At 31.2% G+C, this 288358-nt stretch overlaps 24 protein-coding genes, 2 long non-coding RNA genes and 6 pseudogenes across 27 annotated transcripts; 9 read left to right on the top strand and 23 right to left on the bottom strand.

Annotated features, from left to right (window-relative positions):
* Positions 1 to 18885: 18885 nt before the first annotated feature.
* Positions 18886 to 20014, bottom strand: LOC149062970 (uncharacterized; annotated as a pseudogene).
* Positions 20015 to 22068: 2054 nt separating this feature from the next.
* Positions 22069 to 23589, bottom strand: LOC149062969 (uncharacterized). Its single transcript, XM_089215467.1, has one exon. It carries the CDS (start codon positions 23587 to 23589, stop codon positions 22069 to 22071), a length of 1521 nt encoding a protein of 506 aa, XP_089071593.1.
* A 46-nt stretch (positions 23590 to 23635) lies between these two features.
* Positions 23636 to 27226, bottom strand: LOC149062968 (uncharacterized). Its single transcript, XM_089215465.1, has one exon. The coding sequence runs from the start codon at positions 27224 to 27226 to the stop codon at positions 23636 to 23638; it is 3591 nt and encodes a 1196-aa protein (XP_089071591.1).
* Positions 27227 to 37721: 10495 nt separating this feature from the next.
* LOC149062967 (uncharacterized) lies at positions 37722 to 38447 on the top strand. The gene is made up of 2 exons (XM_089215464.1): positions 37722 to 37766; positions 37818 to 38447. Exons 1-2 carry the CDS (start codon positions 37722 to 37724, stop codon positions 38445 to 38447), a joined length of 675 nt encoding a protein of 224 aa, XP_089071590.1.
* A 6332-nt stretch (positions 38448 to 44779) lies between these two features.
* LOC149062966 (uncharacterized) lies at positions 44780 to 45100 on the top strand. The gene is made up of 2 exons (XR_016189335.1): positions 44780 to 44847; positions 44957 to 45100. It is a non-coding gene; the product is annotated as an uncharacterized LOC149062966 (long non-coding RNA).
* Positions 45101 to 46608: 1508 nt separating this feature from the next.
* On the bottom strand, positions 46609 to 52619 carry LOC149062964 (uncharacterized; annotated as a pseudogene).
* Positions 49181 to 52292, bottom strand: LOC149062965 (uncharacterized). The gene is made up of 2 exons (XM_089222298.1): positions 52279 to 52292; positions 49181 to 51287 (listed from the first exon to the last, which is right to left on the bottom strand). Exons 1-2 carry the CDS (start codon positions 52290 to 52292, stop codon positions 49181 to 49183), a joined length of 2121 nt encoding a protein of 706 aa, XP_089078424.1.
* A 2845-nt stretch (positions 52620 to 55464) lies between the features above and the next one.
* Positions 55465 to 55958, top strand: LOC149062963 (uncharacterized). Its single transcript, XM_089215463.1, has 2 exons — positions 55465 to 55715; positions 55779 to 55958. The coding sequence occupies exons 1-2, from the start codon at positions 55512 to 55514 to the stop codon at positions 55956 to 55958; spliced, it is 384 nt and encodes a 127-aa protein (XP_089071589.1). The 5' UTR covers positions 55465 to 55511.
* Positions 55959 to 56255: 297 nt separating this feature from the next.
* LOC149062962 (uncharacterized) lies at positions 56256 to 56727 on the top strand (annotated as a pseudogene).
* A 2753-nt stretch (positions 56728 to 59480) lies between these two features.
* LOC149062961 (uncharacterized) lies at positions 59481 to 60897 on the bottom strand. The gene is made up of 2 exons (XM_089215462.1): positions 60729 to 60897; positions 59481 to 60382 (listed from the first exon to the last, which is right to left on the bottom strand). The coding sequence occupies exons 1-2, from the start codon at positions 60895 to 60897 to the stop codon at positions 59481 to 59483; spliced, it is 1071 nt and encodes a 356-aa protein (XP_089071588.1).
* A 1548-nt stretch (positions 60898 to 62445) lies between these two features.
* Positions 62446 to 66545, top strand: LOC149062960 (uncharacterized). Its single transcript, XM_089228843.1, has 4 exons — positions 62446 to 62626; positions 62692 to 62838; positions 62945 to 62972; positions 66493 to 66545. The coding sequence occupies exons 1-4, from the start codon at positions 62468 to 62470 to the stop codon at positions 66543 to 66545; spliced, it is 387 nt and encodes a 128-aa protein (XP_089084969.1). The 5' UTR covers positions 62446 to 62467.
* An 18899-nt stretch (positions 66546 to 85444) lies between these two features.
* Positions 85445 to 87860, top strand: LOC149062959 (uncharacterized). The gene is made up of 2 exons (XM_089217702.1): positions 85445 to 85861; positions 85990 to 87860. Exons 1-2 carry the CDS (start codon positions 85558 to 85560, stop codon positions 87564 to 87566), a joined length of 1881 nt encoding a protein of 626 aa, XP_089073828.1. The 5' UTR covers positions 85445 to 85557; the 3' UTR covers positions 87567 to 87860.
* A 3097-nt stretch (positions 87861 to 90957) lies between these two features.
* On the top strand, positions 90958 to 98337 carry LOC149062958 (uncharacterized; annotated as a pseudogene).
* A 2010-nt stretch (positions 98338 to 100347) lies between these two features.
* Positions 100348 to 103585, bottom strand: LOC107171101 (E3 SUMO-protein ligase KIAA1586-like; annotated as a pseudogene).
* Positions 103586 to 104381: 796 nt separating this feature from the next.
* LOC149062957 (uncharacterized) lies at positions 104382 to 106195 on the top strand. The gene is made up of 7 exons (XM_089215955.1): positions 104382 to 104806; positions 104891 to 105052; positions 105127 to 105198; positions 105285 to 105326; positions 105380 to 105451; positions 105532 to 105606; positions 105693 to 106195. Exons 1-7 carry the CDS (start codon positions 104742 to 104744, stop codon positions 105979 to 105981), a joined length of 777 nt encoding a protein of 258 aa, XP_089072081.1. The 5' UTR covers positions 104382 to 104741; the 3' UTR covers positions 105982 to 106195.
* A 114-nt stretch (positions 106196 to 106309) lies between these two features.
* On the bottom strand, positions 106310 to 108923 carry LOC149062956 (uncharacterized). The gene is made up of 3 exons (XR_016189899.1): positions 108811 to 108923; positions 108532 to 108668; positions 106310 to 106578 (listed from the first exon to the last, which is right to left on the bottom strand). It is a non-coding gene; the product is annotated as an uncharacterized LOC149062956 (long non-coding RNA).
* A 1140-nt stretch (positions 108924 to 110063) lies between these two features.
* On the bottom strand, positions 110064 to 113507 carry LOC149062955 (E3 SUMO-protein ligase ZBED1-like; annotated as a pseudogene).
* Positions 113508 to 125624: 12117 nt separating this feature from the next.
* On the bottom strand, positions 125625 to 130015 carry LOC149062954 (uncharacterized). The gene is made up of 4 exons (XM_089215460.1): positions 129766 to 130015; positions 127979 to 129152; positions 125776 to 126494; positions 125625 to 125713 (listed from the first exon to the last, which is right to left on the bottom strand). Exons 1-4 carry the CDS (start codon positions 130013 to 130015, stop codon positions 125625 to 125627), a joined length of 2232 nt encoding a protein of 743 aa, XP_089071586.1.
* A 1029-nt stretch (positions 130016 to 131044) lies between these two features.
* On the bottom strand, positions 131045 to 133982 carry LOC149062953 (uncharacterized). The gene is made up of 4 exons (XM_089215459.1): positions 133868 to 133982; positions 133636 to 133804; positions 131742 to 132032; positions 131045 to 131662 (listed from the first exon to the last, which is right to left on the bottom strand). Exons 1-4 carry the CDS (start codon positions 133927 to 133929, stop codon positions 131045 to 131047), a joined length of 1140 nt encoding a protein of 379 aa, XP_089071585.1. The 5' UTR covers positions 133930 to 133982.
* Positions 133983 to 141648: 7666 nt separating this feature from the next.
* On the bottom strand, positions 141649 to 142700 carry LOC149062952 (ATP-dependent DNA helicase PIF1-like). The gene has a single exon (XM_089215458.1). It carries the CDS (start codon positions 142678 to 142680, stop codon positions 141649 to 141651), a length of 1032 nt encoding a protein of 343 aa, XP_089071584.1. The 5' UTR covers positions 142681 to 142700.
* A 32-nt stretch (positions 142701 to 142732) lies between these two features.
* LOC149062951 (uncharacterized) lies at positions 142733 to 145073 on the bottom strand. The gene is made up of 3 exons (XM_089215457.1): positions 145069 to 145073; positions 142779 to 143863; positions 142733 to 142737 (listed from the first exon to the last, which is right to left on the bottom strand). Exons 1-3 carry the CDS (start codon positions 145071 to 145073, stop codon positions 142733 to 142735), a joined length of 1095 nt encoding a protein of 364 aa, XP_089071583.1.
* A 270-nt stretch (positions 145074 to 145343) lies between these two features.
* On the bottom strand, positions 145344 to 145697 carry LOC149062950 (uncharacterized). The gene has a single exon (XM_089217128.1). It carries the CDS (start codon positions 145695 to 145697, stop codon positions 145344 to 145346), a length of 354 nt encoding a protein of 117 aa, XP_089073254.1.
* Positions 145698 to 145953: 256 nt separating this feature from the next.
* On the bottom strand, positions 145954 to 151978 carry LOC149062949 (uncharacterized). Its single transcript, XM_089215456.1, has 8 exons — positions 151851 to 151978; positions 151243 to 151321; positions 151011 to 151179; positions 149111 to 149401; positions 148418 to 149031; positions 147137 to 147390; positions 146064 to 146521; positions 145954 to 146010 (listed from the first exon to the last, which is right to left on the bottom strand). Exons 2-8 carry the CDS (start codon positions 151302 to 151304, stop codon positions 145954 to 145956), a joined length of 1905 nt encoding a protein of 634 aa, XP_089071582.1. The 5' UTR covers positions 151305 to 151321; positions 151851 to 151978.
* An 8794-nt stretch (positions 151979 to 160772) lies between these two features.
* Positions 160773 to 161824, bottom strand: LOC149062948 (ATP-dependent DNA helicase PIF1-like). Its single transcript, XM_089215455.1, has one exon. It carries the CDS (start codon positions 161802 to 161804, stop codon positions 160773 to 160775), a length of 1032 nt encoding a protein of 343 aa, XP_089071581.1. The 5' UTR covers positions 161805 to 161824.
* A 32-nt stretch (positions 161825 to 161856) lies between these two features.
* On the bottom strand, positions 161857 to 164199 carry LOC149062947 (uncharacterized). The gene is made up of 3 exons (XM_089215454.1): positions 164195 to 164199; positions 161903 to 162987; positions 161857 to 161861 (listed from the first exon to the last, which is right to left on the bottom strand). The coding sequence occupies exons 1-3, from the start codon at positions 164197 to 164199 to the stop codon at positions 161857 to 161859; spliced, it is 1095 nt and encodes a 364-aa protein (XP_089071580.1).
* A 270-nt stretch (positions 164200 to 164469) lies between these two features.
* Positions 164470 to 164823, bottom strand: LOC149062946 (uncharacterized). Its single transcript, XM_089217127.1, has one exon. The coding sequence runs from the start codon at positions 164821 to 164823 to the stop codon at positions 164470 to 164472; it is 354 nt and encodes a 117-aa protein (XP_089073253.1).
* Positions 164824 to 165079: 256 nt separating this feature from the next.
* Positions 165080 to 171000, bottom strand: LOC149062945 (uncharacterized). Its single transcript, XM_089215453.1, has 8 exons — positions 170873 to 171000; positions 170265 to 170343; positions 170033 to 170201; positions 168133 to 168423; positions 167440 to 168053; positions 166259 to 166512; positions 165190 to 165647; positions 165080 to 165136 (listed from the first exon to the last, which is right to left on the bottom strand). Exons 2-8 carry the CDS (start codon positions 170324 to 170326, stop codon positions 165080 to 165082), a joined length of 1905 nt encoding a protein of 634 aa, XP_089071579.1. The 5' UTR covers positions 170327 to 170343; positions 170873 to 171000.
* Positions 171001 to 177193: 6193 nt separating this feature from the next.
* LOC149062944 (uncharacterized) lies at positions 177194 to 179044 on the bottom strand. Its single transcript, XM_089215452.1, has 3 exons — positions 177905 to 179044; positions 177598 to 177835; positions 177194 to 177369 (listed from the first exon to the last, which is right to left on the bottom strand). Exons 1-3 carry the CDS (start codon positions 179042 to 179044, stop codon positions 177194 to 177196), a joined length of 1554 nt encoding a protein of 517 aa, XP_089071578.1.
* A 14776-nt stretch (positions 179045 to 193820) lies between these two features.
* Positions 193821 to 242852, bottom strand: LOC107166313 (long-chain fatty acid transport protein 4-like). Its single transcript, XM_015514913.2, has 12 exons — positions 242587 to 242852; positions 217029 to 217480; positions 208527 to 208680; positions 206063 to 206300; positions 200917 to 201142; positions 199630 to 199831; positions 197021 to 197213; positions 196121 to 196264; positions 195138 to 195342; positions 194869 to 194959; positions 194646 to 194799; positions 193821 to 194574 (listed from the first exon to the last, which is right to left on the bottom strand). Exons 1-12 carry the CDS (start codon positions 242602 to 242604, stop codon positions 194420 to 194422), a joined length of 2232 nt encoding a protein of 743 aa, XP_015370399.1. The 5' UTR covers positions 242605 to 242852; the 3' UTR covers positions 193821 to 194419.
* A 2102-nt stretch (positions 242853 to 244954) lies between these two features.
* On the bottom strand, positions 244955 to 245739 carry LOC149062943 (uncharacterized; the record flags this gene model as incomplete). Its single annotated transcript, XM_089217741.1, has 1 exon — positions 244955 to 245739. A coding segment is annotated over exon 1 (426 nt), but the record flags the coding sequence as incomplete, so codon positions are not given.
* A 24235-nt stretch (positions 245740 to 269974) lies between these two features.
* LOC107166306 (uncharacterized) lies at positions 269975 to 272527 on the top strand. The gene is made up of 2 exons (XM_015514903.2): positions 269975 to 270118; positions 270584 to 272527. Exons 1-2 carry the CDS (start codon positions 270062 to 270064, stop codon positions 271604 to 271606), a joined length of 1080 nt encoding a protein of 359 aa, XP_015370389.2. The 5' UTR covers positions 269975 to 270061; the 3' UTR covers positions 271607 to 272527.
* A 1757-nt stretch (positions 272528 to 274284) lies between these two features.
* On the bottom strand, positions 274285 to 277355 carry LOC107166305 (uncharacterized). 2 transcript variants are annotated; one of them, XM_015514902.2, is made up of 3 exons: positions 277274 to 277355; positions 276950 to 277202; positions 274285 to 276853 (listed from the first exon to the last, which is right to left on the bottom strand). In XM_015514902.2, exons 1-3 carry the CDS (start codon positions 277322 to 277324, stop codon positions 275616 to 275618), a joined length of 1542 nt encoding a protein of 513 aa, XP_015370388.2. In that variant the 5' UTR covers positions 277325 to 277355; the 3' UTR covers positions 274285 to 275615. The 2 variants fall into 2 exon arrangements, with proteins under 2 accessions (XP_015370388.2, XP_015370386.2); XM_015514900.2 differs by having other exon boundaries at positions 274285 to 277202.
* Positions 277356 to 288358: the final 11003 nt, after the last annotated feature.

Raw genomic sequence — 288358 nt, 5'->3', positions numbered from 1 at the left:
GTTGTAGCCACGGTTTGTCCAAGTATCTCTCTCCTGCGGGACAGAACGACGAATAATTAAAAATTAAAAAATTTTAAATCTAACAAACTCACTTCTCCAAATACTCAATGTAAGGGTCGATGCAGCAACTTAGTAGATCCGACCAGTGGACCGGGGGCGTGTTACGGTCTCGGAGCCACACGGAGACGTAATACAGGACCCGTGACACGTTGCCAAGTAATTTTTTACTGCGGTAGAGTCTTTCTGGTGGCTCAGCTGAAGATTTTGTGCGTGCAATTTGAGCAGTGGGTGCTCCATCGGCAACTGCTCTTGAAGCCCTTCTTCGATCATATTCTTGCACAACTGTTTCATGGATCTGCAAACAAACGGAGTTTTCGAACAAACTATCGAATGACTGTCGTACACGCTGGTAGATGATACTGACGGAGAATACCCATTGTCCGCCTCCGGGACAGGCAGACGGGGTTGGAATATCAGACTGCTGGTCAAATTCTATTGTCCTGATGCCGTCGGGTCTTACCATATCACGCTGTTCGCGTTCAACTATTAAGTCGGTCTTTAAGTACATTAAAAATGGATTATCGAGTTTGGGGGCCTCCGGTAAGTCCCTGCTCTCGGCCATAAACCTTCATTCGGCCCATTAGGCACAGTCTAGAATTTTAAAACGGTGTTTTAATAATTTTCCATGTATGGAGCGTTTATGAGACGTATTATGACTTACCATTTTTTTGAATGACGAGGCCAAAGATTCTGATAATAAATCAATTGAGCCTTCAGAACCCAAATGTTCTTCAAGCGCTGCCAGATTTCCCGGCAGGTCCAGCTCTACCTGATCCATCACTGATTTTACATCGACGTACTGCGGCAGAGTGTTCGCCTTCAAGGTTTTACGATCGAACAGCTCTTGTGGTTGTTTTTTGAGTTTGTTCTTATAAACCAAATTAAGTTTGTTCTTTAGAACTTTATTTTGATTCAATTGAATATGAAATGCAAAATGAAATAGAAAAATCAATATTAAATAATAAAATATTTGTTAAGTTTTGTAAATATGAATACTATATTACTAATAATAAAAATATTAAAATCATGAAATATAATCTAAATGCAATTCCTATTAAAGGAAATATTATAATTGTCGATCATTGACACAATATTTCTTGGAAATGGAAAGCCTTATGCTTTTAAAATACTAGAATCACCAACTTGGCTCGAAATTTGTAAGATAGCTAATGATTTAATAATTACAACAGGTACTTTTTTATTCAAATATCTTCATGATATTTGTGTTTTTCAAGATTTAGGAAATATTAAAATTTGTTGTCTTGGCATTGGAGGTACAGATTCCAATCACAAATTGCTTAGAATATAACTTAATAATCGTCATTTTTTTAATAGAAATATTTCTATTTAAAATATCTTAATATATTATATTTAAATAAATTTTTTATAATTGTCAATAAATTCTAAACATAAATATCCACATACAGGAGGATCATTATAGTTTTGAAACTTGTCATTGTTATACCACAGATTATCATCACCTAAATAATTTAAAATTTCAGGAGGAGGAGTACTCGAAAATGAATCAAAATATATTTTATTATTTTTTATTTTTTTCAATGCAACCCAATGAGAACCATTTTGAGTAGAATTATTTAAATTAAATATCCCACATTCATTTAACCAAGGTTTTTCAGGTAATTCATTTATCTTGAAACAACCTCTAATTTTTTTTATATTATTTCCCAATTTTATTATATCAAAATTACTTAACGGTTCGATATTTATGTTTTTTATTTTACTCCAAAAAGTTGTATAACGACCTGGATAATTTTTAATGTTTTTTCTAAATGTTGATATATCGAAATTAATCATTTTTTCGATTTTTTTTTTTATTTGTCTTCAATCCAGAACCTTTATTTTTTCCATTTCTTTATTGTGTCGAATTATTTCCTCTTCTACTTTTTTCTTATGTTTACTATCTTTATAAATATCGTACAATGCAATTAAAGCTGGAGTAGCTACTGCTGCAGCTTCTAGAAAAGGTAAAATTAATGGTAAAAATCCACCTTTAATTTGCTTCGGTGTAATCTCCAACCTTACTCCAGAATTTTTTCTATGCATTTTTTAATTTTTTAATTTATCTATTTGATTTTGATCTAAATAATATTTATTTTCTCATTTATATATTTTATCACTAGCAATATGAATTGTTGCATTAGAGTTTTTTTTATGAGCTTCAGCCAACTTTTTTTATGGTTTTCAGTTAATTTAAAATGCATTTTATAATACGAAATATTTATTTAAAAAATATTAAATTTTATTCAAATATTAAATTCATTCTAAATATCTTTTTGTTTTCATTACATTTGCAGTTGTCAAAGCAGCAATTTTTTCATTCAATGAACTATCAGAAGCATAAAATCTTTCCATTGCTTTTTGTTGTAAATTTTTATCAGCGATATGTCTTGTTTTAGTATCTGTATGATCTTTATAAAAATAATCATGTTCTCTTGCATATTCGTCTAACTTGTTAATCGAGGGAATATTTTCATCTAAATTTGTAAATGATCCTAGATAATTATATCAAGGCCAATGTATCGGAGGTAATTTTGAACAATTTAAAAAAATCATTAAAAAACCCTAAACCTTTTATAATATCCTTTGGTAAATGTGAAATATACGACATTAAGTATTCTACACCTTTAACGGGAATATCAATTATCTTTTCTATTTTTTTAATACAAAAATTAAGAATTTCAAGTTTTTCATCATGATAAGTGTTTTTTCCCGATCTTTCTGCAGATGATATAACATGTAGTCTGTCAATTAATTGTTTAATATTATATTCTAACTTATTTGTTGTTTCTTATGGTAAATTTAACAAAGATTGTAGTAAATATTCAACACCTTTTTTGGGAGTATCAATCAGTGTTTCCATGTTTCGTTTAAACAAATGAACAATACCAAGTTTTTCATTATGAAAACCATAATTTCCCGCTATTTCTTCAGCTAATATAAAATATAGTCTGTCAATTATTTTTATTATATTATCGATATAAATAAATTCAATAGGATTATTTTTATATTTTATTAAACCTTCTCCTTTGGGTAAACTTTGTGATTCTTTCAGTGTTGGTGATTTATCTTTTTTTGATGTTTTTGGTTTATTTTCTTTAGTTTTTGTTGTTGTTGTTAGTTTAATTTTTTCCCAAATAGGTTTAATCATTTCATTATATTTAGCACTTACACTTGATTTAGGTTTTCCTGTGTTAATATCATTATTTTGATATATTGAATCTGTTTCAATTAATATTTTTTCATAGTTTTCAAAATCTTCTTTTGTATAATATTCTGGTTTTGTAACATCTGTATGAGTTAATAATCTCCACATACCTGGGGTTAGTATATGTTTTTTTCCATTTAAAATTATATCATCAAAATCAAATATTATAGGGTATTTTGCGATCATGAATTCATCAGTTTTACTACTATGATATATTCCAAATGGATTAATACCTCTAGCTTCATTTGGTAAATATTTTTGCGCATTTTCACCTAATATTATTATATTTTTAGGCATAGGAGATTCATTTGTTGTTATTCGTGGAGAACTTTTAGGCGTTTTCATAATATCTTGATCTTCTGTTAGTCGTAATAATTCTGGATTACGAGGTTTATAAGGAGTTGTATAAGTAGGTTTATAAGGAGTAGGTATTATCATTTTTTGAATATCATTATCAGTTTTAATAGCAACCTCTTTAACATCATTAACAGATGATTCAACATTTGATAAGGCTTTTAATATTGGTTCATAATGTTTTACTTTTTCTTCTGATGTATATTTATCGTTTAAAACTGTTTTTCTATAGTTATTTTGTAAATTTTTTTTAAGATTAATTATTTTATGTACCTCTGCTTGTTGTTTTTTATTTATTTTTTTTATCTTAATTTCATCTTCATCTTCATCTTTTTCTATAACATTTAACTTTTTTTCAGAATGTTCTAATTCTGATTTTTTAAATCTATTTTCTAAATTTTGTTTAACACGAATTAATTGCTTTATTTTTTCTGTTTTGTTTTCTAAATGGGTTTCTTTCTTAAAAATGTTTTGTGTTTCTGATAGTTCTGTTGGTGGTTCTGCAAATACAACTTTTTTAATTTTTTTTTTTTATAATATCATTTAAATGCTTTCTTGATTGATTAACATTCATTTATTATATAAAAAAATATTAATTTTTCAAGTTTATAGTAGAAACGATTATTGATTAGATCGATTGTTATAAAACCATATTTATTTTTCCAACAAGTTGCACATAAAGATTTAAAATCATTAAAAGAAATAGTATTACTTAAAAAATCCGGTACTGGTCTTCCTTCTGGTATTCCCCCGCCACTCAAGTTTAGTTGACGCCCGCCACTAATGTATAATATACTGATATACTGCAGAGTGCAGATTAAAAAGGTACGAAATCATATACGTTAGGTATTTGTGTGAAATTCTCTAATTATATATTTTAAAAATTATATTTGGTAAAATCCGTGTGATAAAATGAATTATATAAGATAGGTATAACAGCGGGTGCCGTATATAATATTATGAAGTACCTACCTCAGTTATTCAGTTGTTGTCATCTGAACAAAAAGAAAATGAATTTCCGACAAATTTATAGTGACGTGCATGATGTTTCATCGGCAATAATTTTTTTGCAAAACCAAAATATTATCCATAAGACTAGGACTTGTGACAGTGGACACGAAATGGTTTTGGATACACAAAGGGGTCGGTGGCGATGTCATTTAAGATCATGTCTAGCATAAAAAGGTCTCAAGACCAATAATTGGATACAAAGTGCCAAGGTAAAGTTACCAACTATTGTTCACTTCATTTATGGTTGGGCTCATGAACAGACATCAGTGGACTTTTGCAAACGTGAATTTGGAATGAGCAAATCTACTGTAGTAGATTGGAATAATTTTATGAGGGAAGTTTGTGTATGGAAAATTTATCAAGGTGATTCCAAAATAGGAGGTGTTGGTTGTATTGTCGAGATCGACGAAAGTTTATTTGTTAGACGCAAAAATAATGCTGGTCGAATACTGCCACAGCAATGGGTATTTGGTGGCATATGTCGTGAGACCAATGAGTGTTTCGTCGCATGTGTACCCGATCGGTCGGAAAATACATTATTGCCAATAATTTGCGAACGTATACGAGTTGGATCGACCATTATATCTGATTCCTGTCGAGCCTATAATAATATACAACAAACCGGCCATTATACACATTCAACAGTAAACCACAAATATAATTTTGTGGATCCTATAAGTGGAGCTCATACACAGAATGTTGAGAGGATGTGGGGAAGTGCTAAATGGGGCAACAAGAAACGTAGAGGGACTAAGAGAAACTTCCTAGATTCTTATTTGTCAGAATTTATGTGGCGGAGTAAATTAAACGGTCGGGATCCATTTAAAGAAATATGGAAGGATATAGCAGAATTTTGGCCACCTGCATAATTTTTATTATTATTTTTATATTTTTATTTTGATCGCTTGAATTGTTATGTTTATGTATAATCATAAATGTATAATTTTTGTCATAATTTTTTTATAATCATAAATGTATAATTTTTAATAAATGTATAATATATTATTAATCGTACATTTTTATATAAATTATTAGCTATCGAAAATACAAAATGTAAGTGGTGGGCGTCAACTAAACTTGAGTGGCGGGGGAATTGCCTTCCTGGCGGGGGTCAACTAGACCAGTACCAAAAATCCTCCCAAATTTTTTTCTATAGTTATTTTGTAAATTTTTTTTAAGATTAATTATTTTTTGGATTTCTTTTAGTGTACCTATATTCAACGTGCCCCTATTCAAGGGACGCGTTAGTATTGTCACCTTCATCTTCATCTTTTTTTATAAAATTTAACTTTTTTTCGGATTGTTCTAAATCTGATTTTTTAAAAGTTTTTTGTAAATTTTGTCTAAGATGAATAATATGTTTGATTTTTTCTGTTTCGTTTGCTATGTTATTTCCTACCTTGGAATTGTTTTGGTCTTCAAATGTTATTTTTTTTTTAATTTTTTTTTTAAATTAATTTTGAATTTGTTTGATATCCATTTATTGGAAAATAATTTTCATCGTTCATCAATACTAAAAATATCATTACCTTTATTGTCATAGATAAAATTTTTTATTATGTCTATTGTTATGAAACCATATGTTTTTATTTTTTTTTTTTTATCATATGTTTTACAATAAGTTCTAAAAATGTCTTTAAATTTGTCTAATGGTATAATTTTGATAATAAAATCGGACCATATTTTTTCAATATAATAATTTGACTGATTAAAAACAATTATAACAGTTAAAAAAATTACTTATTGTTTTTATATCTACTGAAGTATAACTTTGTGTTAAATAAATAACAATAATATTCTTTGATCTCGATCTTATAAAATATTACATTATCAACTTTTGATCTTCTAAAAGAAAACCATGAATAACCACTACACTATTAGGTTCACAATCATCAACAGATATTATATCACCATCAGAAAAATTAATGTTTATAGAAGATATTCCATCAAATATTTTTTTTAATTTTTTATAAACTGGCTGATCAATATTTTTTGTAAAAATATATAGATTTTTATATGGAATCCAATAACTTATAATCATATTATACAACAAAGTTGTTTTACCACAGCCAGATGCTGGACCAACCAGATGGAAAAATTATTATTGATGAATTTCCAATTTTAGAATTCAATCCTATGTATAAAGTTTTATTGTTAAATGATTTAAAAACAATTTCTCAAGAAAAAAAATATATTTTTAATTTTAAATCATGGCAATGTATTGAAGAAAGAAATATATCAGGAAAACCCATAAAACTCGATTTAACAACTCAATATCGAAGTCTTAATAGTCCTTTGTTTGCGGGTGTGGTATTTCAAACAAACAAGTTAAATACTCAAGAACATGATCCTTGTGAATTTGATCATTGTAATGTGAAAAATTTTAGGTTTGAAATAAATGGAAGACGTTATCCTGAAGAAACTCAAGATCTAGATTTTAAGAATGAAAAATATTGTGAGGCTTATGATAGTTTGATGGATTATAAAAAAACTTTACATAAAACTCATCAAGAACTTCCTTTGATGTATAATGATCCAAACGATTTTAAAACATTTAGAACAATATATCTTGTAAACATGACTAGACAACCAACAAATATTTCTGCAGCTAAACAAAATATTATTTTACATGTGGATTTCAATGAAGATTTACCTTAAAGTACAATTTTCTATGTATTTTTCGTTAGAAATGATGAATTTTTATTTGATATTGAAAAAGGAACAATTGAAGAATCTTTTACTGATTAAATTAGATAATAGATTTACACTTCTTTTAAGAGAATTATGTTCATGTCTTTCTGACAACAATAATAGTACTCCACCTCTTTCTGGAATAAATTTTTGTGTTTTCAATAGAAATATTTCTATTGAAAAATAATTTTAATATTTATTTTGTTTTTCTTCAATTAGATCAAGATAAACAATAAAATCATCACCAAAATTAACAATATCACCATTTTGATCAAGAATATATATATTTATCTTTTGAATTGTTCTTACATTTACTTGTCTGTACATTATTGGATTACATCTTATAAAAAGATTATTTGAATCATAATAAAAAACAAACAAAAGTTCCTCTTCGATAACTTTTTCATCAATAGATGAAACAGACTTTTCAATTATGTTGCAATGTACTTCTAATAATTGTTTATTTATATTATTATCTAATTTTTCAGAATCTCCTACATGTTTATATAAAAAATTATTATCAATCCCTAAACTTAATTTTAAATATTCGTCTATCAAACAAGTATCTTTTGAAGTTAATTTAATAAAATTATTATCATTTAGTAATTTGATATTTGAAGGTAATAAACTATTCAATTGATCAATTGAATAGTTACCTTCAATTTCAGTTTTATATATTTTATCAGATTTTTTTGCTTGGCTAAATATAACACCGTTTATATTTTTTTTAAAACATTGTGTATAAAAAATTGGTTTGTTTGATTCTGTTATTTTATATTCAATATCAGGACCTAGTTTCCATGAATCAGGCCATACCCTATTTATAGGGATTAAATATCCCATATAATCAAAACCTAAACAATTTGATAAATATTCATCAAAACTTAGACCGATTGAGGCTGTAATATTTCAAAAATCATCAATTAATTCAAGACTTATTTTAGGAAAATCATAACAATTCATTAAATTTTCAATTTCAATCTTCGGTATTTCACCATTTCTACCTAATCTAATTGTACATTCTTGATCTATATTTATATATTTTTCTTCAGAAGTAGGACAATACATTAAAGTATTACCAACTAATGAAAAATCAAATTCTGTATTTTCAAATCCTAAATTTTTTTTAAATTTTTCATCTAATTTATAATAACAAGGAGATTCAATTTGAATTTTTTTATTATTATAAGATAAGAATACCGGTTCAATTAATTTATTTAAATATGAAATGCTATATATACCTTTTTTATATATATATTTCTCTATGTTCAATTTCTATTTTACAATCTGATTCAATATTAATCAAATTTAAACTTTTTAAATACATTGATTCGAGACCTATTTTAAATTTATTATTATCATTGAATTCTGGCTGTGGTAAATGAATATAACCATTTTTTTTTACTTTTATAAATACCATTTATAAAAGTTTATATATTTTTTTTTCTAATTTATTCAAAATCAATAAAATGCATTGATTTTCCTTTGTTTAATTTTGTCATTCCTTTATAAATAAGATTAAATTTTGTTTTCGAATTTTTATATAACGATATATTTTCATCTATCATTTCATCATTATCTAAATATCTATTTGGTAAAAATACTCTAATTTTATTATCTAATACAACAGTTATTGTTTTACCATGCTCTGTATCAAAATATTCGAAAAAAGTCACCTCATATTTTTTTCACGTACGTGTCCCCAGCCCCCCCACATCGGATATTTCAAATTTTTTTTTGGCAAAAAATTAGCATGTAATTAGCATGTATTTGCATGCTAACTTTTGTAATTTGCACGCGCTTTAATTAGGCATGGGATCAAAAAATAGGTGGGGGGCTGTAGACACGTGTCTCCGACCCCCCCACCCATCAAAATCACTTATTTTCAAATTTTTTTCTAGGCCAATATTTAGCATGTAATTAGCATGTATTTTCACGCTTGGTCCCGAAACTCTACCGTCATTCGTTGTTTTGCAAAATCCGTTTTTCTAATTTGCACGTGTCCCCAGCCCCCCCACAACTCGAAATACTAGGAATTACAAAAGTGCTTGCACGTATATTTGGATGACTATGATATCATATTCCTAAAGTGGAATACTAATTCTTTTGTAAATTATTATATTTACATAATATGTTTAAATGTATTTTTGTTTGATAATATTTATAAATTATCACTTTTATATTTTTTGCATTTTTACGACTTACGATCTACATTGTACATATTCTAGCGTTATCGGTTTTATTGTGATCACATTTAATATACTTATATTTAGTATACTATAGTTTCAATGAAACTAACAATAGTTACTAACCTTTCAATGAAAACAAATATATATATATATATATATGTATATATATATGTATATATATATTTAATGCTAGCGGTTTTGTAAATCTATTTTTAGGTTGGTATATTTTAATTGTATCTATAAATATTTGTTATTTATGTAAAATCTTAAACTGAGTATCTGATTAACTGATAATATTGTCATTTGGTCACTGATGTGCAAGCTCTCAGCAAGCCCATCGACGGTTATTTATTTCACTTATCGTAATTATTTAAATTGTTTTTTACACGCGTTTTAAAATGGCCGGACGAAAGTGTGCATGTCCACCGGCTACTGTCATTGATGCAGTTATTTTGTTTAAGGATAGAGTAATTACTACTTCTGATAATGGCCTAAAACGTAAGTATAATTTTATAATAAAGTTGAATATCACCACTTTGTTTAGCAAAAAAGCCTGAAAATATTTTTATTATTTATGATGAATATTTAAAATAAATTACGAAATAAATTACTTAATGATAGTAGTTATAACTTATAACACCACCGTTTTGTACCAGATGATAATGGTTCTGAATGCCACTAAGAGTACCTATTTCAAATATTTCAATCTTACTTTTTTTCTTAATATATAAAAGGTATCATCCTTTGGCGATTTTTAAATAGCGAGTGGCTAGTAAAGTTAGTTATGCCGTGATGACCGCCAAATGAGTGCTCGGTGAAGCTGTTCTCAAATGTGACTATTGTGAGATTGTGGCGATTGTGCAAATGTGTGTGTCGTCATTACCTTGCCTGAGTAATTTTGTAAATGTATAAAGTATATGTCAATAAACGATTTAAGTGAAACAGATTAGGCATTATTTATTTTTATTATTATTAGACATTTGTATTGATTGTATTTAATAATTATTTTCATTTAATCTTACCAGATTTTAGAACATATTAATTTCACCAAAAAAAGCTTTGTTAATTGAGGGGTGGGGGAAAAATTCACATTAGCCATTTCATCAAAAATAACTACTACCTATACAATTTGTAATGTCAAACAATATTAATAAAAATAATGTAACTATATTTAAATTTAATAAAAATAAATTATGACTTATAACAAAGAATAAAAATATACAATTAACAAACAAAAAGTTATTTAGATTATTAATAAAATTAATAAATTACTAAAAGTAATTTTACAAATTGTGTATATTAATAATTAATAAGACTATAATAATTAATATTTAAATAACATTAATTCATTAAAATGATTAATATCGCTGACTTTTTTTATTAGATTTATAGTTTGGGGAACAGAAGTTTTTTTTTATTCTAATAAGTTTTAGATTCTGATCAGAGCGATTTATTTTATAATGATGTGTGTGTGTGTGTGTGTGTGTGTGTTTTTTTTTTTGTCTGTTGCCACTTCTTAGAGCAGTATAAATGCTTCGATTTTCTTCAAAATTACTAATACACCTAACCTATTTACTTGGAACCTAAATTTTCAATCCTTAGCTATAAAATTTGAACATTTTATAAATTTCTAACTACAAAATATTTTTAAATTTTAAATTTGATACATTTTTTAAAATGTGAACTTTAAATGCTCATAAAACAAAATTGTGCATATGTATTTTCAATATTTATCAATTTCTATAGTAACAATATATTAGGAGCCTTGGATTAAATTTTCACGGTTTTTACCCAACAAACAAAATTTTATTGATTAATTTATTTTATTAATTATAGAAAAAAAAAATCAAAAAATTGAAATTTTTATTGATATTTTTTTTTTTTTTTTGATAAAAGTCGACAAACGTATGATAAATCTTGAATTACATTTTAAAATCTTAGATTTAAATAGAAAAATTTTGATGATTTTCTAACTCAAAATAATTTACAAATTTTGGTCATTTTTACGTATTTTGTCAAAATTTAAACTTTAAATGCTTAGAAAAAAAAAAACTGTAACTACGGATTTTTAATGTTCTTCATCTGCCTTTGAAACAATATATTAGCCATTAGGAGCCTTCTATTAAATTTTCAAGAATTTATACAAATCGATATCCGAGAAAATAGCTGAATTGCTAAATATTGGCGTATAAGCGATTATGCAGTTCCAGTTATTTCGAATTGTGGGGGGGCTGGGGACACGTGCAAATTAGAAAAACGGATTTTGCAAAACAACGAATGACGGTAGAGTTTCGGGACCAAGCGTGCAAATACATGCTAATTACATGCTAAATATTGGCGTATAAACGATTATGCAGTTCCAGTTATTTCGAGTTGTGGGGGGGCTGGGGACACGTGCAAATTAGAAAAACGGATTTTGCGAACCAACGAATGACGGTAGAGTTTCGGGACCAAGCGTGCAAATACATGCTAATTACATGCTAAATATTGGCCTAGAAAAAAATTTGAAAATAAGTGATTTTGATGGGTGGGGGGGTCGGAGACACGTGTCTACAGCCCCCCCACCTATTTTTTGATCCCACGCCTAATTAAAGCGCGTGCAAATTACAAAAGTTAGCATGCAAATACATGCTAATTACATGCTAATTTTTTGCCAAAAAAAAATTTGAAATATCCGATGTGGGGGGGCTGGGGACACGTACGTATTTTTTTCCTTGTACTAATTTATCTAATTTTACAAAATCATATTGAGTGTTGCCGCATTTATTTAAAGATGCTTTAAAATTTTCCATTTCTATTATTTATTATAATAAAAAATAAAAATGTTTAAACATCGAAACATTAAAACATACATTTAAGCATAACAACATAACTACGTAAATCAATTAATTATGTTCACGTCGACGTTTAGTGTTTTTACGTTGTCGTTGTTGATTTTCACGTTCACGTTCACATTCACGTTGTTCTATTATCTTTTTTGTCACATAGCGGAAATAAAGCATATTCTTAAGTTTCTTGATTTCTTGTTCATATTCTTCACACTGTTTTTTACATAGTTCGATTTGAGATAATACCAGGTTAAATACATTATATTCATTATAATCACTATTACTATCACTATCACTATCATATTTACCATTTTCAGGTAGACATTGTTGATTTTCATGTTTACATTCGATGATCAAATTAGTAGAACTATCACTATAACTTTTAACTTTTTCATTTCCCATTCCTATTATTTATTATAATAAAAATAAAAATTTTTAAACATCGAAACGTTAAAATATATATTAAAGCATAACAACATAACTACGTTGAATAATTACGTATAACTGTATAAGTATAAGCTGAATAATTACGTATAATAATAATAATAATATATAATATATCAACGTTTGTGTATTGTATAATATTATTATTTTATAGGTAAGTGTATTGTCTTAGCTGTATATTATAAAATCTATGCTATAGAGCAATTCAAGTATGCAATTGTGTACCATTTATTTAAGGAACACTTATAACTTATAAGTTATAGTGCCATAATTTGTCAACATAATAAAACTTTTCAAGATTTATCTCACCATTATTAAAATACCTATAAGTATTCTAAAAGAATACCATTTGTTAATTTGTATTATTTAAAATAAAAATTAAACTTTCAAATAAAACTTGTTTGAAAAAAAAAATGATATTTTTAATTCCTTTTTATTATGTATAGGTTCTGTTAAAGTTATATATTTTATATTATTTGCCTTTAAAATCGGGCAGTTATTGAATTTTCCATAGAAACTTTAAATAGATACTTGGATAAACCAAGAAATAATATGGTATAAAATTAATACACATTTTTTTTTTTATATATAAAAGCTTATTATACTCGTGAATACGAGATCTAGAAAAGACTTGAATTGTCGCGAGCGAAGCGATTGTCATTTTGAGTGATAGAATCTGATATGTTTTGAATCTAATAAATACACAATATTGTCATTGTCAAAAATTTTTGCGCGTATACTCCTCCAGTTTTTTTGCCAAAACACCACTGGATTTTTGTAAACTATCTGCTAGTAATAAATATTAAAATAGTAACACACTTCATTATTCAATAATAATTGTTTTTTATTTTTGCAAGCAAAAGAACATAGTTATAAAAATATTAAATTGTAATCATAATTTCTTAGAAAAATAAATGTCATGAAACGTTTGACAACGTATCATCATATCCATATTTAGTCTTTCTCCATTACAGACTTCCATTTTTCTAACATAATCAATATATTTATTACCATATTTATTAAATATTTCTCTTTTCTCTTCTTTTAAAGTAAACAATTTATCTCTTAATTGATTTATTTCAAATTCATTTGATGATGAACTTATTTTTATTAAATAAATGCTATGTTTTATTTCTTTAGTTTTTTTATTAATTTCTTTTGTTTCTAATATTTTTATTATCTTCAATATTTCTTAATTTTAATGATTCCATGGTTTGTAAATTATATCGATATTTATTCATAAGTTCATATTTTGTTTTTTTAAATCCATAGTCTGTTATTTTATTTCAAAATACATTAATACTAATACACAGCATGTTTAATCATATCATAGAAACATAGACGGAAAAAATCTAATAATCAAACATGTTAACCAACTGTATTGTATATAATTTAATTTTCATCTGAATTAAATTAACTTTATAAAAAATAATCATGAAGTTTAAAATATAGGTACACATATCATATATTTCTTATAAGTGTGTATTTGCTGTATACTAAATTTATTTTTTCTCCTGACTAATGTTTAATGAATACATACAATATAATATAGATAGGTAGAAAAAATGTTTTATTTGAACGATTATTAAACTTATTTTTATTAAATAAATGTTAAGTTTTATTTCTTTAATTTTTTTTATTAATTTCTTTTGTTTCTAATATACTATTTTTATTATTTCCAATATTTTCAATATTTTCTAATTTTAATGATTCCATGTTTTGTAATTATATTGATATTTATTCATAAGTTCATCTTTGTTTTTTTGAATCCATTGACTGTAATATTATTTCAAAATACATTAATACTAATACACAGTATGTTAAATCATATCATAGAAACATAGACAGAAAAAATCTAATAATCAAATATGTTAACCAACTGTATTGTATATAATTTAATTTTTATCTGAATTAAATAAACTTTATAAAAAAATAATCATGAGTTTAAAATATAGGTACACATATCATATATTACTTACAACTGTGTATTTGTGTTGTACACTAAATTTATTTTTTCTCCTGTCTAAGGTTAAATGAATACATACAATTTTATATAGATAGACGGAGAAGTCTAATTTACTGACCCAGATTTTACTGACCGGAATAAAATATACTGACCCGGGCTCCTAGATCCCCGACCGGGCTGAAATTTGCAGGGGACATACTTAGGTACGTAAACAATGATGTAGGTTCCGCGGTTCCGTCTATGTTTTTTCCATATTTAACATCGTCCAATCGTACACTTGAAAAAACTGCAATTAACTGCTGATTAATTTATAATCTAATGTACCTAATTAGTTTAATTTTTGATCTTGCTAATTTTGAATCTTGTCACTTCTAGGATAATTACATTAAAAAAAATAATATATGGTACATGAGTAAATACTAAATAGATTAACTATGTACAACTTTTACCGGTAAAAATATTTTAAATGAACACATTTATTTTGAATACAATAAGTAAAAACAGTAATAAATTGTATTTACAAAAATGAATGGAACAGTCATAAGTTGAATGGATACTTAGTTGATAAATTATCATAAAACACTTATCATATTATACAATATTAGACATTAATTTTTAATCAAAAATCAGTAAAGAATTATAATAAGTAATTATAAATTTATAATGTTAAAAAAAATGCATTTAAAATAAATAAAATACCTGAAAATCAGCCACCCTACTGAAGAATTATAATAAGAAATTATAAATTTATAATGTTAAAAAAATGCATTTAAAATAATTAAAATATCTGAAAATCAGCCACCCTGCTGCTGTTTTCTATTTTTAATACAGTTGTATAATACAATTTTCCAAACTAAAATATATATCTTTTTTAGTTTCTGATTGAATATTAAACATTTTAAATATAATATTTATAGTAATAATTTGGTGAATAATGTAAGATAAAGATAAAATTAACGATATTAACAAACAAATTTTAGGTTGGTCTTAACGCTCTTAACCTATATTATTAAGTTTAGTTTTTACATATATCACAAACATAAACTTCCGGTAAATATTTCTTTTCGGTGTTAATATATGTTAAATGATACCAGTGTTGTCCAACTCCACAATAGACCCAGTCAACATGACTATACGACTTAGAGTTATTCAGCGGATCCTTGCAATTATTCTCCAAGGAACTTATTACACTGTCCCAATAGTCGAATGCAATATTCATTAAATAGTCTAGAGCATTGGCCGCATATGGAGTACCTCTGATGATTTCAACGTCTGAATATAATTTACATTTAAATCTAAACGATAATTCTTGAACTTATGTTTATCATAATCAAATGTCTTTGGCCCTAAAGTTCCAACGTTATTATTAATGTATTCTAATTTTTTTTTTTTTGATAATTTTTCGATACGTCAGTAAGTTTTCACGTTCGACAAAATGACATGCATCTATGCTGCTTTTAATGATTGCTTCTCCGAACATACGAGTACATGCAAATGCACCACAATCGTATCCATTGTACTGTTGAGGAACATTTGGTATATAAACTTTATACTGGTCAATGGAAAATGATCGGTTGTGAAATTCTTCATACATTTTTAAGTAGTTAAGAGCCAGACTGATATCTTGTTTCTTAAGAGGGTGCCACACCCGCATGTGTTGTCTCCGTCATACAAGTGCGTAGCATAGCAAATTTTACGCTCAGCAGATCACGTTTATCTCCGTTAATTTAAAATTTAGAGTGAATTGACCTATTATAAAAATTAAAGGCAAGATTATTACCGAGGGCATCTCATAGGCTTTTTATTATATTTTAATTTTAAACCGAGTTATGAGTATTTTTAGATACAAAAATAATTTTAAATTTTAAAATACTCATTATTCGCTTTAAAATTAAAATATAATAAAAAGCCTATGAGATGCCCTCGGTAATAATCTTGCCTTTAATTTTTATAATAGGTCAATTCACTCTAAATTTTTAATTGAAGAAGATAAACGAGATTTGCTGAGCGTAAAATTTGCTATGCTACGCACTTGTACGACGAAGAAAACACATGCGGGTATGGCGTCATCTTAACACTACTATGGAAACTATCCAAATACTACAAAGTCTTAGATTTTGTTAAGATCACTATCAAAATATTATGTTCGTTTCTAGTTAAAGGCATAAGCACGATATCGTACCCTGGTATTTGGTAACTCAGAAATTCTTCCAAACCTACCTGCATTATCGTTTTGTTCATATGAATATTTTGAGTTTCTAAATAGTTGCTCATGTACAAATCTTCACATAAAAAAAATCACAGACCTATCTACTTCTATAGAAAGTATTGTGAGGAAAACACATATTGTTTGTCCATAAATATAAAGTTCACTGATGTTCGATACGGTTGAAATTCTTTTATCTAAGGCAAACAAATGAGTTTGACAAATTCTTCGACCGAAAATGTAATATTCTTGGTATGATTCTCCAAACTCTAATTATTGGTTGCTATTTTTTTTAAAACCTATGTGCTGTTCAAAACTTACCTGATTTTTTATACTATTGGCCCTTAATTTAGTAACAGGTGTTGAGAAATGTTTCGGTGGCGTTATGGTTGTTTCTTCGTTAACGCGGTTGTCGTTGTTTTCTTCAAATAACACCAATCTTTTTTTTACGACTTTATTACCTTTAACAGCAGTAGGAACTAATATACAATCATTTTTAGCGTTGCTGTTTAGTGAAACATTAAAAAGCTCTGAGTCGTCGGATGCTTCAACTATCGTTACATTTTTTGGTACGTTCTTTATACCTGAACGAACGCCACGACTTTTTCTTAACAATGTCTGCAATTTTACTTGATCCTGTTTTATGTTAATGAAATTACATGATATCTTAACAGCTTCGATATGGTGACACTTTTTTCTTAATTTACATGTACAACTGTCCGGGTTGCGTATTTTGCAAATGTGGGTACACTCAGAACCGCTCTTCTATGATTGGTTCATTTGAATTTCGCGCTTTTTTTTATCACTTTATAATATCACATCATATCATATTGTCAATTTTATAATAGCATTTAGCATACATATCATATTAAAATAATATATTATATTATATTTTTTAAATCACCTATTGAATAGGTACCTATTATAAACAGACTAAAATCTTGTAAATTAAATAATTTTTATTAATATTTCTATATTTCTATTTTATTTAACACACTAACTAACCTACCGCAATTCTGAAGAACAAAATATTATAATTTGCAATCACACTTGGACTTAAACAAAATAATATTTTATACTCTTAAAAAATAAAGTATAGGTAATCTTACCTACTGACTTTAACAATTTCTTAATTTATGACAATAATATTAATGTTTGATAGTTTTCATTATTTTATAAGAAAAGATAGCTTATTCTATAGTTTTCTTATAAAATAATCAAAACTGTCAAACATTAATATTATTATCATACATTAAGAAATTGTTAAAAATCAGTAGGTATGGTAATAATATTAAACCTAATGTGAAAAAAACAATAATACTGAATAATTTTTTTTTTTATTGGTATTTTGTTACATTTACTCCTGCATAAATTATTATTTGGATGTATTTTTTAAATCTCTATTAAAATACTAGGTACAAGGATTTAAATTATGAATTTTATATATAATCTTAATCAAAATGACAATTTAATAATAAATAGTGAATGTAGGTACTTATGATGGAAGTACCTTCATAACACTTCTTTAATAAATTATGAATTTTTAAACATAAAATATGAAAACTTTTCAATAGATACTGAAAGCTTAAGAACATTTACAATTTATTTTAAAAATAATAACTATAAATAATAATAAATTAAAAATAACTATAAAATAAATAAATAATAATGTTTTAATTTATTATAAATTAAATTATATTTCACCATACTATTTTCATTATATTATTATTTTTAAATTATATTCTAAATCTGAACAAAGTTAGCTGGTAATGTTGTAAATATTAATTATGATTAAAAATTTATTGTTTAAAGAGAGCAAATATTGTAAATATCAAGAATTCTTCAACTATATATCTGAAAAATAGTATACCAGAAAAAAATAGTGCATTATTTAATAATTTATTGTTTTACTAGTGAGATTTGGCATTATTTATATTCAAATTTAAACATTGTGTTAAATTATGAAGACGCTTCGGCTGTTTGATTTTTTTTTGGTATTTGTATGTCTACCAGCTGCGGAATAATTTTCTGTAGGAGGTCTTCCTGCATTCATTCGATGTGCACCCTTGTAGTTTCCACATCTCCTAGCCACTGAAGTAGGTTGAACACGAATACGTCTTCCCTGCTTAGAACTAAAGTAATAAATAAAAAAACAATTAAAGCAGCATAATACAATTGTATGTTTGTTAACATATTTATTATATACCTAGTACTACTAATTATTAAACATTTACCTAGAAGCACTTTTAATAACAAAATCAACAGCTTGAGTTGGAGTAACTTTACTTTGTATATTTTTTGTTAAAATTGTTAAATATTTGATTGATGCTTCTGAAACATCTTTTTGTAAAACAAGTCCAAGATTATTTATAGCGTTTGAAAATTCTGTCCACTTTTTTGAAAATTTTTCTGTTAATACCTAACTGCTGCCTTGGTACATCGTTAAATGAAGTATCGAATGAGTTTGGTTGGTCTTTTGATGAACTACAGTTATTTTCATTATTTTATGACACATCTGTTTTAGTTTGTTTAACTAAAATATTTTTCTCCATCACAGATGTTTGAGGAGATGATAGTTCATTAACATCCTGCAATTATGAAGTTTGCATCATAATTATTCTAAATATTGTATTGAGAACATTTTGTTTTATAGTATACATTACTTCAAAAAATGGTTTCGGTGGACACTCATTACCAAGAGCAAGCAAAGCTAGATTATAGCGATCATTACAATTAACTACTGGACAATTTGGAAATCCTTTTGAGTTTGGAAAATGTTTTTTCAGAAAACCTAACCTTTGACATTCGGGTAAGCTGCATTTCGAAATGGCTTTTTGATCTTCTGTTATAAGCAAAATCTAATAAGCAGTTGATAAAATATTTATCCCAAATTATAGCAATAAATTCAATAAGTGCAACTATGTTATAAGCTTTTGTGCGTTCCAAAATTATTTCTTTTAAAATGCGAATAGATGCCTCAGAATAATTGTTTGTTTGATGATTTCGTGTTATAAGACGATTACTAATTCTATAAAGCATTGACCACTGATTGCTTCTTTTCAAATTGTCATGCAAACGATCTTTAAATTTTTGATTATTTTCTAATTGATTTACTTTATTTATAGAATCTTGAAATTCTTCATCAGTTTTAGAATACACAACCTAAAAAATACAATAGGTACCTAGTAGTTATTTTTATAATAAGTTCAGCATAAGTCATTTAGAGTATTATAGATACCTGTTTGAAAAGCTTCATCAAATGTTGCCTTTGTGTAGGTAATACATTACTTCCAGTTGACATTAGCCATCTCCATTCTGCTTGCATGAAATGAAATAGACAAAGCAATTGAGTTGTTGAGGGCCAAACTTCTTTAATGGCATTTTTTTCGGCAACAGAATCATCAGTCATAATTATCTTCGGGTACTAAACCCAAATTAAAATAACAAAGGTTTTTACTTTAGAAAATATAATTAATGTTACTGCTTTCAAAACTTAAAAATAATCAAAAGCAGATTGGTTTGTATTACTATTAAGTCTTGATACTTTTTTAAGACAAAATATTTAATATCCATAAATCAAATTTTATTTCTACTTCTTAAAATAGAAGTGTTTAGTCAAGAAGCTCCTACGAATTTAGTGGTCGGCTTCATTGACTACATCAACGAAAGTCAACAGTTTAAAGGAATACCAGGACCAGTGTGATATTAGGATTTTCAGACTAAGACCCCATCAACTATACTCTGAGATATATAACGTGCACGTATGGCAAGGCACATACAATAATTTATTGATGAAATATACAAGAAATAATAATAATATAATCATTCGCTAGTGACTCGGTACCGGCGCCTCAGTACCAATCAATAGGAATACAAGGTATAAGTAATAACATAAAATAATCAATAAGTAAATAATAAATAGTACTATCAACACATATGATAGTAATAATAGGTAATCATAATAATAATCAACACCGGATTATGATAAAGAATAATACAACACAAGATATTATGACAATAATTACGCGCGTCTCCTGCGACCGTTGGTGATCACTTGGTGGTTGCCAACTCTGAATTGATAACAGGTACGGCGACACTATGACCACTGACGATTGAGTCCACACGTAGCACTCATCATTGGGTGCGGCGGCTAAGATGAGTAGATGACGTATATCAGAGACTACCGGTGTGGGTTCGGTTTAATCATAACCGAACGCACGCGTATTACCGGCGATTCACAGCTGCTTGCCAAACAGCGACCGTATAACAATATCACCACAGGTCGCACGAACAACACGTGAATATAATCTATGTCGGACGACCGGGCACCGTATCAAAGACACTAATACGATTAACGGAGCGGCGAAACACAGCCTATGGAGGTTACGGCAACGGATATTTATAATGCGATTATTACGGCGCTGATATGGCGGCACGCGTCGCGTGAACGGCAAATCAAGTCGCGATCACAGAAGCACAGGCAACGCTTAACCGCAAGCCGGCCAGCGCAACGACAGAACGACGGACCGTACGTTGACAAAGGTCGTTGGGTAACTAACTAGGTCAACGTTTCACAGAGTCTACGGCGGACGTGCGTTTTCACTTATCGGTGACAGCATGCTAGACGGGCGGGGAAACGGCACGACCGGTTCACAGACGCATCGGCCATACATCGACTGAGGCGCTCGAACATCCTCCCCCAATGAAAAGCCCTGATTTTCATGAGACGTGGCAGGCGCTGGAGCATTGAAGATTGAGAACGAGCAACGGTCGCGGAGCCTGACATTGGTACGAAAAAAAATAATAAGATAATAGTACAATAGCTCAAAATCTTGAGATTATAAATACAAGTGATGACATCATAAATAACACATGAGTAATAACATAAATAAAATTCAAAGTTTAACAATTAACCTGGTTTGCCAGGGTGTGCCCCGAGTATAATTGATGTGGTCAACCTGACAATCCAGAATGGTTGGTGAGCAGCAGGCAGACACTAAGGAATAGAATAACTCAATTACCCCGACACAGCAAGCACAAATAAATAACATGGGACACGAAATTACTCAAATTCAAAAAAAAAAAAAAGGCAACTACTCTGTGGGCAGCAGCACCAATTTTACAACTGGCCTGGTAAGCTCACCCTGGGCCGTCAACACTCTAGCTACACGCACAACGCCATCAGCTCCAGGCATGACACTCAAGACCCGACCTAGACGCCAAGCTGTAGGAGGGCTCTGGTTGTCTTTAATCACGACCATGTCTCCGTCTTTGACGTTAGGAACATTGTTTGTCCATTTTGTTCGTGTCTGTAATGAGCACAGGTATTCACTGGACCATCGACGCCAAAACGACTGGTGAAACTGATGAAGTAACTTCCAACGGTTGACAATTTTCCGGCTGTCCTCGGGTATATGATGTTCAGGAACAGCGAGCAGAGGTTGTCCAATTAAAAAGTGTCCCGGAGACAAGTAGCCGAGATCAAGAGGCGACGATGACATCGGAGTGAGTGGCCGCGAGTTTAAGATCGCTTCGATGCGGCATAGAATGGTAGACAGTTCCTCGAGTGACGGAGTATGACTACCCATGACACGGGTTAACAAAGTCTTGAACGAGCGTACGGCAGCTTCCCACAATCCACCGAAGTGCGGAGCACTTGGTGGGTTGAAAATCCACGTACACGCAGAGTGGGAAGACAGTCTGTGATGATTTTCAGGATTGTTCACTAATTGACGCAATTGTTTTGACGCTCCAACAAAATTGGTCCCGCAGTCTGAAAATATTTCGTGAGGAAGACCACGTCGCGCAACGAAACGATCGAATGCGGCCAAGAACGCATCAGTAGTCAAGTCCAATACTATTTCTAAATGCACCGCCTTCACGGCCATGCATACGAATACAGCGACATACACTTTATATTGTCTTGCCTTCCGCAAGCGGCATTCGCGCATTGGCAAGGGACCAGCGTAATCAATCCCAACACGGGAGAACGGTCGGCAAGCTTGAACACGTACCGCGGGCAAATCAGCCATGAGGGGAGTTTGAGTTTGAGCAATTGCTCTGACACATATGGTACATGAGCCAATGACTTTCCTGATCACGCACCGCACAGACGCAATCCAAAATTGACGAGCGATTAAAGCTGTTATAACTCTAGGTCCCGAATGGCACGTCACAAGGTGCCAATGCCGGACAATAAGTAACGAAAGATAAGATGTCTTCGACAGTAATATTGGCTGCCTTTGAGCTTCTGTTAAATCAGCATGTGCCAAACGACCACCGACACGAATCAAACCACATGGATCAATGAATGGGCGGAGCACTGCAAATGTTCGAGGTGGCGCTTGATCATGCTGCACATTGTGTAGCAATTTCCCCAGTGTCTGTAATTGAGACGCTTTGACAAGAACTGTTAGGGAATCAGTCAATTCCGATTGACATAGAAAGGCATTGGAGTACGTCTTACCTTGACATAATCCGATAAAACGACGCATCCATGTGACGACTCTGAGCATGTTGGTGTATGAAGAAAAACGTGAGAACCATTCGCCCTCGGTGTCGAGTTGCACAGCTAAGGAAACGCCTTTTGTTTCAGGCAGTTCTTCTAAGGACATTATACAAGGTGAAAGGTCCCAGGTATCTTCAGAATGACGTAAAAATTTAGGCCCATACCAAATACAGGGGGAACTGCATAAGGGCTGAGGGCTGCATTCCGCGCGAAGCACAGTCAGCCGGGTTATCGTCAGTTCGTACATATCCCCATTTACACGATGGTAACAATTGATGCACCTGGTGCACTCGATTAGAGACAAATATTTTGAACAAGGAGTGTGGATTGATCAACCAAGACAAAACTATTTGTGAGTCAGACCAGGCAAAAACATTAGTGATAACGAGTTGAAGTTCAAGTGTCGCTTTGACGCGACCCATCCATCGTGCCAATAGAACAGAAGCAGACAATTCAAGTCGAGGTACAGTGATCTTCTTCATGGGCGCCATTTTTGTCTTGGACCCTAGAAGGGAAATGGAGACCGATCCATCTGGCTGAATCAAACGAAGATAGACGATTGCTGCGTAGCCTTGCTCTGAAGCATCACAAAAGCCGCAGAGCTGGACATGGGAACCATTTTTTGTAGCCAGAAAACGCGGAATCTTGACTTTAGTCAATGTATGGAGATCTTGGACAAAGATTTTCCAATCCTCAGTCAAGTCGGACGGAAGTGGCGCATCCCAACCTAAACCTGCCTTCCAGATTTTCTGCAATATATGCTTGGCATAGAAGATTACTGGAGCAATAAGGCCAATTGGATCAAAGATTCTGGCAATGGTTGACAGAACGGCGCGTTTGGTCATGACATCACACGAAGAAGAGACTTCAAAGCCAAAAGTGTCTTCGGATGAGTCCCAATTTAAACCGAGAACCTTGACCACTCCTGCCTCAGGGTCGTCGAACTGTAAAATTCCTTGGACACGATCATCTTGTGGAATAGTAGCTAGAATCTGAGGATCATTACTAGACCATTTTTTCAGCTCAAAACCAGCGGTACTCAGAACAGATTTCAAGTCAGATTTCAATGTCAACAGTTGGCTTGTGCTGTCGGCGCCAACACAAATATCGTCAACGTAAGTTTGGTGAGTTAATGCCTGTTTGACACCAGGAAACTCTGCACAACCATTGTCGGCAAGGTCCTTCAGAACTCGCAACGCTAGGTAAGGAGCACAGTTCACTCCGTAAGTAACCGTGTTCAGTTGGTACTCCTTAAGTTCATCCAACGGTGACACACGCCATAAGATGTGTTGGTATTTCCGATATTGTGGAAGTACCAGTATTTGTCGATACATTTTACACACGTCTGCTGTGAAGGTGAATTGATGTATACGAAATCGGAGCATGATATCAACAATATCCTGCTGAAGCTTTGGACCAGTAAAAAGACACTGATTCAAGGAACGGTTGGATGAAGTAGTGGCCGAAGCATCAAATACCACTCGAATTTTACTGGTTGCAACATCACCTTTAAAGACAGGATGGTGAGGTATGAAGTAGTCACCAGGACTGGAAGCGATAGACATATGCCCTAGTGATTCATAATCACTCATAAAAGCTGAGTATGCCTGATTCAAAGCTGGATTAGCTTGAAGTTTCCGCTCTAGGTTTTGGAATCGACGCAAAGCCATTTGTCGAGATCCAAAAAAACGTTCTTCCTTGCCGGATTCCATGAAGGGCAACGGAACCACGAATCGACCGTTATCATCACGCACACGTTCGGTCAAGTAGATGGTTTCACACTTGCCTTCCTCAGTGAATGTAACTGGAGCAGAGTCAGGTTCTTCAACACGCCAGAAGCGTTCGACCAGATTCTCAAGTGATACCGTGAGTGACACAACATTTGAGCAGACTCGATCGGGCTCTTGTTCAGGGACAGGGCCGATTAGAATCCACCCGAATAAAGATCCGAATGCAGTGGGTAATGAATTGTCTATGACAACACGTTTTCCGTCTAATATCTGGGCAAACACATCGGCTCCCAACAACAAGTCAACAGGTGCCGGAAGATCAAAACTAGGATCAGCTAGAGCCAAATGCGAAAAATGAAGTTTGCACTGCTTGGGCAGATGACGAGATGGCATGTTAGTAGTTATCGTGGGCAGGACCCAAGCTGTCACCTGGATTTTCGTATTCTCATCATACCGCGGTGCGATGGTACAATGGACCACACCATTCAACTTGGGAACTTGAACACCAGAAAGACCCGTTAAAGGCACTGTCCATTTGGAACGTTTTAAACCCAGGCGATCCGCACACGCCAAGGTCATGACACTGACCTGTGATGCCGAATCGATCAATGCACGGACTGGTTGGGCGCGACCACAGTAATCACGAACATGTATGAGGGCGGTCCCGAGTAAAACAGTTGGCCGATCCAGTGACCCAACGTGGACGGCTGGAGGATCAGTGGAAGATGATGGCTTTCGGGAAGCTTCAAAATCGCGATAGAGTAAAACATGATGACGACCATTACATTTGGGACATGTCTTCGCTAAACAGCGAGTCGACCAATGAGTAGAATTCAAACATCGGAAACAAATTTTACGGTCCTTCGCCGCTTGATATCTATCATCCATAGACATGTCAGAAAAGGTTACACACTTAACTGTAGAATGTTCGCCAGAGCAAAAAAGACATTTGGAAATAGATGCGACCGGGGCGTGTGAAGACAACAAGGCAACTTTAGACCTTTTATTGTCAAGTCGATGAATTGGTTTGGTCCTATCCTGAGGTTGGTTGTAACTGCGCGCGTTACTCGATTGTGTGACAGTTTCTAAGACTGCAACACGTGACTTGACGTAGGTGACCAAGTCCGAAACTAGTGGGAATTCACATGAATTAGCAGCCTCAAAACCTTTACGCGTTGACAACGATAGGCCACGAACAGACAAGGCGAATAGGATGAACTCCCCCAAGTCAGGAATATTCAACGATTTTAACATGGCAACTTGATCGGAAAACAGGATCAGAAATTGCTTCAGTCCATCCAATGATTCTTGAGACTGAGACTGGACTGAAATAAGTTTGTCCACAATAAGTGACGCTAATTGTCTAGGTTTATCATACCGTTCAAATAATGTGGACCAAGCTAGGTTATAAGTATTCTCCGTAACCGCAATATTTTTAATAGTATAAAGAGCATCGCCCTTAAGACAACCAAGGAGATAATAAAACCGATCAATATTTGGCAGGTTAGGAATGTGACCCACCCTTGCAAGAAACCTGTCGCGGAAAACAGGCCATTCGATCAAATCACCACTGAAAGAGGGTAATGGTATTTCTGGTAGACGGGATACTGAGGTGCTGCCAGGCACATGATGTATGGACCCATTGGCACTACCGTCCAATGACACAGTTTCATTTTTAGGTGTGTGTTGTTCAACTACAGTTACAACACTAATGTACAGAGAACGAATCTCGGTCTCTAAATGTGTAGAGAACTCAGATGTAAGATCCAAATCCAATAATGCATCCAAAACAGCTTGATTATGTGACATAAAAGAAGTCCATAATGAATCCAGATCACCAGCAGCAATTAAAAAATTAGGTAACAGCTCTAAATTATCATTGACACGAGCCGCTGTCGTAGCTAATGCTTTAATTCGGTTAATAGTACCTTCACGGTTAAGCACTGAAATAGTCTTAGCCCTAACTGCTAGTCTTTGCTCACGAGCAGCCTTTTCTTCGCTTGTCTCTACCATATTAATTCAATATATATATAAATTAAAAAATATTTAAATATAAAACTCACTTTACTATAATAATGTAACACCAATAAGCAATAAGGTGTTATATAATGTGCATAAACAATAGTACCTATACACAATAAATGTGTGAGCTGAGAAAGGAAGCAATCCCAATTGGTGCGTACTACAACACAGAATAATTACCCAGAAGAACGCGTAACTAACAACCCAAAATCACAAACATGTACTCACACTAATCAAGTAACCAAATTTATTCACTGGTGTCAATCGCTGATGTGACTATACTATTAATTAAACCACGCTCTGCTACCAATGTTTAGTCAAGAAGCTCCTACGAATTTAGTGGTCGGCTTCATTGACTACATCAACGAAAGTCAACAGTTTAAAGGAATACCAGGACCAGTGTGATATTAGGATTTTCAGACTAAGACCCCATCAACTATACTCTGAGATATATAACGTGCACGTATGGCAAGGCACATACAATAATTTATTGATGAAATATACAAGAAATAATAATAATATAATCATTCGCTAGTGACTCGGTACCGGCGCCTCAGTACCAATCAATAGGAATACAAGGTATAAGTAATAACATAAAATAATCAATAAGTAAATAATAAATAGTACTATCAACACATATGATAGTAATAATAGGTAATCATAATAATAATCAACACCGGATTATGATAAAGAATAATACAACACAAGATATTATGACAATAATTACGCGCGTCTCCTGCGACCGTTGGTGATCACTTGGTGGTTGCCAACTCTGAATTGATAACAGGTACGGCGACACTATGACCACTGACGATTGAGTCCACACGTAGCACTCATCATTGGGTGCGGCGGCTAAGATGAGTAGATGACGTATATCAGAGACTACCGGTGTGGGTTCGGTTTAATCATAACCGAACGCACGCGTATTACCGGCGATTCACAGCTGCTTGCCAAACAGCGACCGTATAACAATATCACCACAGGTCGCACGAACAACACGTGAATATAATCTATGTCGGACGACCGGGCACCGTATCAAAGACACTAATACGATTAACGGAGCGGCGAAACACAGCCTATGGAGGTTACGGCAACGGATATTTATAATGCGATTATTACGGCGCTGATATGGCGGCACGCGTCGCGTGAACGGCAAATCAAGTCGCGATCACAGAAGCACAGGCAACGCTTAACCGCAAGCCGGCCAGCGCAACGACAGAACGACGGACCGTACGTTGACAAAGGTCGTTGGGTAACTAACTAGGTCAACGTTTCACAGAGTCTACGGCGGACGTGCGTTTTCACTTATCGGTGACAGCATGCTAGACGGGCGGGGAAACGGCACGACCGGTTCACAGACGCATCGGCCATACATCGACTGAGGCGCTCGAACAAGAAGACATTTAAAAATGATATGTTTCCTTTAAATTCAACTTTTAAATAATAAAAACAATATATATCATTATAATTTGAAAAGTATAAACTATCAAGCTTAATAAGGAAATATGGAAATATTTTTATTGTAGGTATGAAATTAAAAAAATATTAATTATTTAAGATTAAAGTTTGTAACACAAATATAGTCTACTAATATATTACTACTGATGTTTAAGTATATATTATTTTATATAATTGTTTAAACAGTTGTGTGAAATATTTTTTTTTTTTTTTGAAGCATCTAATAAAGAATCTTATATTTAATAATTATTTGGTATTGGTCATAAATTAAATGTAATTGAATCTTATACATTTCTTTGTATTAAAATAAATTGCTGTTAGTATAACTATACAAATTAAAAAAGTATATAAAAAAAGCTAATTAAAAATAATAATAAAATAATGTTTATAATTAGTTAATAATTATTAGAATTAATTTCAAAATATCAGTCCATTGTTTATTTTTATCATTACCTCTAATCCTCCAAAGCAATTGGGAAAATGCTCATTAAGCATTTTAAATCCTTTTTCATATGCTAAACTTGTTTGTTGCATGTGCACCAAAATACCAATTGGTACAGCACCACCTTTAGTTGCAGTTAAAATTACAGTAACTGAGGCCATTGAAACATCACAGCTTGAGCTTGAATCAAGAAAAATTATTTCAGAGCTACTCTGTAATTTTTGGGCTCTTTGGTTTAAAGATGTAACAATTAGAACTACCCAAGGACTGTCTTTATTTATTTTAACAATTACACCTGCAAATACAATTTAAAATTTGATATCTATATATATAAATTCTATGGTATTACTAATACCATAGAAATAAGGTGAAATTTAAATATTATATATATATATATATATATACACAAAATAAAAACCTTGTTTAAGATATTCTGGGATTTTTTCTTCCAGTCTATCAAAGGGATCTTTTACAGTACCATAATTTTCTGTTAAATATTTATACCACAGCCTATACACTGTCCAAGGTCTGGGATTTAGTGCACCATTTGCTAATTTAACAATGTGATTTGGTAGTGTTTGAAGTCTTGATATTTTTTGTTTTATTGCTTGACAAGGGGATAGTCCATCAGCAAAGTACTGCCAAAAAATACCTTTCACTTCTGGGTCTATAAATAAGCGTTTTAATGCATCGGCACTAACACAGTTATGCTTATGAAAAGGATTTATTTTGATGATAGCATTAAGTGGGGGGTCTCTTTTTAAATACTCATCATTTTTTTTTTGAACCCTTAGTAACCATCTTTATTAAAATATCAATAAATCCTTCACAGTTTTGATTTTTTTTGCTGTTTGTGCTTTTTCTGTGTGAACTATAACTGCATAGCCATTTTTTGTGCATTATAAACCTTAAACAGAATAAATAATAAATAATTTAAAATGTATCTAAGTTACTATACAATAAGTATTAAGTATGAGTATAACTTATAATTTATAAGTAATATATAAATATTTTAAATTTATGTTAATCAAAAATAAAAATAAATTAATTTAATATTAATGCAGGTTTAGGTACTTTAATCATTGTAATACCTAATATTTGTATAAATTCTTTTATGTACAATGTTATATAAGAAAACTATAGTACCTAAACTACCTATGTTTTTTGAGAGTTTAAATTATTATTTTGTCTAAGTCCAAGTGTGATTGAAAATTTTCAAATTATTATTTGTGCTTGTTAATTAGGTAGTTACTAGTTGTGTGTAATATAAAAAAGAAATTTAAAATTCATAAACCACAAGATTTTAGTTTGTTTACAATAGCATGCTTTAAACTTTAAATAGGTACTTATCAATTAATTAACAAAAATATACTGACCGACAATTATTCCCTTTATTGATCTTATTACCAACAATCCAGTTGCTGTCGTCAAACTTTCCAAATTGATTAATAAATTGTTGAGCATCATCTTTACTGTCCATAGTAGTTCGAAGTGTCAATACATCTTTTGTTGATTGAATTAAAATCAACTCACAATTTAAGTCTTCGAAGTACTTAATTAATGATTTAACAAAAACCTCCTAATTAATAATTTATAAAAATATTACTAATGCAACATAATTAATACAAATAGTCTGTAGCCAATATAAATAAAAAATAAATATATGCTTACCATACTAATTAATAGGTATCACAAATTTCAGTATTTCACTTTGTACATAATGTATGAAAAATATATGTAAATATACTGACTTGATATACAATATAAATATATAATGCAATTGCTATTATTTGCATAAATACTTTAATGTAATTAATAATTATGATAAATTATAAATAGACAATACAAAAAATGACAATATGATATGATGTGATATTGTAAAGTGATAAAAAAAAGCGCGAAATTCAAATGAACCAATCATAGAAGAGCGGTTCTGAGTGTACCCACATTTGCAAAATACGCGTCCGGGTTCATCTTTACGGCATACTTATCGTTACCAACCAGAAACATACCATCTTGTGGCAAATGCTTAACTTTGTTTTCCAAAATTAGCATTTTAGCCAAAGAAAATACACTGGACAGTGGACACCTTTTCTTTATCTTCTTCAGGATTTATATAGTTATCCTTGTTTTTAAAGCAGTATGGGATATTTTTCAAATCTATCACTGAATCAGGATACACCATATCTTCAGGCTTCATGAAAAAATTCTTCACATATTTACTTTTCAACTGGTATTCACCTAATTTGCACATACCTCGACAAATTTCTCTTTCGTAATGTAAGCTCAAATGATATATGGAGACTGTGCACATTTGTGCTTGAACTTCAGATTGGAATAGTCGTTTCAGAACCGCATTAAAACTCTCGGAAGGATTATGTGTTGTGTTAACCCAGTTCTTTCTTCGTAAATATTTATTGAAGGATCATTAAGAATCCACTTGGCGCTAGTTAAAATGTCATAAAATAAATTTTTTTGAAAATAATCTTTGAATTGTTGACTCCACATTAATGACAATTTGTTATACTTCTTATGGAATTCGACTTCTGTGTCACTATCTAATAAATCCCACACATTATTTTTGTACACCATTACATTACCGATATCGGAATTTTTTTTAGTTTTTAACCAGTACTCGACATCGCGTATTATGTGGTTCCAACAGAAAAATAACTTGCTCTCTAGTAATAGCGTTTTAACTGCTTTAGTTATTGCTGCCTCCCTATCAGTTACTATTTTCATGTCAAAAATTTCATTTTTTAAGTGCGACTTACACGTTTCAAAAAACAGTTTATGCACGGCATAAGTCTTTTTGTGGTGCATGAGGTAAGCTAACGGAATAGTATGACCATTTTCAAAAATTGGGTGCTGGAAGACTAATATTGACAAATAGAAATCTCCAATATTAAAAGTTGTATCATAGTGAAGGACAACCTCTGGAAGATTACAAATATTCAAAAATAACGTCATCATATTTAACGTAAACAAAACAACAGCAAAGTTTGGTATGACCTGCATTAGGTGAACAAAATTTGGTACCTCTTCATTCAGCAAATATAAACCGTAAATGTCATCATTTGATAGGAGACTTTTTTGCCTTTAACGAGCTATGGTATTAGCGACTTGTTTATAATTTTTAGGTGCCATCATCGGTTGTAGGATTGGTTGCTCGTCTGCTGCACTAGCTAAATATTTTCGGTAAGCTTCCTTAGGTCGTATGTTTAACTGTTCTTTTTGAGCAGATAATTGTGACTTAGCGGTTGTGCAGAAAGGAATGACGTTTTCTGGATTAGTTATTTTACGGTTCCCGTGGGGCATGTCTTCAACGCCTTCTAATGAACCCAAATAATGGATTAAAACAATAGTCGGATTTTCATCACGTTAGCCGTTTTTAAGAAGAGTATATGCTCGTTTGACGAATTTTAATCCAACCACATACGATTTAAAATATATAGCTTTGATGATTGGATCTGTTTTGGGCAAGAGCTTGTCACCATAATTATCCCATCTATATCTATCAGCCCTCCAATCTTCCTTACTAACAGCATTTTTGTAAATATAAATTTCTGATGGTTTCGCCAAAATTGGTGGTCTGGTGCAAACTTGAAATTCATCAATATCCGATTTAAGCAATTCTAAATATTGAGTTACGCTTAATGCTGTTGCAGAAGTCATGAACACAGGCATGTTAGAACGACTCATGTTTAAACTTAAATTAAAAACATAAAATAGATTCACATTTTTAGTCAGTGAACAAAAACAAATTACAATGGTTTTATTTATTTTGAAAAAACACTGAATTTTAAATTTTAAGCGGATTGATTTTACAATTACATTTTTTAATTAATTGTATGTATAAAAGAGGACAATACCGGTTTAAACGGGACGTATGATTACCCTCCCTATCCTAGCTATCCTAATTCCTAGACCCTAGTAAAATGTTTGACATTGAAGCGTTGATCATTGAAGTTTCCTACGAGGAAAGCATATGGAGTATAGGTAAGTTTCATATTATTTTAAATGCATAGTTTATTTATAAATTTACTATTATATTTACGATATACCATAAAGTAGAATAAAATATAAATGAATCAAAGGGCGAATGTAAGTCCCTACACGTGACCTAGTAGGTAAACAAGATACATATGTTAGTTCCTACACGATAGAATAAGGTAAGTCTAATAAGGTAAGTCCCTACACTAAGTACGTATATTATAAGTTATCAATCTAATATCAGTTACCTATATCATATTATAATACTGTCATACATTTTAACCCTTTATTCTATATAATATATAATTCTTTATAATATTTAATAATTTATAATACTTATATTTTTTTTTTACAATTATGAATTATTATTATATTAACATTATTATTTTTAAAATTATTAAATTAAATTAGATAGATAGCTTATAAATTATATATTATATAGAATAAAGGGTTAAAATGTATAACAGTATTTTATAGATTATATTGATAATTTATAATATTCGTAGTGTAGGAGCTTACATGTGTACGTTTTTTTACCGTGTAGGAACTTACACATGTACCAGTCTTCCGTCGTGTAGGAACTAACATAAACATAGGTACCTTTTTTTTGTGCAGGAACTTACATATCACACATTATGGAGGAATTAACGTATTTAATTCTCTACCTGTTACTCCGTGTAGGAACTTATGATTCCCCGAATCAAAGACTACATGACGTATAACTTTACCATTAAAATATATTCTAAATTGTTGTATCTAATGTATCTATATAATAAATATTTAGACATTTTAAATTCAAATAAATTGTACAAATATAAAGTAAACAAATATTTTTTGATTTCTGAAATTACAAGTGAGGTGGTGTTTTAATCTCCTCACCTCCAAAACCGCCACTTATTTTAATGCAAAATGTTTATAGTATTAATATTCATTTATTAATTTATTTCTAAGAATAGATCACCAAAATGATGTTACGTTGCTTACGACATGATTACCTAATATACTGATATAATCAATATTTTTACAAGAACTATAGAAAAATTTAAAATTTGTGGTTTTACAGGAACATACTATTATTAAGAACAAATTACCTAAATTTCAAAAATATAATTCAGAAAAAGTCATTTATATAGGGTAAAGACCGGTACGCCTGTAATATACTAATATAATAAAAGTAATAAAACTATTGCAATTTGTCATTATAATTTATAAAATATATATTTTATAAATATATTATAATATATTATAACATTATTATAATATAATGTTAAATGAAATTAGATTGGGCTTACCTATATAAAGTTAAGATTATAAGAGTACCGAACAACGCCTTCCTTCAAGTTGTCAATGATAAATAAAAATTAACTGATGTTTTATTATAATAAACTATATCTCACAGTCCACGGAGTACCAAGACGAAAATAGTTTATTTATAAACATAACTAATATAATATAACAACATATTATCGAATATGCTAACGTACAAACCCACAAGACTGTCACCTGCCTGTCAGACTGCATCGGCGCATCACTGGATATTGTGATAATTCTAATTATATCAATAAATTAATACGAGTACGAATTACAGATTATAAAGTAAAAAAAATATGATATTTTATGTTTTATACATTTTAAATACAACAAACATTTTTATAATATAAAAATTTTAATTGACATAATAATTTAAAGTACACACTTTATTCAGACTTAAGGCCGATAACCTAACCTAACCTAACCTTAAAAGCAGTTGGCATGGTTAAAATTATTTTATTTCCGTAACTATTTCTGTATGATCGGAGACAGACTTTTAACATGATATTTTTAATTGTTATTGATAATCAAACACCGAAACATCCAACCGACCGGCGACCGCGAACACCGCACGCTCGGTCCCGATTTTAGAGTTATAATTACTTATTATAATTCTTTACTGATTTTTGATTAAAAATGAATGTCTAATATTGTATGATATGATAATTTATCAACTAAGTATCCATTCAACTTATGACTCTTCCTGGGGCGATGTAAATTGCAGCCCGGGCATATTTTGCACATATCTAAATTGCGGCCTGGCTATATTTTATATATACGTAAATTGCGGCCTGGGTATAATTTTTATTACCTACCCAAATATTTTTTATCAATAATATTAAAATCAGTATTTTCCTTCTCATTTTTCAGAGTTTAGGGCTGCCAATATAATAGTATCAATATTGGTATGATTAAGAATATTGGTTTTGCTGTTTTTTTTTTTTGTTTTTAATTAAAAAATTATATTATTAGCAATTAGTAATAATGTGTCAGTAAAAATGTGTTATTAAATAAGGTATTCGATCAAATGCACACTGACTGCTAGTAATATATTATATTAGTGAACATATTATTATTATCTAAATCGATCATTCAAAGATTATTACTTATCTTTAAATTGTACATCGGAAATCGGAATATCCCAGGACGCAAATTACGTAGTATATAACTATGGCCTTTTTTGGGGGACGCAATTTGCCGACTCCGCTGTTCCTTTCATTTTTGTAAATACAATTTATTACTGTTTTTACCTATTGTATTCAAAATAAATGTGTTCAATTAAAATATTTTTACCGGTAAAAGTTATACATAGTTAATCTATTTAGTTAGGTGTTGTGTTATGGCTTACGCGAATATCGCGTGGGTCAGGGTAGCCCTGAGAAGGGCTGTTTTTGCCGAGTATGCCAGGAGGTCTACATGGGACGTCTGGCAGTCGGTTTTGTGTTGTTTGGTTTCGTGGCATGTTAAGCTAAATTCAATCTCAAAGATCAGAAAGCACCTTAGGAATACCACTACTTACAGGGAGGACCACGAGAAGGTACAGCACACCCCCCATCATAATCATGGACGATTTCAAGGTCAGCATAATAGACAAAGATTTTCAAGTGAAGGAATTAACATTACCGGGATCAGCACAAGGAGGATCAGCAGAATATCCATCCTCATGGTTTAGGGATAACAACTCGACAAAACCGCAAGGTCAGCAAGGAGGATTCGTATTTTCCGTATATGAGGGAATTAGGATTGTCAAAAAGATCACCATACTCCTCAACAGAGAATGTGCATTTACATAACTGGGTATCCATCTTCTGTGCTTTACTTGGGAATGAAAGGTCATTCAACGCTCGCGTAGTGTCGGAAAACGGACTAATGATATCGCTTAACTTAGCGATATTTGCTGCTTATGCATTCAGGACTATCTCTTCCCCGACTATTGTATTCGGAAACCAGAGTGATGCAGAGGAGGAGCGGATGCTGAAGGAAATGGAGATAGAAGGAGACAATGAAAAAGTAGTGTTTGATCCCTCATCTCCCATGGGAGTGTTTAAACATATGTCTGATAATTCCAACTCAATACCTGCTGATGTGAAACAGGTATTCGTAGCACTACTAGCGAAGATGGGAACACCTAGAGATAAGACGATAGGAATGTTCTTAAAAAAGAATTTAAACTAATAAACATACAACAGACTCAAAATAACTAAGTAACCACAATTTATGAAAAAAAAAAAAACTGTGAATTTTCATACAGATAGATTCTTTTCTGATCATTAGGCGACATATCTAGCTTTAGAGTGAATAAAGGATCCTCGTCTAAAGGTCGTCCAAAGCCGAACAAAAAACGGATCTTAGTACCTACCCAGACATTTTCCCCATCCCCGTCATCATCCTCATTTAATTCAGCAGATCGACCACCTGTTGGACTAGATAATTTGACTCCCGAGGCCACTTTCAGGCAAGAATATCCTGAGGATGTGGTGGGTACAGTTTCAGCCCTGACAGATGCAATAGGTAACCATGAGGAAGCTATAGGTGTTTATCCTGAGATAATACTACCTGCTATAGATATCCCCGTAAACACAGTTACTGTGTCCTCTTACAAGGCAACGGAGGTGTCAGTTGCTCACAGCACCGAGCAGAAAAGGGAAATAGAAGAGCCAGTGACACCCACCAAAGAAGTGTATACAGACACATTTGAATTGGAATTAAAGATTCTGCTCAAGATATATAAGACATGGAAGATCGTTAAGGGGACAAGTAAGGAATATGTTCTTAGACGGTCACCAGATATCTCAAGTGAAGAAATGACGGACAACAGCTCTAGCGAGAGTGAATATCTTGATCAAGAAACAAGTTCTGAGGAGGACACTGGTGTGGATGAGATGTTACTGTCTTTCAAAAATTTCAAGGGTTAACTGACCTCATACAATATCCTGGAGTATTTAACATACTCAGAGATAAGTGGTCTAGATGAGGCAGAGTTAAGGAGAGTTTTCAGATCCAAACTGAGGGAAGTGAAGGGCAATATCTGGGTTAAAAAAAAAAAAAAAATCTATTTAGTATTTACTCATGTACCATATATTATTTTTTATAATGTAATTATCCTAGAAGTGACAAGATTCAAAATTAGCAAGATCAAAAATTAAACTAATTAGGTACATTAGATTATAAATTAATCAGCAGTTAATTGCAGTTTTTTCAAGTGTACGATTGGACGATGTTAAATATGGAAAAAACATAGACGGAACCGCGGAACCTACATCATTGTTTACGTACCTAAGTATGTCCCCTGCAAATTTCAGCCCGGTCGGGGATCTAGGAGCCCGGGTCAGTATATTTTATTCCGGTCAGTAAAATTAACTAAAGTTATTGTTCCAGAATGAAGGCACCCGGAACCTAGTCTCCTCACGGTTCCCCTGTAAGTGGCATTTTAACCCGCCCGCAGCACCACACTTTGGTGGTTTGTGGGAAGCCGCCATCAAAAGTGTGAAATTCCACCTTAAACGGGTAATTGGTACACAGTTGCTAACTTATGAAGAGTTCCAGACCTTAACTACACGGATTGAGGGAGTCTTAAATTCTCGACCTCTAACACTCGCATCAACGGATCCACACGATCTTGAAGCGCTAACACCAGGACATTTTATAATTGGCCAGCCAATTCTCAGCATTCCAGAGGTGGACATCACTGCTACACCGATCAACCGTTTGACGAGGTGGCAACTGATCAAACAGTTGCATCAATCTTTTTGGAAAAGATGGACACGCGAATACCTCACCACGTTACAAGGCCGTCAAAAGTGGTCGAAACCAGACACAAACTTGAATATAGGAGATATGGTTCTTGTTGATGCTCCTGCTCTTCAACCCTCCGACTGGCGTATGGGTCGAGTTACAATGGTCCATCCGGGACAGGACGAGATAGTACGAGTCGTTACCGTGCGCACCCAGGATGGATTCCTCAAACGCCCAGTGGTAAAACTAGTCCGGCTTCCCGTCTCATCTTAAGTCCAAACATACTCATGAAACGCAAACCTTTTCCTTTTCACTTTTCCTTCTTTTTTCTTCACGATTTGTTATTTTTAAATTTGTTGTCATCTAGGTTATTTTTTTTGTTGTTTGTTTAATTTGATCACCAGGACGAGACGAAGCTTCTAGCCATCTACTTTCCTTTTGGAAGACGTTGCTGGGTCTTCCAACTGGGGGAGAAATGTTGGGTACGGTAATATCAGCGCTTGACGAGTGTCGCGGTGAACTTGTGATCCCGCCCCGCGATGTTTATGTCAACGAACCGGTCGCGCTTACGTTGTTTCACCCGTTGATCATTACCAACTTATCAATTTTGTATAAGGGCTTTAGCAGATCGAAATTCAGATTCAAGCAAGAGGCTATTTATGTTAAAATGTTGATAGTGTTTAAGAAAAGTTTTTAAATAAGAACAATTATGATTAAAGTAATTAGGACTAGAGGAAAGAAAAATGGAGCAAGTTAAAACAATAGCATTATTACAGTCACTGAAGCGTTGACTCAACTCATTTACAAATCTAAAACAAAAAATAGTGCAAACATATCACAAACTGCCATGCATTACTGTGCAATTTTAGTTTAAAAGCTACATATTTAACATAGGTTACTTTAGTTAACTTAGAAATAATATAAACTAATCAGCAGGGTTTATCACTTAAAGCAGTTAAAATTATAAAAATGTATATACTTTTGAATGTGTAAAAATTGAATACTTAATAAATGATAATGCTCTATAAAGTACAAATTACCTGTCAATTGCAGTATAAAACAAATATTTTGGATTGTTTGATTGCAAATTATCATCAGTACCAATGTACCGTTTAGAACTATGTCCCATAGTTGATTGCACAAAAAAATCGTTAAGATTTTTGTTCAAAGTCAGTGGTCTTCTACCATTTTCAACAGCTATTCCATTTTTCACAGCAATTAATTTTGCTGAGTCATTGATATTTGCCCAAAAAGTATCATTGCGCATTTGTTCAATAGACTCTTTTGTACTATTTATTAAATCCACTGCCACGGATTGTATCACATTGGAATTTTGTAGTCCTAGTGAGGCACAATGAACTGTTTGTAAAAGAGCTTCCATGGAGAGTGAGGATAATATGAAGGGTAAAGTAGACATTTCATTTGAAATGCCAATAGCTCTTGCAGTTTGATCACCTTCATTACTAAGAACTGAAAGAACTTCTAATAATTCAGAAAAACGCATATTAATTTTTTTAATTGATGTGTACCAATATGCCCATCTTGTTTCTATCAATCTTTCTAAATGGATGACATCAAGATTTTTATCTTTTTGAGCCTTAACAAAAAGCTCATACCTTATCTGGCTGTTTTTGATTTTTTGTTAAAATAAAACATTAAATTATTTTTTCTTTTTTCCATCCTTAAGGCTTAAATTTATATATTTATTAGTTTTAATATTAAAAATATAACGTGTTAAACACTCTTAAGTCTTTACTCATTAGGTAATTACACTTCGTAATTTAAATTTTAAACTTTATAGTGTGATAATAAACAATGAAAAGTAAAACTGATTAGATAGATAATAGTATCACAGAACAGATGATAATATGTATAATCATAGATAATATAGGTATATAATGAGTATAATAGAGTAATAGGACGTACATTAATACTCATTGAAAATAGAATTATAATTCATAATATAATATAAAGAATAAATTTATTTGAAAAATTTATTTCTAGCGGGCTTGCGCCGCTGCCGGCCTATATCCGGACTAAAAGCGGCTCGCTAATTGTAAGGGGGGGGGGCAAATGCCCACCCTGCCCCCCCCCACAAATGACGCCACTGATTATATAGTATATTTGTATATAAAAAGCTATTCACTCATATCTGTAAAAGTTTAAGCGAAATATACATCATATTAATTAAATTTATATAAATTTAATTAAATACCAAGCAGAAATATTGAATGGGTAATAAATTTATATTACGAAGGTTAACACATGATGGTATACTTATATTTTATCATTTTATTACTTATTAGTTGTCTTTATTATAGGCTTCACCAATAACATGTCACAACAATTATTTATTAAATTCCGCATTTTATATGTGTTGTGACTTGTTATAATGCCGGTAATAAATTATTGTTGAACCAAATTCGGACTAGCCGATTATAATTGCATTTATTTAATAATGGAAAAACGTTCACGACAACATTCGACATCCACTTCAGTGAACCCATTTAAACGATAATCTGTATAACCTATATTTGAAAATATTATTAATACAATTTATAATGATAAACGTGTAGGTAGATATTATATAGCCCATATAATGACTATTAAAGTTATTTTTCATATTATTTTCGTCTACAGGAAATTCATATTAAAATAGTAAATCATAAAATATACTAAAAACCTCATTAATAATTTGCATTTTTCTTTGCACTAAAATTAACTTAATTTAGATAATTTTAAATAAAATTAACTTAAAGTTAATCGTTAATCTTAAAAAAAAGTAACTTATTAAGTTAAAAGTTAATTTGTAAAAAAAGTAACGAGTTAATTAACTTAATTAAAATTAACTTAACGTTTTAACTTAATTTTAACTTTTAACTCGTTAATGCCCAGCCTTGCTAAATAGTTATAAATAGCTCGCGATTAACATATTGTTCTATGTAATTACATGCAAATGCAATACCTAAAAAAATATAATATTAAAATATAAAATTATTTTTACAAATAATAAAAGGTTCCAAATTTTAGCTCCAACCAAATAGTTCCAGATAAATATAATTTGGAAAAAAAATTTTCTTAAGTCCCGACAAAATTTAAAACATTATATAGCCCTCCAAAATAGTATCTTATCACTTATCATATCAGTTAAATTTGTAAACAGTCACCTCTTAGATAACGATTGGCGGCCATTTTGTTGGAGACATTATTTTATACGTATGTACTATAGAAGTCGGCTATCTAGTATTTTTATATATCTGTGGTCCGTGATGTGAACTGATCTGTTATCTTATAAATATGATGTTAGCATGTTATCATATAAACATAGATAATATTATCATGAAAAACAATTTTATTAAAATGAATAATATGATGATGTGTTTAAATTATTGTTATTGATAATTCTGTTTCTAGTTTTAAAAAAAAATAGGAGTAAAGATTAAAAGTTTTAATAAAATAAAAAAAAATAGGTACTTACATAGTTAGTATTGAAGTATTCTTTTTTAAGTCTGACTGATGGTTGTTTTCTGGTTCTGGCTGCTATTCACTGTTGTTGAAGATGTTTTTCGTTTTTTATGGTCGGCAACTGTTTTGCTGGAGAGTTGAGGATGGTGCTGTTCTGATAGCTTCTTGGTCTGTTTGAACGATTCATGGACAGATCCCCGTAATACATTTCCCCGTTACCGTTTCCCCGTCCAATATTTCCCCGTCCAGCGATTTTCCCCGTTGGGCATTTCTCCGTCAAAAGAAGGATATATATAAAATATAACAAATAAAGATAGTATAAATGTTTATATAGCTTATATTGCACCTTGTACGGACAAATTAACTTAGATATATATTTATTCTTATAGGTTTTATCAAATATAAATTACCTATAAAGATATTGGCACGTTATCGATGTACGATATCAATCGAAAAGATATTAAACGGATCCGGTATGCATTAGTAAAACTAACAAATTGAAATAGTTTAACAGTGTCTCGATAACTGTCGCGTCGTTATATTATTTTCGTTATACGCCGTCACATTCGTAATACGTACATTAGATTTTTTCAGTAAACCTATTTTTTTTTTTATTATTTTAAAATGACTTACGTAAAAAGTACCAAAGGAAAAAATTTATTAGTACATTCGGAATATATTTTTGAAAAGGACTATACGAAAAATGAAAAAACATATTGGAAATGCATCAAATATAATATGTACAAGTGTCGTGGACGGGCACATACAGTAAATGATGAAGTTATTCTGCATAAAAACACTCACAACCACACACCCAACATAACAGAAATTAGTACTAAAACTATTATTAACGAGTTGAAAAAGACAGCATCCAGTCAAGTAACTTCAACTCCTCATCAAATTGTTACTAATACTATTTCTACTATATCATCTCAAGCAATTTCTGGCGCTTTACCTTCAGTAGCCACAATGAAGAAAACGGTCCAAGGACTAAGGCGTTGTAGAAATGCACCTCCCGTAAATCCGTCAACGTTATCAGAAATAACTATTATTGACCCGTATACATTCACATTAAACAATAAACCCTTCCTCCTCTATGATAGTGGTTCTGATGATATCAATCGAATATTATTGTTTTTAACTGAAGAAAATTTAAAAATATTATCTGACCAGTGTCATTGGTTTATTGATAGTACATTTAAGTCATCCCCACAACTCTTTACTCAGCTTCTTACAATCCATTCAATAAAATACGACACAGTATTACCGTTAGTGTTTGCACTTGTGCCAAATAAAACACGTGATAGTTATACTAAGATAATAAAAGAACTTCTAAATTTGGAAAAAAATTTACGGCCAGCAAGTGTTATGGTTGATTTTGAACAAGCGCTTTTAGGTGCAATTACAGACGTTTTCGAGGACACCCGAATAAGAGGCTGCTTTTTTCATTTTGGGCAATGTATATGGAGAAAAATACAGTGTATCCCTGAAATACGAGAAAAATATATTTCAAATGCTGACTTTGCCTTAAATGTAAAACAGCTAATGGCTTTAGCATTTGTACCGATACCTGACGTCGAAAAAAAATTTGACGAATTAATGTCCCAAAGTTTTTTTGTAGAAAATGAAGAACTATTGTTTCCATTGACAGACTACTTTGAAGATACATGGATCGGCAGACCAAATAGACGTAGAACTCGACGCCCACCTACATTTAGTTTAGCACTGTGGAATCAATACGACGCAACACTTGCAGATTTGCCAAAAACAAACAACTCCGTCGAAGGTTGGCACAGAGCATTTTCGTCATTGTTAGGTGCATCTCATCCAACAATATGGCGATTGATAGACACAATAAAAAAAGAACAAGGGTCAACGGAAGCAAAAATCATTCAATTAATAGCAGGGCAAGAACAGGTAGCTAAAAAGAAAAAATATACGAAGACAACTACACGGATTAAAAAAATTGTAAATTCTTACCATGAACGTAATATCAATGAATATTTAATTGGCATTGCTCATAATTTACAAATATAATATTTAACAACATTTTACAAATTATTTTATGTGCCTGTAATAACGTATACCAGTAGCATTAATTTGTATTATTATAATTATTGCTCAAAATTTACAAATAAGGTATTAATTTTTATTATTATTATTATACAATATTTTACAAATTATTTTATGTGCCTGTTATAACGTATACCAGTAGCATTAATTTCAAATTTGTATTATTATAATTATTGCTCAAAATTTACAAATAAGGTATTAATTTTTATTATTATTATTATACAATATTTTACAAATTACGGGGACGGGAAAATGTCTTACGGGGAAGTGTTTACGGGGAAATGTTCGACGGTGAAATGGTGACGGGGAAGTGACCCGTTACCGTTTGAACTGTTGAGCTGCTGGTGAACTGATGATTTTAAGTTTAAAAATTTGGTGTTTTATACTAGAGTTTAACCCTCTCTTTCAACGTTGATATTAGGTATCTATCATAATCCTGAGGCGATTGTACATTATATTACTTAATACCAGTTTATAAAAATGCCATTCTCTTTTGTCCATGTAAGAACATGTTTGTAGTCTTTTCATGTAAATTCTTATTACATTATTATATGAGAAGTCTATTTGAATATATACATTCTAATTTATTTTAGATTGTGTTTGATATTTTAAACCAGTTCATAGGTATAATCATTTTTTTTTTTTTTGGAAAAGTCATTACTTTCAGGTCATTGGTATTAACTATTAACGTTGTTATATCTGGAATCCGGTTCATACTAATTTATTTTTGATTCTAATAATATTAATACTAATTTATATTATATTATATATATATATTATACTATTATTGCTGATATTACATATTTGTTGAAAAGTCTTTTGAGGTCATTAACGTTGTTATATAAAATCTGATTTTCAAGGCGGGTGATTATTTTAGATCCTGTTTCTTTAATAATTCATATAATGCTACTTGTGTTCATGTAAAAAACAAGTTTGTAGAAAGGTTTTTCAAGTCATTGCTATTAACATTTGCATATAAAATTATTGTGGTAGTGGCTAATATCTGTGTATAAAAAGCCAGTGTAAAACCATTAACGTTCATCAGTCTTCAAGATTTCAATTCAGTCCTCAACACAGTTTTCAACACAGCTCAAAAATGTCTTATAGAACATCAATTATTTCTTCAGAATCAGAGGTAAGTAAAGTTTTTTTTAAAAACCAAAAAACAAATTGGAGGTTAGTCGTAACTCAACGATATGGTTATAATTATTAAGAAACATACATATAAAAATTATGTTCCATAGAATGAACATTTCAGTGAATCCGTTGACTCTAAAGTTAAACCGTTAGCATCAACATCTAAAACAAAAACCAGTTTAAAACGTGGTGTTGAGAAGACGAATGAAAAAAAATCTACAAATAAGAAGCAGATGAAAATGGTTAGTTAAATTATTTTTTATTATAAATAAAATATACGAGTATATATATATATCCCTAACAACACCAAGACCCTCCTAGGAAGGTCATAGGACGGTCTATCAGGAATCATTGGACTTATACAGGAACTTCCTTTTTTGGTCCTAGACCATCCATGAGGGTTCCAAGGCAGTCTATTGACTTCCTGATGTCCGAGTTGAGACCATCTATAGGTACTACCCAATACCTTCCCAATAAAGGGTAATTTGGAAACATTAATTTGCTACCCATTTCAGTCATAAATGAAGCCAAATTGAGTCTAAAATGACATATATTTAGTTCCTAAATAATTCCCAAAACAGTCTGAAATAGTCTCTCAAAATATTATTATGGTGCCTATTTAGGTCGACACACTTCCTAAATGAGTCTTAAATTATATGCATTTATATTATAGACCATAAATGCTTCCTAAAAGCATCTGAAATAATGGCTGTATTTGGCAATATTAAAATGCCCCTTCATTGCCAAACCTCCTAGGATGACCAAAGATCAGGAATCCTAGGACTTGTATAAGAACTTTCTTTTTTGAGAGTTCCAGGGTTCCACAATTGTTGCATTATATTTTAATGATGCCTATTTAGGTCGACATGCTTCTCAATTGAGTCATATGGTATATATTTTTAATATTTTAAATAAATAATTTAGAATAGATAATTAATTAATACTATTTAATAGTATTGTACAAACAAATTCTATAGAAAAGACAAGAGAATAATTTTTATTATATCAATCAATTAATTGTTTGAATACTATCAACTTTAAATACCTACATAACAAAATAACTTATTATTTAATGAAACATATTAATATGATTGCTTATATATATATGAAAACTATTGAATATAAAAATGAAAATATCAAAGTTTTTATTTTTTTTTTAAATAATAATACATTTGTGATGGTTAAATAAGAGCCAATATTTGATATTTAAATATTAATTACATTTATAAATAATAATATAATCATAATAATACATTTAAAATACAAATATAAAAAAAGTAATTAATAATTCTGTATTGAATACATTTATGACTGTTAAATAATAGCCAATATAATATGATATTTAAATATAACAATATTTAAATATAAATTACATTATTGTAAATAATAATATCGTAATAATACATTTAAAATACAAATATAAAAAAAGTAACTAATAATAATTCTGTATTGAATACATTTATGACTGTTAAATAATAGCCAATATATGATATTTAAATATAAATTACATTATTATAAATAATAATATCGTAATAATACATTTAAAATACAAATATAAAAAAAGTAACTAATAATAATTCTGTATTGAATACATTTATGACTGTTAAATAATAGCCAATATATGATATTTAAATATAACAATATTTAAATATAAATTACATTATTATAAAATATAATAATATCGTAATAATACATTTATAATACAAATATAAAAAAAGTAACTAACTGTGTATTGAATACATTAGTAATGGGTAGAAGATTAAGGATCAGAAATTTCTTTGATGTGCCTTTCATAACGCTCTTTGGCATGTTTGAGCCAACCTGTTACAGCTTTATTTATAGATGTTACACTTGCTCCTTTGACATTTTTTAAAATAACTCCTTAAATAGAAAAAAGGAAACATTTTTTGTAAACAATTTACACATTAAGAACAAAATCATTAACAACTCACCAGAAATAATTTTAAATAACAATGTAGTTTTAAGAGGTTCTTTATCTTTTTTATTTAATGCACCTCGGCCAGTCAAAGACATTTTGCATCCTAAATGATTTGTAAAAAGTACATCCATAATAGACTTTGTAACTAACGATATACTTGGACCATGAAATTGTCTAAGCTTTTTAACCTGTAAATAAAATTCCTCATACAAATAATTAAATTTAGAATTAAAAAATAAAGTTATAAAATATTTACCAATTTTCTAAAAAACAAATAAATCTTAAGATTCATATTAACTTCATTAAATCTATCCAAGCTATCAAGTGGAAATCCTTCTAAAATAACATCATCATCACACATGCTTTCATCATTAGGCTTAAGTTGTTTGAATATGTCATCTAACATTTGTTGTTGTCTTGCCTGATTTAATATAACTTTGTTCAGTTTTACGTTTAGTTCGATTAGTGTAGATATTGTAAAATCTGAATTTTTTTTATTTTCTGTACCTAAAATTTATACAATTTTTCATTATAACCAAATATTAATAACAAGGACAATAATTTTAATCACATTGCATTGAAGTGAACTCTAATTGTTCTGCAATAAATCACAATGACCTGCGACAACCATGGTCGCCAAAATCACGTAAAAGTATGTTATAGTATTGTCAATAAGGGAAAAAATTATTTATGTTCGTATTGAAAACATAGTTCTACTATCGGTAATAAGTACACAATACAAAATATGATGATATTGAAAATAACTAATTCATTGTGTTAAGTGCACAAATTGTTCATACTGTATAGATGATCAAATGTGTACAGGTATTATACATCCCATTTATGTCACACGGCTATTTTAAATTTCTTGAATTTAAACTACTAGAGTATTTTTTTTTTAATCAGGTTTTTTCAGATCATATTAATTAGTATATCTAAAATAGTAAACTTTAAATAATTATTTATTGTGATAAAAAAATTATTGTTGTACTTATGTCATTATTACTTCCTAATCAAGTGTAATTACTTACTCTTTTTTGGTGTTGTAATTGGCGAATGTATAAAAAGTTCTCTTACAACTTTAGAGTTCAATTTTGATTTAGGAGTTGAGTTTGAAAGAGGTTTAACTTTAGATGATGGTGATATGAATAATGGAGGACTGATCATGTTCATTTCTTCTGTAATAAAAAAGATATGCATTCAAATAGTTATTAGAATGTATAAATCAATCAGTATTTGTCATACCCAATGGTCCTTGAGAAGACTGATAACCAGCATCTAAAAGTTAAAAATAAATAATCAAAAAATAGTTTAATACAAGTTTTTAATAATAATCATACTTTGAGGACTTTCATTTTGTAATAATCTCATTTGACGATGAGCGTTGCATAACTTTAATGGTGAAAGTTCTCTATTTGATTGTACTACAATATTAAATAGAATATGAAAAACATTTAATGGTATTTAATTATCATTATTATATTATTAATATTTTTAAATCAAATAAAACATGTAACATTACCTTTTATAACTGGGTTTGAGGGTTCATTATACTTCAAGTCTTCTAAGACATTGTTATCAATATAAATTGAATTTTCAGAAGGCATTTTACAAGGTCATTGATGACCTAAACATAATTTAATTTAATATACACTAAATAAATAGCATTATCTTAAGATAAATAATGTTTGAACATCTTACCAGATAGATTGAAAGAATGCTTTGGTAGAGGAGGAATGGATGAAGTAATTTTTTTTGGTAACCGTTTGTTTTTATTAGTTATTTTATGCTTTATATTTTTTGCAGCTAATAATCTTCTTTTGCGTTTAGAAATCACTTCATCCCTATCGGAATTAATATCTTCAGTTTCAGAAAGAGTAAGGGCAATTCTCAACTTCTGTTTTCCTCTTATAAAGTCATCTTAAGCAACAATTTATTGTAGTAACAATTTTTTTTATGATAATGGTTAAAAATTTTAAGTTAAGAAATTATTACCTGATGATGCCCAGATTTTTTTTAATTCAAAAGTTTCCCAAGAAGAATGTGGTTTTTCTGTATTTAACACCAATTTGTCAAACTGTTTATTATTAATTTTTGTCATATCCGGGAAATAAGCTATAGACTTATCTACTGAGATCCAATTTCGTGGGATAAGTTGTAAACCATCATGAAATTCAACAACTGCATAATTTCTATGACACATAACATATTTCATAATTAAAAATACTGGACATAATATTATATTACTATTATATTTTAAGTTTTTCAATTGTTTACTAAATTTGTATAAATAAGGTATATGTACAAAGTATATTAATTATAGGTAGGTAGCTAATAGTAGTTTAATTTTAAGTTTAATTTATTAATTTATTTTATTTTTATTCAAAGCCAATCATTGAATTTGAGGTTTCTCTTGTTGATCAATGTGCAACAATGGAAATACAGCAAACTTTGTAGAACAATTAGAAATTGGAAATATAAAATATTTTAAATTTATTTTATTAACTGGCCAAAAACTTCTTTTCGACAATTTGTCTATATCAACTTGATAAATACCTAAATATACTGACGGACAGGGTGAAGAATACAGTGGTGCTTTTTCTAAGAACTCTTTACCAATAATTATTTGACAACTATGTTCATCATTATAACAAATATTTTCAATCAAAATAATTTTTCCTTTAATTCCACAACAATTGTTACCTTTACTATTAATTTGAAATTTCATGCCACTAAGTGTCATAGTAGTAAATTGTGAAATGCATCCTTTTATAATTGGTCCATTGGTATGAATATTTTTTAAAATTATACCTTCTTCATTACAATACTTGTTCTGTGAATTATTATCAGAATTTTCTATCTCATGAATTCTACGTGCTATCTGTTGTAATGGCTTGTCATCCTTTCTTATTAAATCTTTGAATTTTTGCATGAAATTTTCAAAACGAAATGAGCTAAACATATCTAGTGGGCCAAAATGTTTAACATCGTCTACAATATGAAGAAGTCCATGTACATTATGAGAGATATGGTGCTCACCATATAATAATTTAAATGTAGTTACATAATGTTGCAATAATTTTTCGGCATAATTTAAATAAGAATTTTTAAAACAAAACTGTTTTGAAATCAATATTGTTATGCTACAATGAAGGGTAAGAAAATGCTCATAAACCTTGCTTGACAGTGTTGATTTAAGTACAACTGGACCATGATATAACAACAATTGTCTAAATTCTGTCCCTTTCCACTGACGGTAATGTATTAAACCTCTTGGTTTTCTCTGAAATTCAAATGGAGTATAAGGCCTAATTTGTTTTTCTAAGATATCTGAAATAACTTTTATTTTTCGAAATTGAAGACGAACTTTTAAGCTATCACAACACCATAAGTGAATGAGTTTTTTTACATTTCCTAAACATATTAAATGTAAATAGTCTAAGGGCACATTAGTGACAAGGCCAAGTTTAGGTATAACTTCTAGTGCACTGCTTGTTCCTAAATGATAATTATCATCAGTTTTCAAGACAAATTCATTGTCAGTGCGTTTTTTACCAGACTTGTCAGAAAAACAAATTCGTTTTTCAATATATTTACCTTCATCCCAGCATTTAGTGCAACTAGAATAACCAGTATGCCCTTTCACATTTAGAATAAATGATTTTGCTGGTGCGTCTGCACATATGACTTTAATAAAACATTGATAAATTATATTATTCATCTCTAAACCACTGTTCACCAGTTCCTTAGCTTCATCAACAAAATATTCTAAAAATTCATTGGACTTTTCAGGTTTTTTAGAGTAGCTGTGGTAAATACCAATAATAAATACTTCATTAAAACCTATAACTGAACCTAAGATAGGCCAAAGTTGACTCACTGAAGATTTACTAATCGGGAGACCATCAACACCAATCATAAGTTCAATTTTATTGCTTTGAATTTGTCCTTTTTTATTTAAAAAATTAGTTAATCCCTTTTTCAATCCATAATGCCAATATTGACCAAAGTTGATATTCCTAAGTTCAGTACCTCTAGGAATATTTAATAAAGTTCTAGGGTCTGAAGGTAAATCTGAATGACAAGGGTGTGCTTTTAAGATACTCAATAAACCTTTTAACGATGTATGACTAATGTGTTCATTAACTGCCCAAGACGCTATTTGTTGTTTAAAAGACAGTTGATCTAGAACATCACTTGAAGAAGATTTTGATGATAATATTTGTATTTTATTCAAGTTTAAGTTAAAATTGTCAACAGGAATAATGTTATTCAGAATACTGGGGCCTGAACTATTACAATTAAAATTATTTGAATTACTAGCACTTATAAGGGCATCATCAGTAGTTTTAATAAGATCATTTTGATTTGAGCTATTGAAAGTTTTCAAAGTATGAGTAGAAGAGAATTGTTTATTATTGATTTGCTTAGCTACTTGATTTTTAATTCTACGTCGTAATTGTCTAGCCGATATTTGGTTCTCAGGACGAATAAAAGGCCTAAAAAAATGTAATTAAATAAAATAACTTTTAAGGGGGGACATTAAAACACCACAAACAAAACTAAATAAGTTAAGTGATATTTTAAAAATTAAGTATTACCTATATAAATGAAAGGAGTTAAAAAAACAATTTTTTTTTTTTACAAAATTATAAATATTATAGGTAAGTATTAGGTTATAGGATTGTGATAGTGAATTGTGTATAAAAATGTACCTATAAAATCAGGATTTATCTTTTTAAGTTTTACAATATTAAAAACTCAATACTATGAATTACTAATATTTTTTGTAATTTTAAATGTTTTAAATGTTGCAAGACCTACATTGGCTGTATTAATTTGTTAATACTATAAGTAGATACCCAACTATTACATTATTATTATAGGTTTATATCAAATAATATATTTATAGAGTGGATGATAAGTTGTTTTCAATATGTATAGATTTAGGTATACAAGCAGTTATGCTTAACAAAATTAAAGCTGATGTTAGATAGAAGGTACTATGTGAATACAATAAGTCTAGGATATTAGATACTAGAAAACCTCGGCATTTTTTTTTTTAAATTTTAAAGTCATTTAATTTATCAGTTATTATTAGAAGAATAATGTGATACATTTAAAAATATAAATAGTTAGTTAAACAAGTATAAACACATTTTACTTGATATAAGTTCATTGGTTAAAAATATTTAAAAATTTGGCTAACCTAAATATAAGCATATAAAATTAATAAATTATGAATTCAAACAAGTAATATACTTTGTACTAGAAATAACAAAATAAATACTATTTTTAACTATATAAACATGAAAAAATAAAATAAAAATATTCTAAATTAATCCATAAGCAGCTTAAATGGATAGAAATTGATTTTATTTAATCCACAAATACCAATCTAAACTTTTATAAATTATAAGTACCTATATTGTATTACAGATATGAACATAATTAAATTAAACAGTGTCTAAAATTAAGGAAAAATTGTACTTAGTACTGTACATTGTACATGGGTACTCGAATTTAGCAAAGTTCACCGATTCGTATAACTATAGGTACTTAAGTTAAAATAATTTAGTTCGTCAAACTTAAGTGGCGTACACTTGTTACGTAACATGGATTATTTAAATTTTTTAACTTAATATACAAAAACTGAATCTAGGTTAACCTATAGTTAATAATTATAATTATATGTTAACTATACCATGGTTAATTCAATGTACCTATTTAATTAATAAATAATAATAAAGGTTTAGAAATACATACTTGATATCGGCAGTTTCAATTCCAACAATATCGTCATTGGAGTCAGAACTGTCTGAGGTAGACATGATCGATTCAACTGCGTCGTAAATTAATTAATTAATTAATTTTTCAAATACGACGTTTAAACTTTAAACTTTATACGTAAAAAATAAAAATCACACACTGAAGTCTGACACACGAAAACGTCGAAAACGCAAGGCTAATGGTGACATAAATCCGCACTTCGCAAACGCAAACGAATAAAATAAACGATCAAAAGAACAGGCGGACAACCTAACCAAACTAGTAACCACCTTTTAGTAATAAATAATATTATATTATGTAATATTATGTCCTTATCTGCTGCAGTACCACAGACGACGGACTAGAGAGTTTGAGACATAGAGGCTAGAATCGACTTGAAGCGATAGCCAAATGCCCAAATCACCGCTCAAGGTTTTGAGTAGGCTTGTGCAGGGGAAAATCAGCAAACTCCCCGTCACCCGCCCGCCTGTTTATTGCCAGTTCATTCTATTTTGGTCTGTGGCAACGGACTAATCGAAAAATATACCATTGTGGCATTGTATAATACGTCAATACATATTATCATTGATTATAATTATAAATACTAGTATTTATAACTAATGATTATAATATTACGACCACGGACTAAGATATAGGATATCTAAGTCCTTGATTACGACAAAGGCAAACATTATCGTCTAAACAACGTCTACCATGATGTAGAATGTAGAGTGTAGACTGTAGAGTAGATAGTAATTCTCTACATCATGACGTCTACTATAATTTATAATTTATACACGATTGTGATAAGTGATTGTGATAACTATAGTCTATAATACAAATATTGTAAGTAATATAATACAAGATACAAGTATACAACTTTCAAACAACTACGATCGTTGATAAAAATGAGTAACAGTATGTATGCTGTATGCACCATATGGCATATGCAGAGAACTATATAATAGTATAACTATATAATTTAGATTTTCTTATAATATTGTAGTTCCTTTGTTAATTTCTATATTACACACTACGTCATAATATTACTATTAAAAAACACTGGCCCAGGTAAATACTACGCCGTATACCGGTTAATAAAATAAAATAATATTTTTAAATATATTGATAAAAACAAAATTGAACAGTGATAATGAAGTCTTATTGATAGGAATAACGAATAACCACTGTTACCGCAATGGTGTATGCGGTATAAATTATCGAATTCGATAAATGATAAAAGTATATCGCAACACGTTCGAGAATCATTAATTTTATCGAATGTGACAAACATATATCGCATAATTCAAGAATCGGCCCCCTGTACAGTTATCTATGCCAAAACAGAAATACAATGAGTCTATTTATATTGTTTAATACTATAATATAGGTATAAGTAAAATAATTTTGGTACTATTAAAAATTTACGTTATCTATCTACGTCAATAGACTAACATATTATAATATATTGATTGTTACAGCTAAGGTAACATAGTTAAATTATGAAGATGTTTTTAAACATTTAAACTAAAGTTTGTTCGATAATAATAACAACACATCGTTTATGGAATATGCTCATTACTATTATATGGATAATTACTGCTGTGCACATTGTGCGTTCTCTTTTTGTAATGTAAAATATTAAAAATATTAAATTACTTTTTACGCATTGAATTCTTTTTTAAATACTTATATTTTGAATGTATTCGAATGGCATTTTAAATAATTAATATAACTATTGAATACTTTTTTTCATGCATATTAGAAGTTGTTAGTAAATTAGGTATACTATATTTCATAAAAATATTTTTGTTGTTAATTTCTCTTTATCTCTCATAACAGTCACAACTAATAGGTATATATATAGATGGTGATGGTCTGAAGTTGAATTATGCAATCTTTTTACATCAATGTTGTCTCATGGACTTCTATAACTGCTATTATAATAGTCCATTATTTCTTTATACTCAAACAGGTAACTCCCGGGAACTAAATAATTAGTGCCCACAAAGTGGTGCCTGTTTAGACTCAAACAGGTAACTCCCGAGTACTAGGTAACTAGTGCCCCCTAACTACTACCTTACGAGACTCAATTAGGTAATTCCTGGGAATCATCTTTTTAGTACCCAATCATATCAACCAAAATAGGAAGTTCCGGGAAGGTCTTATTGTTTCCTGGTAGGAAGGTCTAAATAGGAACCAATCAGGAACCTAGTACGAACATCCTGGGACGGTCGGTGCTGTTAGGTATACAGGGTGTCCCACGGAGTTCTGACAAATGAAATAACTTTTATTCTAATCAATATTTTTTAATTTTTTTTTTTTTTGTATAATTAATAGACGCTTGCTCTACACATATAATATAAAAAATTTAGTTTTTATTTATTTATGTAGAAAATGAAAAATTTAAATTTTGTTTTAAATTTTTTGGAACAAATTCAAAATAACCAATTTATAAACATATTGAAAAAAATAGATTTAACATTTTCAGTATATAATTTGAGTAGTCCGTTTGCGACTTATTAACATTTAAATATTCGTTAGATTGACTGCTACCGGGCAATTTACCAAACGCAACAGACAACTACAGTTATAACCAGAAGTCAAATGAACCCGAGATAACGAACTATAATAGTATTATAGTATCATTATATCCATAGACCACGAATATCCGTATAGATAATCGTGCCCACGGCCTTAGAATAGTAGGTCTGGCGACTAGTGAACTTATAATGTGCCTTTAGTGTCCAGGACCCCGTCATGTGGCGCGCTCTATTTGTGAAACTTGGTAGTTGATATCTACGCCCACGGCCTTAGACCACTGCAGTAGTGCAGTACTGCAGTCCATAGATTAAAGAATAGTGCAGTCTGCAATACACGACCTACACGACCTTCATGATTATTTTTTTAACTAGTTTAACTAGTGATCTTATAAGTTGTAACTGGTTGTAACAATGCCAAAACGATGTTCATTTTGCAATTGTTCTACTTTGAATGTACCTATATTTCGTGTCACTAAAAAGCGCATTGAAAGTTGGTCATCAAAAACAAACAAAAATGTATTTATTGGTGATAGAGTATGTCAATCCCATTTTCCCCAAGCAGATTTAAAAACTCATGTTATAAGTAACTTACAAAACAGCAGTTCTAGTTCTAGAGTAAGTACTTATGACAATGATTAAGAAAAATCATGTAATAAATAAAGATATTTCTTCTTGTAGACAATTTTAAAGGAAGGAGCTACTCCTCTACTAGTCCAGAGCCCTACTAGTCTCGATGATAGTGTTGATGAAATTATGGCCTTGCCTCTTATACAAAATTCACCTAATTATCTGGAATTAAAATCTAATAATAGTTCTGAACTGGTAAATATCAATAAAACTGTGGTTAAAATATTCTAAATACACATAAGGATACTATTTAAAAATAGTATTTAATTTGTATAAGTATATTAAATTACTATTTAAGAAAGTATATTAGAAAAAAACTAATTTAATTCCTATTTGATTATACTATTAAGTATTAAGTATTAAGTAGGTACATAAATACTAATATACAGCTATAATCAGAAATACTAGAAATTATAGAAAAACAGTGTTGTAAAATAATAATAAATACATTATTTAACATAAAAATCAATTAAAATTGTCTATACAATTTTATTTTTGATTGCTTTATTTAGTATTTATTATTACAACATTTCTGACATCGTTGAACACGATTATTCAATTGCACCTATTGTTGACTGTTTAAAGTATTATGTGGCAGGCTACTTAAGTCATCAAATAACTAAAAGATCAAGTTGCATACAATGTAAATCAGCATTTACTGTGATATCGAATTTTAAACCAGAAGCTGATCTTACAAATATTAAAAGCAGAGGATGGTTAAAACACCCAAACCCATATTTGTACAGCTTAATAAGTGCTATTGAAGATGAATTCATGAAACATGTAAATAGTAATACAGTTGTTGATGATATTATTGATGGTTTGATTACTCAGTATGGTTCTTTCACTTTTCCATGTACTGAACATAAAGATTATGTAATATCGTTTACAATAAAATATTATATAAATATGCGTTTAAGACAGTATACAAGGCAATCCAATCAAGAAAAAGTAAAGGAAAATTCTAAAAAAAAAATTATCCAAATTTTGTACCTCTTAGAACTTTTAAACTATAATAATAAATTAAAATATGCTATGTTTCCACATCATAGTTTTTTTTTATGAATTACAAACTTTGACAAGTAGAGCGCGCCACCTGGCCGGGTCCCGGACATTAACGGCACATTTATTATTGTGTTAAATGAGGTGAGTTGCATGGGGCTGGGGCTGATCGTGCCATAACATATTATTATAATAGGAATGATAGCCGTTTTACATTGCCGCCAACATATGTGCGATAAAACCTCTTATTACTCTTTGACACGGTCTTAGAAGATATCTTCTAAGACCGTGCTCTTTGATAAAACCGCAGATTTATATGGATCCAGCGACACGGTAGTGTCGCGAGCTAAGTAAAAAAAAAAGGAAGGCGAAGCACTCGACCGTGTATATATACAGAAACCTAAACATTCCCATTTAATACGTGTTAATATTTTGGTATTCTTTATTAAAGGCTGTAGGTCTAATAAATGAACCAAATAGTTAGAATGAGATATCAATCGATCGAGAAAATCATAGGCTACGTGCTTTTATAATTTTAAATAGAATCGGTTGAATAGTATTTTAGTTATGATCAAAAAACTGTGGATATTTAAGTGATCATTTTATATTACTTTCGCCGCCGGCTGCCGTATTAAACGCGTCATGTTGACGGGACGAGTGAGAGGATTCTTGCGACGGCGGCGTGTGTCTCCCACTACTATTGCTTCCCCCCACCGCTAGACACATACAACATACTAACACGCGAACATGGTCCACAATCGCTTATCAGTTATCGGTATCGGTGCATTCTGTTTTCGTAATTTGAAATTTCGTTCTTTCGTCTCGCGTCTTGCGTACGAGCTTGTTGTCGGCGTTATTGTCTCGTGTCCATAATATTATTATTCAATGCACGTGGTATCACCAAACCTAACCGTATCGACTATCTATCATTTTCCATTGAGCATTTTATTGTTAAATAATATATAGTCGTTATAATAATAATTATTATTATAACAGTCTTTATTATAATTTATAATACTTTATTGTGACTGTCTTCATATTTGTGTCGAATTGTGTCTACATTAAAAATGGTAACTTAACTCCAAAAGGCGCGAGATATGAGGAAAAAAAATATCAGGAGTCTACTCAATCTAAAATCGTAGTTGAAAGTTATAATAGTACTACTATTAAACAGTGCAGTATTAACACGGTACATGAAGTACCACTAAAAAGAAAGAATCCAAAATCCAAACAGTTATTTCCATTTTATTAAATATTGAAAAATGTGCCAATAGATCAATTGGTAAATTAAAAATGCCTCTGGTTCAAGGTAGGTGTGCAGATAGAGTATTAAAATGGGTGCTGAAGTATAGGAAACAAAATGTACTTTTGTACAGAACGATATGTTTAAACATCTTAAAAAAATTATAAATAAGACATTACATCATAATAATGGAAAAAAAAATAAAAAATATCTTGACCCTAATAAAAACTAATGATATCTCAACAAAAACACTACGTCAACTCCGTGTAAAAAAACGCTAAGTAAAAAAAAAAAAATATATAAATGCAATAAAATGTGTGATATAAGGTGGAATCTAAGTAAATAGTTTAATGAATAAAATGTATGTATAAATAATTAATTCAAATTTAATAAAAATTGGTTATTTATATTAATTTATAATATGAATTATTTTAACTCAAATTGATCCAATTTTGGTTTACTTGGCCGGAAGATTCAGTCTAAAAAATGTATAGCCAAGTACTAATAGTTTATGTAATAAATAATGAAAGCACCATTACAATAAATAAATTGTTTCCGGCTAAGTACACCAAAATTGGATCAATTTGAGTTAAAATAATTCATATTATAAATTAATATAAATAACCAATTTTTATTAAATTTGAATTAATTATTTATACATACATTTTATTCATTAAACTATTTACTTAGATTCCACCTTATATCACACATTTTATTGCATTTATATATTTTTTTTTTTTTACTTAGCGTTTTTTTACACGGAGTTGACGTAGTGTTTTTGTTGAGATCTAATAAGACATATTATTGTTTTACATAGTATCTCACTTCATTCCTGGTCTAAGACCAATGTTCGCCTTTAAATATACTATGAGCTCTTCTTATTATTATTATCTCTGTTATCGTTAAATTTATTTATTAGCTTATTGTAAATCTATCTACTCTAGTACTCGTTACTTTGCTAATTTAATGTTTATTTAGTTTTATTTTATGTTTATTTAATTTTGCTTTTCACCAATAAACCTACGCCATATGCAAGAAAAAAAAATACATAATATTATTGTTCTGTGATAATACCAATATGTCTATTGTCTATGATTATACCTATTCTGTGGTAGTCACGATGTAGAGAAGATATCTTCTCTACATCGTGGTGGTAGTCTAAAGGTTTATAGATAAACCTTGCTATTATCTAAGGTGATAGTACTGATACTACTATCCTAAATTGTGATTTCGTCAAAATTATCATTATTTACAGTGATAATGATTATGTTATTTGGTGATAGTGGATAGTGGATAATGAATATTATTATCTTTTATTCTGTGGTATTATCAATAATAATCAAAATTATTAAGTTTAATCAATAATATTACATATTTTTGTGTTGAATTAAGTTTAATAATTAATATTTAATACATATTAAATTCTTAAATTGTAATTAGTATCAATTTATTTTATTGTAAAACATTAATGTAACTGATTATTTATTTTGAAGAACATACTTAAACTACTATAATTTATTTTCAAAATGACCTCCATGATTTGATACACATTTTTCGTATCGTTGTAATATTGACGCAGTTACTGAATTCAACATTTCCAGGGTTATGGACCTGCATGCTACTATGATGCGCTCTTTCAAATTAACTAATGAAGTGGATTGTTCAGTATACACACGATCTTTTAAATATCCCCATAAAAAAAAATCCAATGGAGTAAGATCTGGAGAACGTGGTGGCCATTTAACAGGACCGTTTGTTCCAATCCATCGCAACGGAAAACTATGGTTCAAATAATTTTTAACCACATTACCATTATGTGGGGAAGCACCATCTTGTTGTAACCACATACAGTCTCGAATATCAAGAGGGACATTTTCCAGCAATGTTGGCAAAATGTTTTCCAGAAAATCCAAATAACGCTCACCAGTTAAAGTTCCTTCATAAAAGTATGGACCAATTAATGTATTATTTAATATACCACACCATACATTTGTGGACCATCGAACCTGGGACTTTGTTTCTCTTGTCCAAAATGGATTCGAATCATTCCAATAATGTGTGTTATGGCGATTTACCATGCCGTTATTGGTGAAACAGCTTTCATCAGTCCACAATATTTTGTTCAAAATATTACTATCCTGATCATATAAACTAACTATTAATGATATGAATTGGAGTCTTCTTTCTGGATCTGACGGTTTCAACCCTTGAACGCAATGCAATTTAAACGGGTGAAATAAATTGTTTTTTAATATGCGATGTACAGTTGATTTACTGATATCTGTTTGCCGAGCTATGGATCTTATTGATGCTTGTGGTGTGGTACTAAATGCAGCTAGAACATCAACATTTTGAGCATCATCTATAGCAGTGTAATTTTTTTTTAACCGATGGCCATTTGGAAAACTCCCTGTACAAACATTTTTATTTTTTTAGTTCATTTAATAAATTATTTTTAAAAATGTCAATGCAGTTGCATATTAATTCCATAATAATATTTAATATAATTATTGTCTAAAAGATACCTATTAATTCAAATTCATGTTTATACAATATTTTATTTTATTTTCTATTATATTATACATAGACTGAATTGTATTTTTTTTAAATAAAATGATGTTACACTTAATTTAATATTTCTTTTAGTTTTTTTACAAAATATCTGCTACGATAGATTGTAATTTGTAAGTAGGTACTTACTTATATAATTTATAAAAATATTTATATTTTTGTCAATTATTAAAATTGAATTCTACCTGTTTGACGCAATGTTTTTTCAACGTTGGTAAATGTTGCCCGTGAAGGTTGTTTTCGGTCTGGAAATTTTTGTAGGTATTGACGAGAGGCTTTTAATGTGCTTTTACCACATTCATAAAAAATAGCTAACATATCAGAATACTCTGTATTACTATAAATAGCAGGCATCATTAAATTAAATTAAATTACTAAATAAAATAAGTTGTCTATATGTATAATATGTACATTATGGACAATATGTCTCGTATCGAGTTGTATTAGAAAATCCAATTAATAAATACAAAATGCAGTTTAAAAAAAAAGCTGAATTTCCAAAACCTAGATATGAAACTTATCTAATCTTGATTATTATATTATAAATAGTATATTTATTAGTTTTATCTAACTGGAAATTTTGATATTCTGCAGTGTTTTGTACACAGGTATGTATAGTTTTTTTTTTATAGTATTTCTTGTTTCATATCTTGTTTGATACTTGCATTGCACACACATTACACTTTCTTTAGTCTCTTTATTTAACATTTATTAATTATTTTCTACTTCTTTATTTGAAGCTTAAAGTAAATACTTTCTTAAAAATGGAAGTTTTTGAAGATGTCGGTACATTATATAGTGAATATTTAAAAAACAATCAAGATGACGTTATGAGTGAGTTAGAGTTTTTCAAGTCTGCATTTAAAGATGCAATAAATGAGATGGATACTCTACGTCAGGTATGTAAAAATTTAAATTAATATGCACATCAATTTTACTTTAAATTTTATTCTGAAAACAATAATACACAAATTAACAGCAATACCATACGTTAAATGAGCAACTTAACAATAAAAAAGTTGAAAGCAGTTACTATGCTGAAGAAGTGATTCAGCTTCAAACTGAAAATAAGTTACTCACTGAAGAACTTGTAAGTGACCAAATTATAGTAAATCAGGCAGTGAAGTTGTAGCATTTTCATATTTTTTTTGTAGATATTTAATATATTCATTGCTAAGTGAGCTTAAAATATGTTTCAGACTTTCAGTTAACTATGATTTCATACAAAACAAGTTTTATTGAAATAAATGCAAATTTTGTCATTTTTAGTGCAAAAATGCAATCAATTTATTTTGTTTTTTAATGCAATAACTTCACTGTCCTAATAATAAATAATGAAAAAAAATTACATATTATATAATTTATTAACAATAACATAATATTATTAGGTAACATTAAAAGTTCAAGAAAAAGCATATAAAGAAAAATATGTACGTTTAAAAATAAAAATAAAACATGCTTAATAATATTAGTTACAATTTTTTTTTTTTTTTATATACATTATAGGCTATACTTAAAACCAAAAAGGAAATTTTGGAAGAAGACAATGTAAGTATACTATACTTGCAAAATTGATATTTAATTTAGTGAAATAAATAATGCTTTACAATTATAAATAATATTAATTACAAATTACATTTTTTTTTTTTCTTATAGTCAGCACTTAAAACCAAAAATGATTATTTATAGAAAGACATTGTAAGTACAAGTAGCAAAATCATTTAAACAAAAAATATTAACTGTTATAGTTGTAGGAATTACTTAAGCAAAAAATGGCCACTATTGAGGTGAAGGATAAGACAGAACATCACGAAGAAAAAAAAAAAGTAAATAGTGAATAAAAAACATATCCAACATATTTTACTATATTAAAATTATTTACTTTCAGGAGCACCAAACCCTTCATAGCTTAACCTCATCTCTTATGTTACCTAATTATGCTAAGAAAGATGATTTACTGCCGATCGAATCCAAAATTTCTTTTATAGAAAAACTTGTATGTTCAAAAATGGAGGAATTAAAATTAAAAGATGAAATAAGCAGTGTGATAAATGTATTTGATGACACATTGAAGACAAATGATGTATTGATAATTTAAATTAATTGAAAATAGATTTTATCTCATATTTATAATTTGTATTTTATTAGAGTTGTACTGAATGGTGGTGTCCTAAGCACAGTAAATTTTTGGAAATTTTAAATGGTCTCAAAATTGGCGAACTAACTGTGGAGGATCAATGTATTATAAGGAAAGCTAAAGCAAGATATGTTTATTGGGAAGATAAAAATAATAAGGTAATATTAATTTGTTTTTTGTACTATTTCCCATATTTAATAATTTATTGTAATTCATTATATTTACATGACTAAATAATGATTTATACTTTATTCTATGTTTAAGGATACACCAAGGTGTCCTATTCAAAGGGGCGGATCTTGGATATTTTGATAGGGGGGGGCACATATAAATTATATAATGATTCTTAGATGATATAATTAATAATACATACTCTTATTTTTAAACAAAATTGGTAATAATAATAATAATGATAATAATAATGTTGATTACATAATATCACATACCATATAATAATAATTTATACATATATGTAGTCATTAATAAGTAAATAAGTAAAAATATTTTTATAGGTTCTCATATTGCCTCATAGGTCGAATTGAAGTTTTCGTTTATGTTTTTTAGCAAACACATCTAGTACTTCTCCTGGTTTTACTTGAATATCTTTATTTATATGCAACATTGCTAAGCCGTTAAGTCTTTCCTGGCTCATTGTCGATCGTAGGTAAGTTTTAATTCTTTTTAAAGAACTAAATGACCTTTCAGCACTTGCTGTTGTTATAGATATCACACTAAGAATTGTTAAAAGACATTTAATGTTAGGAAACATAGATGCATATTTAAAAGCTTCCATTGAAGAATCAGCCTTTTCTGGTTTATTTTTCCAAAATTGTTTCCATAAATTTAACTCACCGCGTAGTGCTTCAATACTATGAGGTAAATCTGCTTCATATGTCTTGGCCGCATTCAATATTTTATCGTCTGAAGTTTCATAAGTAAAATAATATTTAGGAATAATTAATTTTAAATTAGTAATAACTGAATCATTATTTTCATTAAAACGTGAATTTAGTTCTGACATAAGATAATCCAAATAAGGTAGAAAATAGTTAACGTGGTAGAATTCAGATAAATCAGTTGATTGGGGCTTAGCGTTTGCACGATGACATTGTGTTTTTGTTACTCTTGGAATCCTTATATCAACGTCCATTTTTCCTGCAATTAATGTTGTTTCTTCAAAAATGTTTTTAAATTCCGTTTTTGAATTTTCTCTTATTGTAGTTAATACATTTTTAACATTGTTGATCATTTCTATCGATTGTGTATAGTCAATATTAATACTCTGTAACAGCATTGAAAGTGGAAGTGTTATGGCTAAAAATTTCGTTAATATTTTTAAGGAAATCAAAAATTCAAATTTACAAATAGCTGCAGATAGAGATTGTGCATTGCTTCCTGTATGGTTGCTAAGGCTTAATTCGTCTAATGTAACTATTATAGCTCGTAATATTTCCAAAAAATGTAAAATTCCATCATGTCTTTCGACCCAACGTGTTTCACACAACTTTTTAGCTTTTACTGCTTTTTGATGTGGAAAAAGTTCTGTCATTTTTTCACTCAAAAGTTGAGTTCTTAAAGCAGATTCCTTTAAGAAGTTATAAATATTTGTTATTATTCCGACTGTGTTGCGAATTGAAGGTACAGTGCTTGCTTTACTGAGCACTAAATTTAATCTGTGGTTGGCACAGTGAGTATAAAATGCAAGAGGCTGTAAACTTGCAATTCGAGATTGTACTCCTTTAAACGCACCACTCATATTCGCGGCACCATCATATCCTTGTCCTCGAAGCAGAGCAAGATCTAAATTTTTTTCTTTTAATATTTGTATAATGGTGTCAGCTAAATATTCACCAGTTACATGTTCAACCTTTGTGAATCCAAGAAAATGTTCCCGTATTGAGCATGTGTCCGAATCAAAATACCGAACACAAAATGAAAATTGTTCAGAAATACTTACGTCAGTCGTCTCATCAGCTAAAATACTATAAAATTTTGAAATATGAACTTTTTGAATTATTTTATCACTTATAACATTTCCGCAGCAATCAATTAAATCATTTTGCGTCGTCTTACTAATATAGGTAGTATTTTTTGTTGCAGATTTGAAATGCTCTTTTAGAATTTGATCTCCAGCATTAATACGAAATTCTAATAAAGCCTTAAAATTTCCTTTTTGATTTTTGATATCGTCATCAACAGAATTTATAGAACCATCATCTCTATGACCGCGTAAGGATATATTTTGTAGGCCACAAAATAGTATGGTTTCAATAATAGGGATTAATTTTTGCCTATTTTGTTCAACTTTACGTGTCATAGCAGTGTCTAATGTTGTTTCTATATTTTGTATTTTTCCATTCATAACACTTATGAAATTATCAGATTTAAAAACACAATTCTTATGGTAGTCATTATTTTGATGGGCCTTAAAATTTTCTTTTGCTTTTTTGTAAAGAGATAATGGTATTGTAACTAATTTTCCTAGTTTTACACGACTACGACCTCCCTCATCGCTTCCAAATAAAACACATATTCTACAAAAAGCTCCTCCGAGTTTTTGGCTATAAGACAACCAGGGATACTCATTTATCCAGTGAAGTTTAAAGGAACGATTTTTATCTCCTTGAGAAATTAGAGGAAAAATAAAATTTTCATATGGAATCCACGGATCACGTAGAATATCATAAAGTTCGTCGTCTTTTATTTTATTAAATTTAAAACCTACATAGTTGCCAATATCTCTTGTATTTGAAATTTCAGTAGCAGTGGAATGAATTAAGTTGGATTGATCGTCTTCATTTTGGGGCATAATTTCATTTTCAGACTTTTTGTGTACAATATTATCATCTAATTTTGTTTTTTTAAAAAACGTTAATATATTTGTATTCTGACGTTTCTTCTCCATGATTTGGATTTATACGTATTATAAGTTTTAATCCCAAATAAAAATAAATCTAAAAAATACAAATAAAGTTCTATTAAAGAATGTATGAAAGAAAATTACAATTTGGTTAAGCTATTTTTAAATTAATAACTCGATAGTTTTCTATAGGTATGATTAACGATTAGCAGCCGACAATGACGAGCGTACACGCAGTTAATTTTAAAAAATAGAAATAAACTACCCAATATATTAGTATATTTTACCGTATGGACGACGCTGCCTGTCGTCCAAAACTTGAATACATATAAGATGTATAAGCGTCAATAGACAATAAATATAAACGTAAAAATATGCGATTAATCAGCGCTTGTGAAAAAAAACATACTTCAATAAGTTAATAAATGGTTTGTCACAATTACACTAAGCTTAATAGTGGTGGTTTTGGTTATATTGTTATGAAATTAAAAATATAAACTTACATTTAGCGTTGAAGCGTAGCCCTTCGTCTGTAGCAATTTCACAATTACACTATTATTTTATAAAAATTATAGTGTTATAACTTATAACAGTGCTGTGTGCTTGTGTGCAGTACGGCCAGTACGAAATTAAATTGTAAGTACCTATACCACGTCGTTGTCGCGGCGTCGCAGCGGTGTCGCGCGTTAAGATAACGCAAGACGTGTGCTCCGGGCCTAATGGTTATAAATAGAGATCGATAAGATACTAAGCTGTAACTCCTTTTATCAGTTTAAATTTACCTAATATTAATGATTTTACTAGTAGGTAAAAGGTAGTATTATTTTTATTTACAACTGTATTTTTATTTATATGATACTCGTAGTAACATAAAAAAAATGTTGATAGAAAATTGACAGGGGGGGCACGTGCCCCTGTGCCCCTCCCCTGGATCCGCCACTGCCTATTCAAGACCGAAAAAGAGGACAGGTTATTCGTTATCAAAAACCTAAATGTTGGCCATAAAATAATAATGTTTAAAAAAAAAACCTTTAAATAAAATACTATTCTAATTATTAAATAATAATTTGTTTATTTTGATACCTACTTAGAATAGGTATGTACTAAAAGGTATGTATCTTAACAGCAACATTAACAAACTTGCACTAAATGATATTTGTGGGCACTACTGTTTAACTTTTATGTAATAATCCAATAATATCAATTAAACATACATTTTACATATTAAATCCAAAAAGATGAATCAAATATATTGTTGTTTTAGGCATGCGAAGGTGTATAATTTAAAAATCAACTTTTTATTTAACTTTAATTGTAATAAAACAGTATTATTAATAACTACCTATAAATTAACAGTTCATAAGCATGAACAACTAATAGTCATGATCATGACTATTTTAAAACTATACATACACTTTATATCTATTAGTATTTATCTTTTTGTTATTGAAGGAAACCTACGTTCAAGGTATGCAATTGTGCACACCAATGATTGCTGTTAAGATACAAATTTATCAAAATCATTTTTTTTTCTGAAATACTGACCAAATTCACTAAATATACTAAAAAATATTAGAATTTACTTAACGGAAGAGTATTTGTGTAAAATCTAAAATCTTTTAGTAATCCAACAAATCTAATCATTACTTCTAAAAAAAAAAAAGTTTCCTGCTTATAATTCACCTCATTTGTGACAAAGATATAGATAAATTTGAAAAAAAATTAAAATTATTTAATTATGATCTCTAAAAATAGAGTTTAGACTTTAATTTCACATTTTGTTAAATTCAGAAAAAGTTGTATTTACTAAGCATTTTTTATAATTTTTAGATTTTTCTCAGTATAGTAATATTATTCAAATTATAACAACTATAACATAAATTTTTTTTAAATAATTTAACTAATTTAATCATACTTAATTTATCTATTGGTATCTACACAAATAGTTGATAATTTCCCTACATATAAACAGTAGAAGATTGCATAGACGGTATACTGTATGTACTATGTATATTAATATTCGAACAATCAAAATATTATGTGATATTTAATGTTGTAAGTATACATTTTTGAATTATGAAATCCATTTGGAAAGTCACTTTTACCTAAATGATAAAATAAAATAAAAAATTGTTTATTAATAATATCTTCATAATGTATTATTTACTTATAAAAAATATATTTTATTGACTATTTATTATTAAATAGTCATTAATTAACTCATTATTCACTATTTAGAATTGAATTATTTAACTTTTATTATTATTTAAGCGTATAATATTAATACGTAAAGATCTTATAGGTATTTAGTTATATTTACATTATGTGATAAGACTTTCTATTTGAATTTGTTTTGACAATGATGAAACTGTAGATAAATCCAAATAATATTCATCACCAGTTAATGCTCCATGTATGTTCATTGTTCATGCACATCAAACGGTAAACTAATTGTAATTGGATCATATTTATGGAACATAAATGATAAAATATAATTTAAATAGTATGTTATAGTATTATATAACATAATATACCTTATATAGTTGTTTATACTTACATTTTATGACTAGACTTTTTTTATAACAGTCAGTAACTAGTCCATACTTCTTGATGACCCGTGGTATTGAAAGTTATCAACTGATTAAACTTGTTAGTTTTATTACAGTACTTTATTTATTAATAAATCAAAATACTACCGTTTTCAATTTGCATACATATTATTGAAAAATATTTTTTCTAGTTTAGGCTAGTTGTTGTTCGAGCAATGAAATAATGTACGTTAATATGTATGTCACTGTTAAATATTATCAAATAAACATTTTTCTCGTTTTATATCTTGTTTGATACTTGCATTGATAAGTACACATTACACTTTCTTTGTTGGTAATTTAACGTTTAAATAAAATACTTTCTTAAAAATGGAAGTTTTTGAAGACATGGGTGCATTATATCGCGAATGTCTTGAAAATAATAAGGATCACATTTTAATTGCTTGGTTTAACTGGTTTAAGATCTACTTAATTGAACTTGACATTCCCTCAAATTGAATAGTAAAGACTCTTCATGCAATTTATTAATTGATAAACTTGAAATAATTTTAATAAATGTAGGTAGGTACCTTGTATTTATTTATTTTTTATTGTGGTACTGAATGCCGGATACGCCAAACTGTTTTCTGTGAACATGTTGGCGACAAATCTATACCTACGTAATATCATTACAATGTATTTATTATACTATAATACTGATCACCGCATAAAGTTGAAACATTTAAATAATTGAATACAAAATATAAATTACTATTTATTATTTTTTTTATAGTACCTATTTTTATTTTATATTACCTATTTCATATTTACTATAGTATAATAATAATAATGACATGTGTGTGAATCAGTGATAAGTGATAAGACAGTATACCAAGAATCAATAACAAGTGCTACATTATGTAACCATTGTAACCATGTTGGTAAATTGTAAAATGTTAGGTTAGGCTGTGCATGCAGCTGCGGGCTGCAAGTTTGATGTTGTTCACTCGACTTGTCCTGGTGGGAGTGGAGATTAGATTAGATAGAAAGTGCCAATGTCCAATTGATATGACCATTGTACTATTTGTACTTATTACTAATTGTTATTATAGTTATTACTTATTATCAATTATGACCGTTTGGGTATCGTTAAATTGAGATATAGGTAATCTCATTTTAACTTCTGGTTTTTACTGTCGGGGTTTGATAAATTGCCCAGTAGCAGTAAATGTAACGAATATTTAAATGTTAATAAGTCGCAAACGGATTACTCAAATTAAATACTGAAAACGTTTAATCTTTTTTTTTCAATATGTTTATAAATTGGCTATTTTGAATTTTTTCAACAAAATTTAAATCAAATTTTATTTTTTTTATTTTTTGTAGAAATAAATAAAAATTAAAAAATTAATGTTATATGTGTAGAGCAAGCGTCTATTAATTATACAAAAAAAAAAAAAAAATGAAAAAATATTGATTAGAATAAAAGTTATTTCATTTGTCAGAACTCCGTGGGGCACCTGTATATATATATAAATTATATTTTTCTTTTATAGAATGCATCATACAGAGACAATGTTGGTGATCGTTTAAGATCCTTAGAATATGATGAGGAATTTTTCAATTCGCTAACTTTTCGACAACGTGATGGTTTAATTATGATAAAAACTACATTTGAGGAGAAGCCAACTGATTACTGGGTAATAAAACATTATAAGTGTTCAAATATTGAAAATGTTCCAGTTAAGGATAGGTAAATAATTTATCATTAATTTACTTTTTTTAAACTATTGTCAATCTTTTTCAATAGGTATTTTTATTTTCACTTCATTAAATGATTTAAAAAATAATAATTATAGGTGGAAGTTTAGTGAAGCTGGTGTTAAGTTGTATACGAACGAGAAGTCAAAAGACCAGATATTGAATGTAAGTTTGAATCAAACCATGCAATCAATATTTGACTCAATGCTACAAGACCCAGGACGTCGTACAATCAAAAGTAAAATAATAGGCTAATTTTTATAAGTTTTTTTATTGAATAAACAATACAATATATTATATAAATATTTATTTATTTTATACTATTAAATCCTGAAGTATTAAGTCTGACATTGCATTAAAATGGTATTGTAATATTTCATATTACAATATGAATAGGAATGATGTGTCATCGTTTTGTAGATGAGTGTAATAACTAAAATCATAATTTTGTATATACTGGTTTGTGAATTTCATTTCTCTGACAACTGATAGGTAGACCACGAACGTCGTTTTTTATTAGATCGTAAGCTGTGTTAAATGTGGCTTGGTAACTCGGTAGACGTTTCTGTTTTTCTGCAATGTAGAGATCTACACAGTGTTGAAGCTGTTTAAGTCTACATAAATCTATATGTGATAAAGTAGTATAATCATCATTGATATGTAAAGTAATTGAACTCTGCTTAACATTAGTTGAATATGTAAAGTTATCAGATATTTTTGTTCGTCTACATCTGGTATGTAAATTATTAGTAATTGAAATGTAATTAGATTCAGACATGAGTGTAAACCATTGTTCTAAGTTTAAAGTAAATATCTTCTTTGATAATTTACATTCTAATAACACAATAATCGAAATTTGTTTGTTATAAACCGACTGTAACGCTCTTCTTATTATACGGACGAATGTCGAAGGTTGATTTTGATACGATTATAGGTAGAACCATGATGAATAATATATTTTATAATAATGTTTCAGACTATTAATATAAAAAAATCTAGTATAATGTAACTGATGGAACATGTACTTTGAACTGAGGGTTTTCTTCATCTGTAAACATATTATATACTAAATCTGTTGTAAAAATGGTAAAAAAAAAATGTGAACGTACAGTTCAGTAGATTAGTGTGTAGTAGTGAAGGGAGTAAAGGGAATTATTTATACTTACTTACCTGAAACATGAAATTAACTTATTAAATTAACTTAACGCACTAATCCACTGAACTATACGTCCATGAGATATTATGAATTAAAAACTAACACTTATAAGTTGTTTATAATATTTTTTTTATTTATTACAACATATAATGAAAGAACATGATTTAGCAAACGGTGTCGTATGACCTAGTTTCACAATTACAAATATATTATAATATAATATATCTTAATAATAATAATAATAAAATACTTGTATTATGTTATTATTTTGTAATTATATACGAGCAAGTATTACATATTAAGCATACTGTTTTTTATTTTATAAATATAAGTTGTGATAAGTTGTGATAAATGTACAAGACTTACAGTAAGTACAGTTGTTATTAATATTTTTAAGTATATACCTACATATTACTATGGTTTATTATTGCTGTGCTTGGGGCTGTTCAAATAAATTATATCCCTCGGTATACTGGTATTTGTATTAGAATAAATTATTTTTTGACTCACACATTTATCTTATTTGAAGCTGTACCTATCTTCAAGAACACGGGGAAGATAATTGATAACAATTTTTCTTGCATAAACCATATATAAAAACTTAACTCCACTCAAAATCTGTATAAAATAATAATTGTTTTTAAAGATTATTAAGTTTAAACATAATAATATTATAATTATAAGTACCTATAACAGTATATTTTATCACACTGTTCTTCAATTGCTTATCATCAATAATATAAAACATAAACATTCACCTCTTAGATAAGGATGGCGGCCATTTTACTGGCGACAATAATAATATCGAAGTTGGCTATCTAGTATTTTTATATATCTGTGGTCACATCTCTAAAAATTACATTATTCTTATGAGAATCTGATAAGAATGTCCACCATATTGAATGCAAGCACCAGTGTTGCCAAAAAAAAAAACTTAAATTTACCTCTTACAATACAATAGTTCAGCTATTGATTAAAAATAGAATATAATATTAATAGTAAATTTAATTAATGGTTCAGCTAAACATTTTATTTATTTATATTTATATTTTTAATTATAAATACAGTTTATATTGTAAAATGGGCTGAATAATAACATTATTAACTTTGCAGTATCATAAAATAAAACCCTATAGTTTTTATATAGTTATTAAATAGTGGAAAAAATTCGTTTTTCCCAAGAGCCATTATTAATGCCTTGGATTTTTTTGTTTTGTCTCGCTAAGTATTTAAAACTAAAACTTTGTTATTTTTAAATCGTAGTGCCTAAATATTTATTTTATAGTTTTATTTAATACACTAAAATTTTTGTCTTTGTATATCTTACTATTTTTACTTGTCTATTATTTTCATATTGTGCCAATTCATATATGTTTTTCATTCTTTGTTAAAGGGCTTTGGCTCGTTGATTTTTTATAAATAAATAAATAATAAAACAGACAGAAACAGTGATAGAGGTACTTCAACTTGAACATCAATTTAAGGTTTTAATCCTAGAAATAACCAATAAGTATTTATTTATAACAGGTTAATTAGTATTTTTCTTCTGAGCGCTGTTTTTGTTAGCAAAGTCAATTAAAGCAGTAGAACAACTAATGATTTTTTTCAACTTATATAATAAAAATTAGTTTCTTATTTTATTTAAAAGAATAATGCAATTCAGCAATGTAGGTACATTTAAAGTTAAGTTTTCACAATATATTCATAAAAACTTATGGTATCTTTATTCAAAATGTGGCTTTTACAATTAGTCAAGCAACATTTTGAATACTGTTTGTTCCTTTTACCAACAAAAAACTTCATTGTGCAAAATTAAAAAAAAAACACACAAAACAGTTATAAGAATAAACAAAACTTGAAAATTTTTAAATTTTAGTGTTCAGTCACAATTTTCGAAACAACGAAATCACGTGACTTCCATACACGACAACGGCGGTAAAATAAATAGTTATTAGTTAATCAGTTTAAGATATCACAGATATGTGAATAAATATCGTCACAACAGTGTCACCATATGCAACTCAAAATTAAAAATACATTAATATTTCGTTCGTGGGCAAACTGGTGCTTGCATTCAATATGGCGGACTGTTTTTCGGGCGGCCGAGGTGTCCATTCTGATTTCATATATTCTGTGGTATCACCACACTGTTATTATCATTATTGTTATTTATTATTACTGCTTTGAGTCGTGCTCGGGAAGAGACGTCTTCACCGGCCGACGTACACACACTAGTGATTTATAATATATTATTATTTATTATTTTAACACGTATTATTATTTATATTTATTTGCTGTCACCCATTCCGTTCAAATTTGAACACCACATTCTAAAGTAAGTAGTTGTCCGGCCAAATGCTAGTGAATAGCCGGCGGCCCAAACATTTGGTAGCAGAGCGTGGTTTATATATATATATATTATTTAATTACGGTGTTCAGGTTTGGATTGGGTTCGTGACAGTTTGGGTATTGTTCCCGTTAGTTATTGTAATATAGTGCTGCTAGATCGAGTGTTCACCCCGTGGGTTACGCGCTCGCACCTTTAGCTTGCGTCCTTCCGAGCTCGTAACTAGCCTTGTCATGGCTGCTGTGGAGGACATGGAGCGTGATAAGCGCGCGAAAGACAGGGCATTGGCCAAACGAGAATCGTACGTCGCTCGTATTAAGGATATCCACGAGACGGCTCGATTGGCTTGTGATGATGCAACCATGGCGCCGCAGCTGCTTGCGGCTTCCGTCAGGCTGAATAATCTGGTGGACGGGTTCGAGATTGAGGACGCTGCGGTGTTCGACGCTTATGTGCTCTCGATATGTTGCGTGAGTATACGACTGACGTTGTCGTTGAAGTGAACAATTGGGTAGATTATATCCGGTCTATTGTTTCAAAATATCAGGTTCAACCTGCGCCGCCGCAAGTGACCCTCACGTGAAACAAACCCGCGTTTTCCGCAGATTACCAGAAATTCCGTTACCACAATTCGACGGCGATGTACACAAGTGGCCTGCATTCCGTGATCATGAAGTTCCTGTTTGGACTAGGTCCTACACTCCATAAGAAAGCTATATGAGCGTAGACTCGTACCCCTTCAAACGGAGGCACCTATCTTTCTTTGTGGTCCGACAGGCATCGCCAAGTGAGACAGACTTGGAATAGCCTGTCGCCTCCACCGTCCGTGGAGTTTTTACGCCCCCCGATCGAGAGAGGTTTTTCACTAGCTACCAGTTTAACTTCGAGATTTTGTCGTTTCTCATTGTCGACCACTGGTAAGGCCGCAGCACTATCTAACCCGCTACATAATATGGGTTAAGCAACCACCACCGACAGAGTGGCTAGATTCCCGGGAGAATGCTCACCGTTAATTTTTGCCTGATCAGCACGCGATCAATAACCACTTTCGTCAAATAAATGACTGCCACTACGAATCCGATCCCAGACGTCGGCATCAATTTTACCCGGCAATTGGGCCCAGACATCGTTCCCGTAGTACTCATCCCAGGTTTTTAATAACCAAGCGTCCAGAATGCGACGTACCTAACCTAACCGTCCGCATCTCACATGGCCACTGTAGGCCAATTCTATCCACTAGCTCTCTTAGTGCGCTTCTAGCGCCCGTCAGTGCTTCACAGTGGAATACGACATGTTCTGCCGTATCCAAAGCTCCACATGACTGACATTCGTCTGTCTCTGATTTAGAGAAGCGGTGGAGATAAGCCATGAAACCCCCGTGTCCCGTGAGGAATTGGGAGGATTCATGATCCACCACCAACCACTTACACTTCAACCTTTCTTTCACTGATGGGAAATAGCTATATGTGAGTCTACCCTTCTCACTAGCCTTCCACCGTGCTTGCCACTCTGTAAGTCCCTCTTCCTCTATTAACCTTTCCTGCTCCCCCCCCCCCCGAGCCTGTCCCCCCTACTCCTAGCCTTCCAACCCCATTGCCTTGCTAATTTTATTTAATCAATAAAAATAGAAACAAAAAAATAAAAATAAAAATAAAAAATAATAATATATTACATTAAGAGGGCACTACACCCGCATCCGTTTATAAAACAGAGAACACATGTGGGTGTAGCGTAAAGTATTCCAAAGTGCCGTATCAAACTGCGAACCTTGAGGACAACCCTTGGACAGCCTCCGCTCACTCCTCCCCGCCGGCACAGTGATGCCGACCCCCTAAATAATTTCAGGTCAGCTCACACATCCTCCTCGTCGCGCCCAATCTGGTCATGTGATGCAATATTGACGCTACCGAGATATCCAAGAACACCCCTAGAACGTACTTCTCAGCCCGGCTTTCAGCCCATTCTCTCATTATTAATATTGCATCATTGGTACTCTTATTCCTCGTAAATCCAAATTGTTTATCGTTCATGCTCGGTTCGATCATTTCCTGAAGCCTCACGCAGATAAGGTACTCCAGTGCCTTTGACAGAACCGGAAGCAGACTGATCGGCCTATAAGACTTGGGGTCCGACTTATCCTTGATTCTTCAATAGGGGTACCACCACAGCTTTCTTCCATGACCTCGAAAAGCGAGCTTTTCTCCAACACTCGTTGAAAAGAGCGGTCACTATTTCCGCCATCGCCGGAAAAGCTACACGGAGAATTCTGGCTGTTATACCATCCTCCCCCGGAGCTTTGTCGCTTCCCATTCGCCAAATGGCCTTCTTTACTTCCTCCTGAGTGAATTCCCCCTATTGGTTGCCCTCGTTCTCCTCGCCCCATATATGATCGTCAGCTTCATCCAAGTGCACTCCAGTCTCCTCGCGGATTCTTTTGTGCTCCTCAGTTTCACCTTCGATCGTATCTGGAGGAATCAGTGATTCGAGCAGCAAGTCGAGCGTGTCCTGCAGACCCAGCGTGCGCTCTCCATTCCCCTTTCGGAGAGTGGCTAGCACTCCGCGTGAGTCCGTATTCGCGCCCTCCTTGCACCAGCGGTAGGCGGACACCCATGGCCTTTCGTTACCCTCCTCGGTAGTAAACTTTCGCCAGGTCCTCGTCTGCTCTTTTCTCCTTCCTAATAAGTACTTATTTCTTGCTCTCCTATATTTCTCCTCTAATGCGGCTGTCCTTTCCTCGCTTCCCCCGGCGCGTGATTTGCTCACAATACGCCTTAGTCTCTTGACACATCTTCGCTGGGTGTCGAGTTTCTCCGTGAACCACGAAGGAGCCTCTAACCCGCGCGACTTCATCAATGGCATCGACTTCTTGCAAGCCTCACTAATCGCCGAGGTTAGGTAATCTGCTCTAGAATGTAAGTCCTCCTCCAACCAGCCCGATTGACCGTCAAACAGTCTCTCCGCCAGTCGTTGTTGGAACTTATCCCAGTTGGATTTCCGGACATTGAACCTTTTTCTGCCTTTTACTCCTGTTACTGTCTCCTCCGATTCATCGTTGAAGTCGAATGTGATAAGTCTGTGATCACTCGTAATCGTATTCTCGTGTACCCTCTAGTCACCGATGTTCACGGCGACTTTCGTTGACTCAAGCGTCAAGTCAAGTATCGCCGAGCCTATGCTTGTGTAAAAGGTAGGCACCGATCCTGTATTATAGCAGATCATTTCACCTGACATTGTCATATCCTCCACCAACTCTCCTTTCCCGTCCATATGTGTGTCATTCCATAGTGTAGACCTCGCGTTCACATCGCCACCGATGATCCAGTCCGCATTTCCAAGTCCCCGGATAGCCGTCTCCAGTCTTTCGACATGGAGCTCGGTTCTCTGTGAAAACTGGAAACTGGAAATACGTACTGCCCACGTATAGGCTCCGATTTCCACTTCAGATTTCCACTATCACCAAGTGAGTCCCGCTGAACTGCGTTACTAGTGTTGCGCCCAATGACGGGTTAACAACTAGCACCGCAGCCGCTGGTTTTTCACCTGTTGAGTTTACCCGCTATGATTCTGAGCGGTGATTTACCAAGGTTGGCAAACGTCCTGCTCTTCGTCACGTGGGGCTCCTGGATTGACACGATATCCAGACCTCTCTCCCTTAGCTCGGACAGCAGGTCGTCTGTTGCCAGTCTCCCCCGTCCCAAATTTACCTGCCCTATCCTTACACCGTCCATTTAAATTTCCGGACCTCCCTCCAGAAATTCACCTACCACGTCCGACTCCTCGCCGTATCACCAGATACATGGTCACAGACCCACCCACTCGAGGCACAACATGTGCACCTACGAGCGGAATGGTTTGCAACATAGTGCGCAGTGTGATGCCCGCAGACCACCGATGGCGCCTTGCAGAGTGCACCAATGTGTCCGTAACGTTGGCATCTATGACACATTCGCACGTCCACGCTGGGACCCACCCGACTCCGCGACAGCCCAACGAACAACGTCTGACCGACTATCTAACCAGCAACCTCTTGTGTTACCACGGACTCTATATCCCTTCCCCGTCTCGTTTGTCCTCTACCTTTTCGTGGGTCCAGTTCCAAACTTAGGTTCCACCCCGGTCTGAGATTCACAGAACCTTCGTTCTGCTCCACCAAAAGCGCGGCGACCTCCCGTCTTTCACTTCGATCCCAAACCTCTTAAACTTTTATATGAGGATTTCTCTCACCCGCTGGACGAATGTCCAACGAAGTGTTTTGGAGAAGTTTCCTCGTCTCCTCATTCTTTGGCTCCAAGTACAATTTATTTTTTCCTACTTTCTTGATCTTCTTAAACACTGGCGCACATTTCTCCCGAGAAAGAACATCCCAGAGAGTCTTGACCATTTGCTCCTCGGTTGCCTCGACAACTTTTGGTGCCCCTGGACCTTTCTCCCCGGGCTGCTCAATCTTCAGGATGTGCCCTCCATACTTCTTATTTTTCGCCCTTTGCGTCTCTTCGAGGAGGATTTTAACCTCCTTCGGGACCACTCTTTTCTCTTTCTTTTTCCTTACCACTTTCGTCCATCTGTTATCCGTCCCGGTCATCACTTTTGGCTGTTGTGTTTTGGGCTGTCCAGAAGTTTCCTTCCGAACCTCCCCTTTCACGGTCTCGATCGGCTTTGATTCGTTTCCCCCAGACTCCTTTGGCCGTTTTTCAACGGCCCCCGTCGTCCCGGATCTCTTCTTCTTGGTCTACTTTACTTCTTTCGAAGTCGAGGCTTCCGGTTCCCGATAACCGCCGGACCCTCTTTCTTTTTCTTCCTTTTACATTTCTTCGATTTCGTTTTCGGCTTTATTTCTTTTCCTTCTTCCCTGATTTCCGCGTTTATCTCCGCAATCACCATTTCGATGTTGTCACCGAACAGATAATCCCCAGGAGATGCAGGCACCTCCATGGATATTTCCATCCGAGTCGACTCTCTATTTGGGGTCTTGCTGGAGACCGACTGACGTGTCCGTTGGTGTTTGGCCTCTAGAAGTCGTCCCTGCATCATCATTTGCGCGTAGATGAGTTCATCTACAACGCCCATGAGATCAGTTCTGATCTTCCTGAAGGCTTCTTCCAGAGGTTTCGTCATAGTCGCCTTGTCTACCCTCATCACCGTAATGAGGGCACCAAGTTTGTCCGAATATTTCCTCCCACAACGGCCCAAGTTAAAGGTATAGTCCCGTAACTCTATGGTGTCCATGATGGACCCCGCGCCGTAGGTGAACCAGTCAACGCCCTCACCCTTTTCATCCCTCATCCGCTTGTTGGCCTACCTGTCAGTTTCCTCACCAAGAGTTCTGCAGATGATGGTAGATTTCTCCCTCTTCCTGTCTACCAACTGTCCATTATTTTCCAATCCATTATCCATTATCTCTACGTTTTCATTTCCATTATCCATATGATTCCCACGAAACGAGGACGATCTAAAAAGTCCATTATGTCACTGCGCCTCTGACATAATAAGGAATTTATATCCTACCCTTCCCAAGGGGTGGGAGATCCCTATAGACACGGTATTTTACCCTCCTCCGTGCCAACCTAATTCTCATAGCTAAGTACTTGAGCTTAGGAGGTGTCTAGGGCTTTCAATTAAGAAAACCCTGTGCCATTGTGCTTCCGCTAGGCAGATCCGATGAAGGACCCCCCGGTTTACCAACATATTTAACGATTTTCATCGTAATGTCGGGCCGGGTGCGTCTGATTCAGCTAACCAAAGCCAGACCCACTTTTGATCCCAATAAAATTAATTACCGGGGTCAACCCCCCCCCCCCCACGCGCTTTTAATCCGTTGGGTGCTTCTTTGACCTTCCTATAGTAGGTAAGGTCACCCGAATATGGTCTAGCCTTATTCGGTATTTTTCCCTGGAGAAGTCTTCAAGTTGCAAGTGACTCCTCCGGATCAAGTGTAGCGTTGTCAGCTGCTGCCCGAACCTGGGTCAGCCGTTTAAGGCCACTTCCAGTTCATGCTCCGATTAGAGCCCCTTGTCAGGATTTTTAAGGTCTGACCGGTCTAAGTTATGATAAGCCTATGATATTTTGCCCCGTCCGGTGGGCGGTAATTGACTGACACCAATCAACGCCCGCCGTGGGGATGAGGCAAGCATATATATTAATTTACCGTCTGAACAAACAATTCGAGACACGACACGTTCAAGTAATATGTGTCGAACCGTGTTCACCAGGTACGGACGTTGTTACCGAGTTGTCAATGGCGCCACGTCAACTTGGAGATGAACCCAGCGGATTATGCGTCCCGTGGGTTGATGCCGTCTGGGTGGCCACACCATAAATTATATTGGTACATGCCCGCCTTTCTCCGTGACCCTCCACAGGAATGGGGGAGCGAATCGCGCGTTTGCCTGTTGTGGAATTGCCTGAAGTAAAATCCGTGTTACCCGCAGTTTGTTTAGCCGCACCTACAGTCGAATGGTTAACGCGTTTCTCGTCGTATGACGAACTTATACGTGTGGTCACGCGTGTGCGCCGTTTAATCGATATTTATCGCCGACGTCCCGTCGAGAGATCGACTGCGCTTACTCGAGTGGAGCTCGATGGTGCAATTCGCGTGGTAATCGCTGCGTCTCAACGTGTCACATTTCCGACATAGGTTAGCGATTTGCAAAAATTACGTCGCTTAGCATCCAGGCCGTTGGCACGGCTGTGACCTTTCGTCGACTCCGAAGGTATAATCCGAGTCGGTGGACGCCTATGTCATTCAGAGTTACCGTACGATTGTCGACATCCGATTTTATTAGCTAAAGGTTCGTACCTCGCGCTGCTAGTGTGTCGCCACTGGCACAAAGTCACTGGGCATTCGGGACCACGGGTAATGACTTCGTTAATACACCGCAAATATTGGATTGTATCGCTGCGTTCCGTTATCCATTCCGTCGTTAGTCAATGCACACGTTGCGTGCGTCTCCGTGCGTCTATCCCCACGCCAGTCATGGCAGATTTACCAGAATCACGGGTGTCGCAATGTCGTCCGTTTTCCAGTGTCGGCGTTGACTATGCCGGGCCTATACGTGAAAATAAACTACGAAAATCCCGGACGTACAAGGCATATATAGCAGTATTCGTATGTATGAGCGTCAAAGCCGTCTACTTGGAACTGGTATTTGTCCACTCCAGTATTTCTCGCCGCCTTCGATCGTTTCGTCACTCTGCGTGGTCTGCCTACGACGGTCTATTCTGGCTGTGGGACAAATTTTGTTAGTGCCAACAGACAATTGCGTCAGCTGATTAATAGCCCCGCCGCACAATCGATCATCACGTCTGGGAAGTCCTATTGCGACTGGAAGTTTAATCCCCCCAGTGCAGTTCGTGCAATTATTATTATTATATTATGTACCTTGTATAATTATTATTAATTTATTGTGTCCCTTTTCACATTTTGGTACAATTGTTCTTTGTTATGATATATTTAATTTCTATCTATGTTCTATTTACATTTATATTTTTTTATGATTTTTTGTACCTTTGATTTATACAAAATAGGTATTAGTGTCGACGGCATTCAAAGTTGATGTGATGCTGCGCCTCCCATGGGGGATTATGTTCGAAATTGCCGCCGTTTTTATCGCAACATTGGCAACCGGTCCACGAGACAGCGCATCGTGCAGCCCGTGGACGCTGAGGCCCGGCCGAGTTGCCTTAAAACCTTAAAACTTGTCTTTGCCGTACGCTTCATGCGAGCAGACCAAACGTTGATCACGTCCGGCCGTTGTTTCAGTGCCGTTTAGCGACAACCTCGTAGTGCGATTATTACCGTGGCAGTTATCTCGCACGGTGCTTTAATTCGTTGTCGCATCATCTCGCGCGATTGTGTTCTCGATGTCGAAAAGTTTATAGTCGAGCTGTTGTCCGTTGTCGCGTGATCGCCGCCAGTGTTTGCGCATACATGATTATCATTATTTCAATCACGCAAGAACGCGTGTGTCGCATTGGCCGTCAATTTGACCGTAAGTGCGTACGCGCGTATCATATTGTTATTTCGGTCGCACATTATTAGTCGCGAGTTGCTGCGTGCTTTCGTTCATCGGTGTCACACTTATTCGACATCTATATGTATGTTATATATATATATATTCCGTGACATCGCCGTCGTCACCGGTAAATACGAATTACGTAATCCTAATCTCGTCATTGGTATACGCCACCCGGCTGTTGTTGCTGATCGTCGCCGCCGCCCCCCTCTATTCACATGCGTGTCATCGACATCGCTGCAGCCTCAGCTGATAGCAGTCATCGTCGTCGCCGATACCAGAGGTACGACACTGTGTGTATTGGCAAAATCGGGTGACTGTGGCCTTGAACACGGTCTCCGGGAGGGCGTGGCATACGTTATCAATTAAATATATCATATAAATATTACCGCTGAACATTGATACCACAAAACGATATTTGTACAATACTTAGTAATTTTACCAAGTTTAAATGTTTTAGCATTAAAATATAAAATAAATTATTTAATCAGGGCCGGCGTTAGGGGGAGGCAAAACGGGACATTTGTCCAGGGCCTCGTGCTTAAATATATTTTGTATAAAAATCTTGCAATAAAATAAAACAAGAATATAAGTAATATTATATTAAATATGTATAATATTTTGAAAAGCAACGTGGTGTGGTAAAATTACAAAACCTTTGTATACCTTAATATATATTTTGTAAGTTGTCTGTTTACTCGTATAATATGTTAGTTGACGTATTACACATACGTTTAAAAGTAATCATTAAACAGTTGAAAATTAATAATCACCATTTCGCTAAAGTATTTTTTAATACCATTAAACATCATAGATGTAACTAGGGTCAACATTTTGGAACAGCTTAACACTTTAATATGTTAAATTTAATTATTAAAAAAATTGTTTTATTTGGGACATGTATTTTTGATAATTTTTCGTTTTTAATTACACCTATAGTCTATAAATTATAGATAACTATAGTTATTGCCTTATTGGTTAAATAAATTAAATACGTTTTGCACAGGCCCTCGCAAAAGGTAGCGCTGACCCTGTATTTAATTAATAACTAATGAAAAAAATATTAAAATACTTTAATTAATGGCTTATGTAATAACATGATATTGAATTTGGAATAGAATACTATGTTTAAAGAACAAACACATTATAAATTGAGTTAAAATACATTTTATTTAATCAATAAAAATAGAAACAAAAAAATAAAAATAAAAATAAAAAATAATAATATATTACATTAAGAGGGCACTACACCCGCATCCGTTTATAAAACAGAGAACACATGTGGGTGTAGCGCCTTCTTAAAACTTAATCATTAGAATAAAAAAATGATTGTTATTTTGTGCAATTTCGTGGATTTCTTTCAGGAAAAAGGATTTTAATTTCTTTAATAGGAATTTCTTCAAGAGTGACAAGAATATCATCTAAATCCTTAACACAATTAGCACCCTCTGAATACTCAAAATAATTCATAACAAAAAGTTTTTTGAAAGTATGCTTGAACTTTATACATGTAGGGTTAATACAATTTCCATTTTAAATTCTAGTAGAACCAAAAAAATTTTCTAAACGGTCTTGATTCAGTCTATATGTGCAGATTTCAAGATTATATTTATCTTGATTGTCATTTGATAAATTAGGATAAAGACGAAGAAGTCCAGCTATTGATATTAACGAAGAATTCATTTTTCAAAACATCAAATTTTTGAACTTCTAAATTTTTAAAATAATTAGACATACGATTTAAAAATGTTATTTGGTCTACAGAGCTTGTAAATGGAAGACAAAACTGTTTGGATCCATTTGTTTTATCATCAAAAATTTGACCAGAATTTGAACGAGAATTAAAAATGTCAAAAAGTTTGTCCATTGAGTCAATAAATTAATAGTATCGAAGGCGCTACGATTTAACTTGTCACAAGCAACTAGAGTAGTCATCCATGCCACAACTGTATGACTAAAAACAAGAGCCGCATATTTAACACGCATTTTTTTAAAACTGTTAGGGTTTATGTGTATATCAGTTAATTTAGGCACCAATCGATGTATTTGAGATTTATCTATATCATAAAATTGTTTCAGATAAATTTTTTTTGCCATTTTATTTTCTGACTTGAACCGATAATTAAAAAAGTTATTTATTGTTGCCTTTAATAGATGTGGTGGATCAAACATAAAAACAATTTCTTTACCACTAACATTAAAGTAAGGGGTTTCTGGAGTAATGTGTCCGCTATCCACAAAGTTCTTAAAATTTGATCCTAAATCTAAAATCATGACTCTTACATCTAAGGACATACATTGTAATTTATGAACACAACTGAAAATTATGCCAAGTAAATCAGCTCCTGTGCAAGAGGTTGCTACAAAAAAATACCAAATAAGTTGTTTCCATGAATCATAATAACCATAACTGTCTTCGTTAGTTCACTGCTTTTAAATGAATTAGTATTGTGAAAACCTATGATTTCATCTTTTTAATATTATAGTAAAGAGAAGATTACAGACATCTCGCCTACATATAAGACACATTGTTTAGACCTAGATTGCATGTATTTTACTTTAATTGCTAAAGCGTTAAACAACAATTCACTAAGTCCAGGATTTATTTCCCAGTTTTGAGTAGTTCTCTGTAAAGTTTTAGGTGAAGGCAAATTCATTGATCTTTGCAGAAATCTATACACTTTAGGGCCTAAAAAATGTATCATAAGTGCAAATTGTTTTGTCTCGTAAGAATATCTACGACCTTTGGAATGGTGTAGTCAGTTTGGATTGACCTTTAACAAAATTTGAAAACCCTTTATTAAGGAATTTATCACACATTAATTGAAAATGTTCTAACGAAGTCAAAGTTTTTTGGTTATCAGCATAGTTTTTTTTTTTAAATATTAAATTTTAGTTGAAGTTCATTATACTTATTTTTTTGGTAACATAACATTTTTTGGAGCTTGTCTTTCCTTGGAGTACGACTGGAAAGGCCTTGGGTAGTCTGACAAGAAGAACTGGTTGTTGATGCTGTAGGTGATATTGAACAGTAAGAATCAACTAAACTTCTTGCAACTGAATTTTACCTAGGGGTTGAGGTTAATTGGATCTGTGACCAATCAATTGGTGAACAATGTTCTGTAACTTCCACCTGAGGACAAACTAGTTCCGAGTTGATAGATTCATCAGTGGTTTCCTGTTGCTCGTTCAAATATCCATTCCATTCAAATGTTTATGGAACTGCACCTGGAATCAGAGTCCCTACAAACTGTGACTCATCAAAATGTCTTGAACACAATTTGTAGTGCCGATAACAAATATCTGGGTCCACGTCAACCAAATCATTTCGTCGACATAAAACAGCCTATTGCTTGCATCTATATTTAAAATGTTATATAATGATTTCAATTTTTAATGACAATGAATCAATAAAATTAAAGGCACTTACCTTTCAACCGACATCGGAAAACGATGAAAGTTGATTTGGGATAATGGCCCATATTTGTTCGGGCATACCAGACACTTTACAAACATAATGAAAATTATTAATTACAAAAAAAATTGAATAATAAATTAATAAGTAATAACATATGAAAACGCCACAACTACGGATTACGGGATACAGATACAGGTGGTTAATGCCGCCTGGCCATTGCGTTGTATCCGTTTTTTAAAATTTCGTAACAAAGAGGGATACACGTTGCCAACATCCTATCAGATTACGGATACGGTACAATTTTTAGAGTCCAATACTTCATACCGTAGGGATACGTAAACCCACACAGCTGATCGAGTGTCTATTCTATATTGTTCTGTGCCGATACCAGGGTTGCGAAGTGTTTAAAACAATTGGTTTTAAACGTGTGTTTTAAACGTTTTAAACATGACTCCTTGTTTTAAACATTTAATACATCAACGTTTAAAACATAACGTTTAAAACATGTTTTTTTTATAGTCTTTTAAAACAAAATTATTTATCTTATTTTCAAAAATTAATCTCGGATGTTGGTCACACTGTCATAAAAATGTTCAAGATACAAACTACGGTATATTGCCAGTTAGTATCTAAATGTCATAATGATAATTATTGATAACTAAATTACGGTTAACGATGATAATGATTCAATTTTTTTTCGTTAAATCCATGTTCATTGTTCGTGTTTATTATAATCTATAATAATATTATCATTATCTATTATAACTATTATTAACTATTATATAAGTTTATGTCATGCACTCATGCAGTCATGCCTCATTATGGTATAGTCTACAATCTACATTTTACATTGACATTCGTTTTATACTTTTATACATAATGTCTTCAACGGGTAGAAGAAAAGATCCTGTTTGGAATTATTTTCTAGAAATAAAACCAAATGGTACTACTAAAGGTACTCGAGCGAAGTGTATAAAATGCAATTTTGAAATGTCTGGGCTAGTAGATCGAATGAAAACACATCTAAATAAATGTAATGTAGCTTCAATATCAAATGAAGTTCAAATCGATGAAGAACCAAGAAGTTATGATAATAATGGTATGTAAATAATACATGACTCTTTTGGCTTAAATGACAATTGATAATGTTGATATTATTAGTAGACAGTAAGTCACCAAAATTGTATTAACTTGTTATTAATATCTGTTTTACTAATATTAATATAGATTCTAGTAGTTTAAGATTGCATACTACTACTCATACCAATGATAGTTCAATGAATGTTGAAACTCGCGTAAAGCGTTTTTGTGCTGATACACCATCTACGGGATCACAAATATCTACATCAATCAGTAAGTTTGTTATACGAACTAGTGATAAAGATAAAAAATCATTTGATGTACAAATTGCCAAATATATATATGCGACAAATTCGTCATTTACTTTTGTTGAACATAAGGAGTTTAAAAAAATGATTGAGTTAATTCGTCCTGGCTACAAACCTCCCAATCGTGATCAAATTAGCAATAAGTTGTTAGATCAAGTGTTTAACGAGGTGAATGAAGACATTAAAAAAATTCTTAAAGGTAAAATTGTATGTATGGCAATGGACGGGTGGAGCAACATACACAATGAACCAATAATATGCATATCGGTGTACAATTTAGAAGATGAAATAGTATGTTTAATTGATACAATTGAGACAAAAGCTGAAAGTCATAATGCAGAGTATTTATTAAAATTGGCTGTTGAATCGATAAAAAAATGTAAGTCATATGGTTGTGATGTTCGCAGTATGGTTACAGATAATGCTGCCAATATGAGGAAAATGCGATTAGAACTTAGTACATCAGATTTGAGCTCTAATGAATATTCACATTTAGACATAATAACCTATGGTTGTTCATCACACATTTTAAATTTGCTAGCTCATGATTTAGAAGATACAGTTATTAAAAATAAGGTAAAACAAATTATTAAATATTTCAAGTTTCACCATTTTCCTGCTGCTAAATATAAAGAACTTGGTGGTTCATCTTTGGTACTTCCTTTTGATGTTCGTTGGAATACAATGTTTGACTGTCTGCAATCCTACATCGATAATTGGCCAATTTTATACAAAGTATGTGTTGATCATAGAGCAGCAATTGATTCTAAGATAACTTCTATGGTAATAGATATGAATTTGAAAACCAATACAGAAGCATTTATAGTCAAGTTAAAAAAATTGTCTTGGGCTTTAGATGTATCACAAAAAGATAATTGTACAATAGCAGATGTGGTTGAAATGTGGATTGATCTCAAAGATTTTTTTAAAAACGAGTTTAGTACTGAAAGTGATGAAATAAAAATATTTGAGAAAAGGTATGATATGGCTATTCAAGATGTTCATTATTTAGCTAATATATTACATCCAAAATATAGAGGACAGAAATTAAATGAAGATCAACATGATTCAGCTTTAGAATATGCTAATCTTTATTTTCCAACTGCTATGTCAGAAATTATATCATTTCAAGCTCAAACTAGCCCATTTAAAGGATACTTATTCAGTGACAATGCATTAAAAAATATTTCAGCTCTTATATGGTGGAAAGCATTAATAAAACAAAATAAAATTTCCAAAGATTTAACATATTTAGTAGAGCAACTTTTTACATCAATTTGCAGCTCTGCCGGTATAGAGAGACTTTTTTCAACCTTTGGTTATGTCCATTCAAAAACTAGAAACCGTCTTGGAGTGGAAAAAGCTTCAAAACTTGTAACAATTTTCAAACATTTAAATAAACCAAACAAAGAATAAGCTGCTGCCATTTCCCAGCTATACATTTTATTATTTGTTTAAGATTTTTATTTAAGAATTTGTTGTTTTGTTTTATTTTTTATTATAAGTTTAAATTTTAAAACTATTGTTATATAATACCTATACAAATACTAAGTCAGTATCTAATTTACTAAAGACTGAATTGACACTTAAGAAAAAAATAAAACTTAGGTTGTCTCCTATTCCTATTTTAGTATTTATTATATTGTTTTTAAAAGAACTAATTGTTTATTTTGAAATATTTTACCTTACATTGTACTAAGAAATAAGTTTTCAATAATTTTTATTTTTATATGTTTTTATTTTACTTATTATAAAGCTTGTAAGAATAAAATAAAACAGATTTATTGATGTTATTAGTTGTTACTTGTTAGTTTGTTACCTAATATTATAAATTATTTGTAATATTATTGATGTTGAATAATTATTTATATGTTGACTCTTTTTATGTACTGGTAGTTGGTACTCACTACTCATAAAGTTTTAAGTCATAAACTCATAACTCATACTGAACGTTATTATCTATTTAATAGTCGATGAATATTTTCTTCTTATTATAATTAATTTATACTTATTTTTTATATTACTCATTACTCAATAGTCAATAGTCATTAGTTATTGACACTTATATCTGCAATAAAAGTCTGTAAATTATAATCCTCTTTAGTTCTGTTAATGTCACAGAAAATACCGTTTTAAAAAAACAAAATATTTTTTAAAATAACCTAGGTTTAAACAAAAAAAAACAGTTTTAAACAATGTTTAAAACAAACAAACTAACTAACACTAAAAAACTGTTTAAATCATAAAAAACATTGTTTTAAACAAAAAAAACTGTTTTTTTTGCAACCCTGCCCGATACACTGACCCGCCGCGGCGCATGTGACGTCCGGTTATTGTCATTATTATCATTGCTGTTATTATCATTATTGTTATTTATTATTGCTGTTTTGAGTCGTGCTCGGGAAGAGACGTCTTCACCGGCCGACGTACGCACACTAGTGCTTTATAATATATTATTATTTATTATTTTAACACGTATTATTATTTATATTTATTTGCTGTCACCCATCCCGTTCAAATTTGAACACAACATTCTAAAGTAAGTAGTTGTCCGGCCAAATGCTAGTGAATAGCCGGCGGCCTAAACATTAGTTATATTTAAAAAAATAAATAATAATTTTAATTAATTAACCAATTTGTGCGCTGACAGCAATACATAGAAATCAAACATAATATTATACATATACAACAACATTGAAAATCAGTTACAAACATTGGCCATAGTAGGTATGTGCTTTTGAAATTATAATAATTTGTGTATGAAGCTTACTATATTTCAAGATAACAACAATTAATCAATTTAAATTTATATATATATATATATATATATATACATATGTATATATATATGCATATATAATAAATACACGCTATAGCAGACGGACACTTTTACCGAAAGTACAATGAACGAAGGTGTGAAGGGTAATGCAAAAATAAATACTATATTAATTAATTTATTATTCTTGATTAGATATACATATTAGTATGAATAATATTCGTAATTAATTTTTTTAGTTTTATAGCATAAAAAATTAGCTATAGTTATTTATTTGAGCACGGTTTGCTACTGTGGCACTTAGAGTTACACAGTTCACCTTCTGATTTACATTTACATTTTTTTGTTCGACACTCCTGCATACAACCACATCTATCATATCATTCATATCCTTGACCGCTTAAGTTAGAATTTAGTCGAGCTACCTCTCTAAATGAAATTGTATTTTCAGGTACTTTGTCGGTCGTAATAAAATACTCCTTGCATAAATTAAATTGGTTATGTCTATACTTTTGATTTATTTTTCATTCATTGGTCCCGATTTCGTACAAATTGTCTTTTACTATAAAATATAAGTTTACATTTATACTTATACTTATAAATAAAAATTAATGAATTACCAGAAAGTATGACTCCTAGAATACTTCTAAGATCACATCTTGCCCAATCTACATCGAGTATTCATATCATCACATTCTTGCCAATTTTTCCCATGCAAAATCTTTTTTCTGACGTTTCTTGTGTTTGACTTTGTACATTTTTGAACGAGCTGGACCTTTTCTGATCAATAGATTGGATTTTTGTGGAAATGACATCGTTTATTTCTGCTAACAAATATTAATAAACAATTTATTAAATAAATAAATATTTGACATAATTTTGTCTTATACTTCGTCTACTTCATCATTAATATTGATATTTCCATCACCAATCGGGCATACCACACCTAAAAATATACTATTTTTAAATTTTAATTAAAGTTAATTAAATAATTTTGAACATGGAAGGTAAGAAATGTTTTATTTAATTTTACTCAACATATCTAACCTAACCTAACCCTACCTATGATGGTGACCAGTCATAAAAATTTACAAAAAAGTACATTTTAAAAATTTCCAATGCGTATATCCATTTTGCCCATATCATAGACCATAGGTCATCTCCTACAAAAGTTGTTTTTTTTTTTATTATTATTATTATTAGATACCTAGACACTAAAAAACGAATTATTTAAAATTATTTTGTCAACTCGTTAGATGTGTATCTTTATGATAACAATTCTATGAAATTTAAGTAAACTTAAACTAAAGTATAAATATTTTAGTTATTTTTTAAAGGTAAAAATACCAAGTGTAGAATTTGAATAAATTAATACAAAACGTTGTTAAAATGTAGGAAACATTAACAAATTAAATTAACTATGCTGACAACCAATTAGATTCCATTAGCTCGAATAAAATATAAATTAATACCAAATTATAAAAAATCATAAACATGTAGTAGCCCATAATATTTTCAAAAAAAGATTACAATTTCTCATACATAACGCTATTGTTAATGACACTAGGACTAGTAGGACTTGCATAAAAAAAAAGTACTGTCCTATGAAAAATAGTACTTCTGGTCACATACCTCACATGTGATGACTTATAACATTATAAGGGTTCCCAGACATGTAGCCAGACAATTTTCATTGGGTGGGCCAATTTTTTCGGCTATATACAAAAAAGTTTTTTAATAATATACGAGTATTATTTAATATTTTCTTATAAGACGAAAACAATGATGATGGTGTTCCCCCAAATGGTGGCGGACCAAGTACAACCATTAATGGTGAAAGTAGTGGCTCTACAATTTACAGAGATGAGATGGGGTATGAATACCATTTAAATTGGGAAGTTCGTGGTACTAGGTAAATTATATTTATCATTGAAAAATCATCTGAGTATATTTAAACACATATTTTTATTTTATTTATGCAGATATCTTTGATGTGCAAAAAGATATTCCGTCTGCAGAGTCACCGCGTGGATGGGGTTGGGCCCCGGATTGATTATTGTTCTTGACCAACGACAACACAACCATCACCCAAACCGTCGGCATTTATAGGAAGTCCGGCTATTCCTCAATACCTTAAGAGAACGCGGAGGGAACGAGAATGTATTACCGGCTCAAATATACAATGATATTGCTCCTCAGTATGTTTTTATTTATTTAAATTCCAAAATGATACAATAACAACTTCAATAATACATTTTCAACTGAATTTATACGCAAAAAAGATACAAAAATACGGGCGTCACCGTTTTCGGCCAAAATGTACCCTTCCGTTTTCGGCCAGTGTCACTTTTCGGCCAACACTTACCCTACTCTTTTCGGCCACTGTCACTTTTCGGCCAAAACTTAACGTTTACTTTTCGGCCACTGTTCCTTTTCGGCCAGCACAGTTTTCTTTAAAATTTACAATTTATGAGTTATGATTGTATCAAAAAATGTAATTTTTTTGTTTTTAAATTTTAATTTAAAAAATGTCTATCACAACTCGATAGGTACTAAAAAGTATAGGTACGTATGCTAGAACACTTTTATACTGAGTGTTTATAATTAATGTATATAAAACACAACAATGTGTGTGTGTCGTGTTAAATTGATGTCCACGATAACATATAATTAGTTTTCCATAATGTAATATAATATTATATATATTAGATAAGATGGAAACGATAAGGTACAACATTTTGGCATTACTATACATTGCCTATATACTTTAGACACATAATTATAAGTTATAACTGATTGGATATTGCGTTTTACATTGTATTATATCAAACAAGAAATAACGCTGGTTTATCTTTACTTCCAAAAAACCAACGAAATTAAACTTACATTGAAGAGTGAGGACTATAAAAATAGTAAAATTTGTCAAACAACAATTAATTTTTATTTAACAAATGTAATAATTTGTTCAGTTGTTAAAATTGTAAATTTTAAAGAAAACTGTGCTGGCCGAAAAGGAACATTGGCCGAAAAGTAAACGTTAAGTTTTGGCCGAAAAGTGACACTGGCCGAAAACGGAAGGGTACATTTTGGCAGAAAAGGGGGCCGCCCAAAAAAATACAAATTGTGAACTATACTTTTTTTTTCTTAGAATAGTGCGTTAAGCATGTTTATTAATTTATTTACTCTAATAGGAGCATTGAAGCAGCACTAGCTATAGGTCGCCAGACCTCCATACGTACAATTGCACGAGCTAGGAGAAGGGGTTAGTCCACCTATTCCAGAGACATTAGAAGAATGGGCTAACATCTTAGTGTCTGTTGAATGGCAGCAACGTTTATTGTGGTGTGATGGTACACATAATAGATTTTACCAGGGCCGACTGGATGTGATCCAAGGAGAGGTGACAAGATTTGTGGGATTGGTGTTATCAAATATCTCTCATCTAATTGTTAACAATGTACATTTGGCTTCAGTGCGTACCAAGTTTGACCAACTCACCCGACAGACATTGTTCAGCTGATGTCTGTAGTAATAATAGTGAACAATGTTGTAAGTTTTTAGGTAAGCAATAATTTCTATTTGGCTTAATAAAAAATGTTAATAATTATGTGTCTTACAATTTTACTTTGTAGGCAGTACCCATTATGTATGCTCTCCTAACAGAATCCACCACAGAGGCCTACTGTCGATTGTTGCAATTTATTCGAAATGATTCGCAATTAAATTTAAATTTTGAGGAGTTGCAAATCATTTCGGATTTTGAACAAGGCCTACGCAACGCAATTATGATGGTGATGCCAGAATCAAATAATAGTGGCTGCTGGTTTCACTTTATAAGGGTAAGTATATTAAATTTTTTTTTTTTTTAAATGCCCTGGGGCTTTATTATTTAAACGACCCAAAGGTCTTTATAAATATGTTTGACAATTACACATATTTTACATACTTGACATAAAATATATATATATATTACACGTTGATGGAGTCACTTTCAATGAAGTGTCTCCTGCCTTAATCTAAAATCTTAAACTAAGTCGTATGGTTTCAGACGCTCAAGACGTCGGATATCCTTGGAGTTATCTAATAATTGAATGGCCAATGGATTGACATGGTGATCTAGCCTCGTCTCGTGTTTGCGAGCAAGCCTTTGGATTTCGTCTGCTATTGTAGGCAGCATCATATCACGGTGAATTGCATTGTTTCTTTCGAACCGGTAGGCTGCAGTGATGGTCCTAAGTGCAATATTTTGACAGCGTTGTATTACATTGATGTTAGACTTACTGGCACAACCCCACAATTGAATGCCATATATCCAGATCGGTTTTATAATTGCTACATACAGTAGACGTTTGTTTTCTATAATTAACTCGGAGTGAGGTCCGACTAACCAATAAAGTTTTCGCATTTTTTCTTTAATCTGAATTTTTTTCTGACGGACGTGGTGTTTCCAGTTTAGATGAGAGTCAAGGTGCATTCTAAGATATTTTGCTGAATTTTTTTGTGGGATTGGTGATTGATTCAATATTATTTGGATGGTTTTGGTTTTGCGTAACGTATAGTTAACGTGCACCGATTTATCGCCATTAATCTTAATTTTCCAACGTCTTGTCCAGGCAAAGATATTGTCGATTGACCTCTGTAAGTTATTGGTTGCAGTAAGCTGACTATTACGTGTTGACAAATTTGCTGTATCATCGGCAAACATAGCTAATGTTGTGTTATCGTCGTTTGGTATATCAGCCGTATAGAGTAAATACAAGATAGGTCCTAAAACACTACCTTGCGGTACTCCAGCTGATATATCTTTCCATTCGGTTATCGCTTCTTCGTGTATGACTCGAAATTGACGGTCAGTCAAGTATGATTCAAGAAGTGCACACCAGGTATGTGGCAGCTGATCACGCAGTTTGATGAGGAGTCCTTTGTGCCAGACTTTGTCAAAAGCCTGAGCTACGTCAAGGAATACTCCACAGCAGTACTTTTTTTCTTCAAGAGCTTTACTAATCACATTTGTAACTCGATGTACTTGATCGATTGTTGAATGTTTGTTGCGAAATCCAAACTGATGTTCTGGTATAAGATTTTTTTCCTCTATAATCGGTTTTAGGCGTTTGAGCAGAAGTTTCTCTAAAAGTTTAGATAAACTTGGAAAGAGTGATATCGGTCGGTATGATGTGACATTTTCAAATGGTTTTCCTGGTTTGAGCAACATAATAACTTGTGCCCGTTTCCATTGTTCTGGAATGTATTCCAAGCGCAAAACAACGTTGTATATGTGTGTAAGATGAATGATAGCCTTCTTTAGAAGTTCTTTCAGTATTTTTGGACTAATTTCATCATAGCCTGGTGATTTTTTTGGGTTTAAGTTGTTATCTATTTCTTTTGCAATTTCCAATGGTGAGAAATATTTGATTTTTTCACGTGCTGCATTAAGAGATTGGCATTGCAAGGTGTCAGCCCAGAGTCAATAGTGTTTGGCATAAATACGTGTTCAAGATGCCGAGCGTATATTTCGGCTTTTTCTTGTTCGCTTCGTGCCCAGGTGCCGTCTTCTTTGCGGAGTGGTGGTATCTGAACACGGGGCTTCTTCATGAGTCTTGTGGCTTTCCATAATGAATAATCAGTATTATCCGTCTCAGTGAGACCACTTAAGTATGATTTGAATGTTTCATTTTTCATTTCTTTGATTTTGTCATGAAGAATTTTGCTTACTCGGTTCCATTCCGTTTTATCCGTTGGGTTCCGTGTACTATGCCATGTTCGTCTCGCTCGACGTTTATGTTGGACTAGTTTTCTTATTTCTAGTGGGTAAGTTAACTGGTGATTACCATTGATAGCTACCGGAGTTGCTATTTCCGCCGCACTAACAAGGTCATAGGTTATTTTTTTACGGCAATATTAATATCTACTATTGTTCTTAATCGAGTTGAAAGTATTATTTTTTCTTCGAGGGTATTTCTGAAAAGGTCCCAATTTGATTTTTTGTTTGTTATAGACATTTTTTTTTGTTTCATTATCACATCAGAGATTAATGAGATAAGCACAGGAATGTGATCTGACGTAAGTTCTAATAGTCCTTCAACTTCCGTATAATTTGATGAAATTCCTTTCATTACGTAAAAGTCAATAAGATCAAGTAATTTATTTGGGTCAGTCGGCTAATATGTTGGTTTTCTAGTTGAAATTAATTGTGCTTTAATTGTATTTGCTGATTTGAACAATTCCCGCCCTTTGGTGGTAATCAATCTCGATCCCCAAAATGTGTGTTTGGCATTATAATCTCCTCCAGCAATGAATCTGCTACCGAGTGCCTGGAAGAATTCAATGAACTTTTTGTCATCTACTTTATGTCTTGGTGGACAATAAATTGCAGAGATAGTTAGATCATTGTTGCCGTCATTGATATGGACACTAGTTGCCTGTAAATATTCTTGAGGATGTTTATCAAGTTCATAATGTTTAATTGTTTCTTTTATTATTACTGCAGTTCCTCCATGAGCGCGATTGCTCGGATGTTCTGTTGTATATATTCGATAGCCATGTAATTTTAGAGTGGTCCACGTTGTGAAGTGGGTTTCTGAAATTAAAGCTATGTCAATTTTTTCGTTATTCATAAGATGTTCAAGTTCTTGTTTTCGTTGTACAAGCCCATTAGCGTTCCATGTTATGATTCGAAGCGTTCTACTCATTTCTTTTTCTTTTGCGCTTTGGTTTTCGGCTGGCTATTTTCAAGCCTGTCCAATCTCTCATTTAATTTTGTTAATGCTGACATAACGTCAGATAGCGACGGTACATTTTGGTTTTGTTGTGTATGGGTTTGAATCATTGGACCCTTTTGATTTTTTTTTGAAGAACTAGCCATCTGTGCAAAAGAAACTTCTTGAGTGACTGGTTTCGCAGGTTTCTGTTGTATTCTTTGTACTGCTGTAGTTTTTTTAGGGTGAGCTTTTTCTATTTAATTTTTATAAGTGATGCATCCTTTCCAATTTGCAGTATGTGCTTCACCACAGTTTGCGCATTTCGCCTTTGATTTCTTAGACTTAGGGCAATTTATTGAAGTATGTCCTTCACTAAATTTTACACACTTTAGTGCTTTGAAACAGTAGTTTTGAGTGTGACCAAATAGTTAACAATTTTTGCATTGTGGAACTTCTTTTTTTTCTTGGGGGTTCTACTTTTATTATAATATAACACAAGTTTTTAATATCATAAATATCTTTGTTGTTTGCTTGTGGTTCCAAATCCACGAAGAATAATGGAAGTCTTACAATAGTTCGATCACTAAACTTGTTGTTAGGGTCGACTTTTTTTTTTATTTGAATGTTCGTGACAGTATGTACAAAATGTCCTAGCTCGGATAATTCGTTTTTAATATCACAGAGATCAGTTTCAGGATGTAATCCACGAATTACCACCAGAAACTTTTTTTCAGTATTAAGTTGGTATCTATGATACTCAACTTTTTGCTCTTCTAATACTTTTATAATTCGTCGAAACTGGTGTTCGTCGCCTGTTAGTATCTTAATTTCACCATTAGCCAAAGTTTTCATTTGTTGCTCGTGTCCTTCAGCTTCTTCGAGTTTTAAATTAATCATTAATTTTTTTAAATCGTTTACACCACATACTGTTATTGGAGGTGGTTTATGGATTTTTACAGAAGTTTTTGCTACTTCTTTCGTCACTTTGATTATTTTTTTTGGCGAGCTCAAAATTTCTTTGGAGCTCCCAGCGTTCATTTCAGAAATCTGAAGTTGTAATTTCTCATTGTTTAATCGCAATTCCGTTACCATTTGTTTCAAGGTCGCATTGTCGTTTTGTATTTGTGTCCAAATACTAGCATCAACTGTTATATTATGCGGCAGATTTGAATCGACCTCCATATTTGCATACATTTTGCAATTCGGTCAGTTTTAGTGTGACCCACTTAAAAAAAATATTTGTTTATAAAAACTTACCATCCGTCCGACAGGCCGTGGTTTGCATTGTAAACATTAACAAAAAAAAATTGTAATAACTTAGTCAGCACTATCTCGCGAACTGCGAAAGCGAAACATACGTGTTGCTTGTTCGGTGTGTAAAACGCAACATATTAAAATAACATAATAATACATAGGTATTTTTAAGAAATAATTTGATACACAATAAAAGTAAATTTTTCCCATGTCCAATTAGTGTATAATACGATTCATTCTAAGTAACCGCATCATTAGACTATGCAATACCAATGCAGATGCCAGAAGGGTGGTTCGAATGGTAATATTTTGTTAAAATATAAATTTAAAACCAGAATAACAGTTTTTTTTTTTTTATAGTTAGTGGCTTTACCGCATTAACCAGCTGAAACATTGACGTACAATGGAATAAATTTTTCAATGGAATTGGGGTTTAGAAACATTCAAAACTTAGGTAATAACACATGAACAATTGTCATTCACATAATATTATGGTTATTCTTCTTTAGAAATTATGTTTAATCAATTATTGTTATAAATTTGATAGTGGAACAGCATGGTTTGAACAATAGTCTTAGTTCCTTAATGGCCTATTTTCAACACTATTAGATGGAAGTTGTTTGTGCACATCGGTTTACTGTCCATCGACTAACACACAGAACCAACAATTTCATTGAGTCCAATCATGCAAGTTTATTGCGTCGAATGGGCAAACATCCAACACCGTATGTGTTCTATAGTAAATATATCAATTTGAATCACACAATGTATAGTTCATTTTAAAATATAGATAATATAATTGATTTTTAGATCACTTCAGGGGTATTGAACCCCTCGGATTGATTTTTCTAGGGCTATAGATGGATTACCAGTAAGTTATTATTTTTCAACAATTTTTTATGTTAAACCACCATTTTCATACTTGAACAAAATTTATAAACAACACGGAAGATACATAAATAATATATTTTATAAGATCAATATATTTCAAGCCTATGTTGTCTCTCTCACCTATTTCTTAAAAATCAATTATAGGGCTTATTAATATTAATATTCAAATTAATATTACATTTTAGTTATTAAAATACTTACAAACCTAATGTTGAATGATGAACCGCAATGAAAGCAATGAATTATTTTTAGATTAGAAGAACAACATCATCTGTGTATACGAGAATCATGGGTATTTTAAATTAAGCATGGCAGCACGTAGAAAGTGGTCGATATACATTGCTGGAATTTCAGAGACGTACTGCTCACACTGCTGAGAGAATTCTTTTAAATGAAATTGGTGAACCAATATTTAATGAAGGTGAGTTGAATTTTAAATTATTGAAATATCAACAATTTAACTTATTTCAGATGATTTTTGTTGTTATAAAAATGTATAGACAACATACAAGATATCTTAATTGATATACAGCCATTGCCCAAGTCATGTTGTAATTCCTTTGGGTAAATGTAATTATTTAGATAATGTAAAAGCCATGGTAAAATTATCAAAACTTATATTTTAAGTGGCCTAATTACGGGGATGCATAAAAGTTTTTATGTATGAAAACGGAAACAGTGACTTTGAATATGATTTAATTGGTATTTTTTATTATTTTACTTATGAAAGCTTAGCACCTGCTGACATTTAATGTTATTACGACAATGTATATTTTGAATGTTAACGCTTCAAACTACTTTAAATTAATGTTTAAATTGTTTTTAGACAAATAAGTACATCATACACCATTTTTAATTTAATATAATATAATCAGCACAAGTTTAAAAAGTACCTAAACAGAATTTGCAAGTACAATTCGTGCTCAAATCTTTATTTTTCGATTTTGAGGGGGGCTGGTGAAACGGTCAAAATAGATAAAGGCCGATTGCTCGGTAACTATGGGCGTGCGAATTTCGGGAGTTGGCGTGCAAATTCATGCTAATTGCGTGCTAATTATTGGCAAAAGAAAATTTTGGAAAATCTTTATTATGTAACAAAATAAATCATATGATCTGATTTAGGCATTACTAACTGAACCTTACTACGGTCCGGTTCATACACTTTTACAGTTCGGTCCATAAACTTTACAGTCCGGTCCAAAAACGGTCTAGAATGTTTTAAGATCGAACCGGCAGTCCGGTCCCGGTCTACTTTATTAAATTTAATTGAATTACTGGTCCGGTTCGGTCTAAAAATTATATGTACTATGGGTTCGGTCCGACTTTGGTCCTCTGTTTACTTTTAAGTATGAAACGGTCCGACTTCGGTCTTCTATTAAAATGTAAAGTCCGGTCCGGTCCCTAAAATAACGGACCGTGCAGAGCACTAATGACAACAGCTATTACATTTTAAGCTTGATTTAAAGCAAGCGCATTTTTTTGTTTCACATTTTCCCCTAAAATTACAACTATGAAAACATTGTCCTCCAGTTGTTAGAGCCACTATTTATATAAATTACTTTATAGCTAAAAATTATAAAATTTTTAACACCAGAATCTTAAAAATATTATAGGTACACGATTTATTTTTTAAAAAAATGACATTATCTTATATGTATTTTTTTATTGATAATATACAAAATACATTATCTAAAGTTTACTAAAATTACATAATTATTACCACAGGTTATTATGAAAGTTGTTTCTATTAATAAAAATCATTCACGTATTAGTTTCGTCATTTGTATGTACAGATTACGGAACAAGTTCCGTATAACTAAAATTCCGTGTCCTTTTCGTGAAAAGTTATCCACATTGTGTAATTACGCGATCCGTAAAAAATTAAGTTCCGTTTCGCGAACTGGACAAATTTTCTATCCATTTCACGAAACGGGTCAGAACCAGTGCCGCAACTAGCGGGGAGACCAGGGGTGCTCAACACCACCAAGAGGCCTCAGTTTATAATTAATTGGGGCCCCCAAATTTATAGAAGTCTAAAAAACAAAAAAATTCTCATTCCATGTACTTACATAATTACAATACTACGATCATACAAAATATTATATTTGATTTTCAGTATTGCGTATTTGTGTGTCTACTGTCTACAATCTATATTGTTGTACGTAGTCCAGTGGTGTATTGGTGAACAAATTTTTGGGTATACGCACTTTAAGCTATATTTTATTGCAAAAAAAAAAAATGTTATCGCTACGCTCGAAATATTACTTACATAATACATTACAAGCTACATTAAACAATTTGTACTATAATCTTCGCTTTTTCTATTTTTATACACAGTATTTCAGTTTTTATGTTAATTGTTAATATACTTTTAACTATTATTCAGATACTCACTCAATAGATAAAATAGTATTTTATTTATTAATAAAATTTTTGATTTTAAAATGGTGATGTCTTTCACAAATTAATCATATATCTAAAAAGTAGCAAATTCTAGACAAATATTAACAGCTGATTGGTAACTTAATTTATTAATAACAAATACAACTTTAAATAATTTATTACTAGTCAGTAGTTACTATAATATTTTCCACAAACTTATTTTTTCTTCTTGGACTTTATGTTTGTTTGGCTGATTTGGTTTGGTTCTTGAATCTTCAGCTGTTCTATGATGAACCAGCCATGTTTTAACATAATATTCAGGGTTCCAGTTGTCCAATGGAGGTCCATTTATATTAATAAACATTAAATTAGCTATGTTTACTACTGTTAGTCTAGCTCTAAGCTTTGTACAAATATTGTTCATTAGACTAAACCCCCTTTCACACTCAGCTGTTGATATTGGAAATGTTTTACACAAATTATAGACTTCAGGCATGACTTTTTTTTGGCAAAAGTGTATTATATTCAGTTAGTTGTCGAAGACCATTGATAGCATTTTGTTCATTAAGTAAAAAACGTTTACATATACGCTTCATTTCATTTTCCCCGTGCCTAATATTAGTATTTTCTAGCCAGATGCTAATATCCATAATCAACAAATCCTGAATAATAGTCTCTTCATTGCTATTTTCAAGTAATCTATGTTTAAGATTATTGGTAATGCTTGAAATAAACTGTTTTGGATTAATAGTAATTAATTTAGTGTTAGTTGAAAGTTGAATATTTTTAAATACCATAACTTTTTTAAGTGTAGAAACTTCAGACATATGTTCTCCCGGAGTAACTTTAAATGATTCTATAATCCTTATTGTTCTTTGAATGTGCTTTTGGCCTTGAATAAGTGTAGTTGTACGTTCTTGTAATTGATTAGATAGTATAGATAGTTCTTGTAGACAATCACACATCAAACCCAGGTCTGATACAAATTCTGGACTTGCCAATCTTTTTTTTAGGCCAAGATATTTGTTTCTAGTTTTAGAATCTTTAGTTGAATCATTTGCAGCATTACAAAAATGATTACACAAAGCTGGAAATGTTTTCCATACAGAATTTATGGCCCTCCAGCTACTGGCCACCCAACGGACATCAAGAACTCTACCCAGTTTCAAAAATAAAATATCTAATTCATTACACACATTTCTGAGTTCATTTTGATTCTTAGGAGAAGTGTTGTATAAGACGTATAATCAATGAAAGATTTAAAGTGGTTTAAAGCACCTATGTCTTTTATTGAGTCATGAACTGCCAGTTCTAAACGATGGTTTAGGCAGTGCCAACTGAAAATTAGAGGATAGAGCTCTTTAAGTCTTTTTGCCACGCCATTTCTTTTACCTAATAGCACACTCGCTCCATCGCTCACAAAAGAAACCCAATTTTCTCGCAAATACTGATCATTAAATCCAGCATGATGTAAGCATTTAATTAGTTGTTGAACTATATTTTCAGCCGTTTGATTTGATAATTCAACTAAGTCTAAAAATATGAAAATGGGGTCTTCACAAGAAATAGCTGCTCGTATACATACCACCACTCCACTCAAAGTACTTATAGTGGTAGATTCATCAATTAAAACTGATAATTTTGCTTCAGTTTCAAATATGTTAGAAACAATTTTTCTTTTCATCATAGATGATATGTGGTCAATTATATTAGTAGATGATAATCTCGAGTGTAATGTATTTCCAACTTTTAGACCATTGAGTTTTTGAAGTTCTATAAGTTTAATGTCGTCATCAAATGGACGATTACACTTGGCAATATAGTATGCAGTACGAAAAACTAAATGAGTTGATTTATTTATTTTGTTTTCAGTATCTTCAAAGTTTTTTATAAGTGAATTTGTTTCTTTTTCAGTTGCAACATTAAAAGCAGTTGTATGTACCTTAGAAGAACTATGTTTTTTAATTTTATTTCTTAAGATAGCTAGCCGAGTTATTTTTTTGGGATTATCACCACTGTCTATTTGGCAATTAGTCCATTCTTTTGCCATTTCAATATTATGGCTTTTAAAAGATTTAAATTCAGCAAATTCTTTGCATATGCTACATCCAAGTTTATTATTAAAACATATTAGCCATGGGTATTTTGCTTTTTTCCCCTCCACTGTTCATTGCTCCATTCCAACGGCCATAATTCTAATGGAATTTGACTTTTATCTTGTGATACATTGACCTAGACATTTAATAATGTATTTAATTTCTATTATAAATTGTCAAAAGTTAACTGAATTAAAACATAAACTAGCTTACTAAAAATGTAATCATTCAATGTATTTAAAGCATGATATGTATATAAAATACCTAAATTAGTAATTATAAAATATCAATTATAACTTATAAGCAAATATTCAGCTGGGCCTATTTTTATATGTAGTTGCATACATAATGTGTATAATAGCATAATTATTTAAGTGTGCAGTAGCAAATGTGTGGTAATTTTGATAGCCGCAGCTAAGCACAGTTAAGAGGTACTATAATTTTATTAAAAGATACATATAGACATATAGTATAGTACATATACGTATATAGTTAATAGATAATATTTTAGTTCACCATTTTAATTTTTTTGAAATATATAACTTATATGTATAATTTATCTACATTTATGCTATGATTGCCACTGTGCAGTAGCAATTATAAATTATAATACATAAAGCTTCAAATATTATAATAAGCTAATAGCATAAGCATATTATTATGCAATAAATAATATGAGAAACAAAAAACCACTAATCCAAAGTAGAAACATCATGTACTGTACATATCTTTGTTATAACTTATAAGTATTACAACTTACTTCAACACAGTAAATAAATATTCAGAAAATCAAATTTACATTACCAATTTAAAACTTTAGTTGACACAACTGATGAGATGATAGATATAAAATATTAAATAACTATTTATTATTGATCCATCATGTTAATTTGTAGACTATGAGTATTCACAGAAATAAAATTTAAAATTTAAATTAATTTTTACTTCTTTCAAATTCAATATTATAATAAAATATTATGTACTCTTACCTGTAGTTCCGAAGTTACCATATTAGAATAATTACAATTGCTTGAAACTTTGGAAGTACATACTGCGTGAAGATTCTATAAGGTAAAAAAAAATGTAATTTTGTTCATAAAAAAGAAATATTTGAGCAAATTAATTTTTGACATAATTTACTTTGGTTTGAGATGGTAAATTCATAAGTATACTCTTGTCTGGTTCAGAATTGCTCAAACTCTACAGTTAATAAAATATAATATAATAACTTACATTATCTATATTATATTCAGACAAACAGCCAATGGTCTCTACTTTAGGCTTTTTTGAAAAGTACGACAATATATTTGTTGTCAATTTCCTTTTATCTTCACTCATTTTGTAAATAAAAATTTTTAATTGGTATATTTAGCAATTGCTACTAGGTAAGTTAAATTAATATGGTATAAATTATCATTAATTAATCGTTTATTTACAAATTAATGTCCACATGACAGAAATCAGAATGATAGAAAGCAAACGTATCAATGTATCATTCATACATACTACATGTCTACAAACATAATATATATCAATATCATCACATTAAATTAAATTATTAAAATCACAGAACAATGTTAAAACTTAAAACTCAAGTCACTTTTCTACTTTACAATGTCTCTTGTGATAACTGATTACATGATTGTTATAAAACGTGGTTTTCTGAAAACATAAGCAAACCTAACTTATTTAGTATTTACTTATTTAAATCATATATAGAATTCTTCTATTATCTATGGTTTAAATGTTTACCGCTATCAATTTTCCTCGTGACAATGGTATTATGATTATATAACCACTAACCAGTATAACAAAACCAGTAGGCAGTTGTAATCATACCGCATAGTTTTATTTATAAATAATCGTTTATCTATAATCGTGGTCACGGTCATCTTCTAAGACCGTGATCGTGGTAATAATGCCATATTGTATACAAAAAATATTCTCGATTAAGTTGTGATATCAACAAAAATATTCAATAATAAAATTAAAAATATATCATCAATATTGCATATTTTATAAGTAATAAGTATACGCTCCTATACGGGCGTATACCTGCGTATTGTGTATATTTTAAAAGCTATACGCTCTGATCGACAAATACGTTTTGGGTATACGCCGTATACCCCATAGATATTAAAGAATGGATAGGCCATTGCTATATTAATCGAATAGAGGGAAGTGTGCCGGAATGGGGAAGAGAGAAAGACAGATTTTTATCATTACCTCTCTTTCTGGCAGAGGTCTTATCATAAATTATATTTTGTGATTATTATCATTGCTGGACGCATAGATAATACTGATAATAGATATTTGAATTTATAAATTATAATAAAATAATAATTATTATAAATGTAATATGTATATTTTATTATAATATAAATTTAATTGTATTAATTGAACCTGTTGGATGTTACCTAGTTATTGCATAATTTGACTAATTTACTCCATTTAAGTCCAAAATCCAAACTGAATATTTATATTAGAACTTACTATGGTTCATATTTGCAAAGTGTGTAATGTTTCATCTAAAGACAACAAAGATTTACCATTTCATAGGTAGGATCATAGTCCCTTATGGGTTATTTTAAATTAGTAATATCAGATATTTAATGTTAATTAATTAATAATTATGATGGTTAGATTTCCTAAGAATTTGGAAAAAAGGAAAAAATGGGCATCAGCATTAGGGTTCGGGTTGCAAGAAATTGGTGATTGGCAATATGTTTGTGGAAATCACTTCACAAATGATTGTTATATTTTTAGTACTGCAAGAAAAATATTAAAGCCTAATGTTACACCATTGTAAGAATACTGTATTTTATTTATTTATGAAAATTTAAGTATAAAATGTAGTTAAACAAAAACTTTCATTTTAGTGTTGTTCATAATTCTGATGATAAATCTTGTTCACCAGTTCCAAGTACTTCGACAACTGTTAATTATTCATAGTATGTATTTTTTTGTTAAAAGTTAAAACTAATTTTAACCATTACTGACATTATTATACAAAATATGAATTATGTCTGTTTTCTAGTGCCAATGCTGTACATTCGTCTCCAAAAATGTTAAATAATATGTACGTATTATATTTATTGTTGCAAATTAAAATTAAATAAACTTTCTTTTTAGTGTTGTTCATAATACAGATGGTGAATCTTTTTCACCAATCCCTAGTACTTCTGGAACTGATAACTATTCACAGTATGTATTTTATTTGTTAAAAGTTAAAATTATGTATTACAATTTCTGTACCAAATACATTAATAATGTCTGTTTTCTAGTGTAAGTTATACAACACCTTCAACACCTAAACGGAAGAAGGTAGAATTAACTTGTGAAGTGACTACTCCCAAAATGTATGTAATATGTTTCATATTTTTTAAAACTATTTACCTGTACTAAATCACTCAAGCTTAATTTAAATGGTATTTCTTAACACTAGATGTCCTAAAAAAAAACTTATTTGGAATAGTAATCGATTTGGTGATTTGAGTTTAAGAGATTTTGAAACACCTAATCGTGCTGCAAGAAATTTTAAAGTTATAAAAACAACTGTTTCACACTTGAGGAGAAATAACAAAAATCTGAAAAAAAAGTGTAAACGTTTAGAGAAAAAAGTCGAAACATTAAATGACTTATTGGAGATTCTTAAGAAGAAATCATTAATGACAGATTTTGCTGCTGATAATTTAAAGGTACCCATCATTATTCTAATTTTTATTGTTTACTAATTAATTGTTTACTAATAAATTGTTTACTAATAAATTTGTTTACATGTTCATGGGAGAACTTAACCAGACTTTGTTATTGTCAACACATAGGTACCAACATCAAATAAAACAATGAAATGTCATTAACAACAAAATTTGAAAATTAACAATGTAATTTTTGTTGTATTATGTTTAGATATTAATTTAATAAAGTAACTTTTGATATTTTATGTTATATATCTAGTATTTAGTACATTGCAGTGTTTCCTAAATTTTTTGCAATACCGAACCATAAATAATTTAATATTTATGGGGTGCGCTACTAAAAAAAAAAAAAAAATATCAAGTATGCCATAAATAATTAATATTTTTATTGTAATCAATTTCATCATTGAATTTTTATAAAATACAATACTGAATAAAAAATACAAATAATAAATAAATAAAATGAATAATAAAAAAATTAGTAAAATATGAAAGTTGTAATCAAAACCGCAAAGTTTGACCCATGGTTTGGGAAACGCTGGTATATTGTATCCTTGAATGTTACTCTACAGAGTATAGTAGTATAGTAGTAGTATAGACTCTATAGAGGATCTTTTGGTAGTGTAGCTGTAACTAATATTGTACTTATTGTAGTATAATATAACTTTGAGTTTGAATTTTACTATTCTTTTTTTTAAATTGGCTCTCACAATATATCATAATATTTTAAAGTTAATTTTTTTATCAGGCACTGGGTTCAGATGTACTAGAAAAACTCATTAAAAATGGTCTGTCTGGAAAAAAGCAGCCTTATACTGAAGAAATTAAACAATTTTCTGTAACCCTCCAGTATTATTCTCCTAAAGCGTATAATTATATAAGAAAAACTTTTGGGAAATTACTTCCTCATCCTAGGACTCTACGTAGGTGGTATATGGTTGTAGATGGGAACCCAGGTTTCACTAAGGAATCCTTTGAAGCAATTGCTAATGAGGCGAAAAATCGTCCACTTTACTGCAATTTAGTCATTGACGAAATGTGCATAAGACGTTATGTTGAAATGGACAGTCAAAAAAAGATACATGGCTATATTAATATGGGTGCAGAATACTCATATGAAAATGACGATATACCATTCGCTAAAAATGCATTACTATTTTTAGTAGTAGGAATTAATGGATATTGGAAAATGCCAATCGCATATTTTTTAATAGATGGATTAAACAGCGGTGAGAGAGCCAATTTATTAACTAAAGCTATTGACCTTTTATATGATACAGGTATACATTTATGTTCTGTAACATTTGATGGTGCATCAGTTAACAGTAAAATGTGTACAGAACTTGGTGCAAATTTTAATGTAGATAATGGAAAGCCATATATAATAAATAATCATGGACAAAAACTTTATATATACTATGATCCTGCCCATATGCTTAAACTGATACGTAATGCATGGGAATTCAAATCAGTAATAATAAATTCAAAAGGAGAAAACATATGCTGGAAATATATAAAAATGTTATACGGAATTGAACAGCAAGAAGGATTAAGGGCAGGGACTAAACTAACCAAACGACACATTGAATTCCATAACGAAAAAATGAATGTTCGTCTGGCTGCCCAGACACTTAGTGACAGTGTAGCAGATGCGCTAAGTTACTTAAAAAATCAAAATGATCTCTTTAGTGATGTAGAACCAACAGCAGAATTCATCAGGTACATAAATAATGCTTTTGATATTTTAAATAGTAGGTCAAAGTTTTCAAAAAATCCATACAATAAGGCTATTTCATGTGATACTATTGAACAGTACACAAAATTTATGCAAGATTTTATACCATATATCAAGAGTTTAGAATTTCCTGACGGTGTTAAAGTTATAAACTCTGGTAGAAAAACAGGTTTTGTAGGGTTTATTTTAGGTCTACAAAATGCAATATCTATGTTCCATGACCTATTGGCAAACACAGAACTATATTTTTTTCCAACATATAAGATCAGTCAAGACCATATTGAGACAACGTTTTCAGCAATCAGAAGTCGATTGGGATATAATAATAATCCTACTTGTAGGGAATTTAAAGCTGCATACAAGAGAATTATAATTCACAATGAAGTTGTTGGTTCTGTATTTGGAAATTGCTCAATGCTAGAAAATACAAAACATTTATCAGTAAATTCAAGTAAATGTGAGAAAAATTTAATGTTCAATCTAAATAGTCATTGGTTGCCAGAAAGACATCTAGATGACCATGATTACTTTGAAACTTACATAAATATGACAAAATATATGGAAGACACATGTCATTATATAGCTGGATTTGTAGTTAAAAAGTTATTGAAAAAAGTTGATTGCCAATCTTGCCAAAATTCTTTAATAAAACCTGGATATGATAATGAAAATAATTTAACAAGTTTGAAGAATCGATGAGGGTTGATAATTCCTAGTAAAAGTGTTAAAATTATATGTGAAGAAGTGGAAAGAATATTCAGGGCACATGAACCAATTTATTTTAGTAATAATAGAAATAAATTGTATTTATTAAATAAATTGAAATCCAGTTTATATAAAACAAATAATACCTGCCTATTTAATTGCCAAAGTCAAACTTCTGCTTTGGATACTCATCAAAATAAACTTATTAATTCAATTGCTGTTACATATGTAGACATTAGAGTTTTCCACGAACTACGTAAAATAAATGATATAAATATTAAATCTGGAAAAACAAGGTCAAAATTGACGAAATTAGTACATTTTAGACATGAATGATTTATGTTATTATTATTATATTATATAAAATATGGTTTAATATTAATGTATTAATTGTATTATTATTATTTATTAATTTATAAACTTACATATTAGTATATTACACTAATTTATAATATTGAGTATTAAATATTGACAACTAATTGAATAAAATGAAATAAATAAAATAAATAATTATTATGTGTGATTAAACCAAATTCTGTTATCTATTTGTGTTAAGACCTCTATAACCTCAAAATAATTTCATATTCATTCCCGTATGATAAGCTCAAATGGCCTATCCATTCTTTAATATCTATGGTATACCCCCGTATACCCTCCAATAGGGCTGTTCGATTATTTTTTTTACCACTCGATTATTAATTTCACGTTTTAATCGATTACTTCGATTAATCGAAAATTAATTGTCATTCCAAAAATCGATTTTTAACGACAGATTAATCGATTTTTTTTAATGACTAAATAATCGATTAATCGATTTTTTTAATGTCTGATTAATCGATTAATCAATTTTTTTATTCAACGATTAATCGATTTTTTTAATGACTAATTAATCAATTTTTTTTATCATGGATAAATTGATTCCTTAACTTCTACACAATTTTAGACAAGATTTGCAGGATGACTATGACATATTGATGTAGATGTCCACTTACTTTTATAATATTATCCTCAATACATTCCGAATCGTTGAATTCAAAACTTCATATTAGTAATTAGTACAGATGTAAAATTTAAATATGTAATCAGGTAATCTATATTATTAGTATGAATTGAGAACATATTTTAAGGATAATCTGAGTCTGAGAATATTTGTAAGTTAAACAAAGCATTTTACAGTGTATAAGAGTAAAATATATAAGAATAAACAATAACTATAACAATATAAATTATAAATTATAAATAATAATAAGTTGTGAATATTCATTGTTATCATGTAATAATTAAATAATGTTTAATATGTAATATTTATATTATATGTAACAGCCTCTTTTTTCCATTAAAAATCTAAAAAAATAATTTGCTTAGTACTTAGGGTCTAGGCACTAGGCCCTAGGGACATCAATACATTCTGCTACTATGGCTATATTATGAGAATAATTATTAGGTACAGGAATAGCTTATCATAATAAATAAGACTGTTTTTTTTTCAGTCATCTTGACTGTGACTTTTTTTAATTCATACATAGAAATATAGAATAGTAATAAAAAATTAAAATATAAAAATTATCTTTATAGTAATATAATAATAAATATTAATAATATTTAATATTAAATAAAAATAATTAAACTTTCCCTTTAGTCTTTAGAGTGTAAACAAATAAATAACAATAATAATATTTTATAAATTAAAAGGAATTGGAACAAATTTTTTGTTCATCGATAAATATATGAGTTGAGAACAATGATCTTCAGTAAGTGATGCCCTCTGATCAGTAACTATGTTACCTGCACGGCTAAACACTCTCTCTAAGGCCACACTAGTGGCTTGTATACACATTAATTTATTTGCCATTACTTTCAAAAATGGAAACATTGTTCCATTTAGATGCCACCATGTAACTGGACTTTGTTCATAGTCAACTTTCGGTAGATTGAAATATCAATTTATCTCATTTTCTACTTTATCGCCAATAGATAGTTCCTGGATAGAAACAATACAAAACAGCACACATTGTAATAAATAATACATATACATACAAATAAATTATATTATTATAAAAGAATTTCCTTACCGTATAAGTAGATTCTGTCGATTGTACATCATAACTAGTATCAAAAATTGCAGAGAGCCCAGTTGATTTTAATTTTTTTGGTGGAGACTCTGAACTCAATTCTAATTTTGATACAGAATACTGCCATGTACTTATACATTCTTCTTTTAAAATTGCCTTGAATGATTCTAAATCAATTGAAGTATGTTCAATATCAATTCTGTCCAATTTGAATCGTGGATCCAAGGCAGTACACATTTTTAATGTAACATTATTTCCATAACGATTAGTGAAAACTGTCATCATTGTTTCTAGCATTTTTTTTTTTCAAAACTAAGCAAACACTATTTTCTTCGGTAAGCACTTGTTCGTCAGCTTCTAATATTTTTTTCAGGATCATGTTAACAACAGGTAATATAGCTGATGCTGTAACATAAGACTCGCCTGCTAAATTATCCGAAATTTTTCGAATTGGATCTAGTGTTGAAATCATAGGCGTGTCTAGACCTTTGACGCAGAGGGTACAACCTGGTGCTTACACAAGGGGCTAATAGTCCCTAGCCCCCTTTTTTGAATAATTTTTCTTAATAATTCATGGTGCCACTTGAAATTGCAGAGGGTGCAGGTGCATACCCTGCACCCCCTGTGGACACGCCTATGGTTGAAATTACTGTTTTGAGAATTTTGACTTGGTGTTCATCGATCATTCTATCTTTAAACACTCCTTTGTTGTACGTTCTTAAAAATGAAGCTAAAGGAAGTTCTTGGGATAAAACTACTTCTATGAGGTCCAATAAAGACCACCATCTAGTCTTTGAGTATGATGGAAACTTCACAGATTTTAGCCCATATCGCTGTTGCTCTATAGCCATCTCCTTAACTGCCTTCCAGCTGTATGCGAAAATATTTTGTATTGCCCTAACTTTGGTAATGGAAACTTTAACTTCATCCAACTCAAATATTTTTTTGACCGCTGTGTTAAAACTGTGTCCAAAACAAGGAACATGTGGTATTTTCAGGTTGTCAACAGCTTTCAGTACATTTGCACCATAGTCTGTTGATATGGCGCCAATGCTAGCATCAACATCACAATTGTATTCTAACAATTGTAGCTGAATAGCACTTGCTAGATTGTCTCCCGTATGACTTATAACCCAAACATATAGAAACTGTAACATAAAAGTAATGCATTAGCAATTAGTAAATTTTTAAATAATTTTAACTAAGAAATCTTTACTATTTACCTAGATTAAATTTTTTGTCCAAAAAATGGCAAGTCAATGCCAAAAAAGGCTTATTGGATACTGATGTCCAGCAATCTGTTGTTAATGACAAAAAAATAGTAGTTGATACTATATTTTGTACTATCAACTTTGTTTCTTGATAAAGATCAGGAATTCTTTTGTTGGTAAGGGTACTCCTACTAGGCAAACGGTAACTTGGATTTAATGCACGAGTATAAGCCTTGAAACCTTCTTTTTCGACTAAATTATAGGGCATCATATCTACAGCAACAAAATATGCAAGAATTTTATCTAGCTTAAGTTTGTTGGACGGTGTCAAAGTAAATGATGTCATCACAGTCTGTTTTGTATGTAGTTTGGTTTTCTCTGTTGTAGTAGAACAATTACCAACTTCATTACAAACATTTACCAATGGTAATGAAAGTGATGAACATAAAGTTGATGTTGATGCATTTAAAATGTCAGTGTCTTGTGAAGTGGTCAAACTGAAAAGAAATATTAGTATTATAAAATATTGCAACTGTGAGGCTAAGAATGCTTAAATAAACTGCTTATAGGTAGTATGAAACAAATGTCTGTATCCTTAGAAATGTAATAGATATAGTAAACATAATAAATAAATATAATTATATTATTTAAAAACAAACTTTATAAACATAATATACAAATTAGTAATTACTAGGGCAGAGGACTTGTAGCATTTGCATATTAATTGTTTTGCTGCACAGTCACAAAAATAGCAGAGTATTAAACAAATACATTTCATACTTTCACAAAGCTGGTTTTAATATTGTATTTTGCATATAAATGCATATGTTGAGTTTTTTCAGTTTTTAGGGCATATTTCTTCCATTATATACTTTTAGATGCATATTTTAAATAATTAATCATATTATCAATATTTTTTCGTCGACGTTTTTATTTATTTGTTTATACAACCTCATTATATTACTCTAAATATATAAAATATTAAAATATATAGTATATAAATGACTAGTGTAGTCTTAAAAGTTATAATTTTTATTTGTTTTTATAAGAATATTATGATTTATGTTGTTATTTGGTTGGTAAAACTTTTAATAAATCTATATTCACTTAATTTAAATATGTGGTATTGAATATTGATAATGAATAGTAATTAACACTTCCATTTCAGTAAACTGATTAGAAACAGTTGTTACAACTTACAAGTGTATAAGTATAAGTTATACCATTAAATACATTACCTATTTTTTTCCTTTTGGCAATTTATCATTTTATCGACCAAATTTTGTTCACAATAATATTATCATAAGCATAAATAATAATTTTAATTAGGGCCCCTTCGTTAAAAGTGACACTGGGGCCTCAGTTAACCTAGTTGCGCCACTGTCCTCTGCCCTAGTAATTACTAATAAATAATTTTAAATGTTAAATAATATAAAATGTACATATTTGCTCTTTTTATTATATACCTATCAGATATCTATATTGTTACTCTTTTAATATAGTTTTAATAACATAAAATACATTTTCATTATTTTAATAATTTATTTGTATGTGTATTATTTATTACAATGTGTGCTGTAAGCTGTTTTGTATTCTTTCTATCTAGGAACAAAATACTTACTTGTCAAGCTCAAGCATGTCGGGCGGTAGAAGTTCACAATTTTCAGTTCCTCGTTTTTGTTTATCAAGTTCATTATATTTTCCTTTGTGCGATTTTTTTATGTGGTTCCACAAATTTGTAGTGTTTGAACCCGAGTTTGAAAAACTTTTATAACACATATCACAAGTCGCCCTGTATCCACATTCAGATTTAGTGAAAACATTCCACACTAAACTCATCTTCGAGGGAAATCGAGAATAAAACAATAGTCAATAATGACTAAATGGCAAAAGTAGTAATATTTATCTTTTAACTCAATGCACGAATACCGGAATATGATTAAATATTAATACGATTTGCGAATGACAAAATCTTACAGTTATGGTTGGTTTCTTGTTAGCAGAATGCAGACGTAAGATAAGATAGACTGATAGACGCATAGCAGCCATATAAAAGTAAACACAAACACACAAAATGTAAAAAGTGCTAAAAATAGAAATTAATTCGAACCGTCAAAACACGATTAAAGATAAGATTATCTTTAATCGTGATTATAATAGGAAATTCGATTATTAGATTAATCGGAAATTCGATTATTTCGATTATTTGACGATTAATCGAATTTTATAAAAACCGTATAAAAATCGATGGGAAAAAATAATAATCGTTATAATCGATTAATCGAAATAATCGAACAGCCCTACCCTCCAATACACCACTGACGTAGTCGTAGTACGTTGTTATAAGTGTTATAACAAGATTTTATACTTTTATATTATTTTAATTGTCTGGTCCAGCCAGTAGTGGTGCCTCAATGGTTTACGTAGTGGTCGGTCGGTCGGTGGGAAAGAGATAAGACTGTTTGATGTTAATATTGAATTATTTTTAGAAAACCCGATATTATTTCTATCGATATTCGATAACAAAAATAACATACATACAAGTACAATATATTACAGCCTACAGCTGGTTACACACTTACACTGGCTTATGGCTACAGTACACATTTTAATATTCAATGAAGTAATATATTATAATATTTTTGTGTGCGATATGACATTATGACGAATATATCATAAATGAGATTTCCAGTATTTTCACTGGCATGGCACCTGCATTTATGTATAATTTAAAATATTAATATTCCACTTATTCCAGTATTATGTGACTGTGTTAGTGTTTAGTTTCAGTATTTACTATCTCGAGACTCGACTGTTGAGTGTTGAGTCTCCTCTTAAAATCTATTGAGTTTTACAGTAAGTTGTGCATTGTGCTTATCGTCTGCGTGGTTGTACTTTATTACTTGTAAAGTTATAAATTATTTGAGTATCATACGATAATTTTAAATAAATAATTTGTAAAATTATTATGTCGTCACGAAGAGTATATGAAAGTGGTTTTGCTAAACGCAAGGCAAAAGAACAAAGAACCGCCAGTTTGAATTTAATGCGAGGTTCAATGTCTAAATTTCTTCGAAAAACATCAGTAACTTCAGGTAAATATGGATTAAAAATTAAAATAAGTATCTTTAAAAGTATTTTTCGAAATTCTCAATAAATTTTCTATAATCTTTAATAACTACTCAAAGTTTCTAAATACGGTATAGGTATAGTATAGGTAATATGTTAGGTATGGCGAGTCATTTTAATTACCTACCTATTTATGTAGTCATAACTCCAAAACTATTAGTGATAGTCGTTGAGAATTGACAATTTTTTAAACTAAATCATGCAAAGCAAAAATGCATGGATAGATATAAATTATAATTATTTGATTTAAAATGTAAAAAGAATATAAGCATATTCAAAAAATTTTTGGTGATTTAGATGGAGACAGAAGACAGAAGAAAACCTACGAATAAAAGTATTTTTGCCATTGATTGATACATCTTTAGTTCAGCTAAATAATCGCTTTATAGGTTTACAGAAAGTAGTTGATAAATTCAACTTTTTACAACCACAAGTAATTCTACAATCTAGTGAAGATGACGTTGTCAAGGCTACTTATGACTTTATTTTGTACTATGAGAAAGATATAAGTTCAGATTTTTTAAGACAGATGTTATCTTTAAAGGAAGTTATGATTGATTCACTGTTAACTATGAAAACTATAAAAGATATAGCAAATTATATTTTAGAAAATGATATGGCTTCTCTTTTTAAAGATATATTAACTGCTTGTATTATTTTTATATCATTACCGGTCACTGTTGCGTCAGCTGAACGTTCATTTTCCAAGTTAAAAATAATAAAAAAACTACCTAAGAAACTCAATGGGACAAGAAAGGCTATCAAATATTAGTATATTAAATATAGAACGGTCAAGAACTCATGAATTGAATGTAAATAAAATTATTGATGATTTTGTTAATAAAAAGGCAAGAAAAAAAAACTTTTGTAAGTCATTTTGTCTACAAATTTCCAGTATATCATTGATATATAAGAAATATTAATATATATATTGATAATATAAGAAAAAGTTATTTTGTAGAACATATTATTTAAGATTTTATCTACATAAGTATTAAGATATGTATATTGGCTTTATGATTCTTTGTATATTATTTCATTTACTCTTATTCATATTTATAATTTTAGGTATTATTATATTATAACGTTTGTATTTAATTTTTAAATTACTTGACTTGTTGCTAAAGTGTATAATAAATTAGGATTATTTGAATATTGTAAATAAACTAATCTGCAATATATTTATATATAATATATATAGTATTCAAATTACAAGGTAACAAAAATAAATTCGGTTATAAAAATAATAATGTAAACAAAATTTGTATTTATATAGTATATTGTACTGGTAAAGGAACAGGGGCCCCACAAAACCTAGTTGCGGCACTGGTCAGAACGCGAAATGGATGCGACATATATAAGATTTGGTTATAATAGATTATAATTTATAACATAAATATTGATAATATTGATCAATATTATCATTGTTTGTATTGATAAAAAAACATTACCGGAAGATTGGGGTTTAACGGAACGATTACCGACAGAATTCTGCCGGTTAGAAATCCGACCGTAAAATAGTTAGTTTACGGATACTTTACGGAGACATATCACTTAACCGAGGTTGGCAAGAACCGACTGTCGGTTAAACATATCACTAACCGACACTTAACCGGACATTGTAGGAACGGCCCTAAATGTATTAGTTATTGGAATAATGTGCCATTGGAAGAATATTAATATTAATACTATATTATTAATCCACTATTTTGATTTGTAAATACCTATTATCCCAAATATATGTGTATATGTTACCGGAAATGTTGACATTTAGAAAATGATAACAGTTCCTAGGAAATGATGACACTTCCTATTAGCGGAAGGAAATGATATCATTGTCTAGTTCATGGTCTTATATATTGTATATAATATATATATATATATATTATCTTGTATATAATCCCATGGTCTAGTTCATGTTATAATTTCCAAACGATATCAGGCAATGATGCCATATATATTTTTCTTAGATATTTTAATTTAATCTGTCACAATTATTAATTACCCTGCTATTGCACTATTAAATAATTAATAAAAATTAAAAATTTTTAATCACTTTATTAAATTCACTTCGCATTTTATTCAAATCCATTTTTACGAAATAATACGTACTGCACTAAGAAGATAGGCATACACTACTAAGTGGACCGTGTTGTATGGACAGGTAGGGACACTTTTAATAAAACACGTAAATGGTACGTTAAACATATTATGCGATACCTATGTGATAGACATGACATTTTCCAATCAACCATTTTAACGATATCAATCATTACCCACCTGATATTTTTTTATAGAACACGGACAATATTGACAGTATAATGATTTTTAGCATCTCACCGTTCTGAGTTAGTTAATAAGTTATTGTTATAATAGCTTTACATTGTAAAGCCACATGACCTGCAACATCATAATCACCAATGTTTTCGTGTAAGTAACCAATAGGTCATAATTAGGGCTCGAATGTTTATGCACTTAAAACTACTCAAATATAAATAAATAAAATTATAAAATATCTATTTTTAGCCAATAAAAACACAATAATATGTAAAATAAAAATAATATTATTTGATTCCGTAAAACATGAATTAAATTTGTACCTAGGTTAGCATTAAATTGAATAAATAGAAAGAAAAAAAATATGTAATTTCATTAACATCCGAGCCCTAGTGATAACATTGCCTAAAAAAGTACGGAAATGATGACAATTCCTAGGCGATGATATCATTTCCTTCCGCTATTAGGAATTGTCATCATTTCCTAGGAACTGTCATCATTTCCTAAATTGTCAACATTTCCGGTAACATATATAATAAACAATTCTCCAAATTAACTTTTATTCCAAAATTGGGATAATTGTACATTGGAATAACAATATTTTGGGAGAATTGGGCCAATCCCAGAATGATTACTTGTTCAGTTCTCGTAAACAAAGTATTAAGTATAAACTAGTTATTATAAAAATAGTAATTACTAATAAGCGAAAATTAATTTTTCATTCGATTATTTTTGACCGAGCAATTCGATTATTTTTTCTCGATTGTTCTTATCACTACTATTCAGTTTGCTTGGAAATCGCGAGAGGGAGAAATTGCGTCGCGTGTCAATCGCGTAGTGTGCGGAGGACCTTACAATTTCACCTAAAAATATTGAATATTGAATATTGAATACCTCCATACTTAAAATAATATAATATAATGAAAATAAAAATGTAATTACGCGTGATTCGTGCAACGCGACTGCCAAGCGATCAGCACTGTCGGTTGCACGTGTCGTTCGTCGCAACTCGTTGGGTTGCAGTCGAGTTTAAATTGCGTTGCGTTCAGTGTTCTCATTGAAGGAATTATATTTACTTTTCAACTGCGATTGTTCTTAATTATTATGTTGTATAGTGGGTGTTATATCCTCTCCCGCAGTAGTCAATGGCCAGAGTATCTCAATAGTTAGTCAGTACTTTAATATTTATAGTAACAAAATTTATTAGGAATAAAATATGTCTTCATCTGAGGATGACCTTGTTGTTGCCTATTTATACTTGAAAAAAAGAAAGAGGCGATTTTGGGTTCATCGGTTCATTCACACTATATTAAAAATGTGTGCTGTAATACATTTATTGTTTCAAAAGAATTGAATCAAGATCCAGAAAAATTTCATGGTTTCTATCGCATGAATCCCGAAACGTTTAAAATCTTTGTAAATATAATAGAAGCAAGTATAAGGAAAAGAGATAGTAATTTTAGTCAAGCAGTAAGTGTTGAAGAAAGACTTCTTATTAAATATAATATATTATAATATATAAGTAATTAAAAAATACAGATTTCCTAGTAGGAGCCTTACAAAAATATAAACCGATTATCTGCACCTTGTCCCCTGCTTTACACATATCACTGATGTCGTACTCACTCAATACTTCCACAATGCGCTGCAATTGACCTGATGGATTTTGATCAATGCTCTCTCGAATTTTCAGGATCTGGTGATCATTAAATTCGCACAGACCATACTCGAGTACGAAATTTTCATCTTTTTGAACATTACCCACCAACGATTTACAATTAATTGTTTAGTCTTAGGATCAGAAAAAATACTTTTAACTAAATGTGACCGCACCTCACTACATCGCGACACAATACCTCCCAAGCACACCAGTTTGTTCAAAAAGGAACTATTCAAAGTCCTAGGTCACTAGGTGTGACATGCTGACTACCAGAGCTACCCTTGAAGCCAACAAAAAATTCATCAAATTTACTACCGTATGTAATATCAATGTATTTGACACATTCTTTAAGGGCACGCTTTAGGGCTGATTCTTCTTTAAATAATTTAATATTAATTGTTTGCATCTATATGGATTGTACTCGCGTAAATGATTTATGTCGAAGATAAGTTTTCGGTCGTTTTCTTCAACCTTATATTACCTTTCATATTACCTTTTTGAGGTAAACATTAATTTTTTTTTCATCGTATAGAAAATCTAAATATTCCTTTTGGATATTGGTACTTGCATCCATCTTAATGGAATATAACAAAATAAAATAATTTATTATTTAAAATACAATTTACACTAAAATTATTTTAAATCGTCTCATTTACACTCGTAGAAACACACAATGTGGAAACACGGTTAGGATACACTGTACTGACGTCCGAGACAACTAAATATGCATTTATAAATAAATAATAATTTATACACGTAGATGTACGTAAGTGTCCATGGAGCATATGATTTCGCCAACCGATTACATTGTGTATGTTCTCGCCGTTGCCAATCCTACGATTACGGCGGTTATCGGAAACGACTCGCGAGTAGTATTGATGAGGGAGGGGCTACCCACATAATTGCAAAAAATATAAGATTTTTATTATAAGGACTAGCACTCCGCGCTAGCTGGGGGAGACCCCCAGACCCCCTTGGTCGGTGGAAAGTGGGTACCGATGGCGGAGACAGAGTCGTTTGAATTATTAAAATCATTGCTGTACTCGCCGGTCAATCAATAATCAAAAGTCGTAGCGGGTGATAACGATTTATGATGAGGCGTGGAGGTATCGTTTCGAAAGCGGCAAATTTGAAATCCCAGTTCAACAGTCGATACGGTCCAGTCTTGTGCTGTTATGAGACCCCCAGGCCCCCTTGGTCGGTGAAAAGTGGGTACCGATGGTGGACGTAGAGTCGTTGGAATTATTAAAATCATTGCTGTACTCGCTGGTCAATCAATAATCAAAAGTCGTAGCGGGTGATAACGATTTATGATGAGGCGTGGAGGTATCGTTTCGAAAGCGGCAAATTTGAAATTCCAGTTTAACAGTCGATACGGTCCAGTCTTGTGCTGTTATGAATGTCGAAACGAAAATCGTAAAGCCGAAAGCCGCATTTAAATGTCTAGCAAGTCGGTCACGTCAAGTGAATACCGATTTTGGAGAGTATATCGTTAGAATTATGTACATAGCGCCTGTAACGTCGCACTACGTCCTACCATACCGCTAGACGATATGAGTAGGTAATACGATTGACGTCGCCATATGTGGATTAATGATAAAGGGTTTTTGATGAGGCCCACCGCTAAGGTGGTAATCCATCGAAAGCGACAGTATTTGAAAACCGTGTTCGAGCATCTATCGATTCGTTAGGGAGTTGGTAATCAAAAGTAGACCTTTTAGTGGGCCCCGCATGAAACGTTCAAAACTGTAAGGTTTAATGCTGTATCATATACAATATCTCAATACCATAATTAGTCAAAATACAAATCAAAGGATAAATGTTAAAAAGTACCAATAAAAACGAAATGAAACCGACAGACGAATGCGAATACATTGCAATGTCTGATGCGTTTTGGCAGAGAATAAATTAAGAATAATTGTTATTGTCATTGCTCACCAAATGAGTACACTATAAAATCCTGTGCACATGCCATAGTAATATACCCCCTGACCCCCTTGGTCGGTGAAAAGTGGGTATCGATGGTGGAGACAGAGTCGTTGGAATTATTAAAATCTTTACTGTACTCGCCGGTCAATAATCAAAAGTCGTAGCAGGTGATAACGATTTCTGATAAGGCGTGGAGGTATCGTTTCGAAAGCGGCAAATTTGAAATTTCAGTTCAACAGTCGATACGGTCCAGTCTTGTGCTGTTATGAATGTCGAAACGAAAAGCGTAAAGCCGAAAGCCGTATTTAAATGTCTAGCAAGTCAGTCACGTCAAGACAATTCTGATAAAGCGCAACGTTCGAAATTCCATGTCCCTAGACAGGACAGCATCGATAATCTATGTACGGTCCAGTTTTGGAAACGCAAAGCGTAAATCTTAACGCTGTGTCTAACAATTCTGTCACGTAATTATGTGTGTGGCCCGTTAGGTCGGACCACAATATTTAAGATATATATATCTGTTGTAATTGTGGGTCGGAAAATATTGTAATCAGATTGACGTTTTGATCATGTCTGGATAATGATAAAGGGTTTTTGATAAGGCCAAAAGGTTTGGCGGTAATTTATCGAAGGCGGGAATGTTTGAAAACCGTGTTGGAGCATGTAAAAATTAATTTAAGAGTAGGTCGTCAAAAATCGGCCTGTGGTGGGCCCTATGTGAAAAAATTCTAAAATTTAAGGTTTGATGATATGTTCGAATTTGAATTACTATTGTACTGATTAATATATAAATTAATTAGCAACACTGTTCTTTTTGTCGATTCCGTTACCCGCATGGGTTACCTGCGTTGCAACTCTTGTTATTGTCGTTGTAAACCGTTCTTAGACAATTAACTTACTGTCCATACACATTACACATTTTCACAGGAACAACGTCCGCAGAAACGTAAGTACCTATATAACATTATATTTGAACCTAACTTACAAAAAAAAAAAAACGATTTAATAAGAAAACAATACACATTACTCGTTCACGGCTTTTTAATAACTAAACTTTTTTAGAATGAGCAACCGTACCATTAATATTAGTGGCCATGGCTGCCAAGTGTTTAACGGCCCGGTGTACGGCGACAACGGCCGTAACAAACGCGGTGGCAACCGCCGTAAGTATAATAACATAACATTAATTCTAAAACATAAACATAACGTTCACGCATTTCAGAATGTTACAACTGCCATAAAACCGGGCACATAGCACGTGACTGCGGTAAGTGTGAAGTACACACTTTCCTTAACAGTATGAAAAATTATTTCAATGTAATTTATGTTGTAGCCAAACGTCGAAATGAAGGCGCTTCACGGAGCGGTGGCGGTTCCCGGAGCGGTGGCGGTTCCCGGAGCGGTGGCGGTTCCCGGAGCCGCGGCGGCGGCGTCCGTGGTTGGGAGTTTTACCGGGAGAAGTACCGGGTACGATCCAGGTCCCGATCACGGTCGCCAGTGTCCAAGAAGTCGACGGATAAAGTAACTATATAAAATATTAAGTTTTTGGATACAACTTTTTAGACACATTATTTTCAGGAGTTGAGGAGTCGAGGCGAGTCGCCGGCGCGAGCCGTCAATCAGCCTCGGGTGATTGATGTGAGGATAATAATATAATATGTATAATTATATGTATAATCTAACTAATAGTTATTTTCAGGAAGTTTCTGAAAGACCGGGAAGGAGTCGGTCGGTGTAGCGGCAGACCAATAGTAAGTTTTTAACATCAACATTTTTTCTACAAAACTGCTATGTTTATTTTTTGTTTTTCAGCTGATCAATAAAGAAAATTATTGAAGTTCATTAAAATGTATTTTTATTTCATTTCCTTTAATCTTGTTTTTCCTTTCGGGTATAAACACTGTTGTGTAGAGGAGGTACTTTTTATCTACTCTTATAAGAAAACATAAATAATAAGTAGGTTACCTTGAATAGTATGTATGAAGATTGAATTTATTATCAATAATAATTGCTTTCCTTTACTGTTGATTATTGGATTAGAGAACAAATTGCATCTTTTTCAAGGTTAGGTTAGGTAATAAGATGATAGATTTGGACGTTTTTTGTATAATATAATTTAATTACATTTAATAAAATAGGTACAATTATTAACAGATGTTCACAGTGATAACAAAATGTTACAAATGTATTTATAATGTTAAATTGTGTGTGTGTGTATGAGTTTGTGTTTAACATATTACATAACGAAGAACCAATACTTAAGAGTGATTAAAATGCAATTTTTATACACGTTTATGAAATAAAATATAAAATGTAATGTAATTATGTTAAAGGCATACAAATATATTAAAATTATTACAACTATTGAATTGTGTATAAACATTTTTCATAAACATTGATAACAAAAAGTATTAATAAGGATTAAAACAGCAGTTCACAGTGATTCGAGTACAATATAATACAATATATATACATTTTAACATATTACAAAGACTACAATAAATGTTTACACAATATTTAAAATGTTGACATTAGTTACGAATTCACTATAAATACTGCACATTATAGTGAATTCGCATCCAGAGAGAACCACGTGGAGGTTGTCAAACTTTCTCTCCGTTCAGCCACGAAGGCTAGGTCCACAAAGGCCCTAGGGCTACGAAGACCCAGGTCACGCAGACCAGCCCACGAAGGACAAAAAAAAATATTGCACATTACACTTGTAAACGCATCAGTCTAGAACTTCTCTGGTTAGGTAATAAGATGATAGATTTGGACGTTTTTTGTATAATATAATTTAATTACATTTAATAAAATAGGTACAATTATTAATAGATGTTCACAGTGATAACAAAATGTTACAAATGTATTTATAATGTTACATTGTGTGTGTTAAACATATTACAGAACGAAGAACCAATACTTTAAAGTGATTAAAATGCAATGTAATTATGTTGAAGGCATACAAATATATTAAATTATTACATCTATTGAATTGTGTATGAACATTTTTTATAAACGTAATACAAATGCACATGATACACATAATATACATTTTAAAATATGTATATTATTACAAAGACTACAATAAAATTCAGTTTAAAATGTTGACATTAGTTACGAATTCACTATAAATCAAGGCTGGGCATTAACGCGTTAATAAGTTGAAGTTAGTTAAAAAGTTAAAATTTTGTGAACTATTGTAGGAGTACAAATTGCTGGTAGGTACACATTTTATAAGGTACTGTTAGCTTTTGCACACATAAAATAGTAACTTAATTTGAGTTAAAAAGTTAATATTACATTTTGGTTAACTCTTAACTTAATTCAATTGATAGAACATTTTGAATTAACTTTTAACTATTAACTGAGTTAAAAAAAAAATCATTAACTTGCTATAAATACTGCACATTATAGTGAATTTGCATCCAGAGAGAACCACGTGGAGGTTGTCAAACTTTCTCTCCGTTCAGCCACGAAGGCTAGGTCCACAAAGGCCCTAGGGTCACGAAGACCCAGGTCACACAGACCAGGTCACGAAGACCAGCCCACGAAGGACAAAAAATATTATGCATTAGCACAGAGACATTTAAACAAATGTACACTTGTAAACGCATCAGTCTAGAACTTCCCTGTACACAATATTCTTGGTGACGAATCGACCGTCATCGCCGTACATGCCTACTCTCAATGATTGTGCGTTTCTCACTCTTGAAAAAGCTACGTACAGTTGCCCATGCGTGAACACGGGCGACGGCAGTAGCAAACCCACTCGATCAAACGTCTGACCCTGTGACTTATTGATAGTCATGGCGAAAGACAACCTTACCGGGAATTGAACGCGCCGCATAATGATGGGCAGGTCGTCCTCCCCACTGGACGTGAGCGGTATCGCTGGCACGATGATATCTTCCTGTGCGTCACCGCTCAAAACCCTGGCTTTAAAGTTATGCTGACGCAGTTCGGTGACCACCAACCTCGTACCGTTGCACAGTCGTCTCTTTGGATCTAGATTTCTGAGCAACATAACAATTGAACCCACCTTCAACGTCAGCCGGTACGGCGGCAAGCCGTCTGGTTCCAAACTGTTGAGGAACTCTGTGGGGAAATTGGCCACTTCGTCGGGATCGTCGACGACCACAGTGTCGATGGCGGTGTAGCTCCTCTGAGCGCCGTCGACGCGTCGCAGCACGTCCCTGTTGACATCTCTACAATCGTCGTTCCTGGGACACAGAACAATTCTCCGAGCAAAGTCGTCAATGTTGGTCAACGACATTTGCTGCGGATAGACAAAATCAATTAAATCGGCAACGTCACATACCATTTCCTGAGGGATTAGCACGGTGTCCTGAACACCGTCGACCGCGGGCAGTTGGCCGTTGCCGAACCGAAGTAACCAAGCCGCAAATTGCACGTCGTTGTCGGCGCGCATGTTGCGGACCAGGTTGAAGCGTTCCATGCCGCGCCATAGACCGTTGTGCTTGATCGAAGACATGACGATGTCACCTCTCGATCCTCTTCGGACTACGGGCAATATCTGCCTGAAGTCACCTGCGAACAACATGGGCTTACCACCGAAAGGTAATTCTGATGCCATGACGTCCCTGAGCAGGCGATCCACCACAGTCAGTTGCAGTCCCGGGGACATTGGCGCCTCGTCCCACACGATGAGCGCCGCGTCGCGTATCCTGTGGGCTCGCTCAGACTGCATGGTGATGGTCGATGTGGAGTCGTCGGTCAGCGTACCGAACGGCAATCCGAACGTCGAGTGTACGGTCATGCCGCCGTCCATGAGAGACGCCGCGATCCCGGTGAATGCGACGCACAACACCGACTGTCCTCGGTTGCGGAGCGACCATATGAGGCATCCGTACAGCGTTGTTTTCCCGGTACCACCGGGTCCGTCGACGTAGAAAGTTTTTGCTACGTCTTGACGGTCGTCAACGGCCGCCATTACGCGGTCAAACACCGTTCGCTGTTCGGCGTTCATGTCGTCCAATTGTTGGGCCCACCGTGCCGCCGCGTCTATTGCGTAGAACAGTCTGTCGTCCTGTTCCGGTTCCAGCATGAGTGGGTCCGGCAGGGGCAAACCGTAGTCGCCCAGCGACTTACCGTGCGCACGAAGTAGATCCCCGATGGCGTTCAGACACGCGGCCCTCGCGTGGTCGACGTCTTGGAGGCGCCGATTGAAATCCTCCATCAGGTTTGCTTCGTTAGCCTCGTACAACGCCAGCGGGTTTGAGGGCTCGCAGAACACCAGTATCGTGACGAAGAGATACCGCAGTTGCCGCGGTGTATCCAACGCCGCCGATTCCGTCAAGCAGGCCCGCCACGCTCGGTCGTCTTCCAACAATCCGAGTGCGACGGCCGCCGCCGTGTATGTTTCGTGAACGACCCCGTCCACCGTCCTTATGTCTTGAAAGGACTGCGAGCCTCTTCGGTTCAGAAGTAGCAGTCGCAAGTGGAACCGGTCCCGGTCCAGTGGATTGACGATGTACATCCGAGCCAACGTCTCGTTTGCCATCAGTCTCCGCCGCCGCGACCATGTTCTCTGCGGCGCATTCCAGGTGTAATGTGTCGGTATTTCGTGGTACAGGTATTGCCGTGCCACCACGTCGTTCACGTTAAGTGTGAAGAACTCTGTTAATCTTGTTCGATGTAAAGCTTCATTTTGTAACCGTTCTTGCGCTTGTCCTGGCGCAAAATACACATTCTGTCGACCTTCCAGGTGGACAGGAAGTCTGACGATCGTGTGACTTCTCTTGTGTAGTTCGTACGAAAACAACCGCCAGATGCCTTCTGGTGGGCTGACGTATCTTGAGTTAACGTAACTGAAAATCAAAACAATAAAATCAATAACTATATCAATAACTGAGCGAGTAAGATATTATAAACTATAGTTTAAAATGTTCAATCTTACTTTTAATTGTAAGTGAACAAAAATACAATAGATATTGACATTTTTAATATAATACATATATAATAATAAGTGGTATTTAAATTGTTAATGTACCGACAGATAATAAATAAACCTAAGAACTATTTTATTTTAACCATTTACAGCAGTAGAACAAAAAAAAAGAGGTACTAAATAGGTACTAACTGTAATAATATAAACTGTACTTTATAACTTTGTTGAATAAAAGAAGTTGAGTGTTGGAGCAAGCTAAGTATATATTGTTAAAGGTACATGCATATTACTATCGATTAAGTAAGGTGTAACAGTTATAATATGTTACATGATACCTAAATATATATATATATATATGTACTACACGTCTACACACTTAACATTATGTACGATGAACTGCTGACCAATACAATAATGATACACCATGTATGAAGTAAGTTAGTTCACTGTGTACCTTCACCTCAACACTCAACAAACATCGAACTCCGTATAACTACGATACAGTCAGATAGTTGGATAGAATATAATTTATATAGCTTGTGAGTATTATTATTTGTAAGTGTTTAATCTATAATAAAACTTAATGATAACTGAAACGGAATCCTAGTTATTTAAATATATTTAAGATCCTGTTATATATATATATATATATATATCTACCCCTGGCTATGGTAATTATTATATCTATAGAGTCCTACGACTCACTGGATATCTTATATTTAACTGGTCGTTCCCCCGACCACGTTACAAAGGTTTTAATTAACCTAACCTATTTGGTATCAATTATTAACTGCAGTAAATATATATATATTATATTGAACTACATCTTACCTACTTAATATAATAATTGAAAAATAAATAAACTGCAATTACTGAATATTAATAAAAATATATTGTAATACTACTATGAATGAAACGTGTAGTTTAAAATGTTTATTCAAACATAAGAACCTAAGAACTATTTTTTGAGTTGCTTAACCGAAACATGAATTAAATGAAATGTCAAGTTTAAAATGTTTAATCAAACCTAAGGAACTACTTTTTTCAAAACTTACTTTTAATTGTAAGTGCACAAAAATACAATAGATAATAATAATAAGTGGTATTTAAATTGTTAATGTTTACAGCATGGTAGAACAAAAACAGCCCGAGTACAGACAGATAATATTGTGTTCTGTTTTATATACAACCGACCTAACATAAACTATGAGAGTTTATGTGCTATATAGTATATTTTTTTGGTTAACTACCTTCATAATTTCACCACAAAGTAGACACTTATTACTAACTATATAAACTTGTACAACTATTATTATATTTTTTAAGTATTTTTATTTTATCTAATTATTAATGTATCAATTAAGGATAGTATACAGTATTACTTTGATTAAACCTCAGACTTACTTGGCTAGTTCGTCCTGATCCCAAACCTCCAATGTCACACAGTCGTGTCCTTTGAAGATGTATTTGTAGATGTACATCACGCTCTTAATGGAAGAGCACACCTCTACGTTAATGTGTGCGTCGTACTTGGCAAGTAGGTAAGGGTTGTGAGGAACTACATACTCGTTACCGACCTCGTGATTTCTTACCAGGACCACTCGACCGTTGTCCGGTCGGCGGTATTTGGGGTAACCGCCATCCGAAACATACACAGTTTCCTCTGTGTGTGGCTTCGGGTAGTCTTTGGAACAACTGTTGTCCACCATGCACGGACTCCGTGGGTTGACTGTTCCACATGGCCCGTGTATCATGTGGGATGTCACGCAGGTGTGTAATTGCCTGTCGGTCGCCGGGTCTGGCAAGAAAGCGCAAACTACGTCGTCTACGTCCTCTGCCGTGCGCAACTTACTATCCTCCGCCAGGATAATGAGTATGTGCGCGTGGGGCAGACCGCGTTTCTGAAACTCAATGGTATAAACATAAGCATCGACATTGCCAAACACACGATTAACAGTTATGTCACTTATTAGTTCCCGTAGTTTCAAGTGGAACACCCTGGCCACCAGTTCAGGCCTGTCGCTTGCCGTGCTGTGAATCGCTAGGTTGTCCGTGATCTCCGGCCATCTGGGATTACACGTAAAAGTTATAAACAGGTCTGGTTTTCCATACTTACGAACTATGGCCATAGCGTCCTGATAACACTGCTTCATGTATCGGGGACTGCCGACAAACGTAGACGGTAGAATGATCCTCCGGCCGACCGCCATGGGATCGGCAACGTCCAAGTGGTGCTGCTGGTTCACGTGGTCCATGAGCCCTTGGTACGCATCTGCGAGGAGAGCTCGCTGATTCATACGCACATAGTTCAGATTATTCGATTCCATTCGAACGTACTGGTCGCACACATACTGCTGCAACAAAAATCGACCAGCATGTATTAGACTGAACTGTGCATGCATCGTATCGTTATTTCCCCAATATCGTATCGCCAAACGGAAGCACACAAACTCTCTGATACTGTTCCGACTGCGGACTTGATTTCGGCGGTTGCCCTCTTGTCTCATACCGAAATGCCAACCGGCTTCTCCGCTTGGGAACAACAGCGGATACAACATTGGATCCGCGTGACACGATCCTTGTGGAATGTAATAAATGGTATATATTATTTCGAATGAATTACTAAATGCGGCGGAAAGTCAGGTTATGGAGTTGTGTAAGGTAAGGTCATATTTTGTAGAACAGCAAGAGGAAGGCATGTGTAAAAGTTCAAAATTCTACAACAGAACAATACCAGAACAACAACGCAATGAATTGTATGTGAATAATGTGAATGTTGGTGCAGACAGAGTGAATAGTATAATTGTACAGCAAATGTAAGGATATGTTTGATTAACATGTGTGTGTGTGTGTGTGTGTGTGTGTGTGTGTGTGTGTGTGTGTGTGTGTGTGTGTACTTCACATTTGTACATGGAATTTTAAATTAAAATAAATTTACCTAATTATTATAAATATACAGTTATTATAACGCAAGGATTAATTGTTTATGTTGTGTAGATAGAGTTCAGTAAAATATAATGTAAATAGTACCAACGTACTACAACATCTATGCTGTGTATTTGTTGTATGACATAAACCCTATGAATGCTTTTCAAATGTCCCTGTGAAAGAGTTAAGGTTGATTGTGCTATTATAGTGTATAAATGTATTGAAAGTAAGTGAAAGACCAATTCAAATAGTTATTAACTAACCCGCAGGTATGTTTTGCATCCTGTGTTGCGGGTCGATTGGATTCGTGTCGTAGATGACCAGATTCAGGTTTCTGGGCGGACGACCGTCGTCACCGACGAACACGGCAGCAACTTCGTTTGCTGTGGGCAGGTTGTAACGCCGCTGATCCCTGGTTGCATCTGCGACAAAATGCATTGTGATCGGCCTGGGATGCACACCTGCTGGGTCGGCATCTGCCACGTCTCTTTCTGCCTGCCACACCTGACGCATATTCCTGGAATAAATGTACACATGTATATTGTGTTAAACACACCAATAATAATAGTATTTGCAAGAGCAAGGGGGAATAAATATCAGAACTCCACCATCAATGTAATGATACTGAATTTTGTGTTAGTAACTTAATTTTAAAAATGTATATTGCACTCTATAAAAGTAAGTGTAGTTAAGTGAATTTATAAATTATATGATTAGTCTGAGGTAAGATTTATGTTTTGCAGAATATTTATATCAGATACCTGTAGTATCATGTGAGTACAGTGTACATTATACATTATTAAGTATTGTATAAGTTGAAATACAATTTAAAAGAAAGTCCATTGTAACTTACTGTAATTCTACTTAGTGTGTGTGTGTGTGTGTGTGTGTGTGTGTGTGTGTGTGTGTGTGTGTGTGTGTGTGTGTGTGTGTGTGTGTGTGTGTGTGTGTGTGTGTGTGTGTGTGTGTGTGTGTGTGTGTGTGTGTGTGTGTGTGTGTGTGTGTGTGTGTGTGTGTGTGTGTGTGTGTGTGTGTGTGTGTGTGTGTGTGTGTGTGTCATAGGTGTAGCAAAATAACTGCAAACAGTAAAAATGTGTTGCACTCCATAACAGTAAGTGTAGGTATGCGTAAAGTGAAGTTATCAATTGTATATGGTAAATGTTAAGAATGTTGTAGTATTGTGTGAATGCGTGCCACTGTGCAATGGCAGTACAGTGTAAATTTATATTTTTAATGTGTGCTCATACATATTTATGATCTGTGTAAGGCTGAACAAAAAGTGTTGTATTGTATAACAGTGATATGGTGTATGGGATTAATAATAATTTACATGTAAGAGGGTAAATGTTGTTATTATTCAAGTTATTTTTTTACAAAGTTGAGTTGTGAGTTGTTTGAGTAGTGAGTTGTGTTGTATGTATATTTTGAATCATCATTAAGCAATAACTTTATGTTTGCTGTATGTTTGTAGCTCTTAATGAGTCTTACTCTAAATGGTCGGTTAATTAAGATGTCTAAAGTCAACAGACACAATAATTTTTCTCACATTAAAGCCAATGCGTATGGATTCCTGTCCCGCAGCATAGTGTCCAAGTCTGCCATCACACTCTCTGACAGTTCACGTTGATTTCTCTGTCGGGCCATGTCGAGGCGGCGGGTGTTGGCTTCCCCGGACTCGATGAAGTACAACTCGCAGTATCTCGCTTCTTCTCTGTTGGCAGCCACGTCATTATTAGTCCTATGGTACAATTGCCCTTGGAGTGTGAACACCGCCGGACCTCGCCCTTGTAAAGGTCTGGGATTCACGCTGGTGGAAATCGCAGCAAATGCCAGGGCATTGTTGTACAGCCGGATGTTCCCTTGGTAACTACGACCATCCTGCGAATCAGAAATTAGCAAATTCATTAACAGATACGGGGCAGGCAACAACACGTGGTCTCCTGTAGCGGTCACTTGGCCGTTATTGCAACACGTGGAGAAGTGACCCATGGTCGTACGTTCGCTGGGAAAGTGGCGGGCGTCACAGTGCCTGCAGACAGCAGTCAACGCACCCACGTGGTGGCACTCTGGAAGAGGGTGTCTCACGCCTGCCAGCCGGTCAATCATGGGCGCGCGCATTCTTGGTTGTTCGACTGGAACACCCACGGGAATTGGTCCGAACTGTAGTTTAAATAATAATGTTAATTTTTTTATCAATTAATAAAATTATATTTTTAAGACATATTTAGTATTTACTGACCTCTTCGTTGACCACGTCGGCAAACTCGAGTTCTGCTTGAGCTTCGTCCATCTGAACTTCGACCACTTCCACACCCTCGCCTTGGTCGTCCACCAGGACTTCGACAACTTCCATGTCCTCCCCTCCGTCGACGAATTCCATGCCTTCCTCTTCCTCCATTGGGACGTCGACGATTTCTACGCCCTCCCCCTCCTCCATAGGGACGTAGACGATTTCCACCCCCTCCTCTTCTTCCAGCTGGACTTCGATGAATTCCACGCCTACTTCCTCCATTTGGACGTCCCCGAGCACCTATAAATTAGGTTGAGTTAATGTAGAGTAGATACAATTTTATTTTTATTAAGGAATTAACATATCTTAGTGTTAGGTTAGTGTTAATAAGCGAGTTGTTTGAGACAGCATGTTTGGCATTGAAGTAGGCAGGTGTAATGTAATGGCTTTCGTTATAGGCCAATTAATTTATTTTAACTGTGGTGTATGTTTTGTTAAGTGAACATTTATTTTGAATTAAATTATATGAACTAAATAAGTTGTATGTAATTTGGTACGGGAAATACTACAATGTACAGTTAGTTCTATTAACACCGCAAATAAAGTATTGAAATAATCTAACGATATAGGGAGCATTGATAAGAGTACAGAATGTGGATTGATGAAATCCCTAGGACAAATCTTACAGTAGAAAGAATTCAACACGTGGTTTTAACTGTATATATTAAGTACAATTAGTTGATGTGGTAGTAAGTCCATTATAACTTTAATACAGTCATAGATGTAGTGAATATATTCAGTTGTATTTTGTTGGTCATTTACGGCAGTAGAACAAAAGTTTAATTGGTTGTGTTCTTATACATACATATTAATTTAATTATGTTGGTTAGGCTGAAACATTAAATGTCTAATGTTCCTATGTTTTAAAAAGTGTTGCATTCTATAAAAGTAAGATGTAGGTATGTGTTAAGTGAATTTACCAATTGTATGGTAAATGTTAAGATATTGTGTGAACACATGCCACTGTGCAGTGTACATTTATATTTTTTGAATGTAGTTAGCTACATTTCTGACGGTGCCGCATGCGTTATAGATACAATATTTAACATATGATATTTTGCAATTGTTATAATAACATAGACTTTGCAAATAAGTAGGGGAGGGGATGTTTAAAAAAAATACCTACAACAAAACAAAGTTTAACTGGTTGTAAGTTCATACATATTTATATAATCTGTGTTAGGCTGAACAAAAAGTGCTTAATGTGCTCAGTTGTCTTACAGTAACAGCACATGATATATAACAGTGTAACAACATTAATATGGTATAATATGCGTTAAATGAATTCATTCAAACAACTTACATGATAAAATAACATTCCATACATACCAACGTTAAAAAGGCTATCAGGTGTTACATGATTATTTTGAAAATCTATAATATTACTTTCAGTTGACTGTATAAACACTTAAATTAAATACGATATAATATGAGGTGTATAATAAATATTTAACAATATAACTTCCGTTGGTTTTGTTTAAGTTACCACTATGTGTTAGCTATATGTTATTTAATATAATAATACGGTATAAGAATAATTCATATTGCATGGGTGACTTAGTTATTAAGCAATCACATTTAAAAGTAATTTGATGTACTGTTATTATCAATTTAAATGTATAGTTTATCAAAGTAAGCTAAACAAAGCAATGAAGTAATGTGACTATAGGTTAAAGTAAATGACATACTCATATGCAATTTAATGTATGGTATAAAAACGTTAAACTACTTATACACCACAATAGTAGGTAGATTAAACCATATTAAGTGCATCTATTCTATTGCTGTACAGCCAGGCAGGTGTGGAGTCATATTGTACTGAAATAAATAATAATACACTCACGAGAGATGGCACTGCTGTGGGCACCAGACGACGGGGACGTGCGTCTCCTACAATGTAGTCAAGCCCAGGAACGAAATGCCTGGAACACAGCTTAGATGTGTCGTTTACAGGAAAACCGTGGTTCATCACAAATGCCACCCACTGGAGACGACGTCCACCACTTGGAAATCTAAAAATGTTATATATTATTATAAATGTTAAGCTGTACCCAATGTATTAAATTTGTAAGCACTTGTGTACGGAAACATCATTCACATTTTCCACAACTCCACAGAGCACACAGCGTTTGACCATTGTGAATAACCTAAAAACTTCATGGATTCCCTCATATATAAATTATATATTTAACAAATTTAACAAATTCAATAAATTATCTACAACGCGTTGTAATCGGATATAATATTACGGTATCAGTGTGTTATCAGTGCAACTTGGGTGATTGTGTGTTATTTTTAGAACTATTACGGTAAACATTATTTATGTGGTGAGTCCATAAAAAATAGAAAAATACGGAAAATGACATATCGAGCTCAAAAAGTCAAAACAAAAACTCATCACACATCAAAACAAATATCGCAATGGTAACGGGCCAATTGAAACTCGAAAAGCTGTGAAACGGCTAACGGATGAACGTCGAATTCTGAGGACGAATGCGCGTCGTATTCACACTTTACAAGTGTTTAATATGCCTATGAGTTTTGCAAAAACAAAATTTGTTGTTGACTCTACAACATTAAGTGTAGGCACCCATATGCAGTGTTATATAATTTGCTATTATGATTGGAGTGAAAAATGTTTATGTCTTGAATACAGAATTTGGAATTATGAAATCCCTAGTACACGTCTCACGAATAAAGATTTCAGTAGAAAGCCATTTAGCAGAACACAACAGGTGGTTTTAACTGTTTGTAGTTAAAGTACCTATAGATACCAATGTGTTATGAGTAACATTAAAATTGTAACAATGTAATCAATAACAGCAGTAGTCAGTAGAACAAAACTGCTATAAGATGAGTTAGAAGAGTTTTGCAGAAACAAAATGTGTTGTTGACTCTACAGCAGTAAGTGTAGGAACCCATATGCGTTAAGTGAATAACTATGAACTGTGTGATCAGAGTGAGAAAGGTTTATGTCTTGATTACAGCATTTGGAAGTCCATTATAACATACTGTGAAATGTATAAGTGTTTTGTTATAAGTGAGTTATAACTTATAAATAACTGTAACTCTACTTATTGTCTGTCACACACAGTGTGTGGGTGTGTGTGTGTATGTGTATGACCTATGCAATAGAAATATTCAATTATATTTTGTTTTGAGCAGTAGAATTTTCACAGTGTATAATAGTAATAAACGTTATATTGTTGTATAACAACATTAAACATTATTTTTTAAATCTATATAACATAGTGAAATTAATTACACTACAATACATTATTAATATGTTAACAGCAATTCATGGTGATATATAATGTTAAGGTTACATAAACAAATTTCAAATATTAAGTTAACTTAAGCATTTACAACGTACAATTAGTTCTATCAACACGGCAAATAAAGTATTGAAATAATCTAACGACATAGGGATCATTGAAAAGAGTACAGCATGTGGAATGATGAAGCCATTTAGCAGAACTCAACATGTAATTTAAATACCTAGGTACCAATGGATCACGTACAGGGCCGTATTTAAGAATTTGACACCAAGGGGCAGAAAAAATAATAAAATACGCCTCATTAATCATTATGCAAAATACAATAAGCTGCCCTCTCAGCCGCCTGGGTCTACAGTACCCTGTATCTCCCCCCTAAATACGGCCTTAGTTATGTATATACAGACAATCGACTGTGTAAGAAAACGTATAAGTATAAATTGATATGGTACCTAGTGAGTTATGAGTAGCTAGGTAACTTTAAAATTGTAACACTGCAGCTTATTGTAGGTGTGTGTGTGTGTGTGTGTTAGTATATACAATACAATTAAAACATAGTTTTACCTAATTAATATTAATACAATCATAGGCAACATAATCAATAACAGCAGTATAGTCAGTTGAACAAAACTGGTATAAGATGAGTTATGAAATTTTGATATTTGTTAATCTACTTGATGTGCTGAGGTGAAATTTATGAAAGAAAGTCCATTATAACTTACTGTGAAATGTATAAGTGTTCTGCTCATTTGTTGAAGGCACATTTAAAATAAATGTGAGTTATAACTTATAAATAACTGTAACCTTGCTTATTGTGTGTGTGTGTGTGTGTGTGTGTGTGTGTGTGAACTATGCAAAAGAAACATACAGTTCCATATACAGTTATACCTTAACAACATATTATTGTACATGTTATTCAATTGTAATTTATATATTGAGCAGTAGAACAAAACAGAAGAACGTTTAATTGGCGTGTTAATACACACATATTCATAATCTCTATAATAATTTTTATTTATAAGTGTTTAATATGCCTATGAGTTTTGCAGAAACAAAATTTGTTGTTGACTCTACAACATTAAGTGTAGGCACCGATTACAGAATTTGGAACGATGTTCAGTAGAAATCCATTTAGCAGAACTCAACAGGTAGTTTTAACTGTTTGTAGTCAAAGTACCTAGATACCAATGTGTTATGAGTGACATTAAAATTGTAACACTACTTAATGTAGATGTGTATGTGTGCGTTAGTATGTACAATACGATTAAAACACGGTTTTACCTAATTAACATTAATGCAATCCATAGCCAAAATCAATAACAGCAGTAATAACAAAACCGCCATAAGATATATATGAGTTATAAAATATTTGTTGATCTACTCGAATGAGCTTATGTGTTAGTAACTGCAGTAAGTGTAGGTACTATACTATATGTATTAACTATTAAGTGAATTTACAAATTACATAGGCATCTCGTGTGAGTGTACTTGTAAGAAAGTCCATAATGTGTTTTGTTCGTCTGTTATATTGGTATATATTTTCAATAAACGTGAGTTATAACTTATATAAATAAATGTAACTCTGCTCATTGCGCGCGCGTGCGTGTGAACTATTTACCTAAACAACATTAAAATACGGAATATTCATACATATACATGTTTATAATCTTTATATTAATTCATCTATGTGTTCATCGGTCATATAATAAACGGTCAATTTGGAATTGTAAAGCAGTAAAACAACACAAATAAGAGGATAAATGTTAAAAAGTCCCAGTAAAAACTGACAGGTATTGTTGCTGTATACTGAACAATAATTATTGCAAAACGGACAAATCTTGAATAAAATGCAATATAATATAATAATATGTCGCCGTTACCGAGTGAGGCAAAGTATAAAATTAAAACAAAATTACGTAAAAAAAAATGCAAAATATGAACCGACCGCACGATCATCGTCGCCGCCGTCAAACCGGCGCTCACGGATTCGATCTGCACACCTACGGATGACTACGCCTGACGCCTAACGGGACCTACCTACTATTCGAGTTGACGACTGTTGCGAAAACAACTACTGTTAAGCCGATCAGCACACGGACGGCGTTTAAAAAGAAGAAACCGATCGAATACGAAACAACGCGATAAGGACCGCGGGCCGAGATAACGGCGGTGGGCCGAGGACGACGTATAAACGGTACGGTTCCCCAAGGACGTCGTAAGAGCCGACACGGGGAGCGCCACCGTCTTAGCGTTTTATAATATAAGACTAGCACTCCGCGCTAGCTGGGGGAGACCCCCAGACCCCCTTGGTCGGTGGAAAGTGGGTACCGATGGCGGACGTAGAGTCGTTTGAATTATTAAAATCATTGCTGTACTCGCCGGTCAATCAATAATCAAAAGTCGTAGCGGGTGATAACGATTTATGATGAGGCGTGGAGGTATCGTTTCGAAAGCGGCAAATTTGAAATCCCAGTTTAACAGTCGATACGGTCCAGTCTTGTGCTGTTATGAATGTCGAAACGAAAATCGTAAAGCCGAAAGCCGCATTTAAATGTCTAGCAAGTCGGTCACGTCAAGTGAATACCGATTTTGGAGAGTATATCGTTAGAATTATGTACATAGCGCCTGGAACGTCGCACTACGTCCTACCATACCGCTAGACGATATGAGTAGGTAATACGATTGACGTCGCCATATGTGGATTAATGATAAAGGGTTTTTGATGAGGCCCACCGGTAAGGTGGTAATCCATCGAAAGCGACAGTATTTGAAAACCGTGTTCGAGCATCTATCGATTCGTTAGGGAGTTGGTAATCAAAAGTAGACCTTTTAGTGGGCCCCGCATGAAACGTTCAAAACTGTAAGGTTTAATGCTGTATCATATACAATATCTCAATACCATAATTAGTCAAAATACAAATCAAAGGATAAATGTTAAAAAGTACCAATAAAAACGAAATGAAACCGACAGACGAATGCGAATACATTGCAATGTCTGATGCGTTTTGGCAGAGAATAAATTAAGAATAATTGTTATTGTCATTGCTCAACAAATGAGTACACTATAAAATCCTGTGCACATGCCATAGTAATATACCCCCTGACCCCCTTGGTCGGTGAAAAGTGGGTATCGATGGTGGAGACAGAGTCGTTGGAATTATTAAAATCTTTACTGTACTCGCCGGTCAATAATCAAAAGTCGTAGCAGGTGATAACGATTTCTGATAAGGCGTGGAGGTATCGTTTCGAAAGCGGCAAATTTGAAATTTCAGTTCAACAGTCGATACGGTCCAGTCTTGTGCTGTTATGAATGTCGAAACGAAAAGCGTAAAGCCGAAAGCCGTATTTAAATGTCTAGCAAGTCAGTCACGTCAAGACAATTCTGATAAAGCGCAACGTTCGAAATTCCATGTCCCTAGACAGGACAGCATCGATAATCTATGTACGGTCCAGTTTTGGAAACGCAAAGCGTAAATCTTAACGCTGTGTCTGGGTGTCTAACAATTCTGTCACGTAATTATGTGTGTGGCCCGTTAGGTCGGACCACAATATTTAAGATATATATATCTGTTGTAATCGTGGGTCGGAAAATATTGTAATCAGATTGACGTTTTGATCATGTCTGGATAATGATAAAGGGTTTTTGATAAGGCCAAAAGGTTTGGCGGTAATTTATCGAAGGCGGGAATGTTTGAAAACCGTGTTGGAGCATGTAAAAATTAATTTAAGAGTAGGTCGTCAAAAATCGGCCTGTGGTGGGCCCTATGTGAAAAAATTCTAAAATTTAAGGTTTGATGATATGTTCGAATTTGAATTACTATTGTACTGATTAATATATAAATTAATTAGCAACACTGTTCTTTTTGTCGATTCCGTTACCCGCATGGGTTACCTGCGTTGCAACTCTTGTTATTGTCGTTGTAAACCGTTCTTAGACAATTAACTTACTGTCCATACACATTACACATTTTCACAGGAACAACGTCCGCAGAAACGTAAGTACCTATATAACATTATATTTGAACCTAACTTACAAAAAAAAAAAACGATTAAATAAGAAAACAATACACATTACTCGTTCACGGCTTTTTAATAACTAAACTTTTTTAGAATGAGCAACCGTACAATTAATATTAGTGGCCATGGCTGCCAAGTGTTTAACGGCCCGGTGTACGGCGACAACGGCCGTAACAAACGCGGTGGCAACCGCCGTAAGTATAATAACATAACATTAATTCTAAAACATAAACATAACGTTCACGCATTTCAGAATGTTACAACTGCCATAAAACCGGGCACATAGCACGTGACTGCGGTAAGTGTGAAGTACACACTTTCCTTAACAGTATGAAAAATTATTTCAATGTAATTTATGTTGTAGCCAAACGTCGAAATGAAGGCGCTTCACGGAGCGGTGGCGGTTCCCGGAGCGGTGGCGGTTCCCGGAGCCGCGGCGGCGGCGTCCGTGGTTGGGAGTTTTACCGGGAGAAGTACCGGGTACGATCCAGGTCCCGATCACGGTCGCCAGTGTCCAAGAAGTCGACGGATAAAGTAACTATATAAAATATTAAGTTTTTGGATACAACTTTTTAGACACATTATTTTCAGGAGTTGAGGAGTCGAGGCGAATCGCCGGCGCGGGCCGTCAATCAGCCTCGGGTGATTGATGTGAGGATAATAATATAATATGTATAATTATATGTATAATCTAACTAATAGTTATTTTCAGGAAGTTTCTGAAAGACCGGGAAGGAGTCGGTCGGTGTAGCGGCAGACCAATAGTAAGTTTTTAACATCAACATTTTTTCTACAAAACTGCTATGTTTATTTTTTGTTTTTCAGCTGATCAATAAAGAAAATTATTGAAGTTCATTAAAATGTATTTTTATTTCATTTCCTTTAATCTTGTTTTTCCTTTCGGGTATAAACACTGTTGTGTAGAGGAGGTACTTTTTATCTACTCTTATAAGAAAACATAAATAATAAGTAGGTTACCTACTGTTGATTATTGGATTAGAGAACAAATTGCATCTTTTTCAAGGTTAGGTTAGGTAATAAGATGATAGATTTGGACGTTTTTTGTATAATATAATTTAATTACATTTAATAAAATAGGTACAATTATTAACAGATGTTCACAGTGATAACAAAATGTTACAAATGTATTTATAATGTTAAATTGTGTGTGTGTGTGTGAGTTTGTGTTTAACATATTACATAACGAAGAACCAATACTTAAGAGTGATTAAAATGCAATTTTTATACACGTTTATGAAATAAAATATAAAATGTAATGTAATTATGTTAAAGGCATACAAATATATTAAAATTATTACAACTATTGAATTGTGTATAAACATTGATAACAAAAAGTATTAATAAGGATTAAAACAGCAGTTCACAGTGATTCGAGTACAATATAATACAATATATATACATTTTAACATATTACAAAGACTACAATAAATGTTTACACAATATTTAAAATGTTGACATTAGTTACGAATTCACTATAAATACTGCACATTATAGTGAATTCGCATCCAGAGAGAACCACGTGGAGGTTGTCAAACTTTCTCTCCGTTCAGCCACGAAGGCTAGGTCCACAAAGGCCCTAGGGCTACGAAGACCCAGGTCACGCAGACCAGCCCACGAAGGACAAAAAAAAATATTGCACATTACACTTGTAAACGCATCAGTCTAGAACTTCTCTGGTTAGGTAATAAGATGATAGATTTGGACGTTTTTTGTATAATATAATTTAATTACATTTAATAAAATAGGTACAATCATTAATAGATGTTCACAGTGATAACAAAATGTTACAAATGTATTTATAATGTTACATTGTGTGTGTTAAACATATTACAGAACGAAGAACCAATACTTTAAAGTGATTAAAATGCAATGTAATTATGTTGAAGGCATACAAATATATTAAATTATTACATCTATTGAATTGTGTATGAACATTTTTTATAAATGCTAATACAAATGCACATGATACACATAATATACATTTTAAAATATGTATATTATTACAAAGACTACAATAAAATTCAGTTTAAAATGTTGACATTAGTTACGAATTCACTATAAATCAAGGCTGGGCATTAACGCGTTAATAAGTTGAAGTTAGTTAAAAAGTTAAAATTTTGTGAACTATTGTAGGAGTACAAATTGCTGGTAGGTACACATTTTATAAGGTACTGTTAGCTTTTGCACACATAAAATAGTAACTTAATTTGAGTTAAAAAGTTAATATTACATTTTGGTTAACTCTTAACTTAATTCAATTGATAGAACATTTTGAATTAACTTTTAACTATTAACTGAGTTAAAAAAAAAATCATTAACTTGCTATAAATACTGCACATTATAGTGAATTTGCATCCAGAGAGAACCACGTGGAGGTTGTCAAACTTTCTCTCCGTTCAGCCACGAAGGCTAGGTCCACAAAGGCCCTAGGGTCACGAAGACCCAGGTCACACAGACCAGGTCACGAAGACCAGCCCACGAAGGACAAAAAATATTATGCATTAGCACAGAGACATTTAAACAAATGTACACTTGTAAACGCATCAGTCTAGAACTTCCCTGTACACAATGTTCTTGGTGACGAATCGACCGTCATCGCCGTACATGCCTACTCTCAATGATTGTGCGTTTCTCACTCTTGAAAAAGCTACGTACAGTTGCCCATGCGTGAACACGGGCGACGGCAGTAGCAAACCCACTCGATCAAACGTCTGACCCTGTGACTTATTGATAGTCATGGCGAAAGACAACCTTACCGGGAATTGAACGCGCCGCATAATGATGGGCAGGTCGTCCTCCCCACTGGACGTGAGCGGTATCGCTGGCACGATGATATCTTCCTGTGCGTCACCGCTCAAAACCCTGGCTTTAAAGTTATGCTGACGCAGTTCGGTGACCACCAACCTCGTACCGTTGCACAGTCGTCTCTTTGGATCTAGATTTCTGAGCAACATAACAATTGAACCCACCTTCAACGTCAGCCGGTACGGCGGCAAGCCGTCTGGTTCCAAACTGTTGAGGAACTCTGTGGGGAAATTGGCCACTTCGTCGGGATCGTCGACGACCACAGTGTCGATGGCGGTGTAGCTCCTCTGAGCGCCGTCGACGCGTCGCAGCACGTCCCTGTTGACATCTCTACAATCGTCGTTCCTGGGACACAGAACAATTCTCCGAGCAAAGTCGTCAATGTTGGTCAACGACATTTGCTGCGGATAGACAAAATCAATTAAATCGGCAACGTCACATACCATTTCCTGAGGGATTAGCACGGTGTCCTGAACACCGTCGACCGCGGGCAGTTGGCCGTTGCCGAGCCGAAGTAACCAAGCCGCAAATTGCACGTCGTTGTCGGCGCGCATGTTGCGGACCAGGTTGAAGCGTTCCATGCCGCGCCATAGACCGTTGTGCTTGATCGAAGACATGACGATGTCACCTCTCGATCCTCTTCGGACTACGGGCAATATCTGCCTGAAGTCACCTGCGAACAACATGGGCTTACCACCGAAAGGTAATTCTGATGCCATGACGTCCCTGAGCAGGCGATCCACCACAGTCAGTTGCAGTCCCGGGGACATTGGCGCCTCGTCCCACACGATGAGCGCCGCGTCCCGTATCCTGTGGGCTCGCTCAGACTGCATGGTGATGGTCGATGTGGAGTCGTCGGTCAGCGTACCGAACGGCAATCCGAACGTCGAGTGTACGGTCATGCCGCCGTCCATGAGAGACGCCGCGATCCCGGTGAATGCGACGCACAACACCGACTGTCCTCGGTTGCGGAGCGACCATATGAGGCATCCGTACAGCGTTGTTTTCCCGGTACCACCGGGTCCGTCGACGTAGAAAGTTTTTGCTACGTCTTGACGGTCGTCAACGGCCGCCATTACGCGGTCAAACACCGTCCGCTGTTCGGCGTTCATGTCGTCTAATTGTTGGGCCCACCGTGCCGCCGCGTCTATTGCGTGGAACAGTCTGTCGTCCTGTTCCGGTTCCAGCATGAGTGGGTCCGGCAGGGGCAAACCGTAGTCGCCCAGCGACTTACCGTGCGCACGAAGTAGATCCCCGATGGCGTTCAGACACGCGGCCCTCGCGCGGTCGACGTCTTGGAGGCGCCGATTGAAATCCTCCATCAGGTTTGCTTCGTTAGCCTCGTACAACGCCAGTGGGTTTGAGGGCTCGCAGAACACCAGTATCGTGACGAAGAGATACCGCAGTTGCCGCGGTGTGTCCAACGCCGCCGATTCCGTCAAGCAGGCCCGCCACGCTCGGTCGTCTTCCAACAATCCGAGTGCGACGGCCGCCGCCGTGTATGTTTCGTGAACGACCCCGTCCACCGTCCTTATGTCTTGAAAGGACTGCGAGCCTCTTCGGTTCAGAAGTAGCAGTCGCAAGTGGAACCGGTCCCGGTCCAGTGGATTGACGATGTACATCCGAGCCAACGTCTCGTTTGCCATCAGTCTCCGCCGCCGCGACCATGTTCTCTGCGGCGCATTCCAGGTGTAATGTGTCGGTATTTCGTGGTACAGGTATTGCCGTGCCACCACGTCGTTCACGTTAAGTGTGAAGAACTCTGTTAATCTTGTTCGATGTAAAGCTTCATTTTGTAGCCGTTCTTGCACTTGTCCTGGCGCAAAATACACATTCTGTCGACCTTCCAGGTGGACAGGAAGTCTGACGATCGTGTGACTTCTCTTGTGTAGTTCGTACGAAAACAACCGCCAGATGCCTTCTGGTGGGCTGACGTATCTTGAGTTAACGTAACTGAAAACCAAAACAATAAAATCAATAACTATATCAATAACTGAGCGAGTAAGATATTATAAACTATAGTTTAAAATGTTCAATCTTACTTTTAATTGTAAGTGAACAAAAATACAATAGATATTGACATTTTTAATATAATACATATATAATAATAAGTGGTATTTAAATTGTTAATGTACCGACAGATAATAAATAAACCTAAGAACTATTTTATTTTAACCATTTACAGCAGTAGAACAAAAAAAAAGAGGTACTAAATAGGTACTAACTGTAATAATATAAACTGTACTTTATAACTTTGTTGAATAAAAGAAGTTGAGTGTTGGAGCAAGCTAAGTATATTGTTAAAGGTACATGCATATTACTATCGATTAAGTAAGGTGTAACAGTTATAATATGTTACATGATACCTAAATATATATATATATATGTACTACACGTCTACACACTTAACATTATGTACGATGAACTGCTGACCAATACAATAATGATACACCATGTATGAAGTAAGTTAGTTCACTGTGTACCTTAGACCTCAACACTCAACAAACATCGAACTCCGTATAACTACGATACAGTCAGATAGTTGGATAGAATATAATTTATATAGCTTGTGAGTATTATTATTTGTATGTGTTTAATCTATAATAAAACTTAATGATAACTGAAACGGAATCCTAGTTATTTAAATATATTTAAGATCCTGTTATATATATATATATATATATCTACCCCTGGCTACGGTAATTATTATATCTATAGAGTCCTACGACTCTCACTGGATATCTTATATTTAACTGGTCGTTCCCCCGACCACGTTACAAAGGTTTTAATTAACCTAACCTATTTGGTATCAATTATTAACTGCAGTAAATATATATATATTATAATATTGAACTACATCTTACCTACTTAATATAATAATTGAAAAATAAATAAACTGCAATTACTGAATATTAATAAAAATATATTGTAATACTACTATGAATGAAACGTGTAGTTTAAAATGTTTATTCAAACATAAGAACCTAAGAACTATTTTTTGAGTTGCTTTACCGAAACATGAATTAAATGAAATGTCAAGTTTAAAATGTTTAATCAAACCTAAGGAACTACTTTTTTCAAAACTTACTTTTAATTGTAAGTGCACAAAAATACAATAGATAATAATAATAAGTGGTATTTAAATTGTTAATGTTTACAGCATGGTAGAACAAAAACAGCCCGAGTACAGACAGATAATATTGTGTTCTGTTTTATATACAACCGACCTAACATAAACTATGAGAGTTTATGTGCTATATAGTATATTTTTTTGGTTAACTACCTTCATAATTTCACCACAAAGTAGACACTTATTACTAACTATATAAACTTGTACAACTATTATTATATTTTTTAAGTATTTTTATTTTATCTAATTATTAATGTATCAATTAAGGATAGTATACAGTATTACTTTGATTAAACCTCAGACTTACTTGGCTAGTTCGTCCTGATCCCAAACCTCCAATGTCACACAGTCGTGTCCTTTGAAGATGTATTTGTAGATGTACATCACGCTCTTAATGGAAGAGCACACCTCTACGTTAATGTGTGCGTCGTACTTGGCAAGTAGGTAAGGGTTGTGAGGAACTACATACTCGTTACCGACCTCGTGATTTCTTACCAGGACCACTCGACCGTTGTCCGGTCGGCGGTATTTGGGGTAACCGCCATCCGAAACATACACAGTTTCCTCTGTGTGTGGCTTCGGGTAGTCTTTGGAACAACTGTTGTCCACCATGCACGGACTCCGTGGGTTGACTGTTCCACATGGCCCGTGTATCATGTGGGATGTCACGCAGGTGTGTAATTGCCTGTCGGTCGCCGGGTCTGGCAAGAAAGCGCAAACTACGTCGTCTACGTCCTCTGCCGTGCGCAACTTACTATCCTCCGCCAGGATAATGAGTATGTGCGCGTGAGGCAGACCGCGTTTCTGAAACTCAATGGTATAAACATAAGCATCGACATTACCAAACACACGATTAACAGTTATGTCACTTATTAGTTCCCGTAGTTTCAAGTGGAACACCCTGGCCACCAGTTCAGGCCTGTCGCTTGCCGTGCTGTGAATCGCTAGGTTGTCCGTGATCTCCGGCCATCTGGGATTACACGTAAAAGTTATAAACAGGTCTGGTTTTCCATACTTACGAACTATGGCCATAGCGTCCTGATAACACTGCTTCATGTATCGGGGACTGCCGACAAACGTAGACGGTAGAATGATCCTCCGGCCGACCGCCATGGGATCGGCAACGTCCAAGTGGTGCTGCTGGTTCACGTGGTCCATGAGCCCTTGGTACGCATCTGCGAGGAGAGCTCGCTGATTCATACGCACATAGTTCAGATTATTCGATTCCATTCGAACGTACTGGTCGCACACATACTGCTGCAACAAAAATCGACCAGCATGTATTAGACTGAACTGTGCATGCATCGTATCGTTATTTCCCCAATATCGTATCGCCAAACGGAAGCACACAAACTCTCTGATACTGTTCCGACTGCGGACTTGATTTCGGCGGTTGCCCTCTTGTCTCATACCGAAATGCCAACCGGCTTCTCCGCTTGGGAACAACAGCGGATACAACATTGGATCCGCGTGACACGATCCTTGTGGAATGTAATAAATGGTATATATTATTTCGAATGAATTACTAAATGCGGCGGAAAGTCAGGTTATGGAGTTGTGTAAGGTAAGGTCATATTTTGTAGAACAGCAAGAGGAAGGCATGTGTAAAAGTTCAAAATTCTACAACAGAACAATACCAGAACAACAACGCAATGAATTGTATGTGAATAATGTGAATGTTGGTGCAGACAGAGTGAATAGTATAATTGTACAGCAAATGTAAGGATATGTTTGATTAACATGTGTGTGTGTGTGTGTGTGTGTGTGTGTGTGTGTGTGTGTGTGTGTGTGTGTGTGTGTACTTCACATTTGTACATGGAATTTTAAATTAAAATAAATTTACCTAATTATTATAAATATACAGTTATTATAACGCAAGGATTAATTGTTTATGTTGTGTAGATAGAGTTCAGTAAAATATAATGTAAATAGTACCAACGTACTACAACATCTATGCTGTGTATTTGTTGTATGACATAAACCCTATGAATGCTTTTCAAATGTCCCTGTGAAAGAGTTAAGGTTGATTGTGCTATTATAGTGTATAAATGTATTGAAAGTAAGTGAAAGACCAATTCAAATAGTTATTAACTAACCCGCAGGTATGTTTTGCATCCTGTGTTGCGGGTCGATTGGATTCGTGTCGTAGATGACCAGATTCAGGTTTCTGGGCGGACGACCGTCGTCACCGACGAACACGGCAGCAACTTCGTTTGCTGTGGGCAGGTTGTAACGCCGCTGATCCCTGGTTGCATCTGCGACAAAATGCATTGTGATCGGCCTGGGATGCACACCTGCTGGGTCGGCATCTGCCACGTCTCTTTCTGCCTGCCACACCTGACGCATATTCCTGGAATAAATGTACACATGTATATTGTGTTAAACACACCAATAATAATAGTATTTGCAAGAGCAAGGGGGAATAAATATCAGAACTCCACCATCAATGTAATGATACTGAATTTTGTGTTAGTAACTTAATTTTAAAAATGTATATTGCACTCTATAAAAGTAAGTGTAGTTAAGTGAATTTATAAATTATATGATTAGTCTGAGGTAAGATTTATGTTTTGCAGAATATTTATATCAGATACCTGTAGTATCATGTGAGTACAGTGTACATTATACATTATTAAGTATTGTATAAGTTGAAATACAATTTAAAAGAAAGTCCATTGTAACTTACTGTAATTCTACTTAGTGTGTGTGTGTGTGTGTGTGTGTGTGTGTGTGTGTGTGTGTGTGTGTGTGTGTGTGTGTGTGTGTGTGTGTGTGTGTGTGTGTGTGTGTGTGTGTGTGTGTGTGTGTGTGTGTGTGTGTGTGTGTGTGTGTGTGTGTGTGTGTGTGTGTGTGTGTGTGTGTGTGTGTGTGTGTGTGTGTGTGTGTGTCATAGGTGTAGCAAAATAACTGCAAACAGTAAAAATGTGTTGCACTCCATAACAGTAAGTGTAGGTATGCGTAAAGTGAAGTTATCAATTGTATATGGTAAATGTTAAGAATGTTGTAGTATTGTGTGAATGCGTGCCACTGTGCAATGGCAGTACAGTGTAAATTTATATTTTTAATGTGTGCTCATACATATTTATGATCTGTGTAAGGCTGAACAAAAAGTGTTGTATTGTATAACAGTGATATGGTGTATGGGATTAATAATAATTTACATGTAAGAGGGTAAATGTTGTTATTATTCAAGTTATTTTTTTACAAAGTTGAGTTGTGAGTTGTTTGAGTAGTGAGTTGTGTTGTATGTATATTTTGAATCATCATTAAGCAATAACTTTATGTTTGCTGTATGTTTGTAGCTCTTAATGAGTCTTACTCTAAATGGTCGGTTAATTAAGATGTCTAAAGTCAACAGACACAATAATTTTTCTCACATTAAAGCCAATGCGTATGGATTCCTGTCCCGCAGCATAGTGTCCAAGTCTGCCATCACACTCTCTGACAGTTCACGTTGATTTCTCTGTCGGGCCATGTCGAGGCGGCGGGTGTTGGCTTCCCCGGACTCGATGAAGTACAACTCGCAGTATCTCGCTTCTTCTCTGTTGGCAGCCACGTCATTATTAGTCCTATGGTACAATTGCCCTTGGAGTGTGAACACCGCCGGACCTCGCCCTTGTAAAGGTCTGGGATTCACGCTGGTGGAAATCGCAGCAAATGCCAGGGCATTGTTGTACAGCCGGATGTTCCCTTGGTAACTACGACCATCCTGCGAATCAGAAATTAGCAAATTCATTAACAGATACGGGGCAGGCAACAACACGTGGTCTCCTGTAGCGGTCACTTGGCCGTTATTGCAACACGTGGAGAAGTGACCCATGGTCGTACGTTCGCTGGGAAAGTGGCGGGCGTCACAGTGCCTGCAGACAGCAGTCAACGCACCCACGTGGTGGCACTCTGGAAGAGGGTGTCTCACGCCTGCCAGCCGGTCAATCATGGGCGCGCGCATTCTTGGTTGTTCGACTGGAACACCCACGGGAATTGGTCCGAACTGTAGTTTAAATAATAATGTTAATTTTTTTATCAATTAATAAAATTATATTTTTAAGACATATTTAGTATTAACTGACCTCTTCGTTGACCACGTCGGCAAACTCGAGTTCTGCTTGAGCTTCGTCCATCTGAACTTCGACCACTTCCACACCCTCGCCTTGGTCGTCCACCAGGACTTCGACAACTTCCATGTCCTCCCCTCCGTCGACGAATTCCATGCCTTCCTCTTCCTCCATTGGGACGTCGACGATTTCTACGCCCTCCCCCTCCTCCATAGGGACGTAGACGATTTCCACCCCCTCCTCTTCTTCCAGCTGGACTTCGATGAATTCCACGCCTACTTCCTCCATTTGGACGTCCCCGAGCACCTATAAATTAGGTTGAGTTAATGTAGAGTAGATACAATTTTATTTTTATTAAGGAATTAACATATCTTAGTGTTAGGTTAGTGTTAATAAGCGAGTTGTTTGAGACAGCATGTTTGGCATTGAAGTAGGCAGGTGTAATGTAATGGCTTTTGTTATAGGCCAATTAATTTATTTTAACTGTGGTGTATGTTTTGTTAAGTGAACATTTATTTTGAATTAAATTATATGAACTAAATAAGTTTATGTTTTGTAAAATACTTGTTGTATGTAATTTGGTACGGGAAATACTACAATGTACAGTTAGTTCTATTAACACCGCAAATAAAGTATTGAAATAATCTAACGATATAGGGAGCAATGTGGATTGATGAAATCCCTAGGACAAATCTTACAGTAGAAAGAATTCAACACGTGGTTTTAACTGTATATATTAAGTACAATTAGTTGATGTGGTAGTAAGTCCATTATAACTTTAATACAGTCATAGATGTAGTGAATATATTCAGTTGTATTTTGTTGGTCATTTACGGCAGTAGAACAAAAGTTTAATTGGTTGTGTTCTTATACATACATATTAATTTAATTATGTTGGTTAGGCTGAAACATTAAATGTCTAATGTTCCTATGTTTTAAAAAGTGTTGCATTCTATAAAAGTAAGATGTAGGTATGTGTTAAGTGAATTTACCAATTGTATGGTAAATGTTAAGATATTGTGTGAACACATGCCACTGTGCAGTGTACATTTATATTTTTTGAATGTAGTTAGCTACATTTCTGACGGTGCCGCATGCGTTATAGATACAATATTTAACATATGATATTTTGCAATTGTTATAATAACATAGACTTTGCAAATAAGTAGGGGAGGGGATGTTTAAAAAAAATACCTACAACAAAACAAAGTTTAACTGGTTGTAAGTTCATACATATTTATATAATCTGTGTTAGGCTGAACAAAAAGTGCTTAATGTGCTCAGTTGTCTTACAGTAACAGTACATGATATATAACAGTGTAACAACATTAATATGGTATAATATGCGTTAAATGAATTCATTCAAACAACTTACATGATAAAATAACATTCCATACATACCAACGTTAAAAAGGCTATCAGGTGTTACATGATTATTTTGAAAATCTATAATATTACTTTCAGTTGACTGTATAAACACTTAAATTAAATACGATATAATATGAGGTGTATAATAAATATTTAACAATATAACTTCCGTTGGTTTTGTTTAAGTTACCACTATGTGTTAGCTATATGTTATTTAATATAATAATACGGTATAAGAATAATTCATATTGCATGGGGGACTTAGTTATTAAGCAATCACATTTAAAAGTAATTTGATGTACTGTTATTATCAATTTAAATGTATAGTTTATCAAAGTAAGCTAAACAAAGCAATGAAGTAATGTGACTATAGGTTAAAGTAAATGACATACTCATATGCAATTTAATGTATGGTATAAAAACGTTAAACTACTTATACACCACAATAGTAGGTAGATTAAACCATATTAAGTGCATCTATTCTATTGCTGTACAGCCAGGCAGGTGTGGAGTCATATTGTACTGAAATAAATAATAATACACTCACGAGAGATGGCACTGCTGTGGGCACCAGACGACGGGGACGTGCGTCTCCTACAATGTAGTCAAGCCCAGGAACGAAATGCCTGGAACACAGCTTAGATGTGTCGTTTACAGGAAAACCGTGGTTCATCACAAATGCCACCCACTGGAGACGACGTCCACCACTTGGAAATCTAAAAATGTTATATATTATTATAAATGTTAAGCTGTACCCAATGTATTAAATTTGTAAGCACTTGTGTACGGAAACATCATTCACATTTTCCACAACTCCACAGAGCACACAGCGTTTGACCATTGTGAATAACCTAAAAACTTCATGGATTCCCTCATATATAAATTATATATTTAACAAATTTAACAAATTCAATAAATTATCTACAACGCGTTGTAATCGGATATAATATTACGGTATCAGTGTGTTATCAGTGCAACTTGGGTGATTGTGTGTTATTTTTAGAACTATTACGGTAAACATTATTTATGTGGTGAGTCCATAAAAAATAGAAAAATACGGAAAATGACATATCGAGCTCAAAAAGTCAAAACAAAAACTCATCACACATCAAAACAAATATCGCAATGGTAACGGGCCAATTGAAACTCGGAAAGCTGTGAAACGGCTAACGGATGAACGTCGAATTCTGAGGACGAATGCGCGTCGTATTCAAATTAAAACAAAAAAATATTAAAAACACTAAACACACCATGGTCAAAATGGCATTTATAGGCGGTAAACAACGTGTACAGTGAAACGATCGTACGCTATACGCGGTGTCATGAAGACATCTGAACGTATAGTGTTAAGATTGTTAAATTATGTAATCGTGTAATTTGTACTTACCGGTATGGAAAGCGCACAATACAAAATACAAAGGAAAGAAATCACTCGATATCAAAATTCAAAAGATTTCGGTATGCTTTGACGTGCGTCGTTCGGTCGTTTCTCACAAACCGTCAAGATGTCGTCGAGTAACACTAAGACTGACACAGGCGCGTCTGGCGTCGTTAAAGTCGTTCCCTGCACGGCTCCTCTCCGCCGTGTTGACAGATCGTAACCAGTTTAATGTTAAATCATAGCCTAATAATGGTCATACTGTAGTAATGCGTCTATTGCTGATTTGCAACGCCACTCGTAAGCGAACGTTCAACGTTCAATATTATATACATTTTCTTATAAATTTATAAACGCACATATGATTGAATAATCTTTAATAATAATAAATTACATAGCCCCTAACCTAAGTAAATAATATGCGTATTTAATTATGTAAAAAAAAAGAACAGCTCTGAGCGTCTACTATAACTATTCATTAAGTATTTAAAAAAAAAAGCAAATATGCCTGTGCTAATTATTGGACATCGCCGACCGTGGATCGGATTCGTTCTACGCACCTAAATACTACTACATCTAACGCCTAACGGGACCTACCTACTGATTGCATTATACTCTTAAGCTGTTTTTTGCCTTAATACCTTAAATCGCATTTTCTCATCACTCCGGTGTGTTTATGCAGCGCGGCTTTCATCATCAGTTTAATTACAGAATTTAGAATCGTGTAAACGTCCAGCGACATACAGCTAACCTAACGTCAGAAAAAACACAAAAGTACATAACACACGTCTAGAATGTTCGTCAAGCGATACTTAACTTAAATATGATTTAACTAATATTTAACTTAATATTACTAAAAACGACAAACACGACGTAATATAATTTGAATTTGAAAAGTCCGCGAATAGCGTACGGGACGGGTGACGGGAGAGCGAGTTCGTGACGGGTGATGGCCGGCGGCGCCGAGCGAGGACGGTTCCCCAAGGACGTATACTTATATGAAAGAAAGTCCATTATAACATACTGTGAAATGTATAAGTGTTTTGTTCATTTGGTAAAGGTACATTTAAAATAAAAGTGAGCTATAACCTATAAATAACTGTAACTCTACTTATTGTGTGTGTGTGTGTGTGTGTGTGTGTGTGTGTGTGTGTGTGTGTGTGTGTGTGTGTGAACTATGCAAAAGAAACATAGTTCCATACAGTTATACCTCAACAACATATTATTAGGTACTTTAACAACATAAAATTTTCAATTGTATTTTATGCTGAGCAGTAGAACAAATCAGAAGAATGTTTAATTGGTGTGTTCATATAATCTTTATAATAATTTATTTACAAGTGTTTAATATGCCTATGAGTTTTGCAAAAACAAAATTTGTTGTTGACTCTACAACATTAAGTGTAGGCACCCATATGCAGTGTTACATAATTTGCTTTCAACAGTATGATTGGAGTGAAAAATGTTTATGTCTTGAATACAGAATTTGGAATTATGAAATCCCTAGTACACGTCTCACGAATAAAGATTTCAGTAGAAAGCCATTTAGCAGAACACAACAGGTGGTTTTAACTGTTTGTAGTTAAAGTACCTATAGATACCAATGTGTTATGAGTAACATTAAAATTGTAACAATGTAATCAATAACAGCAGTAGTCAGTAGAACAAAACTGCTATAAGATGAGTTAGAAGAGTTTTGCAGAAACAAAATGTGTTGTTGACTCTACAGCAGTAAGTGTAGGAACCCATATGCGTTAAGTGAATAACTATGAACTGTGTGATCAGAGTGAGAAAGGTTTATGTCTTGATTACAGCATTTGGAAGTCCATTATAACATACTGTGAAATGTATAAGTGTTTTGTTATAAGTGAGTTATAACTTATAAATAACTGTAACTCTACTTATTGTCTGTCACACACAGTGTGTGGGTGTGTGTGTGTATGTGTATGACCTATGCAATAGAAATATTCAATTATATTTTGTTTTGAGCAGTAGAATTTTCACAGTGTATAATAGTAATAAACGTTATATTGTTGTATAACAACATTAAACATTATTTTTTAAATCTATATAACATAGTGAAATTAATTACACTACAATACATTATTAATATGTTAACAGCAATTCATGGTGATATATAATGTTAAGGTTACATAAACAAATTTCAAATATTAAGTTAACTTAAGCATTTACAACGTACAATTAGTTCTATCAACACGGCAAATAAAGTATTGAAATAATCTAACGACATAGGGATCATTGAAAAGAGTACAGCATGTGGAATGATGAAGCCATTTAGCAGAACTCAACATGTAATTTAAATACCTAGGTACCAATGGATCACGTACAGGGCCGTATTTAAGAATTTGACACCAAGGGGCAGAAAAAATAATAAAATACGCCTCATTAATCATTATGCAAAATACAATAAGCTGCCCTCTCAGCCGCCTGGGTCTACAGTACCCTGTATCTCCCCCCTAAATACGGCCTTAGTTATGTATATACAGACAATCGACTGTGTAAGAAAACGTATAAGTATAAATTGATATGGTACCTAGTGAGTTATGAGTAGCTAGGTAACTTTAAAATTGTAACACTGCAGCTTATTGTAGGTGTGTGTGTGTGTGTGTTAGTATATACAATACAATTAAAACATAGTTTTACCTAATTAATATTAATACAATCATAGGCAACATAATCAATAACAGCAGTATAGTCAGTTGAACAAAACTGGTATAAGATGAGTTATGAAATTTTGATATTTGTTAATCTACTTGATGTGCTGAGGTGAAATTTATGAAAGAAAGTCCATTATAACTTACTGTGAAATGTATAAGTGTTCTGTTCATTTGTTGAAGGCACATTTAAAATAAATGTGAGTTATAACTTATAAATAACTGTAACCTTGCTTATTGTGTGTGTGTGAACTATGCAAAAGAAACATACAGTTCCATACAGTTATACCTTAACAACATATTATTGTACATGTTATTCAATTGTAATTTATATATTGAGCAGTAGAACAAAACAGAAGAACGTTTAATTGGCGTGTTAATACACACATATTCATAATCTCTATAATAATTTTTATTTATAAGTGTTTAATATGCCTATGAGTTTTGCAGAAACAAAATTTGTTGTTGACTCTACAACATTAAGTGTAGGCACCGATTACAGAATTTGGAACGATGTTCAGTAGAAATCCATTTAGCAGAACTCAACAGGTAGTTTTAACTGTTTGTAGTCAAAGTACCTAGATACCAATGTGTTATGAGTGACATTAAAATTGTAACACTACTTAATGTAGATGTGTATGTGTGCGTTAGTATGTACAATACGATTAAAACACGGTTTTACCTAATTAACATTAATGCAATCCACAGCCAAAATCAATAACAGCAGTAATAACAAAACCGCCATAAGATATATATGAGTTATAAAATATTTGTTGATCTACTCGAATGAGCTTATGTGTTAGTAACTGCAGTAAGTGTAGGTACTATACTATATGTATTAACTATTAAGTGAATTTACAAATTACATAGGCATCTCGTGTGAGTGTACTTGTAAGAAAGTCCATAATGTGTTTTGTTCGTCTGTTATATTGGTATATATTTTCAATAAACGTGAGTTATAACTTATATAAATAAATGTAACTCTGCTCATTGCGCGCGCGTGCGTGTGAACTATTTACCTAAACAACATTAAAATACGGAATATTCATACATATACATGTTTATAATCTTTATATTAATTCATCTATGTGTTCATCGGTCATATAATAAACGGTCAATTTGGAATTGTAAAGCAGTAAAACAACACAAATAAGAGGATAAATGTTAAAAAGTCCCAGTAAAAACTGACAGGTATTGTTGCTGTATACTGAACAATAATTATTGCAAAACGGACAAATCTTGAATAAAATGCAATATAATATAATAATAATATGTCGCCGTTACCGAGTGAGGCAAAGTATAAAATTAAAACAAAATTACGTAATACATGTTTATAATCTTTATATTAATTCATCTATGTGTTCATCGGTCATATAATAAACGGTCAATTTGGAATTGTAAAGCAGTAAAACAACACAAATAAGAGGATAAATGTTAAAAAGTCCCAGTAAAAACTGACAGGTATTGTTGCTGTATAACTGAACAATAATTATTGCAAAACGGACAAATCTTGAATAAAATGCAATATAATATAATAATAATATGTCGCCGTTACCGAGTGAGGCAAAGTATAAAATTAAAACAAAATTACGTAAAAAAAAATGCAAAATATGAACCGACCGCACGATCATCGTCGCCGCCGTCAAACCGGCGCTCACGGATTCGATCTGCACACCTACGGATGACTACGCCTGACGCCTAACGGGACCTACCTACTATTCGAGTTGACGACTGTTGCGAAAACAACTACTGTTAAGCCGATCAGCACACGGACGGCGTTTAAAAAGAAGAAACCGATCGAATACGAAACAACGCGATAAGGACCGCGGGCCGAGATAACGGCGGTGGGCCGAGGACGACGTATAAACGGTACGGTTCCCCAAGGACGTCGTAAGAGCCGACACGGGGAGCGCCACCGTCTTAGCGTTTTATAATATAAGACTAGCACTCCGCGCTAGCTGGGGGAGACCCCCAGACCCCCTTGGTCGGTGGAAAGTGGGTACCGATGGCGGACGTAGAGTCGTTTGAATTATTAAAATCATTGCTGTACTCGCCGGTCAATCAATAATCAAAAGTCGTAGCGGGTGATAACGATTTATGATGAGGCGTGGAGGTATCGTTTCGAAAGCGGCAAATTTGAAATCCCAGTTTAACAGTCGATACGGTCCAGTCTTGTGCTGTTATGAATGTCGAAACGAAAATCGTAAAGCCGAAAGCCGCATTTAAATGTCTAGCAAGTCGGTCACGTCAAGTGAATACCGATTTTGGAGAGTATATCGTTAGAATTATGTACATAGCGCCTGGAACGTCGCACTACGTCCTACCATACCGCTAGACGATATGAGTAGGTAATACGATTGACGTCGCCATATGTGGATTAATGATAAAGGGTTTTTGATGAGGCCCACCGGTAAGGTGGTAATCCATCGAAAGCGACAGTATTTGAAAACCGTGTTCGAGCATCTATCGATTCGTTAGGGAGTTGGTAATCAAAAGTAGACCTTTTAGTGGGCCCCGCATGAAACGTTCAAAACTGTAAGGTTTAATGCTGTATCATATACAATATCTCAATACCATAATTAGTCAAAATACAAATCAAAGGATAAATGTTAAAAAGTACCAATAAAAACGAAATGAAACCGACAGACGAATGCGAATACATTGCAATGTCTGATGCGTTTTGGCAGAGAATAAATTAAGAATAATTGTTATTGTCATTGCTCAACAAATGAGTACACTATAAAATCCTGTGCACATGCCATAGTAATATACCCCCTGACCCCCTTGGTCGGTGAAAAGTGGGTATCGATGGTGGAGACAGAGTCGTTGGAATTATTAAAATCTTTACTGTACTCGCCGGTCAATAATCAAAAGTCGTAGCAGGTGATAACGATTTCTGATAAGGCGTGGAGGTATCGTTTCGAAAGCGGCAAATTTGAAATTTCAGTTCAACAGTCGATACGGTCCAGTCTTGTGCTGTTATGAATGTCGAAACGAAAAGCGTAAAGCCGAAAGCCGTATTTAAATGTCTAGCAAGTCAGTCACGTCAAGACAATTCTGATAAAGCGCAACGTTCGAAATTCCATGTCCCTAGACAGGACAGCATCGATAATCTATGTACGGTCCAGTTTTGGAAACGCAAAGCGTAAATCTTAACGCTGTGTCTGGGTGTCTAACAATTCTGTCACGTAATTATGTGTGTGGCCCGTTAGGTCGGACCACAATATTTAAGATATATATATCTGTTGTAATCGTGGGTCGGAAAATATTGTAATCAGATTGACGTTTTGATCATGTCTGGATAATGATAAAGGGTTTTTGATAAGGCCAAAAGGTTTGGCGGTAATTTATCGAAGGCGGGAATGTTTGAAAACCGTGTTGGAGCATGTAAAAATTAATTTAAGAGTAGGTCGTCAAAAATCGGCCTGTGGTGGGCCCTATGTGAAAAAATTCTAAAATTTAAGGTTTGATGATATGTTCGAATTTGAATTACTATTGTACTGATTAATATATAAATTAATTAGCAACACTGTTCTTTTTGTCGATTCCGTTACCCGCATGGGTTACCTGCGTTGCAACTCTTGTTATTGTCGTTGTAAACCGTTCTTAGACAATTAACTTACTGTCCATACACATTACACATTTTCACAGGAACAACGTCCGCAGAAACGTAAGTACCTATATAACATTATATTTGAACCTAACTTACAAAAAAAAAAAACGATTAAATAAGAAAACAATACACATTACTCGTTCACGGCTTTTTAATAACTAAACTTTTTTAGAATGAGCAACCGTACAATTAATATTAGTGGCCATGGCTGCCAAGTGTTTAACGGCCCGGTGTACGGCGACAACGGCCGTAACAAACGCGGTGGCAACCGCCGTAAGTATAATAACATAACATTAATTCTAAAACATAAACATAACGTTCACGCATTTCAGAATGTTACAACTGCCATAAAACCGGGCACATAGCACGTGACTGCGGTAAGTGTGAAGTACACACTTTCCTTAACAGTATGAAAAATTATTTCAATGTAATTTATGTTGTAGCCAAACGTCGAAATGAAGGCGCTTCACGGAGCGGTGGCGGTTCCCGGAGCGGTGGCGGTTCCCGGAGCCGCGGCGGCGGCGTCCGTGGTTGGGAGTTTTACCGGGAGAAGTACCGGGTACGATCCAGGTCCCGATCACGGTCGCCAGTGTCCAAGAAGTCGACGGATAAAGTAACTATATAAAATATTAAGTTTTTGGATACAACTTTTTAGACACATTATTTTCAGGAGTTGAGGAGTCGAGGCGAATCGCCGGCGCGGGCCGTCAATCAGCCTCGGGTGATTGATGTGAGGATAATAATATAATATGTATAATTATATGTATAATCTAACTAATAGTTATTTTCAGGAAGTTTCTGAAAGACCGGGAAGGAGTCGGTCGGTGTAGCGGCAGACCAATAGTAAGTTTTTAACATCAACATTTTTTCTACAAAACTGCTATGTTTATTTTTTGTTTTTCAGCTGATCAATAAAGAAAATTATTGAAGTTCATTAAAATGTATTTTTATTTCATTTCCTTTAATCTTGTTTTTCCTTTCGGGTATAAACACTGTTGTGTAGAGGAGGTACTTTTTATCTACTCTTATAAGAAAACATAAATAATAAGTAGGTTACCTACTGTTGATTATTGGATTAGAGAACAAATTGCATCTTTTTCAAGGTTAGGTTAGGTAATAAGATGATAGATTTGGACGTTTTTTGTATAATATAATTTAATTACATTTAATAAAATAGGTACAATTATTAACAGATGTTCACAGTGATAACAAAATGTTACAAATGTATTTATAATGTTAAATTGTGTGTGTGTGTGTGAGTTTGTGTTTAACATATTACATAACGAAGAACCAATACTTAAGAGTGATTAAAATGCAATTTTTATACACGTTTATGAAATAAAATATAAAATGTAATGTAATTATGTTAAAGGCATACAAATATATTAAAATTATTACAACTATTGAATTGTGTATAAACATTGATAACAAAAAGTATTAATAAGGATTAAAACAGCAGTTCACAGTGATTCGAGTACAATATAATACAATATATATACATTTTAACATATTACAAAGACTACAATAAATGTTTACACAATATTTAAAATGTTGACATTAGTTACGAATTCACTATAAATACTGCACATTATAGTGAATTCGCATCCAGAGAGAACCACGTGGAGGTTGTCAAACTTTCTCTCCGTTCAGCCACGAAGGCTAGGTCCACAAAGGCCCTAGGGCTACGAAGACCCAGGTCACGCAGACCAGCCCACGAAGGACAAAAAAAAATATTGCACATTACACTTGTAAACGCATCAGTCTAGAACTTCTCTGGTTAGGTAATAAGATGATAGATTTGGACGTTTTTTGTATAATATAATTTAATTACATTTAATAAAATAGGTACAATCATTAATAGATGTTCACAGTGATAACAAAATGTTACAAATGTATTTATAATGTTACATTGTGTGTGTTAAACATATTACAGAACGAAGAACCAATACTTTAAAGTGATTAAAATGCAATGTAATTATGTTGAAGGCATACAAATATATTAAATTATTACATCTATTGAATTGTGTATGAACATTTTTTATAAATGCTAATACAAATGCACATGATACACATAATATACATTTTAAAATATGTATATTATTACAAAGACTACAATAAAATTCAGTTTAAAATGTTGACATTAGTTACGAATTCACTATAAATCAAGGCTGGGCATTAACGCGTTAATAAGTTGAAGTTAGTTAAAAAGTTAAAATTTTGTGAACTATTGTAGGAGTACAAATTGCTGGTAGGTACACATTTTATAAGGTACTGTTAGCTTTTGCACACATAAAATAGTAACTTAATTTGAGTTAAAAAGTTAATATTACATTTTGGTTAACTCTTAACTTAATTCAATTGATAGAACATTTTGAATTAACTTTTAACTATTAACTGAGTTAAAAAAAAAATCATTAACTTGCTATAAATACTGCACATTATAGTGAATTTGCATCCAGAGAGAACCACGTGGAGGTTGTCAAACTTTCTCTCCGTTCAGCCACGAAGGCTAGGTCCACAAAGGCCCTAGGGTCACGAAGACCCAGGTCACACAGACCAGGTCACGAAGACCAGCCCACGAAGGACAAAAAATATTATGCATTAGCACAGAGACATTTAAACAAATGTACACTTGTAAACGCATCAGTCTAGAACTTCCCTGTACACAATGTTCTTGGTGACGAATCGACCGTCATCGCCGTACATGCCTACTCTCAATGATTGTGCGTTTCTCACTCTTGAAAAAGCTACGTACAGTTGCCCATGCGTGAACACGGGCGACGGCAGTAGCAAACCCACTCGATCAAACGTCTGACCCTGTGACTTATTGATAGTCATGGCGAAAGACAACCTTACCGGGAATTGAACGCGCCGCATAATGATGGGCAGGTCGTCCTCCCCACTGGACGTGAGCGGTATCGCTGGCACGATGATATCTTCCTGTGCGTCACCGCTCAAAACCCTGGCTTTAAAGTTATGCTGACGCAGTTCGGTGACCACCAACCTCGTACCGTTGCACAGTCGTCTCTTTGGATCTAGATTTCTGAGCAACATAACAATTGAACCCACCTTCAACGTCAGCCGGTACGGCGGCAAGCCGTCTGGTTCCAAACTGTTGAGGAACTCTGTGGGGAAATTGGCCACTTCGTCGGGATCGTCGACGACCACAGTGTCGATGGCGGTGTAGCTCCTCTGAGCGCCGTCGACGCGTCGCAGCACGTCCCTGTTGACATCTCTACAATCGTCGTTCCTGGGACACAGAACAATTCTCCGAGCAAAGTCGTCAATGTTGGTCAACGACATTTGCTGCGGATAGACAAAATCAATTAAATCGGCAACGTCACATACCATTTCCTGAGGGATTAGCACGGTGTCCTGAACACCGTCGACCGCGGGCAGTTGGCCGTTGCCGAGCCGAAGTAACCAAGCCGCAAATTGCACGTCGTTGTCGGCGCGCATGTTGCGGACCAGGTTGAAGCGTTCCATGCCGCGCCATAGACCGTTGTGCTTGATCGAAGACATGACGATGTCACCTCTCGATCCTCTTCGGACTACGGGCAATATCTGCCTGAAGTCACCTGCGAACAACATGGGCTTACCACCGAAAGGTAATTCTGATGCCATGACGTCCCTGAGCAGGCGATCCACCACAGTCAGTTGCAGTCCCGGGGACATTGGCGCCTCGTCCCACACGATGAGCGCCGCGTCCCGTATCCTGTGGGCTCGCTCAGACTGCATGGTGATGGTCGATGTGGAGTCGTCGGTCAGCGTACCGAACGGCAATCCGAACGTCGAGTGTACGGTCATGCCGCCGTCCATGAGAGACGCCGCGATCCCGGTGAATGCGACGCACAACACCGACTGTCCTCGGTTGCGGAGCGACCATATGAGGCATCCGTACAGCGTTGTTTTCCCGGTACCACCGGGTCCGTCGACGTAGAAAGTTTTTGCTACGTCTTGACGGTCGTCAACGGCCGCCATTACGCGGTCAAACACCGTCCGCTGTTCGGCGTTCATGTCGTCTAATTGTTGGGCCCACCGTGCCGCCGCGTCTATTGCGTGGAACAGTCTGTCGTCCTGTTCCGGTTCCAGCATGAGTGGGTCCGGCAGGGGCAAACCGTAGTCGCCCAGCGACTTACCGTGCGCACGAAGTAGATCCCCGATGGCGTTCAGACACGCGGCCCTCGCGCGGTCGACGTCTTGGAGGCGCCGATTGAAATCCTCCATCAGGTTTGCTTCGTTAGCCTCGTACAACGCCAGTGGGTTTGAGGGCTCGCAGAACACCAGTATCGTGACGAAGAGATACCGCAGTTGCCGCGGTGTGTCCAACGCCGCCGATTCCGTCAAGCAGGCCCGCCACGCTCGGTCGTCTTCCAACAATCCGAGTGCGACGGCCGCCGCCGTGTATGTTTCGTGAACGACCCCGTCCACCGTCCTTATGTCTTGAAAGGACTGCGAGCCTCTTCGGTTCAGAAGTAGCAGTCGCAAGTGGAACCGGTCCCGGTCCAGTGGATTGACGATGTACATCCGAGCCAACGTCTCGTTTGCCATCAGTCTCCGCCGCCGCGACCATGTTCTCTGCGGCGCATTCCAGGTGTAATGTGTCGGTATTTCGTGGTACAGGTATTGCCGTGCCACCACGTCGTTCACGTTAAGTGTGAAGAACTCTGTTAATCTTGTTCGATGTAAAGCTTCATTTTGTAGCCGTTCTTGCACTTGTCCTGGCGCAAAATACACATTCTGTCGACCTTCCAGGTGGACAGGAAGTCTGACGATCGTGTGACTTCTCTTGTGTAGTTCGTACGAAAACAACCGCCAGATGCCTTCTGGTGGGCTGACGTATCTTGAGTTAACGTAACTGAAAACCAAAACAATAAAATCAATAACTATATCAATAACTGAGCGAGTAAGATATTATAAACTATAGTTTAAAATGTTCAATCTTACTTTTAATTGTAAGTGAACAAAAATACAATAGATATTGACATTTTTAATATAATACATATATAATAATAAGTGGTATTTAAATTGTTAATGTACCGACAGATAATAAATAAACCTAAGAACTATTTTATTTTAACCATTTACAGCAGTAGAACAAAAAAAAAGAGGTACTAAATAGGTACTAACTGTAATAATATAAACTGTACTTTATAACTTTGTTGAATAAAAGAAGTTGAGTGTTGGAGCAAGCTAAGTATATTGTTAAAGGTACATGCATATTACTATCGATTAAGTAAGGTGTAACAGTTATAATATGTTACATGATACCTAAATATATATATATATATGTACTACACGTCTACACACTTAACATTATGTACGATGAACTGCTGACCAATACAATAATGATACACCATGTATGAAGTAAGTTAGTTCACTGTGTACCTTAGACCTCAACACTCAACAAACATCGAACTCCGTATAACTACGATACAGTCAGATAGTTGGATAGAATATAATTTATATAGCTTGTGAGTATTATTATTTGTATGTGTTTAATCTATAATAAAACTTAATGATAACTGAAACGGAATCCTAGTTATTTAAATATATTTAAGATCCTGTTATATATATATATATATATATCTACCCCTGGCTACGGTAATTATTATATCTATAGAGTCCTACGACTCTCACTGGATATCTTATATTTAACTGGTCGTTCCCCCGACCACGTTACAAAGGTTTTAATTAACCTAACCTATTTGGTATCAATTATTAACTGCAGTAAATATATATATATATTATAATATTGAACTACATCTTACCTACTTAATATAATAATTGAAAAATAAATAAACTGCAATTACTGAATATTAATAAAAATATATTGTAATACTACTATGAATGAAACGTGTAGTTTAAAATGTTTATTCAAACATAAGAACCTAAGAACTATTTTTTGAGTTGCTTTACCGAAACATGAATTAAATGAAATGTCAAGTTTAAAATGTTTAATCAAACCTAAGGAACTACTTTTTTCAAAACTTACTTTTAATTGTAAGTGCACAAAAATACAATAGATAATAATAATAAGTGGTATTTAAATTGTTAATGTTTACAGCATGGTAGAACAAAAACAGCCCGAGTACAGACAGATAATATTGTGTTCTGTTTTATATACAACCGACCTAACATAAACTATGAGAGTTTATGTGCTATATAGTATATTTTTTTGGTTAACTACCTTCATAATTTCACCACAAAGTAGACACTTATTACTAACTATATAAACTTGTACAACTATTATTATATTTTTTAAGTATTTTTATTTTATCTAATTATTAATGTATCAATTAAGGATAGTATACAGTATTACTTTGATTAAACCTCAGACTTACTTGGCTAGTTCGTCCTGATCCCAAACCTCCAATGTCACACAGTCGTGTCCTTTGAAGATGTATTTGTAGATGTACATCACGCTCTTAATGGAAGAGCACACCTCTACGTTAATGTGTGCGTCGTACTTGGCAAGTAGGTAAGGGTTGTGAGGAACTACATACTCGTTACCGACCTCGTGATTTCTTACCAGGACCACTCGACCGTTGTCCGGTCGGCGGTATTTGGGGTAACCGCCATCCGAAACATACACAGTTTCCTCTGTGTGTGGCTTCGGGTAGTCTTTGGAACAACTGTTGTCCACCATGCACGGACTCCGTGGGTTGACTGTTCCACATGGCCCGTGTATCATGTGGGATGTCACGCAGGTGTGTAATTGCCTGTCGGTCGCCGGGTCTGGCAAGAAAGCGCAAACTACGTCGTCTACGTCCTCTGCCGTGCGCAACTTACTATCCTCCGCCAGGATAATGAGTATGTGCGCGTGAGGCAGACCGCGTTTCTGAAACTCAATGGTATAAACATAAGCATCGACATTACCAAACACACGATTAACAGTTATGTCACTTATTAGTTCCCGTAGTTTCAAGTGGAACACCCTGGCCACCAGTTCAGGCCTGTCGCTTGCCGTGCTGTGAATCGCTAGGTTGTCCGTGATCTCCGGCCATCTGGGATTACACGTAAAAGTTATAAACAGGTCTGGTTTTCCATACTTACGAACTATGGCCATAGCGTCCTGATAACACTGCTTCATGTATCGGGGACTGCCGACAAACGTAGACGGTAGAATGATCCTCCGGCCGACCGCCATGGGATCGGCAACGTCCAAGTGGTGCTGCTGGTTCACGTGGTCCATGAGCCCTTGGTACGCATCTGCGAGGAGAGCTCGCTGATTCATACGCACATAGTTCAGATTATTCGATTCCATTCGAACGTACTGGTCGCACACATACTGCTGCAACAAAAATCGACCAGCATGTATTAGACTGAACTGTGCATGCATCGTATCGTTATTTCCCCAATATCGTATCGCCAAACGGAAGCACACAAACTCTCTGATACTGTTCCGACTGCGGACTTGATTTCGGCGGTTGCCCTCTTGTCTCATACCGAAATGCCAACCGGCTTCTCCGCTTGGGAACAACAGCGGATACAACATTGGATCCGCGTGACACGATCCTTGTGGAATGTAATAAATGGTATATATTATTTCGAATGAATTACTAAATGCGGCGGAAAGTCAGGTTATGGAGTTGTGTAAGGTAAGGTCATATTTTGTAGAACAGCAAGAGGAAGGCATGTGTAAAAGTTCAAAATTCTACAACAGAACAATACCAGAACAACAACGCAATGAATTGTATGTGAATAATGTGAATGTTGGTGCAGACAGAGTGAATAGTATAATTGTACAGCAAATGTAAGGATATGTTTGATTAACATGTGTGTGTGTGTGTGTGTGTGTGTGTGTGTGTGTGTGTGTGTGTGTGTGTGTGTACTTCACATTTGTACATGGAATTTTAAATTAAAATAAATTTACCTAATTATTATAAATATACAGTTATTATAACGCAAGGATTAATTGTTTATGTTGTGTAGATAGAGTTCAGTAAAATATAATGTAAATAGTACCAACGTACTACAACATCTATGCTGTGTATTTGTTGTATGACATAAACCCTATGAATGCTTTTCAAATGTCCCTGTGAAAGAGTTAAGGTTGATTGTGCTATTATAGTGTATAAATGTATTGAAAGTAAGTGAAAGACCAATTCAAATAGTTATTAACTAACCCGCAGGTATGTTTTGCATCCTGTGTTGCGGGTCGATTGGATTCGTGTCGTAGATGACCAGATTCAGGTTTCTGGGCGGACGACCGTCGTCACCGACGAACACGGCAGCAACTTCGTTTGCTGTGGGCAGGTTGTAACGCCGCTGATCCCTGGTTGCATCTGCGACAAAATGCATTGTGATCGGCCTGGGATGCACACCTGCTGGGTCGGCATCTGCCACGTCTCTTTCTGCCTGCCACACCTGACGCATATTCCTGGAATAAATGTACACATGTATATTGTGTTAAACACACCAATAATAATAGTATTTGCAAGAGCAAGGGGGAATAAATATCAGAACTCCACCATCAATGTAATGATACTGAATTTTGTGTTAGTAACTTAATTTTAAAAATGTATATTGCACTCTATAAAAGTAAGTGTAGTTAAGTGAATTTATAAATTATATGATTAGTCTGAGGTAAGATTTATGTTTTGCAGAATATTTATATCAGATACCTGTAGTATCATGTGAGTACAGTGTACATTATACATTATTAAGTATTGTATAAGTTGAAATACAATTTAAAAGAAAGTCCATTGTAACTTACTGTAATTCTACTTAGTGTGTGTGTGTGTGTGTGTGTGTGTGTGTGTGTGTGTGTGTGTGTGTGTGTGTGTGTGTGTGTGTGTGTGTGTGTGTGTGTGTGTGTCATAGGTGTAGCAAAATAACTGCAAACAGTAAAAATGTGTTGCACTCCATAACAGTAAGTGTAGGTATGCGTAAAGTGAAGTTATCAATTGTATATGGTAAATGTTAAGAATGTTGTAGTATTGTGTGAATGCGTGCCACTGTGCAATGGCAGTACAGTGTAAATTTATATTTTTAATGTGTGCTCATACATATTTATGATCTGTGTAAGGCTGAACAAAAAGTGTTGTATTGTATAACAGTGATATGGTGTATGGGATTAATAATAATTTACATGTAAGAGGGTAAATGTTGTTATTATTCAAGTTATTTTTTTACAAAGTTGAGTTGTGAGTTGTTTGAGTAGTGAGTTGTGTTGTATGTATATTTTGAATCATCATTAAGCAATAACTTTATGTTTGCTGTATGTTTGTAGCTCTTAATGAGTCTTACTCTAAATGGTCGGTTAATTAAGATGTCTAAAGTCAACAGACACAATAATTTTTCTCACATTAAAGCCAATGCGTATGGATTCCTGTCCCGCAGCATAGTGTCCAAGTCTGCCATCACACTCTCTGACAGTTCACGTTGATTTCTCTGTCGGGCCATGTCGAGGCGGCGGGTGTTGGCTTCCCCGGACTCGATGAAGTACAACTCGCAGTATCTCGCTTCTTCTCTGTTGGCAGCCACGTCATTATTAGTCCTATGGTACAATTGCCCTTGGAGTGTGAACACCGCCGGACCTCGCCCTTGTAAAGGTCTGGGATTCACGCTGGTGGAAATCGCAGCAAATGCCAGGGCATTGTTGTACAGCCGGATGTTCCCTTGGTAACTACGACCATCCTGCGAATCAGAAATTAGCAAATTCATTAACAGATACGGGGCAGGCAACAACACGTGGTCTCCTGTAGCGGTCACTTGGCCGTTATTGCAACACGTGGAGAAGTGACCCATGGTCGTACGTTCGCTGGGAAAGTGGCGGGCGTCACAGTGCCTGCAGACAGCAGTCAACGCACCCACGTGGTGGCACTCTGGAAGAGGGTGTCTCACGCCTGCCAGCCGGTCAATCATGGGCGCGCGCATTCTTGGTTGTTCGACTGGAACACCCACGGGAATTGGTCCGAACTGTAGTTTAAATAATAATGTTAATTTTTTTATCAATTAATAAAATTATATTTTTAAGACATATTTAGTATTAACTGACCTCTTCGTTGACCACGTCGGCAAACTCGAGTTCTGCTTGAGCTTCGTCCATCTGAACTTCGACCACTTCCACACCCTCGCCTTGGTCGTCCACCAGGACTTCGACAACTTCCATGTCCTCCCCTCCGTCGACGAATTCCATGCCTTCCTCTTCCTCCATTGGGACGTCGACGATTTCTACGCCCTCCCCCTCCTCCATAGGGACGTAGACGATTTCCACCCCCTCCTCTTCTTCCAGCTGGACTTCGATGAATTCCACGCCTACTTCCTCCATTTGGACGTCCCCGAGCACCTATAAATTAGGTTGAGTTAATGTAGAGTAGATACAATTTTATTTTTATTAAGGAATTAACATATCTTAGTGTTAGGTTAGTGTTAATAAGCGAGTTGTTTGAGACAGCATGTTTGGCATTGAAGTAGGCAGGTGTAATGTAATGGCTTTTGTTATAGGCCAATTAATTTATTTTAACTGTGGTGTATGTTTTGTTAAGTGAACATTTATTTTGAATTAAATTATATGAACTAAATAAGTTTATGTTTTGTAAAATACTTGTTGTATGTAATTTGGTACGGGAAATACTACAATGTACAGTTAGTTCTATTAACACCGCAAATAAAGTATTGAAATAATCTAACGATATAGGGAGCAATGTGGATTGATGAAATCCCTAGGACAAATCTTACAGTAGAAAGAATTCAACACGTGGTTTTAACTGTATATATTAAGTACAATTAGTTGATGTGGTAGTAAGTCCATTATAACTTTAATACAGTCATAGATGTAGTGAATATATTCAGTTGTATTTTGTTGGTCATTTACGGCAGTAGAACAAAAGTTTAATTGGTTGTGTTCTTATACATACATATTAATTTAATTATGTTGGTTAGGCTGAAACATTAAATGTCTAATGTTCCTATGTTTTAAAAAGTGTTGCATTCTATAAAAGTAAGATGTAGGTATGTGTTAAGTGAATTTACCAATTGTATGGTAAATGTTAAGATATTGTGTGAACACATGCCACTGTGCAGTGTACATTTATATTTTTTGAATGTAGTTAGCTACATTTCTGACGGTGCCGCATGCGTTATAGATACAATATTTAACATATGATATTTTGCAATTGTTATAATAACATAGACTTTGCAAATAAGTAGGGGAGGGGATGTTTAAAAAAAATACCTACAACAAAACAAAGTTTAACTGGTTGTAAGTTCATACATATTTATATAATCTGTGTTAGGCTGAACAAAAAGTGCTTAATGTGCTCAGTTGTCTTACAGTAACAGTACATGATATATAACAGTGTAACAACATTAATATGGTATAATATGCGTTAAATGAATTCATTCAAACAACTTACATGATAAAATAACATTCCATACATACCAACGTTAAAAAGGCTATCAGGTGTTACATGATTATTTTGAAAATCTATAATATTACTTTCAGTTGACTGTATAAACACTTAAATTAAATACGATATAATATGAGGTGTATAATAAATATTTAACAATATAACTTCCGTTGGTTTTGTTTAAGTTACCACTATGTGTTAGCTATATGTTATTTAATATAATAATACGGTATAAGAATAATTCATATTGCATGGGGGACTTAGTTATTAAGCAATCACATTTAAAAGTAATTTGATGTACTGTTATTATCAATTTAAATGTATAGTTTATCAAAGTAAGCTAAACAAAGCAATGAAGTAATGTGACTATAGGTTAAAGTAAATGACATACTCATATGCAATTTAATGTATGGTATAAAAACGTTAAACTACTTATACACCACAATAGTAGGTAGATTAAACCATATTAAGTGCATCTATTCTATTGCTGTACAGCCAGGCAGGTGTGGAGTCATATTGTACTGAAATAAATAATAATACACTCACGAGAGATGGCACTGCTGTGGGCACCAGACGACGGGGACGTGCGTCTCCTACAATGTAGTCAAGCCCAGGAACGAAATGCCTGGAACACAGCTTAGATGTGTCGTTTACAGGAAAACCGTGGTTCATCACAAATGCCACCCACTGGAGACGACGTCCACCACTTGGAAATCTAAAAATGTTATATATTATTATAAATGTTAAGCTGTACCCAATGTATTAAATTTGTAAGCACTTGTGTACGGAAACATCATTCACATTTTCCACAACTCCACAGAGCACACAGCGTTTGACCATTGTGAATAACCTAAAAACTTCATGGATTCCCTCATATATAAATTATATATTTAACAAATTTAACAAATTCAATAAATTATCTACAACGCGTTGTAATCGGATATAATATTACGGTATCAGTGTGTTATCAGTGCAACTTGGGTGATTGTGTGTTATTTTTAGAACTATTACGGTAAACATTATTTATGTGGTGAGTCCATAAAAAATAGAAAAATACGGAAAATGACATATCGAGCTCAAAAAGTCAAAACAAAAACTCATCACACATCAAAACAAATATCGCAATGGTAACGGGCCAATTGAAACTCGGAAAGCTGTGAAACGGCTAACGGATGAACGTCGAATTCTGAGGACGAATGCGCGTCGTATTCAAATTAAAACAAAAAAATATTAAAAACACTAAACACACCATGGTCAAAATGGCATTTATAGGCGGTAAACAACGTGTACAGTGAAACGATCGTACGCTATACGCGGTGTCATGAAGACATCTGAACGTATAGTGTTAAGATTGTTAAATTATGTAATCGTGTAATTTGTACTTACCGGTATGGAAAGCGCACAATACAAAATACAAAGGAAAGAAATCACTCGATATCAAAATTCAAAAGATTTCGGTATGCTTTGACGTGCGTCGTTCGGTCGTTTCTCACAAACCGTCAAGATGTCGTCGAGTAACACTAAGACTGACACAGGCGCGTCTGGCGTCGTTAAAGTCGTTCCCTGCACGGCTCCTCTCCGCCGTGTTGACAGATCGTAACCAGTTTAATGTTAAATCATAGCCTAATAATGGTCATACTGTAGTAATGCGTCTATTGCTGATTTGCAACGCCACTCGTAAGCGAACGTTCAACGTTCAATATTATATACATTTTCTTATAAATTTATAAACGCACATATGATTGAATAATCTTTAATAATAATAAATTACATAGCCCCTAACCTAAGTAAATAATATGCGTATTTAATTATGTAAAAAAAAAGAACAGCTCTGAGCGTCTACTATAACTATTCATTAAGTATTTAAAAAAAAAAGCAAATATGCCTGTGCTAATTATTGGACATCGCCGACCGTGGATCGGATTCGTTCTACGCACCTAAATACTACTACATCTAACGCCTAACGGGACCTACCTACTGATTGCATTATACTCTTAAGCTGTTTTTTGCCTTAATACCTTAAATCGCATTTTCTCATCACTCCGGTGTGTTTATGCAGCGCGGCTTTCATCATCAGTTTAATTACAGAATTTAGAATCGTGTAAACGTCCAGCGACATACAGCTAACCTAACGTCAGAAAAAACACAAAAGTACATAACACACGTCTAGAATGTTCGTCAAGCGATACTTAACTTAAATATGATTTAACTAATATTTAACTTAATATTACTAAAAACGACAAACACGACGTAATATAATTTGAATTTGAAAAGTCCGCGAATAGCGTACGGGACGGGTGACGGGAGAGCGAGTTCGTGACGGGTGATGGCCGGCGGCGCCGAGCGAGGACGGTTCCCCAAGGACGTATACTTATATGAAAGAAAGTCCATTATAACATACTGTGAAATGTATAAGTGTTTTGTTCATTTGGTAAAGGTACATTTAAAATAAAAGTGAGCTATAACCTATAAATAACTGTAACTCTACTTATTGTGTGTGTGTGTGTGTGTGTGTGTGTGTGTGTGTGTGTGTGTGTGTGTGTGTGTGTGTGTGTGTGTGTGTGTGTGTGTGTGTGTGTGTGTGTGTGTGTGTGTGTGTGTGTGTGTGAACTATGCAAAAGAAACATAGTTCCATACAGTTATACCTCAACAACATATTATTAGGTACTTTAACAACATAAAATTTTCAATTGTATTTTATGCTGAGCAGTAGAACAAATCAGAAGAATGTTTAATTGGTGTGTTCATATAATCTTTATAATAATTTATTTACAAGTGTTTAATATGCCTATGAGTTTTGCAAAAACAAAATTTGTTGTTGACTCTACAACATTAAGTGTAGGCACCCATATGCAGTGTTACATAATTTGCTTTCAACAGTATGATTGGAGTGAAAAATGTTTATGTCTTGAATACAGAATTTGGAATTATGAAATCCCTAGTACACGTCTCACGAATAAAGATTTCAGTAGAAAGCCATTTAGCAGAACACAACAGGTGGTTTTAACTGTTTGTAGTTAAAGTACCTATAGATACCAATGTGTTATGAGTAACATTAAAATTGTAACAATGTAATCAATAACAGCAGTAGTCAGTAGAACAAAACTGCTATAAGATGAGTTAGAAGAGTTTTGCAGAAACAAAATGTGTTGTTGACTCTACAGCAGTAAGTGTAGGAACCCATATGCGTTAAGTGAATAACTATGAACTGTGTGATCAGAGTGAGAAAGGTTTATGTCTTGATTACAGCATTTGGAAGTCCATTATAACATACTGTGAAATGTATAAGTGTTTTGTTATAAGTGAGTTATAACTTATAAATAACTGTAACTCTACTTATTGTCTGTCACACACAGTGTGTGGGTGTGTGTGTGTATGTGTATGACCTATGCAATAGAAATATTCAATTATATTTTGTTTTGAGCAGTAGAATTTTCACAGTGTATAATAGTAATAAACGTTATATTGTTGTATAACAACATTAAACATTATTTTTTAAATCTATATAACATAGTGAAATTAATTACACTACAATACATTATTAATATGTTAACAGCAATTCATGGTGATATATAATGTTAAGGTTACATAAACAAATTTCAAATATTAAGTTAACTTAAGCATTTACAACGTACAATTAGTTCTATCAACACGGCAAATAAAGTATTGAAATAATCTAACGACATAGGGATCATTGAAAAGAGTACAGCATGTGGAATGATGAAGCCATTTAGCAGAACTCAACATGTAATTTAAATACCTAGGTACCAATGGATCACGTACAGGGCCGTATTTAAGAATTTGACACCAAGGGGCAGAAAAAATAATAAAATACGCCTCATTAATCATTATGCAAAATACAATAAGCTGCCCTCTCAGCCGCCTGGGTCTACAGTACCCTGTATCTCCCCCCTAAATACGGCCTTAGTTATGTATATACAGACAATCGACTGTGTAAGAAAACGTATAAGTATAAATTGATATGGTACCTAGTGAGTTATGAGTAGCTAGGTAACTTTAAAATTGTAACACTGCAGCTTATTGTAGGTGTGTGTGTGTGTGTGTTAGTATATACAATACAATTAAAACATAGTTTTACCTAATTAATATTAATACAATCATAGGCAACATAATCAATAACAGCAGTATAGTCAGTTGAACAAAACTGGTATAAGATGAGTTATGAAATTTTGATATTTGTTAATCTACTTGATGTGCTGAGGTGAAATTTATGAAAGAAAGTCCATTATAACTTACTGTGAAATGTATAAGTGTTCTGTTCATTTGTTGAAGGCACATTTAAAATAAATGTGAGTTATAACTTATAAATAACTGTAACCTTGCTTATTGTGTGTGTGTGAACTATGCAAAAGAAACATACAGTTCCATACAGTTATACCTTAACAACATATTATTGTACATGTTATTCAATTGTAATTTATATATTGAGCAGTAGAACAAAACAGAAGAACGTTTAATTGGCGTGTTAATACACACATATTCATAATCTCTATAATAATTTTTATTTATAAGTGTTTAATATGCCTATGAGTTTTGCAGAAACAAAATTTGTTGTTGACTCTACAACATTAAGTGTAGGCACCGATTACAGAATTTGGAACGATGTTCAGTAGAAATCCATTTAGCAGAACTCAACAGGTAGTTTTAACTGTTTGTAGTCAAAGTACCTAGATACCAATGTGTTATGAGTGACATTAAAATTGTAACACTACTTAATGTAGATGTGTATGTGTGCGTTAGTATGTACAATACGATTAAAACACGGTTTTACCTAATTAACATTAATGCAATCCACAGCCAAAATCAATAACAGCAGTAATAACAAAACCGCCATAAGATATATATGAGTTATAAAATATTTGTTGATCTACTCGAATGAGCTTATGTGTTAGTAACTGCAGTAAGTGTAGGTACTATACTATATGTATTAACTATTAAGTGAATTTACAAATTACATAGGCATCTCGTGTGAGTGTACTTGTAAGAAAGTCCATAATGTGTTTTGTTCGTCTGTTATATTGGTATATATTTTCAATAAACGTGAGTTATAACTTATATAAATAAATGTAACTCTGCTCATTGCGCGCGCGTGCGTGTGAACTATTTACCTAAACAACATTAAAATACGGAATATTCATACATATACATGTTTATAATCTTTATATTAATTCATCTATGTGTTCATCGGTCATATAATAAACGGTCAATTTGGAATTGTAAAGCAGTAAAACAACACAAATAAGAGGATAAATGTTAAAAAGTCCCAGTAAAAACTGACAGGTATTGTTGCTGTATACTGAACAATAATTATTGCAAAACGGACAAATCTTGAATAAAATGCAATATAATATAATAATAATATGTCGCCGTTACCGAGTGAGGCAAAGTATAAAATTAAAACAAAATTACGTAATACATGTTTATAATCTTTATATTAATTCATCTATGTGTTCATCGGTCATATAATAAACGGTCAATTTGGAATTGTAAAGCAGTAAAACAACACAAATAAGAGGATAAATGTTAAAAAGTCCCAGTAAAAACTGACAGGTATTGTTGCTGTATAACTGAACAATAATTATTGCAAAACGGACAAATCTTGAATAAAATGCAATATAATATAATAATAATATGTCGCCGTTACCGAGTGAGGCAAAGTATAAAATTAAAACAAAATTACGTAAAAAAAAATGCAAAATATGAACCGACCGCACGATCATCGTCGCCGCCGTCAAACCGGCGCTCACGGATTCGATCTGCACACCTACGGATGACTACGCCTGACGCCTAACGGGACCTACCTACTATTCGAGTTGACGACTGTTGCGAAAACAACTACTGTTAAGCCGATCAGCACACGGACGGCGTTTAAAAAGAAGAAACCGATCGAATACGAAACAACGCGATAAGGACCGCGGGCCGAGATAACGGCGGTGGGCCGAGGACGACGTATAAACGGTACGGTTCCCCAAGGACGTCGTAAGAGCCGTCACGGGGAGCGCCACCGTCTTAGCGTTTTATAATATAAGACTAGCCCTCCGTGCTAGCTGGGGGAGACCCCCAGACCCCCTTGGTCGGTGAAAAGTGGGTACCGATGGCGGAGACAGAGTCGTTTGAATTATTAAAATCATTGCTGTACTCGCCGGTCAATCAATAATCAAAAGTCGTAGCAGGTGATAACGATTTATGATGAGGCGTGGAGGTATCGTTTCGAAAGCGGCAAATTTGAAATCCCAGTTCAACAGTCGATACGGTCCAGTCTTGTGCTGTTATGAATGTCGAAACGAAAAGCGTAAAGCCGAATGCCGTATTTAAATGTCTAGCAAGTCGGTCACGTCAAGTGAATACCGATTTCGGAGACTGTATGGTTAGAATTTTGTACATAGCGCCTGTAATGTTGCACTACCATAATGGTAGACGATATGAGTAGTTAATACGATTGACGTCGCGATATGTGGATTTATAATAAAAGGTTTTTGTGGTAACCCGTCGAAGGCGGCACTATTTGAAAACCGTGTTCGAGCGTCTATCAATTCGTATTAGAGAGTCGGTAATCAAAAGTCGACCCACATGAAACGTAAAATATAATATCATATACAATATCTCAATATCATAATTAATCAATTAATCAGCCACACTGTCAAAACAATACAAATTAAAGGATAAATGTTAAAAATTACCAATAACAATGAAATGAAACCGACGGACTACTTGTGTCGGTAAGAATGAACGTAAAAATGTCCGACGTTCCAATGACATAAAGTGAATTACACACATACCTTCTTCTTCTTCTTCGGTAAACTCGGCCACTATGACCATCCCGACATACATCCATGCCTCCAGTTTTCTCTATTCGATGCCTGTAATCTCCAATCTTCTCCTCCACCTAATGCTTTCACATCATCCCTAACTCCATCCTCCCATCTCCGACGTGGTCTTCCCAGCGGTCTTTTTCCATTAGGGTTCTCCTCCAGTACCATACGTATGAGTGGGTTTTGACTACGCCAGGCATGCCCAGCCCAAAGCAATCTTTTGTTCTTTATCGTTTCGAGTATACTGGGTTTATGAAAGAGTGTCTCTAGTTCATCATTCTTCCTTATTCTCCATTCCCCACTAAGCCTGTCCTTTACTGGTCCAAAGATCTTCCTCAGTATTTTTCTTTCCAGAACTAAGAGTTTTCTTTCATCACTTTTCCTTAATGGCCACGCCTCAGCTCCATAAGTAATAACAGGTCGTATTAATGTGATGTATAATTGTAATTTTAACTCTCTTGAAAGTGATCTTGATCCCAGTAATTTCGCAAGACCATAAAGGCATTTATTTCCTGACTGAATTCTTGTTCCTATTTCTATTTCGACTTCATTTCTCTCTGAAAGTATGGATCCTAGGTACTTAAATTGTCTTGTTCTTTTGAAATTTCGGTTGTTGATGTTAAGAGTTGGATATAATCTTATAGTGTCTCGTCTTCCTACTACCATATATTCCGTTTTGTCCTCATTGATATGGAGTCCAACTTTCAGTGCTGCTTTCTCCAGCCGGTTTAATAAATCTTTTAGTCCGTCTTGTGAATCCTCCATGATCACCAGATCATCTGCATAAGCCAGAAGTCCTATGGACGATTCCTGGAATTTAACTCCTTTTTGCGGTGTAATATTCATCTCTCTTACGACTTTCTCTACTACTGTATTAAATAAGATTGGTGACAATGATTGGGTCTGAGTTTGTATTTCCAACCTTAACTTTGACAAATGTATCCAAAATGCTTATCCCAACCAATTTTATAAGCTTGTCCTGGAAATGGAATTCTCTCAAGATGTTTATTAAGCTTTCTCTATGGATGCTATCATACGCCTTCTTAAAATCTATGAAAAGAACGTGTATTTCTCTATCGAACTCCCAGATTTTTTGAAATATTTGTCTTAAAATAAATATATGGTCTGTGGTCGATCTTCCCGGTCTGAAGCCACCTTGGTAATTGCCAATAATTTGTTCTGCTTTTGTTTTTATTCTTGTTAATAGGCAATTTGAAAAAATTTTATACGCCACGTTTAAGAGGGCTATCCCACGATAGTTATTGCAGTCTTGTTTACTTCCCTTTTTATGAATTGGGCAGATCACCGCTGTCTTCCACTCTTTAGGCATTTTTTCAGTTGTCCAGACTTCGTGAATTACCTTCCATAACCACATTACCATTTCCTCTCCGCCTTCCTTTAAGAGCTCTGATTGAATGTCATCCTCTCCGGGGGATTTGTTATTCTTTAGCATGTTTATCTGTAATTTTATTTCTTCCAAGGTCGGTTCTTCACAATCCCGTGATTCTTGGATTTCCTGATTAAAATTAAAATTAAAGGTTTCATTCGGTTCTTCACAGTTTAGCTAGTTTTCAAAGTAGCTAGCCCATTTCTTTGCCAACTCTTCATTTGTAGTTATCAGGGAGCCATCATCATCCCTTAGAAATCTTTCTTTCTTTTTGTATCCACCTCTGAGATCATTCACTCGCTTATACATATCCCTAGTTCTGTGTGTTTTATAATCGAGTTCTGCTGTTTCTAATATGTTTTGAACGTATTTTCTCTTTTCACATCTCAATATCTTGCTGGCTTCTTTTTGGCGAGTTCTAAATCTTCTCAGCGTTACTTCGTTGTTAGTGTCAATTAACCACTCTTGTCTTGCTAATTTTCTTCTTTGTACAGCTTCTTCACAAATCGTATTGAACCATGGTTTTGTTTTCGATACTTTTTTTCCCAAGACTTTCGATGATGCTTCATTTATGCTTTCTTTTACATGATCCCATGTTTTATCAACATTTAAGTTTCTTTCTATATCTAGTTGTTTACTTTTAATAATATTCTGAAAGCACTCTACATACTCTTTGCATATTTGTTTGTCCTTTAGTTTATTTATATCGGTACGTCCTTTGTTTGTTAGATTACCTTTCTTATACTTCTTAATTTTTACTTTCATCCATATACCAACCAATAGGTGGTCCGAGTCCATATCAGCTCCCCGTAAAGTTCTTATATTCAGGATACTATTTTTGAATCTATTATTTATTAGGACATGGTCAATTTGGTTTTTATGTCTCCCATTCGGCGAGATCCATGTATATTTATGTATGTCTTTTCGTTGGAACATAGTACTTTTGACCACCAAATCCTTTCCTAAAGCGAAGTCGATTAATTTAGTACCATTATCGTTGGTGCTGGAATGTAGGCTGTAGTTTCCAATAGTCGATTTGTAGCGCTCTTCCCTTCCTATTTTTGCATTGAAATCACCTAATACTAATTTTATATCACCTTTTGACGTGCCAAACGTATCTTCTAGTGTTGCATAAAACAGCTCTTTTTCTTCTTCATTCTTATCCTCAGTTGGAGCATGCGCGTTGATTAATACCATGTCAAAATTGTCTGTTTTAATTGTTAAAGTTGTAATTCTCGGATTTATATCTCTAAACTCCTTTACTGAATGTATAATTGATTCGTGCACAGCAAAACCGGTTCCCAGTTTATGACCTTTTTCGCATTTTCCGTTAAACATACCTAAACAATACCTACATCATCAAGAGTGTATAGTGTAGGTACATGATAAATACCCACGCATGGAAACGCCATCGACACCGTCAACGTTTATACAGATCCCACAAAGTCGAACCAAAAGTGACATTTTAACATTTTAAAAGCAAACAGAAACAGTTGTTTTTAAAATATTATTTGTACATGGTACATTATTATTGTTATTGCATTACTATTATTTTAACGTCAAAAGTAACATGACATCATAATATTATGGTGGTATAGAGAGTGGAAAATAACTTCTAAAAGGCAGTGATTGAAAAATATATGTGAGGGGCTGAAGGCCTCCCAATTTTTTTACTCTAATTGCGTCTATGTGCAATACAATTGAAGTACGGTTAGGTTAAAATACAGATATAAGAAGATGAGTTGATTAGTTTGTACATTCATATTTATAAAAGTAAGTGTAGATACTATAAATTATATGGTAAGTCTGAGCCATCTGAGGTGAATATTTGTATCATGTGAGTACTATGTAATTGTATGAAAGAAAGTCCATTATAAACTATATTGTGAAAACGTATAAGTGTTTTGTTCATTTGTTAAAAGTACAATAACTGTAACTCTACCTTTTATTGAGTGCGTGTGTGAACTATGCAATAGAAACATAGTTCAATATCAATACGGTCAAATTATTCAATTGTATTTTGTTTTGAGCAGTAAAACAAAACAGAAGAACTACTTTTTTGACCACTGATAACTTGCTTTATCTTACATATAAAATCAGCAACTTTCACGGCGTATATAGTAATAAACGTTATATAACAAATACAAATACAATACAAATACAAATAGCAATTCATGGTGATACATAATAATAAGTTAACTTAAGCATATACGATGTACAGTTAGTTCTAAAGTATAGGGAGCATTGATAAGAGTATAGCATGTGGAATGATGAAATCCGTAGTACACATCTTACAATTAATAAAGAATTCAGTAGAAAGCCATTTAGCAGAACTCAACTGTTTGTAGTTAAAATACCTAGGTACCGATGTGTTATGTATGTAGGTACAGACAAACAACTGTTTAAGAAAACATATAAGTATAAGTTGATATAGTTTTGTGTTGTAACACATTTAGTGTAGGTGTAAGTGTGTGTGTCTGTCATAGGCGCTGTAGTGGGGGAGGGGCTGTAGGGGCTAAGCCCCCTAAAAAACATTCAAAGTCCCCCTAAAAACCACGCAAAGCTTTATATTAAAAAAACAATAAGTGATTACTATTGAAAAAACGAATAATAGAAAACTTGTTAACTTTGAAGGATCATCATTACTTATAAATCAATATTTGTTTGAAGTTATACCTTATGAATTGAAATGTGAGATGATTGTTTTGAAAAATATGATGAAATGAGTTACTATAATATATCTAAAGATACAGTTCCAAATCTTTTTGAAATGATTCAATTGGCTTTCACTCATCAGGTCAATTCCGTCTACTTGCAACGGCCATTTTCTGCAATGAGAAGAAATAACAATTACCTCAAATCTACTATTATGTCAAAGGAACGGTTTTCGAAATAAGCAATACTTCATATTGATAGAGATGTTATATTGTTGACAACGAAATTATTTTAAATAGAAAAATAAGAATATAAAATGTAAAAACTGTATTAAATCTGTTACCTATACTTATAAAAGTTTATTATTGTTTTATTTTTAAGTTTTACTTGCCTGGCAATTAGCACGTTTTTATAGAGGATAAAGGATAACTTCTGATAGTCAGTGATTGTAAAATATATGTGAGGGGCTGTGGTGTGTGTGTGTGTTCGTATGTACACAGTTTTACCTAATTAACACTAATACAATCATAATGTTGGTTAATCTACTTGTGACAGTAAACTTGAGACAAAAATTGTTGAATGTTCTCATGTGTTGTTAACTGTACAGTATAGTCTATACTATATGCATTAAGTGGGTAAGATTTATGTTTTGCAGAATATTTATATCAGATACTTATAGTATCATGTGAGTACACCTACAGTGTACTTATATGGAAGAAAGTCCATTTTAATATACTGTGAAATGTATAAGTGTTTTGTTCATTTGTTAAAGGTACATTTAAAATAAAAGTGAGCTATAACTTATAAATAACTGTAACTCTACTTATTGTGTGTGTGTGTGTGTGTGTGTGTGTGTGTGTGTGTGTGTGTGTGAACTATGCAAAAGAAACATAGTTCCATACAGTTATACCTCAACAACATATTATTAGGTACTTTAACAACATAAAATTTTCAATTGTATTTTATACTGAACAGTAGAACAAAACAGAAGAATGTTTAATTGGTGTGTTCATACATACATATTCATAATCTTTATAATAATTTACTTATAAGTGTTTAATATGCCTATGAGTTTTGCAGAAACAAAATTTGTTGTTGACTCTACAACATTAAGTGTAGGCACCCATATGTAGTGTTATGTAATTAACTTTCAACAGTATGATTGGAGTGAGAAATGTTTATGTCTTGAGTACAGAATTTGGAATTATGAAATCCCTAGTACACCTCTCACAAATAAAGATTTCAGTAGAAAGCCATTTAGCAGGACACAACAGGTGGTTTTAACTGTTTGTAGTTAAAGTACCTATCGATACCAATGTGTTATGAGTAACATTAAAATTGTGTAACACTATTTAATGTAGATGTGTATGTGTGCGTTAGTATGTACAATACAATTAAAACATGGTTTTACCTAATTAACAATAATGCAATCCATAGCCAAAACTGCTATAAGATGAGTTATAAAATATTTGTTAATCTACTTGAATGAGCTTATGTGTTAGTAACTGCAGTAAGTGTAGGTACTATACTATATGTATTAACTATTAAGTGAATTTATAAATTACATAGGTATATGATTGTAGCATCTCATGTGAGTAGAGTGTACTTGTAAGAAAGAAAGTCCATAATGTGTTTTGTTCATCTGTTATTGGTATATTTTAAATAAAAGTTAGTTATAACTTAAAAATAAAGTAACTCTACTTATTGTGTGTGTGTTTGTGAACTATTCACCTAAACAATATTAAAATACGGAATATTCAATTGTATATTGTTTTGAGCAGTAGAACAAAACAGAAGAATGTTTAATTGGTGTATTCATACATGCATATTTATAATCTTTATATTAATTTATTTATGTTGATTAGGCTGAAACAATAAGTGTTTAATATGCCTGTGAGTTTTGCAGAAACAAAATGTGTTGTTAACTCTACAACAGTAAGTGTGGCACCCATAGGTATATGAGTTGTGAATAATTATCAACAGTATGATCGGAGTGATGCGTGCCATGTCAGTGGCGTAATTAGGAATTTGTCTTAGGGGGGGGAGATAAACATACTTAGATTTTCAAGTACAAAATGTATTAATAAATGTGCTTTAAAATTCTACACAATTTAGTACCTATACAATATTATAATAAAACCTAACGCCTAACGGGACCTACCTACTATTTGAGTTGTTAAACGTATGAAAACAACTACTCTTAAGCTGTTTTTTTCTCTAACGAATAGTGAATTAAATGTTGTTAAACCGATTAACTTTGTATGAATTGTGTAGGTAATAAAACCTATTCGGCATGCGTAAGCCCCGTAAAAAAACATTCAAAGTCCCCCTAAAAACCACGCGAAGCTTTATATTATAAAAAAACAATAAGTGATTACTTTTGAAAAAACGAATAATAGACAACTTGTTAAAATTAAACTTTGAAGGATCATCATTACTTATAAATCAATATTTGTTTGAAGTTATACCTAATGAATTGAAATGTGAGATGATTGTTTTGAAAAAAATGATGAAATGAGTTACTAACTATATTTAACCGTCGAAGAAAATATATCTAAAGATGAAGATATACAGTTCCAAATCTTTTTGAAATGATTCAATTGGCTATCACTCTTCAGGTCAATTCCGTCTACATGCAATGAGAAGAAATAATAATAACCTCAGATCTACTATTATGTCAAAGGAACGGTTTTCGAAATAAGCAATACTTCATATTGATAGAGATGTTATATTGTTGACAACGAAATTATTTTAAATAGAAAAATAAGAATATAAAATATGTAAAAACTGTATTAAATCTGTTACCTATACTTATAAAAGTTCATTATTGTTTTATTTCTTATTTTTAAGTTTTACTTGCCTTGCAATTAGCAAATTTTTGTAGTGTATAAAGGGCGGTAAAGAACTTCTAAGAGGCATTGATTGAAAATATATGTGAGGGGCTGAAGTCTTTGGTGTGTGTGTGTGTGTATTGTATTTGTATCTACATTATGCAATTTAAACACTAAATATATAATACTGTATGCAGAATATTTATATCAGATACTTGTAGTAACATGTGAGTACCTACAGTGTACTTATATGAAAGAAAGTCCATTATAACATACTGTAAAATGTATAAGTGTTTTGTTATAAGTGAGTTATAACTTATAAATAACTGTAACTCTACTTATTGTCTGTCACACACAGTGTGTAGGTGTGTGTCTGTGTTTGTGTATGACCTATGCAATAGAAATATATTCGATTATATTTTGTTTTGAGCAGTAGAATTTTCGCAGTGTATAATAGCAATAAACGTTATATTGTTGTATAACAACATTAAAATATACATTACACATTATTTTTTAAATCTATATAACATAGTGAAATTAATTATCAGTGCCTACTATATACTACAATACATTATTAATATGTTAACAGCAACTCATGGTGATATATAATGTTAAGGTTACATAAACAAATTTCAAATATTAAGTTAACTTAAGCATTTACAACGTACAATTAGTTCTATCAACACGGCAAATAAAGTATTGAAATAATCTAACGATATAGGGATCGTTGAAAAGAGTACAGCATGTGGAATGATGAAGCCATTTAGCAGAACTCAACATGTATTTATGTATGTATTTAAGAATTTGACACCAAGGTGCAAAAAAAATAATAAAATACGCCTCATTAATCATTATAAAAATACAATTAGCTGCCCTCTCAGCTGCCTGGGTCTACAGTACCCTGTATCTCCCCCCTAAATACGGCCTTAGTTATGTATATACAGACAATTAACTGTGTAAGAAAACGTATAAGTATAAATTGATATGGTACCTAGGGAGTTATGAGTAGCTAGGTAACTTTAAAATTGTAACACTGCAGCTTATTGTAGGTGTGTGTGTGTGTTTTACCTAATTAATATTAATACAATCATAGGCAACATAATCAATAACAGCAGTAGTCAGTTGAACAAAGCTGGTATAAGATGAGTTATGAAATTTTAATATTTGTTAATCTACTTGAATGTGCTGAGGTGAGATTTATGAAAGAAAGTCCATTATAACTTACTGTGAAATGGATAAGTGTTCTGTTCATTTGTTAAAGGCACATTTAAAATAAATGTGAGTTATAACTTATAAATAACTGTAACCTTGCTTATTGTGTGTGTGTGAACTATGCAAAAGAAACATACAGTTCCATACAGTTATACCTTAACAACATATTATTGTACATATTATTCAATTGTAATTTATATGAGCAGTAGAACAAAACAGAAGAACGTTTAATTGGTGTGCCTATGAGTTTTGCAGAAACAAAATTTGTTGTTGACTCTACAACATTAAGTGTAGGCACCCATTACAGAATTTGAAATGATGGAATCCCTAGTACACGTCTCACAAATAAAGAATTCAGTAGAAAGCCATAATCAATAACAGCAGTAGAACAAATTATAATATTATATGATAAGTCTGAGGTGAGATTTATGTTATGCAGAATATTTATATCAGATACTTGTATAGTATCGTGTGAGTGTACAGTATATACATACTGTGAAATGTATAAGTGTTTTGATAATTTGTTAAAGGTAAAATAAAAGTGAGTTATAACTTATAAATAACTTTGTGTGTGTGAACTATGCAATAGAAACATAGTTCCACACAGTCCTACCTAAACAACATAAATACGATTAACATTTTCAATTGTATTTTAAAATACAGAAGAACGGTGTGTTCATACATATTTATAATCTTTATATTAATTTATTTATGTTGATTAGGCTGAAACAATGAGTGTTAACATGCCTGTGTGTTTCGCAGTTACAAACGTGTTGTTGACTCTACAACAGTAAGTGTAGGCACCGATAACTATCGACTGCATGATCTATATTTATGTTTTAAACGAAGTTAGTTGGATAGATTGTTTTGACAAAAACGTTATTGCAGCAGCATGTTAGTGTAAAACTTACAAATACAGAATTTAAAAGTGTCAATTTGGAATAATTGTTAAGCAGTAAAAATGAAATGAAATTGACATAATTTATTGTTTGTGTGACTTGCATTTGAATAACGAAATACATTTGAAACCACTGCCTAGATGATAATCTTGAATAATAATTTATTAAACTTTATGCAACCGAGTTACCGCGGTAATAAGTCATAATTCTATAAACATCTTCAACCGATTTAATGATATACTTATATGGTATTATACATAAGACGTGTGTCACCCCGTGATGTAGCAAATGCAAAAATTTAGCCGACGGTACAATAATTATCATTTATGTTTCCATTTCGTCGCGAGACAGAAAGTCGCTATTTTGTCGGCTTGGTGTCAACCCGGCATAATAACGTACGGTAATGTCGTACACGCAATATATTGTTAGAAGACGTAGGTACGATATGGATGGCTTTGAAACAGACTCGCGGCCAATTAAATTTTTTTTTTTTTGAAACGTTTCCAATGAAAAATTCAAAAAAAAAAAATGCAAAAAAACACCGACCGTGCCTATTATCATTGCCGCCGCCAAATCGACGATCACGGTATCGATCTACACACCTACGGTTACTATGCCTAACGCCTAACGGGACCTACCTACTATTCGAGTTGTTAATCTCTGTGGAAACTACTACTGTTAAGCTGTTTTATGATATAATTAATAATGAATCGTATTCCATTTAACCCATTGAATACATATGTGAATTCTATAAATCATATATTCTTACCTCTCGTGTATATATATACCGTTGTTTTATATATTATTGCATAATGCACTTATTTTACAATATATGAATACTTACACCATTGTTTTCATCAAATCATATATAATATATATATTTATGTATTCCAAATACTATTAAATATTGCATTTTAAAGGTGATCATAGTCATCCAATACGAATACATTGTGTTTTGTTAAAAAATATAAGTCATTTACTACATATTACAATATATTTTGTTGTGCATTAAATACTTGCATGTTTATTTGTTTTTTAAAACATAAACAACACATAAGAGCAGCGGAACATTAACGTCGCTTACCAAATGAGTACACAATAAAATCCAGTATATTACAGTAGAGTTTATAATCTACACATCACATATATTTAATTGTTGTGTACCGTGTTTGGGTGAAATCGTATCACAGACAACAGAAAGCACAGCAAACATATATACCCAATTCGAATACATTGTAATGTCTGATGTGTGTTTGATAAAGAATAAAAGTCATGTACTACTTGTTTTACAACCTCTCCGGTGTATATATTACTCCAATTAGATATATTATGCTATTGTTATTGTCATTGTCGTTTCTTACCAAATGAGTACACAATAAAATCCAGTATAGGAATTTAACAATATAAATCTAATAACTTTATACATGTCACAGGAATATACCTAGTAGCATACTAAATGTGAATACATTGCATATGCATTATTATTGTTGTGTATGTATTGCTCTAAGTCCAATGCTTAAAGCTATGTTACATATAATATGGTCACTGGCCAGTCTAAGGCATATATATTGTATTTTATTCGTTACCTATGCACTATGTGTGTGTGTTGAGTCAAACAGAATTGTGAAATTCTATAACAATATACAGCTGTTAAAGTAAGAACAACTTGTTATGTTAAGCTGTGTACTAACCTGGTTATGTACTACACATTACTACAACTCACATGTCTATTTGTTTGTTCAATGTATGATGTATCATATCACAGAGTTGTGCGTACATCAGTTGTTGACGTTTAGAATGTACAATAATTACTGCTGTTACTCATTATGCTTTATTTATTAAAGTTATTCTCCTGACAGTATCACAATTTGTTAAAATTAAGCTTTGAAGGATCATCATTACTTATAAAGCAATCAAGTTATACCTAATGAATTGAAATGTGAGATGACTGTTTTGAAAAATATGATGAAATGAGTAACTATTTAATATAATTAGCAATACTTTATATTGATAACTATTATTTTAAATAGAAAAATATATATATAAGAATATAAAATGTAAAAACTGTATTAAATCTGTTACCTATACTTATAAAAGTTTAAGAACTTCTGAGAGGCAGTGATTGAAAATATGGTGTGTGTGTGTGTGTGTGTGTGTGTATTTGTATGTACATTATGGAATTAAAAAACAGTTTTACCTAATTAACACAAATGCAATCATACTTATTGCAACAAAATCAATAACAGCAGTAGAATAATACTAAAATTGTTGAATGTCCTCATGTGTTGGTAACTATACTATATGCATTAAGTGGGTAAGATTTATGTTTTGCTATTCTCCCGATGGCATCACGATTTGTGTCCCCGACCAACCTACGGGCACGGTACACGTTAATTATGTAGTACGCGTGGCAGTACATCCTTCTGTATGTCTATAACAACACACATTATATTGATGTGATTTATTGAATTCAAACAAAATCGTGTACAGGCGTAGGTACGTAAAAGACGGCGGGGAAGGCTGCGAACCGAAAAAAAGCACTCGCGGCCTTTAAAGAGACGAAACGGATCGGGGAAAAACTAAAACGTCCGGAAATCCGGGCGACTGACGACGGGCGGCGACGGTTCTGGCGATCGACGTCTCGGCCCCGGCGGACGGCGCACGGGAGAAGAGCGGACCGCGCGGACGGTAAAAACTCGCGGGGAACGCGATGAGAGCTCGAACGGGGCCGAAAAAAGGTCGAAAACGGTAGTGCGGGGGGCGAAAAGCGAAAATGTCGGCACCCGCCGGCGAGAATCTGAAGAATCGCACTCGAGTTATCAATAACGCGCAAACATCGGAAAAGGCGAAAAGCGATAAGCGAGAATCGCCGTCGAATTTTGTGATTGGTGATTCGCTATGGGACGAAATAATCGACACCGGGACGCGCCACCGTCTTCACGTTTTATAATATAAGATATTACGGCCGGTGACCGTACGGTTTATATATTAAGTCTTAAATGATAATAATATAAAGCTTATGACACTTAATTATTATAATACACGGGCGCCCATGACATTAACATATAAAATATGGTATAATAACAATAATTGTACGTATAATAATCAGTATTTATAGGCATTTATAATATATTAATAAGATTGAGTACAATGACATCAAATGCCGCAGTGTATAACAAATATATAATAATAATGAAACACTAATAATTGGGCATTAAGGTTGTAACATACAAATAATAATTTTAAATGGCCACTGAACACGAGTGGACACAGTACGAGTAGTATGATAATATATGACCTGATGGCTACAGCATTGGACAATCTAGTCCCTTGATGCAGAACGAAAACTGCAGCTAATGGGAACAAGCTCTTCGTTGGACGAATTCAAACGAGAATTAAACTTAGCTTGGTACAAGCTTGACACACCACATCATAAGTTCGAAGTGGAAAAATGACACCACGTGATCACACGAGATTTTTTGCAACATGCAAAGACGGTGAACGAGCTACGAGCACGACGTTGTGCTCAGTTCGACCGTTGGGAAAAGACAAAAAATCGCAGACGCCAAGTTGGCTGGCGTCTCAGCCATCGGCTGACGAACTGTCACGGGACAGTGGAGAGGGGAGCTTTGCCTGACCTGTGTTATCGAGCAAACATAAATAGGTGGCCAAAAAAATCGTTCCACGATCGAACAGTGTAGGACCTCAATAGCTGAGTAGAAGGCCAAACTAAGAGAAACCCATAGTACGAAATTATCGTAACAATTGAGATCATTTAGGTAGACTAATAAAGGCATGGGTTTATTGAGATTACGTATCGCGAATAGCAGGATGTGAACCGAACGGTCGCGTGAGCGTGAGTTGCCACAGTATCCTGGAGATGTGCGCGTACGCATTTGCACATGCTTATCTTATTGAAAGGAGAAGAAACGCTGGGAGTAGGACTATATAGATGAGCTCCGAATAGACCAAAAGCAGAAGTGAGCCACCAGAGCCAGTGCAAGCACCTTCACGCCAGTCACCACTTCAAATTAATCATTTCGTCCCAACACGCTACAACTGAATCAAGGGGTGGTTTCGTATTGCAGAGCAATGACTACCGGGAGCGTTATACATTTTTTCGAAGGGAGTATTGCATTTGTCGGGTGGGTCCCACGATAGACCAAAAATACACAATTAGATCCCTGAGCCCTGATATTAACGTCACGCTCACCAAATTCACAGGAATGGTAGCTTAGTAACGAGCTGTGGAGGTTTCAAGTCGGTAGGTGAAAGGGTTGGGTAGGTTATACGATTTTTTGAACACATGGTTAGCGTCTACCTCGGAGCTCACCCGACAAACGTTATACTCACTTTGATGTTTGATGTTTGAAGCAATGATTAATATTTATTTGTATTTACTATTTTTTTTACTCAATTATTTTTGCACAGTAACGGATGCAAAACCTTTTAACAATATATATATATAATATTTTTGATTTCATTTGATTAGAGGGGTCATACAACATTTTGTCTTGGTAAATAATAATTTACCGATAAAAAAAATTGGTAAAATTGACGGTACATTTACACCACTCACATCTCTAGATCCCAGGCTTCCAATGAACTAATAATAATTAACCAATAATGTGATGAAAAGAGCAATCAGCTAATTAAATTAGCACATTTATTATTTAAATTATTTTATTATAGATATAAGATTGTAACTAATTCTACTTTGCTGCCTCTCCCGATAGACTTATTGAAAATGATAGATTAGTGTAAATAAGATATCCTTCTAGTGCTAAAAATGTATCTCCAAAATAAGCAACAGAAAACAAAATAATTAAATGTTGTGTATTGGAAAATAATGAATTATATTTAAAAACAAATGATAATTATTATCAAACTCAGGGTGCTTAGGTATATATTTCATGAAGAGATTATTGTTATTTTTGTACATGGACTCCAAAAGATAAATAAAATTTATAGTTTCTACATACATCTTTTATGCATTAAATTAATAATTATTTTCTCAAATAACATGTATTTTATTCGAAAAAAATATTGAGAGATGATAATTTTTGGGTATTGGATAAAATCTATGGAGCTCCAATTATCGTCATTGTATATGAATAGTATGATATTAGAATTAATTGATTCGAGATAATATGATCATGGGTTGCCAATCAGGGATGATTTTTAATATTACTTTTTAAATTATTTACTTAAAAAATAAGTTAATATTATACTAATTATTAATTATGAAATAATAAATTGATTGCACCATTTAAAACTATGCATTTTTGTGACATAAGAGAGCCGAGAATCATAGGTAGGCGATCCCAGGAACTTACTTCAGTCATAGTACATTTATTTACTTGATACTTTAACACTTACATTTCCATACTACACACATATTATGTATATATCATACAAACTTCTTTCAATTTCATTACACAGCATTTTCATTTTTATTTATTTTGTTTACAACAAGTAATTATTTATAAAAATTATTATAATTTTAAGTCATTACAATATTGTATTGACAACCAATAAAAAAAAACATGGTGGTTGAAATTTCAGCTGCAGATGCTACACCTGTATGATCGGCTATGCCAAGAATAGTGAGTATTAATAAAAAATAACACAAACGCTTTGCACGTACCTAATTGACATAAGTCTATCATTTAAAAATGTAATTGAAATGTAAATATTTTTTTCTTTTGTGTTTAAATATTTAAATATATAATTAGTATTATATTGAAACATAATAATAGTCATTTAAAAGTGTACGGTAAACCGGTGGGGTAAATTAAATACAGAGAGATAAAATATGAATAAACATTTATTTTGGTTATTATCATAGAAGTTCTGTGAGTACCCATAATATATTACAGCCGATAGGTAGGAAGTGATACGACAACGCAATATTGGCACAAACGATGAATAATGAATTACACACACTAAGAATCATTCACAACTCACACACTGACATCGTTGAAATATACGTCATGTAATATGAGTTACCTAAGTATTACTCTGTTAAGCTGCAAGTTGCAGCCTGCAACCCCGTCGCTTTTTATGATTACGAGGAACCTTATTTTTGTCTTTTTGAGGTTAAGAAATATTAATTTTATTTGATTCTTATTTAATTTAGATACTTAGTATAGGTACGACTTTAAAAATAAAGAATACATTTTGGATATTAATATTATGTTTAGATTATTTTGAGACAACATTTAGACTAATGAATAACTCACTCTCTCAAAAAATATTATTCACCATTAGTATATAATAGGTGATTTTATTTTAAGGTTATTCAAAAAAAAAAAAAAAAAAATGATTTTACGTAAATGCGTTTTGTCTATGGGCACGAGAGAGGAAATAAATAGTGCACTAACATCCTCTTATACATTTTATTCTACTTTGTGAACTTTTTTTGTTTTTTATTTACTAAAACTTTTTTTAAATGCAGTTATTATCATTTAACCATTTTACTCAATAAAGTCATTTAGAGTATTGATCACTTATTTTTTTAAATGCCATTAGTCATTAATTTTAAGCCCGGATTTATATGCATTTGCATGTTTATACTAAGTGTATTCACGTCTATAGGGGTTTAAAATATCCACGGTTCATTTCACACCGAATTTAAACTCCAAATACTGCATATTTTGAGAGTTACTACATATTTGTTAATAAATGTATATAACATGAATATTTAATGGGTTCTTAATAAATTTGCTATTAATAAACATACACTGGCGTCTCAGCTTACTATGTCGATAACATCTTATAAATAATCACATTGTGTATTTGCGTATCGTTATATAAGCTCTATTTATAAATCTTATTTAGTTAAATTCCAATACACTAGCCGTCAAAAATTATCGGCTGCCATGCCGACCGGTACCTAATAATAGCCACCACCCGGCATGATAGCAATTTGTCCGCGGTAGTGTTTGTTTAGCCCCCGTTTGAAAAAAATAGACAATATGCCAAAAACTAAGTCTAATTTGGGTTCATCCATAACTCAATGGGTTGAGCCTTACAATCGTGACAAAACTGTGTTTACCACTAGTGGATTAGTAGTTTATTGTCAAGTTTGTGATCGCCAGGTGTGTTGTAACAAAACAATTCAAATAACGCAACATGTAACCACAGAATTTCATTTGAAATGTTTGAAAAAACGTTCTAACAGTAAACAAATATTTTTGAAGATGAAACCAAACCAAAAACATCAAGTTTTAATGAAGATCTGTGTTTGAGCCTCGTAGCTGCAAATATACCTTGGGATAAGCTACAAAATCCAGTCTTCCACGATTTTTTACAAAATTATACAAAAATACATTCCTGATGTATAGTTTACGAAAGTATTTCTTACATCCATGGTACGTAAAAACAATTGAAAAAATTAGAGAAAAAATTGGGGACTCGTATTTATATTTAGTCGTTGATGAAACTACAGATATTAACGGTAGTTATATTGCAAACCTATTAGTTGGTGTGTTAAATGAATAAAATCCTAGTAAACCATTTTTAATTTCATGCAAAAATTCCGATGCAGCGCCATATATGATCAAAGCTGGTAAAACACTAAAAACGTATTTTTTCCTAATATAATACACTTTTCATGTCTTGCTCACATGATCCAGCGTGTAGCAGAAAAAGTAAGAGAAATGTATCCCAATGTAAATACTTTGGTAAGTAATTTTAAAAAAGTATTTCTTAAAGCACCTCTGCAGAGAGTAGATGTATAAAAATAAATAATGCCCAGTGTCTTAATGCCTTTGCCGCCAGAACCAGTACGAACCAGATGGGGGACATGAATTGAAACAGCTAATTTTTGTGCAGATCATTTTGCTGATCTTAAAATAATTTTACAGAAATTCGAAGATAAAAATGTTGTTAGTATACAAAAAGAAAAATGTATTAATATGATAAGTTTCCATACTGTTAAAAGTGACCTTATCAATCTCATTTTTTGATACTAGTGAAAAGTATTAAACATTTCTAGTTTAACTTTGTCTGATTCTACTCAAATTGTAAATAATGTAATTTTGGCGATAGGAAAATTACGAAAAAAAAAAAGGAAAAATAATTCAAGACGAATTGTATTATTTAATTTAAAAAAATTTTGGATTCCAAATCGCGAAGCAGATAACAGCGATTTTGTCAGAGAAAGAAAACAGTATCATGCCACCAAACTTCACTCCTTCTATGTATTCATGTATGAAGTTTACATCGATAACTTCGGTGGATGTGGAAAGGTCGTTTATTACGTATAAATCAATTCTAACTGAATTATTTTTTTTTAATTTTCTATTATTTTTTTAGAGTTATTTTAAATGTTCTAAAATATTTATAGAGAATTTTAGTTTTTTTTTTTATTTGTATTCTCATTTTTAAGTTTCCTAAAAGTTTTAGATTGATTTAAAACATAGCAATGGATATTTAGAATTTTTTTTTTTTGATAAAATATTTAGAATTTTCTTTAGTGTAAAAGTGTGTTGCGGTTTTTTAAAAATAAACTCATTTTATAAAGTTTAACATAATGCATATAATTTCATATTTAGCCAATTTTTCTTTGCATCTTTTGCATCATATTTGACACTTTTTAGATGCATATAAATCCGGGCTCTAGTCTTTATCAAAAACAAACAATATAGGTAAATATTAAATAATAATATTTATAGTAATCACAAAAATTGTTTTCTATTAAAGGATATTAATCATTTAATGTAAATAAATATCGTGACCTATAGATAATTAATGTACTCTTACAATGCAGTAAGATAATATAAATTAAAAGGCACCTACACAATATATATAATAATAATAATAATAACAATGTTAAACAATTAATAGTTTTTATACTTAAAAAAAAATAATACAATATTTAAAACATTAATAATATTTTAAGTAACGACATCTTGAGCAAAACTGAATAGCAAAATTAAATTAAAATATACATTTTTGTGATAGTTTACAATACTAATATAAATTAGTTATAATATATATTAATATAAATACTATTATTAATGTACATTTATAGTCATTAAATTGGCAAGATAAAAACTTGTAATAAGACAATAAATATAAAACATAACCTATACCTACTATTCCAACTATTTTTACAATCTTATTTTTCCTGATATAATATCTGTGTATGCTTCGATAGTCAATTCTTGATAAATGCCCTTGCTATTGCAGTAATACACTTGATCCTTAATCCGGTCAATATCATATCCATCTTTTTGTAAGTCTAATTTTTTCAATTTATATGTACCTGAAACAGCAATACATATAAATTCAGTACTTATTTTTGGTCAATTGATGCTGAGCAAAATAATAATTTACCAGTCATTTCAACTTCATTGAGTTTTCTAATGAACAATGGCCGTGCATAGCTTGGCAGAGCTTTTTGTAATCCATCTGATAAAGTGGATACATCCAAAGTATTATCCTTATCCACAATAGCAGCCATACCAGCACGACCCTCAGAATTAGGCACCTGGTTAAAAATAATATGAAAATAACGAATTCATAAAAATTATTACTTATCATGTTAAACTTTAAATACCTCTACTCCATAAACAACACAATCACGATAACCGGCAATATTACTAACAACTCCTTCGACTTCAGCAGTAGATACATTTTCACCTTTCCATCTGCAACAATAAACAAATCAAATTAATTATTTTATATTTTTTTTAAATTTCTTTTCATCAAACTAAATTAGCTTAAGTAGTTACATTATTCATTCATTCATTCATTATTCAATTTAGGTAAACGGACAAAAAACTGCCAAAAACGTTTCCTGTGTCTGTACTGGCCGTATGTATTTACCTGAATGTGTCCCCGGTTCTATCTTTGAAGTACAGGTAACCCCATTCGTCCGAAACGAGCAAATCACCAGATAGAAAGGCAGCGTCTCCCTTATCGAACACGTCACGCACAATTTTCTTCTTAGACTCCTCGTTGTTGACGTAGCCCAAAAACTGTCTAGATGGGTTGGTCGAGATAATTTTTCCAACAATCACACCCGGTTCACCTGAAACAATTGCACTATTTGTATTATACCAATGATCGTATATTGTACGCAATAGAACAATTTGCTGGACAAAACACATCTCAATCGTATTTTGGAACATTGTTGTGTTTTAAACTAATATGGTGTGGGTCACATAACTGTAGGTACATTTTTAACAAAAATCCGATTATTATTACGATTGTTTGGTCGTTAAATTTCAGCCTTTATTATACATTTTATATGAATGAGCAGAATATTATGTTTTACGCTTGAGTATCGAATTTTGAAAAGATTTATTTATCTATTTTTTATATTTGTACAAACTTATTTATATATGTAAACATGTAAGTGGACCACAAATATCCTATCTAAAACTTAAAGGCTTAGCTTCCTATCGTTTTTAAAAATTAATTTGATTAATATTCAATATTTAAATATGAGTATATCAACATTTTGAAAAGAAGTAACCTTTTCCAGATTATACGTCATAAAAAATTGGAATGTTAATAAAAAGAAAATTATGAAATGATTTAAAAAATATTATTCAGTACGGGATGTAGACTGTTAAGGGTATACCCGCTTCAAAGTTCAAACTTTTTGAAAACAAATTGTTGAAAAATATGACATTTGACCGAGACGAATAGTGGATTTTTAAAATTCACATATTATGTAAATGTATGGTAAGAAGTTTAATGTAGTTTAGTGTTACACAAATAAAAATAAAAATAAATGACTATATGAAAACAGATGAGCTGGTCTACTTTCTCAAGCAGCTGATCTCCATCCGATTCGTTCGTACCTGGGTTGCAACGAGTGCAAAGTCCGTCAGCATTTCGGATGGGTTCACACGTCTCTGGGTTTACCCGTATAATCGATATTGGATATATGCTGGGTATCAGTCTGGATACGAAGCCAATAGCTCCGAATGTGTTGTCTGTATTGGCTGCGGACAAAGAAAATAATATGCAATATAATATAATTACATAAACACATCCACAAAAATGGCAGCAGTGGTGCTGAAAAGTGGGAAACACGTAAACGGTTGGAATAAATTGTCCGAAAATACTATCGTAAATCGTTCAAAATTGTTTAGAGCGTAAAATAAATACAATGTTTTTATTGTTATGTTTATTATTCAAATATAGCCTCATATGATAAACATAACATAAACTACCTGACCCTAACCTACAAACAATCGACTAGAGCAATGGTATTCTAACTAGTCGATAATTTCGAAATCTTTAAAAATGAACATCTATTAACCTAATTTAAGTCAATACTTTAAAATTCAAATCATTATAGTTTCGATTAAGGTATTGAATAGTTTCAAAATTTTTGATTATAAGTCATAGAAGGGAAGCATGCATGAGTATATAATGTAGATCTGAGGTACGTATACTTCGGTGATACTTGTGGTAATTGTTAGTTATAATTTTTAAGTACCTACCTTTATGTATAACCAATTAGTACAACTATATTGGCTGTTATATTTTTTTTTTTTTTTATCATTAAAAACATTTACACCTACGTACAGCTTAAATAAATGTACACCAAAAAAATATTCACAACATTTTACGATATTATAACAATTTTGATAAGATATATAATTTTTTTTTTATGCATTGTAAGTCTCCCGGAGACTGTCTCCAACCTTAACAGAGTATTTTCACAGAAGTTAAAGATTATTAAATGAGTTTACCAATGTTTGCGTTTCCCTCCGTTGATCCGTAGAACTCTGCGACTCGCGGTACGTTAAATCTAGACACGAATTCTTTCCATATCTGGGGTTTTAGACCATTTCCGAATATGATTCTCAACTTGTGGTTTGTATCATCAGCTTTAGGCGGAGTGGCCAAAATATAGCGACACATTTCACCGATGTACTGAGCTGCCTGCAATGTATACGAACATAATTAAAATAGGTAAGTACCTACATATGGAGCGGTATTAAAAAAATATTTGTAACTTAATAAATATAAACCAAAAAGTTTTTTTTTAACTACACTCAAAATATATTATTCATTTCACCACAATTCTATATAAAATATATGTAAAAATGTATTTTAATTTGTAAATAAAATGTAGTCTACTCTTAGTGTGGTTAGAACTTTACCACAACATACACTATACATTCAAGGATAACCACTATTTTTTTATTAAATTAACGGATAAACTAGAAATTAAACTTTTAAATTATTCACACAAACGAACACTAAGTGTCCAGGGTTTTTATAAACCAGCAACTAGGAAACAGATGTTTGTTGGTCACGCCTACACTGAAAGTGAAGTTTCTGGTGACGGGCGATTGTAAACTCTCCCGATTTTAATGGCATGTAAACTCTCCCGGGTTTAGTCCAATACTACCTGACGGGAACATGTAAACTCTCCCGGGTCTACTTCAGTACTACTAAGCTAGCTGGGGAGCATGGGGTATTATTCATTTTACACAGTTAGAATTGGTTGAGCCATTATAGTTGATATCGTTTTAAATATTTAAATTAAAAATACTCTAACCGTAATTAAATATTTAAATGACAAATACAGGTTAACACAAGATAAACACAGATTAAATACGGTAATACAATTCATAATAAAAATTATAATCACAATCTCTGCAGTGTAGCAAATTCATAAAGTAGCAATAACATTTAAAATAACTCGGGAGAGTTTGCACATTTCTTTCAGGTAAACATAATATTTACCCGGAAGAGTTTACCATTGGGAGAGTTTACTAGTTTTAAAAATCGGGAGACTTTACCATACAATCGGGAGAGTTTACCACCGCCCCTGGTGACAGTTGAAACGTTGGAAAGTGACCTTTTTCCAAGGGGTGGTAAAGTAAGAACCCCCAAAGTACCGAGCGGTAAAAAGGAAATCCCCAAACAGTGCTAAATGTATACACAGTGTATCACATATGCACAATTAGTCGCTGAAAGCTATACAACGGTCCTTACAAAATATTAACTTTTGATTACATCTTATATTCATATTATAACCTTCTTGCATGAAACGTGATCATTTAAACATATTTTATTTATTTAAATTAAGATGAAATAAAGAAGGCAGTATAATATTTTATACTAAATAAATCATTCTCTGGAATCGAAGAAAGTTGTGTAACGACAATACGACATAAATATTTTATTCCACCGGCCACAAAAAATTGAGTTGAGGGCCGCGTGTTTGACATGCCTGCTATACACGATCTTAAATAAGACCATACTTCCGCATATAAGAGCGTTGAATGTTACTAAAAGTTCATCAATCTGCTAATGGTTGTTATACCAAAAATAAAAATAACATAATAATTTCCGTGAAATGATTTTCGTAAAATATAGTCTGGTTGTTTGGTTGTTGCAAAAGATACTCACAAGCATGACAAAAAATAGTATGCGTGGCTCGTGCGGGACGACAATTTTAGTCTCACACCTGCCACAAAATATATTATTGTTTCGAGATTAAGTAAACCAACAAAATAAGACTTTATGAATTTCAAATTATTATAGTAGGTATAGGTAGTTAGGTAATATTTTTCAAACATATATATTTAAAAAAACATCATTGGCAGAGGCCAGAGACTAACATGATACCTAGACACCTTATACCAGAAGTTCCTAAACTGTGCGCCGTGGTGTGTTGTCAGGGGAGCCGCGGCTGTGCATCGCTACCAACTATGTTATCTGGTCTAAAAATAAACAACGATATTTTACGATGACGAACACGATCATTTTTATTACCATTATCTTGATTCCTAAAATAAGCTATTATTACTATACTAATCAATTATTGTATTTGATGATGATAAACGACTGTTTACTGTCTGGTGAAATTCGTTTCTGCTTTAGTACCTATTTAGTATTTATTACCTATACTCCGGTATCAGTCTCGGTGTGTTATAATATTTTGTTCAAGTTTCTTAAGAATATATATTTAGTAAGTTCTGTGATTTTCTTTAAGTTGTGACTTTGTTCTGTGTTTAATTATTATGGATCGATTTTTATTTAATTGTTTTCTACAAATCAACTATGTCTAATTTACTTTACCTAATAAAATTAAAATTAAATATTTCAGTGTATAATTATTTAAATTAATATTTCCATATTATCTATTGAAAATTATGCATGTTTGTTATTTTAACTATTTTATTTACAAAGGTCGTAATGAGCAAACTTCAGTTCTAAAAGGCCGCCTCGAGTAGGAAAAGTTTGGGAACTTCTGCCTTATACCTTTTAGTATATTATATTGTATACAATCGATGCTAATACATAATAATATATATTTTATAAATCGTGCTAAACGATGACTTACGGTACAGTTGTACTTGGAAATGTCTTGGAAGTACCCAGAAGCGGAAAACTTTTTTCGTATGACTGTGGTACAGCCGTAAAGAAGCGATTGGCCGATACACATTATACCGGCAGCGGTGTGGTACAGCGGCATTGGTGTGTAAAATCGATCACTGTACTTAAGTCCCACTTGATACGCATAAGCACCGGCGATGAAAATATATCTAAAACAACCAGTTTAGAAACTTTAGAATTTGTATGGGTAAATATTATATATTATGTATAATGAGTAAGTCAAATACTCGGTAAAATTCAATTTGAGTAGATAAAAAAAAAAAAATTAAAACTGTTAATTATTTTATTTTTGTTCTAGTTGATTTTTTAGAATATCGACTTTTTTAGAAGCTAGAGGTACTTTTTTTGATTTTATTTTATTGAAAACTACTATGAAAATTAAACTAATGAGGAATTTGAAATACACTATCTTATGTTTGAGTTCCAATCGACCAAAACCAATCACTTGGAGTTTGATTTGAGGTTTTATTTACAGCCTACATAAAATAAAAATACATCTGTTTTTGATAAATTCTAATTTTTAAATATTTATATCAGCGCATGTGCTGAAATATAAAAATTTCATAAATAGGAACCACTATTTTTGGGACTGAATCTGAATTATTTTATTTTTTCCGAGGAATTGATATTTATAGGTTTTTAATAAAATTGAAATTTTTAGGACAGTCGAAAGTTCTGAACTGTTTTTAAATGTCCCTATAAAAAATAGTCCAATGGTGTTATGTCAGATTATTTAGGGGTACAGGGCCATATTTCCCCATCCATTTATGGCCAAAAGTTTGGTTAAGGTATTCTCGAAACTCGAACAACTATAGCATTATGGGTTGGAGCCCCATCTTCTTAGAAAAATAAATTGAATTATATAAAAATTTCAATTTTGAAGATTTCAAAAACTATAAATATCAATGCTTCTCATAAAAAAATAAAGCAATCTAAATCCAGTCTCAAAATTAATGGTTCCTATTAAGAAAATTTTATTTTACTGCGCATGCGCCGATAGAAATAGTTAAAAATTAGAATTTATAAAAAACAGATGTATTTATGTATCCTGTAAACAGTGAAAAAAACCCAAATCAAACTCCAAGTGTTGCGTTTCGAAATATTTCCTGTTACCTTTAAAATTGAACATACGGTATATGAAAGAAAGGTAGTTTTTTTATCAATAAATTGGTGGGTGGGTCAAATGTTTGTTTATTGTCTGTTTACCTAAAGCAAATTGCAGAAATGTCATTACCTGACGTTGGTTATGATGGCTGCTTTCGGGTAACCGGTGGTACCGGAAGTGTAAATGTACAACAATTTGTCGTTGTAACCCGGTTTTTCTGGCGGGTTTGGCGCGGACGGAGACGCTTTATCCAGAAAGTGGTTCAAGTAGGTACCGTCGTTGACGGGCGGTGTAGTACTCGAAAATTTAAACAATTTAATATCGTTGTCCAGTTCGCCTTTGATATCGTCAATGTCTGGAAAAAGTATTAGATTAGATATATCTTATTTTAATATTTGAAAAAAGTCCTATCAAGAAGTTTTTATTTGGAGACTATATGCCATCACTACAGTTATTATAATAACTATTGTAGATTATAGAATATAATGTAATTGTGGTTTGGTTTTATATTATATGGTATTAAATAGTAAAATATACAATAAAAATATAATGAAATATTTAGTGAATTAATTAATATTTTCCAAACAATATTTAAGTGTAAAGAGAAGATTCTCATATTTTAAAATAATCTTATGCTAATATTTATTAGTCATGCTTTTAAAAATTTAATAAATTCAAAGCATTTTTACATTTTTTTCCTCAAAAATAAAATCACTGATAGTATGAAATTGAATTTAAAAGCATCTTGCTTTTTATCTCTTTTATGCGTTTGTCATGTTTATAGTTGAAATAGATATGCCATGAATGAATTTGCAAAACGGCACTGCAAAAATATATACCAAATGCATATAGCTAAAACCTTAAATATAATATATAGTGCTAAAAAGGTAAAATAACAAAACACGCTAAATTAAGTCAATAAAACAGTTAAAAAACACTTTCTCTGAGTACTTTATTATAAATTTCAATCAACAGGTATGTATATCATATATAATGTCATAAGAAATTGCGGGGAACCGCATTTAAAACCGTTTGTTTATGAAATGTTTTCATCCAATATTTAGACATCAGAGAGTAAACCTAAAGTGTTTGTAACGACTGTCTTATTTACTATACGTTTACGTCGTACGGACTTAAAGCAAGAATGCTCAAAATGCAAAGACTACTGTGATCTCTATTGTATTTAGAACATTATATACGTGTAAACCTTAATGATTCTTAGGCATTATTTGAAAATATTAATAATGTAAAGTTATTGCAACCGATAGTCTGATGGTGTGTGTGGAACCTTATTATGTTCATCGGTAGTTCTCATCTCTAAATTAGTTACCAAAATCATTAATTTAATGGACATTTCTCGTTTATTAAATCCAAAAATTAAGAAGCCATTTATTCAAAATGTAAATTATAATAAGAATATAACAAAATATTTAATATAAAGAAAAAAAGAAAAAAGCGGGAAAGTGGATATCGCTCTGCTGTACAGTAGGTTACAAGTGGGTTACTGTAATGGATGGAATTTAATTTGAATCCAATAATATTATACGAGTATCATTGTATACAAAAAACAATTCTAAGCGGAGACAGTTTATCTATCTAGGATGTATTATAGATTATCATTACTTATTATTAATATTTAATTTGACTTTCTGGAGGAAAGTTTTTTATGATAAAAGTAGACAAACTTATAAGGAATCTTGAATTCAATTTTCAAATGTTAGATTTAAAACGAAAATATTTATGAATTTCTATCTAAGATAATTTGAACATTGCCGTAATTTTTACGTATATAGTAAAAATTTGAACTTTAAATGCTTATAAAAAAAATCGTGCCTATGTATTTTTAATATTTTTCAACTGCTGTTGTAACAATGTGTTAGGAGCCTTATATAAATTTTGATGCTTTTTGACCCAACCAAAAATATTTGAAATTAAAATGTCAGTAAACAGCTCAAAACTAATCAAAACATTTTGAAAATCTTATCAAATATATAAAATGCCTATTGTATTAAATTTTCAAGCCAACAAATACATTTTTATCGATATAAATTTAAAAAAATAAAATTATTATTATCGAAGATTGCATATACTTATAAATTGTTCAACTTGGGTCGAAAGGATTTTTGAAAATTGCATGGTGGATAGAATATACTTATATAAAAATTCGGTGAAAATTGCATGTATCTATGTATCATTTGTTTTAAAGTTACACAAAAAAAATAGTCAGAGGTACATTACAATAAATTGGTAAGATTCACAGCCCATGACAATAAAAAATCTCATTACATTCATAGGTATAATAATGATGTATTGATTAATGTAATTTATATAAAAAAAACTATACAATAATACTTCTAACCTGATAAATGGTAGTTATTTAAGTTCGGGCTGTTTGCCTGAAATGATTTGTACAAATACGAAATACGTAGGTAGTTGAATTTTCATATAATATATTCAACTGTACGATTTAAGTAAAAGCGAATATATATTTTCAGTAATTTATTAATCTGAAATTGATTGCCTTTAAAATATGTTTAAAATTAAAAAAAAAGCGGGTAAGTCGTGGATGTCGCTCTGCTGTACAGTAGGTTACTGTAATGGATGGGATTAAATTTGAATGCAATGATAGGTATCATTGTATACGAAAAACGATTATGAGCGGAGATGATTTGTCAGTCTAGGATATATTATATTTAAATATTGTCATATATTCTGTTTTGAAACAAATATTTTATTTTTCAATTAAGTCGCATTTTGCATAAGGCATGGTTAATCAATTAGTGTAGTTATCATAATTCATAATACCTTATATTATCATAGATGATATACGAATACCTGGTTTGAAGATAAATCGTTATCATTACGCGATTTCATAAAAATTTAAAACTCAAACGCTCAAAACATTTTTCCTATAATGACACTTCAAATTTTCTATTACAATATTATGAATTTTGAACTACAAAATAATTTGCAAATATTCATGGTTTTGACGAATTTTTGTCAATATTTGAAATTCAAATGCTAATAAAAATTTAATTTGAATTTCCGGTGGACATTTTTTTTGTGATAAAGATTGAAAAACTTGTAAGGAGCCTTGTATTAAATTTTCAAATCTTAGGTATAAAAGGAAAATTTTTTATGAATTTCTAGGATAAAATAATTTACGAATTTTTGTGATTTTTACGTATGTTGTCAAATTTAAAATTTGAATACATGTAAAAAAAAATTGTGGCTATACATTTATTTTATTTTTCAACTGCTATTGTAAAAATATATTATGAGCCTTTTATTAAATTCTCAAATCTTAGAATAAAAAAGAAAAACTTTTATGAATTTCGATCTAAGATAATTTGAATTGCCGTAATTTTTACGTATTAAGTCAATATTTGAACTTCAAATGCTAATAAAAAAAAATCGTGCCTATTTATTCTTATAATTTTTTAATCACTATAAGAATAACTTATGAGGAACTTTGTATTAAATTTTCAAGTATTTTGATAGGGCCAAAAAAATTAAGAATTTCAGACAAATTAAAAATTTCATTCGTCTATAAATATCTCAAAAAAAGTCAAAATATTTTGAAAATTAAATCATGTAAAGAAAATGCCAATCTAAATAACTGATAAAATTTTCAAGTATCTGCGACTTATACTTTTTGAATAATAACAAATATTTAAAATCGTTTGAGGATAAATCGTTATCGTTACGCTATTTCGTAAAAATTTAAAATTCAAACGCATTTAAAATTTTTCCTATAATTATGCTTCGAGTTTTCTCTATAGCTACTTGAAGGAAAACTTATGGAAAACTTAGTGTTGTATTTTTAATCCTTAGTTATAAACGCAAAAAATTTTATGATTTTTCAACTTCAAAATTACTTGCAAATTTTCGCGTTTTCGACAGATTTCGTAAAATTTTGAACTTTAAACGCTTATTAAAAAAAATTGTGACTTACGATTTTTAATTTTTTTTTAGCTACAATAAGAACAACTCATAAGGAACCATGTATTAAATTTTCAAGTTTTTTGGTCGTCCAACATTTTTTTACTGACACTTCAAAAAAAAATTCTCAAAAAAATCGAAACTTTCAGTGGTCTATAAATAACTCAAAAAAAGTCGAAGATTTTTGAAAATTAAACTGTATATAGATATCACTAACATTAACATTTGGTGAAAATTTCAAGTATTTATAGTGATTAGTTTTTGAGTTACAGCCATATAAAAATATCGATTTGGCCGAAAACTGGTTTTGCGTAAAAATTCCCGTTTTTCTGTTATTTTTTTTTTGTTTTTCTCAATTTTTTTGGAAACTGTTGGAAAATGTTTACTTTTCACCTGTATAATGCACCAAGGATATTCACTTTTACATCGGAAACCATCCCCAAAGTTTGAAATTGAAGCATTATTTCGACTAGTTATGCTCTACAGACACAAAAACAAACATTAAAAAAAAAACACACATCATTGTAAAATCAATACATTTATCACTTCGTTCAGAATCTAAAAAAGATTTTGTCGAAAACTGATTGTGCATAAAAATTCCCGTTTTTCCTTAATATTTAGTTTGTTTATCCCGATTATTAAAAAAAAAAATTACTTTTGATTAATACTTTAATAATTAATGTATTGAAGTCGAAAATCGAAGCATTTTTACTGCTCCAAAACGTGATGACAGACAAAAAAAAACACATCATAGTAAAATCAATACATTCCTCATTCCGCTCAGAATCTAATAATGTAATTGAATATAAAAACAATAGTATAAAGATATATTTATATACATATATATAAATATATAACAAAAACATTAATAATATTTTCTTTAGCATGGTCATTATTCATAACACATGCTAATTTTCTGAAGACTTACACATAAAAAAAAACATTATTACCTACACTAAATAGTAAATACGAGCACCTAATCAAACAAGTTGAATGGCGAGATAATAAAAGAAATTTATTGTATAATTTTTTCATATAATACTATTTTTACCAAACAGAAAATATTTAATAAAAAAGCTTTGAAAGACTAAAAAGATAACATCTTGAAAATTAATTATTATTTTTAACGATAGAAATGATTTTAGTTTAACTTAAGAGCTCCAACGTTCTATTATAAAAAAAATATGTTTATAAGCACGGTTAAAGTAGATGGACCTATAGCTTTCTTACTTAAGAAATTTATTTCATTTATTTATCAGTAAAAATACAATAATCCGTTTAAACTGTTTTAACATCACCATGTAAACGTAATAACTGTTGCCTATATTCTTACTCGATGACAATTCAGCCCCATAAATCAAACTGGTACAGTTGGCAACTTTGATGGAGTGGACCAGCGACACCATTCTCTGGTTGTAGTTGATCAACGCGCTTACAATACCCACTTTGGACATGCCCAACCAAATGCCCACAAACTCTGGTCGGTTTTCCATCAGCAGCCCAACTACATCGCCCTTCTTGAAACCTCTGTCCAACATAACATTGGCCACTTTGTTACTGTATTCTTCAACCTGTTCCAAAACGTTTTAACCATGTTAATACGATATAAATATAATATTTGCAGGCGCAGTGGCTTAGTAAGGTTCAGTCGTACGCTCAATCTGCGGAAACGCACAGAGCGTACGTGTCTATTAGCCGCAGTTGCTAGCCCCCGGATGGGTGACCACCCGAGATTTTTAACAACTTATCCTTTCTACATATACACAAACACGTGCTATAACCCAACTAACTTACAAACCAACAAACGAATACACAAAAATAACCACTACCGTACCATCCCACACCCAATGACCTAAGTTACCACGAGTACCCACTAATAATAATAAAAAAATAATAATAATATGTACAATTACACGCAGTATTTATTCAAGGCATGGTCTCACTTAAAGATACCATATAGCTGTATAGGCTAGAGTCGCTAGACAGTGAAATGGGCAGTAGGCCCGAAGATTAAAATGAGATGATTAAAAAACTATGGTAATATATCTAGTATAATGTAATCATATTAGTAGAAATACTCCAAAAAATATTCTACTTTGGAATTTTGTCATTCAAAAATGTGAAAACTCAACCAAAAAATATGAAGATAATAAATACTACAGTTCTATATTTTGTGGATTTCTATATAGTGTATTTATATTAGTTGATTTTTGAAAGAGTAACATTTCTACAATATTAATTATCAATTGCAATGGACACAATAATATTAGAATAATATAAGTGGTATTAGTAGTTAGTAAACTATAACGGTTTAAGGTATGTTGAAGGTATATTTAATATAACATTAAAGGAATGAGTGCATTATACATATTATCTTTATGCATTAAAAATTTAAATTATAAAACAAACTTTAATTTAATTTTAAGTTATTATAGTTATCGCATAGTTTTGATTTAAAAATTGAAGTCAAATATTAACTTTGAACTATTTAATAATACGGTTGTTAATTTCTTAAGCTATAGTACTATTATACACCGATTATAAAACCTAGAAAAAATGCAAAATGTAATTATATACAACCTTGATTTTAATATAAATTAATTACATGACCAAAGAGAGTCTATTTTTATAGTTTTTTGGGTATAGTTAAGTTTCGAGTAACACAAAATTCGATGCCAATTACTTTATCAAAAAATTTATTGTAATAATTCAAAAATAAAACCATGTTTTTTATTAAAACACGCACTGGATACAAATTGTAACTTGTTTACAGATATATACGAATTCAAGTGATGTAATAAAGTTATACTATTATTATACATTTTTCTTCAGATTTAGGACGAAATTATTGAATGTAAAGAACTAAAGAATTGCGAATTAGCGTAGATAAAACAAATTTTAGTCAGATTAAACAAGAATCTGCCCATACGTCTGTACTTAGTTCTTTAATCTCTTAGATTAGAATCGCTTTTAACTACACATAAGGTCTTATATCGTTCAAGAATAATACTTAGGTAATGGAGAATTAGAAATTTCGCATTTCACAAAGATAACTGCTTTAAATAAGCTTTTTTTAAATAATATATTATATTTCTAAATTATGTCATTGAAATGTGAAACATGTAAAAGGATGGTATGGAATGTACAATAAAAATAATAAATGTATTGATCTTTATTATAGTCACATCACAATTATAAGGGAGACTCGAGAGAAGTATAAATTATAATTAGGCACTTATGGCCTTATACATCACTGATAACATTGATCACTATTTTTTGAATAGGCAGTATAACATTCATACTAATTAATTTGAAGAAAACCGAACTAAGCAGACAAAAGGATACCAATCGATTCTTGTCAATTAATTTCATGAAAGATGTAGCGTTAAACGCTTCTTATTATTTTGATCTTAAAATCTGCGGGACAATAATAACACAGACTTTTTTACATTAAAAATGTTTACAGCAACCAGAGTAATTTTCATATTTACATTGTGTCTTGCATGTTTTATAACAATATAACTGTCTGTGGTGTATATTGTCGGAACAATGCACAACTACAATAAATTAAATTAAAATATTCAATGAATTATCACAAGATAACTTGTTATGTTTTTATAGTGTATAAACTGAGTACCTAAACCTTTTTAAACCTTTAATTTTATGTGCTAGACAAGTGTTTTATTCCACTATATACTTCTTTAGTTCTTTATAACCATAAAAAATTGCTACCCTCTTTGAGGCTTGTACGATACTTATACGGTTATATATTAGAGAAGGAAAAATTTTGCACAAACCTGCAGAGCAGTCCATTCTTTGTCTTCAAACACAAACAACACTTTGTGAGGAGTATTCTTTACAACCTTGTGTTTGAATACATCTGCAACGGTCCAGTTTTTCTTGCCCAGTTTCTTCGCAGTGTACAAAAAATAGTAATAACGAAATAGCGCTCTAAAAAAAAAAAAATAAATAAATAAATAAAAACAATTAAGATTATATTAACGTTATTGCTAAAATCATCGTTTAAGAGGACGTGATACCCGCATGTGTTGTCTCTGTCTTACAAGTGCATTATAGAGTAAATTTTACGTTCAGCAGAACACGTGTAGCTCCGTTTGCTTAAAAATTAGAGTGAATTGACCTCTTATAAAATTTAAAGGTATGATTGTTATCTAGTCAACCTCATATGCTTTTTAATATATTTAAATTTTAAAGGAAGTTATGAGTATTTTAAGATGCACAAAAAATTCACAATTTTAAAATACTCATAACTCGCTTTAAATTTGATACAAAATAAAAAGCATATGAGGTTGTCTAGATAATAATCTTACCTTTAAATTTTATAAGAGGTCAGTTCACTCTAATTTTTAAATTAACGGAGCTACACGTGTTCTGCTGAGCGAAAAATGTACCATGTTACGCATTTGTAAGACGGAGACAACACATGCGGGTATCACGTCCTCTTAATCAAAATGTCAAAAAAGCATTTCGTTTTATAGGAAAATAAATCATTAGACGTGATTGAAATATCATTCGACGTATGCCTGTATAAATTTATAATATACATATATATCAGTTTAAATGTGAATAACGTTTTTGAAATTATATATCCAAAACCATACGAGATCGAACAGTACCGTAGCTAGAAATTATTTTTATTTTATTATTTTGTTTGGCGGAAGAGCGATAATTTTATCATTAATCATTTTTGGAATGATAAAACACACACGCTTAAAGATTAAAAATTGATTTTTGAATGTAAAATAATAATTAATATTGGTTCATTAATGAAAATCGAAAAATAGATTTAATTAACAGAAAAAGAAACAAGCGGTGGCGGTGTTGAATTTGTAGTTAAAATGTGATTTATCAACATACCTACGTTATTATCTAATAATATAACGATAAGTATTTAAACCAGGTATACTGTAGACCTGAAGAGTACAAATAAAGAAACGTTGTGTTTTTTTTTTTTTTTAATCTTATTAATTTTAAACCACGGATGCTTTATTGTGTTCATTCATTTTGACGAATTCTATAGATTAACAATAGTGACTACCGCAACCCATTGGCTTATAAATATTGTGTTTGAACTAAACAGTTCAAATTTTTTTTTTTTTTTTTGTGAACCAATAAATTGAAAAAAAATTAATAAGTGTTTAACCACACGTTATATTTCAATAAAACTTTGATTATCCGAATCTCCGTAATACGAAACCTCTATTATTCGAACGTTCTCTAATCCGAACGTGAAAACTCGTATCCGGCCGGTTTATGGAATTTATCATAACTCTCGCTTTTGGATTATTATTAGGGGTGAGTCCGTTTTTGTCCAAAACAAAAATGAACAACAATGAATTTAAAATAATAAAATAATAACATTTAATTATAAAAATAATAAATAATAGATACATAATTTCAAATATTTTTTATTTTATATTTCCAATATTCAAACTTTAGGGTATTCGAATTAGGCGAGAATGTGCGATTCCAATATTAGTTCGGACAATCGAGGTTTTACTATATTATACAGGTTTGTTAAAAATGATTTATCTGTTGCTTAGATAACCTAACCTAACCTGGTCTCTTGCAGTCTTGCATAGGTCACATGATCATACACCACGCGGATACTCCTTTTAGGGATATGTTAAACATAATGTGTACCTATATCTATGTATTTATACCACCATAAGCATTAATCACAGAAAAATTAAAAATCAGCAGAGTAATTTATAATGGATTGATGGATAGAAGACGAATTTATTGGACTATCCATTATTAGATGTTATTCTCGTGTTCGTGTTCTTAAGAGAGTCATATAGAATTTATAAATATAAGTAGGTAGTAGGTATAAGTAGCTGACACTAAATTTTAAATATTATTTGTATCTAAACCTAAAATTTTAAATAAAAAACCATTTTAAACTGGATAAATAAATAACCCTAACACAACATGATTATAGTGTTATACTCCATCAGTGTTGTTAAGGAACGATTTCTGGAATGGATTCCATTTCCGAGGAACGAAGGAATTAATTAATTTCATTCTTTTTTAAAGGAATAGGAACGTACTAAATATTATAATTATTTCGTTCTTTTCAGAAATGTTTTAAGAAACATTTTGTTTATTTTCTAATTTTTAATCTATAGTAGGTATAATAAACGAAACCACGGTTTAAGATAAATCTATCTTAAGCCGTGGATGAAACTAACAATTTTTATTCACATTTGACTTGGTGTTTTAAAAAGTGTGTAGTGGTTATTGATTACGATAATAATTGATAACTCATGAATCACTTAATAGATAAATCCCTTGATAAATGATAAATCCACACAATAGATTAATAGTAAGTTTAATCTATTCTGTGATTTAACCACATATTATACGTCATAGACTCATAGACCATTATAGCTTAAGGTCTATGATATTATACCGTAATATTACTAATAAAATGAATAAACTGATAAGTGATAAGTGATAACTAAATATTTAAATATCAGAACGGACGCAAGACCCGGTATTTTTTTTTTTTTATCTATTTATAGATCCCGTATATTACGTTCTAAGATCATATACAATGGATGAAGCCATCGGGCTAATTCTTGAAGCCAGAATAACCCAAAACACCGACTCGCTGTTTGTGCGCATGCGCGTAATTCTGATTGGTTAATAAATTATCACGAAAAATAATATGATCATAATATCATATACTATTATTAGTCATTTACGCATGCGCAGTAATAACCAAGGCTCTAGCGTTTTCAGTCATTTTGGCTTCAAATCTAATACACAACCATATACCGAGTGGCCGAGTGGCCGAGAGCCACATCCATAGTATATGATCTAAGATTACGTTATACGTATATTAGTATTTAAAATCAATGTTTATACGCATTTTATACAGGCAGTTGAATTGTTTGAATTAATGAACAGAAATAGCGATCAAGAAGAAGAAGAAAAAGAAACTGTTATTAACTTCCTCAACATTTTAAATGCGTTCAGTGGCGCAACTAGGGCTAAAATGTTTGAGGGGGCTGTAGCGCCCACCTGACATTATATGAAAAGTAACCCATAACTAGATGATCTTATTTCTGGAATAAATTTAAGATTTAAACAAAATACAATTTGCCTTATAAATGCTGTTGTAAATATTATAAATTAAAATATACCTAACTACTGAAATAGCTACCATGTTGGAAAAGTTTGCGAAAATTTCATCAGACACTTTAATTGCTGAAATCAAACTTCTCAAGAACTCGACAGACAAGAATGGAACTACTAATGAATCTGTGTCATTGTGGCTGGATTGGTTAAAAGATTCCGGTAGATATAATATTTTTAATTGTTTTTTTTAAATACTACAAATGTTCAGCATTATACCCGTTACTAGTTGTTCATGTGAACGGGTATTTTCAAAATTAAATATTGTAAAAAGTAAATTAAGAAATACCATGGCCCAAGACTGTCTGGAATCATTAATTTTACTTTTCACAGAACAAGAAATGGCCTCTAATATTGAAGTAAATTTGTTTATAAATGAGTTTGGTTATATTTAAGTCATAAGTGCATGTTATTATAAGTTTATCATTTTTATATTAGAATATTAAATAAAAAACCGTAAGTAATGCTTATTTGTGCATTATAATTTATTAAAATATGTGCATGTCTTGTTAAGAGAGCGCCCAAATTAAGAAAAAGTCCCGAAAAAATTGTAGGGACCCCCCCCCCCCCCCCGAAATTCAGGTCTGCGCACGCCCATAACATGAGAATTTCTAGTAAATTTTTCCTGACGTCAGTTGAACTGATTTAATTTGTATAGAAGCAGGAATATGACAGTATTTTATATAGTCCCTAAACCAAGTTTAATGCACATTGTATGTTGATAATACGAATAAAAATCTGATCGTTTTATGCATAAAATAAGCGATTGTGATTTCATAATGAGCGATTTTAAGGGTACTCGCTGTTTCGAATATTAAACATGCCAGAATCATAACATCATGATATTAATTTCAATGAATTATTATTACAGTTAAAAACATGTAAATGATTCTGAAATAAAAAGAAATGTTTATTTAGTTTATTATTACAGCAAAGGTGTTTCAAAAAAATTAAACAAATCGAACCGAGTTTAAAATTCATCATATATAAGTACCATACATGTTATTATCATTATTATTAGTTTATTATTACTTCAATTTCACTCGGTGACAGACTATAATATACGTCGTATAAATACTAGATAAACCAGTTTCAATGTTAAACGTGTATATGCCGTCGTCTTGCAGGAAAACTAGTACATTAGGAAGCTCAACTAAGGTCGATCAAAATCACGGTAAATGCATCAAGTTTTTATTGTATTATATTATAGTACCACAGCCGCAAAAATATACGTTTCGAGCTCGTAATAATTTATCAATATATTTATTGTAGAAGATATCATTCAACAAATCTCTTATTGAAAATATACGCAAACGTTTTAAATTGAAAATTTCACTTCAATATTTAATAAGATTTCATTGCGTTTAACACAAAAGCGTTTCTATTCCTATGGCATTGCGGGCGAACGGACTGTTATGCGTTAAATTTCATCTGTTTTCGAAATTATAACTGTTAAATAATTATATTATTATTCTACTTTTTTCTTGACAATTTATTTCAGCCAACTTGTCTTTTACTTTGCCATTTGAATTTTGGATGGTTAGTTTGACTTTGTAGCATTATCATATTATACAATTACGAAATCTTCAATAATGAATGCTAATGTATTCGAAAAAATGGTATAACAGTCGTTCTGAAAAGTTTAATAAACACGATAACTTTTATTGGATCGTTTGCTCTATGTAAACGAATTTGTTAAAAGTTTAGATGTTATAAACAATGAAGTGTCAATGAAGAATCAATCAAAAACGAATTTGCAATCAACGTTGATTTTATAATGTGAATAAAATAATAACAACAGCGTAATTACTTAGTTTGCATTCGACATATGATTTAAAACAAAATATAAGTTGGATGATTTTTCCATTTTAATCACTTACTGTTGTTTTGAGTACAAATACACTAGTACAGAGGTATTCAAACTGTGCATCGCGGCTCCCAGGGGCGTCGCGAGAGTTTGCAAAGAGAGCCGCGTAAAAGCACCGAAAACCAACATCATATCTAGGTCTTATATAATTATTATAAATATTATTTGCAATCATTATGGAAATGAAAACGACACACCTTACTATCCGACCATTTGAAGTTTAATTTCTAGTGCTAAAGTCACTGTTATTATCACCCATATAACATATTTCCCATATTGTATCCGTGTGTTGTTTCAATTTTTTCATAATAATTTGGGAGCCGTAAAAATATTATGAACACCTAAAGGAGCTGCGTGTTGAAAAAGTTTGAATACCTCTGCACTAGTACATGTCATGCTAGTATATTTTATACATCATGATCAATATGACTTTTAACTATTAGTGCTTATAAAGTCCAGAGTTATTATGGTAGAGTTCATACAACAAAACGAATAAACGATTATTATTATTACCCATATATAATCAATTTTTTGTACATTTCAAGTTGGAATACATTCAATTAATAATAATGTAATATTTCAATACACGAAATCCAAATACGACTTGAAAAGACAAAATTAAAAGTGTAAACTACTCTTTTATATGTGTAATATATTTATATGATTAACTTAGGAGGTAAACATGTGCAAATTAGTTTTCGGCCGACAACCGGTATTTTATTTTTATTTAATACGTGATTTCAAGTGAAACCGAGATAACCTTAATCAATAACCGTCCAGTTGTTGTAAAACTCGTTAGATTTGTTTGAAACCCAACGTGTATTTGTACATGGCCATAAGCATACAGTGTATCATGTACAATCATCCAACGTATAGAGTATAAACTAGAAATCGCACAATAACTCTCAAGAAAAAATATTGTTACTATATAGGTACTAAATATTGTTTACATTATTACGTTCACTGTAAAAATATCCAATTCGAATCATTTATATAAATATTGGTTACTTACGAACGCAAGCTACACGAAGCTGGAACGTATCAGTAGTTCAGTACCGCCTTGTAATCATCCATATACATAGATAATTTAATTGTGACTATACGAAATATTATAATCAGTATAACCAGGTATAGTATAAGCATCCTAAGCTTATATATACCATTGCACTCTACATATATTACATTATGCATATTATCGAATAGCTAACTAACTATGTAACTATTTGTGGGGGGAAACATAACAGAATTATTTTGAAAAAATATGTTATATTGATTCTTGAATTATTAATTCAACCACGTTTTTACGTGATAAAAGCGGTGATAAATCGAATACGAAATTAGTATTCGATAAAAAAAAGCCAGGACTTGATCAGTCTTCTGATATAAGGTTTCTCGGGATATTAATGTCGCATAAAAAAGAATTGATATCGCCGGTGTATATAGTTGTGAAAAATTCAAAACATAACTTATAATAGTTAATAGGTACTCTACGATCATTTTTTTAAAATACGTTTATTACGTACTTATGTTTAAGATACGTTAAGGGCGTCACATTATCATAGTATTGTCGGCCTGCAAACTTAATGAATTAATGACACACGATGGCTTGGAAATACATACACTTTAATAAAATATAGTTCATTAGCCTGCACTATCCGCACTAACATATTTTAATTATCGACTGTGAACTAAAAACCCGTATATTGCATGCATGTCGATCGAAACACACAAAACTATTGCAAACGAAGAACAATTTCAAAATATTTTTACTATTATTAGTGGATTCCAAATGAGAAATGGGTGCTTCACATGGTTTACATCTGAACTACGTATAGTTATATTATAGTACGTCGTTACACGTATAAAATTCATTATTACGAAAATAATATGAACCTAGATGTAAATAATAATTTAATTATCGATGATAATAGTTTTGAACTTGTAATACAAAGAAAGTCGGTTATTATTTATTATAATAAAATTGACGTAGTACATATTTTATACTATAGGTAATATATTGTCCGTGATGGCCCGAAAGGGATGGGGAACTCCGAGTCCGACTACCTCCCCTCCGCACCACCGTGCGGCAAATGTTAAATTAATCAAAAACCAATATTTAAATTTTTTAAATAATTTTTTTTATCGTTAAGATTAATATTATAGTTTGTGTGGTCATTTGCACAACATGATATTATTACGCTACGTGATCGACGGGCTTTCATTGAACGAATACGTTGGATACGTAAATACGACGTAGGTCTGATTAACAACATTTTAGGAAAACGATTTGTCGCGAAAACACGACCGTAGTCGTCAAGAATGTATTAAAACGACACACGTCCGGCGGCGATATACGACTCCGGTCTCCGATGATAATAAATAATAATAATAAATCTATTCGTTTTGAATGTGCGCTATGATTATTATTTTAATCGTAATAACAATCTACTCGCAGCGGCGTTTTTTTATGCAATAATATTATTGTGCTGTGTGCCCATTATTATTACAACACATATTGTGATGATTTTGTGAATATGTATGATATTTCTTTGTTTATTTAAAATCATCAAAATAGGCGTAACTTAAGAATTATTTAAAGCAGACTCAACATTTCTTGGCAAAACATGTATTATACATATAGTGTTAACTAAATGTTTGCCATCCGACTTACAAAATATCTATTACACGTTGTAAGCTACCATAAAATACTATTTCAGGACTCCAGATCCCCCCTCCCTAGCTTCCATCAATATTAAAAGCGTGCAGAGTTACGCCAATCAGTTATCATAATTAATCATAACAATTATAATTATTAATAATGACATCGTCATCGGGTACGAATGTAAAACGATAACTGCAAACCCGAGGTCCTTGGGCATAGTACTTCCCTGCATGTGGAAGAGTTTATTTCGATTTTAGTTATTCAATTTTAAACATACCTTTGCACGATTTAAACCAATAGGAATGGTGTGACTAAAAATCGTACGAGTCTGACACTGTCCCCATACGTCCCGGTGTTTTACTATCAAAATATGTCTGAGGGACTCCAGCCTCCCCTTTCTCACCCATCCTCACCACACCGCGATTATTGGCCTACTACAGACTCACGCCTATGGTAGACAGTAATAACAATATCAATAATATGTAATTACATACTAATATTAGTGTGATTATAATAACTACGACGTCGTCGGCGACGTGCTGCACGCGTGGAAAGGATGATAATCATAAATGCATAACAATGTAGACGATAACAAAAGTAATAACTGACCTTAAGTCCCTGGGTGCGGTGCGGTACACCAGGTAGACGAATTTATAACCACCGCTGGCGACAAACGCGATGGTCGCTACCACGACGACTTGCAACAGGAACGGCAGGCCCATAGTGTACCATACAAACGCGCACGTCACAGTGAACGCTGCTGCGACGACGATGACTTTTACCGCAGCACACACCACTCCGCGTACTCTGCCACCGCCGGAGCCGCCACCACCGGTAGTACTTTTACTGTCGTCACCGCCGCCGATTCGCTGCTGCTGTTGCTGTTTGCCGTGAACGCCGTCGATCACCTCCGTGACAGCGTTGTCGCAACAATTGTCGGCTTTTAGGGCGTTCGGGTTGCAGCCGCCGAGGTGATGGTCGTCGTCGTCGTCGTCGTCGTCGCCGCCGCCGCTCAGACCTGCAGCGACTCCTCTCGGCAAACCTTTTTCCACGTCCCACTCCTGTTTTACACACCATAATGACATTAATATCATACGTTGAGTACCACCAACACGTAGCGTTGCCGCTAGTGTTGGTGTGATCATATTATTATCACTATTCACCAAAATACAAAACAACATGAAAATTATTTTCAACGGTAAAACATAGTAAATACGTATCGTGTACAATTTCTATTTATTTATTTATTTATTTGAAACAACTAGGTACACATACGTTTTTAATTTCATAAGTCATAACATTTTAATTTTCCGAACCAGAATGTTTTTCTCACGATTTTATCGTTCAAAAATCGTTTATCGACTAGCGCGGTACCAGTACAAAAGTCAATATGCGTAAACAAACTTCAATTATTGTGCAAAGTTGAAGAGGCTGAATATGTAGTGCATTATATATTTTATACTTCATACACCTTAGTTTTTAAACATTTACAATAATTACATTTAAAATACACTTTTTGTAGATCCAAACATCAAAATATAAAATTCTTTAATTTCTGATAATAATAACTAGGTATGTCAAATGGTATTAATCGATGTATTGTAAGAGCATTGAGCAAGGATGTCAACAGCCAGGACAGTACAAGCTGTATTATTTCTTTCTTTGACCACGAGTGACATGTAGGAAGCAAATTTGAATTCAGCAGAATCAGTCTTGTGTTATTAGCATTAATATTTGAGTAAATTGACCTATTATTAATATTAATTATTAACTTAAAGCCATTAGCGTTTTCTGAACTTATACATATTGACTTTTTTTTTACAACTTTTTAATTTTAAAGCGGATGAGCGTGAGCATTTTTAAATTGTAACGTTTTACATAGGTACTCATCATAATTTGCATAAAAATTGAAATATCGTAAAAAATCCATCATACAAATAAAAACAATGTTCTTAACTTTAAGTTTGATAAAAAGTCAATATATCACTCTAATATTACAAAATACCATCACAAGATTGGTTGTAATGATTCTGTCGAACGCAAATAGGTATACCATGTTGCGAGAGAAAACAAATAGTACGCAGACATTTTTTAGAATGCAATTTGTTCATTTATCTCAAGTTAAAATGTTTAAATGCATATTATAATTTATAATATATGTAAGTCCTACCTATTGATGAATAGTTAAAATTGGGGGTTCAATAATTGTCATCAAAATTGCAACAACAAACACCCTACTGATAATAAAAAAAAAAATTTTTGGGAAAAATGTATTTTTAATTAACTTTTTATAATATAGGCATTTTTACTTAGTTATAACTTATAACTTATAACTATGCATAGATTAAGTGAAAACATTTTTGTGCAACACTCCAAAAGCTTCATAAAGGAATTTTTTATATTTAAAAAGTTTCGAAGTTATTATTTAAGAGATATAATTTTCTCAAATATAGTGCAAAGTTTTTCTAAATGGCTATACGTAGTTTTTCTACATACAAAATGTTGAAATTTATAGTAGAGAATACTAGTTTTAACAAAATCGTTTTATATATTTTTTTGTAATATTGTACACCTTGAATAAAACTGTTGTTAAAAGAACAACCTACAAAGAACCTTGCATTATAATTTCAATTTTTTTTGCCAAGAAAAAAATATACAATTTGTTGATTTATAATATATATATTTTTTTAATAAAGTACAACATATAAATACAAAAAATTTTAAAAGCTGTTCTTACGTTTGAATATACAATTTTGTAAAATTTGTAAGTACCTACTTTAAAAAAAAACTATCAAACGAAATTAACAAATATTTTTTTTTTTAATTCTGTAAAAATAAAAACAGCTAATGAGGAAGGCGAAGAACTTCATTTACATTTTCCAGTCGTATATTCAAAAATAAAAATATTTTGAACTTTAAACGCTTATAAAAGTAAATCATGAATTTATTTATTTTTAATATTTTTTAATTTCTATAAAAATAACTAAAGATAAACCATATTTAATATTTCAAGTTTTTATCCTTCCACAATTTTTACCAACAAATACACTTTAAAAGTAGAACATTAAAAATATTTATAAATACTATTATAAAAGAGCCAAAATACATTGGGAATTATATCATTTCTATTAAATGCTAACATAAATATTTAGTGAAAATTCAAAGACTTACATTTAATCATTTTAGTATTGCGACGAAAAATAACTAAATCGATTTAGTCAAAAACTGGTATTTCATTAACCTCATTTTTTTCTCATTTATTTTGAAAAGTATTGGGATTTTTCACAGAAAATACTCTTATAAATTAAGATTAAAACTTTTATACTGTTTCTAAATGTGACGTAGATGCGCACATCATGGTAAAACTAAACATAGATTGCTACATCCAGGATTTAAAACAAAATTATCTGTATCATTAACTTTATTTTTTATTAAATCTTTCAAAAAATGTATTTTATACAGTTCAATTTCTAGACAGTTATTCACTACTTTAAGCAATTTTAACATGTTTTTACATGCAATTTGAATTTGTATAACCATATTGCAAACTGACCTTCGCTAAAAACTCGATAACTTATTATTGCATCAAAATGGAAATATAAAAGATACAAGTAATACAACAGCACCAAGGTGATGTATGAGTATAATGAATACCTACCTAACACCCGCAGTCACGAATAGTATTGTAAAACTATAGTTAGAATAATGCTTATATTCAACTATTGGTACCATTTTTAAACCTTAAAAATTGAATTCCCAATTAAAAATAAAATCTGAAAAAAACGCTTTTAGGCTAAATACATGTTTTATAACCAAAACATAATTAGAAAAAACTTAAAATGTCTATAATAGAATAATAATATCGTTTTTGGATTTATTCGGTTGAGCAGCCAATCCCAAAAATATACTTCAATAGTATAAAGTATCATTATGACGATACATAAATTGTTTTTAAAATGATTTATAATAAATTATTACATAGGAGATAGAAACCTCAATAACTCGAATCGGTCCGGGGCAAAAAAAAATGCGAGTTATCGAGATTCCACTTGATGATGAGTATGAGTGTTGGTGCAGCCATTCGTATGTATAATTAAACATATCAAATAATTATAGAAAAATAAGAACACGAATCGTTCAAATTTTAGAAACAATATTACTTTATTATGAGCTGATAATAATTAATATAGGTACCAACATTGTATAGTGAGCAAGCACATATTACAATATATCTGCCCTTATTGTACTTAGCTTCATTATCATATATCACGACCAGCGTTGGTATAACAATATTAAAAATATTGAGTGGGTACATCGTTATTAATTAATAATAATATTATACGAGAGAAGCATAATATTTATGTAATATTATAATAACCTTTTAGGCGCACGCACATGCAAACATATACTCCAAAGTGAATGTAGGTCAGACAGATGTTTTACGCACGGCTTCGCTATAATGACACCACCGTCATTAGTTCGATCATTTGCAGTCGCTTCTTTGGTTAACACATAAATTATCCTCGCCACCACCCACGATCCACCGACTGCCATTAACTAGATAATGGACTCGAATGGCATTCTCAGTCCAAATAATTGCGTATAAACTAAAAAGTCCTTTTTCTCTCACCGCCATTACAGCAAATACCTGAGTAAACTACCAAAGACATCGTATCGAATTGTCGAAACAATCTATTCAATGGGTCGTGCAACACCCGCTGTGAGATATTTACGTATATTCGATTTCACATACAAAGTGAACGACGGCAAACATCATCGATCGATAAAACAATCGTAGTACACGCTATAGATTGTATATAGTATTAGGTAACAAGTAATGCATTTTTGGAAACTGCATTGTTTTTGTTTTTTTTATTTTTTACATGGCACTAAAGTGAGAATATCCAGAAATAAAATAAAATGTCTGAGATTTAATTAATACCTAAATTGGTTACCCACACAATTTTTTTAAGTAAATTATTTTCTCAGTTTTAATACATATTTATTAAACTAAATCATAATCGTCATAAATATTTTTAGAAATATGACCGAATGGGGATGAGAATATTATTTATGTTATGGACCTTGCGGTATTTGGATTTTAAGGAACAATTTATAGGCAACTTCTTATGCGTTCGACGGTTTAGTCGTACTGTCATAATTTCGTAAATTATCATCAATAAATTAATTAGAGTATGTAGGCCCATAAACCAAACGGAACACTTATCAATAATTTATTATCGAACAACTTTTATTTTATTGTGTATCCATAATATCCTTTTTTATTAAAAAACCTACTTTTTATTTTTTTATAATAATTTTAATGCAAAATTAGTATAGATGTATAATATTTAGTGGATTTTTAATACCTATCTAATTTATAGAATCTTTTATATTTTAATATACACATTTTTCAATTTCATATATACAATCTGTAACATTGTTTACAATAAGAATATCAATTATAATAAACATGACATGCGCTATATGAAAAAAAGAAGTAACGCAGCGATTACACGTTATATTTTTTTAAATTTAATTTGTTATATACAGGGTAATTTTTTTATCATGAACCACTCATTATTTCAAAAAGTGTAATTTTGATAATAAAAAATCACTATGGATCATTTCAATATTTTATTTCTGATTACTCAATTAATTGTACGGATTAAAATCTTAATCCGTGATTAAATGTTAAAATAATAATAATAATAATAATATAATAATATATTTACAAAATAAAAAGTTGTTTTTTAATAATATTTTTACATATATTCATGTACATATTTGAAATACAGAGACCCAATTAATAGTTATTAATAAATAATTTTTTTTAACTACATTTGTTGTAGCAATAGTAATATATTAGGGGGTACTGGGGGGCAACTTCCCTATGGATTTATGAATGTTATTAGTTATTACCATCATAAACGTTTGCACCCACATAAGTTTCTACCAAGTGTCGCCTATGGTAGGAGTATTTTATTGTCGTCAAAGCAAAAAATACGACGACCTAGATATCTTAGAACCGGAAAAAACCAAGGGAAAAACCAAATATTATATTCTATTAACAACATTCCTACAATTTTGTATGAACATAACATTGCTGTCTAGGTAATAAATAAAACTTATGTTCTTTATTCAATACAAAAGTTGAATATTATACAACTAATAGGTGCGTACAGTTGTTTTAGAGAAAATAAACACAAACTATAAATACGTCATATATTTAAGTGGCGGACTGAAGGGGTCAAGTTTGACGCAGCTGCGTCAACTTTTTAAAGGGGGTGGTATCACCCCGTGCCAGGGGCTTCGAATTACATGCTAACTTTTTATAAGTAAATAATAATGTATAAAACTGTATACTAGACTTACTATATCTATATTCTATGTACTAGACTTTTACAGCGTATTTAGCCATGATTAGGGGGTAGTGATGGTATATATTTGAATATGAGATTGCGTCATTTAAAATTTAAGTTCAGTCCGCCACTATGACATATAATACCACACATAGCACAATAATACAATTCTACGAGTACCTATATGGCATATCAGTATACACATAGCAGATTTTAAGACCATAAATTAATGATGACTTAAATTTCATAAACATTGTGGGTTTTTCTATTGGCATATTGATCACAATTAATATAGGTCTAATAATTACTATAATGAGGTCAGATATCAAAAAAAAAATTTCAACTAAACGTATAAATTCAAAAAGTGTGACATTTGGTTTTTGTTTGCATAGGTTATTTTTTTCATATAGCCATCTCATTATCGTGGTAACTTTGTACGGAGCCAATTTGGTCACAAAAACATGTCATTAATTTTATTAATTCATATACATTAAGCTATTTAATTAGTTTGTTGTAATCAGTCGTCACATAGACATAATATACCTACTTTATATTTATATTATTGTGATTAGAAATATATACATTATACAGTATTAATTAACAGTAATTTTACTAGTGCAAGGCTTATTATTCTTACAATATAAATGTGGATTGTTGACTTATATTGATTATTCTTATTCACTTGAAACTACTGTTATAAAAGAAAATCGTACCTTTTATTATTATTTTCCTATATAGACATACCGATGGTTGATGCATTTGTCTTTGTATATTTTTAATATTGTCCGGCAAACAAAGCAATTTACTGTTTATTCGTATTGTTATAACTATAATCTAACTTGTAGAAGATATTTTGAATCTTAAATGTATAAATTATTTGTTGAGTTTGATATCACAAATAATTGTAACAACATTAGCTCTATCAAAATTAAATATAATGACGACCGACCACCAGTTGTGATTGCGGACCCAATCCGAGTACAATAATTAGCAATAGTATCATCTAATTATTACTACGCGCAGGCTGTTCAGAGAGGGGATCTTTGTGTCAAAATTGACTCGAGCCATAGAAGAACTTGTATTCACATGTGTCCGTGCTCAATAAAATCCTCCTTAGGTAAGTGTAGAACTTATAGTCTATAGACTTTAAGATCTATCAGCACATTTTTTTGAAAAGTAAGATTTAATATCCTGAAATAAAATTTAAATAAAAAAGTGGTGTTTTGCATGATTTTTCCAGGGCTCAAGGGTCGAGGACCTAAAATAGGTTTAATTTAGACGATTGGTACCCAACTCGAGTTTTCTCTATTTATTTCTTACCGCATAATCACTGTTTAGTAATAATAATAATAATAATATGATCTTGTTACTAACTATAATAGGTTATTAATATTTAGCAAGTCCGCGTAATACTATAATAATTATTACCTATAAGAATGATGTGATATTTGTCGCATAATGCACTACTTCAAATTTTGAGCTATATTTTGAAACTTCAAATAAAATTTGTTTTTAAACATATACAGCAGTAGTGACTACCTACTTAAGTGCAATATATTGTTTTTTTGACGCATAGGCTGCAGTTAAGTGTTTAAAATCAAATCGAAATACCCCACCACTGAACACAAATTAGTGTCTAGGTATATTTTAATAATATATGTATACCGCATGTGTACATGGTGTACCAATAATAATAATAATTAATACAAATGTATTATAGGAACCCATAATTTAACATCACACAGTATAAAAATAAGCATGCTAACCACTAAGGCAATGACCTTGATTTCGGTTGGGAATCATAATATTATACAGCAGAAGGCGTTCCCTTCTCAGAGTTATTGCACTTGCATAAATCGCTTGTAGGTATACATATGTATAATATATATAGATGTGGCTTAACGTACAACCGCCGCTGTTCTAATACCTAACAATACAAATTCTTGCGAAAACGATAACTTTAGGTGTATTTTTTTTCAGATCAATCATAGTGTACAAGTATCGTAGTTATTTAGTTATTACTCGACTCGAATTTTGCACATGCCAATAAGGAACTTAATATATAGAACTCTGCCACTGCAAAATAACATATCATGATGCTATATACAAATAGCACTACTACCATCTACCCTAACAGTAACACTCAACATTTATCAGAAAAAACGTAATTTAAAAATAATATTTCCCTTTGTAATAACTAGGGCTTGGATTTTAAAGCATAATAAACAACAAAAAAGCACAAAATTGTTTTAAAAAAGCAAAAATGAAGCATATTTATTAAAAATAAAAGCAAAATAAAGCATGACCAAAAATTAACATGAATTAATTGTAAAGCTGATTAAAAAAAATTGAAAAATTAATTTAAATGAAAAAAAAATTCACTACCACCATAATATATTTGATGAGATTTTCAGTAGTGAAACTGATGCTATTGCCTGACATAATATTTTATACACATATAGAAAACAATGCAATATAATAATTTTGTCCGTACTGCGTATTCTGGATTTTCTTAATAATTAAATTAATTTTTTTTTATTACTATAGTATAATAAACATACATATTATCTAAAATAACCCGAAAAAGCAATAAAAAAGCAAAAATAAATTGGTTTATTTGAAATGAGAATGACGTGAAACGGATTTATATATTTTAAAAAAGGCGGGTAAGTCGTGGATGTCGCTCTGCTGTACAGTAGGCTACAAGTGGGTTACTGTAATGGATGGAATTAAATTTGAATCCAATGATATTATATCATTGTATACGAAAAACGATTCTAAGCGAAGACGGTTTATTATCTGTCTAGAATATAGAATAGATTATTAAAAATTTTCAAATCTTAGATTTAAAAAGAAAAATTTTTATGAATTTCTAGTTTAAAATAATTTGCGAATTTTCGTGATTTTCGTGATTTTTACACATGTTGTCAAAATTCAAACTTTGAATGCTTGCAAAAAAAAATTGTGACTAATCATTTCTTTTAGTTTTCAACTGCTATTGTAAAAATATGATAGGAGCCATGTGTTAAATTTTCAAATCTTAGATATAAAAGGAAAAACTTTTATGAATTTCTATCTAAGATAATTTGAGCATTGCCGTAATTTTTACGTATTTAGTCAAAATTTAAACTTTTAAATTTAAATGCTTATAAGAAAAAATCGTGCCTATTTAAAAAAAACACACACACACACACACACATCATGGTAAAATCAATACATTCATCGCTCCGCTCAGAATCTAAAATTAAATTTCTATCTTATATATGTATAAAAAGAAACATTTGCTTTAAAATCATCCTAGCCCTAGTAATAACTAATAACTATACTACGTATAATATCAAGTTTCTGAGGTTAAAGTTTAATTTAAAATAATAATTATAAGTACGTGCGAAAACATTTTAAATTATTTGACATCGAAAATACCAAAAAAATAAAACAAACGATAACATAAAAATCCAAAACATTTTTAGATCGTGTAATAGCCAATAGGTAACCAACCAACCGCCAAAGTATTTCTTTATCCCACAATTCCTTTGCAAAGAAATTATTACCTATTATATAGTGCGTACTGCGCAGTGGATAGAAATGCACGCAGTAAGTTCAATGATAATAATATATTATAACGTGTAAAAATGTGTAATATCATTGACAGAGTAGAAAACACCGATTCTTCATTGTGACATTTAACTATTTATGATAAAAACAAAAGGTAGAATATATAATATATAAACTAATTTTATTATATATATTGATATAATACAAAATTTTATACAATACGTTTTACAAAGCAGAAGAAGAAGTATTTTTTTTTTAACTAAAATATATTAAAGATTCTTTTCATAAGCTCAATGTTTAACTGTCTAACTATAAAATAATATTACCAACTTAAACGATTATTAATTACGATAATATTATATTGTTGTACTTAATTTAAAATATTGGATATTTTATAGATTCTAAGCGTTGCGAATAAATATATTTATTTACAATTATGTGTGTTTTGTTCTGCATTGGGTTATAAAAATGATCTGATTTTTGACATCAGCGTATTTTCTAATAAAAAAGTGAATATATAGTTGGAACTTTTGAGAGGTCAAAATTGAAAATTCCTTTAAATTTGCCTTTTGATGAGAGCTTCTTGAAAAAAGTAGAAAAAAATATTAAGTTTTCCGCCAAAACTAATTTTTGAAAAAATCGATTTAATTTAATTTGGTGTAACTACTGTAACTCAAAAACTAATAACCATAGATACTTAAAATTTGAGCATTTTTAATATATGGTAATATTTTCGAATTTTGTAATATTTTTTTTTTAATATTGTCGATAAAACTTTTTAATTTAGTAAAAAGCTTGACAATTGAACGCAAGAGTCCTCATAAGATAAGTTTAATAACTGATAAAAATATGGGATACACATAAACACGATTATTTTTTATATTACTTTTTTTGAGTTTTTAGATTTTATTCGGATAATTATTTAAAACTATATAGGGGATAGCCGAAAATTCTGTTGAACGTCATTTTTAACGTCCCACGAGAGGACGTAGGTATACGTATAACTTATTGATCATAACTCGTTCTAACCTAAGTGCAATCTCCATTATTATGCGTTTACACACATTAAATATATTTTGTTTGCACCTAAAGAAACAAGGCAATTTGTATTATTTTTATATTAAAGGAACACACAACACAAGAATAAGTTTTTTTTATTTGAAATAATATTAAATTCTAAGAATAATGGCATAGGTTTAACATTTCTACTCCCATTATTCAATAAGTTAAAATCATTTGAAAAAATACGCGTGACGTCATTGGGCCCTAATCACCAATAGTGGCGTGACGTAACGAAAATGTATCTTTTAAAATGTTTAATATTTGAAAAACTAAACGTTATATTGAAATTCTGATACTTGCATCGTCTTTAACATATAAAACCACACATTGAATTGATATAAAAATTAAATGTTTAGGTTGGTAAATCGTTGTAAAAAGCGGGAACTTTTTCACGTATAAGGCGATTACGGTGAGTATGGCCCAATGACGTCACACAGCTATTCTACATTTCTTAATATCTCTTAAAGTAAACATTTTATTTACAACGGATTTTCACCAAATCATTTTATACAGCCATGCCTTCAATAATTTAACATTGTGCTGTGTGCTCCTTTAATATTTGGCACCTATGTGTTATACAAGATATCTGTATACCGATATAAGCTTAACGTGGTCGTGCAGGTAATATATACTTGGTAATAAATAAATGGTATTCTAAACAAACAAAACACTAATAATAATTATTAAAACTTTGATAATAGTCATACGAAAACATCATGAATATTAGAAGATGTAATACAAGGTTTTATTTATAAATTACAACTATTATAGTATCCAATCTTGTAAGATATTCTTTAATAGTAGTAGTATAATTATATATTTTTTGTACTCGAATATATTTTCATTCAAATATGCGTATTTTGAATATATCTTTTTTATATTTTTATTTTTTTCAAAATAAATTAGAGGTAACTATACGAGATGAAGAAGTCTGTGAACATTTAAATTGATGATGTAACTATCTAAAATGATATGAAGTACTTATTTATAAATTCTGAATATTTTTACGGTACAATATAAATGTATTCTAAATACCTGTTTGCAAGACCAGTTATTTGGAATCAACCAGTAATAATTATGATGACGCGTATATCAAATAAAAAACAATAAACTTATTAATTTAAGTATTCAATAATGTTTATGTACATATTATACACCTATCTAGTATCATTAATTAATTATAAATTAATATCGATATAATTTATGAAGTCTCTATGATTAATATATTTTGAATTACGACTAAATAACTATAAAATCGTAAGTATTAAAAGTGATAGTATGGTGGGTATTAAAATTACAAATTTTATAGTGTCAAAACTAATGTGGCGTATAAAATCCCATTTGTAAAGCAAAAATTCTACAAATTTCCTTCTTTACCATAATCTTAAATTACTTGATCGAATTTTCTAACCGAAATCATATCAACAATTTTGAAGAATTATTGTGATCAATTTAAATTTTGGAAATAGCTCGTACTGGATTATTTCCCTCAATTAAGTTCATTATTTAGAGGTGTAATCAAACTATTTCTGATTTCAGAGATTCCACATAAAATAGTTGATGTTTCACCAGATGCATAGTATATATAACACAAGAACTACACACAAAAAAACACCACAAAATCTGTTTAAAGATTATCTAATATTATTGTATGACTTGACGTTCAATCACACGAAACTCAACTAATATAAATTGATCTTGATGCAGTACAGTGTACATTGAAATATCTCGCAGTCAATTGGTTGTTTGTATTACCTGGCACTTGGACATATTATAATTAGATTTATAAATTCGGAAATAATTATCAAAAACGTATTAGGACGATTAGGTCAAGGGTCTTCAACCCACAGCCCATCATATCTTTATTTGGAGCACCCGCTCACGTTATTTTAAGCATAACATGTATTTTTTAATACAGTTTTAAATATTGAATAGGGAGATGTTTTTGTAAGGATACAATCCTCGAGATTTTTTAAAAATGATGACAGCCAACTTCCTAAAAAGTTTGAAGACTCCTGTTCTAAATCGTATGATTTATATTTTCTAAACTAGTTCAGTAGATAGTAAATACCAATAACTATTGAGAAATAAGAACATTAAAACCCAATTAATATCGTCATAGTTAATCATTTAAATGTATAAGAAAAAAACATTAATAAACAATCAGTTCAAAATGTACCTAAATAAAGTACAAAATATAGAAATTCATCGTTATTTGGAATTTCCACAGGAAATTAACACAAAAATGTTAATTGATTTACTAAAATATGTAGAATAGTATTTTTAATTCTTTATAGACTTCAATATAGATAGGAATTTACTCAAATTGTATTAATCTTATGAATATATCTCAAGGTAAATTGTCAAACCTTATTTAATAACATTAAAATTTATTGTCACAAATATATTTAGATATTTTATTAAATACATTAATACGCACAGAACAAAACCTTTAAACTTTAAATTTAAATTCAATCATAATATATGAACGAATATCTAAATTCCATTAATTTTCAAAAAAATGCTGATTTGTTAACTGCGATGTAGTATAATTAATTCAACCGCACATAAATTTCAAACTGTTAGGATAAAATTATTTTCTAGTATTCAACTTTAAAATCAAAATTACTTATGCACTATGTATAAACATACCAGTAAAAAATGTGTAAATTACACTATATAGTACAATTTTCGAAATTAACTGTATTATACCATTGATCAATATTACTTCAATACATAATATTATATAAACACAAATTATGAGCAATATTATGATTTTTAAAACTTCAAAATCTAGAAAACATTATCATCATGTGTATTACTGTATTATCATTATTTAAAAGTATCCATGATTATATTTTGGAAATTTTCAATTATATATGTGCATTTTTCCGGAATTTTGAAACATAAAATAACGTGTTTACATAATATATTAAAAGTACCTACTATAGACAGTAAATAGTAAACTGTTCGTATTTTTATAGAACCTACAATACATATATGTACATAATATTATAATGTTTGAGCTCTCAATGTGTTTTTATAACAAAACTTTAGATTTTAAAGCATAGAAAAAAATATATAAGTACCAATAGTTTGGTCCAAATTAATCAGCAATATAGAAATAATCATTATCTATATAATTCAAAGAACTGCTTATGAAATTCAGTATGGTGTTACCTACGTACTATATATATATATATAAATTATAGGCAAGCACTGAATAGCCATAGAGGATGATAATAATAAGTACTTTTAGGTTTTATTTCAAACTACGAACACCAAGTACCAACCGTTCTATTATTATAACTACTTTCTCTGAATAGAATTAACTGTACAATGAGTCGTACAAAAAACAAAATACGCATCGACATTGTGAGTCATAGTATGTAGTAAGATTACAGTGATATAAGCTTCTGTATGGTTTGAGATCACTACTGGCCATATTATTATATTTTGTGTGTTAGACTTTAGATTTATCATTGTACAATGATGGTAATACAATGATGGTCTGCCAAGCAAATCATTACCTACGTAATATTATGTCCTATAATTGTCACTATATATTTTATTATCTTTATAATTGTAGCCCTGCGCTGCAACTACAGTCAAAGGCGCCAGTGAAATGTGCCATAGATTTTCGGTACTAATATATTTTCTGACCACAGGTTGAGTTGTGCTGCGTTGTTTGTTTTCAACGAGATGTCATTTTAAGACGTAAATCGGAAATAACTGTAATTAGATTAACCATTGGCTACATATTGTATAACTATTATGATTAACAAAATCATCTTTGCCAGATGAGGCGACGATCACTTTCCTTTGGGATATTCAATTATTATTTTTACTACTCGAATACTAATTTCACGTTTAATCGATGATTACGATAAACCGAAAATCATTTTTTTTTTATGACTGATTTACCAATTAATCAAAATTTTTTATCATATATAAATTATTGTTCCTTAACTTCTACAAGATTTGCAGAATGATATGTAGATGTAGATGTTCAGTGTTATACTATTTTTATTAGATTCCGAATCATTGGACTTGAACATCATAATAACACTGATTTAAATAGTTAATCTACATTATTAGTATAAATTGAAAACATTATAAATTTCAAGTATAATCTGAGACTGAGTATATTTGTAAGAATAACTTATTAGTTTAGGAGCATTTTAAAGTTAAAAAGACTAAACAATAACTATAACAATATAAATTATAGAAAATAATAATACAAAATTCTCAAAGTGCTGAAAACAAAATGTCATTCAAATCATCATAATAGCATTTAATCGGCTTGATCATTTAAAAAATTCGATTATTTAATTAATCAGACATTCATTTGATTGATTACCTATTATTGAATTTCTATTATTTGAAGTTAATTGCATTTTATAAAAATTATTTTTTGATGAGAAAAAATAATCGAAATAAATTGAACAGCCCTAATATTTACATATTAGTGTTTTGTTGAGATTGAAATTTTCGACTTCGTAATATCTTTTGAATGGAATTTTTGATTTAAATAATTCAAAAATTAATCTAAAGACTACAGGTACCTATTGAAACAGTATTTAATGCGAAATGATTTATTTGGATAAGGATTTATCCAAATGTATGGATAATATAGTCTGATTTTGGTTGGCATTAGATTCAACTTTTAAAATGTAAAAATGTATTAATAGTAACATAACTATAATAGTTGGACATATACCTATAGTATTGCAAAGTTTTTTTTTAGAAGCACCAATATAAGTAATAATTGTTTAGTACCTATATGACTTCAAAGTTCAAATTTCTAAAAAAAATATATTCATTTATTTGTTTTGTACACATAATTATGATCTTTATGACGATAATTGATGCATTGTTATTGGTCTATTTTCTAACATGCTATTGAGAATTATTCCATAACATTTCAAATAATTATTTTATGTAGGAATAGAATTTATGGTTATTATCACTCCTTCAGCTTTCTACATGTGGGTACCATAATTTTTTTTAAGTCTACTAAAATGGGAAATGTCACATATTTGAAAATAAAAATAGTTAAGACCATTCATTTTGAATTGAAATCATTCTATTTTGTAAAAATGTAATATTTATTGGATTTATTATACCTAATATAATTTGTTATCAACCGTAAAAAGTTTAAAAACAAAAATTATAACAAAAAGTGAGCAGAAATATATTATATGTATAGTTAGTTATAACTTCGGTTAAATATTCTATTGCGCACAGTTATTATCTATCTTACATGCATATATACATATATAACATAAATAATTTTAAAACCAGATTGCGCTTATTGTTTAAGTCCTGTTAGCTGTAATTAACTTATTTAAATTAAAATAATCTTCGAATTCACTTGAACAAGTATATAACTTAGACTTAACTATATTAATTAAAAACATAGACATATGCCATATGCGTAAGTATGGACGCATTTATCTTAATCGTCTACACACCTAATCTGTCACCTATGTGTCTACTGTTCTCCACAAATTCCTACAAAATTTGGGTAGGTACGAAACATATTTTTGTAAAATTGTACGATGAAATTATCGTTTATCCTCTTAGTCATTGGTTTCACACGGCTTTACTGTCAAATGCTGATCTATCAGTACCTAGTCATTTTTTGCACAATGAATCGTATTGCATAATCATTATGTATAACACATCATTCCATATGTGGTTTTTGCTGCGTCATAATATTATAGATGGAGCTAAAACATATTATGTACTCTTTCTCTTTACTTTTCAAATGCAAAAGATTTTTCATTTATATGACACTTGTAAAGAATTTGGTTTTTTAAGATTTGAGAACATTAAATAATTGGATGTTGAAAACCACTATAGGTATACTCAACAATACGTAATAAAGGAGCCTAGTAATTCACAGTCGTTGGCCGCAGTCTTTAACTTATGCTGATGTCGAGCATCGACTGGTATCGTTAGTTCCCGGATGGGTGATCATCCGTGTTTTTAGTAATATATCCTGAGACCATATACACGTGTTCTGAATATACCACACACTTCCTATACTATAAAAAAACATACTAATAACCATCACCTAACGACCTGTTTCCGTAGGTTGAATTTAAAAAAAATACGTAAGAAAAAAAGAATAAACACGTATAATTAAAACAATTAGTACATTATATAGCAACACAACTGTATAGGAACAATATATTATATTGTGCACTTCTATATAGACGCCTAACATTGAGAGTCTAATTAAAATTATCACTACAGGAAAAATTAAATCAAATTTGATGATTATACCTATTTTACTACCTAATTCATTATTAATTTATACTTGTACCTACACGTTATGTTATTTATATTTATTTATGAATTAAGTTTTCAATGCTATTTTAAAATCAATATAATATATTTCAAACATATAAGATACATTTTTAAACCTCAGTGACTCTCTAAGCACATCAACCAGTCTAAAAATCGTTTCAAAAATTGATCAAACAAAGCTAAGACATGGATACTTGGTAAGACCTCCAACTTTTCCAATTTTCAGAAATCAACTTAAAATAAAATATATATTCAACACTCTGATAAAGAACAAAAAAACTACACGAAATCTTAGGACTTCAAATAAAAATACAAACAAAATAATACCATTTTTAAAACAAATAGATATCAAACACACTAATGGAAATTAAGAACTAAAATTCGTAAATAAATCTAAATAGTTTAAAAAAAAAATAATAATAATATGTAGATTCGTCAGTTTATAACCATTATTAATGAATATAGCAAAAAATCAAAACAGAAGCTTTTAAAAACTATTAAGTCATGTTTTTTTAGTAAAACGATTAGCAGGACGATGTATGCATGCTGTTTTACATGTGTCATGTACTCTGCTATTCATAATTTTTATGCATTGACCATAATTTATTAACTATGTTGTTTTAAAAATAATGTCGGCCTTCTTCAATAAAATATGTCCTACATTACATTATAACAATAATAATCTTAAAATCCGTTAAAATGACATGGCGTATAAAATGATTATATGATTTAATCTACGCCGATGATGGAATGACGTTTCCGTGAGTAAAACAAACGTCAAATTAACCTTCAGATTTTATATTTTTATAAGGTTTTTCTATCTTATCAACAGTAATCAAGATAAGTATACTCTATTAAAGAGATAGATACATAAATTAGATACTTAGATATACTTAAAATCAAGGATACGAATTTTGATAGAAACATATTACCTATACCATCATATTTTACATAACTTATATAACCATGATGGTTAATGTGTTAGCCAATCCAAAAGCCTAGCACAATACAATATACATATACAACCAAAAAACACACAGATACTATTATTATTTTCTACCTCTGTCCCTAAAATAGGCTAATAATTTTTAAGTTCAGAAAATATCGTAGCTTTAATATTTTTATAATACATGTAACAACCATTGAAAATAATTTTTACTGCCGTTGTACCTTATATTTCAAACTCGTTCTGTACACCTATATGACTTCTATCAACATTTCTATATGTATTACGTACAATGAGTCAGAAAAGTACCTATATACTTGGTGTATATAGTACTTAAGCAGTCAGAACTATTTACGAGGCGTAATATTTATAATAGCGCGAATTAATCACAAATATTAATTTGTTATATGCTTATATGGTGTGTTGTTTAACCGAAATATTCAAATATTGCTCTTCATATTTAACGAACTCTTATGTAGCTAAATAATATAAATTTATTCTATAGTTTATTTACCGTAGGAACGGTGTAAAACTGCAAATTCATACAAGTACGATAATGGTGGCATAAACTGGCGTTCGCGGAGTGTACTGGTCATGCGTGGATTCAGGGGGGGGGCTATGGGTGCTCGGGCACCCCCTGTCCTACCCCCCTAGCCACCAACAAAATAAATTTATGTTATAAATTAAATTATTGTTATTTTTCAAAATAAAAATAATAATAATAATAATATTGGTGCTTTTCGTTATCACCGTCACATACGACAATAATAACTATTATTGTTGTTTTCGAAGTATACTCGTATGTATAACGACACGCGTCGACGGCGGAAAGCACCGATAACAATTATTATGGAAAAAAAGTTAGCACTAATAAATCAAATAGTAAATGGTAATATTTAAATAAATAGTAAGGTGTAACAATTTTTTTGAGCACCCCTGTTAAATTTTTCTGGATCCGCGCCTGGTACTGGAGTACCATTTGCTCATCGCCATCAGTAAATAGTAAATACACTCATATTATTAGTTATAATATGATTATGTAGGATTATTGATGTAAGATATTGACAGACGCGTTTGGGAAACAAAAATAAATAATAGGAGACAATATGTTGGGTCAATATTTGTTTGGGAGAAAGCGTCACCTCCGAATGCAATATTTAAATGTAGACGCGTGTGACTATATTATAAAAGGTCACACTCACACGCATTGTGCAAGTTTGCAATGCTGAAGCACTTATAACACAATCTATGTTGCCATAACTCCCGAAGTTTCTGAGTAATGTAATACAAAAATTGTATTTAATAGTCCACACTATACTGCAGTATATCTGTGGTATACATAAGTATATATAAATATATATATATAAGCGGTCGAATAACGCAATGGGTGATAAAATAATATGACAGTGATATTGTCATGTTGGAAAACTATAAGTAATATAATTATTTTCATATTTGGAATAATAATGTACCTGAAAGTAAAAGATGTGAAACCTAGTTACAGTGGAAAATAAAACAATTCAGTTCCTACATTGGCTACATTAATGCATATAAATATAGATGGAATTAAGAAAAATGTAAAAAACTTAATGCATTTAATGTTTGAATTAAAAATGTTCTAGAAAACTAAATATTTATATTTTAAGACATAAGAACCCAAAATATAATATGGACTCTAAGAAATTCCAAATTACCCGTAACCTATATGTACACGGAAGATTCACGACGCATGTTCACCTCAAATTTTTCATTTAATAATAAATTTATTCAAATTCTCATCATTTCCTGTACCTATTAGGTACTTAAAGAGTATTCTGCGGAGATATAAATTTCTGTTTTTCAAATAACACAAAAAATTTTAATTTGAGAATTCCAAAAAAATTATATAATTTTTGAATTCCATACTAACATTAAATTTGTATTTATTAATATCTTCTATAATACAATTAAAAGAATTTTATTGAAATATCTGTTTACTTTTAGTTTCTATAGACTGTTAGCATGGTTAAATAATTTATAAGTTTTGTACCTGAGCAGTAAGAACTTAAAGTGTACTATATAATCAGTTTATACGAATAAAATACAAAATGTGAGTAAAACTAAATTACATTAATTGATATTATTAATAAATAAAAATGAATTAAGGTCTATGACTAAAAAGTTGGTACTAACTAGTTAATTACTAACCTAGGTAGGTACTGTGTAATTTATGTACCTAAATTGAAGCGTAATACATAGGTAATTAATTAATTAATACAATAAATATAATTCATTGTAGTTATACTTGTACCAACTTGTATATTATTATATATTTGTTTATTATGTATAATGACATAAATAATTCATTATAATATATGTTGTATATACAATATACATACTGGAACCTTTGTTGCAATTTGAGATCAAGAGGAACTTTATTGCAAAAATTATATAATTATTTCGTCAATCGTTTATAAGTCGTATATTAAAAGTGACTAAACTAGAATTGTGAATGTTGTGATATAAATACTCACGACAAATAAAGACTGTTTTAATTCATAAGAAATGAAACGATGGTCATAATTATAATTGTAGTATTAATACGTGAGACTCATTTTGATAGTATAGTGTTATTGCCACAAGACTACGTACCTATAACATATATTAATATGTAACAGCCGTTATATTTAAACTACAAGTTATAACAAATTAGTTACAGAGTTTTGAATTTTCAAATGAATAATATACGGTTTTTAGGCAAGCCCAACTTATTTTTATTCATTATTTTATAAAATTTAAAAAAAAGCGTAACCAACAAGGAGAAGAAAATATAATTATATTGAATTCTTGCTGTATATATTAACTACAATTTTGAATTGATCTCCTGGGGTATGTGTTAATACATTTAATGATAATTTCATATTTTGAATTTATAAATAATAAAATAAATTATTAAGTATCTAATACAAATTTACCAATAAACCGAGTGCATTTTTTATACACACTCACTCTATTTTTATGCTTAATTTTTTACATTATATTAAAATTCTGATTTTGAAATTCTTAAACACACTTGAAAACCATAATTTCAAATATATTTGAGATTTTGTATACCACTTAAGGATGATCTTATAATATAAACTTCTGTTTTTCAAATAGAAGCCTCACTTTTTCACTTTAAATTGTTAGTCAAATAATATCTTTTTTTGAGAATTTTCATGTATCTAAATCAAAACTCGAACAAGTAGTAGGTATTTGAGTTCTATAACTTTGTACATTATAGTATATACATATTTCTACGCCGCTACGATAATGTGTAAGTAGATATGATGAGGGCTTTGATGATTTTAAAATGTTATTAATTACTATTAATTTATCAATATAAATAATTTATTAAAATGATCTAAGTATAATGAATACTGCTAGTACAGCATCAAATATTATATAGCTTATATTTTTTGTAAAATTATATTTAAGGATTATCATAATTAATAAAAACATTTTACTAACTCAAAAACTACTAATTAGAATTTTTATTTAGATACATCAAAATTTTCAAGAAAATTACACACTAAATAGTTAACAGTAAAAAAGGTGGATTCACATTTGAAAGATAGAAGTTTGTATAGAACACTCTTCAAGTACCTAGCACAAAAAATATCAAGAGCTATGCTTAAAAATTCTAAAAATCAGAATTTAAATAAGTATTATTAAGAGGACGCTACACCCGGATGTGTTGTCTCCGTCTTACAAGTACGTAACATTGCAAAAACTGTTTAGCGCGGGAAAGAACCGAGAAGACTACAATCATAAGCGTGCGCACGGGGGAGGCAGGGGAGGCGGCTGCCTCCCCTGCGAGATTTTCCTCTACACCAAAATATAATATTATACCTACCAATTGGGGAAAATCGGGTGGGGGGATTAGAGTCTGGACCTCCTTAGCTAAGGTATTGCCTCCCCTGCCAAGAATACCTACGCACGCTTATGACTACAGTCATAACTAAAAAACGAAATTCTCACCACAGATAAAAGGGAATTTCGACTGTGCAACGTTGTTTTTATTTTTTTGATATTAGAACTGAAAAAAAGTTATTCGATTTTGAAAAACGCAAAAATAATGAATTTTGAAACAATAAGAACTTTTTTTTCTATTTGTGATATCGAAAAATTGAAAACAACGTTGCACAGTAAATGTTCTCTTTATTATGTGGTGAAATTTTCGTCGAAAGGTTTCGTTTCATAGTTATAACTGTAGTCTTTCTGGTTCTTTCCCGCGCGAAACAGTTTTTGCAATGTTACGCACTTGTAAGACGGAGACAACACATGCGGGTGTAGCGTCCTCTTAAAGGGAAAAATAAAGATGTACATGACAATCCCTGTATAGGTAGAATAGTAATATAGTATTAATAATTAATGAAATAACTTTTCGTTCGTCAATTTACTGATTATTTGTTTAAGTATTAATTTAAAAATATGATGAAACTAAATTTTCAAAAAATAATTTTAATAAATATAAACATTGATGTAATATTACAACTACTAAAAAATCATAAAATTATATTATTTAAAAGACACTAATAATAATGTACCTGTAGATATACCTATGTAATCTGTATAATGGTATATTATTTCTATAATCCATATTTTCGAATAATAGAAATAAAACAATAGAACACTACAGAACATCAGTAAGTACTATATTTTACTTAAATAATTAACATGGATAGTCAAATTTTGTATTACCTGATAAAACATAATAATTTGTATATAACTTATTTGTATCACTATATAGGTACAAATTATACTTTTTTTTAAATCGTCTTGATTTAGTTTTCATCTTTACTACCTAATTGTAATTTAATAAATAATGACGATTACAAGAAGAATACACGGATGTAATATCAAAACCAACCATCGGTGATGTCGTATAAGTATATAATACATATTACATATAGACATATAGTATATATATTCATATATATCATATGAAATTGTTCGTCCGAATTTTTGAAGCATACTTACTACTAGCTATTCGATGAAACATCTATTTAAAAAAAAAAACTATTTTGCCATACATTTATAAGTAACAATTAAATACTTTATATACGAATCACAAATGGTTTTCTAACGACCATCCCAAACTTATTTTTACCCGACAATTATACCTAAATTGTCTTTAATCGATATTCTTCACCCAAATAGACGTCATTAACAAAATATGACTATTTCCCATTACATTTTTTCAATCTTACAAAATATTTATATTATGGTTGTTCACTGTGTTTTTCTTGATTCTCTTTACAAAATAAATAATAATTATTTTTATTTTTATAATATAGAATATTGCAGTAATTATTTAATAACACATTTTTTTATTTTAATATTTCAATTTTATAGTGACTCATTTAACAAACAGGTTAATGGCAAAAAAACATTTTTTCCTTTTTTCCTTTCATTGCAATCAATTTATTAATCTTAACAAGAGAATTGTATTCAAAGTTTTATGCTTACAATTAATTTTTAGTGGTTGCATAAATCAGTTAATTATTTTGCCATATAAAAACACGGGCGTGGATAGATTTGAACATATTTTGTTTAGCGCAATATTCTAATTTGGCGCCGTCAACTATAAATCTATATAATAGGTTAAGCAATTTCGATAAATAATAATATAATATAGTTATGTATACGTTTGTGTTTGCACAAGTAACACCTCGCAAATTTAGTTTACTTTATAATTAGTGCGAAAATAGTTTAATACAATATAATCTGCATTGCTATTTGCTACGGGTTTGATTGATGGTTAAATCAAAGTAGGTACCTATTCAAATAACGTATACACTTCTACAGTATTACCTACATACTTTTTTTAAATTGTATTTTAATATTGAATATTAAACATATTGCATACCTACCTACAATAAACAAAAACTGAGAATAATAAGCTACCTAAAATTTACTAACGCATATATATTTTCTTAATTTCTGAAAATTACAGCTATCTCTATTTATACAGTTTGTACACGTAATACTTCATAGGTACTTATTAAAAACGTGATCATATTTTTTTAACTGATCTAATATTGTTAATAACTAACTAACTACCTATACCTACATAGGTAGTTGTACAACGTATCAATAACGTGCCACTTTTGGCAAAACAGAAAACTTAATATCACGACAAGGTTATTTGAGTTCGATATCTATCAAATCTGGTGATAATATTGTTGAATGAACGTACAGACAGACGTACATAAACAAAGAATATGTTATTAACCATATATAAACACTCAATTATAATAATATACATTTCAATCTAAGATATGGACTATACTTTTGTCCTTACAGTCATAAGATGTAAATCATGTGCACACGACAATTTTTTTAAAACCTTAACAAACAGCATACAAATACAGTTATTAAGCACGCAATGTATAACCATATAAACGCATCTGTTAAAACGACGAATACCTGAATGATAGAGTATATAATATGTTACACACAAAACACAATACAAGAATGACTACACGCAAGTCATAACCTTGTGCTGAACATAACATTAAATGTTATTCTTATGCGAGTAGAGTATAATAATTAACCAAATAATCATATATTTTAAGAATTGATAGGAGAACTATATTTATAACTATTGAAAAGTGCATAAAGAATATTTTATATGGAAATACTTCTCAAAACAAAATCCTGGTTTAATATCTATGTAATATTTAAATGATAATAGGTACTTTTCTTTTTTTTTTCTAAAAGAAAACGTTATACATGATATGTATCTGGACGTGATTTTATTTAATTATTAAAATCATAATACATGCTCAAGGCCTAACAATTTTTCATAGGAAAATAAGTAAATCATGTAATAATAAAAATAGTATAGTAATATTAATAACAATGATAATAATAATTCAATGACGTTTAGCTGGAAAACCCAGCAATACAGCAGAATCCATTTTAGTAAACCAAGGGTAAAGGAGAGGGTTGCTATTTGCTAATTATATTCAAATGTTATAAAATTATAAATAAATTAACTTTTAAAATATAATCTGAAATCAATAATAATAATTACAGTTTCAAATATTTCAATAACTTTTCTATCTATTAGTAAATGCAATTTATGTGATACGAAAAGCCAAACGGCCATTATAATGTCTTACAATTATTCCACCCTTACGCATCAACAATTTAAACAAATAAAATAACATTTCTAAAATAAAACCGAAAACAGTATTTTATGATACTACGAACCTATATTAAGCAAGGCTTTTGCACAAAAAAATTATTTCACATTTTTAGAATTAAATCATAATTCAACTTTTACGTTTACGTTTACCTATTTAAAACTAAAACTTTAAACAACTGTTGCGTCTATTGTTTTTAAAATTAAAAAGTTTTAAATTGTTTACAATTGTCGGACGTTATATTATATACCCATCACGTGCATTATCTCCACCTTACTAACGAAAAACAGCAAAATTTTACGTATAAAATCCATTTTACTCTGTTGTTTTTAATATCGGAGTGAATTACTTTGCTATCAAGCTGAAATGCAAGATTATTCTCTAGGAAACCTCGATGCGATTTTTTTAATATTTTAATTTCGAACCAAGCGATTAACAGTTTAAAATTAAAAATGTTTGTGAATTTTATTGTTCTCATACTTGCTTATAAATTCGAATAATATATAAACATAATCCCTAGACCACCTATTATAATGATAATTATATTATTCTGATATTCAGTAACAATTTTAATCTAATATAAGAACATAGGTAATACTACTAAGTACTAATAGCTTGAAATAAAGTTTATGAATTAAATCTAAATCGTCAGAATAAATAATACTTATAATACAAAATTATATAGGTATATCAACACCGTTAAAATGTATACACATATATATAAAATAGTTGTATTTAGTTTGATTTGTTCTTACCTTATCAGTAGTTTTCATACTTATAACTCGCTCAATTAAAAAAGAATTACTCAGAATAAAAATTACTAGGAGTTAATGTTAACGGTCGAAATTCATTTTTCGTAAATTACCCAAGTGCTCGCCATAAATACAACTTTATTATTATTAAATAATAATTATATTCATTGTTTTCGACATTTATAGTGATTAAAAATATCAAAACATATTATTTAGGCCAAACAGAAAAACACTAACACTACAAGAAAAAAACGAGATCCTGATGGAGCAGGTCTCTCTTCACTGGCAAGATGACAGTAGCTAGTTCACCATGTGTTCTACTCGATCAAATTAAAGAGGGGAATACAACCAGTAACGGGTTTGAGGAATACGATTCGAGGAGGGAGTATGTAGTATGTATTTAACACGTTATGTTTAAAATCACCTTCGAGAAGAATAACAAAATGGAATTTGAAACATCATATTGACCGATATAGACAACTAAAAGTTGATAAAAACACTCTAGTGCATACCTATTTAATGCTTTTAACGATTTATGTATAAGAAATTAGAATAAAGAGATAGGTATGTTGTTTCAGGATTTATAGTTTATACAATCTTAAGCTTCTATCACATTGTAGGTTTCTTAACATAAATGTACACAAGTAATGTCCATCTATGGCGTGATTATATAAATATCAATATTTACAATTTATTTATTATTATAAATTATAAGTGCAAATATATTTAACTAAACTAAAAAAAAAAATGTTTGATTAATATGAAGAAATGTACAGTAATTGTATTCAAAGAAAACTAATATTAATTAATGTCAGCCAATATAAGAAACAAAATATTTCTAACCAATTAAAAAATAAAAATAATGGTCAAGTAAGCAACCGCTTTACTATATGTATAATGTATATAATATATACATTGTTTTACTTCAAAGAGTTTATAAATTAAATTACTTTTTAATTCTACAACTTACTGCATTGTGATCTTTTTTCAATAAAATTAATAATCTAGTATAATTTAAGAAATATATTTCATTTAATTATTCCAATACATAACAATAACTATAGGAGTTCTTAAAAGTATATTTTTATTTTAAATAAAATATATTGATTTAATCAAAAGTCGTTAAAACATACATTTGCTATAATTGTTTCACAATTACCACTAAAATTAAAAATAAATTTAAAAAACGAATCTTTGAAGTTGAATATTAGTTAATACTAGTTAATACTAGTTCTTTAAGTATTGAATTTAAAACTGAGATGCAACTTTTGAAATTTTTATAACATGTATTTATAATATGTATTTTTTAATAGTAATATTAAATATACACATTATATTAGATAGTTTCACCAAATTAAATAATATATTTTGGTGATTTTGACGAGTTAACATGATTTGAACTTCATATGCTTATTATAAAAGAAGCAACACCATGTATTTATGATATTATGAAACTGCTTAAAGGACAAATTATAAAATTACGAATATAATAAACTTTGTACCTACCTACCTGTATTACACTATCAAGTTTTTTTTTATGAAAAACCAAAATGTTATCAACTTAAATCGAAAAAACCAAAGAAGTCGTTTTGTAATACAGCGATATAATTATAGTTACAAATGTTACTCGTTTTGAATAGGTCACTGTGGAGGATGAGTTAAAATTAAATTCAACAATAAATCTTCACATAGAAAGATTGAATCCAAGCAGAGATGGAATGCACCGTAATTTAATAGTTATTTATTTTTCTACTGGTGATGGCAGTAATACTGTAAATATAGTAGATTCATTCATTTTTGTTTTTTTAAATAGTGTAATAATATTTGTAATATATGAAGTATGTATATAATGTAAATGCAAATTATTTTTACTTATTAACCTATTGCTACGACTGACAGTAATTTAACAAAGATAAATATTGTAAATATTAAAAAAACATTTATTTAAAATGTATAAGTAACACCTAGCACCTAGCCAGAGACGTATTTAGGCACAGGCCCTATAGGTCAGGAATGTAGGAAAAAAAGTCCCTGGAAAAAAAGATTCGGAAAAAAAGTCCCCGGTGAAAAAGTCCCCGGTAAAAAAGTCCCACGGAAAAAAAGTCCCACGGAAAAAAAGTCCCCAAATTAATATTTGATTTAAATTAAGTTAAGATTTAAATTTATATTTTGCTGAAGATAATTAACAAACAACTAAATTAAATAGGTACAAAATATTATAATAATTCAATATCTTAAACATCTTTAATAATATTAATTAAAAAATATAAAAATACATTTATTTAGATATATAAGATATATTCCTCTCGTAAAATAATTTAAAATTTAATAAAATATGTCGTATAATATTATTTAAAAAATATAAAAAATTACCTTCAATAACAAGTTCTTGTAGACTATTTGGTTTTTTTGGGTTTGAACTGCTTCTTTGATTACGAATACTTCTTTTTATTGAATCCTCGGATGGTAATTCAATTAATACCTCCTTTGGTACACTTTGTATAGCTTGGGCAAAAATTTGTCCTGGATTGTTACAAGTCTGAAGTGAACATTCCTTTATCTGCTGTTTGATTTTCATAGCTCCTATTGCACCTTTATTAGCACTATGACAGTGTTCTTCTTCAAATCGTATGATTTTTGTAATTTTCAAATCAGTGATTAATATAGCTGGACATTTCATTGACGATTTTTTGGAACATTTCCATCGGATTATACTTTCGCATGTCTTTTTTATAGTATAAGTATACCCATCTAGTGCAATTTTATCATTTCCCTTGTTTGATTTAAGAAGTTCCATGGTTAAACACTTACACTAGTTAAACTACACTCGCGTACAACTCGAAACTAATACGAGATTGGATAGCCGATAGGTATGATAGGTATACCTCAATAATACCTGTATATGGTACTGTGTGTAACTGTCAAACTATATAGATATTATTGTCAATTAATTGTCATGTACTATCTACAGATAAGATTTGTCAACTCAATTTATTTTATAAATAAAATAACAAGTATAGTGGAAATATCGTTTTATTTAGGGCTAGTTCACATGAGAAGCGTTAAACGCCCGTTTAGAAAATTTACGTATGAGATATGGCAACGCGCATTAACGCTTTGTAACGCGCCAGAAAGCTGTAAACGCGCGTTATGATACAGCTGCATAGTAATTATAAACGCGCGTTTAACGCTTCTCATGTGAACTAGCCCTTATACTGCAACGGGAGACTTTTTTTCCGGGAACTTTTTTTCCGGGAACTTTTTTTCCATGGGACTTTTTTACCGGGGACTTTTTCACCGGGGACTTTTTTTCCGGATCTTTTTTTCCGGGGACTTTTTTTCCGTTTACCATAGGTCAGGGACTCAGGGCTTAGAGCGGGAACATTGGAGGGCGGCAAATTTCAACGATTTTTTTTTACAAAATTATAAAAAGTATTTTTCATTTGATGAAATCAAACTCAACTAATTTTTATTCGCTCAAAATTAATCATCTTTCTATATTATGTAATACCTACAACTATATTAAACACATTACACATACGCAACACGCGCATTCAATGCGGGTTCGATTTCTTATGATAAAGACAGAATTTTATTGTATGTAGTAATTAATTGAAAATTAAATTATAGCAAGGATTAGGAGGGAGGAAGGCAGCGAATGGAAAGTGCCTATAGGCGGAAAACCCTTAAATACGTACTGCACCTAGCAACTTATGATAAATGATTTATAACATTTTTAAGCCATAGACAGAACAAAAAATTGTTTTATCTTTAAATAAAGATAGATAAAAAAAATCTAAATTTTCAGATTTCTAAAAGCAATTCAAATTTCTAACTCAAAAAGGTATTTTAATATTTTAAAAATTATATTGAGTATTCAAAGTGTTAATCTTAACATTTGGTGAAAATGTCAAGTGTCTACGATTAATAGTTTTTGAGTTCTAACAAAATGAAAAATTGATTTTTATGTACTAATAATTTATTACTTTTGAGATCCATCCCCCAAAAAACCAACTAGAATCAATTTCGTCGTAATTCATAAACAAATTAAGTGCTTGAAATTATGTACTTAATACCATTTTCTATTCATGATATAAATTTAAATATATTTTAACTTTAACTATACAAATTTCATTGCACTTGGTGGGGACCTCTCTTTTCCTCTACAAGAATTCCGATTGAATCAGTCTATTTCAACTGAAAATGCATGAGCTAACTCTTTCAGGGTGGCTAATGTAAAAATTAATTTAATGTCAAGGTTTTTGTTAGTTTTCAGCATAATTGTTCTGCATTTAAAAAAAAATATAATATTTGATTATCACTAACATGTGGCTAAAGTAATAATTAACCTAATGTTCTAATCAATGCTAGGAATCTGGCCGACTCAAGGGCTAGGCGACATAGGCTTTAGAGCGGAATTAAAACCTTTAAAAATATTGTTATTGAATTATCCTTGAGTACCTATCCTTAGAAATGTATGGGATATGGTATATTAATGTAAAATTAACCAAGAAAATAATTAAATAAGACTTTGAATTTCATTAATTAATATAATTTAGACAGAAGTGTTATTTTTTGGGGAAGAAGTGCATGGTCTATACCAGCGCATCTTAAAATATTATTTTGTCAACAATTAACGTTAATTGATACAAACCTTAAAGCTGTCAAGGCCTTCAGTTTACCAATCTAAATTGTACATACTCTGTTATTCACTATTAATCATAAATTATGTTATAATCTTGTGTTAATTGATTTTATATTTTATATCAGTAGGTATCACATTATCAGCCGGTGTGCAAATGCCAAATGGCAAATGATTTTCCGGTTGAAAATAAACATTATACTAAGGTTCATGGGCTATCATAACAGTCTATGGTTATTAATGTATTGATTAATTTATATGTGATATATGAAAGTTATGTAAGTATATTTGTTTTTAAAAATTGACCTATAGTCCAAAAACTTGGATTCTTAAATTTTGTGCACTCCCTTAAAAAAACTGAAATGGCACACTGTACTTATAAATGGTTATAATTATTTCTTTCAAGCTCAAGAATTTTCTTCAAAATCTCAACTGTTAAAAAAAATTGTAATTTTAAAAGTTAAGCCACTCACATGAAGGAAAGCTTTATAAAATAACCTAACTAAAAGATTGTAAGTAAGGGTTAAGTAACTGTTCATAACATGTGCTTCATCGATTGGTATAAAAATAATATTTTCATTGTAGGGCCTAATTAATACAAAATTTAGAATGGTCTCCAAATTTTAAAAGAGGTTTGTAATAAAAAATGATTAATCATTATCATTATTGTTATTTATTAGTTTTGCTAGTTTCTGTTATTTATATAATTATATTTCAATACGACAATACCTCATAAACAAATTATAATTTTAAGATAGGTATTAAATCAAAATTGTTTGGACCTACTTATACAATTTTTAAAAATTACAAAATATTAAATAAATTAAAGTTGTCTACAAAATAATTTCTATCTTATTTTTAAGACTGAGTTATAAACCTATTGTTTATAGTAATTTTATCAAAAGAAATGGAAGTTATAAACGCTTCTACGGACTAAGATATATATCTTAGTGCGTGAAAGCTTCTACTTATTAACAATCAATGTTGCATCAATTGAAATACAAATACCATTCTCTAATTTACTCACATGAATATACTGTATCTTAACAGTTAAAACATATTTTACTTAATTAATTAATCATAATAATAATAAAAAAGTAAATATAGTAGAAGATTAAAATTAAATTCCTTTCTTATGCAGCTTTTCTATTGCACATTGACCACCCTGCACACGACTACTAATTTTGTTTCATCTCTTCTTAATAGCTCCCTTGATTCTCCTACTCTTCTATCTATTATCCAATCCCGTGTTCCATACTATCCTACCAAAGACCACGCTCCTTTTTATGTTCCATCCCACTCTTTTTCTTGTGATCACAGTCACCTTATGCATTGTATGCTTCAAATTGTCCATTTTAAACTATTCATTTCTGTTAATTATTATCTAAATTATAAGTAGGTACTTAACATTGTATCTCTATACTCCTTTTCTAATTGCCCGTTGGGTATAAGTTAATTAATTAAAATAAATAAAATATAGTATATTCATAGGCGTCTGCGGGCCTCTTTTTCATGGTATTCAAAAGGCTGTCATTGGCGTGCCCTGAAAGTTATTTTAGGCATGTAAAATTCTGATAATTTATATATTTATACAATACACAAATATTGAAATTTTACTGTTTAATTAAAAAAAAATTATAACAAATACCATGACAAAATATAAAAAGTATGTATTTTGCAAATACTTGGTAATTAATAACTAATAATTGGATATTTTAATGGCACCCGGTCATAGGTATGTTTATACGTCGGACAGTGGTTGGCATACCAATCATCTTATTATGATTTTATACGTGAATCAAACGTTGTCATTGCCATTAGTCTGATATAATTTCTTTCATTTTTAATCATATGTTATCATTACAAATATTTTAATATACAAGCTAATTATTTTTCTTGTGCAAAAAAGGTTTTTTTCTAGTATAGATTTTTACCCTTCAAAGAGCTTTAGGGTATGCAGCTGCATATCCTGAATAACCCCTGCGCAGTGCGCACGCCAAAGGTATAATTATTGTGTTAGGAAAAAAAATCTACTATACAAAATATTGATAAAATTTGAATTTATATAATTTTACACATACACTTTTTACTTCATAAATTCTCACCTCACAATATGATATGTTTTATAAAGATTAATTAAAACATTTTACTATTTAATAATGTTATAAAATAAAGATAGCCGGTAAATACAAATTAACAATGGTATGAATGTAAGTTTAATTATATCACATGGTGAATTTCTGTGTTCTAAATCACAAAATTAAATTTTTCGTTATAAATTCTAATGTAAAGAAACAAACATTTTCTATTTTAAATAAAAAAATTATTTGAACTTTTAAATTGTAAAACCGATACATATTTTTGCACTTCATTTTGTATTTAAAACAGTATTAAGTTTTAGTTATAAAAAAATAAAAAATGTTTTTATATGATACAGTCCTAATTTGAACTATTCTGTAGAATAAGTACAACTGAAATGAATAATACTAAATAGTAAATATTCACTACCCAGTATACACTATACATTTCTAAATTTGGTTCGACTGTTGTATTATAGAAAATAAAAAAATGAAAATAAAATATCTGACATGTACAGTTGTTGGTTTATAATTTTTGATTGAAAATATTAAATGTATATTTTCCTATAGGTATATTAAGTATCTATCTATTGTCGGTTAAGACTTTGGTAGAACTTCCACTAAGACTTTTGCGATAAGATACAACATGAAAATCTGACAATTATTTTGTAATAATAAAATTTATACTGTATACAAGATATTGTACTTAAGCACTGTAACCTTCATTTTAAATCATGGCACCAAGCAATGTTTGGCAGTTTTTTTAACGTACAGAGAGCAATATTTCAGCCAAGTGTTTAATTTGTGATTTTGAATTGTTGAACAATGGATCGACTTCACCATTGTGGACTCATTACAACATTGGCACAAAAAAGAATAACATACGCTACAATCAACCAGAAAAAGGTAACTAAAGTTCAATTTTGATTAATTTATAATTAGACCATTTTTCATGACGTAGAATAAAAGTGATAATTTTATAAATTAAAATAATTGAAAAGATGCAAATATTTTTAATGTACTTGTATTATAGAATATTAAAAAAACATGAATATAAATTCATTAAAAAAATATTATTATTTTAAAATAGCTATAAAAACCTATTAAAACGTACTTATAAGGTGTATGAGTGTGGTGGCTAAGTGGAATCAGATAACTCGTAAGAAACATAGGTTCCTAGCTCGATACCATTGGACAATTGCCAATTTTTACACACTTTTTCTTTTTTTTCCCAATTTTTTTTTTTACTTTTATACCAACTTTTATAATTCATTAATTGCCTATATTTTCAATATTATACTGATGCTCTGCTCAGAATCGTTTTATTGATTAATATTAATATTAGTTTTGGTATTTATAATTATCAAACTTGTATTGAAAAAATGCAAAAAATATTGTTTACAACTTTTGATATCAAAATTCGAACCTAGACACTTAACCCTTACCTAAACTACTTATTCCTATGTTTCGAATACTTTTCAAGTTCAAGTGTTACTTATTTGAAATTATAAATTTACTAATTCGATTTATACTTCATAGGGTGTATCATAATATCGATGATGCTGAATAAAGCGATAGTGAACAGATAGCTACAGCCTTGACATCAAATGATCAAGGTAATCAAACATCCATCAACATATATTGAACATAATAATATAGCATCAACGCCTATAGAGTCATCACAAAGTACTCTACCTCAAAAACGTTTAAAACTAGAATATACATAAAAAAAACAACAAAAGATAAACCATTATACCGTGAACGCAAATAAATGATAATCCAAAGCATTAGTGAAGTTATTAACAGTGACTCAGTACTTAGTGTAGCCTTTTTCTTTTGTTGAAAATAATGGATTTAAAAATCTCATGAATTTCATTGAGCCGAATTATCAAATACCATGTCGAAAAACAATAAATACTCCGATAGAACAATTGTACAAAAATAAAGTAAATGATATAAAAAAATGAGCTAGAAAGTATTAATGGTATCGCTCTAACTACTGATGGATGGAGTTCACTAGCTATAGATTCTTACATTACATATACTGGTCACTATTTCGATAAAAATTGGACATTGTGCAATGTAACATTATCCATTGAAGAAATTAAAGAATCCCACACAGCTGACCACCAAAAAGATGAAATTATAGAAATTTTAGAAAAATGGAACTTAACTAATAAGGTTACTGGTATAACCCATGACAACGCATCAAACATTACAAACGCAGTCAAAAATGTAGAAGATTAATTCAATTTGTATTCGAGTAGATGCACAGCACATATAATTCAGTTAGCTTTCAAGAAAGGTCTCGATGAAAATGTTTGTTAAAAACAGCTTCATTAATTGTAGCTGCTTTTAGACAATCACCAGAGCGATCCAAAGCACTGTAATTTTATCTACAAAAAACCGGTCAAAAACAGTTAACTCTTGCAAAGTTGTCCCACTAGATGGAATTTGTCCCAAGCAATGTTAAAGCGTTTGCTTATGCTGTGTACAGCTGTTTTAACAGTCACATCAGAGAATATTTTAATACAAAAATTACTAAAAAATTAGAAATGATAGAAGAAAATTGGGATAAATGTGAAGTTCTTGTCAAGTTATTGAAACCACTGCAACTAGCTACAACAATATTATGTTCTCAACAACAAATTGCTATATCTATGGTAAATATTTAATATAAACAAAAACCTTGTTAATAATTAATTTTGTTGTTTAATTGTAAAAACTTTAAAAACTTGTTTATATATTTTAGGTTCGGCCACTTATTGGTAGTCTCATCACTAAGCACTTGAGTTCAAATCAAACTGCATGTTCACTACCATGTTTAAAAACACAGTTTCCAAAGACTTGGCTAAAATAAAAGTGGAACAGGAAAGTGTGTCTGAGAAAAATTCTAATGAAAAACCGGTGAATGTATCTCAAATAGCAAGTCTACTTGATCCTAGGTACAAAAATTTAAAATTTGAACACTCGGAAGAAATTAAATACCGTATTCAATCAATTGTTCGTTCAAAAATATTATCTGTAAATCACATTTCGACAACTGTTTGTGGCAATACTCAAATTGCTTGTGTATTTTTTACAGCAGGTAATATAATTACACCCAAATGAAACCGAATGACACCGTCTCATTTATCAGCATTGGTATTTTTGAAAAACAAGTATTAAGGCATAATTAACAACTTATAATTATTTTACAAAATATTATCATTATAACCATAAAAGTATTATTTTCATTGTTACTATTATAAATCATTATTATTTAATTATTTATTTATTTATAATAAATTATTATTTTGTAATTAAGTATATATTTTCATTATTACTTTTACTTTTCTGTTCGTTGAGCAAAGTATATTTAGGTGTTATTTATAGTGTCTTTTTAGATAAATTATTCTGATGCTTACAAATGTTGTCACTAATTTCATGTATAAATCGAGTTTAGGTCGTAATACATGTTATTGCGATATTGATAATTGTTGTTGTTATTATATTTTTGCTTTTAAAGTTTTCCTATAAATATATTAATTCAATACAAAAAAAAAATGTGTATTTATCAAGGCTTTAATATAAGGAATCCATAAAAAAATATTAATTCAATGTTTCAAAATCCGAAATCTGGATTTTTCTCCGAATCCGGATTACGGATTTTGAATTTCATGAATTTTTCCCAGCACTAAGATTGACACAAACTTTTAACATTAGACATTTTTCTGACTTAACATTAGGTACTAACTTTGTTAAGCTATAGTAGCTATAGTATTATAACTAAGGCTGGGATTTTAATGCCCTAAAAAACCCCAAAAAAATTACCTTAAAAAAATTAACTAGAGTAATAAAATAGTGTTTACGACAACAAAACTCGTACTGAACGTCAAACTATATTGGTTAGGTTATAACGTAACAATATAACGTCCATTTTACCAACTTAAGATTATTTAACAGGAAATACGGATAGTGTTTGCTCAAACCTTGTCCAATAATATAATACGAATTACGAGTACCTACCTACTTATAATCTCTCATATTTATATAAAAACCATGTTGGTGTAAAAATCTTAAAATAAAATTTCAAATTCATACTTGGTTTCCAAAAACTCAAAAAATGCTCTAATAACTCTAAAATGCCCTAAAAAATTAAAAAAATTACCTAAAAACTAAAAAATCTCAAAAAATGCAAAATAAACTTTCTTATTCTCATTCATAAGTAGGTACATAAAACAAATTTGTGACCAGACGAGCATCGCACAGTAAACTTTGGAAAACAATGCAAAGTGCATCGAAATCCCAGCCCTAATTATAACTTTACAAACCTACTAACATGACATAGGTACTTAATTGAAAGGTAAAAACATACTTTTGTCAAGATACTGATTTTCTATGAGAAGTGATCGTTTGTTTATCAACATTTTCAATAAAAACAAACCATTTGTAAATAAATAGATAATTTTGAAGATAACTTATTTTTTTAAGATTATTTAATGATAAAGTATTTCTTTTTAAGACGATTCAAATATGTTCAACATTCTAGAATTCAATTTTCATTTGATTTGAAACTTAATTAAAATTTTAAAAATTTGATTTTAATTCATTTTGGAATAACTATTTTACTTTCCTATACCAAAATTTTGGGTAACGGTATATTTTGGCATAACTTAATAAAAGTAATTATGGATTAATTTACAGAAATAGTGTGTATTGGTACAGTCAATGATTGGTGACTATTATTTTATTATGGGTAATAGTGCATTTTGATATAACACTGGCAATGTATGTTTTGAATGGTGAATTTTACCAAAAAATAGAACCTTTCAATCTATTTTGATGAGGCCAATCAAATTTATCAATTTTTTTTTCATAGGAATCGAAATCTAACTCAATTTTGTCAATATTGACAATAGTATGTTTTGGATTACCACCTCTCAATTGTGATAAAATTTGTATTCAATAAGTAATTATGATATTTAAAAAAAAATGTTGAGCTAAGATTAATTGTTAAAGATAAGACTAGGTTTTAAGCGCAATTGGATAACAAAGTTTAAGTGGACGATATTTTCTTTTAAACAAATTGTGAACATTTAAAAAATGATTATCAATGATATAACAATGCAACTCTCTAGGAACAGATACGTTTCTAATCATAGAACAATCAATTCAAATTGATTGAAACAGTGAGAAATATTTTGTGTTGTGTAAGTCACAAATTTATGTTTATATAAATATATAAATTAAATGTTAAATTATTGCACCTATAAAAATAGTTTCTGTATTAACTTGCTTTAAAATGAATAGTGAATGTCCCTACTTAATTTGTTCAAAAATTTATAAAAATGTATAATGAGTAAAATATAATTTAATACATAGGTAATACCTATGCTATTCAGATTTATCATTATCAAATCAAGGTTATTAAACTTAACTTCTTGGAATAATCCAATAAAAAAAGTATTAATATTATACTTGTTATAATATTGAAAAATAGATGTACATAAAATGAAGAAATATAGTTTATACTATAGGTAACTCTAAGTAGTAACGCCGATCACCCAATTTATATATGACATATGTCATATTTGATTTTTTAGATGAGGAGCCTACCATAAGATACTGCAGAGTACTGTATTCAGAATATATGATTAAACATTACATTACTTATTTGTAGATGCTTTGATGCATCTGATGATTAAATTATAAAAATAGGGTGGATGATGAGGGCCCCTTGATATACGATGTCATACTATATTTTAAATACTTTGATGCAACTAACTCTAAGAGCAGTGATGATGCATTGTTTTTGTTTTGTTAAACATTTTAATACCAAACAAACTTAAGTATTACCATAAAGACAATCACATCTTAATAAAATTATTCAGTGTTTCATGTCACTTTTGAATACCTATTAGGTTTAACTTAGATAGTTTACTGTTGATACTAAACTCACATAGGAGTAATGGATTAAACTGTATTCATAAATTACATCTGTCTTATTTAAAATTTAAATTATTTCAAGTACAGTTGAATATAAAATAGACTAGCATGTAATAAAAATTTCTCAATTTATTTATAAGTCATTATAAAGTAATTTATACCCATTTGTTTGGTCACTGAGAATAACCACTGGCATAACAGGCATTCATTTAACATTTCTGCCAATACTATTTGATTGATGTCAAAATATTATAGCATTGTAATTCAATATTAAATATTATTAATTTGGTTCAACAAAAATTACCTATTTATTAACCTTCATAAAAATTACACAAGAAACAATTTTACACTGACCACACTACAAACTACTATCCAAGCTGTATCAGCTATGCAATGGGATATAATGTTTGAGAAAAAAGTAGAACATAGGTACAAATTGTTTTTCTTATTTACACTAATAGTAATTTAATGTTTTTAAGTTTTTAAAAACTCTACATGTTTCAAGGCACGGATCCCCCCCCCCCCCCTGTTGACTGGTGAATTTTCTATTATATCTATTTTTGGCAGCCGATAAAATGTATTGTTTTGCCAATAGCGTTTCGGCAGTGTCCGTTTTCATCGTTCGCCGTCAAGATTTTGTTCTGAGATCATTTTTTAATATTTGTTATATTTTATTATTAATTATCTAATAATTTTATATATTTTATTGTACTGATAAACTGGGATTTAAATAATAATATTTGTCTATTAGCTTACATGGTATGTACAATGTTTTTATCAGACTTAGGCCGAAATTTTATTTAAGATGCCCCCCCCCCCCCCCCGTAAATATGTTCTAGATCCGCGCCTGCATGTTTCCATCACAATGGCAATAATACAATGTAATTTATATCAATAACATTCTCCAGTATTTAAGTTAAGTAGTCGGTAATCTGTAGCGACAGTTACATTACATATAGGAATTAGGAACAAATGAATTAACTATTAAAGAACTGATCACACACAAAACTATCACCGAGCAGTAATTAAAACAAAACTCCAATGGCATACAATAATATGTATTTTATAAAAAACATTTACTTACCTTTTAATCAAGAAGCTGATGTTATTCGATATTAGTTTCGTTGGTCATTTGCATATGGTATATGACACCTCAACTACACGGGCAATATGCACAACTGAGATCGAAGACGCGTTAGTAGGTCACCAGAACATTGATATCATGTTATAATTTATGTCAAACAGCTTAAATAATTTTATTGCGAAATCGAACTATGCCATCAGCAGAGAATAAACTGATGTATCAAAAATTGTTTATTTTTTTTTTTTTGTTTGTTTATATTTTTATTCGAAAAAAATAATAATGATACTATCACACTGTATCGTATTCTATTCGTCGATGATAACGGCGATTCGCATTGATCATATTCGGCTTACGAAAGTGATACGTCTTATGGACCCATCGTTTCAAAGCGATCAAACGAAACGTTTCGTCGTTTCGTGTAATTTCGGATTTTCGGAGTTAAAATATTGACATAATCTAATTATTTTTTTTAATCTAAAATTTCTTTAAAATACAAAACAAATATAAAGAATATATCCGCTCCTTTCAGCAAGAGCTTGTGATGGAATGGAGGTTTAACATGCAATTTATAATACACTATCGCATGTTTCAAAACCGTCATTTTAGTCTTCAGTTACATAAATAAAAGCTAATTATTTAAAAAATGTACAAGCAAGAATGTGTTGTCACTTTGTCAGAAAGAAAACAACGATTATTTAAATGACAATAATAAAGTAGATGGATTTTTAAACGTTGTTTTTACCATTAAGATTTAAGTCCCTACCTATTTACTATTTTACATTATAAATTATAATAATATAATATAATATATAGGTAGATACCTATTATTTTTAAGATCAATATTCTATGCATTTAATTACTCACTCAATAAAATTAAAAATTCCATACTTAATCTGTTCAGCAATGCTTAATTAAAATTGATTAATAAAGATAATTAAATAATATAAATAAGATGTAAGTACTATAGGTAATAATAATAATTGTATAGTTTGGTATAAATTATATTTTATAATATTATAACAGGTAGGTTATACATGAAATCTAATTGTTCATATTATATATCAGTAGGTATATAATTTATTTTATTTATTTATAATTCATATAACATAAATATAATCCACTCTAAAATAATAAATTTCCACCAGAAAAATGATAATATTTAACATATTTATAAATTGAACGTAAATAACATACCATTTAGTATACCATCATCTTATTTACCTAATTACTTTATGTTATTTTGATAAATATTTATTAAATAAATAATAACTTCTTCTTCTTCTTTATCATCAGCTTAGCGGTCCTTTCAGGACCATCGGTACCATCAAAATCTCTCTCTGATGTGCTGTTTCTAAAGTTGCATTCTGGTCTATCATTACTATATCTTTGGCAACTATGTCAATCCATCGGGTTTTGGGTCGTCTTAGGGGTCTCATTTTATATATTTTATTGATTACTACATTTTTAATTAACTGTCTATCTGCTCTCCATACAAGTCTGAACCATTCTACTTGTTTTTTTCTAATAAAAGAGAGTATGTTTGGCTTATTATAAAGAATCTTTACATTTCCGTTACTTCTTCTTTCGTATGTCTGTGTTTCTAGGTTAAAGATTGATCCATAAATGGTTCGGAAAAACTTTTCTAAATAAAAACTAATATTTAAAACAAAAATAGCTTAGATTGCAGTACTAATAACATTATTCTCATACATACTTGTATATTGTAATAATTGTATTAATATAAAAAATTAATAAAAGCAGACTTCAACTAGTTAATCAAAAATAAAACAAAATTACAAGTCCTACGTTCTCCTTTTTATGGTTAACATTTTTATCGATTTATTTCCATGTGGATCCGTTTTTTTATTAAGATTTTGTAATTTGTGACAATGACCATGCACTAATAATAGTATTTAAATGTTTTTAAGTATTTTAATTTTAATTTTCCTTAAAGCCATCAAAAATTGCCTACACCAAACCCCTTAAAAACCGACGTTTTTGTACAATTTTTTTTTTTCATGATAACAATATAGTATTATAATTTATAGTGTCCCTACTTATCCACAACTGTTACATAAGGTACTTCATACATTTTCATTAATTAATTCTGTATCTAAAAATTATAACGTAATGATACCTATTAGTCATGCATGATGCATTGAGTTAAATATAATACATATAGTAAATAAAGTGTGGTGTATATACAAAAAGTTTGAAAACGGTCATCTTTCCTCTTCTGGCCTTCCCTAATGAAAAGTTTTGATTTTTGCATAAATTAAAAGAGCCATAAACAAATATATGAGAATTATTATTTTAATTTTTAGAGCGTGTAAAATTAACTATTAGAAATTTAATGTATACCTGATTTTTAAATACCTCTCTGAGGTAAAACAGACGTAGAAATATTGCACATAACCAACAAAACATAATGCTTAGCTCATATACCGATATACTTTTATCGCTTATAATACATTTTTTTTAAATTTAAAACTGTATTATTTCTTTTCTTTTTTTTTCATAAATTTGCAGATGATATAGACAAATCAACAATTAAGTAAAAACATGTAGGTATTGTTAAATAGGCATTCATAATTTTGAATAAAATCCTCAATAAAAATAAGTATGTTATTTTTTTTTTTTTAACAATAGCTGTAATAATATCGTTACATCAAAGACAGTTTTTTGAAGAAATATATAGTAGGTATGATCATGTGCCCAGATTATTTAGTTAATTTTTGAATTTAATCATAGTATAAAAAGAAATATAATATAATTATTCCTAAAGCATTTATAAAAATATTAACCCCAATGTCAAAATTAAGAACATATTTATATTATGAATAACTTTGATTTTGATCTCCTTAACGGCTTTAGCTTTTACCAGTTGATAAAAACAGCAATGCAATAAAGCTAATAAATATTATTTTATACTCTTGATATTTTACATAAAATATTACAACATTTACAACTATCATAAAGACAAGAAAATTTTTTAATTTAATGAAAAATAATTAAATAGGTATCAAACTAGATTACCAATGTATTCTATGGTAGGTATTGCATTTGTATTTTTCTACTACAAATAGTGTAATTAGACACTTAAAAGAATTAAAATTAAAATTATTCCTCTCAAAGCCTAAAAATTTAAATAACTATTATATCCATACAGATATAATTTCTTTGATAAATATAGCTGTTAAACAAACAATATAAATACAAAAACAGTAAAAAAAAAAAAAACAATTTACTCAAACAAATAATTGTATTTAAGCGTTTGATTATTATTATTATGTATACATATAATTTACTTTTTATAACAAGAGCTGTTAATAACATAATTTTATATTTGTTCAGATGTCAGTATGCCATATTTATTCTTCTATCACGCTTATTGCTTAATATAATATGTTTATATTGACAATTTTAAATTTCCAGTTTCCACTTACACTGCAGAAGTCAGAGGTGCAATGTTAATTCATATTGGCATAGAGCAAGAGCAAGTGTGACATAACTTATAAAGTTATAAGTAGGTATTAAAAAATTGGAAAAAAGTCATAGGTAAGTATAAAAACAAAAGACCTTTTTCAAACATATATGTAAGTATATCGACTGTACAAGCAGGTGTGTATGTATTATATATATTTAAGTATACAGATATAATCTACCTAGATAAATATTACTTCTGATAATGTAAGAAATGGGTTGATTATGATTATCATCATGAACATTGACAATATAAATACAACAGGAAAAACATTGTCGAGGATTATAATGCCTATATATTTAAAAACCTCTACTACCTAGGTATGTATAAATATATCGACATGCCGTGTATAGCTGCAAATTTGTATCGCCTGAATGTGCTAAAAAGTGGCAGGCTAGATTTAGGTAAAATTGTAAATCGATTGAGTTGGGACATTAAGTAGGTACTTAACAACTTGCTTATAATGATTTAGGAAATATTAATCTATATATTATAATTTTTTAAATGAAATAGGTAATTTTAAATTTAAAACCGTTCAGCTTCAATTGAACTGCTTATTATAGTCATAAATAGTTATCCAGTGTTAAATAAATGTTAAAACTTAAAAGCTATGTATGTCTGACATGTATGTCAGTAATTATAATTACATTATGTATACTAGGTATTATAATTTATAATATAGTTTTTAAATATTGTATAATTGCTCGCGTTTGCTTCATTCAACTCATTTAAATAGATACTTAAGTATTATCATCATATTGACTAGAAAGAGCCTTAAACTCAGACTTGTATAGTTGTGTGTATAGGTACTAAAAAATAAAAACATACAAGATGAATGCGCAGCGGCGTACGCAGGAGGGAGGTTGTTTCCTATCCTCATTACCTGTACTATTATTACTTAAAAAAATATTTATCAAGTCTCAACCGCAGTGTTGTAGAGTAGTTGAGTAGAAGTATCCAAATACTTTTTTCCGTATTAAATACTTTTATTTTTGAAGTATTTGAACGATATTTTAAATACATTTTTTCTTTATTCCTTGTCATGCTTCAACGTCATAGCAATATGTCAATATATTATAGTATGATTTATATTTATCATTTATAGGAAATTCGGGGCGGTACTGGTTTGCGCACAAATACCAAAAAGACAACTTGTTGGGGCACAAAACTACCACTCGTTTGGGAACAGTTGAACCGTAACCAAGCACATGGTTTGCGCACAGTTACCTTTTAGCCTAACCTTTTAAACCTTAATAGTTTAAAGCCTACCATATTAATATTTGTTTATTTATAAGTAAATTATTAAAGTACTTAAATACATTTTCCTTCTCACTTAACATACTTAAGACTGTCTATGAATATATTCATAGGTATGGTTAAAAATGCACGTTAATACTTGCTTTTTAATAATAATTGTTTATTTATTTATTATATGTTAAAAATGCATATAATATAATACTTGTTTGTGTAAATTTTAATTTTAATTTTAATATATTATGATTGGTAAACGTGTCTATTATTTTCCGTAAAAACAGTTTTCCATTATTTTTATGTATTTCATTTGGTCCATTTCGCCATATCTTGTATTCTTGTCCATAAGTTTATGCAATGTTCGACTGATTCTATTGACTCCTTACTCCTTATTTTCGTGTGCGCAAACCAGTTGTACATTTAATATAACTGTGTGCGCAAACGAGTTCCGATTTTTCAGGTAAAAATTGTAGAATGTGCGCAAACAAGTTGCAGCCGAAATTCGATATCGGTATTGGGTTTTCCTTCATTAATAGCTCAACTAAATAATTTTTCTCCGGGAAACGGTCTACTTATCGTCTACGACGAACGAATTGGTAGTTACCAACGTACTGTACCAATTAATATTATAGCGAAATTTTATAACGAAAATATTATTACTTATTAGTTACTACCTTGTTTGCCAAGACAATGGTTGCCAGTTATAATCATCGTTTATCGTCAGCGGTACAAAATATTCGAATAAAGCTATTAATATAGTACTATAATAATAACACGTGGAACATGGTTAGGTTAAATATTTTATTTTCGTAATTTTTTTTAATAAATACCTACTATTATCGCGAACTACGAATAAAAAACGGCATAATGTGATAACAAATTCATGATCATTTATCTAGCTTTTTTACCTGGTCACAAAATTCCCGAGAGGAAAAATCAATAATTAATGATGAAAACCATGAAAACGATATAGATTCACATTTCCAACAAAGACATTATAGAATGCTTTCAGAATTTACCCACTACCTATCAAAAGAGTAAGATTAGTTGAAAACTTCTTATACTATTGCTAATAACAGTGGCGCCGAACCCTATGTTAAGGTCGGGCCATGGCCCGACATATTTTGAAAATTTAAGATAGGGGCCGCTTCATATTGACCATTTTCCTCTCCACGGTATGCCATTTTTTCCGATATTAAGATGTTGGGCCTCTTGAAATATTTTTCGCCCTACTAGATTTTTAGGACTTCGGCGCCACTGGCTAATAATATTATAAAAACATATTTTGTACTTTGTTTTGGGGTACCTATTTGTGAAGTACAACACTTCACTACCAAACATCTGTAGTGAGCGTTTAGTGTTGGTGGAGCAGCAATAACAAAAAAAAAAACGAAATGTCAGATTAGCATTTTGAGTAAATAATGTTTTTAAAATGTTACTTAAATGTTTGATTAATATAGTATTATGAATGGTTTCAAAATTAAATCGATCTTTTTTTTTTGTATTTGAAAATTATTTCAAATACTTTACTATAGATAGTATTTTGGTAGTATTTTATAAATATTTGAGTAATTACACAAATATTTTAGATTCTGAACGAAGTGATGAATGTATTGATTTTAATTGATTTTACAATGATGTGTGTTTTTTTTTTTTTTGTGTACAGCATAACTAGTCGAAATAATGCTTCGATTTCAAACTTTGGGGGTGGTTTCCGATGTAAAAGTGAAGATCCTTGGTGCATTATAGAGGTCAAAAGTAAACATTTTTCAAAAAAATCGAGAAAAACAAGAAAAAATTGACAGAAAAACGGGAATTTTTACGCAAAATCAGTTTTCGACCAAATCGATTTTTTTATATGGTTGTAATTCAAAAACTAATCACTGTAAATACCTTAAATTTTCACCAAATGTTTATGGTACTGCTATCTATATACAGTTTAATTTTCAAAAAATTTGGACTTTTTTTGAGTTATTTATAGACCACTGAAATTTTCGACTTTTTTGAGAATTTTTTTTTGAAGTGTCGGTAAAAAAATGTTGGACGACCAAAATACTTGAAAATTTAATACAAAGTTCGTCATAAGTTATTATTATAGTGATTAAAAAAATATAAGAATACATAGGCACAATTTTTTTTTATTAGTATTTGAAGTTCAAATATTGACTTTATACGTAAAAATTACGGCAATTTTCAAATTATCTTAGATCGAAATTCATAAAAGTTTTTCTTTTTAGTTCTAAGATTTGAAAATTTAATACAAGGTTCATAATATATTTTTACAATAGCAGTTGAAAAATAAAATAAATGTATAGCCACAATAGGTACCTAGATAGATAGATTGAATTAATTTTCACAAAAACATTGTATTTGCATACCAATTTTCATAAAACGAAACCCTAATTTTGTGGTTAGGTGAATGAAATGAATACTTGAATGAAAGGTTTTGTATTAAATTTTCAAACATAAGCTACTTATACCTACAAATTTAACATTTCATAGATTTTTTGATCACAAATCAACTTTGATTTTATCAAAATTTAAATTTTAAATGCTTACCTATAAAAATTTGATACAATCATGCCAATAAATATTTTTAAATAGCTATAATAAAAACAACAATAATATAATATTGATATGATATTAATATCAAATACAATCCAAATGAAGACGTTTAAGATAAGGTTACCAAACAATTTTATTAATTTTTGTTTTTTCCGATTATCAAGACATTTTCGAATACCTTACCTAAACGTCTGAAATTATTAGACTGGCAAAATTATGATTAATTTTCAACCCCCCCCCCCCTCCCCACCATTGTGAAATCCTACGTACACCACTGGATGTGAGCAAATATATTCATAGGCATCTTCTGCGTTTCTGAGTGCACTGTTTTTCGAAAATATGTACATTGTAGTCATTGTACAAAGATTGAGTAGTTACATTTTTCCAAACAATTTTTATGAAGTTTTCACAAAATAATTTTTCTTGTGACCATTAAACTCGCATGATGGTTAAATTTGCTCAGGTGCTAAATGTACATTCTACACTGCTCCTGTCACGTCATCGTAATTATGAGAGCCCAATCAAAATTATAATTTTACAGAAAATATTACTTAAATAAAAATATGACAAATGTTTTTTTTTTGTTATGTGGTTACCAGTCATACTTTGTCAGTGGTTATTTACTGTGTTATAAATTGTGTTGCAGTTCGTTACTTACCATTCCATAATGGTACCTATAACCTACGACGTGGTTTTTGCTTGATCATATTTAATAGGCAAAGCCATAACATATTGTATGTACTCACTCTTTCTCACTCTCTCGAATTTCTGCAAAGATGTTTGAATTATGGGTATATGTCAATTGAAATAGAAATCACAGGTAAAAAAAAACATATGGGATTTAAAAATGTTATGCATCGATTGCGCATAACGATATTGAGATTTTAAATACACCTGACATACGTTAGACATTATTCGCTCTGTTAAAAACCTTAAAAACGTAATATAAGATTCCTTATAAAAGCTAGTTAAAAATATTAAAGATCACAATCGCGAAGACACAATTTTTAGTTAAAACAGTTAAAATTTTTACAAAATCTTAAAAACTTTAAATTTATCCTGACATGATAAGTATAAAAGTTTCAAAATATATAGCTGAAGATTGAAAATTTAATTCAAAATGTCTCATACGTATTTCATGCTGGTCCAAAAATTCAAAATAATAATATACAAACACAAAATTTTTTATAAACATTTCATGTTCTAGTTTAGACGAAATTTTATATTCGGCAAAGAATAAAAATTTCAGTTATTTTGTTTTAATTTAAAAATGTTGCCTATGGGGATTTAAAATTGTGATCTATATTATTATATTATAAATTATTCTGAAATTTTGAATACATTTAGATTAATTGTGTGCAATAGCCTATATTTATAGATGGTACTTTAAATATTATACTACTAACACAAAAAAATAAATTTTTTACCATTAATCATCAGTAGCAATAAGTTTATATGAATATAATATAGTAATAGATTGACAGACCGTTTCCACTAAAAATCGATTTTTGTATACAGAGTGATTTTTTTATCGAAGAACACTCATTATTTAAAAAGTATGAGTGTATGAGTATGAGTGTTCTTCGATAAAAAAATCACCCTGTACAATTATTTATCAATGAATTCAAATTTAACTCAGAGTATCCAAGACGAGTGATCAACTCAATACGATTTACGAGGTAAGTACACTTGACATTTATATACGAATAATAATTATGAGTCTAATATTATATGACTAATACATGAAATATTATATCGAATATAATATAATTAATATTATTAATATAGTAATAGTTTTTTTGTAACGCGGTTGTTCGCCAAGTCGCATCTACAAAAGTGCTAATTATTGTAGCGTTTATTTTTTGTGAAAAAAATTGTGTTGCATATAGCTTATGACGCCACTTGCATACAATTCTATATATATATATGTATAGTGTATACGATTTGGTTTTTACGATAACATATTTAATTGACTAATTGGCAAATATTCACTGCGATCCACTATAATACCTAACCTTACGTACGTCATATTATGTACACCATGTTTAACTTATAAATCGGGCCTAACCCATGAATTTACAGACATGGAATTATCGGTATGATATGATAGTTATATGATGAAATTTCAAGGTCAAAAACGTAACCATAAATGAGACGACGTAATGTACGTATGACGTAGGTACCTGATGTTTGATACGTAGGTACTATAAATAAATATAGTGTTAAAATAAACTTGTTTTAACGTAAGCACTTTGTATATTATTATATGAATACCTATTAGCGTCCAATGGAAAAAAAAAAACAGGTTTAAAATAATCGAGGAATTCGATCTGATGCTAGCATATTTTCAAGTGTAGCTTGAAATCATGTCTACACTGTTAAATTTAAATGTTTAACATGTTAAATAAATGCGATCGATTTGAATTCAATGATTTAAAAAAACAACAGTTTTTGAGCGGTGACGATGTTGGCCAGACTTTATTCTAAGAATATTTTATAATTCATTGTAATCAGTGGCGCGTGTCTTGTCTGGTAGGTGTTGGCGTAGGGCACAAATATTTTACCTCATCGCATCATAATGATAATTAAATTATGATTAATTAATGTCTGTTGTGTAATGTGTATTATTATGAACGAAAATAACGACGACTATTAGAACGCAATAAAATAGCATTTTGGGCACAAAATATTTTACTATGTCACAGAGCTCGTCTTGTACCCGCTCGCCTGGTGAAAGAATAAATGTCAAAATACCAGATACCAGTGTTTCATTTCAGTTAGGTATTAAATTTAAAACTATGTAGATAAATATTGTTAAAGACAAACGCTAAACGTATATTTTATTCAACAAACTTAGTATCTGATATTCTGATTGCAATAGGGTGTGCAAGAATTGTTGTTTTATAACTTACGAATAATTATAATATAGTTAATAGGTACGTACTTAGTAAGCTATCGGCAACGAAGTGAAAAATATTTTTACAAAAATAAGTAATGACGGATAAAAGCGTTTTATTGTTTATGTATTTTGACAGAAAATATAAATTTTTACAACAGTATTATCGATTATTCAATTATTGACAATTATAAATATTTTGAAATACGAAAAATATGAATATTGATAAAAAACACAAGTTATAGTTTTTCTTATTCATATTTTTGGTGCTTATGGTCTACAAATCTTGGCACAAACCATATATTGTATTTTTTATTATATTATTATATTATGTATAATTGGTGCTTTTAATGTCATATTACATCCGCATTGCCGGTAGTTTATTGATAATCTCATTATAGGTAATTGATGAATAAACAAAAAAAAAATATAATACGATTCATCGATTATTTGCAATTTATTTTCTATCCCATACCAATATACCTTTAATCCTCCTCAATAATTTCCGATTATATCGAATTATCGACTATATGACTGACACAATATCATTCTTTTTATTCAATATTTTGGATGTGACACGTGCTCGTGTTCCCACCTGATGGTGTTAATATTTAAATTTGTTCGAACGTATAGGCAGGTGCCGGGTAGGCCATTCTAGGAATATACACAGAGGCACGTTTCGCACCTGAGTTCGAGCTTCTTGCATATAAGATTTTCGCTTTTAAGTGATTAAAAAATTTAAACAGTAGTTATCCACACACAATCACATCAGTACAACTAGAATAGCATAACTATATTACCATTGTATTTTAAGTTCAAAGGGAATGATTAGCGAATAATTTTGCATTTCATTGATTTGTTATTTTTTTTGTTCCTGGAGATATTTTTTATAGGAAAAAAAGATACTTTAATCTTTAACTTAGATTCTAAGTAGGTATAGGTATATAGATTCTAAGTCTTAGAAGGTTGTTTTTATTGGAAATATGAATACAGTTGTTACTTGAAAGTGAGGGAGATTGGATGGGGGGAAGGTAGTTGTTGGTGAAAAATCCTGTTAATTTATTAATAATCGAAAAACCCTAAAAAAATATATTCCTGACTGAAATAGCAACAGTTTTTGAAAAAAATGATTTAAAAATAAAAATTCATAAAATGTTTATCTTTAATTCTTAGTTCGAAATGTAATAAAATATATTCATTAGGTTTAAGAATTGAAATGAAATTAATATATTCATTAGTCTAGAATTTAAAATCTATGGTCCCCTAAAATAAACACCATTTATTAAAATAATATATTATAATACATAATATTATCAATCAATGTTTATGTCCACAATCAGCCCCATTTGACATTCTTATAATTATTATACGGCGTAGGTATTTGAAACCATAAGCACTCCTGTCAATATATTGCCTACACAAAAAAAATTATTCACTTTAATTTTCTTATCATTATACATAATATTACGTTGTATACTACGGAGTATAATATTATATTATCTAAAAATAATTAAGAAATATACATAATAACATATAGGTACGCATCATTATTGTTTCTTTTTTAGCTGACATACAGCTGGTAACTTACCTAGCTTGTCTTGACACTGCATTTTAAATGCAATAATTACGATAAATTCTTTTCCCAATATTTTATAAACAATACGATTATACATAGACAGATTTCTAGATTTCTTATATTTTCTATAGCACATGGTCTATAGGTGACTATATATGTACGAATAACGTGTTATTATAGTAACATAAATTAATATTGAAAATGGTGATTAGCTAAACTTGCTTATTTGGTACCTATACTACATAGGTATTAGGTATAATCATGTTTTCATAATATAGGTTCCTATTCCTTCTATAGTTGTAAGTTATCCACGTGACATAATATATGTACCTAGTTTTCTATTCAGATTTCATAACATTAAAGTATAAAACACAATTCGTACGATCAATTGTAGTAAACATAAACATTTTTGATGATTTTTTTTTTGATAATTTATTTATATTAGGCATTTGATAAAAAAATAATAACCTTAGGCACCGCAGAAATTAATAATTGGTATTTACATATTAATAAACACATCATATATGTATAGGGCATAAATAATATTAAAACTTGTTTTTTTCTAAAGTGATATATAGGTATATTAAACTAGGTTACATGCATGTAATTTTTATGCAAAATTTACAAAAAGTTGGTATTGGTAAATAATTATTTTCTCTATCCGATCCCATTCCTTAATACAATACATATTTAGCAAATAAAATATAGGTATTAGTGTGTTACCTACCATACCATGTAGATAAATTGCTCAAATTGTTGACATTTATATTATATTTTAGCGTGATAGAAAATACTCATCAGTGGCGTGTATTTGGTGTCTTACGTAGACACCACGGTGGAAGGACGATATAGTAAAACTTCGGGTTCAAATAAATCATTTTATGCATATCGCTTTATGTATATTATATTATATTTCACATAACAAAACTTTGTGGTCCGTTTAATATTTTGATAAGATTTTATGTTTTATGATAGCTTATTCAGTTTATTGGCTATGTCTACGTGAATTATCCAATTATTATGAAAATTGAAATTTCATTTAGACTTGCTGATAACCATCAATGCTTATGAGTTATTAGTGAGATTAACATATTAAAAATAATTCGATGTTGCATATCATTTTTGAAAAGGAATTTTCTTATTCTGTTTTTGAATGTTTGATTATCACATGAAATTATCAATTTAAAATAAAAAATAGAAAAACGAATGACACACTATACCTATAATTATTATATCTAATGTAATAATAATAATAATATATCACTAAAAATGTATAAAATAAAATCACGCAATCTCCTGTAGGTGTATAGTTTGTCATATAAACATATAGTTATATCCACTTTGTACCTGTAGTACCTACTCTTAAAAATTTCTAGTTGTTTTCTAGTGGTAAATTGACCCCACATAGGATAATAAAATATAAATAATTCCAGTTTCACTGATAGGTACTCATAATTATAAAAGTTTATATTACGTAATAATTCATTAGATTTTCGACTAAAATCGCTTGCCCACTAATTTAACAATGTAGGTACGCAGACTTAGCATGGAAAAAACTGTCGTTGAATGAGCTGATTATAAATACGCGTGGTGTTATAATACTCTTGATAGGCATAATAATATATAGGTACTAATATAATATTATGATTTATATAATCACACGATTATCTCACAGTATTTCATAAATGCGTGTACTCCTATCTGTCTGTTTACCATCACGATATCCTGCATTCTTATTTCTGGCAGTCGTACATTTGACACCTTGTTATTGAAATGTTATTCTATATTGTATTATTACGAATACAAAATCGTATAATCTATTTGATGTGGCGGTAACGTGCCATGATAACGTTTGTGTTATCGACATTTAACCGTGGTTTATAGGTACCTATATAAACCCAAATAAGTGCAATCGAGCAAATCAGTGTGTAGCTGAACTCCGTTGTACTTATACTTATTACTTAAATTGTACTAATGATGGCTGGTTGGACATTTTTATTAGGGATACTCGTGTCATTGCAGGTTGCGCAGGTACATATCATCATGGCCGTCGTCATACTTTAATAAAGTTTTAAAAAATTATTTATCTTTAACCTTTGGTAACACGCTCGTGGTATAAATATTCGTATATAACGCATACAAATTAATGGAAAAAAAATCTTACCTAACAATTAATATACATCAATAATGAGTGAAAATAAAATGTATAATTTCTAACAAAAATATGTAAAATATACTTTGGTGATTAGTAAAATTGTATCAATAATACTAATATTATTTGAACGAATGAAGATTACCTCCCACGCGCGCAAATTTATGAGCTTTGATAGGTGCACGCTTTGTAGGTATATACGTTACTAAAGGTTAATAAATAATAACAATAATATTATAATGTCGTGTCATGCGATAAAATATTAACGATAATTATAGTATTTTATTCATATAAATATTTGATCGTATCATAAAATAATTTTCCGTGTTATTATAATGTTATAGGATGGCGTTCATTCGTGTACACTGCGAAGTCACAAGGCTCCAGGTCTACAGCCAGTGTGTTCCACTCCAGGTGCCGCCGATCCGACTCCAGCGATCCCACGCCGCACGCCGACCTCGTGTGCAACACCGACACACGGACGGCAATACCCCGACGCGTTAAATAAAATTCCAAGTATTTCACCCGTTTCGTTTAAGTCTTCAATATCAAATCCAGTTCCTGCTGCTGCACTTCCGCCGGTCTCAGTACCGCATTATTTATCGCCCGTCTCGGCGAGCACTTCCGGTAACGACCAAATTCTTATCGATCTCTTGCTCGAGTATTTCACTAAACTGAAACCGGCACACCGGTTACCGTTACCGCCGTTGAGCTCGTCATCTCGTAGTTTCACGCCTGCAAGTTTGCCTGTGCCATCATTAACGCCTACTCCTTATCCTGCAACGTCTAACCCGCAGATTAGCACGGCTCAACTACAACAGTTCCTTTCACTTTTGTTGTCTGTTTCAGGACCCGGCTCCGATTTATTAAATCCCGCAGTCCCCTCAGACCGTTTACTCCCATCTTTGTCGCCTGCTCCACCGGCACTCATCACTACTCCACCCCCTGCCGTCGCCACCGTATCCGAAAACGCTATACTCCAAGCAGCGGCAGCGTCAGCAGCGAAAACGGAAACAACCGAAAAAGTGGCCGCCAACGAGTCGAAATCGACATATGCAACAGAAACTGCAGCACCGTCCACGCCGCCGAGCCCATCTCCGGCCACAAACCCCGCGGACAGCGTAATCGCAAGCGATGCAGTCCTAACATCGGATCCCGGTTCTGCCAACGTACCTGCTTCGGCTCCTATTAACACATTAGACTCTACTTTCGTCGCGCCGGAAGCTTCCGGTTCCGCGTTAGGAGCGATCTCGGCGCCAGTATCGAACACCGTACCCGCCGCAGATACCGCCTCCGCGTCAACTTCCGACGTCGTGCCATCTGCACAACCTCCGTCGGGCATTACGACGACGCCAAGCATAGTATAAATTCCAGCAGTCCATGACAGTTAACGTGTTTCCCGTCTGTGGTCTATACATACACCTTGTGGTACTGTTTCAATTATCGTATGTATATATATAATATGTAGTATAGTTTTTACACTTAATATATTATAGTTTAGTACAAGTTATCGACCAAAATGTTATGTAGTTATTTTATAAATTATATGATTTTTGCGTTATACATAATGAAATAGCATAGCATGGTCATAGTGATAACTCACTGATAATCATATTATTATACCATGTCTTTTAAATAGTTTTTATTTTTAAATATTGAGTGACATTGAAGTTATATTATTTATAAGTAATTAATTTTATCGTGAGTATGATATTTACTCATCCAGAGTACCAAGATTGTTACAAATAATTTGTATATATAATGAATTAATAATAATATATATATAATATATATAATCAATTAAATAATTAAATTTAAATTGTTTTTTATGTTATTGATTTTAGAACTTAAATTATTAATGTATACATAGTATTATAAAGTTAATAGTTATAATGAATATTGTAATGAAATATTTTATGAAATAAAAATATAGCTAATTACCTATTGATAGATACATGGGTTATTGCTTACGAGTTAAGAAAAATAATAAGAGACCAAAAGTATATTATAATATTTGTTCATTGTATAATTTAAATGATATTATAATACATTCTATTTTTTTTTGACAGTAATTTTGTATTAAAGTTTTATGATGTTTAAAGAAATCATTAACATGGTTATATCATAGGGATTTTTTTGTACTATTTGAAGATCAAATTCTTAACTAATAACCATGTATACCAAAAAATTATACCAATAAATGTAGTAGATGGAAAAAAATCCCTGGTAGTATTATATTATTTTATAAATTTTATTATATGAAAAATAAAATTGAATATTGTATATTATGTTAAAAATTGTTATTTTATAATATATTAAATATTACTAAATATATAAATGTATTACATTATACGCATATAAAATGTATGCCAAAATAGGTACTCAAAATAAACGCGATCAAGATGTTATTCCAATTTCCAACTGACCAATTAGTTATTATTTGTTTCAGTTCCGGTTTAAAATATTAGATACCTAGTAGATAGAAGATACCACGCATCCTATAATCGTCGTAGGAGTGTTTTTCCAATGTATGTAAGTATTTTATAGGTATTCAGGTAGGTACACAATTAGAGATAATGAACTTTTTTCGATTGCAATAAATAGATGTTATAACGATCATATTATATGGTATAAGGTACCTATTATACGGCTATACTGCAAAGAAACTGCTGGTTCGGTATCTCGGTAAACTATTTATATTTCATTATTGTTAATAGTTATTTATACATTTTTTATTGTATTTTTTAGGTATAAGACAGTTTTTATAAAATAACAATTGTTAATATACCTAAAATACAATATTTATTTTATTTTTCATATATAATTTATTATACATATATTAAATTATTTATATTATCCACGGTATAATGCTACTGGAGATTTTTTAGCGGGGATTTATTTTCCACAATTCAATAAATGTATATCATTATATAACTGGAACTCACTCACTCAATATATTTAAAATAATACGTTGGGTTGTGAGTTGTGAGGTATATGAGTTCTGAATCTTAAAATATAGGTACCTACCTATGATTTTTTAGGCAATGAAGTTAACCAAGAATTGTGTAATGGTGATACATTGATATTAAATTTCACAAAATTCATTTTGTGTTAATATATTTAGATTGATTAGTAAACAATGTAAGTTAAATTGAAGACAATATGTATCCCTCTTCATAAAACGTTTTAGAAAAAATATATTTTATAAATTTTAAGTATTTAAAAAACAAATTTTTCCCGAAATATATATAATTTTTCTATTAACTATCGTAATAATTTACTATTTTTCTCTATTTTCAAAAACTGGATTTTGGATGAGTAATTTATAAGATATAAATATTTGGAGTTTTGATGAGTGGAGTGAAATGACACAGGAGTACCTATCCTGGTCAAATGCTGAGTCACTACTACTCCACTCATATAAACTTGAAATATTCATAGCTAATTGATTTTTATAAATTGAAATACTCCGAATAATACCTATCTTTCTTTGGCGGAAAGTACAAAAATAATGGATTAACTTCTCAGATGAATAGTAGGTATTGGTGAATTAAGGAGTAAGAGTGTAACTGATGTGTTAAGCTATAATTCAATTATAAATCAATGCATATGAGAAACTAACCTGAGCGAAGACAATTTACTTACCCAAGTATATCATATATTTTTTTATGTTTATATTAAATTATATTATTAGTAATTTATTGTATCTGAAAACAAAAGTTTTAAGCAGGTACCCATAAATAATATTTCGAATTAGAACAGCGTAACTAAAATTGTTACTATTCTAAATTTCGTAAGAATTTGGACTTAAAATGTCTATCGAAATAAAATGTGTTTACATCTACATTTTTTATAATCTTTTTGGTTACAGTATACCTAAATGACTTATGAAGAAACTTTGTATAAAATATTCAATCCTTAGTTATACAAAATGTACATTTTATAAATTCTTAACTACAAAATGATTTGTAATTTAGACTAAAATTGTAAAACTTTAAATTACAAATACAATAGTGAAATACTAATACAAACAATAACGCAGGTATCAAAAGGCATAAGTGTATTTTTATTATTTTTAAATGATTATCTTTATTAACAGCTAGGTAATGAGAAACTTTGTATTGAAATTTCAAGTTTTTTGTCAGAGCGAAAAATTTTTATCGACACAATCATATGATGATCACTCCGTTTATGGGATACGGACGTCGGACACCTATTGAGGTTGAAATACATAGGTTTATCTGAATATATTATACTATTTTCAAAATATTATATAATTTAAACTATATTTATAAATTACAACAAATTAATTTTTGTTCAAATATAGTGGTTTTAAATTTGTTATGAGTCAAATTGTTTCAATTTGTTTATCAAATTATAAATGTGTGTATTTATATACAATTAATTTATTTCAACATAATATCTACATATGAATATATTATATGTTTTAATCTTTTAATAATTAAATACTAAAGCATTGTTTTGTTTGAGATCAAAAAGAGTCAAAATATTTCAAAAATGTTACCATGTATGGAAAATTATTAAACAAATATTTTGTAAAAATTATATTTTTTTTATGATACCGAGGATCGGAGAAGAAATTATGCTGCCAGTACTTCTCTTCCGGTCCTTATAGAAGTTATCTAAGGTTATTAGTTTTTGAGTTACATTAAAAAAATTAATTCGATAAAATTTAATTTGTATAAAAATTCCCATTTACTTTTTTATCTATTAACTTACTGTAATGCTTTAATAGTAATTTTGTTATTTTTTAATAAAATAAAAAATAATATAATTATAATATATTTAAAAATGCTGCATATAAATATTATTATTGTGAAATTTAAGAATGGGTACAATAAAACGTAATTACCTAATTTATAATTAGTGTTAATTTTATCTACTCGTATGTATATCTGACTCCTACAGTTCAATATAAATTCTAAACATGTTTTAATAATATTCAATTTATTTTAAATGTTTAAAATTGTTGCTGTATTTGCCTAACTATATTGAATTAAAAATATAATTACTAAAATTTTGATACAATTTAAATTTTAAGAATGATGTGGAATGATAAATTATATTACGTACTTTATACCTCAGTTCGTATCCTTTATTTTACATATAATTAACAATATCATTAAATATATATTTAGTATATCATTATTATTCATGTTTTTTTCTATACAATATAACTTAGCTGGAAATTTAATAAATTGTAAATAATTATTAAAATTAATAATAATAGGTATAACAAAATATTACAAAATGCGTTGTTCCTACAATAACTTTTTATACATTTTATAATAGATAGCGTTGTTTAATATTAACTTTTATATCAAATACAATTTAATTAAATTAAATGGCGGGTAATTAATGTTTACAACCAGAACTTAATTTAGTATGAGATAGTGAGCATGGTAATGGCAAATGTGGTGTATGCGGTCGTATAACATTCTGAAGACATGGATCAATAGCAGTTGATGTCGAACCAGACAATTGTAGTGGTTTTTTGTGTTTTGAGTGACATAAGTTAATATCCGATGATGATGATAACGGATACGAGGTAGGTGTTAGAGTTGGTACAAGATTGAAATTTTTAACTCTTTCTAAAAATGGTTTTATATTTGGCAATGATGTGATAATGGGACTTGGGACTAAACCAGGAAAAGATGGATTAGAACCGGGTTTGATATTGGGAATTTTACTTAAAGCATCTGGTAATGAATTAAACGGTGGTATGCAGAGAACAGGTGATACTGAAGTAGTGTTTAATTTAGATATAGAATTTGAGTTTGTTGACGGTAAACATGGAGGGAGAGAAGTATTTGTAGCATTGGAAGAGGTTAAAAGATTAATTAAAATATTGGTGAGAAACTGATCATTACTAATGGATATATTTTGATTGGTGTCGGAACCGACAGGAACTGAATCAAATGTATTATTTGATGATATATTGAATACATTAGGATTTAACTCAGATAGTGGTCTATTAGTAGTAGACGTTGGTATTGGATTCGAATCAAGAGGAACTATTGGAGTGGTGTTTAATTTAGCCCGAAGAATTGAATTTAATGACGGCAGTGGAGGTAATGAAGAAGTATGATTAGATAACAAGTTTTTAATCAATAGTTTCATAAATTCTGGATTATAACCAAAAGATATGCCTGAACTGGGTAGAGGTGTCATGGACATCAGTATTTGTTGAAGACGAGAAATCGAACCATTTGAATGATTATGGATTATAGTTGATGAACAAGAACTTGACGACTCAGACGATGTTCCACATGCAGGTGATATGTTAAGTGGCCTTATAATTGGAGCCGATACGGGCGTTGTGTTCAATGTGGGCGTGGCATGTGTTTTAGTTTGTAATGGAGAAGAAGACAACCCAGTTTTTGCTTGAGAGGCCAATAATAGTTTATGTAAAAGATTTATAAAGACTGGATTGTAACTGTAAGATGAAGTTGGAGTAGACATTGAAGATTCTACCGGTATTGAAACTGGCGCATTACTTGGTGCTGGAAATTCTTCAGGTGCTATTTCTGGTCCGTGTTCTAGAACTGGTGTCGGAGTGAGTGTTGGAGATTTCTCAGGAACTGGTACTGGAACTGGATGGTTAGATGATGAGGGTGAACCACACACCACGTCTGATAATTCACTCAACAAAGGCCCGACAGGGTGAGATATAGAATATGGTTTTTTACCTGGAACTACGTTTTTGTTTGACGTTGCTGTAAGTAGAGGGCACGGTGAAGACATGTCTTGAGAAATGGTTGGTATAGAAGATATGGCTGGGCTATTAGCATGACTCGAACTAGACGAGGAATCAAAAGGTGAAGATATTGCAATTGAAACCGGTGTAAGGTGTGAGTTAGATGTAGAATCAGACGTTGAAGGCAAACACGAATGAGATGAACCATGTTTATGACTTCGCAATGAACATGAAAAAGCACCATCCTATAACACACCAAATAAAATGTTTCATTAAAATGTATACAATTTTTATTTTTTTAGTTTTAAATAATAACCTTAGCAACTAACACCATAACTATCATGGCTAAAATCTTTAAGTCACCCATAATATTATTTGAGTTGTTAGCAGTTATTCTGTAGCACACAAACTCTTACCAGAAATTATTTTCCTTAGGGTTTATATACCAGTAAATTTCGATAAAATATATATATTATTTAAGCACGTTGTTACAGAATAAAAACCGATTATCACTAAACATTATATTTTATCAAGGTGTCAAATATAACTGTAAAATAACTAAAAATGTACATATTTATGTAATACTATAACATTTGAGATTAAACCAAGGATATAACAGATAATCTTATATGAATTATTACGATTGTTCTTCTTTGCATTAAATAAAATGTAGGTAAAAATATTTTAATACAAAATCTGTAAACTGAAACATTGTATATGTCGAGTATTTAGTAAATCACTGTGATAGATGTGTTAAATCTGAATCCAGTGATAGATAATTGGTTAAATAAAAAAAAAAACTGATTGAGGGGAGATAGACCTTCTATGATTGTTAACCAATAATTTTAATGATATTTTATTATATATTTATATTGCTACAACAGTATAGTTTATATAAAGTCACATAAAGAGTATAATCTGTACTAATATTCGCCAAAAACAAAGCTCGTATAATATTTTATAATAATAAATTTAATATTATTTCATTATTATTAGGTATATAATGTAATATTTAAAAATTTCATTGCATATGGTAAGTAATTATATTTATATTAGCGAATATTTTAAGTTCTTAAATAACAAAATTAGTAATATTTTTGAACTACAAAAAAATAACTAGAAATATAGTTTTTGTTTGAATATCCTTTCGTCGAAATTCGAACTTGAAATTTCTATGAAAAAGGAAAAACGTTTCTATTACTTTATTTATCATCAATATGTTTTAAATTTTTGTAAAAGCAACTTATATAAGTAACTAAGTATTTAATACTCAAGAATTGCATTTTTAACAACAAAATAAATTGCAAATTTTTGTGATTTTTACGAATTTTGTTCGAATGTGAACTTCAAACACTAATAAAAAAAATTGTAGCAATATAATGTATTCAATGTTTTTAGACAGCTATAAATACAACTTATGAAACTACTTGTATTAGATGTATTAAATTTTTAAACTATTTTTCGAAACATAATATTTTTATCAATATTTGTGGAAAAAAACTTTAAAAAAATTATTTGACTACAGATAATAAATATTATAAAAAGAACCAAAATATATTATACCAATGTCCAAAAAATTCTATTACATAACACTACGTTAAATAATAAGTAAAAAATTTAAATACTTATATATTATGGTGATTTATTTTTGAATTAAAATAGAAAATAAAATCGATGAAGCCAAAAACTAATGTCGCGTTAATTTTTACGAATTTTTAAATTTCTACACCGATTAGAAGAAATCTCCTACCTGAAATCATAACCAAATTTAAATAATAAAGCTATTTTACTACTTTTTAGTATGCGAGACTTAAAGATAATACACGCAATTAATGTTATAAAACTAATAGGTAGGTTACCTGCCTACCATTCATTTAAATTGTTGTTAAGCATATTCAATGTATTCAATATAGATTCATACCTTCCTTCTTTGTTAAATTCAAACAAACCCCTATAAACAATATTTAGATTTATCCAAACAAAATAAACATTTTAAAATTACTTATTGTAATGTATTTTGAATAATTTGTATAAAATATATCATAATATAAACTATAAAGTATAGAAAAGTATAATTTACGTAAAATAAATTTTTAAATTTTTAAATTATTTGTTTATTAGAATGCCTTATAAATATCACTGCAACTTTGCGTTTCATAATTAAATAATTAAATAATTATAATTACTATACAGTATATTTAGGTACGTAAACACTAAAATTAATGTACCTACAAACCACAATTATATTTGACTTTAATGATGTATTATTATTATTTTATCGGAAACAGAGTTACACCTCAGTTGGCATTTAATACGATAACACCGTATTCAGATGTCTGGATGTTAAAATAAAGTACTTAAATTAGTACAAAGAATATATTAGACATAAGCAATAAAATAATTTTTCACCATAAATTACGACCTATGGTCAGTAATAATAATAAACGACACACTCACGTTTAATAACTCTAATCAGTGTTTTGCTAAAAGTGACTTTTATTGAGGAAGTAGTACGTCATATTTATCATAGATTTAATATCACCATTGAGGCTTATAAACCGTAAGACATTATTTCAACAGCATTTAGCGCAATCCGTAAAAATGTGTATATCGATATCATTAAAATAAAGTCGATTGTAAAAATTGGTCGAATTCTGTACTCTAAAAAAAATCAAAATGTTATTAAATAACGCGAAAAATGTTCATGCTGTATTTGTATAGGTGATAGAATTTATTTATTTAACAATAAAATTTGTCTCAATATTTACGCAAATAAAAATGAGCTATAAATAAATGATGAATTTATTGTTTGAGTAAATTATATTAATAGTAGTAATTATTTTATTTAAGTATAATAATTATACTAAACATAAAGGTATATATTATAATTTATGAAATCGCTCATATTAAACTGGACAAACAAATTACCTACTACGTGTATCGACATCATAGAACTGCGTTAGAAATTTTTTTATAATTTTTTGTCCAATTCATTTATATTATGATAATTAATTATTTTATAAATTATTTATTTATTCTAACATTATTACTTAGGTAATTAAATTACTTTATTACACATCAGTAAAAAGCACCTACAAATAGTTTAAAATTAATTTAACTATTTTGAAAATTTTATTGGATGTGGTAAATGAAGGTTATTGAGAAATATTTCGAGTTTCAACGATAAACTATTATTAAATTACAACTAGATATCAAAAACTGTTTTAGGAAATATCGTAATTTTACGTTTGCATATCCAATATCATTAAAATTTGAAATTCAATCACTCATTGATATGATGTGTTTTACGATAAACTTTTTATTAAATTACCATTAAACAAATTTATAAATAACCTTGTATTACGTTTTTAAATCTTAGGTGTTGTGGAGAATAGACATTTTATGAATTTTAACATTTTTAACTACGAAATAAATAAACACATAATTTAAGAATAATTCAAGTAAATAGTTTTTAAATTTTCACGATTTTGTCATAATTCTAATTTCAAATGTTTTTTTAATGTGAATATTTTTCTAAATAAATTAAGAAGAACCTTATTGTTTTACTAAATTATTAGTTACACGTAAAGTTATTAGTTTATTTGAAATACGTCATCACATTTATTATATTCTTATATATACTTAAAATATAAAATATTATAATTGTACATATTTATATTATTTTATTTATATATATACGAGATGGTATATAATTTTTATTAATTTATTGTTACTTATTTGGTAGTCAATACCTAACGTAAAAGGTAGAACAGTATGAACAGGTTAGGTTGAACCTATACCTAAAAATGCAATAGCTCAATATTAATATTAATATTTTTAACATTGCGTTTAGTATAAAGTATAGTAATACAGCGAAACCTCTTTATAGAACGTAATCGTATAGAGCCAAACATTTTTCCGTCATAGAGAGATAGAAATTGCATATTATATTATTTGCGCTGGGATTATTGACTTTTTCTGTTAAGGAGGATTCCGTTTAATAGAGGGTCCGTTATAAAGAAGTTTTACTATAATAAAGATCAGTAATTTAAAATCCTAACAAATATTTTTAAATAACAAATAAATAATCAAAATCGATTCTCATTGTAGAGATTATGTATTATTTACATACCTGAGATACCTCAGACAGTTTATTTTCAATTTTGTCAGTACCTATATCTACTTCTCCCAATAGCAGTTTAGCAAACATAAAATTGAAGCAGTAACATAATGTTAAGAACATTATATTTTTGGTGCTTAAATGTGTAGGCCTTAATATAATATTTCAATTTTAAAACGAAATATGACCATTAACTATAAAATTGTGCAGTTTTTATTGTACAATTTTAATTTTACATATTTTACAAAGTAATTAAAACAATTGGAATATTGTAATTATTACAAATTATTTGTAAAAAATATAACATAAAACAATATGAATAATATTCTTAACTTTAAGTACTATCTGTACACTATATCAAAAAATGTGTGAAAAATCGAACACTGAGCATATTTTGAGTTCATTTAAAAAATAATTTGGAATTTTACTTTTACAGCTTATTATTTTTTTAATTTTAATATTATATTCGTAAAACTATATGTATACACTATACATATTGGGATTTGGTACTGGCTACTATATTAATTTACAACTGCAGCCTACAAACAATAAGTAGGTATTTAATAGGAGTGTGTTGTAGTATAACTGATAAGAGATTTTTATGAATATAGGCTAAAATTTCTACCGTAATGGCCGTAGCCATTTTACAGTAATAATGAAATATCAGGCATTTTCCTTCAATAAGTAATCAAAAATACCTATATCTAACAATTATATTTAAAGTTATAGTTTTAAAATAACAATAAATAAATAAATAAATACATTTGAATTATTAGCAATTATAATATTTATTTAATAGTTATATTGTTTTTACTTTTTTGCTATATTATGTTTAATATAATGCAAGTAAAATAAATATCAAAAATATATTATTAAAAATCAAATTACATAAACCAAAATAATAACAATAATAATAATAATAATTCTTGAATTATTAACAGTTGTAAATAAAATACCTAAGCATCATTGATCCCGGCTAAAATATTATCGTCTAAATATCTTAATATTTGGTGAAAGTTGGACTTAGTTTTAGGTAGTAACAAAAAATATTTTTGAAAGAAAATTTTGGGTGATGGATAATGTACAATGGAAAAAGTAGTATCTCATTTTGAAAGAAAATAAATCAACCAGTACATTTTTTCTCGTAATAATTATTATAGAATATAGGTATACCGTATATGGTAGCTGCAGGTACCTAATAATCGTCACTAGTTTATGGTACTTTAGAATTGGGTGCATAATATTAGACCGATGTGGTTTAACCAAATGGCATGTGGTAAATGCGGCATACCTATATAATATACGAATTCGTAATGTTTTGTGATTAAAATATAATATTTTATCAAAAGCATTAAATGACTAATTTCGTTTAATTTTGTCACACTATCTGAAAGTCAACTGCGAGTGGACCCGATAAGATAGGTGTGCGCGACAGTGTTATATAGTTACGAAATATGAACAGTACACTTCCTTAAAATTTATATAACAGTTAGTCAAAAAAACAAATTTAAATTTCTGATTTCCTTCGTTTTAATCAAACCGCCACCTTTTGACACTGATGAGCAGAGATGCCTAATATTCTATTTATTTTAAAACAAAAAACATTTTTATTTCCAATTTTCAAGTTGATTTGATTAAATTCGTTTCATATAATTATTGCAAATATTTTTTATATGACGTGACCGTAACAATAACAATTTTAATTATTCATCATCTTTTACTCGTATAATAATTTAATAATAGTTGTAATCATTTCAGTTAATATTTCATTGATAAAAAAAAAAAAAAAAAAACAATAACAATATTATAGTGTAGGTATTAAAATTTTTAAAACAGTTATCTACGCAAATTCTTCGTGACAAAAAAAATTGTAACAATGCACGCGATATTAAAACACTTCAATTAGATTAGGTAGTTAAGTAATATATAATATTTAGATATAATAATAAGTTTAATAAGTAATAACACATAATAAAAAAGTATTATCGGATCTGTAACATTCAGTTATCTGAAATAATTCGTATATCTTATAGCATAATATTATAATACCTACCTACATTATAATATGAATGTGATTATTGCAAAGCAGGTATTCGCTGCAGAACAACAAAATGACCAACGAGTTTGTTTTAATCTGACGATAGTAATATTATAATGATTATATCTACCTATGCATTTATTGTAATAAACGACATATCCAAATTTAAGTAAATAAAAGATAGGTATGCGTAAACCGGCTATCCGAATAAAAATAAAATTACTGCCGTCGTTAAAAATGAATAATGTACGTGCATAACTTAAAATTGATATTATGTTGTACTATAAACATATTACAAGTTTTCCAAATTTACGTAAGCTACAACACAATAACCGGTTTCCCACGAATCACCTGATACTTATCAGGTACACCACATTAATTAAACGGACAAAAAGTGTTCTGGCGATTGCTAATATTAGTATATTATATTTTGTCAAGTACCTACCTTTAATCATGAGTTTTTTGGCTGTTCCGTTGATTTAAGATTTTAGTTACATTTACCGACAATCATTGCGTGTAGTAGTAGTGTACCATTGACCAATAATTGAACTTGTACTTATGTCCTGTACAGTGTATACTATTCCAACGACATGGCATCTACTTACGATCCACCTACCAGTATATACCAACCACATATTGGTCAAGTACCTATACCAGCTGTTAGAATGCGACTTTAGGTACTTCTACGTTGAGTTACGTTCCTGGAGTGCAAAAGAAGATAAAACAAAAGATGCAAACCTTTTTTTGTTTCACTTGATACTAATTGCTCTAATATTTCAAAAGATTCTTGAGATACATTTTTCAAAATGACTACATCTATATGTATTTATATCCTACATCTAGTTGATAACTGTTTACTCAGAAACAGAATAGGTGGGTAATTTTAAAGGATGAGAGCTAAAACACTGGCTACCAAATAATAGAGTAGGTACTTAATACCAACTTAAATTTAAAAGTCAACTGTTAATACTTTTAATTAAGTCAAAATGGCTTGTGGCTGAATGTATAAGTCAAAATGCTTGCAATTAAGTTAAAATGATAAGTATTATACATTTTAGACTCTTAGATTTTTATCTAGCAAACATTTTCTCAGTATAAACAAAAGAAAAGCGGGTAAGTCGTGGATGTTGCTCTGCTGTTACAAGACGTGGGTTACTGTAATGGATGGAATTAAATTTGAATCCAATGATATTATATGAATGTACACGAAAAACGACTCTGAACGGAGACGGTTTATCTGTCTAGGATATATTATAAATTATTAAAAATGTCCAAATCTTAAATTAAAAAAGAAAATTTTTTATATTGTTTATTAAAAGTTCAAATTTTGACTAAATACGTAAAAATTACGTCAATGTTCAAATTATCTTAGATAGAAATTCATAAAAGTTTCATTTTAAAATTTAATACAAGGCTCCTAACATATTTTTACAATAGCAGTTGATAAATAAAAGAAATATATACTTACAATTTTTTTTACAAGCATTAAAATTTTGAAATTTGACAACACATGTAAAAATCACGAAAATTCATAAAAAAATTTCTTTTTTAATTTAAGATTTGAACATTTTTAATAATTTATAATATATCCTAGACAGATAAACCGTCTCTGTTCAAATCGTTTTTCGTATACAATGATTTAATATCATTGGATTCGAAATTTAATTCCATCCATTACAGTAAGTCAGTAACCCACTTGTAACCTACTGTACAGCAGAGTGACATCCACAAATTACCCGCTTTTTTTAAATACATTAACTATTTATACAGGACATATGACATATTCGAATTTTTTAAGTAATAATTTGAGTTCTCTTTAAACAGGTATGGGTATAATTTTTAATTTAATTAATACAATTTTTCTCATAATTTATTTGCTATAATTTTTAAACTTTTTACCTGTTTTTAATTTATAATCAACGATGTCCTTCTATTTATTGAATTCATATGGTATAATAATTGAGTAACAATGTAATCGAATTGCATTAGATAAAAATAAGGTTTTCCTTATTTATTTTCCCTCCAAGATATTTTTACTTCAGAACTACAATATATATATATATCAACGACTATAATCACTAATGGATATAATTGTATATTATTTTTTTCCACGATAATTTATGCTAATTTAAGTCAACTTATATAATTGAAATTTGGTTTAGAGCATACTACCTATAAGGAAAATGATGTATTTCCAGGTTTTTAACCTAACTACACTACTAATTTAAAAAAAAAAAAATTAAGCATTAATTTTCAACTATTATGACATAATAATATTTATTAATATAATTATAATTTATAATCAAAAAATGAAATCCGTCAAGGTCAAACAATAGGTATTTATAGTTTAAATATTTGCTTTGTAAACATATTACCTTTATTTTGTGCGTGTTATAATTCAAAACCAATATGAATATATTAACATAATGTATCAACATATATGATTATTATATAATACCTACACAAACTTCTTTGTTATAATATATTATACAGAGCTAAATATTACCTAGTGACGGGTGGGAGTAAGAATAGCAGTGCAAAGCTCAATAAAATCATCTCTAAAATAAAAAAAAGCGGATAAGTGGATGTCGCTCTGCTGTATAGTAAGTTGAAAGTGGGTTACTGTAATGGATGGTATTAAATTTGAATTCAATGATATAATACCATTGTATACGAAAGACGATTCTGAACTGAGATGGTTTGTTAGTATAGAATATTTTATACTGTATTAATTATATTGTTATTATTTCAAAAAAAAAATTTAGAATTACATACCTATAAAATAAATACAAAATTAATCAAAATAGATTTATTATGTATCCGACTCACTCAGTCATTCATTGTCTAAACAATATATTATAGAAAATATTAGTATAACTAGTATAAGTCATTAACAATATTAACTATTACAATTAAAATACAAAATATACTTAAGAAATTTTAAGTACTCACGAACAATATTTTTAATTACAACAATATGACTAAAATTATTATTCCTAGTTATTAAGTAGGTATGTAATTTTTTCAAAATTTAAATAATTATAAAAAAATAATTGTGTTTGTATAGTTTGTAGATTATTTTTGTTACAGAATTAACTACCTTGATTTAAATTTTCAGTCCTATAAAAGTTAAACGTTTTATACATTTTTAACAACTAAATAATTTGTAAATTTTGTCGAAATTTGAGCTGTAAACAGTTATATATATAAAAAAAAAAATAATAAGTCTATGTATTTTTAATATATTCCAACACTAATATATCAACTTATGGGGAAATTTAAATTCAATTTTCAATTTTCAACCAAATGAACGAAATTTTATTGATATTTAAGAATAAAAAAACGAAAATTTCAAATGTCTATATTATATAACTTTAAAAAAGTTGAAATATTTTGAAAATTTTATCAAGTATTATATATATATTGGTAAAATAGGCATATGGTAATATTTTCAGGAATCTACAGTAATTTATTTTAAAAAAACAACAAAATAAGAACATCGATAGGTACAAGAGAAATCAAGTAAATATCCAACGTTGTAACAATTTGGAATTCAAATACTCATATTAAAATGTAATTTGACTTTCCGGTAGACATTTTTTATTTGATAAAAGTAGAAAAACTTGTGAAGAATTTTGTATTGAATTTAATAAATATGAAATTAATTTTTATGAATTTCTAACATAAAATAAATAACAAATTTTCGTGATTATTAAGTATTTTTGTTAAAATTTCAACTTTCAATGCTTATTAAAACAAATTGTGACTGTATTTTTAATATTTGTCAACTAAAATATATGAGAATAGCCTTGTGTCAGATGTTGAAGCTTTTTTTATCTAACTAATAAAATGTCATTGTCTTTTATAAAAAAAAGATTGAAAATTAAAATGTCTATAAATAACTTTAAAATTTTTTTAATATTTTGAAAATTTTATTAAGAATAGGAAATGCCTGTATAAATATTCAGTGAAAATTTCATTCATCTACGGTAATTTGTTTTTGAGGTGCACCAATATCCAAAATCGATTTTGTGTAAAAATTCCCTTTTTTCCTTAATTTTTAATTTTGTTATTGTTTTTTCCAGCATTTTGAAAACTACTGGGAACCTTAAACTTTTACCTCTCCAATGACTCAACTAGATTCACTCACCAGTAAAGCTATAGGTACTAAAGAATTATTTCGACTACTTATCGTGTAGGTAGGTACGTAGAAATAAAAATACATATCACTGTAAAATCAATGAGTAAAATTAAACTTTTCGATCAGTATCTAACAAATAATTCTCATTATTAAATGTAATACTATAAGTCTATTAACTACAATTTTTATTAAAATATGCTATACTATAAGACCTATATTATTATTGTTCAATAATAGTTTTACCATTTCATGCTAAATGATTAATTTTAAAACTTAAGAAAGGTGATAATAATTATAATACGTAAATAATTCAAACTATATTAACCAATAGATTAATAAGGAAGTTAAATAAATGTATAAATATTTAAAACAGTATTCTGCAAAGTATAAACTTTAAAACTTAATTTGATATTTAAAATAACTGTGGAAAGGGACACTAACTAATTTCTATGGGGATCCATTTTTAAACTTACCAAACTTTTTGCGATCCAAACAGTTTCAATGACTTTTACATACGTTAACCTAAAATAGGTATATATATATATATATTATACATTTGTATTTATACTTATTTATTTATTCATAATGTATTTTAAACACGTTATAAATAAGTAGGTAGGTATATAATATATTTTATAAATTTGTATATATAATTTCACCACATTAGCTATTCCTCATTTATGATATTATACAGATTATTTTACTAAAATCATTTTTTTTTTATCGTGTAATATAAATTCTATATTATACAAATTTGAAAACTACACCATTGATAAGGGCCCACAGTAAAGTGTTCGTGGTCCGTAACCTGTACTAGCACGTCATGGTGTATATGGCAGAAAAAATATGATGGGCTTCTTCACACACGGTGTATACGGCGTGTGCGACGCAGTTCGTATTATCTCGGACGGTTGAGGGTAATTACCTGACGGCACAAGATAGCATGGTCAATTATTACGACCGTTGAACCGATAACAAATATAAGAATACTCACTTCAGATGGTGGCATGCAAGTGTAATGCATTTTCATGGGGGGCCTTATCATACAATGTTTAGGGTATCTATACATTATACAACATATATTTTTTAAATGGTAATTAAA

This window comes from Diuraphis noxia, unplaced genomic scaffold (genome assembly GCF_037042655.1).
Source record: "Diuraphis noxia isolate RWA-SAM2 unplaced genomic scaffold, SU_Dnox_SAM2 contig0001, whole genome shotgun sequence".
Lineage (NCBI taxonomy): Eukaryota > Metazoa > Arthropoda > Insecta > Hemiptera > Aphididae > Diuraphis > Diuraphis noxia.
This window is presented reverse-complemented; position numbering and strand designations above follow the sequence as displayed.

What these genes read in the sequence shown, in the direction of transcription:
- LOC149062969 (XM_089215467.1), bottom strand. Translation starts at nt 23,589, where the DNA reads ATGTCCTTAGAAGAACTGCCTGAAACAAAAGGCGTTTCCTTAGCTGTG.
- LOC149062968 (XM_089215465.1), bottom strand. Translation starts at nt 27,226, where the DNA reads ATGGTAGAGACAAGCGAAGAAAAGGCTGCTCGTGAGCAAAGACTAGCA.
- LOC149062967 (XM_089215464.1), top strand. Translation starts at nt 37,722, where the DNA reads ATGTCCCCTGCAAATTTCAGCCCGGTCGGGGATCTAGGAGCCCGG. An exon ending in TCGGGGATCTAGGAGCCCGG is followed by an intron (nt 37,767 to 37,817) that starts GTCAGTATATTT and finishes TTATTGTTCCAG; the next exon opens with AATGAAGGCACCCGGAACCT.
- LOC149062963 (XM_089215463.1), top strand. Translation starts at nt 55,512, where the DNA reads ATGCCAAAACGATGTTCATTTTGCAATTGTTCTACTTTGAATGTACCT. An exon ending in ACAGCAGTTCTAGTTCTAGA is followed by an intron (nt 55,716 to 55,778) that starts GTAAGTACTTAT and finishes TTCTTCTTGTAG; the next exon opens with ACAATTTTAAAGGAAGGAGC.
- LOC149062961 (XM_089215462.1), bottom strand. Translation starts at nt 60,897, where the DNA reads ATGCCTGCTATTTATAGTAATACAGAGTATTCTGATATGTTAGCTATT. An exon ending in AAAAACATTGCGTCAAACAG is followed by an intron (nt 60,383 to 60,728) that starts GTAGAATTCAAT and finishes ATGTTTGTACAG; the next exon opens with GGAGTTTTCCAAATGGCCAT.
- LOC149062960 (XM_089228843.1), top strand. Translation starts at nt 62,468, where the DNA reads ATGTTACCTAATTATGCTAAGAAAGATGATTTACTGCCGATCGAATCC. An exon ending in ACACATTGAAGACAAATGAT is followed by an intron (nt 62,627 to 62,691) that starts GTATTGATAATT and finishes GTATTTTATTAG; the next exon opens with AGTTGTACTGAATGGTGGTG. An exon ending in GGGAAGATAAAAATAATAAG is followed by an intron (nt 62,839 to 62,944) that starts GTAATATTAATT and finishes TCTATGTTTAAG; the next exon opens with GATACACCAAGGTGTCCTAT.
- LOC149062959 (XM_089217702.1), top strand. Translation starts at nt 85,558, where the DNA reads ATGCACTCATGCAGTCATGCCTCATTATGGTATAGTCTACAATCTACA. An exon ending in AAGAAGTTATGATAATAATG is followed by an intron (nt 85,862 to 85,989) that starts GTATGTAAATAA and finishes ATATTAATATAG; the next exon opens with ATTCTAGTAGTTTAAGATTG.
- LOC149062957 (XM_089215955.1), top strand. Translation starts at nt 104,742, where the DNA reads ATGGTTCATATTTGCAAAGTGTGTAATGTTTCATCTAAAGACAACAAA. An exon ending in CCAAAAATGTTAAATAATAT is followed by an intron (nt 105,327 to 105,379) that starts GTACGTATTATA and finishes CTTTCTTTTTAG; the next exon opens with TGTTGTTCATAATACAGATG. An exon ending in GAAGTGACTACTCCCAAAAT is followed by an intron (nt 105,607 to 105,692) that starts GTATGTAATATG and finishes TCTTAACACTAG; the next exon opens with ATGTCCTAAAAAAAAACTTA.
- LOC149062954 (XM_089215460.1), bottom strand. Translation starts at nt 130,015, where the DNA reads ATGCGTCAGGTGTGGCAGGCAGAAAGAGACGTGGCAGATGCCGACCCA. An exon ending in GATGCAAAACATACCTGCGG is followed by an intron (nt 129,153 to 129,765) that starts GTTAGTTAATAA and finishes ACATTCCACAAG; the next exon opens with GATCGTGTCACGCGGATCCA. An exon ending in GATCAGGACGAACTAGCCAA is followed by an intron (nt 126,495 to 127,978) that starts GTAAGTCTGAGG and finishes TTTGATTTTCAG; the next exon opens with TTACGTTAACTCAAGATACG.
- LOC149062953 (XM_089215459.1), bottom strand. Translation starts at nt 133,929, where the DNA reads ATGGTCAAACGCTGTGTGCTCTGTGGAGTTGTGGAAAATGTGAATGAT. An exon ending in AATGATGTTTCCGTACACAA is followed by an intron (nt 133,805 to 133,867) that starts GTGCTTACAAAT and finishes TAACATTTTTAG; the next exon opens with ATTTCCAAGTGGTGGACGTC. An exon ending in CCGACGTGGTCAACGAAGAG is followed by an intron (nt 131,663 to 131,741) that starts GTCAGTAAATAC and finishes TTTAAACTACAG; the next exon opens with TTCGGACCAATTCCCGTGGG.
- LOC149062952 (XM_089215458.1), bottom strand. Translation starts at nt 142,680, where the DNA reads ATGTCCCCGGGACTGCAACTGACTGTGGTGGATCGCCTGCTCAGGGAC.
- LOC149062950 (XM_089217128.1), bottom strand. Translation starts at nt 145,697, where the DNA reads ATGATACACGGGCCATGTGGAACAGTCAACCCACGGAGTCCGTGCATG.
- LOC149062949 (XM_089215456.1), bottom strand. Translation starts at nt 151,304, where the DNA reads ATGGTCAAACGCTGTGTGCTCTGTGGAGTTGTGGAAAATGTGAATGAT. An exon ending in AATGATGTTTCCGTACACAA is followed by an intron (nt 151,180 to 151,242) that starts GTGCTTACAAAT and finishes TAACATTTTTAG; the next exon opens with ATTTCCAAGTGGTGGACGTC. An exon ending in CCATACGCATTGGCTTTAAT is followed by an intron (nt 147,391 to 148,417) that starts GTGAGAAAAATT and finishes CATTTATTCCAG; the next exon opens with GAATATGCGTCAGGTGTGGC.
- LOC149062948 (XM_089215455.1), bottom strand. Translation starts at nt 161,804, where the DNA reads ATGTCCCCGGGACTGCAACTGACTGTGGTGGATCGCCTGCTCAGGGAC.
- LOC149062946 (XM_089217127.1), bottom strand. Translation starts at nt 164,823, where the DNA reads ATGATACACGGGCCATGTGGAACAGTCAACCCACGGAGTCCGTGCATG.
- LOC149062945 (XM_089215453.1), bottom strand. Translation starts at nt 170,326, where the DNA reads ATGGTCAAACGCTGTGTGCTCTGTGGAGTTGTGGAAAATGTGAATGAT. An exon ending in CCACAGCAGTGCCATCTCTC is followed by an intron (nt 168,424 to 170,032) that starts GTGAGTGTATTA and finishes CCTAATTTATAG; the next exon opens with GTGCTCGGGGACGTCCAAAT. An exon ending in ATCAGGACGCTATGGCCATA is followed by an intron (nt 165,137 to 165,189) that starts GTTCGTAAGTAT and finishes GTGTAATCCCAG; the next exon opens with ATGGCCGGAGATCACGGACA.
- LOC149062944 (XM_089215452.1), bottom strand. Translation starts at nt 179,044, where the DNA reads ATGTTTAACGGAAAATGCGAAAAAGGTCATAAACTGGGAACCGGTTTT. An exon ending in AAGAGTTGGCAAAGAAATGG is followed by an intron (nt 177,836 to 177,904) that starts GCTAGCTACTTT and finishes AATTTTAATCAG; the next exon opens with GAAATCCAAGAATCACGGGA. An exon ending in CCCAATTCATAAAAAGGGAA is followed by an intron (nt 177,370 to 177,597) that starts GTAAACAAGACT and finishes TTCTTTTCATAG; the next exon opens with ATTTTAAGAAGGCGTATGAT.
- LOC107166313 (XM_015514913.2), bottom strand. An exon ending in GGAGGGAAACGCAAACATTG is followed by an intron (nt 196,265 to 197,020) that starts GTAAACTCATTT and finishes CTTTGTCCGCAG; the next exon opens with CCAATACAGACAACACATTC. An exon ending in AGAACCGGGGACACATTCAG is followed by an intron (nt 194,960 to 195,137) that starts GTAAATACATAC and finishes TTATTGTTGCAG; the next exon opens with ATGGAAAGGTGAAAATGTAT.
- LOC107166306 (XM_015514903.2), top strand. Translation starts at nt 270,062, where the DNA reads ATGATGGCTGGTTGGACATTTTTATTAGGGATACTCGTGTCATTGCAG. An exon ending in TGTCATTGCAGGTTGCGCAG is followed by an intron (nt 270,119 to 270,583) that starts GTACATATCATC and finishes ATAATGTTATAG; the next exon opens with GATGGCGTTCATTCGTGTAC.
- LOC107166305 (XM_015514900.2), bottom strand. Translation starts at nt 277,324, where the DNA reads ATGGGTGACTTAAAGATTTTAGCCATGATAGTTATGGTGTTAGTTGCT. An exon ending in TTATGGTGTTAGTTGCTAAG is followed by an intron (nt 277,203 to 277,273) that starts GTTATTATTTAA and finishes GGTGTGTTATAG; the next exon opens with GATGGTGCTTTTTCATGTTC.